The sequence below is a fragment of the Drosophila subpulchrella genome, chromosome 2R (genome assembly GCF_014743375.2).
Source record: "Drosophila subpulchrella strain 33 F10 #4 breed RU33 chromosome 2R, RU_Dsub_v1.1 Primary Assembly, whole genome shotgun sequence".
Classification (NCBI taxonomy): domain Eukaryota; kingdom Metazoa; phylum Arthropoda; class Insecta; order Diptera; family Drosophilidae; genus Drosophila; species Drosophila subpulchrella.
In genome coordinates, this window is record NC_050611.1 from 12887376 (window position 1) to 13099796 (window position 212421).

The 212421-nt window shown below is 41.9% G+C and overlaps 17 protein-coding genes across 28 annotated transcripts; 9 read left to right on the forward strand and 8 right to left on the reverse strand.

Moving 5' to 3' along the window:
- Positions 1-5404: 5404 nt before the first annotated feature.
- LOC119550192 lies at positions 5405-6536 on the reverse strand. Its single transcript, XM_037858734.1, has 3 exons — positions 6358-6536; positions 6082-6290; positions 5405-6020 (listed from the first exon to the last, which is right to left on the reverse strand). Exons 1-3 carry the CDS (start codon positions 6434-6436, stop codon positions 5703-5705), a joined length of 606 nt encoding a protein of 201 aa, XP_037714662.1. The 5' UTR covers positions 6437-6536; the 3' UTR covers positions 5405-5702.
- Positions 6537-7024: 488 nt separating this feature from the next.
- LOC119550406 lies at positions 7025-10182 on the reverse strand. Its single transcript, XM_037859064.1, has 4 exons — positions 8632-10182; positions 8344-8576; positions 7895-8291; positions 7025-7830 (listed from the first exon to the last, which is right to left on the reverse strand). Exons 1-4 carry the CDS (start codon positions 10093-10095, stop codon positions 7321-7323), a joined length of 2604 nt encoding a protein of 867 aa, XP_037714992.1. The 5' UTR covers positions 10096-10182; the 3' UTR covers positions 7025-7320.
- Positions 10183-12327: 2145 nt separating this feature from the next.
- LOC119549335 (condensin complex subunit 3) lies at positions 12328-17455 on the forward strand. The gene is made up of 7 exons (XM_037857316.1): positions 12328-12794; positions 12870-13046; positions 13118-13932; positions 13992-15522; positions 15588-16190; positions 16252-16407; positions 16706-17455. The coding sequence occupies exons 1-7, from the start codon at positions 12540-12542 to the stop codon at positions 17291-17293; spliced, it is 4125 nt and encodes a 1374-aa protein (XP_037713244.1). The 5' UTR covers positions 12328-12539; the 3' UTR covers positions 17294-17455.
- A 180-nt stretch (positions 17456-17635) lies between these two features.
- Positions 17636-27908, reverse strand: LOC119549334 (activated Cdc42 kinase-like). 2 transcript variants are annotated; one of them, XM_037857315.1, is made up of 8 exons: positions 27803-27900; positions 26242-26311; positions 25773-26172; positions 24631-25713; positions 23832-24571; positions 23547-23769; positions 18263-19582; positions 17636-18074 (listed from the first exon to the last, which is right to left on the reverse strand). In XM_037857315.1, the coding sequence occupies exons 1-8, from the start codon at positions 27804-27806 to the stop codon at positions 17883-17885; spliced, it is 4032 nt and encodes a 1343-aa protein (XP_037713243.1). In that variant the 5' UTR covers positions 27807-27900; the 3' UTR covers positions 17636-17882. The 2 variants fall into 2 exon arrangements, with proteins under 2 accessions (XP_037713243.1, XP_037713242.1); XM_037857314.1 differs by lacking the exons at positions 17636-18074; positions 18263-19582 and adding an exon at positions 19597-23325 and having other exon boundaries at positions 27803-27908.
- Positions 27909-29040: 1132 nt separating this feature from the next.
- Positions 29041-34850, reverse strand: LOC119549336 (tripeptidyl-peptidase 2). Its single transcript, XM_037857317.1, has 12 exons — positions 34528-34850; positions 33888-34224; positions 33281-33830; positions 32479-33033; positions 31910-32031; positions 31695-31851; positions 31426-31631; positions 31205-31368; positions 31034-31145; positions 29978-30973; positions 29588-29915; positions 29041-29529 (listed from the first exon to the last, which is right to left on the reverse strand). The coding sequence occupies exons 1-12, from the start codon at positions 34696-34698 to the stop codon at positions 29157-29159; spliced, it is 4071 nt and encodes a 1356-aa protein (XP_037713245.1). The 5' UTR covers positions 34699-34850; the 3' UTR covers positions 29041-29156.
- Positions 34851-35299: 449 nt separating this feature from the next.
- Positions 35300-36803, forward strand: LOC119549341 (nucleoporin GLE1). 2 transcript variants are annotated; one of them, XM_037857326.1, is made up of 3 exons: positions 35300-35493; positions 35670-35756; positions 36557-36803. In XM_037857326.1, exons 1-3 carry the CDS (start codon positions 35395-35397, stop codon positions 36782-36784), a joined length of 414 nt encoding a protein of 137 aa, XP_037713254.1. In that variant the 5' UTR covers positions 35300-35394; the 3' UTR covers positions 36785-36803. The 2 variants fall into 2 exon arrangements, with proteins under 2 accessions (XP_037713254.1, XP_037713253.1); XM_037857325.1 differs by lacking the exon at positions 36557-36803 and adding an exon at positions 36360-36477 and having other exon boundaries at positions 35308-35493.
- A 215-nt stretch (positions 36804-37018) lies between these two features.
- LOC119549338 (tyrosine-protein kinase transmembrane receptor Ror2) lies at positions 37019-39706 on the forward strand. The gene is made up of 4 exons (XM_037857318.1): positions 37019-37527; positions 37658-37937; positions 38007-38249; positions 38307-39706. The coding sequence occupies exons 1-4, from the start codon at positions 37153-37155 to the stop codon at positions 39587-39589; spliced, it is 2181 nt and encodes a 726-aa protein (XP_037713246.1). The 5' UTR covers positions 37019-37152; the 3' UTR covers positions 39590-39706.
- Positions 39707-39725: 19 nt separating this feature from the next.
- On the reverse strand, positions 39726-40836 carry LOC119549340. Its single transcript, XM_037857324.1, has one exon. It carries the CDS (start codon positions 40808-40810, stop codon positions 40268-40270), a length of 543 nt encoding a protein of 180 aa, XP_037713252.1. The 5' UTR covers positions 40811-40836; the 3' UTR covers positions 39726-40267.
- Positions 40837-41055: 219 nt separating this feature from the next.
- On the reverse strand, positions 41056-45555 carry LOC119549339 (apolipoprotein D). Of its 4 annotated transcripts, none has more exons than XM_037857323.1 (5): positions 45434-45555; positions 43990-44204; positions 41764-41918; positions 41630-41702; positions 41056-41493 (listed from the first exon to the last, which is right to left on the reverse strand). In XM_037857323.1, the coding sequence occupies exons 2-5, from the start codon at positions 44122-44124 to the stop codon at positions 41221-41223; spliced, it is 636 nt and encodes a 211-aa protein (XP_037713251.1). In that variant the 5' UTR covers positions 44125-44204; positions 45434-45555; the 3' UTR covers positions 41056-41220. The 4 variants fall into 4 exon arrangements, with proteins under 4 accessions (XP_037713251.1, XP_037713249.1, XP_037713248.1 ...); XM_037857321.1 differs by having other exon boundaries at positions 41221-41493; positions 43990-44199; positions 45434-45543; XM_037857320.1 differs by having other exon boundaries at positions 41221-41493; positions 45346-45539.
- A 1363-nt stretch (positions 45556-46918) lies between these two features.
- Positions 46919-63655, reverse strand: LOC119550621 (aquaporin). The gene is made up of 4 exons (XM_037859451.1): positions 63064-63655; positions 54685-54863; positions 47633-47986; positions 46919-47570 (listed from the first exon to the last, which is right to left on the reverse strand). The coding sequence occupies exons 1-4, from the start codon at positions 63077-63079 to the stop codon at positions 47382-47384; spliced, it is 738 nt and encodes a 245-aa protein (XP_037715379.1). The 5' UTR covers positions 63080-63655; the 3' UTR covers positions 46919-47381.
- LOC119550622 (C-type lectin 37Db) lies at positions 49909-50696 on the forward strand. Its single transcript, XM_037859452.1, has 2 exons — positions 49909-49985; positions 50046-50696. Exons 1-2 carry the CDS (start codon positions 49917-49919, stop codon positions 50670-50672), a joined length of 696 nt encoding a protein of 231 aa, XP_037715380.1. The 5' UTR covers positions 49909-49916; the 3' UTR covers positions 50673-50696.
- Positions 63656-70574: 6919 nt separating the features above from the next.
- LOC119552000 (aquaporin AQPAn.G) lies at positions 70575-77040 on the forward strand. 2 transcript variants are annotated; one of them, XR_005219564.1, is made up of 6 exons: positions 70575-70751; positions 74631-74701; positions 74814-74969; positions 75029-75172; positions 75874-76419; positions 76735-77040. XR_005219564.1 is itself a non-coding variant. In XM_037861724.1 (6 exons), exons 2-6 carry the CDS (start codon positions 74666-74668, stop codon positions 76768-76770), a joined length of 795 nt encoding a protein of 264 aa, XP_037717652.1. In that variant the 5' UTR covers positions 70576-70751; positions 74631-74665; the 3' UTR covers positions 76771-77040. The 2 variants fall into 2 exon arrangements, 1 of the variants encoding a protein (XP_037717652.1); XM_037861724.1 differs by having other exon boundaries at positions 70576-70751; positions 75874-76296.
- Positions 77041-79842: 2802 nt separating this feature from the next.
- LOC119552002 (protein quiver) lies at positions 79843-87236 on the forward strand. Of its 2 annotated transcripts, none has more exons than XM_037861725.1 (6): positions 79843-79942; positions 80001-80078; positions 81481-81537; positions 82638-82690; positions 82750-82843; positions 83016-87236. In XM_037861725.1, exons 2-6 carry the CDS (start codon positions 80030-80032, stop codon positions 83237-83239), a joined length of 477 nt encoding a protein of 158 aa, XP_037717653.1. In that variant the 5' UTR covers positions 79843-79942; positions 80001-80029; the 3' UTR covers positions 83240-87236. The 2 variants fall into 2 exon arrangements, with proteins under 2 accessions (XP_037717653.1, XP_037717654.1); XM_037861726.1 differs by lacking the exon at positions 81481-81537 and adding an exon at positions 80695-80742 and having other exon boundaries at positions 83016-83239.
- Positions 87237-87921: 685 nt separating this feature from the next.
- Positions 87922-90159, forward strand: LOC119552053. 5 transcript variants are annotated; one of them, XM_037861796.1, is made up of 2 exons: positions 87922-88140; positions 89175-90159. In XM_037861796.1, exon 2 carries the CDS (start codon positions 89375-89377, stop codon positions 90005-90007), a length of 633 nt encoding a protein of 210 aa, XP_037717724.1. In that variant the 5' UTR covers positions 87922-88140; positions 89175-89374; the 3' UTR covers positions 90008-90159. The 5 variants fall into 5 exon arrangements, with proteins under 5 accessions (XP_037717724.1, XP_037717725.1, XP_037717729.1 ...); XM_037861797.1 differs by having other exon boundaries at positions 87933-88069; XM_037861801.1 differs by lacking the exon at positions 87922-88140 and adding an exon at positions 88529-88577.
- Positions 90160-90162: 3 nt separating this feature from the next.
- Positions 90163-98289, forward strand: LOC119552052. Its single transcript, XM_037861795.1, has 10 exons — positions 90163-90315; positions 90381-90516; positions 90773-91011; positions 91081-91235; positions 91762-91929; positions 91994-92175; positions 92649-93037; positions 93095-93210; positions 93278-96606; positions 96960-98289. Exons 1-10 carry the CDS (start codon positions 90163-90165, stop codon positions 98150-98152), a joined length of 6060 nt encoding a protein of 2019 aa, XP_037717723.1. The 3' UTR covers positions 98153-98289.
- Positions 98290-113959: 15670 nt separating this feature from the next.
- On the forward strand, positions 113960-148439 carry LOC119551674 (homeobox protein invected). Its single transcript, XM_037861128.1, has 4 exons — positions 113960-115533; positions 145723-145728; positions 146989-147155; positions 147895-148439. Exons 1-4 carry the CDS (start codon positions 114219-114221, stop codon positions 148162-148164), a joined length of 1758 nt encoding a protein of 585 aa, XP_037717056.1. The 5' UTR covers positions 113960-114218; the 3' UTR covers positions 148165-148439.
- An 18773-nt stretch (positions 148440-167212) lies between these two features.
- LOC119549845 (segmentation polarity homeobox protein engrailed) lies at positions 167213-171487 on the reverse strand. The gene is made up of 3 exons (XM_037858137.1): positions 169918-171487; positions 168647-168744; positions 167213-168039 (listed from the first exon to the last, which is right to left on the reverse strand). The coding sequence occupies exons 1-3, from the start codon at positions 171230-171232 to the stop codon at positions 167791-167793; spliced, it is 1662 nt and encodes a 553-aa protein (XP_037714065.1). The 5' UTR covers positions 171233-171487; the 3' UTR covers positions 167213-167790.
- Between the last annotated feature and the right edge of the window lie 40934 nt (positions 171488-212421).

A 212421-nucleotide genomic window follows, 5' to 3' on the forward strand; every position in this document is an offset into this window, starting at 1 on the left:
TTGGGGGATTCCCGAAAGCTTTGCACACACAGCTGATTACGTTTTACGTGCCGTAATGCCGAGGTGACAAACCAAAATGTGTAGTTCCGTGTAATTTCGGAAAGGTTGCCAGGACACACAGAGATGAAAGGGATGAAAGGAGCTGGCTTTGGAGATGGAGTTGGGGTTGGGGAAGGAAACCCAAGATTAATATGCAAATTCATGTAAAGCATTAAACGTGAGCAGAGAAACATTTTGTGTGTGCATCCAAGTGAATCTCCCTGCACAGAGAACTAAATGGTATACAATAGAAACTTTAAATGTGCGCTTAAACACTAAAAACCATGATATGTTAACTTTCTTTTTTAAAATTAACATAATAAATAGAATAGATCTAAGCAACAAAATGGTAACCTTTATTTATTCCAATAATTTTAGAATATAACACTATATCATATAATATTTTTACTTTTACTTATATTTTTTCTTAAATTTTGATATATTTTAGGATTACTTAGCCCTTCTAAATAGACCTTTTTTCAAGTGTGTCTGTGTGCGAGCAAATTACCGTAAAGCTGGCAAAAGAAAAGACACGAGAAAATCAATTTTCCAACACGAAATTTCCCCTGCGCTCTCTAATTTACGCTTAGTGCGTTTCCGTGTCCTGCAGCTGGTGAAAATGGCAGAAATTAAATCCAGAAGTCGTGTGGGCAAAAGGGACTCCAACCAGTCAGCGAGCAAATTCGAGTCACTCGAGACGAAAGCGAACTCGAAACCAAAACCGAAATCCCATCAAAATCTATCAAAATCGTTTACGCAAATCGCAAGAGCAGAGCAAGCTCTTAATGGAGAAAATCCAAAGTCCTACGATTTTCCACTATCTCTTTATCCCTATTTCAGTTCGCTCCGCTTCCATCAACATTGCTTTCGCAACACAGAAAGCTGAAAATCCAATAAGGGATGAGCTGCCGGCAGCAGACTGGTGAAAGTTTATTAAAAAAAAAAAAAACGAAAACACTTCGCACCCAAAGTGGCGCCAACTGACAGCTTAGGTCACCACCCAAACACCCAGTCACCCAAACACCCATCCTCCGCCCACTATAATGCCCCCAGGATGTCAGGCAGTCAGTCAATTGTAGTTTTCGTGGCTGTTACTCAAAGTTTTAATTACACAGTCGCTGCAAGGGACTCGACCCTCCAGCGGTGGGTGGTTGTTATTGTAAAGGGGGCCTCGAAACAGGCGTCTACAAGGCCACTGACATTCGGGGGCTGTCAATGGACGTGGGTGGCAGGAACATCGGCCAGGTCTTGTCGCTGCCTGCTGCGCCATGCCCCGCCAGATGTTGCCGCCTTGTTGGCCCTTGTTTTTGGCCAATTTTCGGTGTTCTGCATGTGCATCCTGTTGCCCAGGCGACAAGGACTTATCACCCTCGAGGGGATATGAGAAGGCTGTTTAAGGAACCAGTTTAAAGAATTTAATGGCTAACAGTTATTACAAATGCAGAATGCAAATAGAAAAAATGCAAGGTGGCCCACTATTTCGCCTGAGGTATATTTAAGCTCACGTGTTTTCATAAACTGTTGGTATAAGCAATTGACTTGTTTGGTTTATCCTTAAATATTCCGCTACCTTAAAAATAGGTTATGAGCAAACTATATATTGTAAAATTATTATCTTTTTAGAACAATTAATCAGTTGCATATTTTTTGATTAATACATTTCCTTTCACTTTTAATTCGAGGGTTTGGGAGGGGGTGCCATTTATCACGATTAACTTTATCAATACCTTTAAGATATTTATTTTATAATTGGTCTTTAACTCTTTACTATTTTTTGCGCTCCATTATGATATTGAGGATTGATATACATAAGACCTGAATTATTTTTGAATGCAACATATTATCTGCTTTTAACTCAAAGACTTGAATGACGCTGGAGCAAAAATATTTTAATATTTTTTACTATGTTAATTTGTGGCTATCAAAATATGTGGCTATGAAAAGTAAAAGAAAATGGGGTATTCAAAAAGTATGCCACACAAAATGTTCCAAAATCATAAATAGAAATAGTTATAAACTTATTATCTATCATAAAAGCACGTCCTAAGTTCGAACTTAAGTATCCTTCCCACAAAACTTGCTTAAACTAAACTTATTTCCCCAGCTCATTACTGCAGTTTCCAAAAACACTGGCCAAAACCCCCCTTTGCCGTCTGGCCAAAAACTTGGAGCAATGAAAAGTCATTTGCCAGCCATTGGCGAGACGTGCGACTTTCGTGGCTGCCAAATTCTAGGGGTCTCCCAGCAGAGAGGAGTACCATGGAGGAGTACCAGGGAGGAGTACCAGCAGGAGTACCAGGATTCCAGACGGGGGAATGTGTCGCGGTTTGTCAGCTTGGCGCGTCGCCACGATGATGGAGTGCGGCATTGTTGCATTTTAATTGAAATTTCTTTGTGGACTTGGCGCGACAAAGCAGCAACAACAACCGCTAACGAGTGCCCAGAGTGATGGCAAATAAAAACAGACAAAAAAGGGGACAAACAACCAGAAACATGGCGAAACACAGTGCCAATGCCAAAGTGGCAATACATAATAATGAATGAATAAAGCGGGCAAAGCAATAAAGCGAGCGGGAATCTCTGTGACATTTCCCCTATAAAACCGGAGGGGTATGTTAAACAATTTAATGATTTTAAAACAATTTTTGCAGAGTGTTCCTGAGAATCCCATAAAAGGTACACATTTTTGGTGAATATCTTCTAAATATATACTGCTTTCCCATTTGATGATCGTTTAAAAGTATATAATTAAGATTAGTTAAACTTTTTATACCCGTTACTCGTAAGGCTCTAGTCGTTTGTGGGCGTTAGAGTGGGCGTAAAAACAAACTTGCGCTGCGCAGGAAGCTCAAGAATCTGCATTCCAAGTTGCAACATTCTAGCTTTAATAGTTTCCGAGATCTCATCGTTCATACGGACTGTTACGGGTATAAGTGCCGGACTTTACTGTTGGCACACTTAGCATATTAAACTTCAAGTCCTCTTTATACCCGTTACTCGTAGAGTCGGAAAGTATGTAACAGGTAAAAGGAAGCGTTTCCCAACCTATAATGTGAGTATATTCTTGATTAGGATCACTAGCCGAAATGTTGGGACTTGGCAAGTAGATTCTTGGGCTTCCTGCGCTGTGCAAGTTTGTTTTAACAGGGAGCCACGACACTCCAACAATCGCCCATAACTTTTTTGTTGGCTGAAAATCGGGTATCTGATAGTCGAGGCCTGCGACTATAGCAATTTTTCTTGTTTATTATTGTAAAAGCAAAATAAATATATCGGAAAGGGTATTTTAAATTCACTTTCGCTCGTTCGAACAGTCTCATCATCATTTTGGGGTCGAGGTTCGAAATCCGTCGCATTTTTGCGGCTCAACGCAAATATAATAATAAATTTTGCATATTGCTGTGGCTATTATTTTTCATAAATGAAACTGTTGTCAATGGTTGGGCCGCAGTCGCCTCCTCATTCTCTCCTTTAATGGTTATTTTGGTTGTTGTCTATGGCATTGTTGTTGCTGTTTTTATGCCCATCCTGTTTGCCTTTTTGTCACCGCTTATTGTTTTTCCTGGCCAAGGATATGGAGGGCTGGGGCCTCGCATTGCGGTCACTTTATTGTTCGCCGGATACGTTCCGCCACATTTCGAAAAGTGCCCCCGATACGGCAAAGGATGCCGAAGGAGCTGTGGGTGTGAGGCACGATGGAAACCACGTAATTTGCCGTCTGATGAAGATTTACGACATGAAAGCCGCAAAAATAAACGCCAAATACACGAAGGGCATATAAAGCCATCCGCCCCCCACCACAACGGCACTCCCACACTCCGCCACCCACGGAGACCCATGATGGATGGCCAGCCGGCTGAACCTGAACCTGAACCCTATCCGACATCCTGGCCCTCCCCTCGGTCATTTATGTAAATTTGCTAAGAAAATTAAGCCCGAAATGAAGAGATTTGTCTCGGCTTTATTAGCCAAGATGGAGGAACCTAGGCGCCGGAAGTTCATCTAGAAGTCCTTGCAGCACAGCATTTTTGGCCCGGCAAATGTCCCTCCAGGGGCCTGAAACTGGAGCAGGAATAGCTTATGTACACTGGGAAACAAAATGATGCTTCAAATGGTCGAACTTTCAGTGAGCTATTAAGTTCCAACGAAAACGAAGTTCTAAAGTTTAAAATACTATCTTTTACCGATCATAGCCAGCTTTAACAAAGCAAAATCAAACGAACATTATAGATTTCATAGAATTATTGAGTACTTTTAAAGCATTTTATAATCAATATAATTAATTTTATAATATTAATTATATAATATTGAAATAGTAATACATTTTCAAACCCTTTCTTTATCATTTGTTGATTTTAGAATAATCTCTTTCTGTGTAAGAATCCTTCTGCAATTCATGGGCGTTAACGAGCCTTCTTGTATGTGTGTCCCAAATGAGGGGGCGTGGTGCATTCCAGACCCGAAAATAAGGACAAAACAAGAGTGCCACGCACGGAAACACGGATGCAGCATGTCTCATGTTAGTATCTGTTTTTAATGGCAACTCCATTAGATGTTCAGGATCTGCCGCCCACCCAAGGCCGGATAAGAGGTCCTGATCCCCGCCCCTTCCTGCTTATGAATACTCCTCCACTGCGGCGACTGCTTGTCCAATAAATAATTCATGTCTGCCCAGAAGAGCCGCCCCACAGAATCCGCCACCCGCCTCCAAAAGCCGAAATGCGGATGCAGACAGAGGAAACTGGCCATGTAGAAGCGGAAGCGTAATGCAATTTACGGGGCCAATTGAAGGGCTTAATGCATGTATTCATGGCACCAATGTTTACCAGAATATGGAATACAATTTCCCTTGGGGCCAACGGATACCGGGCATAAACCCAAATTTAGAGATTACAATTATTCTATTAACATTTTGCATGGGACTAAGCTAATGCCAAACAAAGCTGTAATATTCGACCTTCAATTAATTAATGCGCTCAGTACTTGCAATGTTGTGCAATTAGCCAGATTAATTTCGAAATTAACTTTGTAATTTAACAAAAAGAAAATTAAGCACCATATTTTAATAAGCTATACCAAATATAGAACCAAAATGGGTGAATAAAAATAGATTTAGAAGTTAAGAACTTTAAACATGTCTTTGATAGGATTTAAATATAGACTACATTTTAACGATCGGCTTTTACTAGTTACTATCACCAAATAGTTTACACCATTAATAACACACTCTTCGAATTTAAATTAGTAAAATATATTAAAAATATATTAAACGATTCTTTAAAGGGCTATAATATAACATCTTATTTAGCTAATGAAGATGGTATGTGAACTTTTTAATGATAAGCTAATTGAAACACACCTTGACTAGGGAAATCTATATTTAATTTTATGTAATCCATGGTAAAATATAATATTAGTACTAGCCTACGGAAACAAGAGGCAAAATGTGGATCTCTCGACTTGTTGGGTGTGAGCTCGCTGCAGTGACGAGGCCAGCTTTCATTATCACACGGCAACCTGAAGGCCTAACTACATTACAGGAGACATACGTAGATCTAAAATTAGCTAGGATTTGGCATTGAGTGGAGTTGAGCTGTGGAGTGTGGAGCAGCATCCTTAAGAGGATTCTCTGCCCATAAATTCAGTGAGGTGACCCCGCTGGACTATTGCAGCTTGAGGAGAACGTGGCCGGCGTGCCGTTTGTACAGCACCAGTGACATATTGACCAAAAAGGGAGCGGCCAGCCAGAAGAGCCGTGTGCCAATGCCCGTGTCCTCGCGATGGAAGATCCCAGAGGCGGCTCCGCGGCCCGTGTTGCAAAAGGACTCCTCGCAGCAGGAGGTGCAGGCATACAGCTTGGTCCGCTCGCCAATGATGATGCAGCCGGGCTCACAGTTGGCGGCACACCGCCGATCCAAGGACCACATCTTGGGTGAACTGGTGGAGTTTTCCGTGCTGGTGGTGTACGAGAATCGCTTAACCTAGAGTCCAAAGAGGGATATGGTCAGTGTTTCCAGTGGTTGACCCCTGACCAGCACTCACCATGCAGATGAACTCCTCGCCATGGCACTTCTTCATCAGAGCCGTGTCGTTCCTGACCGCCACATCCACGCAGGCCTCCCCGTCGTCCATCGTGTGGCAGGCGTAGCACCACAGCAGATTCACCCTCTCGATGGCCGCCGCCGTCCGGTGAATGTGCCCGCTGGTCAACGAGGTACTGGGTCCCGGTCCGGGTGAACTGGTGCCCGTGACTGGACATTTGAATGGAGGGTTTTATTGATTTTTCCAGGCCAAGGTCGCCGAGCCCCCAGGACTCACCATTATTCACGCAGGCCGTGAAGACGATGGAGGAACTGGTCAGCAGGAAGTAGAGCAGCGTGACGAAGGGCCTGATCATCCTGCCGCTGGCCTCTGGATTCGTTGGCTAATCTACCGAGGCCCGAGAATCTATTGTTTACGTGCTCCTCATTCCGCGGACCTCACAGCTCTCCAACTGACACTTGAACCCCGAATGTCAGACGCAGTGCCAGACGAGGAGGACATGCGCAGTGCCTTTCCAAAAACAGTCGGGAGGCAAACCATGGTTTTCGAAAAAACATATATTTTTAAAAAATACCATATCTTTGTTACAGCTGAAAAACATTTCCTTTTCCTGAAATATTATATAATCAATTAAATTCCCAATACAAAAGTAGGACTTACTTATTTATTATTTACACAGAAATAAGTTGTATAAGATATGATAATTTTTTTGAAATTCAGTATCAATTCTTTCTAGATACGGAGATTTAGTTTTGTTTGCCATCTTGCATTTTGCTCTCTTCTTGGATTCGGAGAGTTTTGAATATGAAATACAATTAATTAATTTAATTTGATTTAATCAAATGTAATTTTAAAAAATATACATATTGTAATTAATTAAATTACAATGCGATGTAAAAATAAATTATTTTTGTCTGTGTATTGGTTGTTTGCTCTTTTCAAAGTCCCATATTTTGGTCCACAAAATCTTTAGAAACTATTTCTAGAATCCTTTAACCTAAACTAACCGTTGATCCTCTTATACGAAAATATAGGGTAAAGAATTTTTAAATTATTAACTTGATCTTAACTTGTTAGTAACACACCATTTTAATTATGAAAAAATTTAAGCTTACGTTTTCGAAATAAAAACTTGGGAATTATAAGACTACATTTTCCCGAAAAAATCCCTTGAGTACTACCATGCATTACATGACAAACAACTGGACAAGATAATTTTGCTAAATCAGAAAGTGGGAATCAGTAGAGTCGCAGGTACTGCAGCGCCTGGCGACTCTGCGTCGGATACAGTTCGCCAACGTTGTACATGAGGTCCACCACGTGGGTGGGTCGCAACATGCGCCAGGGCATGAACTTGAGCGTCTTCTTGTCGCAGTGCACATCCTTCTCGGCTTCGAGGGGCAGTGGCACCTCGTTGTAGAGCATCCTGCCGTCGACACTGCGCTGCAGGGTGCACGGAAGTCCGATCTGGTCGGCCAGGCCCTTGAAGAGCACAGCCCGCTCGAACTGGCAGCCACTGCGCACCATGCCCAGGGGAATAAAGTTCGTATGGAGGACGTGGCGCAGGTCCTGCAGGTGACAGCGAACCGTATTCTTGCAGCACTCCTCCGTCGAATTGAGGTCCAGAATCTTGAGATTCTCGTTCATCACTGCGAAGACTGCCTGGGCGATCAGCTTGCTCCGCTTGGCCACGTTATCAAAGTCGATGGAACGACGGATCCGCTCCGGATTCTCCACCAAACCATGGATCTTAAGGATAGGTGGGGTTTCAATTATATATTTTCACTAACCATAGAAATCTAGGATAACCCACCGCTAGAGTCTGATTAAGTGCCTCCAAGTACTGCGGCAAGTAGAAGTCTCCCGGTCGTTTGCAATAATCCCAGCTCAGATCTCCAGGCATATCGGAGACCGTGTTTAAACACCTTAGCGGTACGTCGATCACATCGTTTTCATCCGGCTTGGGACGATCGAAGTTCACCACCAGGACGGCATCCAAGGGCGAGCAATCGTTGCGCAGAATGTCCTGGAACTTGCGGAAGTCCTCGAACTTCCTGCGCGATACATAGAAGTCCTTGCCGGCGGTGATGTCCGTGAAAGTCAGGCTGTTGCGAATGGCGAACTTCATTGTGGGGCACTTGGACAGGATGCTCTCGATGGCAGGTCCCCAGGTGGAAACGCAGAAGGCGTGCTTCTGGAACTCCAGCAAACTGGGAACGAAAGGTATTAACACAATTGTGGGAAGAGAGGATGGATCCTTACACTTCCAGGATCCCACGATCGATGTAGGCGTCTATGAACTCATTAAACCGCGTGGTCTGCAGAATAAAGTTGGTCACCGAGGTCTTGACCAGATTGGACAGGGACTTGAGGGCCCGCTTGATGGAGGAGACTATGAAGTTGGCCAGCAGGGTCTCGCGCACCGGAGCCTCATCGATCAGGGTGCACAGGCAGCGGAAGATGTTGTTCACCAGGATGGAGTGGGCATAGGAACGCTGTCATCGGAATACTCGGTTATTAAGTTACAAGATGATATATCTGAATAACTACCATTAGCAACTGGGCAAGCTGCTCGGTTAGCGATGTATACTCGCCCAGGATCGTGCGGTACTCCTCGTTCTGGGCCAGACTCTCGATGATCGTCAGCAGCGAGAGGATGAGATCAATGGACAGGGTTGGCTGACCCTGGGCGATGACCGCTGTGAGAACGGTGGCGATGTCCTGCTCCTGCAGTTGGGCGGCTGTATCCCGAAAGGCGGCCACCAGCAGGCGGGACAGGAACTCCGCCGCCTGCTCCCGGACCTTGATGGCCACGTCCGGCGACATGAGGATGGCCACCAGCTTACGGATCGCTCCCTCCTCGTAGGCGGCCACAATGCGACGCAGTGCATCCGGATGCTGGGACATGCGATGGAGGCCCTGAATGACGAAGGCGGCCGGCGCCGGTTTGTTCTGCATCAGGCAGTTGAGGAACATGTCCGTGATCTCGGCCCTGTGCATCCGCTTCAGGAACTGCTCATACTGAGCCGTCTCCGCGAAGATCGCTATGATAGTGCAGCGCATCTCCAGCGGCATCAGGTCCATGTGGCTGCGCACCTGCTCGACAACCAGGTCGAAGAGATTCTGCTCGAAGAACAGCTTGGTCATCTTCTCGGACCGCAGAGCCGTGGCGAGAACCTCGACGATATCGGCGGCCTCCGGTCCCTGAGGATTCTCGCAGAAGGCCTTCACCAGCTGCTCCAGAACGAAGAAGCAGCGATGCAGTGGCTCGAAGACACTGTCCTCTCCGGTGTCCGCCAGCAGGGTCTTTAGGGTTTTCAACGCCGCCTTGCGGATCTCCTGGAACTCGTTGGTCACCTCGCAGATAATCCGATCCACCGGAAAGTCCGGCTGCGTGGTGAACTCCAGCATCTGCTCGGCACTTTGGACCAGCAGCATTCGATGCAGTGCCTCAATCGAGTTGAACACCGTGTCGGGATTCTCGGAATTGATAAAGACCGCCTTGAACTTCTCCAGGAACTCGGTGGCCTCCACAATACCGTGGGCCATCTGGGGATCCCGCAGGCACACATTGAGTATATAGGTCAGGTACTCGATGCAGAAGTCGTCGCTCTCTTTCATGTAGAACCGACAGGCCAGCTCCAGGATCTGGTCCGCCTGCTCTGGCTCGTAGGTGGACATGTCCGTGTTGTCCAGCAGAGCAGTGAGCAGGTACAGGGCGAAGCGGCGGATCATCGTGTTCTCCGAGCTGATAAACAGTTCCTTCTCCAAGAGCAGCTCCAGCAAGCCGTGGGCCCGCAGCTCCAGGACATTCACATCCTGGCGACGGGCAAAGTCCGTGATGTGACTAAAGACGGTCAGCAGGACGCACTCCTCCTTGGAGCTCAGCAGGAGGAGGGCCGTGTCCAGCTTCTTGATCGGCACATTTACCTCCGTAAAGGACTTCTCCTCGGACTTGGTGCGATCCGGATATGTGGTCTTCGCCTCGTAGACGCGCTTGGAAATGCGAGACATATTCGTGGCCCAGTCAGAATTAGGTTCTATTAGTATAATCAAGCTTCACATGTATATTAAGATTTTTCAAATGACATTCTTCTACCAACGGTAATGATCTTCATGCTGGTGCCACATTTGTTATTTAAAATTATCTTTTATTGGGATTTGTCAATGTTTTTTAGGTCGAACAAGTATTTAAGAAGTTATTTAGAAAGTAAGGTTAGGAAGCCCTACATTGTTGGTGGCATTACAGTCAGAAGAAATAAGGGGCGCTAAATTTGCACCCTATGTCATCCACAACCTTCCGAAAATTTTCCGAAATGTAACTTTGTATGTCCAGTATCTTAATGTCTATTTATTAATAAAGTTCAAGTTTGTCATAACTATAGGATGACAAAATAAATACAATATACAATATGTCTCTCTTGATTAACTTGCAGCCGATCTGTAGTTTATTTCTGTTCTCTCCCTTCATGTCTAGATAATTTTTAAGGAAGGACTGATAGGTTTGACCTTCACTTTATTTGCGAATTTCGGCCTTTTTTCGATCTCGTTTAGGTGGCACGTAAAGTCTGCTTTGGATATATTCTAGGATAGAAGAGTATTTATTAGTATTAGAAGATAATTCTGACTTATTTAAGCGCAACATTAAATAAAAGAGATTAAGCACTGAAACAAACACCCTGCTTAGGGAAAGCAAAAGACATCAAAGATGATAAGTAGGCATTGCATTATATGCAAAAAGATATTCTAAACAATCGATTCTGAGTAATGGGTTCTCCTAATTACACAATTAGATTTGAGCTTATACAGCTCAAGTAAAGAATACTGTTTTTCATATAATCCAATGTCATGTGATAAGCGAAAGACTGTCTTATGTTCAAGACACATATCGTGAACACACGATTACATAGAGTAAGTACCAGATATACCACAATACTGGTCCTGAAACTCAAAAGCAAGTACAAACCGGCTATGTCCGCCCGCTCTTATCAAAGGATAGATTTCCTTGCAGTATTTGTTTTTAAATTTTAGTTCCGCCATTTCGAAATGAAACTCGTAAATATATTTCTGAGAATTCCGAAATACAGTACGTGGTTTTAAAAAACCACCACCAAAAATCCCAATTGCCTTCTATGGAAGGCAGATAAGAAGTACAGCATCATTATGTTACAATTTGTTAGGTACCATTTGGTTTCAGGGTTGAAAATGCTATGATCTTTTAAAAAACAAATTTAAAATAGAAAGTTTTAGTTTTTATTTATTTATTGTACTCTGTTGCCAAAAGTTTAAAACTTAAGGTACAGGGAGGAATCGGCCATAGTTGCTAAGACTTTCGGCCGGACTAAATTGTATTTACAGGTTTACTTAATAACTAGAATTTACATATGGGTGGGAAGAGAAGGAGATTAACAATTTAAATGAGTTGAAGTAGGTTAGCTGATTTGAGAAAGTTAAGAATTTGCTGGATATTTTCATATGAAGGGTTAATTAAGAGATCAGATAGTTTTATATTTGAGTTACTAGGTCTATGTGTTTGAAATGCGGTGCAGTCGTTGAGGATATGTGAGATCGATATGGCGTCTGTGGTGCAGAATCGGCATTGGCTGTTTATTGGCTGGGAGAATCGGTATTCGTGCGTCAGTTTTGTGTGTCCTAGCCGAAGCCTAATGATCTTGGTAATTTCTTTCCTTGGCAAGCTGCAAAGTTGTGTGTTTTTGGCGTAGTTGTTGATGCTTATCATCTCTGGGTTAATGGCTTGGTACCAAGGGGATGCTTGTTTTAGTTTTTAGGATTTAAATTTAATATCAAAATATAATTTTATAATGTTTTAAAACTTAAGCCACTTTGTGGATTATATTTTTGTATATATATTTTTTTTAGTACCATTTTATTTTATTCTTCCTCACAATCTTTATTAAAATCATTCAATTTGGAATGCAAATAAAAATATTATTTTTAAAAAATAATAATATCAAATTTAAAAAAAAAAATTTTTTATATTTAATCCTTCAGCTAAAAAAAATTATTTACATTTTTCTTATACTATATATTGAACTGAGGTCTGAGCAAACGCAATAACGAAATAACGCATGGGAAGGCCTAGAATCAAACAATTTGAAATCAAAATACAAATAAAATGCTTCAGATAACTGATTATTTTGTTATCGGTGTATACATATTTCAGTTAAATTCAAAAATGGAACGCAGCAACCGATAGGCGAGCGATCTCACTCATCGATCGCAGCCCCGTACAGAAACACACTAAAAAATCCACACGCGTCATTTGAATTTAACAAGCGAACGGGGGTGGAAAGCGGAGAAAGCAATAACGCGACGCTTGTTTGTTTCGCCATCGCTTGGTGCAATTTGAAAACAGTTTTTAACTTAAACTTTAAACCCGAAAAACACCGCTCCAACAACGGCTGCGGATCACGATCACGCGGATCAAGTTACACGGAATGGCCAGACCAAAGGGAAAGGCGGCCGAGAAGGCCACACCAAAGGCAACGGTGGGGAGAAAGCCTCGGGGGGCCACAAAAAAGTCCAGCAAAGATGTTGAAAAGGAGAACGAGGATCAAGGAGTGGCGGCCACCACATCCTCCACTTCGGCCTCCACATCCCCGGAAGTCATGTACTCGATAATGCGACAGACCGAGCTCAAGGAATCCATGCACAAGCGCTACGTGAAGGAGATGCAGCAACTGTACACAAGGGTAAGTGGCGTCGGTACTGCTGGCCGATTTATCTGTGATTTCAAGCTCTTAATTAACTCTGGTAATTCCCGGCAGATGGGCCATGAGAACTTCCAGCAGGCCTTCATCAACGTGCTGAAGGCCGTACTCGAAGCGGAGGAGGGCAACGAAAACGCTACCATGGCGCTGAACTTCTGCGCCACCTTCGTCACCACTCCCACCGAGGATCGCACGGAGCCCATGCTGGCCGAGACCTTCCGCTGGCTGCTCACGGTGAGTGTTTACTGTACCTACTGTACTGCCAAAATGTACCTATAACCTTATGGGTTTCCCCGCCTTCACAGACATATTCCAGCAATCCGCACATACGCTACCGCATCTGCTATTCTGTGAATCTCATACTCAAGGAACTGGGGCCCAATGCCGCCTTGGATGACAACCAGTGCGATGATATCCTGGACGGAATGCTGGACCGCGTCAAGGATGTGTCCGCCAGTGTGCGCAAACAGGCCGTGCTGGCCATGCAGCGTCTCCAAAATCCAGACAATCCCAACGATCCCGTCGTCTGCGCGTACCAGTATCACCTAAGCGCCGATCCCTCGCCCAATGTGCGACAGTGCATCATCACGTGCATGGGCCGGAACTACATCACCATTCCGCACATCCTGCAGCGCCTGTGGGACGTCGATGAGAAGGTGCGCCGCCACACGTATGTGAATATGTGCAACTACCCGGTGCGCTCCTACAAGGTGGCGCAGCGTCTCACACTGCTGGAGCAAGGACTCAACGACACCTCGGCCACCGTGCGCAAAACGGTGGTCAACTACATGCTTAAGACGTGGATCGAGTCGTACCAGCACAACTACATCGCCCTCACGGCGGCCCTTAAGCTGGACTCCAACGAGGAGGAACTGCTGCGCTTCCGGCGCGTGGCCAAGCAAATGCTGAGAGTGATTTTCGACCAGACGGACCACCAGAAACTCATCGAACAGCTGCCATTAAGCGACGACTGTGAACTGCACCGCTGCATCCCACACGAGTTGCTGACCGTGGAGCTGCTGCTATACTGGCAGTGTCTCAGCGAGTATCTGGAGACGGAGGCACCCGAAACGGAGTCCGTGCTGCCGGAACTCAGTGTCTTCTGCAACTATATGGATAAGTAAGTCAGAGGATTTCCTCCTCAGCGCCATTCGGTATTAAATGCATTCCGTTTTGTAGATTCTGTCAGTTTCAAAAGCCCGACATGGACAAGTTCGCTCAGGTCGAATTCCAAAACATGCTGCTTTCGCTGGTGGAGATACTGGAGTCGTACGATCTGGGCGACGAGATCGGTCGAGGAAATATGCGCTTGCTGATCTCTAGCCTGCTGAAGGACTGCCTATTGGACCACAAGATCGTGTGCGTGCTGGTGCGCTGCATGGAGCAACTGATCACCGACATGAACGATCGGATGCAGTTCTTCATCGAGATCGTCTACGAGCTGTGCGAACTGAACACCAAGCAGAATGAGCTGATACACGACCGCAGTTTGATCAATAAGTTGCTGGACGACTTGGACACGCCGCTGAAGATGAAGATATCCTCGCTGAAGGTCAGGATTCTAGAGATGGAGGAGCAGGAGGACAACTATGTGCGCCAAAAGGAATACATACGGGCGCAGTCCGTAAACGATGATAAGATGGCCGTCACTGAGGAGTACACGGAGTTGATTCGCCCTCTGCTAGAGCGGAACGGAGTCCTCGAGGTGCCCGCCCGCCCAAAGCTGTCCAAGCAGGAGCGTGTGCTAAAGGGCCTGTACATCTGCTACTACATGACCGCCTCGCCGCACGTCGACAAGCTGACGCCGAGCCTTTGCCAGCTGTACAAGGACTTCATATGTCGCTATCTTCCCTGCGCCGAGGTGGATATCTTCGAGTGGGCCATCAAGTGCGGCACCACCTTCAGCATGTTTTACGAGGCATACTGCAAGGAGGTCTTCGAGGTGGTGGTGGACCAGTTCTGCAACAACAACATCGTGCGGTTGTGCGAAACGGCGGCCAACTGCATACTTGAGCTGCTGGATCGCTACGGTGTGGATTACTTCAACGATCTTAACCAGACCGGCGGGATGCAAGTGTCGAAGACGAAGCGACGACAGCTGTACAACATGCAGGACCTCTACGATGACGACGATGGCACCCAGTCTCAGAACAACGAGCAGAACAGCGATATCATCATGGTTATGGGACACTACGTGGAGCGGGTGCAGAACAAAGGCGTTGGCTTGGCCATCGTTCGCGGTCTGTGCCGCTTGGTGCTCCGCGGTCATCTGGACGATCGAACGGATGTGATGGAGCAGCTGTTAAAGCGTTACTTTAACCCGAACACCGAGCCCATTATCAGCCAAGTGCTGGGAATGTTCTTCGAAGAGCTAAGACGCCTCAACAAGCAGAACCTCCTGCAGCCTTGTTTCCTTCCCACCGTTTGGACCGTCATGAACTGCAGCTTTGACTCGCCGCTTAACGGCGTCCAGCCCGAAAACTTAACCAAGTTCTTCCTCGAAATGACAGTGCAAGAGATCAGCACGCCTCAAACGAATATCCACAACAAAATGGCGATAAGTTTTCTGCAGTATATTCAGAACTACTTCACGGAACGCAAGGAAATGTGCCGCCTGCTAGCCAAGGAGCTTACGGCGCTATCAGTAAACGTTTTCAACGGATCGGAGATTAAGACTGAAATGTTCGAGCTGGCGGACAAGCTAATAGCTGTGAGTACTTTTGCATCAAATGTTTCAAATAAGTTCCTCTTATTTGATTCTTGTTAATTTTACAGAGCGACTTGGATCCCCGCGTAATAAAGAACATTGAGAACTTCAAGCTGGTAGTCAACGGCAGTTTCAATCCGCCTCCTCGTCGAAATCCGGGAGAAGACGAAAGCGATGAGGAGTGCAATACAGCAACTGTGACCACTACGGAGTTGGCAACTGAAGTGCCAGCACAGTCAACTCCTCCAGTTCCCGAAGATACGACTCATGAGGTGACTCAAACCGCTGCTTCAGAAACTCAGCAAAGCGAAGCAACGGTACAAGAATCTGCTGCAACTCCAAAACCAGTCGAACCAGCAGCGCCAACGCCCGAGCCCATCGTAACTACTTATGGCAAAGATAATATTGTCGGGATACGTTACCTGCGTCGCTCCATGGCCATCAGCCATTCAGAAGCCGAAAGCTTATTAGGTCCACAGACGCCCGAACCGGAGGAAAAAACTGAAACGGAGGCCGCAGAGACATCCAAGCGAAATTTACGGCAGCCGCAGATAAGACGTCGCCTTGAAATGGCGATGGCCAGGTCGTCCAAGACACCAGAAAAACGGGTGTCTAGTGAAGAGGAATCGTCCGATGAGGAGATTTCCGAGAGTCCAACCGTTTCAAATAGGGTAAGAATAATATTTTCCCCCACACAATTGCGGCTTCTAACTTTTTGGGTCTCTCTTTAAGTCAAACGATTCGGAGGTAATCGAAGCATCGCCCACAGCCGCCTCACCCAGTCCGAAAAGTGCACCGGATGCCAGCCACCTACGCATTCGATCGCTGCGCAACAGAAAAGCCGCCAGCATTTCCATATCCCAGACCACACCCAACCCAGTTAGCAAAGTGAGTATCAGGCGCTTGCGCATGCAGCTCTAGCCACTGCCAAAGGACTCACTCACCATCTACTCGCTGTTTAGTTTAAGATCAAAGTTGCAATCGGCATTAACAATCAACAATGTTTCCAAAACTGAACACAAATTGTAGTTTCCTTTAAGCTTCCTAGAATTAGTGATGCACGCCCTGTTTAGTTTCGCATCCGGGTAGATCCTGTATAAGACACTCACTAATCTTACTTGGCAAAGGGGAGAGCATTCATTTGATTTTCACATTTTTATTTTCGTTTGTTTTCGATTATCATCAGCGAAAAGTCCTGCATCTGGAGACGCCTTTAAGAAACGGCCGGAAAAGAGTGCTGAGACGAACTCCGTCAGATCCCAATTCCCGCTCCGTGCGATCAAGTGAATCGACAGCTCCATCACCGCCCCGCGATTCACCGCTGCGAAAGCAACCGTGTCTGGATAACAGGAGTACCCGGCGACAGCAGATGGCCAAGAACACGAACAGTCCCACGGACAGCACGTCGTCGGTCAAGGAGAACCAAGTGCCTCCCGCGATCGTTGTTCAATCGAACTCCGAAATAGAGTCAAGTTCTGAATCCGAACCGGAAACTGCAAATGCAACAGAGCCAAGGCCTACCAAGTCCACGAAGCCAATCAATAAGGCGCTGTCTTCAATCCGATCCCGCCCCAGTTCCAGCACCCCAAAAGTGACCACGCGAAACGAGGCGCGGGCACAGCGGATCAACTCCATGTGCATGACCCGGAAACGGATGTCCCTCGAGATGAACCTCAGTGGCGGCCAGCTGCAAGTTTCCACGCCAAAGCGCGTGACGCGGGCCGTGGCCCTGACCATGAGCATGGACGGCAAGCGCGGCGGCAGGCGGAAATAGCGTCCGCCTGGATTCACCCTGACCATTTCCCGTTGTGTATTCTGTGTTCGTTCGTTAGAGTTAAGTTGTGTTGCCGTTTCTTTGTGTAAAATATGTGTAAATTTTATAGTAGTTTCAAGTTTAAATAAATCGTTAAATAATTTAACACAAATTCAATAAAAATGTTTGCCTTTACATTGTTCAACAGCGTACATTACCGGTAAAGTTTGCTCCAAGAAAAAGGTTTAAGGTACTTCTACCATAAAAGTCCCAACAACCCATACAAAATACTAAATATAGTTGAGTTACAAAACTAAAACTCTGAATGAGTTTTTTATAATTTATTGAAAATGTCTATATAAGTAGGTGTATAAATGTGTATTTTGATGCTGGTAACTTGCATGCAGACCAAGCATGCGTGAATAAGTACATGCTGAGATTCGATAGATCCGAATGAAGGAAGCCAATGGCGAGCAGTGATTACGTTAGTTACTTAAGTCTATCCAATGCTTAGCTTACGAATTAGAAACGATAGTTATGAGGTTAAGGCAACGGCGGTCGTTTAAAACAGATCAGGGCGATCGAAGTGTAGGTGGCCTTAGAGGAGTATTTAAAGTTTAAGGCCATTCAGTTTGTGGGCCGTGGTGTGCAAATCCCATTCGTGCTGCTGCAGCGCCTCGAAAGAGGCTTCCAGACTGAGATTGGCTTCGCTGACCAGGTTCTGCAGCTTGATGAGCTTGATGGACTTATGAACGTCCCAATTTATAAACTCAAGGGCTCCCAAGCAGCGGTTGGGCGTACTCTGTGGATAAACATTATGATAAGTATATGATTATTAATATATAGTTCTACGAAGAATGAAATATGATTCAATTTCGAAAAGAAAATATTAATTTTATGTTTGATCCTCATTGATCGTTTTAAAAAAAAAAGATTCTTAATGATCTTATTTGAAATTGAATAATAAGTCTTTCTAAAAAATATACTCACATCCTTTCCGAGAACTTTCACCATTATGCGCACTTCATCCGAGTCCACGCCCCTTTCGCATCCCCTGGGCTTCTTGTCGGAGAACTCCAGCAGATCCTCGCAGCTCACCGAATTGGAATCCGCCAGTCGAGCCGCAGTGGCTGCAAAGTATTCGGCCTCAGTTTGCGGCTTGGCAGAAGCTCCTCCAGGATGACTGCTGCTGGAACTCGTTTCGCCAACGGAGTTCCGATTACTCATGGCCATATTTACGGAGGCCCGAACCTTCTTAAACAGAGCATTGCCAGCCAGCTCATTGTCCGCACTGGAGAAGCGACGACTCACTTCCGGAGCAGCCTCTGCTGGGGGCTGTCCATCTTGTTGGCTGGCCTCCGCCTCCAAGGCGCTACAACTGCTGCCTGGAGTGGCCGTCTTACGGCTGCTCTCGATGTCCAGATTGCGCAGTTCGTCATCGTTCACATACAAGCCGGATATCTGGGTGGCCTCGAACTCCGCATCCTTGCCCTTGTTGTAGTGCTCCTTCTGAATGGAAAAGTTGTAGAAGCCATCGGTCACGTCCGGCGACTGCAGGATGCCCTCCTTACTGGAGTCTGCCTCCAGGATAGACTCAAACTGCAGCGAAGCGGTGTCCGTAAGGCCGGCAGCATCCGCGGGAGCCAACTTATCCAGGTTCTGGTAGGTGTGGGCCGATTCATTGCCCACCGCCGGCATGTTCTCGTATTCCCGCTCCGAGGGACGTGATGGGCGTCGCATGCTGTTCGGCCGGACAGCAGCCACCACTTCGATGGCTCGTCCTCTCTGCTGTTGGGTAGAAGAGGAGATCTCTGGAGTTCTCCCAGCATCGTCCCCGAAGTCCGTCAGCTTGCTGAGAGTGCGCTGCAGTCCGTTGGCCGGGATAATCAGCGGATACTTGCGCACATGGCGCTTGGTGCTGGTCTTCACCTGCTTCTTGCCCTCGCGCGGCGGCAGGGGAATGGGATTCGGTGACTCTGGCTCTGGCAGCGGTTCCGACTGCTGCGCCTCTGGAAACTTGTAGCTGCCGTGGGTCATGTAGCTGGGACTCTCGCAGGTCTCCAGCGAATTGGAGTTCTCGTCGTTGTGGCGACTAAAACCGGCGGCCAGTTCCGCCTTGCGCACCCGCTGCGATGCCCCTCGAGTGGGCAACGTCATCGGCCGCTGCGACTGGTGAAGACTCTGCAGGTCGAACTCGTCGGTGTCCAGGTGACGCAGCAAAGTGGATGCCGGACTGGGCCCGATGTCCAGAAGGGCCTTGCGCTCGATCAGGCTGTTGTAGGCCTCCAGTCCCTCCTTGCCGATGAGCGACTGTGGGGGCGGGGTAGGAATAAAATGAATGGAAATGAAATTGTACAAAATGATAATGTTGGGATCAAAAAAACCATAAGAACTAAAGCGGTGCAAGGAACTAAGGTTTTGTAATCGATCTTAAAAGCCAACGTCAGAATTGAAATTCAGAATTAGTTTTTCTTTATTGAATCCCTTTAAATATGCACAACATTTTCTTTTTTGATTACCAATTAACTTTTTTTGGTTCTTAGAATTCAAACTCTTCCTTTTTTTTTAAATACTTGTCGCTTAGTTAAATGTAGTTTAGTTTAGTTTTTTTGGGGTTTCTTGTATAATACTCGAGTAAATTTTGGTTTTCATTTAGTTTTATGTTCTCTGGGTTGAAACGCTTCAAACGCATAGTTTAGAATATCATGTTCCGTAATGCTTACATTACCGCATACGCCACTATACTTGTAAACATATAATTAGGTTGATTTAGATTTAAGTAGGTGTATATATAATCTGTATATCATACTTTCAATTTGAGTTTATCCATAAATGCATAGAATGCGAAAATCTTTTAGTAAGTATAATCCATATAATATATGCTTAGTGAGGTTATCAAAAATGTTCGGCACTCTGCAGCCGTCGGCAATTTAATTAAAGTTAATTTTAGTTTTGCTTTTGGTTTCGTTTTGGTTAGTGGGCCAATACTTGACACTTCAATCTCCAATCTTATAGATACTATAGGGTTCGACACTCTAGTTAAAGTGAGCTTAAATGCTTCTCTTGGTTTCGGTATCGTGTAACTTGTTTGTTTTTCGTTTTGGTTTCGCTTTAGCTTTGGTTTCATAAAAAATGCAAGCGTCAGGATATGGCACATAATCCGTACGGGATTCTTGCTCCGACGAATGTCTTTTGATGTGGACAAGTTCTGAGGATTGTCAACAGTTGTGTGTGGATGACTGTTTGTCTGGTTGTTTTTCTGTGTCTGTGTGTGACTTATAATTACCGCCGTGAGATCCTAAGTTGCAGGTCTCACTGGTAATAGGTAATACCCTGTCTAGTTGGAGTCCCCTCAATAAGTGTGAGTGTTTGTGTTTGTCTTGTGCCTTGACATACTGTTTCCGACAACCAAGCTCTTGTTGGGTTTTATTTTTAAAAAATTCTTGAACATTTTTCATTCCGTTTGGAAGCCATTATATTTGTTATTTGTGTTTCTTGTAGTGAAAAGTTGAAGAAAAGTTTTGTATATTGACTTTAGGCTACTGAATAGAGTATTTGTTGTTTTGTTTGAGAGAGATGCGGAGAAAACTTTAGATGTATTACCTGTTTCAATTTGGATTAAATTTGACGAAATAGGGCTGAAGGTCAATTCCAAAATATGATACTATATTTCGTCATATTTTATCCAACTTGAAAAAGGAAACCGCTATTATGTATGTAATAAAGTGGAGTTTAGCTGTTGATGAAGATGAACTATGAGCTGGATGATAGAATGGTTTTGGAAGGTGTGCAGCTGATCTGCACATCATTATTATCTGTTCTGAGAGGTCTTCGGTGTTTTCCTATAAGGCACACTCTCATCTCGCTTCAAAAAATGCAAATCCAAAAAATATATAATCTATTCGCTGTAAATACTTCTTCAATTTACTCTTCGACGCCAACACTCTACGCTCCCTTCCTCACACACACAGACAGTAGCACAAACACCACATCGCCAAGCTCCCGGAGGAACCTCCATTCGTGACCACGACTCTCCGGATCCATTTCGCATCTATCCATCGCCTCTGCCTCTAATCGGACATCACATTGCCAAACAGTAAATTGAGAACGTATTTCAGCATTTTCCTTAGTTATGGAGCCGGACTGGGCGGAATTCGTGGCGCCACGAACTCGCGGCGGAACTGGAACTCATCACCGCTCTCGGTGCTGGATGAGGAGGAGCTATCACTGGATCTCGTAGCTGCCACCGCCACTCCTCCACTCGCCGCACCAATTATCGTTGCTGTAGACAGCTGTTGCTGCTGCTGCTGTTGCATCTGCCTCCAGTGCATCTCATGCTGCTTCACCGCCGATGCGTGTATCTTCTCCGGCCAGTGGAACTCTGTGGGTCGCTGGGGCTTCACCAGTTTGTTGGTGGGAGCTAGCAATGAACCCACCGAAAGCTGGCGCTGTTTAAGTTCCTCCGGTGAACTTCCCACAAAGTTGGTGGAAGTGGGGCTCTTTCCCGTGAGCCGGCTAATATCGAACTCGTGCAGGGCAGCTCCACCGCTCATGGGTCGCTGTATGGGGGCACCAGCTCCCGTCCTGTAAGTGGCCTGCACTGCCGAGGAGGCAGCCGAAGAGGATCCCGATCCGGATCCGGGCAATTCGGTGCCGTTTAAAATATAACTGGGCTTTTGACTCGAGCTCATATAGCTCGCATGGGCCATATTGTAGTTGTTGCCAGGACCACGTCCTCCGAAATCGTAAATGCGCTCGTCGTATTGGAACTGCTCGTAGCCACCGCCCATTATGCCGGCTCCTCCTCTGTGGAAGCTGCGCCGCTGCCCACCAATGTTGTAGTGCGGTGCAGACTTGATGCTCGAATTGGAGCCGTAGATTTGGCGTGGGGAGATGATGGTCTCACGTTCGTCATGACAAGCGGACTGCACCTGGCGATTCATTCCCGCCCGTCGGCGTCGGCCCAACGAAGAATTTGAGCTGGCCGTCACTCTGGCCCGGATGTCGCACTCGGAGCGCGCCAGACTGGGCTTGGTGGGCTCCTCGCCGCTGGAGGAACTCGAATCCAGGGTCATGGGATTGTAGCTTAACCGCCTTAAGGTGCGGGCTCGGATGGATCGAGGTTTATACGAGGCGGAGCGACGTGGCAAAGGCGGCTGATGCTCCATCCTCACCTGCCGCTGAATCACGCCCCTTTCCCGCTGCGGCGGCTCGGACAGAACCGGTGAAATGGGATGGAAGCTCTCGTTGAAAGATGTCGAGCGTTGGCGATAGCCCTTAGAACCCATGTAAACGGACCCACTGCTGGCATTTAGGCCCGCTCCAGACTTAATGGGCGAGGCACTGGCCAGCATCTGCTTGGTGGCTCCATTTCCAAAACGCTCGTATCCGAGCTCATCCTTGAGGCTGGCATAGCCACCTGACATAACCACTGGTGGGGCGCTGAAAAGGGCCTCGCCCTTGAGCGGAAAATGGAAGCTCTCCTGTGGACTGTAGCTGGACTTTTGGCTGCTGCGCCGTGACAGGGAGATATTGGTATCCCGCGAGGCGAACCCCGTGTCTGGTGTGCTCGATCGCTTGTCCTCCATGGGCTTGGGATCAACCGGAGCAGCGGCGCTCAGCTGTGCCTGGTTGTGCATGTACTGAAGGTGCTTGTCCAGATGGCTGGTGGCCGCATTGAAGTCGAACATGGTCTGTACCCCGTTGCTGTAGCTGTAGACCGCCGACTTTAGGCTGCCTGTGGCACTGCTGATGCCGTCATCCAGACAGACCGGCAGTTGGTCGTTTAGGATCGTATCGTTGGAGTCGCTCTTGTCCAGCTCTGTGTAAGTGTGCATGAAGTCTAGGTTTAGTGCTTTGAGTGTGTTCTCAATGTCCATGATGTTGTCGTCGATGCTCTTCGGGGCCTGATCCTCCGCCCGCTCCCGTTCGAGATTCAACGGTCTGCTAAGGATCTCGCGCGACTTTTGGAACAGGAAATCAGAGCTTTCCTTGTCGAAGATGGGTACACGCAGATCGGTGCCGTTCTTGATCTCGCTTAGCGAGCGAAAACGCTGCTCATAGATCGATGTAGGAGCAAAACGAGAAAACAACCAAAACAAAATGCCAAATGCAAACGCAAAAGGGGAATGAATGGGCAACGATGTTGGTGAAGGAGAAAGAGCAGAGAGTGTAGACAAAACTTGAGGATTAGAATCTATTGCAGAACCGGGGATCGATGGCGTAGCGCTTACTGGGAAAAAAATAAACTAATCTGTCCGCTTGGTTTGCTCACCTGTATATCCGGAATGCTCTGCAGCTCCTCGGTGAAGTTCTTCTTCTTGGAAAAGGGCGAGGCGTTGCCATGAGTGGGAGTGTGGGCGGAACCGCTGGCTCCTCCTAGGCCACTTGCCTTGTCACTGGCTCCATTATTACTCAAGTGCGGAAACCTGAAGCTAAACTTGCGCTTGGGACTGTGGATGGCGGGGGTCTGATCAGAGACCAGATCAATCATCGATCTAAAGTGAAAAGAGATTTAAATTAGCGTCTATTTAACAGATATTCAAGACTACCATCTCACCTGGCACTAATCTCGTTAGCTATCTCGATGGCGTGGTTGAGAATCTTCTCGTCCTTCACAGAAATGGGCTTCACAGTACCCGACGACTTCTTTTTCGAGAGCGTGGGCAGCAGACCATGGCCATGCTTATTGCCATTGGTATCGCCACTCTTTTGGCCAAGTTTGACAGACATTTCCGCAAACTCGTTCTTAGTATTCACATGATCAAATCCCGGCGACTTGGGGTGGCTACCGGAGGCCCCGCTAATCGATCCAAACATTGAGTTAATCTCGTCCAGCAACGATGGCCCGAAGTCCAGCTTGTCGGCAGCCATCTCATCATCTGATATTTCGTGATACTCGTGAGGATCATCCACAATACTTCGAGAGCTGGGCCGCCACCCGGCCTCCCCCGAATGGATACTCTTGCCATCCAAACCGTAGTTGTTGTTCTGCAAGCCAAACTCCAGTTCATCATCCCCTCTGTTCAGGAAGAACGGATTGGTAGACCCGGTGGCAAAATCGAATGAGCTTTGGCCGTTCGTGGCTATCAGCTTGGGTGTGTGCTCGGCGGAGGGAATGAATGTGGGATTCATGGAGGTGCCCATGGCACCTCCGCTGCTGGCACCCTCGGGGAAATAACCGCTGGCGGTCTGCAGCGAGTCAGGACTGGTGGGCGTCGGCGGCAGTAGGAGGGGCGTCTGCTCAATGTCTTCCGAGGGCTTGTAGGGCGTCACAATCTGCTTGGGCACGTGATTATACTGAGATAAACATTACAGATTATTAAACAGCCTGGAACCGATTGGACCAAGTAACTTACATTCTGCGAACTTCCCAGGAAAGCAATATCGCCGAAGGTTGCTCCGTCAATACCCACGTGACCGGTGTGCTTAAAGTCGTTTTGCGGTTTCGAAATCATCTCGGTGCGTAGCTTGCGCTTGCTGATCCTGTGGTCGCTCACCCGACTGAAGGAGTCGCGGCTAGAGCTGGGCAGACCTTCGAGAAAGGCCACGGTGTTGGAGGGGTTGAAGTAGCCCGTCTTGCCAGTGCTGAGTACTCCCTTCCAGAAGGGCGTGCCTGTGTTGCGGTCAAGAACGCTTATAATATCGCCCTGGCGATAAAGGAGATGGTCCTTCTTGGGCTCCGCACAATTCACCACGGCCTTCAGCTGCTCTGGCTTCATATCGGGCAGTTGGTCATAAATCTCACCGAAGCGCGGACGCTTGGCAGCATCATCCTGCCAGCATTTCATCATCAGCGTATAATACTCGCTGGGACAGCAGTCGGGCTGTTCAAGTCGCTGGTAGTTGGGTGCGTCGATGGCCTCCAAGATCTGCAGACCGGTAAGTGCCGCCCAGGGCTGGAAGCCGTAAGAGAACATTTCCCACAGGCAGACCCCAAAGGCCCACACATCGGAGGCGTTGGTGAAGCGTAGATAGTTGATGCACTCGGGCGCACACCACGCGATCGGCAGCTTTAAATTCACGTTGAAGTTGGTCTTATAGTAGTCCTTGCCCACGCCCAGGGCCCGCGACAGTCCGAAGTCGGAGATCTTGACCTTGTCCTTGCTGAACACTAGGATATTCCGTGCCGCCAGGTCCCTGTGAATTAGGCGCTTCTGTTCCAGGTATCGCATTCCATTGCAAATCTGCAGGGCAAACTCACAGAGCGTGGGGATGGTGAGGAAACTGACGCGCAGCCCCGAGTCCTTGAGACACTCCAGAAGCGAGCGCAGATGCGCCAGCTCAGTGACCAGCATAAGCGAGTCCGTAGCCAGGACGACTCCGTATAGCCGCACGATGTTCTCGTGCTCGATGGAATGCATAATGGCCGCCTCCTTGAGGAACTCCATGGGATTCGACTGCATGCGCTCCCGGCACAGGCATTTAATGGCCACTTGGATCTGTAAAAGATGAATTAAATGTAATATTTGGAAGCTGGTAAAAGCTGATCCCGACTCACCCTTTCGCTGCCATTGGACCAGACGCCCTGCTGAACGATTCCAAACTCGCCGGTGCCCAGCTGCTTGTTTACGCTAATGGAGTCCGCCGGAATGATGTGCTTGTTGTTGGGCACCTTGCCCGGCGAGCTGGCCCCGTTCTTGGCGGCCAGCGTGGAGCAGGAGGAGGCGCCATTACCATCGGGCGTCACTTGACCTGCGCCGCCGGACGTCTCCTCCCGCTTCACCATCGTACCGGGCGCCTGCAGCAGACGCTTGATCTTACTGAGGTAGCTGTGGGGGAAGTGCTTCTCGTAGAACTTGCGCAGCCTCCGGATTTCCGGGCGCGAGAGCCCAATGAAACGCAAATCCTCGTCCGCCGCATACTTGAACTGGGCCGCGTTCGTTATTTTCAATTCGTTTCTACGGGGAAGCATAGAGCATGGGGTTAGTTCGGTTGGGGGAGCTGCTTCCGCTTTTTGGGTCACTCACTTGACGGCATTGTAGTACTGCTGCAGTTCGGACTCAGTGAGGAATTCGTATAAATCAATTTGTGGATACTCTGGAAGCGGGGAATGTACAAAAATAAACACATTAAGATCTTGAGTATATATAATATAGATACTATATAAGCGACCGCACAAGAGCAAATCTCGGGGGCCCTTATCTTTGACGTAAAGAGAGAGAAAAGGGGGAATACCCTAGGCAATAAATAACTTCTTTAACGATCGATCCGCCAACGCAGATGTTTTTTTTTTTTTGGTGTTTAATATGATAAAATAAAACACACACATCTTCTGCATACCCAAAAAGTTCCGCTCCTCCACCCCACCATCTTAACACACAAAAACTCTCTCGCAGGAGGACGTGAGCACATTGACACAGAATTCCGATTGCCTGGGTATATACCCTTTGTTCGGAGAATAAGAAGGGTATGTTATATTGTAGCTTAGGTACATAAATAGGAAGAATAGATCAGGTATTTTAAAAATATGTCAACATCATATCAAGTCTTGGGGACTATTAGGACTACAGATTGGGGTATTGTTTTATAAAGTGTATATTATATTGCCGCTAAGGTACATAGGTAGGAAGAATAGATCAGATATTTTAAAAATATGTAAGTTTCATATCATATCTTGAGAACTATAAGAACTGCAAATTTGGGCAACTGTTTTATAATACCTATTGGGAGTTCCAGAAATCTCCTTCAACTATATTCTGACCAGAAAGCCTTATGAAAAGATAGAATACGTTCTAATGACTTGATGAATTTATAGATAGCTGATTCATTCTGATAATTGGTCGCACCTTAGGGTAGCTGCTTATAAGTCAATCTATTATAGTGTTTCTTTCAGCATGTTAATTATAGAGTAATGATCTTAAGAGGGACAAGTTTTTCTAAATAAATACTTAGGGCGGAGTGGGATTTAAGTGAAAAGGAATCATATCTAAGAACAATATTCTTAGGACAACCTTTATAGTATAGGTCATTGAAAAGAGGGTATCTGATAGTCGGACCACTGGACCAAGGCGTTCTTTCTTGATGTCGCTGCACCCGCATTTGTCATCCGACTGCAAGGGGCCATTGTTTGTCCTCTCCGGAGTTGACACAGTGGGTGGGCGAGGGGGAGGGTTTTGGAGGGAGGGGTGCGGCTGGCAGAGATGCGGGGTGTAACTTGAGCAACAAATGCATGTACACAGATTGCGGAGCTGATAGTGTCCCGGGGACTGGCGATTACTGAGTCATGGGGCTGCGGCTCCGCCCCGTTTCTGGCTTCTTCGACGGATCCCGATTCCGGTTCCGGTCGCACTTTCCCGCAGGACTTCGCTTGTCCTTGAATATGCAAAATAAAATCGATCGGCCAATACATACACGCACACACACACTCTCGCACGCAAGCGGAAGCCCAATCGCAACTACGTTGCAGGAAAAAGCCGTTTTACAATCGATTTTCCTGCACTTTTCACCTGCCGCCAGCGAGTTCATCTTGTTAGCCGCACAATAAGATCGTTTTTCAGCGCTTAACTGCTCTTTTTCTGTCAAACTTACCCATTTTACACTCGCGTGTGCGTCTGCATTGTTTTTTGTTTTTTTGCTGCAATTAGTATGACCGTCGCGCGGAGTCGGCTCAATTACCAAATGCCAGTGTTGGTAAATACTCAAGTCGTCGGTGTAACGGTAAGGTGAAATTTAAATTTTCCGTTACCTTTTAAATAAATTACACAGCCCTACCAATATTTCACTTTTTCCTTGAAAAGGCTATAATTTCTTGATAATAAATTTATTTAGAACTATATTCAACTATATTTCTTCGTTATTCCTTGCGAATTTGTTATAATAAACATAACTTTACAAACGGTAATCATAATCATTATCAACTTAATTTATTTTTGCATGCTGCTTAAAATGTTTTGTTTTTTGTAGATTTCAAATAATATTCCAGGTTCGACGAAATGCTTGGTTTTTCTAGTTCTATATACACTGATACGTGATCGGACTGATTTTGATGTTTTATAATTTCTTTGACGAAAACATACATTTTATACGTTTATAAGGCTTAAAATGTTAATTTTACATCCGCCTATATCTTTTTGAGCACTTATTTCATCAGCGTATTCCCAAAATAATGTGGAATCCAAGTGTCTTTTGCGTTAAGCTCCATTGAACGTTTTGTCTGGCCCTGCTAAACCCGCTGTAGATCAAGATCCCAGGACCCAGACGAAGCTGAAATGGATTGAAGTAGACTGTCCAGTTTGCTTGAAACTTGATTTTATTAGAATGTACATTTATATTTTATTTACATTTATAAATGCAGTGAGTAAGAACCATTTTCCTTGCTCTTAACATCCGGTCGATGCTCTTCTACTCTAATCTGGGCTTTTGACGGATATGGGATCAAAAATTTATTATTATACATCCATTCGAATTCCTGGGGAGTTCGAGTTCCCCTTCCTCTGCAAATCACCGGAGGCTTCGGCATCGTATATGATTGTCCCATTACCATCAGGAACACGACCCCGAAAATCAGAAATTTCCAAGCGAGCATTCTGAGCGACTAAATCTTACTAAAAATTATTTCATTGAACAATTTCGAAGAAACAAAAATGCTGTTATCTATGAGGAATTTTGGTCACATATAGTCTTTTTTTTTTAGCAACTCATGGGCTTTTCTGCGTAATTCTTTAAGAAATGGTTTTAAGCAACTCGATCATGTTTGAACTGGTTTTGCCTTTGCACAAAATTCTCTTTAGTCTCGAATGGCTTGTTAATGACAATACACTTGTATGTATATAATCGATTCAATTAATAGCATTTATTCATATACATATGGATTACTTTAGTTATAAAAAACAATGATCGCATCAAAGCGTGAATATTTGTGGCGTCTACTGCTAAACGGTGCTCAGAACAAACGGAAGCTGCTGGGAAAGGCGGTGACCATCATGCGGTTGATAACAGTCCGGATGTGCTCGTGACCCAGGGCGCCGTTAATGGCGGCCAGCTCCTCGAAGTGGTCGCGGGTGCGCTTCTCCTCGATCAGCTTCACCACATACTTGTACATCCGGCCGTAGTGGGCATTGGCATAGGCGTGCCACAGAGCGAACTGAATGGCCTTGGAGTCGTTGGCATCCACGAACTTAATAATTTCCGTGTATAGGTCGTTAATCTCAACCAGGCGTTCCTTGATGCTGTCATCTAAAACGGCCAGCTTGGCCAGGGCAATTCCCTTCTTGCTCAGAGCCTCGATGAGATTGTTCTTCTGCTTGTCCATGTTGCTAAAAGAAAGAGAAACTTCGATTCCTTTTGAAATCTTTAACCAAACTTTCCACTTACGTCTTGATCTTGGCTGCATCGGCACGAGTATCGTTCTTCAGGCCATAGTACGAAAGCAGGGCCTCGGCATCGGTCTCCTCGATCACCTTGTCGGCCAACTTGACAATGCGCTCCAAGGCGCTGCGCAGCTTCTTTTGGTCTTCCTTCTGCTTATCGGAACTTTCTCCTGCCTCCGGGGGTGAAGTCTTCTGGGCATTGGCGAAAGTCAGAGGCAATTGTGACTTCAACTGGTTGGTCTCGATGTTCTGAATGAGCAGCAGGTTTGCCTGCAGGTGCTTGGGATGGGCCGCCACCACCTCGTTGTAGATCTTCTCTGCCATTTCTAGCTCTGCAAGGCGATAATTGTTTTTAATAATCTTACAAGAGGATGTGTTGATCTCATATAGCTACCACACTTGACGATGTGCGAGCACTGGAAGTCACGTAAGCTTTCAGCATAGTCATCAGCATTGGTCTTTCCCTTTTTGGGCGAGGCGGGACAGGCAGTGCTGTCTACCGGCGAATCGCTCTGAATCGTGATTCCATCGCCAGCGGCTGGATTGGTCACCGAGGTGGCCGCCTGGGGGGTTGCCGGAGCCTTGGGTTTGGCCGCATTGGCCGTAGCGGCGGCGGCTGCAGCTGCTGTAGAACCTGCAGCGCTGGAACCGTTGCCTGAGCCATTCGTGTGCGCCTTCTTCTCAGCGGGGTTCAGGATGTAGGTGAAGGGATGCACCGCAACGCGCCGACCGGCCTCGTCTTGCGGAAATACCAGGTTGCCGCTTAGCCAGGCGCACTGGGCGGGCAGATTGGCCTTATTGAGACGTTCCTGGGTAATAGGGGCGATGTACAGCACCCGGGTGGATTCCCTTAGCAGAGCTGAGACAAACTTACGGCCGCCCACGACGCACTGGTTGTAGTTCTCGTAGAAGTCGAGGGTGAGCATGTTGGTCAACTTAAAGGAGGCCACAAGATTGGCCTCCGAGATCTTTTCCAGCAATTCGCGCTTTTCATGACGCACCTGCAACCGAACTGTGTAGTCGCCTTTCTCTAGCTTTGTGAAGAACGTCTGGGAGTGGGCATCGCCGGTGGCCACCAGGGCCTTGTTCGCATCGTACAGCATCCACATCTGGGACTCGAACTCCGCCTCGTACAGCAAATCGTTAAAGATCGGTGCGTACAGGGCAACCTCTGCGGCCTTGGCCACATTCAAGTTGAACACTAACAGGTTCTGGTACACCTGCCGTCCCTCAGGAATGACATCACGCGTGGCACTCAGTGGCGAGATCTTGGCCTCGGTGGGCTTCAGCACCACTGCGGCGCTCTTCAGCTGTAGCACCGGCTGCACATCCTCCGAAACCAGGGCCTCGACCTCCAGCTTGTGAATGCCCCTTCCTGCGTGCATGACATCTGTAAGATATAAGTTATGTGTGTTCAATGAAGGTTATGGAAAGTTCAACAGCCACTCACAGGCATTGGGATTGTGGGCCTCCACACCGCGGAACACTAGGCTGTACTTCAGGTGACTCTGGCCGTAGTTGGACCAATACTTGGCAATACACAACTCCAGAATCTTACCAGACTGCAAATCATTAGTTGGTTAGTGGGAATATACTCAGAGGGTCAAATTGATTTACCCACCTTAACCTTGAAAGCCATGGTGGATTCTTGCTCAGAACCGACCGCCACGATCTTCATAGTCTCAAGTTTGCGGCAGGATTGCTTGGGAAGCAGTTGGTTTGTATGAACGAAGAACTTGCCAATGTCCTTGCCACGATTGGGATCGGTGATGCGCATTCGCAGCTCTTTAAAAGGTAAAGAATTAGTTATTTTGTAGATATTTTTTAAAGGTGCACACTTACCCGCCCAAGTGGCGTGCTCGGGCACCAGGATGAAATCTCTCTGAATGGTGTTTGGCTGGAACTCCACGCTTTTGTCTCCCTTGGAAGAGGCGGGTTCAAAGACGGGTGTATTATGGTCAGACTCCAGGACATGTGGCTGGACCACCGTGACGGGAATCTCGAAGAGAGCGCCCTTCTGCACATTGTCGGTGTCATAAGCACGAATCCTGAACAAATACGGATATATCGAGTTAGAAACTATTAACGTTCCTTGGTTGGAAGCATCTTACACGGCGCTGTGCACGCCTGGCTGGAGTCCAGTGGGATCGATGCGCACCACAATGGTACGTGTGCCGTAACTGAGATCCAGGAAAGCTCCACACTGCACCCAGGTCTGAGAGGCAATGAGATTCAGGCGCACATTGAAGTTGAACTTGTCCTTGGGATCTGAAAAAGAGCGAATGGTTAGAGCAGGAATGGTGTGACCTATGTAGCTTTTACTAACCCGCCTCCTTGTCGTTGAAGAAGACCGGCTCAATGTTTACGTTGTAATCGATGAAGTTGCGCTGCACCCCTTGGCGCAGATGAATGCCCTTGGCCTGATTGTTGCCCACGCGAACGGAGAACCTAGGGGATTAAATAAGGGGTAAATATATATAATATAAATGTATCATTTTTTCCGCAAAATGACTACCACAATTTCAAAGCTATATAATCTTCTCCGCAGTTTAACAACTATTTCTGCAAACGAAAGGAACATGATATCAACTTTTATAACATGTATAAACATAAAAAAACCTGAAGGCTCGCCTATCACATATCTGATAAATTGTTAGCTGCAAAAATGGAAACTTTTCATTTTACAATTCAAAATTGTTTATCGACAAAAAAGATTTAAGCAGATATCATAACCGGTAAAATTGCTTTCGTGTTTATAAATGGTAATTTGATTTTAACTGCTTATAAAAAATAAATAATTACACCGGTTTGGCATATTTGCTTTCCCTTGCAATTGGTTATTCCCAGATTTGATTACACAGCTATTGCCAGTAGAAACCTCCCACCAGAACCCACCTCAGCATATTATCCTTGGACTGCCGGTGCTCCGTCAGATGCTCGAAGGCCTTCTCCACATTGAGCAAGCCATGACCCTGGGCAAAGGGATCCACGTAGCCCAGCTTGGTGGCAGTGACGCTGATCGCCCGCTTAATACTGTACGGCGAATACTCGATGTTCTGTTGCTTCAGTCCCGAGATGAGCAGCGCCACGGCGCCGGCCACATGCGGTGCCGCCATGCTGGTGCCGTTCATCAGCTGCGATTTGCTCATGGTGAACTGCGGCACGGATGCAATGGCTCCGCCCGGAGCGCACACGGTCACTCCCTGGCCGCCGTCGATGCAGGGATCTCGCGATGTCCAGGTGTACACGTTGCCGGGCAGCTTCTCTCGCATCGCATACTCGGCCTCCATCATCTGGGGTGATACGTAGGCGCCAACGCCGATTAAACTGGGCTGGCTGATGTCCGGCGGAGTGCCCACGGTGCAGAGTGCCGGGCCGTGGTTGCCGGCTGAGGCTACCCAGACCACGCCGTACTTGTTGACAACCTCGTTCATCAGGTCCCCAATGCGGCTGCAAGAGATTAGAGATACAGATTAGGCCTGTATTCATGGATTATGGTGGCTATCAGTAAAGTTTGTGTTTGGCGGCTGGAATGTGTCGGAGACAAGAGGAATGGAGTGTGTGAGTATTCGGATTTCGAATGTCATTTACCTCGACGCACACAACTTCTTTCTTCTGCGACGCATTTCATCCAACCCACTAAAAGATATCCACAATTCTGGGATTAGCTGCCGCCAGGCCATTCGCACTTGCTTACCCGGAGTTCGACCAGTTGGCGTGCTCGCCGTAGCTCATGTTGATCACGTCGATGCGCCTGCCCTCGCGACACAGCTCCATCACCTTGGTCATGGCCCGCACCAGAGCCGTTCCGGTCTCCATGGATCCCAGTCGCCCATCGCCGATGGTCATCGACACAATCTTGGCGTTTGGCGCCACGCCATCTACATCCCGTGAGCTGTGGTTCCCGCTGGCAATGGACGAGACGTGGGTGCCGTGCGGTGAGCACATGCCCACCACTTCCAGCACGTTGCCCTCGTCGTGGACGTTCACGGATATTGATAGGAAATCGTCCACGTTGCGGGTCTCGTGTGTTCGCGAGTATTCCCCGATGCGCAGGGCCTGCTCCAGGTCACCCTGCTCCGTGGTATCGATGATGGTCAGCCAGCCGTTGGCCGTTGGGAAGAGGATGCAGTCATAGGAGGTCTTAATGTCGTTATACACCTTCTCATAGCTGTTAAGCATCTCCAGCTCAAAGTCCAGGTTTTCCTTAACTATCTTCTTGTCCCAGGGCAGCTTGGAAGCTTCTCCTGCGAAGAGAGTTCATTGGTCACTCAAGTGCGGGAAAGGAAATGACCTAATCTCACCTGGATTTTGTGACTCGAATTCGACAATCTTGCGACTGGCATTGGCAGTGGCCGTTTTGTGCGGCTTGTCCCAGTGTTTAAGCTTGGCCTGTGCCACAATGTTGTTTCTCACCTTGGACGGCACCAGATCACTGAAGCTCTTGAGGCCCACCCGCACTGCCTTGTCCGGGTCCGTGTTCAGGGACAGCAGCTCCGGACTCAGCTTGAGCGTGTTGCCGGACAAGCCCTTGAGGGTCCCACTCTCGTCCGGCGTCACCTTCTTCTTCATGTCCACATCTCCGCATCCGGAGCAGTCGTACCGCTCAATCACTTTTACGGTTTTGCCATCGCACAGCGTCTGTTGGTAGGGAGTAGGGTAATGGTTGAGGAGATTAAAGGAGGAGCAGGTGGAAGGGGGGAGCAGATGGCAAGAGGTAGTTGTAGAAGGAGGAACAGATGGACAGCAAGACCATATGGAAGGAGGAGAATAAAAGATAGGATTAGGTAAAAAAAAAATAAGAAGGTATAGGTAAATTTATGGAGGAGTAGGTTTAAGGATGAGTAGGTTAAGGACGGAGCAGCTATGTATAAGCAGCTGTGTCCAAAACGGAGCACCAGCTGGCCACCGGCAAAGAGCGTATGCGCAAAAGTGCCAACTCACCTCCAGTCCCGTTGCCCGGGGATCCACACCGGAATCGAAGATGGCTATGGTAACGTCGCGTCCGTCGTACTCCGGATACTTCTGCAGGAAGTTCAGCACCCCCGTCTCCGCCTTCGGGACCAGGGCGCCCGTGGGAAATGACTCGACAATACCGCTGGTGGCCATGCTCATGCTCCTGCTCTCGGCTGCTTTGTCGCTCTTCTCGATCTTGGTGTTCTTCTGGAAGTTGTTGTTGCGCTCGGAACTCTCTGCGAATTCCTTGGTCGCTGTTTCAATGGAGAAATAGATTTGTAAGGTAGGACCGAGACTTTGTTGCAAAAAAAAACGGGACAACTGACTAGGCAAATATACCGTAAAAATACCTATCTGATTTAAACGTAAGCTGGTCACACCACCATACACTGAAATTCAAATTTCTTTCTTGAAAAGTATTTAACTTTTATTTAGAGCAAAAAACAAGTGAGGTGAAATAATAAGAATTGACTTTTGATGTGAGAAAATATTAGTAAATTTAAATAATAAAACATTTTTGGTGGTGGAGTTTTATTAGATTAAATTCATATAATACTTCTCATTTAAAATCTTATTTTAAAAAACTACTGCACTGTTTATTATTACCTCCAACCGTTTACACTGATAGTTTTGATTAAATATAACTATTACTTGAAAAATATTATTTTTTAAAACCAAGTAGCAGAACGAATTTCTGTCACAGTTACTTTCTTATCGGTATTGCATCACCTCTAGTTCAACAATCACTTTTTGGTATATTTTTGAGGACCCGCTGTATATTTCAACGGCCCATCCGCGGTCCCACTAGGTTGTCGTCTTTTGGAAAATATCATAACAATCTATTTCCCCGACAATATGTGGTTCGAAATCTTACCTGGTGCCGTGATCATCACCACGCTCCTGTCGGTGCCCATATACGCCATGTACGGCCTGGACAAGCTGACCATCGGCAATGTGAGTTCCAGGAAGGCCTTCTGCCCGAGCAGCTCGAAATTCTTATATAACCGCAGCTGCTGGTGCACCAGTCGGAATTTGTTTAACATTATTTAAAGGCCTACCTTTCGCACAGGGTTCTACGGGACTAGGGACACTTGCTACGGAGTTTCTAATATTTTTCGTATGCTTTACAGGCTTTCCGGCGCAACATGGACGAGCGTTTCAGCCGAGTGATGTACCAGCGCGACTTCCGACTAACCGACAATCCCTACAAAATGAACGTGAGTGATATGCTACAGTCTGGCCTGCTTAAAAATCATTTTTTGGGCCATTTTTGGCGGCAATTGTTATCTAATTGAGGTTTTTCCAAAAGTGTTAACGTTTGTTTTTAAGGTTTTGGTTTAATTTCATTTCACTTATTTTCCATTTCAAATCATTTTCAGTTTAAAATCTTAATAATTTTATTTTACGTATCATCTCACACTTTTTGTGTTGTAAAAAAGTTTTTGGGGCTACAAATTTTAGTTGACAAACATGATTCTAATATATGTTTGCTTAATTATTCCACTTCTAGCATGAATATATAAGTTCCCTTCAAAACATTTTCCTAAAGGATTCGTTTCGCCTTATAGTTTAAGCTTATAGTTTCAATGGGTTTTTATGTAAAGTGGTTTTTAGTATTTTTTTAAAAGTTAGAAAATGATTTTTTCTATTATTTTACCTTGCATGGTGGTGGGCTTTCCTGTTCTAGTTTCTGCTTACGATCTGAAATTTTCATCCTCGATTTTGTGCTTCTTCATCATTACCATCCATTTGTGCATGTTTATCTTAAGAGGTTTAAGAACCCATTTCTTCTATTCAGAACCATTTCAATTTTCTTGCAGGGTCTGGATGCTATACCTGATGAGAAAACAAAATAACTTAATTTAAGTGAAGTTTTCCGTTTAAGCTTAAGTGCAAAAGTGAATAAACGAAACGTATAGTTCGAAAGTGATAGTTGAATTGGTCGTTTTTGAGTTTTCCCTGTAGTTTTCCACCGGTTTGTTTTCTCTGCTTAGGTGTAAAGCCCCTTTCTTTCTAGGGACTTGAACAAATTCCCGATGAAGAGGAGAAGAAGGATCAGAAGGACCCCAATGAGGATTACGATGTGGGCGATGATCCCGCGCTGTTGAAGAAGAGGCAAAAAGAGCGCAAGTTGAAGGAAAAACAGCTGAAGGAGGAGGAAAAACAGAGGGAGAAACAGAGGAAGGACGAGGAAAAGCTCATGGAAAAACAGCTGAAGGAAGAGGAAAAGCAGAAGAAGAACTAGTAGGAATAAAAACAAACATTTCGGCTGTGTAGCCCCCAAACCGAGTAAAGGACTCTCGGCCTTTGCCGCCATTTAACAACCCTGTTCTCGTGACAGGAAACCACCCCTAAGGGAGAAGTACGGGTGGCGAAACATCCCGTCGTTAACTTTGTGTGGTATTCGGTGAAAAGGCGTCGTCGAGCTGTGAGCGCGCAAATAAACAAATATTTTACCGACTTATTCTAGATTTCTACCTTGAAACACATTTTAGAATTCGGAAAATTAGAAAACTGTAGAGTTAATCCGTAAAATGTTTGAGTTTTTGGGTGCCTGTAGGTATTTCGCTTAGAAACGGTGTGGAAAACCAGGCATACACATAAAACACAGCCATGACTGCCGGGCAATGGGTGGGGGTGGCTGAGCGGGTGCTCCTGGGACTGGGGGTCAAAAGGGGAGCTAGCTTGGTTTACCTGGGGATGTGCGTGCTCTTCTTCGCCAGCGCCACGCACGCGAACTCCCTGAACGCCATCGAGGAGCCCGTCACCCGGCGCCACCACCAGCGACATCACGAGCGGGAACGCGAGCGGGAGGAGAACGGCTACTGCGCTCCCTACAGCGGCAAGGTGTGCAAGGAGTACCTCACCGGCCAGGTGTGGTACAGTCTGGATGATCCCACTGGCGGATGGAAGAACGAGCAGGTGACCACGGCGCTCTGGGACGAGCTCATCTCCGATCTCACGGGTCTGTGTCGCGAAGCTGCCGAGGTAAGTTCATGGGGCGGGAAACACCTATTTCATATTTTTGTTTTAAATATTAGAATATATAAAACGAAAATCCTTATACTCGCACTATAAACCTTTTTAAACCAAGGTTATTAATCGCAATCCCTTACAGAAAATGCTCTGCGCCTATGCCTTTCCCAACTGCCACTTGGAGGGCGGTCGAGCTGTGAAGGCTCCCCTCTGCTTCGAGGACTGTCAGGCCACACACCTGCAGTTCTGCTACAACGACTGGGTGCTCATCGAGGAGAAAAAAGAGCGAAACATGTTTATCAAGAGCCGCGGGCACTTCCGGTTGCCCAACTGCTCCTCCTTGCCGCACTACAACGCCTCCATGCGGCGGCCCAACTGCTCCTACATCGGCCTCACCGAGCTCAAGGAGTCGGAAGTGAGCTGTAAGCTATTACCTAGATCACCTCAAAGGCTTTCTTATATTGTATTAACATTTTCCTTTTCCTCTACAGATGACTGCCGCAATGGCAACGGGCGCTTCTACATGGGCACAGCAAACGTGTCGAAGTCCGGAATTCCCTGCCAGCGCTGGGACACTCAGTTCCCCCACAAGCATTTCCAACCTCCTCTGGTCTTCCACCAGCTCCTGGAGGGCGAGAACTACTGCCGGAATGCGGGTGGCGAGGAGCCGCATCCCTGGTGCTATACTGTAGATGAATCAGTGCGCTGGCAGCACTGCGATATACCCATGTGTCGTAAGTAAAAATAATCCCTGCCTCCTATGTCCATCTAATGATCTCGTTTTATTTTAGCGGACTATGTAGACCCCAATGCCGGCGATTTGAATACGCCGATTAAGATGGAAAAGTTCTTCACGCCCTCGATGATTTTTCTGCTGGCTGGGATTGGTTTCGTGGCCATCGTGGCCCTGCACCTAATGATCCTGCTCGTCTACAAGCTCTCCAAGCATAAGGACTACTCCCAACCCCCAGGAGCAGCCACTGCCGATTGTAGTGTTTCCATGCGTGGAGTAGGAGAGTGCGGCGGCAATCTGAACACCAGTCGGGAAACTCTCGGAGGCAATGGGAACACCAATACCTTGGCCAAGTGGGGCACCATACGAAGCACGGCCACGGTCCACAGCAATTGCGTGGCTCTTACCACGGTGACCAATATCCCGGATGGGAAGGGCTCCAAACCGAATGCGCGTCTGGAGAAGCTGGAGTACCCACGTGGGGACATAGTTTATGTGAGATCCCTGGGGCAAGGAGCTTTCGGTCGAGTCTTCCAGGCCAGAGCTCCTGGACTTGTCCCCGACCAGGAGGATCTACTAGTGGCCGTAAAGATGCTCAAGGATGACGCCAGCGATCAGATGCAAATGGATTTCGAGCGCGAGGCCTGTCTGCTGGCCGAGTTCGATCATCCCAACATCGTCCGGCTGCTGGGCGTGTGCGCCTTGGGTAGACCCATGTGCCTACTGTTCGAGTATATGGCGCCCGGGGATCTCAGCGAGTTCCTGCGCGCCTGCTCCCCATATGCCACCCACCAGGCGCCGACACGGGATCGCCTTCAGCTGAATGAGCTACACCTGCTGCAGATGGCCGCCAACATTGCAGCGGGCATGTTGTATCTCTCCGAGCGGAAGTTCGTCCACCGGGACTTGGCCACAAGGAATTGCCTAATCAACGAGCACATGGCGGTGAAGATCGCCGACTTTGGGCTCTCTCACAAGATCTATCTGCAGGACTACTACAAGGGCGATGAGAACGACTTCATCCCAATACGCTGGATGCCACTCGAGAGCATCCTGTACAACAAGTTCTCGCTGGAGTCTGATGTGTGGGCCTACGGGATCTGCCTGTGGGAGGTCTTCTCCTTCGCTCTGCAGCCGTACTTTGGGTTGACCCACGAGGAGGTGATTAAGTACATCAAGGAGGGCAACGTGCTCGGTTGTCCGGACAACACGCCGCTTTCTGTCTACGCGCTGATGCGTCGCTGCTGGAACCGCAAGCCAAGTGAACGTCCGGGCTTCGCCGAGATCAACCACTGCATCCAGCACAGCATCGCCGAGAGTGAGTGCAAAGCGATGCTCTAAGGAATCGCCGGCGGAGTCGAGGAAATAAATCAGTGTACCACAGAACGATCGTCCGCCGTCTTCCGGGGCATCCAATAGAACCGTATATGCACGCCAGGGTGGGAGAATAAATCGTAGATAGGAATGTCATCTATGGTTAAGTTAAATCCAATGTTTTATTAGAACTTTATTTAAAAATGATTGGCACATTCGTATATCTTTTAAAGTGAGTTTAAATTTACTTTTTAAGAAATTGAATTATTTTGTTATTTTATCCAAGGAACCCCTAATTGAAAATTATGTATACATTCTTAGTACTCCATAGATGGCACTCCTAGACTACAATATTTGAATTCAAACCACCTTATTACACACTCTTTTATACTAACATATGCAAATTGATTTGAAATATTGCACTAGGTGAGATCAGATGGGCAAAAGGATTGTGATTAAGTTAGTTTCAAGACCACTCCATATCTTTAAGAAATCGCTCCGGTACTAAGTCTTTCAAATGATGCTTCCTCACCAAACTTTGTTTACTTGGTTCAGACACTATTTTGATATAATTATACCCACTGATCTCTCGTCACCAATCGAATAGTCTGCCACAACGAACGCATCATCAACGTTTCGTACTCATATCTAGTCTGTAGCTTAAGTTTATCTATATGCGCATATGTAGATTGCATTTTAATGGGATTAATTTTTGACTAGGCTTAAGCTCTGCCACTCCACAAGGATCCCTGATCGCTGGGTGGGGAAAACAGGAACCACACACCGGAGACCATCAAAACAATAAGTTGTATGAGATATGGAATATTTAGAGAACTGTCTACAGCCCGAATTTCTGGGTAACTTTACATAATCTTTGTAACTAAAACAACGTGTTGATTGTAATTTGTATAAATAAACCATCCATAACCGTATCACATCAGCAGTAGTAATAGTTATAGTAGTAATTGTCGTAGTAGCATCGGCTATAGGTTGCGGGATAAGGAACAGGCAGAGGCACGGGAAGAACTCCGCCGTACCCACCATATCCGCCGTATCCTCCGTAGCCGTAAAATGGCCGTGCACCTCTGAAACCACCGGGTGGTCCTCCTCTGAAACCTCCACGACCTGGTCCGCCGAATCCTGGCCCCCTGCCTCCGAAACCACCTCTTCCGAAGCCACCTCCTCTTCCGCCTCCGAATCCGCCACCTCGTCCTCCTCCGAATCCTCCGCCATGACCGCCTCCGCCATGTCCTCCTCCACCTCCGCCACCGCCTCTCGCCTCCGTCATCTGTGACAGGGTCACCAGAATCATCAAGCACAACAAGATCCAGAACTGAGACATCTTCTTCGGTTAGAACCTTATCGATTCGTAGGTAAATCACGACTAAGTTCAGATGACTGGGAAATTGTATTTATTGCTAACTAATTAGGACCCCCACGTTAATTGGCAATGCGAGAATGAGTTCATGTATTGAAAATCCCCGATCGATATTCTCTTATTTGTTTCTGTATTTGCGTTATTTTCGCCTCACTCCGCCGATTCACACTCCTCGATATCACAGCAGCCTAAATGATTAGGCATCAAATGGAATTTGTTCCTTAACCGAATGAACTTAAATATATACATAGATGGGGGGATGAGCCGGGAAGGGAGCATTTTACAGCGCCTCTGGGCATTGCTTGTTTTTGCTGATGATCAGCCTTTCCGGATCCAATGAAAGCCGCTTCAATACGTCGTACACCTTGGAGCGGATGTCCACCTCAAAGTCCCGGTCACGTCCAAGAATCCAGATCTGATCGGAATGACCTAGGGATCCAATGCTGCCGCAGGACCACAGAATGGCAAAGTTATCGTAGTCCGTGTAGAGCACCTGGTACTTTCCGGAACCTGGCAGCAGTCGGGCAATTACCTCCGGAAAACGGGTGGTAAACTAAGGATATTATAAAATGAATATAATATAGGTAATACTAAAAGAATGGTATCTTCTTGACTAGACCTATCATTTTTGTCAGTGTTACTAAGACAGTAAGCAGTAGATCTGTTTGTTTTTTCAAGGAAAGCTTTACCTTGAAATCCATGATAGATGATCGACTGTTTTCCGGCGTCGCATATCCAATGTTTACGTTTGGATTACCAGTTCTAAATAGGAAAAAGTGGTTAGTTAGGGATATTATACCTTTTAAAGGTCTAGGTGACCTACATGCGATTGATGTTTTTGATAGCCACCGCCAACTTGAAGTTGGAAAACTTTGACAGTTCCCCCTTGTTGTACGGCTCAAACTGGAAGGTTGTGCATCCAGAAGCAATTTCCGGAAGGTAAAACGAGCGCTCCACTTCGTACCAATGGCCGAGAACCTGGATGATGATTACATTTTTTAATTTAAAAATAAATAAGTCAATATAGAATATTATTATATGTGCATCTATACTGAAGAAAATTGTTTCTCTTAAATACAACGAAAATTCCCTAAGTGTGACTAGTAAAACCTCTACGATAAAGAAAATTTAGTGCGCACTTTGATAAAAACGAATTCTTCTAATATTTTCCTTAAGTATCTTCTTTTCAAATATTTTACTAACCATAAGGCCCACATGTGTTCTAAACAGCGTTTACCCAGTTTTTCATTCCAGAAAATGTTATTGTTCCTTTGTTATTCAACCGTATTATCAGAATTTCATGCATTGAGCATGTGGGCTAGAACTAGAACCATCTTTAAGCCATAAGCCTGAAACCCGAAACCGTTCTTGGAACTGGCACGATTTGTCACCCTGCGTTTCTCTCGGCCAAGAAACACTTAACTGGGTTACTAATTCAGTGCCCTACCATCCACCACATACCACTTAACCCAAACAATGCGTAAAACGTAAACATTTTGGGAACTGGTTTTGGTTTTTGGCTGCTGGCCATTGAGAAGAGTCGCACTTTTGGCAGCAGCCCAACTTGCAGTTCAAAGTCGGAGGGCGCCGCATCGCATTTAATTAGTACTGACGACGATCCGAGGTCTTTGCCCCGGGTCAAAAGCGAGCGTTGGGGGCGGGGACGATGTCAAATGGTTAAATTCACGCCTGTCAACAGCTCAATTGGATGATGTGCCAGTTGGGGAAGTGGCGAGGAGGTCGCCAGACCCACATAATGTGAATCACAATGCCTCTTTCTCACTCGGGCAATTATGGTGCATTATCATTTATGCAAATCAAGGCTCAATCAATTTAATTTGAGCTGCTAAAGTGATTGGGCCAATTTTCTAGTCTATGATCTCAGCGGTGCCAATTAACAGTGGCGGTGTGGCTTAAAAAATTCCACTTATGGTTTCAGAGGAACTATAAAACATGCTATAGGTTCATAACTAGCCTATTATTTCAAAGTGTTAAAAACAGTTTTATTTCCAAAATAAAACTACTAATTCCAAAGTTTCTCTTTCTTCAAGAAAAGAAATCTTACAAAAAGAAATCTATTACTTTTAAACAAAGATATGGGCTTCGCTCTACAAATATTTGATCCAATTCGGAAGCAAAAAATGTCGCTTTCAATGGAAGTGATATTAATTTAATGTTCGGGTTAGGGATGTTCGACTGTAAATTCACTTTGTTGTCCTTGGCATGCCCGTGTCTGAGCATTGGTACTGGTTGATTTACTTCTTTATAAAATAAGTGGCTTGTTTACCATCGGACAGGCCATAAAGCTTTTGTGCCTCTCGCCTCCTTCTGTAAAACTGGTTTGCATTTTACACGGCGGATCGGATTTGGTGGCCTTAAATTGGTTCAAGTTCATCTTATGCACAATCCACAAAATGAAGAAAGGTCTTCGTCTTCGGATGCCGCCTTGTGCTAATTAATCGAAGATGTGACACGTTTAGGATGATGGCAAATAACGATGACGTGCGGATTTTACAATGAATTTTAGAGATGTTAGTCAGAGAAACCCCAATAGATTTAGCTAGTCTCGATAAGTATACTTACAGAATCCCAAGTCAAACACAAAACCCTCAAAAAAGGTTTAGCGGTATATATCTTTTTAAATAAATATAGAAAAAACCCAAAACCATTTAAGCTACTTTAGATAAGCACTTTTAGTATCCCAAGTCAAACATCAAACCGTCGTGTTAGATTGTGTTACAAAGTACTATTTTTAAAAAATATCCAAGCAGGTTCTCAAAGGTTATTATCATAATAATTTTGGTATTCACATCAGATCTAGAAAATAACTTGTCTTAAGAATTTCATACGAAAAGTTATACATAATAAAAAAATTGACCCCAACACAAATACATAAATTAATTTTCAAAACCAAAAATAATTATATTTATTTGTATAGTCTCTATCGAGTGTGTATTATAAGATCTTAAGATCGTTTAAATTAATTATACGCTAAAGTTTATTAGCTGTATATCATCTTCCGGTTCGATGGGGTCAGCAACTAACTTACCCGACTCATATTGAACTTTGGCATCGATGGGTAATTCGGGCAACGTCCAAATCCGTAGGCATTTGTCCCAGCGAATGACAGTAATAAAACTCCGGAAAAAAGGCAAACACTCGAGACCAGTGACTTTCCAGCCATAATTGTTTTTTTTTTTGTTAGTTCACTTTAACTATTTGGCACTTCAAGCGGCAGAATTGGCACAACAGCACCCAACTAAACTGTGTAGAATTCGAAATCAGGTAATTATTTTCATTGAACTCGACCGTATTCTCCTGGCTGTGCACAAAGTGATTTCCGATTCGACGGGTTCACTTGGCCAACGAACTATGTATGGATCAACATTAGCATTTACATTTCCTCAAAGTAACCGCCCATTGATATTCCGGATGGGAAGTGTGCGATAATGAAAACGTGCTGTCTACCGGCTTTGTTAAATAAACCTGGACGACTTTGGTCAGTACCGAGAAGAAGTGAAAACCACTAACTGGGCTGGCCGCGCTGTTTGTTTATTTTTAATATTTATTTTGGATTGGCTCGTGCCCGTTCAGCGGGTTACGTAAAAGAAAAGCCAACGTCAAAATGCAGCTTAAAACTGGTTGCCCCAACGATTTTTCGCACACATGAAGAGATATTGCGCATTGCAAAAAGCGGGTAAAAGCGAAAATACCTAATCGAGGAAATACCGGGATGCATCAATTGTGTCATGGAGTTAGTCGGGTGCATTGCTCGATTTATCTGCGAAAGTGGGCATATATGTATAGTATGTGTATACAATGTACATTTATAAAGATTCGTTCAGGCGTATCAAGTTCAAGACAAGTAGGAAGAGGGTTTTCTCTTCACAACCATGGCATTACCGCATAACCGTGGAAATAAGCCATTACTAATTGACCAATAAATAGAGATGTGAAAGTACAATCCACCTAAATAGGGTATATGAACACAATCTCATTATGATTTTGGTTTTGTTATCGTGGCATGATCAGTAATGATAGCACTGCTTTATGTTCAAAAGGTCAGAGGTTATTGAATTTACTAATAAAATTTAATTTATAATATATCAAAAATCCCTCATATCTTGTTTAGTCAAAACAAGTTTAAGGAGAATGAATTTTTTATTCATTCGATTTCAGATTGATTGAAAGTTAATAATTATTTTAAGGTACATTGAAAGTACAGATATGGTAAAAACACAACTGATATCTTGCACCTAGGTACCGCCAAATAGACACTTCCCATCACTGCCAATAAAAAAAGGTGTTAATTCCATTGGAAACGGCAACAAAAAGTGGCACAAAATAAGCCAAGGCAATTGCAAAATACTCTTGTTATCCAGCTGATTTCACTTTGTGCACATACAAGTGCCCGTTTCGTTTCGCGTGTGAGATAAAATGTGAGAAAAAAACACTGGATGTGATGCAGTTTTATCTGAAATCTCTTTGTTTACATCGTTTTTAGCAATGTTCTTTGCCAACGCGGTTTTTATCTCGCCAACTCGAATCTCGAATAGCGCCGGAAACGCGAATCGTTCACATCGATCGACCGCTCGCGGCAACCGTTGAAATGAAAATGAACTGAGCGGTCATTTGAATTCAATTCACTGCTCGATGGCCGCTCTGCCTATCGATATTAAATCGTTAGAAAACTCATTTTAGTAATTCAAACTGGTCACATTACTTGATTGCAGCCTTGCCTATCGATCTTAGTTTGTAAAAGTAACGCATTTTTTAAAACCCGCTTCCGCTTTTTTGTTTTTACCCAAACCTATTTTATTTCTTGCAATATTTTTCTAGCAAGCATTTTTAATTTTTAAGCCGCAATAAAAAATACACCGAATATTTATTTAACACTGATCATGAGGCTATTATAAAACCTATCGATTAAATAACGGGTATAAATATACACCAGGTTGTGGTCTTTGCTAACGACATGTAAAATAAACTGTAAAATAGTAATTTGCAAGTAACATAACGTATATTCCGAATTGCCTTTGAACTAATTGAAATATTCTTTATTTTCGAGAAGGTGTTTCACCTTTTAAAATATATAAACATTGAATCCGTCTTGGAGGAAGATTTGAACTGTTAGGGCCAGCAAGAATCTGCCTGCATCATAGTTCCATCATAGTTAGGAGCTGATTAATACACTTTCTATTAACAATACTTCTTAATGCACATATATATTGATTTTTAAATAATTTATTAATTTTATATTAAGTCAAAGTTTTTTGTATTCATTAAAAAGCTGCCATACTAGAAACATTTGAATATTTAAAAGTGTACTGTTGTCCAACTCGTTCATGATCCTTTAAATGGGTTGACTGAGATTTAAGCCTTAAATCATACCTGAAATTAGAAAATATAGTTTATAAAACCCGAAACATATTTTAAGACCCTGAAACCTTACAATTGTTTACTAAATACCTTAATATCCTACTAAATACACGTAATGATAGCTCTTTTCCTGGTTCCAAGTTATGTTTGCGTTAGCACGCAGTACATCATCAGTAGTATGCAAAGGATACTAAATGCAAACCAAGCCATCATGGGGATTCTGAGGGCATCAAGTGACCACAATGATTCGTGACCTTGGAATGGAGTGCAGCCTTTCTTAAGCTGAAATGTATACATTAGCCTCCACACAGAAAAATAAAAACCCGAAAGCAATCTCCATTGAATACTCTCCTCACAAATCACGGAAAAGGTAGCTCCATTTTCCGAATTCATTTATATCCAAAAGCAGCATAGGTCTAAACTTGAGAAATTAGTTAGTGTCACCAGATGATTGCCTGCAATGTGTGATCTCATTTCTTATTTTACCCAGATTGTTTTTGCTTTTGATTCTTGAATTATTCTTATCGACTAATAGCAAATAACAATGATTGAAGCCCCAGGACATTCAGACAAAGGCGTACCGCAGTATTTTCTTAATATTTTTTATTACACATAGTCATAATACAATTCTTAGGTGCTCAACAAGTGGTGATCAACTGAATGGGAAATCAACCTTATTTGCTGGTTCGGATTTCCTTGGGAAAGTGCTTTCGAGGTACAATTTAGTTAAGCTTCAATACAGTTTTCCTTCGATTCGCGTAATGATGTTGTGCATATAATTTAGCTTAAAATTACTCAAATACAATATTGCATATTTTATGTAACAGCATCGCGTTACAACTAAAACGATACATTTCCTTTTTTTTTTATTCTTTAACAAATAAAAATGATACAATTGTGTGTGGAAAGTTCTGTTTGAGTTGGGTTGGTGGAGCAAACCTAATCTAAGAGAAATTTCGGTAGCGAATTCGATGTGACCCTGGATGGAAAGCAAATGTGTGATGCGAATGGAAAGCGGGTGCGGACATTTACATGAATACATATATGGTATTCGGCTATTGTCTAGAAGTCGTACGAGTTGGCCTCATCGTCGCCCTTGCGTACCTTGAAGATGAATCGATAGAGGATTCCGGCCAAAAGACCACCGGCAATGGGACCCACCCAATAGACCCAGTGGTAGGTCCAAACACCCTGCACCACAGCGGGGCCAAAGGATCGGGCGGGATTCATGCTGGCGCCGCTCAGTTTAACCTGTAACATAAATACAATATTACCAATCAATCAGGTATTTCCCCAATAAATTTAAAACTTACTGCGCACAGATGTCCAGCGGTGATGGCCAGACCCACGGCCAGAGGAGCCGATCCCTTGATATCCTGACGTCCCGAATCCGAAACCGCCTTAACCACAAACACCAGAATGAAGGTGATCAGCGCCTCGATCAGCACCGCTTGTGCGGAATCCAGGGAGGGATCAAAGGAGGAAACCCCAAGATTAGTGGCAGCCACTCCATTTAGTGCCACCTTGATCACAGCTGCTCCAGCGATGGCGCCCACGCACTGCACGATGATGTAGAATGCCGCCTTTAAAATGCTGATTTCGCCAACGATCAGGAAACCAAGAGTGACAGCCGGGTTGATGTGGCAGCCGCTCAGATGTCCCAAGCCCTGGAAGAGGTAAGAATTTTGAATTTTTAGGGATATATTGATGGGTATACATATGTTTATGAATTGAGATAAAGTTTATAATAATCTAGAATTATTATTATAAAACATAACTTTACCTTTTAAAATAAATAGGTTTACAAAAATTGGATCACGTTTTTAAATAACCGAAATCGTTATAAGTTAAGTAAAGAGAACTATATTTATTTCTGTTCTATACTTTCCTAAAGCTCTATTATGATCTTTTTAGTTTTAAAAAAATCCTGTTGGTAGATAAAACATATATTTTGTATTAACCCTAATTATATAATTTTAACATGTTAATTTTTTTGTAGATCTATGCTACATCAAAGGTAAGAGCTAGAAAATCCTGTTGGTAGATAAAGATTTTTTAATGTTAATATTTTTAAGATCTTGAAAAATATTTTTCAATTAACCCTTATTCTATCATTTTAACAGGATTATTTTTTATGTAGAAGGTAAAAGCTAGTAAAGTATAATAGCCTATCTCTCCCTCGATCGATGCTTGCAAATGTCAAGTTGACAACGCAACATCTTAACCATCTTCTCTTAATGTTTGCCCTTTGGCATGGCAGCTGATTCTTCGATTTTCCGAGTTTTCCGTTGCACAATCGCCTGCACATCGAGCTGCCAACGGATACAAGCAATTTGTCAGACCTGCGATGCACTCGAGTGCATTTATTGTGTTTAGCGTGTCTGCAAAGTTCAGATCGAGCTGGCTGGAAAGTAAAAGTGTTTCGCTTTTGGGGGGGTTCTGTTGAGTCATTGCCCGAGAAGAGATCACATGGAACCACTTAAATGGAAATCACAGGCAACAAATTGATCGGATCGGATCGGATCGGACTCAAGTGTTATGAATGAAGCCGAAACGCACTGCCCAAGGTCGATGTGCAGGCTTCTATGTTTGATATCTCTTTCCAGCCGTGTTTTTTCCACGTTTCGGTACGTTTTGGTGATACGAACTCGGCTTCGATATGGATTTCGCAGTTTGCCGCATGGCCAATGTCGTGCGTCGCTTTGCGTTTAATTAATAAATGCGCAAAAAATGCCTGTGCTGGCCGCTCGGCCACAAAACGCTAATTACAAATGCCGCCAAGAGCAAGATCGAATCGAGTTTGGGCCCCAAAACAGCAACAAATCCGAGCAGCAACTACAACTCGAACAACTTCTTGACATTTTGGTTATGCTCATGCGTGCAATGCAATTTCGATTTCGTCTATAATATTAAGTTGCCGCTTTTGCCTCGGCGTTTGCTGCCACTCCACCTGATCTCTAATCGATCTGCGTTTTGAGCCCACAATAGTAGGCCTATTGTTCTCAACTCAATACCCCGACTCGTCTTAATTGCACACACTCGAACAGTCGTGAAATTAATCAAATTTATTGTCGAGCCCGAAACCCATAATTAAATTTAATATATGCAACGAAAGTAATCGCGATCGACCGACCGGCTGCGTGTGAAATCCGAGATTGACGGACATGAGTCATTGATGAAATATGGCTCCAATCAAGTTAGGCCTATGATTAATTTACTAACTTTAAAATAATATAAATATTTCAGTATTTATAAGTAATCTATTGGGTTTTCAAATTATAATTGTTTGGCATATACATTAAGGTAATTATTATTAAGGTAAATATCTACCATCTTTATTATTAATATTTCGGGAATGTTAGTTTGCCAAAGTGTATAGTATTATTTCCCTATAACAATCTTTTTTTCCATGTAATATGATAAGGGAACAATGACGTATGTAAAAGGAATGAAGAACTGATTGGCATACGTCATTATCACCTCTTATCTTGCAGCGTAAGATTTACTGCTGGGATGCTCTTTAAAATATTTGGTAGCGATGCATTGAAGTCAGTCTTATTTTGCCTTGCGACTTGAAAAGTAACTAAGATGAGAGCAATGCAGACTTACATTTTAGTCCTGGTACTTTCAATATACCTAAGGACGTCCTATTCAGCAGCCTGCGAGGTAAGTAGTCCATATAAGACATTTAAAATTTTAATAAATTCAAGTGATATATCTTATCAGGGAGATGATTGCCAACCCCAGTGCGCTTCTTACTGCTTTGGTGTTTTGAACCCGTGCATGTCGAACCTGGCCAACCTACAACGTCGCACGGAGGCCTGTGAAGCAGCCGTTGCTATTGCGAGATTAGCTCTTAATGATCGAAGGCTGGATACCTTTGGTTCTTCATTAACGACGCAACCGGAAAAGAAAAATACCTCGCAACTACTTTTGGCACCTACACCCGAAGCCCGAAAATTGGAAAGAACTGACCATTTTCAGCAACTGGGCAGTAAATATTACTACATTGAAAAAGAAAATAAGGCTAACTGGCACGAGGCCTTGGAAAAATGCCATAAAATGGGTGGCTATCTAGGCAGTCTTCAAAATCAAGAGGAATTGGATGCCTTTAGTGGCAAGTTAGATGGTCTAAATCGCTACTGGATTGACGTGACTAGTCAGTTCAAGGATGACGAATTCGTGTCTATAACTAAAGGATTGAAAGCTAACTTTCTGAGTTGGGCGCCGGGTGAACCCACCAAAGACGGCCAGTGTGTGGATATACGAACCTTTAATGGGAAGACTACCATGAATGATAATACGTGCTCGACAAATCTTTTTTTCATCTGCGAGAAATCGAATGAAATATAGGTGCTAACTTATTTTTTACTTGAATAAAAGTATCAGCACTTACTTGCCTAAACAAAGAAAGACCAAATTAAAAGTGGCTCTCTGTATAGCAGAGCTCTATAGACTGATTTTTTGAAACATTGCACTCGAATATGTTTTACTTGCAATAGGATCTAAATTCAAAATATTATTTATCTTAAAAGTTATTTATTTTGTGTCAGCACTCTACGCGATCTCAAGGTTTTCCATCGGCTACGAAAAGTCTGGCAAGTCTCTTCTACCGATCGAGATACACATAAATATATATAGAGATCGATTGGCTTACGCATGCAGTGGAAACCGCAGCTCGACATTTACGCTTAAATCATATTTTATGGTTTTCCAGCTGAAAATCGAATGTTAACTTGTTTGTTTCGTTCTGCTTTTCAGCAGCATTTTGGCGATTGTTGTTGTGTTTTTTGCCTGTTCGCTTGTTGGCCGATTCAATTCAAGTTCGCATCGGGCCAAAGCCAAAGTCGTAGTCGAAGTCGAAGTTTGTTCAACCAACTTGATTCGATTGCGATCGCGAATTGAAAACAAAAACGTGAATGTTGCACGCACCAAGTTTTCTTGTTTTTTTCTAGTATATATTTTGTTATAACGCCGCCTGCATAATTAAATCAAATATTGGTCAAGTTGTGACTAATTTTTAATCAACAATTTTACTCGATTAATTTTTAAAACCGCAAATAAAACTCAATAGAATTTAGTTTATATAAATTCTTAATCACATAATCAGTAAACACTTTTTGCTTGGAGCTTTATTTTATTTTTATTTATTTTATTTAGCTTATTTTTTGAACTAATGAATTGTTCTAGAGAGTAATTGTTTTGCCTTTCCTTTTAATATCATCCGCCTTCCCCTGCATTCTGTACTTTTCCTATACTAAAACCATTCACTCATTTCCAAGCCCTAATAAAAACCAAGCCCTCTCGCTGAACTTTCGATAACAATCGGTTAACATGACATGACAATTTACAATCCCACTTTAAGATCGGTTAATATAAATTTTTCCATGCACGTAGTATTGTTGTTTGCCATTTTCACTCAGCATTTTTAGATGCATTAAATTTCATTTTATTTTATTAGCATTTTCTTTGATTTACTTCCTTTTGGCCGACTGTCACGCGATTGTGTAGATGCACAGTGCATACAAATGTGGATCTGCCAGGGGAATTTGCATTTGAAGTGCCGATCTTGGGGTAATTCGATAGTCTAAGCTCCAGCTTAGAAATATCATATTTCTTGACTCATATCTATCACAATGGCTGGACTGGCCATTCCAGGGCCCACAATTGCCGGTCATTAGCACGTTTTCCAATTTGACGCCACGCGTTTGGCTCCATTGAACACCCATTGCTGGGGTTTTTGCTTTGGCCATAGCGATAACGATGACGATGACGAACGGCTACACCATTGTCGTCACACCTGATGGCGAAATTAGCAATGCATACCTGGCTATATCTTGGGCTCGAGCGGTGCCAATCGATCGCTGCTGCAAGTCATGGAAAATGGTGTATGGAAAAGGTGGAAAAGCTGGAAAAGCTGCCACAGGTTGCAGTCATGTGACCGATCTGTTCACGTGATTTGCCAAGCGAGGGGCCACTAATTTGCCACTAATAGCGAATATGTTGCAAGTGTTTTCCACGGGGAAATGGCTGAGACAAGCATCATTATGTTGGCAATATTGCTACTTGATTTCATTATGGAAATTATTGACGCTTTCAATATGATTATTAGATTGCAACTTTTGAGGCGTAATCATAAAATGGAAAGGAGAGCGTTTGCAGAGTGCCAGCCAATATTACCCATACGACATGTGTGTCATAGGAAATGTTGCAAGTGAAAAAGTAATCAGTTTGACTCAAAAGGATTATGTCTTTATGGAACATCAACTCATGTTGGAATGGTTTTCTCATTTTCTTTAAAAGTTTCCTATACTTTTATAATATGAACTTAGTTTTAAATGTACTTTTCCCTAAAGATCAAGAAGTAGAATTTATTGTTTTCATTTTATATAAATAGTTTAAATAAATACTTTAAACATAATCTTTTTCTTAAGTTTTTAGATTAAAGACATATACTTTTAACTAAGAAATAAAGTCGAAAGAACTAAGAAAAGACCAAAATTGTAGTTTCAAGAATTTAATGTGGAACTTCGAATTTTATATTTAAGACTTTAGTGTGACCAACTTTTTTCAGGAAATTATATCATTATGTTTTAGTTATATCATGTTCTAAGTATAATTGAGAGTAAACACTTTTATCCTATACTAATTACTATTATTAATACCAAAAGCGCACAACAGGTAATTAAGACAAGTTTAAAATGATCTATTTATACAGATCCCATAAATGACACAGGTAGCTAAATATATGTTTTGCTATATCATGTTCTAAGTATAATTAAGAGTACTATTTAAAAAAAAAAAAAAATAAAAGGCGCACAGCATGTAATTAAGATTAATTATAATTTCTAGTTTAAAATGATCTATTTATACAGATCCCATAAATGACACAGGTAGCTAAATATAGAACATCATCATCGCGTTCTTGATGGATTCGGTTGGTTGAGCTTGACTTTTGTAGTGCCATAAATCGAATGCAAAGCGCAGATCGCTTTAAATGCTAAAGCACGACAACAGTCGTCACTCGCACAGCATAGCGTAATTAAACGCATAATAATCTAATTGCATATTTTGCGTGTTGATTAATGTTAATTGCCCGCGCAGACGCTTTTGCTGCGAGCGCGCATTTATTATTCGCACTGCGAGTGAGTTCCAGTGTGCGTTTGTAAATCTGTCAATTTTGTAAATTACATTCGCACGCAGTCTTGAGTTTTGAGCGGCAAGCAGCATTCGCTGGTCGCTATTTTTTTGTTTTTCAAATTTTTATGGCGGGCCCGCGATGTTGTCGCTTTTAAATGCCAATGTCTCTTGGCCAAAAACGCAGCGTTTGTGAATGAGCCGAAAGTGTAACGCGGCGGTGGCGTGTCCTTGAAAAAGCCAGCCGATCAGCGCACGCACCGCCGACTTCTGGCCTGAAATCCCCGACTTGGCCAGCAGATCTCAGATCTGAAATGCTCTAGCTCGATGCGTTCTCTTTGTGTGTTCTGTATTCGATTGAAAAGAGTGGACCTGAACTCATAGGATGGCATGGTACAATAAATATAGAAATTAATCATACGACATGTTGACTTTACCAGGTTACTATAATACCCACTTTATCTACAAATGGGTTGTTTAAAAGCAATATTACTAACATTAGAAAATTTTATAAAATCTAATAAACCTTTAAATTAATTGGAACTTTGTGGAATATTCTCAAAATTGTAAAAAAATTTACACTGCAGCTTTTTTTAAAACGTTTTAAGTATCGTCGTTAAATAAAATGCATAGTATTCTACGGAGAACTGTCAAAAGTACTAAATATGTAAGAAAGTATGTTGAATACTTGGTCAAACGTTCGATAAAATTGTATTTACTATCCACAGGGTTCTTATCGAAAAGTGTCCGGAACATTCTATTGACCGACAAATGTCAATAAAAAGACCCTTTCTTAATAACATTGATTTGTATAAACTGGGACTTTCCTTACCTTTTTAAGTACGATCTTAGCAAAGGATTACCTATCTCCCAATTTATCCAAGCATTTCAACAAGTTTTAAAAAATTAATTTTTTTAATTTTAAGAGTTAACTGAACTAAAAGAGGTTTGAAAATGTATACGATTATTGACCATTTAAATACGGCTTAAGCAAAGTCTTACCCATATCACAACTTAACCAAAAAGTATCGAAATTTTTAAAAAGTGAATTATTTGAATTCCAGAAACATTTTTTGATCAACATGTTTTAAGTTAAAATTAAAAATTAAACTTATAGACAAAAGAAAAACTCGAAACTCAAACATCAAGAGCGTGGGATATAGATCCCAGAAACATAGTCTCAAAGACAGTGGTCCATCCTAGCTGAAATTTGTATGCGCATAGTTACCTGGGCGATTGTGGCCACCGTCAAGCCAAAGGTGAATGCGATCTGTGGTACACTTCCGCTCGTCGTGCTGCCAACGCCGACGAAGACCAAGAAAAATGTGCCCACCAGTTCGCCGAGCAGCATGCGCCAGATTTTCTTGTTCTCGGTAATGTCGGCAACGCCAACGAATTTCGACATTTCTGCAATTGGAAAACACAGACCTAACATTAGAACCCAATATTAGTAATCGCAAACAAAAAGCACTGAAATCGGCGAAAAAACCATTGATTGATACTTGCGCAGCGCACGCCAAATCATTATTAATTATTAGTTTTTGTCAACTTATTGTCAGTTTAAAGCAGCTCTTAGTCAATAAAGTCGGTACAAAAAAGGGGAAAACAAATCAACACACAACTGTCTAGTGTTTATCTAAGTGGAACCACTAGAAAAAACAAACAAATTAAGTAGCACTTTTGTAAGTTTTAATGTAGTACCTAAACTTGTTATGCAATTTTCTTTAATGTTTTGTTGTAGTTTATTTAAATTTTAATATTTTTAAATAAAAGTACATTGCTGTTTGTGCTAGGTGACAGAAAAATAAGGTATTTGATGTATTTATGTGACGTTGTAGGCAATAAAAACACGCTCTTGAATATGCACGTTTATTGCAATTACGTCAATGAAGTTATAATGAAAATTGGCAGCTCATTTTCTTGGAATACCTAAGCTTACTGAATATAAATAGAACAACGAACGTTTAAAAAATTCCTAAAATTATGATATTGTTTACTTGTTGTTCAAACAATTTGCCCTTTACACTTGCGTTGCAAACAATTTGCATCGTTTGATTAATTGATTTGTTTAATAGCACATGGGTGTTTACTTCCTGACAGAAGCCTTTCATTTGTCATTTCGTTGCTCGTGCCAGGCGTAGTTGAGTGCTAATGAGTGGGTGTTAATTAATTTGTCTACGCGCCAAGCAGTCCCAACAAATATTTGCAAAAAAAAACTGCAGCCTAAGCTCCAGTTGCACTGCCAATAAAATTATTTATAGGCATGATGACTGCCGTTTAATTTGGTGCAATTAAAAATAAATGTACGGCTTATCAGGCAGTTGAGAAATTCATGGGCTTCGCCTCGTTTCTTAAGCCGCATTTAAATAGACATTTATTTTATGACTGTCACTTGACCAAAATGCCTGGCTAAGTGATGAGCACACAACGCCCCTTTTTCCACTGATAAGTGACGCGATCTTATCGCCAAGTTCGCACACTTCACTTAATACGGCAATTATCTGGCGTCCCATGACTCTGAACCACCCGAGATGATAACGCTGCTAGGAAAACCCCATAAAAATCTGGGTGTTACGACTTACTGCTGGCATCAGCTCAAAAGCAATAGAAAACTGCAGTCCCTATTTCAAATTCAGCTGGGGTATATCGAGTGAAAATATCAAATGCAGGCTAACGTGATCCGAATTGGCTGAAATCCCTGAGGAATTCCCCCGTCGAGGCCCCAGGAAACCCATAAATAACTTGAGCTGACATTAACTTGCGATATTTCTTGGAATTCAATTGAATTTTGGCGTCACTTTTTATCGGAAAGAAACTAGAAAATGATAAAGCAATACCAAAGAGAACTTATAACGTGACTAACTTTAAAAGTGACAGTAAATTTGAAAAAAAAATCAGTTATCACTCTTTTGGTCTAAATATCTTAAGCCCAGGAAGTGCCCATTAAAGAATATTAGGAGCAATAACCATTTTATCAAATGAAATATGATAGTCGCGACTTTTTGGTAGGCGCTAATGCCGAAACACCCACACAAGGTGCGTGAATAAGATTGGAAATGAAACCAGATCGACCTGTTGACAAGAATCGCAATTGGCCCAAACTCAATTAGCATAAGTGTACAAAATTTATGGTTTATTTGCCATGAACATTTGTTTAATTCATACGGCGTTCTCTCTATGTTAATTTGCAAAGCCGAAGACAAAAACAAATGTAAATTGAATTTAATTAAAGATAACGAAATGTCAAACATAATTACACGATCATTGTGGGACAAACAAACACAAATTATTGGCGAACTGAGCATCTCCGTTTGACAATCAATCAATACGGCGAGGGGGGAAATTAATAACTTCATCTGCCAGATATTAATCACGGCAATTGAATTGAAAATCAAGATTCAAGTTCAATGGAACCTCTGGATCATTAATAAGCAATTTGTGTGGCTTTCATTTGAGGCTTTGAGCTGTGAAATGCACTTGGTTTGATGGCTGTTAGCCAGTTTAGTTGACATTTAAATTGGCAGTAACTCTCGTTTACCTTATATAATATAGTATATGGTACTTTTCGGTATAGGCTTGTTGGGGCCCACTAAAGCTTAGGCAATCATCAGCGGCAATCAGTTCTATAATTGATGGGCTTTATATCTTGGGGTTTGTTTTCAGGGAGCCAACTAACTCAACAGGTCTCCATAAAGATAAAGTAGTGAGTGCCACCTAAAAATAAACCTTATCTCCAGCGTTTACCCAACTTAATCTAAATGGCCCGGTGCGATTTGTTTTGGGCCTTACTAACAACCTTCGTAGGCCTTCTTGTCACATCCTTGGGACTTGGCTAATGCCCAACAAAAAACATCTTGATACGCCATTGAAAGTGGTCTGAAGAAAATGCGAAACCCGATAAATTATTGTATGGCCGGCAGGCACTTTAAAAAATGATATTAACAAAATGAAAAAATCATAATAACAACAATTACACACAAAAGTCATCAATTGGAAGGTGAGGGCGTGACGACGTCGAGGCTTTTGGTATTGTGTTTTGGCGAAAAAACCATATAGACATAAAAACAATCCATCAGCAAGGCCAGCCGAGATACATTTGTACATTTGCCAGATGAAGATTTATCTGTGTTAATTTCGCCTTTTAATTTGTCGAATACCATTTGATAATGTTCATAATGAATCGTAATTAATTTAATTTGAGGGGAAAGTTAACTTCGGAGATCGCCAAATGTATTCTTAGTAATTTGATTAGCGCGTAGAGGTGTGTTCTAAATAATGTCGAGAACTGGAAGCGCTCCATCAATTTTCCAGCCCATCAATCAGAACACTATATTGTCATTGTCATTGCCATTGCCATTCGACATGAAATTAATTAGTGGGGCGCACATCAAAAGCAAACTTGCTTTGCTATCGCAAGAAACATAAACATTTAACATTTAATTTCTTTCAAATCGAGAAATTCCGGGCGTATGCGTAATAATATTTATCGTCTGCAAAATCGTTCTGGGGTCTTGCCATCAAGAAGTTGGCTCGGAATTGCCTGACCCACATACCAAAAAGTACCTGTTTTTTTTTAATAACACCAGTTGGGTACCTGTACCTGGTACTTGTGTTTGATGGCTCTGTCCCGTTTATAATTTTTTTGTTTTGCAGAACCAGCGGAAATTTGAAATTCAAAGCAGGTAAAGAGTGGCTTCGTTTCGGGCTTGTCTCACTCTTTTTCTTTCACTCGGCTTCCGTGTTTGAAAACAGCTAGCGAGCTCAACAATGCACGAAGAAAACAAAACAATTTTTTATTACTCGTGCTTGAAGAGATTGAGATCTCTCGCCGGCAAAGTTTCAAGCGGTAGATACTCTTTCAAAGGGTCTAAATAATATATGATACTAATTAAATAAATGTAGCTATCATATAAAGACTATTATACAAAATTAACTTCCATAGTTTTGCAATTGCTTGTAATAATCGCTTTAAAATAATGTCTACTATGCTTTTTATTAATACCCAAATATTGTTAAATCTTGATTTGAATTTGTGTAAAAGACCTTCATTATATAGTTAATCAGCAATGCCATCAAAATTATGTGCTTCTATCTTAATTTACAGTATATATTTTATTTATTTAGGGTATACACCATTCATTATTTCAAAGATCTCACAATTCCAATTCAAATGTCAAGGTCGCTGCACATTTCACAAGCACTCTTGCGTAAAAAATCTTAGCACTTTCGTTATCGCTGGCGGGTCCGTTAAATCACGATCCTCGTGGGAAAAATTCCTTAGGAAGTGCTGTTGAATTTCACTTTCACATTCATAGAACCTTCCTCACGATTCAAGTGGTTCTCGTAATATTCAACTATTTTGCAATACCTCAGATAGCATCTTGAAGTACGTACGTTCTGGCCGGCGATTTATAGCTATTGCCTGAACTGACTGAATTAACGACCGATAAGATAGGTGAGTCAGGTGAGCTGTCTGCTCCCAGATAGCCAGAGAATTTTGGATCCCCATGTACGGGCTTATTGGACTAGCCTGCATATAATTACCGTATTATTAGCAACTCCCTGGCACTGGAAATTGCTCTGGCCCCCGACCCAAATATAGTAATCCACATTGTGTGTCCGAATTGGAATCTATGCCAAGTTGGCCTGGACTACTAAGTGCATGTTTCTGAGCCCCGGGAAAAGCGGAGTTGCAGTTGCTATAAACTTGATGTTGCCGCGGATGTCCGCTCGACATGGTCTTGCACCTGTTCTGGTTCTACTCAATGTGGCTCACATCCTGAAAACCTTGTACGGAACGGGCACTGGGAGAAATCGGGGCTTACTAAGAAGATGGTTTTGATTTAAAAATCGGAAAAAACTTCTGAATGAATATTAAGAAAAAGACATACCTAATATACAATGTAAGAACGGTGCAGTACATTTTTTTTTTTTTTAAAGGTATTTAATATTTGCAATCACAAACTAAGATTTAACAAAAAAACAATAAGTACAGCTCTGTTACTTTTTACAAAATATAATAATAGTTAAAAAAATTTTTTTTTGTTATAATTTTCTATTGTGTTGTAGTTAGGGATAGATGTATTATATAAAAGAGACGTTGAATCTTTTGTGAAATCGATTTTTTAAGCTCTAATTTTAAGCGTCCCTGATTGGTAATGATTTTTTTAAAGCCAAAATTAGATAAGGAATAAATTTAATTTTGATTTTATATTGTAGTAATATTTTGGTTATTGTTTAAGCTCAGTAATCTGGTTTGTAATACTTGGCACTGTTGAACAGTTTGAAAGTATTACTTTTTCTTTCAGTGCTTCTTGAGTCCAGCCTTGGCAACAGCGAAAATCAAGGTGCGGGGGCGTGGCGCTGCACACGTGTCCGTGTCCACGGCTAAAGGCCAAGTCAAAGGCTTGGCCCCCAAGAGCCGCTCCCAAGTCCTTACCCGAATCACTTGGCTGGTTATGTTGATTGGGGAACCTGGGTTAGGCTGGGTTAGCCATGACTTATCTGCGTATTATTAGAACATGAGCAATGTCATCGCCTGTCGCCTTTTCTCACCTCGTTTTCAGATGGCAAGCATTTTCCGCTCTCTCAGCTCATTAATTCGCTACTGTCACGCAAATTTGGCATAAGTTTCCTAATTTATGGCCATTTCTGTTCATATGTTTCTTAATCATTTGGGGGAGGGGGTCGAAGAAATCGACTGGGTAACGCAAAGGATTCACAAAAGCTAGTTTAATGGCTTATGATAGTTTTTAAGGTGGATCAAATGGTAATTTTCCAAACTGACGTCACATTGACACGTGTGCCATCATTATCAACGAGAAAGTTAAAATGGATTTTAATTTTAATGGATTTTACGTAAGACCCTGATTCTGAAGCATTAAGAAAAGAGTGACCAACAAAGAACTTTACTTTGGGGAGTGTTTTAACAATAAAATTTGTAAGTATAAGTGGGTTGAGTAAATTTACAAGGGTTATTTTAGTCCATATATGTAAATTATTTTTTTGTCGTTCATCCGAAGTTAATTCCAAGCCACGGGGAATAAATTTTCCATATGTAAGTGCAAAACAAAAGGTTCTCGCATATTGTTTCCAAATCATTTCGTCTACAACAATTAATCAATTTAATCGGATTATTAATTTCGGTTTGCGCAAGTCTTGGGCACTTTTGTTCGGCAAGGTGATGATTTTATTAATAACAGTCGCGGTGAAGATCGAAACCTGTTCGCTGGCCATTAAAATCGTTATAAATTAATTAGCCAGATGGGCAGGGACTATTCAGTTTTCGTTTGCTGTGCGGGAGGAGTGCGTACAAATTCACTTATTATCTTTATGGGCTTTTGCTCAAGCGAATTTATGTCGCCTTAACTCGTTTACAATGTACCATAAATCAGGGGCAATTTATTGGGGTTTGTGGTTTAGGACTAACTTTGAAAGTTACCAATTAATTGCGATAATTTGAGATGACACGATAGGGAAAATTGGGAGATTTTGAGGGGGTTTTTCAGGGAGATAATTAGTAAACAATCAAGAAACCTCTAAAATGAAGTGGAATGTATTTTTCCCTTACAACTTCCAATTAATTTAGTTTTTATTTCCCTTCTCATCGTAGTGGATTCCATTGAAAATCAAAATATCTCAACTTTGGACACATAAAAATTCCAATTATTATCTCCGACACATTTCGAATTTAATTCAACGTTACGTGAATTAAAAACTTTCCATGGGAACCGAGAATCTTCGCTCCTGTGCATCTCAATGGCAGCCTATTATCTTAATTATAAGCTATCTGATTAACAAACAAGTTGATCTTCCATTGAGAACCGAGCTGAGTTGGGTGGAATTAAGTGGAGATGTGCACTAACTGTGCTAAATGTCTAATGTCTAAATGTTCTGTCGGTCGTACCAAAACAATTTCCTGGCTTTAAGTGTGCTACTGTTTTGAATGCCAATTTCACCGTGATGTCATGTCAGCCCGGCTCACGATTATTACTGTAATTTTATATCTGCGCATACCCGACGCCATAAAAACAGCAAAACTAACGTCTGTTGGAAGTGTATATATAGCGTTGTTGGCCCAAGATGACAACGCATTGAATTATGAGGCGGGGAAGATGTTAAACCGAAAGAGAGATATCAAATTAACCACATGTTTGTGCTATAATTTGCAGAATTTCAACGTCAAACGTTCGCGAATTTCTCACGCACCTCACAAGTCTATTTTTAACGGCTTACCAAAGTGTACTAGTCTAAAAATTCCATTCGACCATTAACCACTGAACCAGGCAGTGAAAATATTTAATATCTAAATCAAATATTGAACCTTGTGTTTAAACACTTGATCAAATAGAAGCTGTGGCGTTGACATTAATTAGCTGGAACCGAGAATTTCAATAATGGAGCTTGGCTGGCAAATGAATATTTAGCGCTAGGCAAATATTATCGCCATTATCAGAACAAGCGGCGAAAATGACGCCAGAGAACGGCTTAAATTCTTCGGAGCAAACAGAAAATGCAATTAAGTTTTTTAATTAATTGCCTGTTGAAGCTGGACAAATAAAAGTTCCTATTTTTCGGGCCTTCATTTGCTTTTCTTCAGTTCATTCACTTGTTGTAGTTTTATTGCTTTTGTTGGGGAGTCATCAACATCATCGTCGTATAAATTGCCCGACTGTAGTTTCCGCTGTGTTGTTTACCTATCTAAGTTTTCTCCTATCTATCTTTTTTCTTTGGAGGCTTTTCTGTCATGCAAACTTTCAGTTACAGAAATCATCATCAGCCGCCACGGAAGCTAAATCAAAGCAACAAAAAAATCAACATTCAACTATAGAAAAATAACTCGAGGCTAATTTACTGTCTTTGTCATGCTGCGCCACAGAAATTATTGAAAACTAATCATCTTGTTATCGTTATCGACAGGCGGGCTACCCATTGATTCACTCATCTATGCCGAAGAAAGACGATCTATCAAAACATCTTTGGATAGCTTATTATAGATGATTAATTACACGGGTATATTTTATTTTTAAATAAATCTTAGGCTTAGGGGGCTGTTTTGAAAAGTGAAAACAGAAGTGGATTGTTTTTGAATTAAAAGTAAAATATACCTATTTTAAATATACTTAAAATTGTTTTTTTTATAATTTAAGTCAATCCCAAACTGAAAATATTAATTGGGTTAAGGTCTTTGAGAACTTTCTTATAAAAATAGTTTTTGGTAAAATCTTTTTTTTTATATTCCTAGTCGGAAATATTTTTTGGGTTAGGCACTTTAAGAACTAGGTTTTTAAAAGTGCTTAAAAGTGCAATTTTGCCAATGATTTGTACTTATTTTCATATGTTCCTTTGTATCAGAACTGGGAGTATAGCCAAAACTATCGAGCATGTGGGTAGAGCTATTAAAATTCGACTCATTTTATTTAATTTCATATTTCGCGAACAAAGGAGGAAAGCCCCAAAAGAGTGGCATTAACTTTCGTAGGGAATCAAAACAATTTCGCGCACTCTTCGCCCCCATTTTATTCGCAATTAACCTTCGCACACACGCACACGCATTGTTCGCACTCTCCAGTCTCCAGCTTCCAGTCTCCAATCGCCAATCACTCACCTGTTTTCTCAACCATTTTGCTGTCTTCTGTCTTCGGTCTACTGTCTTCTGGGGGCTGCCACTTGAGATTTGGCAAGCGTGGGGGGTTTCGAATCGAATCGAATCGAACTTGTGCTTTGCTTTCGTTTTCAAAGCGCGCTTTTTGCTGAATTTTTTATCGCTGCTGCTGCGGTAAAAGTGAGTTAGCGAGCACTTGAATCGAACTGAATTGTGCCAATAGTTTTTTGTGGCCAAAATATAATTGTTAAGGTTAAGAGTCTTGAGGTTGCACAATTGTCAGGCACTTGACCACAGCGCAGTGGAGTTGTTTCTTTTTGTCAATTTAATTTCACCCGACTGCCTTTTCTGTTTTTCCAGCGTTTGCTTGTCGTCTCGTTTATTTTCACACTGGACTCAATAATTATTTTCTATGAAATTGGAAAGCGCAACGAACAATAACTTGATTTTATTATTTTCAATTAAATTAACCGCTCCGAACTCGATTTCCTTTACGAATTTTCCAAATTACCGTTGCCGTGTCTGGGCTTTTCTTTCTCGGAGATTGTGACTGGATTTATTTAAGCTGTGCTACCACGTTCGCTGCTCGAGCGCAAATAAACGTTGGCAACGTTGCGGCTGTAACTGATATACCCTCTGCCGCAGTCGCAGTCGCCGTTGGCGTCGCCGTCGCTGCTTGCGTCGACGTCGACTGAGGCAGAAAAAGCAGATTTTTGTTTTGGGGCTTGGTCAAAATGCTCCACTTCGCTTTGGAGGCAAACGAAGGATCTGGGTTCGGAATACGAAATACGGAATACACCTGCCCTGATGACTTAATCGAATGGGGGTGTAAAAACATTTATTATGGCTCTTGGGCGGGGAAATACATATGTATATACGCTTTTTTGATGGCTCTATTTTGCCAATCTGACTGGCTTACCTTCCTGTTGCAAGTGCAAAACATTAAAATCCCTTCTGGCAAAAAAGAGTTCGTTGGGCTTGGCCTAAGTGAGCATGACGTTTTTCAGCTATTTTTGTAATCCGAATTTACAATGCTTTATTAATTTAAAATGGATAATGATTGTAATGATAATATCAAAGCTTTTCATAAATGATTTTGTGATGATTGCTGCCTTAAAGTAATTCCATAGCCAATTGGCATAAAATTGGTTTAAGTAAGTGAATTAAATTTGAATTTACCCGATAAAAGACCGCAAGACGTACAATCTCTCCAAAACAAAAAAGAAGATAAGATAAGAAGTATAAAAATATATTATTTAATCGATAGGTAAGTAAGTAAAGCGAGTGGCACATTTAAAAGAAAAATATTTTTAGAGGATAATACCATTAATCTCACAAAGCTACTTTAAAACAATATTGCTTATATGGTGACAATTAAATACCCAGGAATTTCAGTTAACTCAAAGATGTGCCAAATTTTTAATCTAATTGTTATTGACCAAGGGGAAAGCTCAGAGCCATTTTCGGCTTTTGCGCACAGAGCTATTAGCCTGCCATTTTGGGCACTTGATATATGAACGTGTGCGGTTTATAACACTCAAAAAGCAATAAAGATTTTTAAGTAATCTAATTGCGCTGGTCATGCAGAACCTCAGACGTGGTTATCGCAAGGCTCAGATCTTATCATCCCAGAAAAGTTTTGACTTTTGGTAATCCACAAATGGTTTAACCCAACCATCTCTATAAGAAATGCCTAGTTGCCCACCCACCTCAATGCCGGAACATTTTTCGTTTAATTTTAATGGCAATTTATGGCAGCTTTTCCACTTTTAACTCGGCTAATGGGTTATGGACGGTTGGGCCCTTATCAGTTTCACTTTTAAACAACTTTCCACAGCTTTAATTTGCCCTATTGATTGCGGGGTTTCGCTTATGAATAGGGCTTTTACCTTGTCGTCGGGAAACTATTTTTATCTCTGGCCAGAGCAACAGTTGCGAGTTATTGACAAAACAAGTGACAAGCCAAAATAAAAGGAGACATTCGCGAGGAGCCCGTATTTTGTTTGTGGAATCGTCTCAGCCCATTATGAAAACAAGAGCCAAACTTCAGACGGTTTTATTTATGCCTTCAATGGGGGAAGTGAACCGGAGTGGAGATTTGCCGACTTTGTTGCTTTAATGAGTAATTACGTTTAATGCCAGTTAACCATTAAAATGGCACGAACTCTGGCTAAATGGGCGAGATAATAATCGCCGCCGTTGAGATGGTCTGTGCTTGTCGAATTACCAATAGATCTTGGGCTCCCGCCTCCTTTTCATTTGGGTTTTCATTCAACAAAGTAACTCCCATAAGCTTCCTCAAAGAAAACCAATTAAACTGTAATTTGTTCGGCACAATTAGATAGAGATAGTTCAAATCGTTAAATTAGAATCACATTTATTGTTATTAAATGAATGAGATTATGGACGATAAGTTTGTACAGTAGATAGGGACAGTAATAATTGAAAATGTATATTTATATATTATATTTATAATTAGTTCGGTGCAATTAGATAGAGATAGTTAAAATCATTAAATTAGAAACACATTATTTATTATGAAATAAATGAGATTATGTGCTATAAGTTTGTAAAGTAGGTAGGGACAGTAATAATGGAAAATTTACCCTTATTAAAGTTCTTAAGAAACTGGAAGCGTTATTAAGAATAAAGGCTTCAGTAATTGCTCAATTAAATCAATCAACTCGATAAAGAATACATGCGATACTAAATGGAAAATTAAAAACCCTTTAACTGTAGGTCTGGACAGTAGGAAGCTAAATATGTATTTATATGTGTATCTATTAAAACTATGTTCAATGTACCTAAAAGATATTTAGCACCCTTACAAATCGACAATAACATTTGTATTATGTGCCATTAAGTAAGGTCAAGAAGCCCATATAAGTGAAAGCGGAAATGTTAAACGAGATAATGTTTTTAACTAGTCAAAAGATTTTCCCCAAATGAACCCGATAAAATTTGAATAAAACCCATGCAAAAACTATGTAAACCAGTTCAAATGGAAGTTGCAATTACCAAAGCCAAATCAAATTTAATTTGGTTTTCTGCAATTATCTGTTTTCTCTGCACTTGGATCTTGTGATGCTACGAAAACAATTGAAAACACGTTAACAATAATAACCGTAAGCGGACTCCAGTGACATTGAAACATTTGCAATTGTAACTGAAAATGACGGGCGATCGCCAAGTGGACTGTAAAAAAAGAGGAGAAAATTAAAAATAAAAAGAAAACAAAGCTAAATACATAAATGCGTATGCGCACACAGAGAGAAACGATAATAATCTCAAATCGAATCGCTAATATTATGTTTGCTTATGGGGGCGGCTAATAAACGAATTGAAATGAATTTTGGGCGAACAATGGACGCCAATGAGTCGGTAGAAAATTAAATGGCCCGAAATTGGTTCAATCAGGTGGCAAAAGGTGGGAGCGTGTGCCTGTTTGTTTTTCGCATGTGATCGATTTGGCCCGCGAAGCAGCCAAAAAATCGAATAAAGGTCAATGTCACAGCCCACCCCCTCTACACATGCTTTTTTCTCCAGTCCGAGATGCTCTATCTCCGGCGTTTGACACTCCATCAATCTTGGTTAGTGGTCGCTGTAAAAGTGTGAGTCTCGAGATGCGTGAGTGCCCAAGTCAACGACTATGGTCTATGCAAATTTGCCTGCGCTCTGATTATGGCTTGCTCAGTTAGTTTTACTAGCTATGATGTATGATACAACCTGTTAAGTACAGTAAAGCAAAGTTCTTCAAATGGACTTAAGGGATTTCTGGTAAGACATCTACCTTTAAGATCTATAAACAAGAAGTAACTAGATTTTTACATTTTATATGTACATATTTATTAACTTGTTACTCTTTATATTGTTATTAACTTATATTTATAACTACCTGTACTTTCCTATTTTATACCAGTGATAGAGTTGATCTCTAGTTCTACAACATCAATCAATAAATTTCGATTAAAACATCTTTATTTATGATATATACCTTAGAAACTTTTCAGTTTTTCTTTTCTTTTTTTCAGATCAATGACCAGTAAACTATTATTTATAATCGAATTCCTTTTAAACCAGATACTTCCCTGATCTATAAAAATGCAAACTTTTCAGTTGTTGTAGCCCATAATAAATAATTAAATAAAACTATGTAACTCGATTTTTATATATTATTATTATTTTATTTCTTTTAATTTTGTTGTTAACTTATGTTGATAAATACATTTTCTTTCCTTTTCTTAATATTAATGGTAGAGTAAATCTCTAAATTAAAGCTAAGAAAGTAGCAATCAGGACTTTTATGTTTTATGCAGAACTATATAGTAATCAGTAAAAATTTGTATTATTTATATTTATTTGCCATAGCCTATATCCACTGTACACGTTGATCACACATAATGTTTCAATAAGGCCGCCGCTTGGGGCTGTTGGCGTTTGGTTTTATTGTGTCTGGTCTTGCGGTTCTCGTTATTGTTTTTTGGCAAGCCTCGTCCACTCCATCATATTTTTGCAGCCATGACTAACCAACCTCTGGTGGTTGTTGTCTTCAAGTTGTCTTCACGCATGCGCCGTGGGAAATATTTCCAAGAGCTTTCGTAGAAGCAAATCTTATGCGGGCATCGCAGCCGAATTCTGGTCATGGATCGCAGATCTACAGCTCACATTCTCTCCAAGCTAAATGTTAAGGTTAATTCTGGCACACGAGGCGTATACTCACTTCCTGTAGCAGGTACACACTGCGTATGAGCGATGTTGAATTGAAGCGCGTGCCGGACCAAAAATTGCAGGTAATTAGCCAAAAATAAAAGGCACTACATCTATTGCCCATCTGTCCGGGCTTAAAAGTTCGCAGCACTCCAATATTGATTGGCACAAGCACTCGGTTGTACTTGTAGAATTTTTGCCCATTTGTGTTTACCCAACTTCTTCGGTTTTTGTTCTCGCACTGGCTTTTGTTTTATATAAAGATACATCAAGAACTGAGGTTTTTTTGTCGCAGCTTAGCACTTTGTTTTGTTTTCAATTTTTTATTTTATTTTTTTTGTGATAAAGTTAGGCACGGCCTCTGTTGACTTATGGCGTACGTGTTATATATCGAGAGCCCATTAAGATGGAGCACGGTAATGGGCACATAAAAATGGCAATTGAAGAAAATTTGCTTATTTCCGATGCTGATAAGCAGTCGCAGATGTTTCGAGTTTTTTTGTTTTGCAATGTGACTTTAAGCGGTAATCAAAGACCACTTGAAAGTGAAAAGTATAGTACGGAACTAAACGGAATTAGCTCTTTGTCTTTGAGAATTCGATGAGCTTCCGGTAAAGTCTGAAAAAACAGAACCTTAATTTAAATTCGCGGGGCGTTGAACTAAACTAATTGTTTCCAAGCAAAGTAAATGCACTGCTTTTAATCGAGATCTGGCTAATCAGTTACTATTTTATGGGCGAGGAAGTGGCTAATCCGATAATACATTCGTGATTTATCAGTAAATTGTTTTTAGCATGACGTAAAACAAACTAGAACAAGTGTTTTAAAGAATTACTGATAAGCTGTAAAACGATTATAACAAAAGAATTTCAGTTTCTCGTAAGCGAAAAAAATTAAAAAAGGTTCGAAGACCTTGAAAAAGCTTAGCTATCTTGTAGTGCTCAACATTTTTTAAATAATTAAGGTATTAAATAAAACGCAATTGAAATTACCCCTCTGCAAAGAACCCATTTCCCAGATCACGTCACTTTGCGACTGCCAGCTTTAAATTCCAGCTATGTCTGATTTAATTAATGGCTTCCCACTTGGGGGCGCTATGACCGGACAATTCTAATTTATTATTTCGCCAGTCAGGACACAATTACTTTGCTTTTCCATATTTCACAGTGAGGCTCCTCGCCAGCAGAGCAGGAAAAATAAGCAAAAAGCCCAGCCCTTCCACAGGATTACGGCCATATGCAAATGGGCGTAATGTCGGGCCAAGGTCATCGAAGAACCATTGTGTGCTGGCTGAAAAGTGGGCGTTGGCCAGGTGTCAAGAGTCAAGAGTCAAGTGTCAGGAGGAGTCGGCTGGTTCATTTATTTCCATTCAAGTGAAATGTGGTCTGGATTTTTCTTTTTGTTCCAACACAGCGGTATTCTGTTTGCACCTATGTAAATTAGAAAAGATCTTTATCTGAAGAAAGTAGTTTCTAGGATTGGTATGTCATAATTTTAGGGAAGTCAATCAAAATGATTTATAAAAGGGCAAACTATATAACTCGACATTATGTAAATGAGTCATTTTCTTGTTGGTGTTTTTGTGGTAAAACACACTTGTTAACCAACCAAAAATGTAAGGTATTCCCCTTTATTGTTCAGATAAGGTATGAAATCACCATAATTCTAAAAAATGTTTTTTTTAAACCCCCCTTTTAATTTCCCTTAAAAAGAGATTAAGCTTAAAACTTATTTATATAAGATTGGTGCCTTGCTTTGGTTTTTTTGGACTTTGCCAGGGTCAAAACTGATTGTTTGTATCTTGCTTTCAGCTTTATCTTCCAAAAAGTCCCTAATACAAAATAAATCAATGAGCTCTGAAATAATTAACAAATATCATATAATGGCAAACAATGATATAGATCTACAAAAATTATTTGTAAACAAAAAGCACATCCACCATTTATGATCTATACTCTGTCTTGAACATTTTTCAAAGGGGGCTATGAACTCAATAATACAAAAAAAATTAACGATTACAAACTTATCTGGTCCTTTAAAGATTATCCCACAAACAAAATCCAAATTCACGATCAGGACTTCCATAAAATCGTATATCTACATCTTACACCGTATTTTACATCTAACTCACAGGCCATAAACGTGTGCTTAAATAAATTTATGGCAGCCTCATAAAAGTGTGCTTTAATTTCTGAACTGCATTTCCTGCAGTTATTTATTTAAAAAGGCAAATACAAATAAAGCGAACAACCATAAAGATAAAGTGAATTTGATTTTACGTCAATATTTCGTGGAAAAGTTCAGTGTTCCCCTGTCGGCATACAAACACTAAATTAATTAAAGAAATTGTTTGCAAAAGACATGATTTCTGGGCCGATTTGGTTGATAAGAACGCCGAAAAACGATGGAAACTTTTCTGCAAGCGTCACTGTCTGACGTTAACGATGGGTGGGATAAATATTACCCTATTAAATGACTATTTGCAGTTCATAAAATAGCTTCAATTGTTTTCAGATGGTGGCAATTTTGATTGGAAGATAAACTGTTTACATAGGGTTTGTGTCTTGGCTGATCCGCGACAAGTGTGGTGGGTTTTGGTGTTTGGTTTGTTGTGTTTTTTGTCATTTAATAATTTCAAGATAATCGCACATTAAAATCGTCCGTTTTAATCGTTGCGCCCGCGCTCTCAAATATTCTAGAATTCTTCTCTTGGATTCTTCGGAGAAGCTCTCTCTTATTTTGATTACTTTTTACATCGAGCTCTCTGCCTTTTCGTCTTTGGGGCTTTGGTTTTTTGCTACCAAAAGCGGTCGCGCAGTTTTTGTCGTCGAGTCAAAGTGCGCGGATCGCTCGAGGAGCTCATATTCCTGCCAAATAAAATTAAATATTTGTTAAGTGCATGTTTAGGTGTTAGTTGTTGTTGTCGCAGATCCAAGTTCGTAAGCAGGTGCAAAGGTGCAAAAGTGAGCTAATAACTAAGCAAGGTAAACTTCTAATTGAAAGTGATCATAATTAAAAACAATCAAAAAAATGTTTGACTAAAACACCCCAGTTAAAATTGCTATTTCTGTTCGGAAAATAATATTTTAATAATTTTTATTTCAATTAATTTTAATCAAAGCAGGTAGTTTTAAAGTATTTAATGGTTTTCTAAGCAATTTTTGGTAAAAAAAATATACATTTTCAGTTATTATTATAAAAAAAATTTCATTAAACAATTAAATATTAAAATTAAATAAAACGACACACTATATACATTTAAATATTGATATAATATTTATTTGTAAAACCTAAATGTAATATGCCATTTTAACAATTAAATTCTATCTTTAATAACTTTTAATTTGATTAAACAAAATTAGTTCTCAACTATCCTTAAAAATGGTTTTATTTTCTCCCTGTGCACTGCAACTAATCTTGTAATACCGTTTTGCATTTTTTCTACCCCTGTTCATATTTTATCATATCTACATACTTTGATCTGTTTTTTTTCGTTTGACTTCTCTTATAAAACGAGATAAACAAATCGGCGAGAATGCCCTCGCATATGTCAATCGTAAAAATATAACAATTTATGTACAGATTTTACTTATGTCGGCCAGAGCGATTCCGAGTAATTAAAAGCCGCGGATATAGAATAAGTCTATTGCCAAAATATATTTAAAAATTTACCCAGAACATTGAGACATATCATTGTGCTTTTCATTTTAAAACCATCGTTGCGTGAAATGATGCGGTCGTGCGATCTGTTTAAGCTTTTGAGATTTCTATATGTTATTTTGTATTGTTTGGTTAATTAGGTACGGCAATGCCATGATCCGATGATATGGTAATGGGACTTACGAAGCTTGGGGGCATTCAGTCCACTTCATTCATATTTGACACCTGTGATTGATGGGTTGACCACAGCAATTTTCTGCTCTCTGATTTCGTAATTGGAGTGGCCCCCTTTGACTTTACCCGTGCTTCACTGTAGCCCCGAACACGTGTGGGAGTTTTGGGTAGTAACTCTGCAATTGCTGCTGTACTTTCCCCCCCTTTTATCACTCCCACTCCTCCCACGTTCGGCGTTGCATACAAATTTAAGGCTTAAGTAAGTTTTATGGCTTTTTAAGTGACAAAGTTGCGACAAACAATTGCAAACGTCTATATCGGCAAGTGTCATCAGCAGACGTACGCAATTGGGGCTAGGCTAGATGGTATTTTAACTGTTTAAAATAAAAATAACTACAGGAAGAGATTACCTGCAAGTATAAGGCTATTTACAAAAACGTATTGAGCTAGACTTTATAGGTATACTAACTAGGAAAAAACAAAATTGCTAGTAATGAAAATAGTACAATAGAATATAGGAATATGTAAAGATCATGCGACTGCAATATTTTCTAACCGCTGACTTATTCCAACTATTTATAATATATCCCATTATAGTAAGAACACAAATAAGGTTTTTAAAATTTCTAAAAACATCCTTGACTAGAGTATATAGGTTTACTATCTAGAATAAAAACAAAATTACATTTTATGAAAATACTATATAGTATTAGAACATGTAAAGATCATGCGACTGCAATATTTTTAAACGGTGACTGCTTTCAACTTTTTGTAATGTATCCCATTATAGCAATAACTTTGAAGCCCATAAATGCTACTCAAAACGGCCATAGATCTAACATGACTGGTCAAATAACTTATTTACTTGCTTTTAGAGTCCATAAAAAATACATCAAAAACAAAAGCAAAGAAATTACCTCATCCGATCCATCAACGCGATATTTATACTCTTGTTATCTGGATGTTTTTAATTAATGACGAATGTCTTTGTGTGTAGCCACTTTTCTCAACGACAGTCTTCATTATTAGCATATAATTAAATTTTATTGGAACACATTTTTGGCAGCCTTTCAGTTCAATGCGGTTTGAGTTCAAGTTCATGAACCCGCCGTTAATACACGTTTCGAAAGTCTCAAAAATACCTCGAATGACGAAAATCAGCTCGAAATGCGTTGAAATGCAATCTACTTGGTTGGGTGTGCAAAAATATGTGTGAATTTTGTGGGTTTTGTTCTCGCCGTTTGTGCTAATTTGTTGAGCAAACTTCTACTTTATTGTTCGGATATTATGCGAATAGGCACGGACACACTTATACGCCGCCAATTTGGTTATTAGCGCGCTATTGAAAATTCCACAATTGGGAAGAAAAGTGGGATCGGGTGTTGGGTTTCCAATTATAAAGCTAGCTTATCGTCCATAAAATGCTGCCCAAAATAATCGCAAAGCAAACATTAATCAGAGCCGATTAATTGTTTAGATTTTTCATTTAGGTCCCGCAGTATACTGCTGTTCTACACCTTTAAGTTTAGCGATATGAATTTTAATTAGCCTCGAAAAGAGAGTGTAGGCACCTGTGAATCTGAATCTATGGAATGCCAGTTAGTAGCTGGCCAATTAAATAATCATTTCAAAAACTCATTACGATTATAATTACATGCTCAAATTGTTGAATCCGTTTTCACAATGGATGATTAACAGGCGATGACAAATATTTAAAGTCCCCGGTTTTTACCCATTTTTCGCGGCATTCCAGTCAATGGCAGTGCTTGTGTGGGATGGTAACTGCTCTATTACAAGGTATTCCACTTATCCGTAGGCCCAACCTTATGTCAATTCAATTACTATCAGCTCATCCAGCACACTCCTCGGCACCTCATTTAAAGAACAGAACCCGCGTTTCCATATCAGAGCACTTGAGTCTATTGGCTGATATCGATATGGGGGTTCTAGATGACGCAAATAAAACACGAAATTCATTAAGATTGCATTAGAAAAATAAATACGAAAGGCGGTGAACAACTTGAATATTTTCTGAGCATTAAAAATGGGAATTAACATTGAACGGTCGTTGATTGATGGCATAGACAAATTACAAATGGAATATGCTATATGATATATGTATATAACTGAATATATTTGTAAAGCTCTTGACGCTTGGCGCGGGGGCATGGTCAACGAGTCTTAGCCCATTTTTGGGCCTGTTCGTGACCGCATTGCGCCAAAAAAGAACAGCAAAACAAACAGTTTCCACTGATTCCACTCTATAAAAAAACAGGCCTAATCCCCCCGCGACGGGTTAACCTCCGTATACCCCCTTAACCCCCGGTTAAACACTCTCAACTGCTGATACTCGAGTGCTGTTCACTTCTGACGGTGTTGTGCTCAAATATTTACCGCACTTTTATGACTCGTTGCCAATTAAATATTATACATTTTGTTTGCTCTGATATATTCTCACATGCAGCTGCGATGGCTGATAAGATGGGTTTCGCAGAGTTAGGAGGGGTGGTGTCTAAAAACATCTTAATTACCCACTTTTGGCACAACGAAAATAAGTTTATTTAAGCACATAAACATTCCAATCCATCTGGATATTAAATAAACAAGCGAGAACTAAGTTTGAAGACATTTGGGGGTCGAAAACATATTACAAATTACATTTAAAAATATCAAATCTACCTGGGGTTTATTATACCATGGCATCTTTAAAATCCTCTGTTCTTAATCAACACAAAAAAAAATGTTAAAAAAGAAACTAACTACTTTAATTAAAGACCAGACAAAAGTGCCAACTAATTAGGCACTAAGTCAACTGTAGCGGAAATGCAGATATTTAAACTGTCACCAAAGGCCAAAACAATATCGCACCTTAAATGAGTGAAAAAAGTGGCCGTCGTTGGCAGTTAAAACCTGCTCATGTTTGACAATTGTCTACATCCATTTTCAAACACATTTCCATTTACAATTCGGATTGCGATTTGCATTAACTGCCAGACATAGCCCACTGATTTTCCATGTGTTTATTTTAGTTCACCAGTTTTAGTTGAAAGGCAAAGCGAAGAAGATGGGAAAGTTCGAGTACTCTTTGGGTCTCAATGAGGTGAGTTCAAAATAGTTCCTAAATATTAATAATATATTTAATAAATTACAATTGTAACTACACCTTTGAACTTATTTTATACATGTTATTAATATTATTTTATTTATCCTAGCTCAAGTCCAAGGAGCTGCGATTGTGGCAGGCCCTGATTGGAGAATTCCTGGGTAACCTGATCCTCAATTTCTTTGCCTGCGGTGCATGCACTCAAATTGAGGATGGTACCTTCAAGGCCCTGGCTTTTGGCCTGGCCATCTTCATGGCCATCACGGTGAGATTATCCTTAAATTGTAATATTATTCCTACTAATATTCATACATTCCCTTGCAGATTGTGGGTCACTTGAGTGGTGGCCATGTAAATCCTGCCGTTACCGCTGGAATGCTGGTTGCAGGACGAATCAGCTTGATCAGGGCCGTTTTCTATGTTATCTTCCAGTGCCTGGGTGCCATCGCTGGAACTGCAGCTGTTAAGGTGAGAAAGCATAAAATAATTATTTGCTTGGAGATTTTGAATAAGTACTTGATAAGATATAAGCATTTCCAAAAAAAAATGTGTTTTCAAAACGTTGCTAAAAATGTACCAAGAAACCTTATCACATTTTTGTTCGTTTCTGAAAACAAATTCTTTGAAGACGCTTGTTGTGCTGCCCTGGGGCTAATCTCGCTTACTTGAAAAACATCGTACGAGTTATTTGTCTCTTACAGTTTTTGATTGTCCCACATCCGGTTGTGGTTTAAAAAGTGACTCTTATTTCGACACTTGCTTTTCTTCATTGAGTGCATAAAATAATCTTTACGGCAATATAAAGAGTGAATGCCTGAGTGAATCCGTTGATTATTTTTAAGTACCCAAACAAACTTGTCTCAAAGTGTTATCTTTGACTTTTTTTATTTAATTCTTCGAAAGTTACATATTCTGACTGGTTCTGCTTGCAAAAAAGTTTCATTAAAAACGAAATTATATTAATATAAAATATTCACACTGATTCAACCGAAATACTCAGCTTGAAAGAATCATAACATGATTCAATATATATATATTCACCTAAATGATTCACTTAAATGATCTTGGAAAATAGTCAATCCATTAATTCAACATAAAAATTTAACTTTTAGAAGTCATTTCAACAGGACTGAGTAATCTTATTTAATAATTTCTTTTACACCCCCTAGATCCTCATCGATCGCGACTATTATAATGGCTTGGGTCACACCTCGCTGGCCCAAAATATCACAGAACTGCAGGGCGTGGGAATTGAGTTCTTCCTGGGACTTTTGCTGGTTCTCGTTGTGTTTGGAGCCTGCGATCCCCACAAGCCCGACTCCCGCTACACGGCGCCCCTGGCCATTGGAATGGCGGTGACCCTGGGTCACCTGGGCACCATTCGGTACACCGGGGCTAGTATGAATCCCGCCCGCACGGTGGGCACTGCCTTTGCCACCGACAACTGGACATCGCATTGGGTGTACTGGGTGGGACCTGTGCTGGGGGGCGTGGCTGCCGCCCTGCTCTACACCCAGGTCCTGGAGGCGAAACCCGCCCCAAAGACGAACGAGGCTTCCGAGAAGTACCGAACGCACGCCGATGAACGCGAGGTGAGAGTCAGGTTGATAAGCGCCTGGAGCGAGGAGTCCTTCTACTGATCAGTGATCACACCCACACTCATTCCACACCCACTTATCACACACAAACTCACTCACTCACACACACATTGCATTGTAAATACCCCAAGTTACGTGATTTCAGGGATGCAAACCGAACCGCAACCCCAAAACACTATCGTCTAACTCATTTATCTATAAACTATTTAAATGTATATATATTTTTATCGCTTTAGCAGCAGATATTCGTTTACTAAAGCTATTTGCAACCAGCCTCCCAAGCTTATCCAAACCACTTTTGTGAACCAAACCCATTGGTTTAGATATTCTTCAGTCCTTTCAACCGAACCCGTCCACAATTTCGATCGGCTTGCATCCCTGCTTAACTTACTTAACTAATTTTTTGTACTATTATATTTTCATAACTTACAGATGCGCAAATTGGAGGGAGCACGCGACTATGCCTAAAATTAAGGGATCTTAGGCGACTCGAATCTAGAGATAGAGAGAGAAAAGCAGCCGAGGAGAACAGATTACTTTGTATCCATTCATTTCAGTGTCTATCATAATTATTTCGTGTACTCCTTCGTTCGTGTGTATTTATGTATTTATTCATGAAAATTCATTTCTTAATTAACTAATATTTAAATGTGTAAGCTGCCCTAAAATGCAATCTACAAAAAAAAAATACTTGTATTCTCATGCGTTCACAATAAAGTGGAAAACATTAACTGAAAAGCGTTCACTTGAAATTATTTGGTAGGAATTCAAAAATAGTTTTCTAACACTATAAAAACCTTAATATTTTCTTCAAAGTTTTACAAAATAATAATCTTTCATTGGAATATTTTTTAGTAAAATGGATTTAGTTGCTAAAACAATCTTTAATTTTCATTACTGAATCAAATTTTCTTCAATTTTCCACCTTTAAAAAGTCCGGCATTCAAAAGCTTATGCTGTAAGCTTTTCCGCAGCCAATTTTTCAACACTTGGTATGCGGAAAGCTTCCGCGCAGCATACGGCAAAAGCGTCATGCGCCAAAACTGTCAAAAAGCGTTAAGGGAAAATCGGAAAATCCGCAGTCGTCTCCGTCGTTGTCAATGTCGTTGCGTGTGACCTGCTAAATAAATTACAAAATTAACAAATAAAAAACGGCAGGGAGCAGAAATTGCCCCCAAATAGCCATTAAACAATTGATAAATTATTCGAATTAGTGAATTAAACAATTGGCAAGTGCACACACGGTTAATTAAAAAGCCAGTTGAAAATCAAGGCAAAGTGATGCACTAGAGTGTTGTGAGCGAAATCAATAGGAAAACAGTGGGGGAAAAGTCAGCGAACGACTTGGAAAAACGACACCGAGACCACGGCGAGGGTCGAATGCAAACTGCAGTAGACCCCGGAGAAGGCCAAAACATAAGTGGGCCGAGTTAAGCTGGCCAATCGATTCGGGAATCCAGAACACATTATGAAACAACGGCCCAACAACCGACCCGGAAAAGTGTGAGAGGAAAGCAGGGGAAAGGAAAAGTGGAAAGCGGAAAGTGGCTGGGAAAAGTGGAGAAGCTGCAGCGTCGCGTAAACACAGCCACACAAAATCAATACTCGCGTGTGTCTAGGCCAACGAAAACCTGGCAGCCAAACATGAACGAAAACTCAATTTCAGTTAGCCAGTAACTGGGCCAACAGGCAAGTAATTAATTGGTTTAAAGCAGCCTTTGAGGATAGTGAGCCAAATCAAACTAAGGGCGTTGTTTACATTCTGCTCTGCGTTTGACCCACTATGCAATTAGCTCGTTAGAGCCATTAAAATTTGATGAATGGCCAATGAAATGCGATCGGCAGTCATAATCATCGCTAAAACGGTGGCATTGCAAACACTTGTTGAACGCCAGGCGGACACTGAACCACATTTTGACCCACTTGCATATGCAGCGGTGGTGCGGAATAATAGTCACAGTGGTTTTGCCCGGAAAATTGCGCTAATTTTAGTGGTGGCAAGCTAAAACCTTAACCTGATTGGCTTGAAAGACCAGTTGGTAGTTTAATGCTTCACCAATATTGAGGGGTATATTGGTTTGCAGATTAAAGGCAGGCTAAACTTGAAGATAACAACCCATAAGATAGTTTCAATATTGACGAGTTCATTTGAGAACTTGCACTTGAAATTAATGGCAGCTATTATAATATCTTAAAGCTTATACTACTCATATACTTCCCTAGTGAAATTAATGTCTGAAATGCAATCACCAAGAAAAATTTAACACTTTAAGAGCCTAGATCATATTCTCTTTAAAACTCGACCTCTCACTTTTTCGAGAATAAACGTTCTTGATATCAAGATGAATTTGCTCTTGAGTTTGTTTATATAGCTGAACTTATTAAGAATAAGTAGTTTTATTTTTTTCGAGATTCAATCGATATAGGCTCATCTAGACAAGGTTTTTTGAGGTCAAAGTAAATATTTAAATTCCTACTAGATTCATCAATTTGTTTACATTCAAGTATTGATCCGAAATTATTCCTTGAGTATTACAAAGGGTAGCTGACAGTCAGTCATCCCCATTAATTTCTTTTCGCTTAAAGAATATTCTTAGCACTGGCATACATATAAATATAAATAGTTTTGTCTGCCACTCCCCTCGCTTTTCTTTTCGCCCGCCCTCGCGTTATTTTGACACTTTGCCAAAGTTCAATGCAAAAAATGCCACAATAAATTCAGCCAAAGCAAACAGAAAAAATGTGTAAAATGCAGACCAGAGTGTGAAATGTGAAAAGCGAACGATATGATACTGATGGTTAGCGCTCGAACAGCCGGTCAATCACAGGGGACCGAAGAACCATTGACATCAGCAGCAGCCATGACTTGAACTCACACACCCTACCCAAAAAAACACACACCACCACTCACTCCGATTGACCTAGAACACTTATTAGAGGTTGGGTGGCTCTATTTATAGAGCCTTGTTTTTGATCCACTTATATCTGCACCATATATACATATACCATCCATATATTTATATTGTCATATTGACGTACGCATTTCAGTCAAATTAAAGTATCGCCATAAATTGAGGGCTGGAAATCATTTTCATCTCAACTCTTGGGTCAACTCTCGCACATGTGCACCATTAATGCGCCATAAAAGTTGGGAAACCAGAGTTGGTCGTTATTTCGGAAAGTGTTAATTTTTGTGCCTCTATTTTCATTGTGGGAAATCACTAGGGACTAAAAATAGGACACATTTAAAGGGAAAACTTGCTGGACTTTCTTTACATAGAAGACAAATTTTAGTCACTGAAGAGTTTTTAGAGATGAAGAAGTCATGGCTCTTTGTGATTTGTTTTCCTGATAGTCAACATTTTATTCATTAACAAAAATCAACTCAACAGTTGTAACAATTTAGTGTTGAGAATTTCAAAAATATAATTTATGTATGTCCTGGGGAGGTGGTACTTGAGATTCAATAATAAATTTAAATCACTGCATATTTAGATATTATGAAAATAACACTTTAGATAGTAATATTTCCTATATTTTAGTGACGGCAGCATAATGCTTCTTCGACACAGGAACAGGATCTGAGTGCAGATTGCAGACAGTAGATAGTACAAATTCATATAATCTAAGCCCACTTCAAGTAAGTTTCGATGCTACTTTAATATGTTTAAACAATCAATACAAGAAAATCATTTTAGGTGGGTGGAAAGCCGGAAAAGCGACCAAGATGTGGACGCAGAGAAATGCAGTCGGCAATTGGCTGTTGGTCTTAACAGGTAATCCCTTCACTCATCCATCACCACAGACATCAAGCAAACACTTAGATATAGCCAGAGAAATAATCATCAAATTAATAATGAACTAAGGTCAACACCATATCAAACTGAATGATAAACAGGAGCCGAACAATAAAAACGGAAGAGCCAGCATAAATTCCCGGCGCTTTATGGACCATCAAATTTTATTCTCACACAGATCAAAGAATTCACTGGGAACTTGTATATATACATGATTATTAGACTTGTTAGTATTATAGCGGACACAGGGAATTGTTGTAGGCGAAATGAAAATGTGATCGTTAAATATACTACAAAATCACAAAATGTACAATAATTTTGGTTCCATTAAATTAGGCAAGTAATATCTTTCGTGATGTTTTAATCAGACAGTACAAAATGTTATTATGCAAAGTAAGACTAACAAAAATGATAGAATTCAACTAAGTGCAAGCTGATCGATCGAGTCGAATTGTTTAGATAGGCACCGAGATAATTGATTTTCCTTTGCCTTGTTAGCTGCTAAGCCATTCATAATTCGATTGAATTTGATTGAAAACATGTTTTACATTATTTTTATTTTTCATTTCTCATCGGTAACTAAAATACTATATAGTTTTTTTGGCATTGGCAAAATTCGCTACCACCGATAATTGTTTTCCAAGTAAGTTTCATTTTGCGTATGATTTCCCCATTCGATTTGAACAAAATTACCTTCAGTTTTTGTACTAATCTAAAATGAAAATAATCCCTTGTAAAAACGTGAAAAGCAATTGTTGCGTTCGATTTGAGTTTGGTTTGGTTTTCATTATTGGTTTCGTTTCGTACGTGCCGTTGATTGTAAATGCCGTTATATATCGACTGTAAGCAGCTGTCTGTACTCTATACATTCTATCTACCCATATATATTGCATATTCCTGGTCACCCAACAACAACAACACGTATGCGTCTTGAGTTGCAGTGAAGTTCACACCAAAATGTAAACGTAATTTGTAAAAATTGTCTTTCCTCTGTGCCTTTTACAACACTGTCACCTTGGTAATATTTTCGGGTAGGCGGTGGAATCGAATGGCTTTCCAACACTGAGTGCACAGAATATCGAGAGTGTTTTACATAACCCCGCCCCGGCGTATGTAGAGTATCAACATTTTAACCCACCAACTCAATTTTCTCCTCCAACTCAAACCCTACCCAAAAATCAACTGCTAACCCAATGGCAGGTACAGTTGTGCTTGCCCGGGGGAATATGGAATCGGAACAAGCTGAGAGGTCAACTGTACCTGTTACGGGGTTTCATCTAGTGCCCACTCCTCCGAAGCCCCTTGATTTTGTATCTTTGGTTCGTGCTCCTTCTACTGCCCACTTCTACTTTGCTCTCTCTCTTCCATTATTTATTTGCAGCCTTTATCGGATTTCTAACTTTCATATGGATTCCGCAGACCTCAGCCGAATGTCAAAGTATGAGTCCATTGTCTTTCCAAACCAGAAACCATTTGCTTAAACCTATCGATTACCTATTTGCCAAAATATAAGAAAATATGAGTCATGCATAAGTATATGTATAATCTATTTCTAACAAACTCGAATCGGTTTATGTCGAGTTCGCCATGAATAAGGAATATTTTTGGATTATCAGTGTTACTTAAGATCTTTTTGATTTCGTATTCAAAGCCTGATCGACCGCAAGATCGGAGCTATTTCGCTCATTCCTAAAGCTTTGCCAACAATATCCATTCAGTTCTTTGGGGCATCCCCTTTAACTCTTTCCTAACTTCACTTTTTTTCGGTTGCACTTTTATCAGTAGAATATTTGCACCAACGCTTTTTTGTCTTTCCTTCCTTTTTTCGCTTTATTTACTTTAAACTACCCGTCGACCACCCATTAAATCAGGTGTAATTCTGTGGTAAAGTTCGTTTCGGAAGTAATGAAATTCAATATCAACAACGAAATTTTTAATTAAAAATGTGACAATCGCTTTAATTATATTTATAAAGCCGTCCGTAATTAATTAACGATTAAAATTTTGGTTTCTAATAATATTGTGTAATATAAGAAAGTGAGTTATAGGAACATAGCTCTGAAACAAACTGTATCCGGAAGACCGATATCTTATCCTACTTATTTGGTGTGTCTGTATGTGGTATACGAGTATGTGAGTGTGAATGCATGCTTTAAAGGACACTTTTCCATCATGTCATCCCCAGTAAATCCTTCAACATAAATGTGTTTTTCTGTTTTGTTAATTTTTCTTTGCAAATGTAGGTTAGTTAGAGATACTTTAAATATTTTACGAAACACTAGCTACCCAAAAATTCCAAATACCACACACCCAATTCAAAAGAATCGCAACAAATCACTTGTTTAGTTAAAAAAACTGGTATCGATAAATGTTTTCGGCCTGCTGTTTGTTTGTGTTGGCAACTCTTTGAATGCTTTTATGTGTTGCACGTTTTGGCGTTACTGTACCTAGCTAACCTAACCTCAAAATAACCCGAAGATCGGAAGGGGAGAGTTGCGTATTGAGAAATTGATAGTAACGAGATATCTTTTCATATAGCGCGATCGATTTACTGCTATGAATGCGACTCCTGGACAGATGCCCGCTGCAAGGTTGGAAAAGAGCAATGGAGATGGGCCATGTAGACTAAAATTGTTTGTATTTATCCCAGGATCCCTTCAACTATACTGCCCTGCCAAGGGATCAGCCTCCCTTGATGACCTGCAACGGTTGCTGCGTGAAAATGGTGCGGCATCAGAGATCACGTGAGTAGCTTGTAACCCCGACACATTTGTAACCCGCACCTTGCACGTGACTGTACCCACATATCCCCTGTTCTCAAATTGATTATCCTTTCACTGATTGATCGACACCCTGGTGTGTGCGTGTCCCCGTCTCTTTCTCTCTTCTCTTGCTCTCTCTCTCTCTCTCTTTCAGCGTACGAGGTGGTGCGACGCATGTGTACGTCACAGTTACAGATCAATTTATTCATGGTCGATCACGTGTGCATGATGGAAAGTTCAGGCAATGGACATATGTGCTTTTGTGAGGAAGATATGTGCAATTCTAGTAAAAATTTACACACTAACGGTTGCCAGCTGCATCTCATACCCATCGCAGTGGCAGTGTCGTGGCTAATTGCTCAATTGCTCAGCAGATAGAAAGTGTTAGGCTCACCCACAGAAATCCACACCCACTCAGAACATACAGAAACATACAACACACCTAGAGAAAATCCTACACGAACTCACTATCTCTCTTCCTCTCTATCTGAACGTATGATTTGTAGCTTGATTTGATTTTATTAAGATAACAGTTTAACAATTGCGATTGATTTGTTTTGGAGCACAGTTTGCGAGGAACGGACTTCGCGTAGTTTTGATCAGCACCAAGCGATAGCTCGAGATCCAGATCTAAGGAATGTGTATGCATACCAAAGCTTCCAAAGACAGAAGGCTTGCCCAATTTCTCTATCACACACAGTAAACACACACTTAAAGCAAGAGTTCTTCAAATGCGAGTTTAATCGAATCGCATCGAAATCGAATCAAAATCCGAATCCGAGTCCGAATCGAATCACAGTAATCGTACTCGGTATTTGAAATGCATGTTGTTGATGCTAAAGCTGAAGCATGTAGCGCTTAAGTAGGAATCGTAGTGATTATTACATTTTGATTTCGTTGTTACTTACATTTGTAAATGCCCCGGCCAGAGGGACAAACCGTAAAACCAAAGCCAGTAATCGATTCACATATAAATACGTTTATAGACTTACTTTTAAACATTTGTCCAAATCATATGTAAACTTGGAATAACTCGACACCCAGACACACTGTACATATAGCCAGCCCCAAAGAAATCAAAGATCATCCCAAAAGTATTTGCAGTGACCAAGTGGAACATTTGCTCATCTTGTTTATTCCAAAGTCGGAAGAGAACTCCATAATGCATAAAACGTTACTTTGTTGTTAATACTCTATATCGTAGATCTAGCCATTAAGCTATACTTTCGGTTCTCGCTTGGACCCCAAAAAACAAACAAAAAAATCCCACGCATCATATCACGTAACGAAGCAACAATGAGACCGAACTTTGGTAACCTATCGATCTTAGTGTAGTTAGCCTCATAGAACCTGCCACCAAGCACCAAACTGTATAAAGTACCGACTACCCTGGTCCCTTTGGTTTATGTTCAACAAGTGATAATTAGATTGTAAGTAGAAGATCCCCGATCCCAATTCCGATCCCGAACCCACGATCTGTTAACAACCCGTAACCCTCATTATGAAATTGAAATTGAATCAATTCTCATTCATGCTAGTGATAGTTTTAAAACGAATCGAATCGAATCGGAACTTATAGCTTACATAGCTTATGATTTACATTTTTGGAATTTGACTTAATATTATGAATTAATAGTTATTATTATCATCTCGTCTAGAGTATTCAACTTGAAGTTGAAGTTTTGTATTCTAAGCGTAAACCTTTTCATTTGTATAATTGAAGATTGGCTAATAAACAACCATTTTTACCATACGTATATATCTCTAGCAAAATTTACTCTCAACTTTTGACGTTAACTTTTAGCTTAAATATGCTTTATCTACTTGCTACTCACTTAACCAACTTTTCAACATTCGTGCACTTCTGCCCACGCATTTGTACAATACTTACCCCTAGACTTGGCTTTAGTTAAAAATGCTTAAAGAGAATAACTAAAACAAATAGAATATCCATATCCGTCCAACCGGGAAGCATGTGAACTAATTTCGTTGCTTGGGCATACCAGGTAAGTCACAAGCCAAAAGAAACAAACTAAAATCAAAAAATTCAAGTACAGTTGCGCACCGTTTTCTTAGTTCGATCTTGCCTCGCTCGTAGATGGATGGGATATCGGATTTTAGCCGGCCTATCTTGGTGGTACACACACACACTTTCACTTCCCCCTCGATCCAGCACCCTTCCACCTCCCTCCCCCTCCACAAGAACCCCCTACACTTAGCGAAAATCCCCAATGCAATGTTAACACCATTCGATTTTAAGTTCGATTTGTATTGTTTCTTGCTTTCCTGGTATGTTGGTTTGTTCAATAACAGATAAACTTATATATTTTAACCACAAATATCTAACCGATTTTGGTTTGTGAATGTTGACAATATTCTTATAACCAGTATTTGATTGATTGATTGACGGTTAATGCGTTTCAAAGTTTAAACAAAAATCATAAATCGAAACAAGGCAATGAAGTTACAAAAAAAATACACACACGAATTTTGTAGTGCAAAAATAACATATTTTAATTTAGTACTTTTTGTAGTTCCAACATCTATCTCAGCGCCAACATACTCTCTCTTTCTCTTTCTCTGTATCTCCTCTATATTTCTCTGTATATCTTTCTATCTGTTTGACTATCTATCACTCTCCTAACAACTCTGTTTGATCTTAAGACTCTTTTTACTAACTTTCTTCCAAAACAGAAACCACATAGAACTCTTCCACTAGAGCCACACCTGTAGCATAAATTGAAAACAATTAAAGTACACGCCAAGACACAAAAGAACACTCACTGAATGTTAGAGAAATATATACAGAAAATACGATACAGATACATACATATTTAGCGATGCACTTAGAGAAAACACTCAACAAACTCATGAATATACCGAAAGCCAATGGTAAATTTTTACTACACGTAGGCGCGATTTTCAAAACGATAATAATATAAAAACCGTTCGAAGAGCCCAATAATGGAGGGCCTTAGCTTCCACATCCATAGATTCCTCACAATACAAAAAGCACTAAATTAATATCAAAGATCTTACCAATATAGCGAAATGCTAAGTAAAATGATTATTGGTATTGGTTGATGAATATTGCAAAGAAACGAGAAAAACCGAAGAAGAGACACGAAAAGCCCACATAACCAACTCTCTAGAAGAATCAGCAGTCGCTTTTTGTTTTAAGTTGATTTATTGGTTAGTTTTTTTTTTATCGATTATCCATCTTAAAAATAGCAGATATTTCAGATTTTAAATTGAGTTTACACCTCAACTCGCCACGCTCACATCTAGTATTTCCCACCACTCGCTCACTCTCTCACCTCAACTCACCTCTTCACCTGCGCAGATGGCGTCCACATATGTTCCACCAGTGGCGTGCGGCGATTTGTAAAAAGGGGTTTTAAACTCTTTTTTTTTTATTTTAATTTTTTATTAAATACTTAAAGCTCTTATTTCGGATGCTGTAGTAAGTGGCAAGGCAGAGTTAACTTACGAATCACCTCCCCCCTTCGTACGCCACTGGGTTCCACCACCCACAAGGTTGCGCAGGCGCGACAGAGGGCTATCCATCTCTCTCTCGCTGCTGCGCAACGCCCACCAACCACAGCCCCCCGCGAAAATGGTGCTTTTTCACATACGACACCACTGTCTGACTATGTTTTTCATCATGTACGCCATCGCAATCCATGCCCAGTGGTCGCAATGCCGCGACAGCCGTTCCACAAATGCATAAAAATATTTTTTAATTTTCTTTGAAATTAAATCCTGGCACTTTGTGGGCGGCAGGCGCGCGTGCATTGCCGAGCATCTGAAACGTCGAGGGTAAAAATACAAAAATCAAAATCGTGCGCCGCCTGTCACCGGCGAAGATATCCAAAAATATCGCTTTTGGTATCAGGCGGTCGCCGCCCCAACTGTAATTGTGAACGTCCGTGCGGCCATTCCCCGAAAAACCGAAACCCCATATAACGTAAAACAAATCAAAAAAAATACCAAGGATACTAGAGCAGCTGAAAAACCGTTGGAGGATAGGATCGGCGCGGGATCTTATCAAATCAAGCTTCTTCTGCTTGGGGCTTTATAAACAAAGCTTTGAGGCTTAATTTTTACTAAGCAGGTGCTTCCAACTCGCTTTGCTGGACAAAAAACCAACTTAAATTACCACTCAACATCGCTTGGCCAAATCAGCATTACTCCCAGAAATTGTTAAATATCGACAATATTTTAATTGTATTCCAAAACAAGATGATAAGTCAACGAGCACCTTTAAAACTATCAAGACATTGTAACTAGCAAATAAACAAAGTTAAGCAAAACAGCGAGTACGAAAAGCCTTGTAAGAGATTATAATAAAAAAGCATTTAAACGAAAAAAAAAATTTTTTTTAAATAAAAAAGTAGAAATCAAATGGAAGATATTGCACCTACTTTTTCTATTTTTATGTAATAATCCCAAGAATATAGCCAAATAAAATGCTAACATCTTAAGTACACAATAAAATAAACTTTTTAATAAACATTGGAAAAAAAACCATCTTTTTGGTATAGTATGGGATATGCTCTGTTCTATCACTTTTATGAAGCTGAAAATAAATTAAATACTTTTAAATCAAGGTAAAGATGAGACAATATTTTTTCGGTCTGGCAGCACGGAGTGCTTTACATTGCTGGTGGCAACGCTGGAGTCTTTCAATTTCAAATTAATAATTTTAAATTTTCAGAATTTTGGTTTGTGTCTAGGCTTTAATGTAATCCGTTTCTCCACATTTTAAGCCCACGCTTTAGTGCATTTCTGCCTGCAACGCAATAGTGAGCCCATCCGATAGTCCAAACTCAATACCCTAACGCCTGGCCACTCCGAATTATTCGCCCACCACTAGCTGGGCAGCTGGGCGATTTGGGGCTGCGTAAATTAACAACAAATTAAATAAATGCAGCTGGGCCCCGGCTATCCGAATGCATGCAACCGACCCCCCTCAAAATTCCACAGATTTAGCCGAAAACCGCACTCAAAACGGTCAACTAATTCCCCCGGAGGCCTAGCCAAAATAATTTCGCCACTCTGGCGACGATTTCGTTCGACTCCGACAACTCCGAAAATTCATTCGTAATGGCCGCCCATAAGTAAAAACGTGTCCCGCTGCTGAAGAACAATTTCGAACGTTTGCGCTCGCCCAACTGCTAGAATTTAGCTGCAAACGGTGCGGCAGTGGTAAATACGCTGGAAATCACATCATTTGTTCATATTGCGGGCACAAATGCCTGGCAAAGAGTGTGAAAAATGTGCGTGAAAAAATCTAAATCGATTTTTTTGTTTGTGAAAAAAAAAGTCATGCAGCGTTGGGTCTAGTGCGCGAAGAGCTCGCCAGGGGGCGCTAACCAGACGTTCGGAGTGTCATCGGAGTGAGAGGCCGGCAATTAGGCGCGCGCAACGGCGATCTATCGATAACAGCTGCCGACCGAAATTATATATTTTCTAAGAAAATAATCATTTTTGCGGCCCCTGAAAATTACAAACACGATTTATTAATTATTACCAAGCAGCGCGATGAGTACGAAAGTGAAATCAAACGAAATAAATCGGCGACCGCTCATCGTTATCGCCGCCGTCGACGCAAATTAATCGCGGCCCTGCAGTCCGCGGCGTCGTCGGTGTTCGGCTCTCTGGCCGCCATTATTGCTTTCCAGCGAAACCACGCTATACGCAAAATCGGGTTTATGTGTGTAAATTTTTCGAGCGATTTATCAACCAGATTGCGCTCGCTGCTGCACGAAAAGTGCGGTAAAGTGTGTGAAAAATTAGTCCGGGCCCTACAAAATACACGCACTAGTCGGCCGAATGCGAATTTGCTAGATAAAAGCAAAAAACAAAACCCACATGAGGCGGAGTTTGATTGCGTTTTTTTTTTCTCACTTAACAGAGTTCTGTACAAACAAAATGTTAGCTAACAGGGCTCTGCAAAGTGAGATATCTCTCGGAAAAAAAAAAACACAGTACTAAATTCGCCGCGTTTGTTTGAGATGTGTGTTTGCGCGCGTGTGTTTGTTTATGCCGCCTTTTTCTTCGTCTCGGCTTTCTATGATTTTGCGTTTTTCGGGCGTTTTAATAATGGAAAAAATGCCGAATAATCTGAGCAAAGGCAATGAATCATAGCTGGCATGTTTTTCTGCGTGTTTTTACTAATTTAAAACAAAAGTGTGTGTATTTGTGATATTTTTCCCGCGCGCGCCCTTGCCACCACTTTTGAATGTATGCGTGTGTGTGTGTGTGTGTGAGTTGTTTACTTACTAGTTTTTGTTGTTGTTCTCGATTCTAGATTTTTTATCAGCCCAACCGATAACACAAAAGCCAAGGCGGAATAATAATAAATAATAATAACAACAACAAGAAGAGGGACTATAGAAAAAGAACAACATTTCGATTTAGCCCAAAAACGATGATGATGAACTGAAATGTGCAAATTTGATGAACGTAATTATGCCAATTCACACAGAACCTTCGATTTCAACGTGAAAAATGTCGTCGACACATTTGCTGCATTCGCTGTCACTGTTGTTGCTACCACTGCGTTGTCGTCGTAATTGCCACCAGATCGTTTCCTTGGCCATTATCCTGCTGTCGGCGCTGTCAGCTCGAATTCCCGGGGATCAAGGACGACGACGAGGAGAGGCGAGGGAGGAGGAGGAGGAGGCGGCGAAGGAGGAGGAGCGGCAGGCGGACCGCCGGGAGGGTGTCCAGGGGGAGGCGGAGGAGGACACACCCTACATAGTCGCCAATCCACATACAATCCTCACCAGCAGTGGCACTACGTCTTCGGCCAGGGCAACGGGCACAGGGGCTGCGTTAACCAGCTGGCAGAGCAGCCACAGCCACCGCAGCCCCGGTGCTCAGGATCGGGATCGGTGTCAGGATCACAAGGATCTGAGGGCGGAGCACCTGTTGTACCCCAAGAAGCCACAGCCACAGCACCAGCAACAGCTTCAGCTCCTGCTAACAAAAACAGCACCCGCAACAGCGAGTAGAGGAGCGCCCACCACGCATCGGAGTAGATCCTCCAGGATCCAAATTAGCAGTAGCAGCACAAAACCTGCCCACTGCAGTTGGACAGCCGGAGCTAGCGTCGCCTCCATAGCATCCATAGCCACCTAAGCAGCCAATTCCACTAGGCAAACACTCAAAACAGCCACAGCAACAGCAAATAGAAACGTTCCACACACCACACAACAGCCCCAAAAACCACACACAAGCACAACCACTACCCAAAAAACCAAAACAAAACCCAAGCCGAAACAAAAGCCAGCAAGATGTCCAAGCTGTCGTTCAGAGCCCGCCATTTGGATCCGTCCAAGCAGATGCCCATCTACTTGGCGGAGGAGCTGCCCGACCTGCCCGAGTACTCAGCCATCAACCGGGCGGTGCCGCAGATGCCAAGTGGCATGGAGAAGGAGGAGGAGTCGGTAAGTGGTCATCGCTCTGATAGCTCCTCTCAATAGAAACTAATTTCGCCCATGATCTCTTGCAGGAACACCATCTGCAGCGGGCAATATGCACGGGCCTGATCATCCCCACGCCCGAGGTGCTGCAGACGGACCAGCCCTTCTACGATGCCTACTATCCGCCGGACTACAAGATGCCCCGCCAAATGATCCACATGCAACGTAAGCAGGGGGCAACTGTTTAAACCCAGACCAAATTCTGTAGAGTTCGCTTTTAATGGCTGAAATTCAGTCAGTTTGGCGGCTTTATTGAATATGTTTTAAGTTAATTATCCTAGGTGTCGGAAACTTATCATCCTATGCAATTGCCTTATAAAAGTTTCCTAAATAGTATATTGACAGATGATAGTTCTGGGATACTAGAAGCCCAATAAATCCATCTTAATAAAAGTAACTAATTCGAATTCCTATACCACAGCTCTTGGGCTGGATACCGAGGTCCCTGACTACGACATGGACAGTGCCGATGAGGACTGGCTCAGTCAGCAGCAGCGCCTGGAGCTCACCGAACTGAAGTTCGAGCAGATGATGGACCGGCTGGAAAAGAGCTCCGGCCAAACGGTAGTCACGCTGAACGAGGCCAAGTCGCTTCTCAACCAGGACGACGAGACCAGCATATCCGTCTACGACTACTGGCTGAACAAGCGCCTCAAGATGGTAATAATCCCTTTGCTTGGCCATCTCCCAAAGACGATATACTAAAGCAACTCCTTCCTCATTATCCAGCAACACCCGCTGATCCTCACGGTGAAAACGGAGAGTCGACCCGGCGCCAGCTCCAACAATCCGTATCTGGCCTTTCGGCGACGTACCGAAAAAATGCAAACCCGCAAGAATCGCAAAAACGACGAGGCATCCTACGAGAAGATGCTCAAGCTGCGGTAAGAATTGAGTGAAGATGGTCTAATGTCGGTTGAGAATTTATGTCCAATGCTGGCTAATCGTGAGGGACTTTATTTACTGGAATCTGAACCAATACATGTTATTTTAATGATTCATTTCAATTGAAAACAATCGAACTTTCTGAAGTTTCCCATGTCTGGCTGAGTATTCTGCTTGAGTCATTCACTAGATGAACCTTTGGAATATATATTGTTCTGTGGTTCTATTACATATTGTATGTGATTGTTGAGTCAATTTCTTAATGAACATTTGCTGCTTTTTGCGGCTTTTTGAATAGTTCGATCTTTTTACTACTAATGTAATTAATAATAGATATTTTTTGTTACGATTCATTTACATTTTGTTTTGACACATTAATAGAGCTGCTTAAAAGTTCTGGTTTCCATTAACCCGAAATTTTCCATAAATTCGATACCAGGTAGTTTCCGTTAGCCAGCATATTTTATTACCCAGTTTCCTATACCTGACCCTTGCTAATCCACCTTTTCTTTGCCTACACAACAGACGCGACCTGCAGCGCGCCACCACTATACTGGAGATGGTGCGGCGACGCGAGGAGACGAAGCGCGATCATCTCAAGATGACGGTGAACATCTTCGAGAAGCGCGTTGAAATGCGCGACTTCAACGGTGCTGTCTACTCGGAGCTGAATTCTCAGTACAAGAACACAAGGTGCGTACCCGTTTGCCTTTCAATTATGCAGAAAGGTACTGAAATACTCCTTGTTTACTTGCAGGCCCGCGTATAATCCACTGTATGCGAATCAATACTCACAAGGGGCGGCGGCGGTGGGAACGGCTGGTGCCATTCTGGCCGCCCTGCCCACGGGTCTGCTGCCGAGCGGTGTTGGAGCGGCGGGCAATGCGAATGTCTTTGGCTCAGCGTCGCAGTACCTGAATACGTCGAATCTGACCATGGGTAAGGGTGGGCTTAAATCATTAAATTAATTAGGAATATCCCAAACAGTAAATACGGATAGTCTATAGGGGTTGCTACAGAAATAGCGCGGAATTCTTAATTACATCAGTATAATTAAAGCGTTAATCGATTTATATATAATTACCAAAATCTTTCTTAAATGCAAGTCCTAAGAACCTAAAAACTTTTTTATTATACATAATTACTTTGTTAAAACAATGGCTTTTAGCTTAGGAACATTTTCTCGTCCGCATGTTAAACTAAAAGTTGGTTTTAAGACTAGAAAAGTATTGGCATTTTCCATTTTAAACTTATTAGATTTACTTGAGAACGAGCAAACGGCCAAAGATTGTATAGAAAAGTATAGAAGTTATGCGTTTAAAACCTTTTAGTTTAACATGCGATTGAGAAAGCGAACCATAGATTTATAGTTGCAATTAAAAGACAATTTTTAATTCGGAATTTATTTCCAGACTCCATCAACAGTGGCGGTGGCAACGGGAGCAGCAGTCGCAAGGAGAAGCGTCCCTACAAAAAGCGCAAGCACAAACTGCCCCGCGACAAGCAGCAGCACCAGCAGCAACCGCCGCAGCAGCACCAACAGCAGCAGCAACAACAGTATTTGCCGGCTCTGCCGGCGGCTGGCGGCGCCGGAGTCTCGCCCGCGCACCACCTGCCCCACCATCTGCACCACCTAAGCAGGCAGCAGAGCGCCTCGCCGGCGGCCAACGACTCGATCGCTGACAGCGAGGAGGAGGACTACTTCGGCGCCGGTGCCCAGAATGGCAACAAGCTGGGCTCCGAGAGCGAGGAGGAGACGCCGTTTGCATTTAGGCGCAGGTCGAGCTGTATTTACCTGCCGGTAGGTGTTTTCAATGTTAGCTTAATGGCAGAATTTGAATTGTTTCCATTTCCCCAGTCTCGTCACCAAGATGGTCGCTATCCGTTTGATTCGGCCGACGAGGAGATGGCGCCCAGTGGAGCTTGCTCGGATGCCAAATACCGTTACACACTGACCTCCCTTAATTATCCCAGGTTTGTTGCCATTCTATTTGGCCCATGTCCATGCCCATACTCACTCCGAATCGGGCTAATCTTACAGGCCACGCTGCATCGGCTTCGCGCGTCGTCGAATGGGTCGTGGCGGTCGTATCCTCCTAGACCGGGCCACAACGAATTTCGACGACTTCTGGTCGCAGCTGGACTACACGGTGATGGAGAGCGTTGTGGTTGATAAATTTGGCGACAAACTCAAGCAGGAGGATCCCGAGCAATTGTGCAAGCCTAGTTCGCCGCCCACGGTGGTGGATCTGGTTCCCGCCGGAAAACCCGTTGAGGGTGAGCTGCCAGCCCCGGATCTGATAAAGGTGGAACCTCCCAGCGATGTGGAGAAACCTGCAGCTGGAGTGGAATCTGGCCAGGAGAGCAAAGAACTGGAGCTCGAGGAGAGATCTGAGATCGAAGTGGAGGATGAATACCTGGCCACTGAAGATGAGAATGTGTCACGGCTGGGAATCTACAGCTCAGCGGTTACGTTACCCCAAAGTTCGATAGATCTTCGCCAGAAACGCCGCCGTCTGCGTCGCAAGAAGCAACAGTTGCGAGAACTAAATGCAGCCAAGCGTCTGAAGAGATCCTCGGAAGCGGTAGCGACGGCTGGGGAAGTTGAACTGGAGGAGGAGGACACTAAACCAGCATTGGGTCCTCTGCCCAGGGCCTACCTTCAGCGTTTGGCATTGGTTCTCGGTCAAAAACTCAAAAAGGAAGAGGATAAGGAAGTTTGCGAGAATCTGGCACCAGAGCTGCTGGATAAGAATGATAAGGAGCAGTTGCAGCCTCCGCGAGCCAATCATCAGCAGCACCACCGTTCCAACAACAACAACAACAATACCGTGTTGAACAACAACAACAATAGTAGTAGTAGTAGTAACGTTATGAATAAGGATGTTAGCATTAGCGAAAAAATCAATGTGATAAAGCAGGAGGCGGAAGAGATAGTCGGCGTCGAAGGCCAGGATCAGCCGGTGGCTTCCACCTCGGCCGCAGCGGCGGCCGCACGTGCCGCTGAAGCAGCCGCTGCAGCGGAGGCAGCCGCGTCGACGGGCACGCTTGCGACCGCGAATGCGGGACCCTCGCTGGAGGAGGTGGCCAAGACGATAAAGCGCGAACTGATCGATGCCGACGACTCCAACGAGCCGCTGAGCATCATTCGTACAGCAGCTGTCCTACAGTCTTCGCAACCCGATCCCGAACTCATGGACGACGAAGCGGAGGACGATGTCAATCTCGCCCAGCTGAGCAGCATTATCCGGCATACGGCGGTTAAAAAGGAACTGGAGGCCCAGCAGCATCAGCAACAGGTGGAGCATGAGCAGATGCAGGCCGCCAGGCGCATGGAGGAGGATGAAGCCGTTCCCTGTCTGAACCAGCTGCCGGATGTGATTCGCCTGCGAAATCTGCGCAACAGCCAATTGCATGCGAGGCCCAAGGACCTGTTTATACAAGCTCCTGTCGATGATGAATTCAATGCGGACTACTTGGGTGGACTGTCGCCCACCTCCAGCCAGCGACTGGACATATGCAATGAGCTGCTCTCGGAGATCCGGCGTGATTGGCTGCACTTCAGGCCTAAAACACCCACAGATGAGCTGTCCGATAGCGAGGATTGCGAAGTGGGCAAGTCCTGTGATAGTCACGCTGTAGACTGGACTCAGGACACGCCCATAAGTGTGGAACTCAATCGGTTGGGCAAGCGAGAAGCGGAGGAATCCGATTCCAACTCGTACTTCCTGAGTAGCGGCTTTAAGTACACGGATCTCGAGTCGGATGCCCAGCTGCTGCAGACGGTGCAAGTCCAGGAGTTCGCCCGCGGCAGCAGCAAGAGCCCCAACTGCTCAGGATCGGGCTCGGGATCTGCTCTGGAGTTCAACCTGAGTGGCGGCGACTCACTAAACGATATCAACAACCTGTTGGGCGACGATGACGAAGACGACAACCACGAGCATATGCTAGACAACATCCTACAGGAGTGCGCCATGGATGATCCCAAGGCATTGAACCAGGCCACTAGCTTCTGGAACGGCATCCTGGATGGTGAGGCAGCCGTGGACGAAGTGGAAATCGCCGATCAGTTGCTGGATTGTATAGATGAAAAGAAACCCAAGGTGGGTGCTGCTGATTCATCAAAGCGCGCAGGCCGCAACCGCAAGACGAAATTGGCTCTAAGCCCGGTGGGAAGTTCCGCGTTTACAGTGTGTCCCACGGCGGAGTCGATCAAGGAGCGTGAGCTCTTCTTCAGCCAAGCCCCACCAGTTGTGGTGACGCCCAAAGAGGAACCTCCTGCGGAAGTTGAACAGCCTGAAGTGGTGGCCAAGGAAGCAGTGATTTTGCCTGTAAAGGTTGAGGCGGTCGAGAAACCCCAGGGAGAGATCGTTCCTGTCGCTCCGCAGGCACAACAGCTGCCACCACAAGCCATTGCTCTGCCCACGACGCAGCTGATCAACATACCCGCCCAGATAACCACGCAGAAGCAGCAACAGCAGCCGCAGGTGACGCAATTGCTCAATCAGTTCGCCAACGCCGGTCCGCAGATCATCGCACGCACGGAATACGGCGGAGGAGCAGCCGTGGGCGATATAGTGACAATCACTCCGCACACGGGAAGCAGTCCGCTGCCCACGCTCACCGCTCAGCAGCAGCTGCAACACCAGTTGGCGCAGGCTCAACTCCGGAACGTGACTGTCCAGCAGCGACAGGCGACACCTCAAACCGCCAACCAGAACCAGAATCCCCAGCAGCAGCAGTTGCTCTTCCAGATGCAGCGGGATCCCTCGCGCTCCCTGACGCCTCTGCAAGCTGCCGGCGCTGGCGCCACGGGCAACCAATTGATTTACACAACCAGCTGCGGTGAGATTGTCACAGCAGCAGGTGCGGCGGCGGCATCCCAAAAGGTCACATATGCCATCCAGAAGGCTGGAGTCACAAGTGGAGGAGCCACCACCGCTTCCATTGGACCCAACACGGTTATCACGCTATCCAATGTGAAGGTACAGAATGATGATATCTCCTCGGGCAGCAGCGGCAATTCGGGATCTAGTGTGAACATCATCAACACTGCCAGTGGCCAGCAGCTAGCCGTGCACAGCATTGCCGGGATGCAGCAGCAGGGCCAACAGCAGGTGCAACAGGTGACCACCAGTACGCCCTTGCTTGTCGCCACGCCCACCCGAAACAATGTGCAGCAGCAACAGCAACAGTTGGTGCAGCAGCAACCGATTGTGTGGCGCCAGGTGAGCGGGACAAACACGGCGGTGGCCACCACAGCAGTGCTCTCCACAACGGTGGACTCCTCGCCGAAGGCGGTAACCAATCAGATCCTCTGGGCCAGCCGAGCCACCCAGAAAAGGCAACTCAACGGACCGGAGAGTACGGGTAAGATATACATACCAGATAGAATGTTAATTTTTGTTAAATACTTATTAAAGGCACTTTTTCCCCACTTGCCTTTAACCACTAGTGAAATTAAAAAGAATGCAATCTAATCTGCAGTCTAGTTTTTTTCCATTTGGTTTTCTGTTATAAGCTCAAGTGCTTTTTAACTTTGTTAAGTATTTCATAATAGAAGATTAGGACTTTACGACTTCAGTTAGATTGAAATAATTTTATATTTCCTTTGAGTAATTTCCTCAACAATTTTATTTGTAAAGATTTATTTAAATTTATTACAAATATTTAATAACCTGTGTGTTATGGGCAACATTAATTAAACTATCGATGCCTTACAGACATCAACAAACTCCTGCTCAATCGAAAGCTGCCGCGCAAACAACAGATGCAGCAACAGCACCAGCAGATCCAGCTGACCAAGCAGCAGCTCCAACAATTGGTGCAGCACGAGGAACTGGATGATCTGGTGGCCACGTCGACGGGCAACAGCAGCGAACAGATGGACACGAGTGACGGACTGACGCAGCATCAACAACTACAACAACTACATCAGCATCAGCTGCAAAAGCTCAGCAAGGTGATCAAGATGTCACAGTTCCCGCTGCTCGTATCGGATGTCAATCTGCAGCAGCAACAGCCGGTCTCTGGTCAGGGACAGCAGCAGCAACTAAAGCCGAACTCGGCGGCAGCGATAGCAGCCAATCACAACTACAGTCTGCACCCTGCCTCGACGGCAATCATCACCGCCCAGGCAACACCCCAGCAGGCCAACAAGATCTTCCTGACCAGCAGCAACAGCGGAGGCGGCGGATCAGCTGGCAACTTTACCATCGCCACAGCCAGTGAACAGCAAGCGGCGGCGGCTGGCCAAAAGCTGCACTACAAGGAGCTGCTCAATTCCAATCTGAAGCTGAACTTTGTCAGCAGCGCCGGCACGGGTGAGCTACTGAACAAAGCCCAACAGCAGCAGCAGCAGCAACAACAGCAGCATCAGAAGCTTAAGACGTTGGCCACAACGGGAAATTCCCAACCTGGCCAGGGAGATAAGCGTGTGCTCTACACGAGTCTGCTGAATGTGAAACCGCTGCAAAAGAACAACAGTGGCCAGATGCAGATGCAACTTGGTGGACTGCAGCAGGTGCTACGCGGACGTCTCAACAATTCGGCGATTATAACTAGAACCCTTCCTCTGGGCACCACTGTGAACAGCACAGGTGGTGCTGGAGGACCCACCACCACTACCATTAGGCAGTTGGTCAGCACGAATGCGAACAATGTGAGCACTCAGGATGGCAGTCTGCTGAGTGCCAAGGATGTGGGCAAAGCATTGACCGTGGAGCAGGTGATAGCCAGTGCCAACAATGGCGGAGTGGTGCTGCCTACGAGTAACAACAACAACAATAACAATAATGGCAGTGGAGCGGGCGGAAATGGAGGGACTTTGAGCAGCGGTGTGAATGCCACGGGATCTGGCGGAGGCGGAGGAGCTACTGGCACGGGAGCTGGTGTGACGTCCACCATCAACAGATGAGACGCGGACGGCAGCAGAAGCAGCAGCTAACATCGAGTGCAACCCTTGCAACAACCGCCCAGCGGCACTTCGCTCAGTTTGGCAGCAACGCAACCGGAGGCGGAAGCCCAGGCGGTGGCCATATCCCTGCCTCTGGCGGACGCCCAAGAGGCCTTGGGCCAGCTCCTGCAGCAGCCCCATTGCTGCTGCACCCTCTGTTTGGTCAACAAAAGCGAGCTGGTCTGAAGCCAATCAGTTAGTAGGTTTTTCACAATTTCATATGCATACACAAGACCCGCGCACACAGAGAAACCCTTCCGACTACTTGGTGTGATTATCAGAAGATTTCTACACAAGCTGTTCCCAATCTGTAGCGAAAGGCAGCCAGCAGCAGGGAGATCTTTTAGCCAGAATAGAAAGGGTCATCAGAGAGAGAGTGGTGGGTTGGGAAAGAGAAATTGTATAAATGAAAGCCACCATTAACAAAGTTCGCTTAATTTGATTTTCTATAGCCTATATATAGAAGCATATGTGTGTATAACGATTTAGGTCTTATTTTTCAAGATCGCCTAACCCTAAAACCATAATAAGAATTAAATTAATAAAACAAATATATATATATGTACAATGTATATGGAAATGCATACCGAGAACTTGGCTCTTTCTCTTGGGCTAGAGATCCCACCCAATCCAAGCTCCATCCCCCATCCACCCTTCCTGTCCAAAACCAACAACCACAGCAAAAACTCAAGTGTTAAATAGCAAACTGTAAATATTCGATAATAATTGCAAACACACAAAATAACAGCAAGAATTAATTATTAATGAAACTATGTTAAGTGATACGAATAGTTGTAACGATGGAGAAGAGACCACTTCTCTCCGGCTTACGCCGTTTCAGAACCACGCGCTTTAGCCGGGCTGCTCGACCGATGACCCACCGCCCCCCGCCCAGCACCAACCTCGACCCGAAATTGGGGGCGTGGCAAATCAGGGCAGCCCGTAGAAAAACAAAAACAAAAAGTAACAAAACACATTTTTCAATGTACGTAAATTAAATTAACTTATCCTGTAACTTAAACGAAAAGAAACACATTAAACTACATTTAGTTTTTTTAACTAAGGAATGCAACTTCAGAGGCAACCGATTGAGAGAGATGTAGGGAGTTGCAGAAGAACACTATTATTGTATGCTATTATTATTATTATTTTTTGTACAAGGTAATAATTTTAATTGTATTCGTAATTGCAAACAGAAAAGCATGCTTATGCAAAGGCGGCCACAGCTACGACGGCATAAACAACATAATAATAATAAAGATATAATATAAACTATATTGATAACGATAATATTTTAAAATCCAAAACAAAACCGAGTAAAACAAAACGAAAAAACAAAAACATTTAAACAATAATTATTTAGCGATGTAATTTCGTAGTTTGTAAATTGTAGATCGGTAAGAGCGTAAGCAAGAGCGATAATAAAATGGAAAACAAATTAAATTGCAAACTTAAACCGAGCAAAACTCTGATTAAATCGAAATTCATTCAGCAAAAACTGAAAGCGAGCTCATCATTTTTCTTTATCGTTTCCCATTTTCAGTTTAGCACTCGATCCCCACATCAGATTCTCCATATCCACCTCCAACTGGAGGGGACAGCATGTTGTATCTTGCATCTCGTACCTTGAATGTGTAGTATCGGAACATCTAACGACGACCATAATTTCCAGTCTTCTTCGATCCCTTCTTCCTCCTCCATAAAACATATACCATATATATCGATTGTGATGTGTACCACTTTTATGATTTGACACTTCTGCAACAGCAAATACGGGTAAACACGAACACGAAACTCTATCTAACCAGTCAACATATAACAAATTAGTAAGCAGAATATATAAAGTAAATTATAGCCGTGTATATAAACATTAATACGATTAATGCCGACTGTCTGATATCCGAGTAATCATTTTTATCTTTCCATTTTCCATTTACGAATCAGTGATTCGAAACAAACTGATAGGATCTTGAGGCAGAAAAAAATTAGTAAAGAAAAATCCATGAAATCATAGCTTTGACTTTGTAAGAGTTTTTTAACTCATTTTGTCTAGTACTTTACAATATCTGTAAATAGTTATGATTAACAATAGTTATAGTAAGCAGCCTTGTTCTGAACTCCGATTGCCTTTGAAGCAGCGGTCGCCAGCAGAAGTAGAGCAAACATGTAGGAATTTTGTTTGTACGAATTATTTGCTAAGCGAAACATAAATATGCTGTGTGTGCTGGCAGAGAAAATGTGTACCCCACGGGCTGCCCGCTCTGCTTCTGCTGACGACCACTGCTTAAAACATGAATTCCGTAGCTACTTAAATATTTCCATACAAATTATTTAGCATTGATCCAAGAGCACAAAAGGTTTTTTAATTTCTTGAACATTTGCAAGAAGTATTCAGTACAAGGCTGAATATTCATATTTTTTATACGTACTTAACTGTTTTTAACTTCTTCTTTTGCATGAAGTGTAAACATAAAAAAAAGGGAAATTATACAATATATTTAAAAAACAAATATTTATGTATTATATATAATCGATACAGCCATTTTGCGTATTCGTATTTGAACTTAAACAAAACTACATGTGAAATTGTTTACAGCGAATGCAGCAGACACATCTAAAGGATACGACCTGTGCGTAGAAGTTACCCCTCCCATCCTCCTCCAATACATCCTATCAATCTACCGATAATGCTCTATAACTAACTAATATGTGAAATTTACCAATCGAGTATTAATATCTTAATCTGCATGTAGCCTCTCTGTATAGAACTTTAACTACTAGGAATTCCAAAAAATGTTTAAGGTAATTTTTGTTTTTCTTTAATTTATATATTTTATTTCCACGTCCAACGTAACTCGGTATTTGGGATCATATTTTGGAAAAGCTTGAAATAAATATTTTGTTTGCGAAAGTATCATCCAACCTTTTGCTGTAAACTCTAGACTTAAAAAAATGATAAATACGGGTTGTTATATTTGGCTTCTCTTGAAAAAAAAATTTAAAATGTATCCGAAAGATGACCTTAAATTCCGCGTTAGGTTTGTTGTGACCCATAATATTAGATTATTATAAAAGTGTTTTTCATTTTTTTTAAGCCATATTTTTTCAGATAAATTACTTTTTTTTTTAAATTGTTTGAATTTTTTTCCGAAATTTTTCGGGGACTCTAGGCCCATTGAATCGAATCTCATCCATATTGAGCTGGTTCCCCCTATCAAATATTGTATATGAATGTATTGTTAGTAAATCAAATAAGAAAACTGGAAACGCTTGTTGTGGTACTTAAGAAAAGAAATCCAAAACAGAAATTAATACTATGTTTAATTACTAAATATTTAATCTACATAATTGAGACTACTTGCAATACTGTAAAAAATAAAACGAAGCACAAGAAAACAAGACAAGATATAAAACCAATATTATCGTAGAGATCGATGGATAATTGAATATACTTACGATTAAAAAGAACATAACAAAAGGCATAAGCGATTTTAACTGTTTCTTGCATAAGCTATCAAGTACTAAACCAAAAAAGAAAAAGATGATTAACATAACACATTTAGAAGCATGGAGCTGAGAACTCATTAAAATATGTGTAATTACGAATCGGATACGGATTGCGGGCCATATCCCTCCCAAAAAAGTGTCCTGAATTTCAGAGGTGTACATAAAAACAAATCGATATAAATATTAATATCAGCGGTGATGAAAGATTACGAATATTACGGAAAACCAATTGAAAGCTGACAGATTCCAAAAAGGCAACCAAAATTAAATGCAAAACGGCAGAGTGCATGATTACGACAAGAAATAAAAAAAAATATAAAAATTAAAAATCTATTTGCGATTTTATTTTGGAGGACGTAAGCATGGGATTTTTTTCAGGTAAGGTTATATATGAAATTCGTTAAGATTTAAACTCTGATTCAATTCAATTAGATACTCCACCTATTTACGTTAATCACACATTACAATTTCAATCTCGTTACAATTTCGCGTTCAATTAACACTCCGATAGCCAAGTTCGTTTCGGCCCACAGAGCTGTCAAATGGGTTTTTTTGGCCTGGATTGTGTTTACTTTGCGCCTCGTTAAAGCGCCAAAATCAATTAAGGCGGCTCGACGTTTGACAAAAAACGCGAGAAACGAGCAAAAACCAAATCGAAATCGAAAATCACACGAAAAGCAAAAAGACTGAAATTGAGTTTTGTAAATTGGCAACAGATGCGAATAAATGAATGCCAAACTGGCATTGGTCGAATCAAAGAGAGACGCCTTGCCCGAATGCAAAAACTACAGTAAAAAATCGATTACAGCGCTATGATCAAAATTATACAAAATTTCGGAAGATTGAGAAGCCATTTTGTTTAATATCAATGCACCATATCCACCATAATGGGCCCCTAGAGAAAAAGTTTTCCTTGAAAGTTACCCACTTTAAACTCAACAATAACTTAGACCTTTGGTTCTTCCAAACATTTAAAAGTAAATCTCTTACATATCAAATTCTTACCAAACTCAAAATCTTTGTGACAGAACCGTTCCAAAATCAAGTAGTAGATTTACGACCAAAAAGTAGGCTTTAAAAAACTGTTCCTAAAATAAAACCAAATTTTGTTTGATACACTTCTACAGATTCTTTTGGTTTGTTTTTAAGTGAAATCCTTAAAAACTGTAACACCTTATTCTTCGGATATAAAGATGTATCTTATACAAAATAGCATAGGCAAGTAAACGAGGATGCTACAAAAATAACCTTTCTTTTTTATATTACAGGTGTCTGAAAATATGCAACAAAATATTTAGAATTCGATTTCCTCTCTTTCTCTGCATACTTTTAGTAATTTTCTGTGGCACTCGCTATAATCCCACATCAAAGGTTTTTAGTGGTTTAGATATTTTACAATAGGATCATAAATTTGTAAAGTTTTTAGCTAATACTCACTGTAGGCTAATGTCCACTCTCCCTGTCCGTGTTTATATCTTTCTGTGAGTGCGAAAAGTGTTCGGTTTGGCATCGATTTCACATGCATTTGGTGCGTCGAGACTCGGGCCCCGAATCTGCTGCTGGAGGCTGGTGTTAAATATTTGAAAGCCATGCCGTTGCAGTTGTCACTCACTCCGGCGGCTGCCGTTGCTGCTGCGGCGGAGATCTCGAAAAGGAGTCGGGCAACGGCAACAGAAGCTCATTTTGCTGTCATGTCGAGGTGTCATGTTGCAATGTCCCAGCTGCCGTTCAAACCAGAAAAAAAGCCAAAAAACCGAAGAAATCAGGCATGAAATTTGTTCAACGGTACCGTTGACACTCGCCTATCAAGATGTGCATATCGCCTGACCTTTATTAGCATACGAGTGTGTGTGCTCTTGCCACATTAAAGATGCAATTAAGGCGGTGCAACCACCCCCTCCCAGCCCAACCCCCTTTTACTTTCCTCTGTGGGTCAGATCTGCGGGGAGAATTCAACTTTGTTTCTTTCCTAATTTGATTGCCTCGCTTAGATTTCTGGGCGACTCTGGCCGAGATCGTGACCAGGACAGCCAGTTGCTGCACCTCCGGCCTCCGCCATTGTCGAATCTCAGCCCCGAATTCTCCATCTCCATCCCCCCATTTCCATTCTCCGGTCTCCGTTCTCCGGTCCACAGTCTTCGCGCTTGTCGTTTTTCGCTTTTTTTAATTGGCTACATGACGCGCCAACTGCTCTAAGACGCTAAGTAACATGGATATGGCTCCGACAAGACATAAGAAGTACCTCCTCCAACTGGTTACATGGGGAAAAATAAAGTCCTAAGTTGTTAACTTACAAATAATTCTTGGGTTTAATAAATCACGGTAATTACTATATATAGATATTTTTTTAGGAGCTTCAGTAGAAAGTATTATTATTATGGCGGAAACGAAAAGTTACTTTTATATGGTTATATTATATTTATAGTTATATTTTCTTAACAATATTATTGTATATCATGATGATTGAGCTTTCTAGTAATGAAATCAATCTGAAATCTCTCCTAAAAACAAGCACAGTTCGTCTCGAGAGATATTTTACTAAAATCAAGATAGATTTACTCTTAAAATGAGAGCGCCTTTTCTTGAATTCGAGAACTCTCCTTCTCGAAACCGAGAAGACTATTACTGAAGTTGGATAACTTATTTTCCAAAAAGTGTTCTTAAACCAAGCGCATTTCTTCTTGATTTAAATAAAAGCGTGATCGGCGTACTATTGAGAACAAAAAAAACTGAAATCGAGACTGATGAGAGCGGTTTTTTTTTCGGTGTAACTATCTAAAATCGAACGTTTCCATTATTTCAAGATTAACCTTGTTATTATAAAACGACTTTATGGCTATATGATTGTGGAGACTTTTCCCCGAGTGTAGCCCATCTCTTTGCTGCGCCATATTTTGCACTCAATTCCAGGTGCCGACTCCTGGCTACTCCTCCTCATCTTTGGCCCCATCCTCCAACCTCCATCCTCCAGTTTTTGCCTGCTCCTCTGGCCGAGTGTCGCAGTTTGTTTGTTGTTTGCTGACTGCTTCGTTAGCATTGTCATCCGTTGATTTAAGCCACTTTTGTTAGCTGGTTGGGAACAGGAATGGCATTCGGAATCCGTATCGATGAGACCCGCAGGCTGTGTGAATATCGGAGGACTTTCCTTTCGCCGTTGACCTTTTGGCTTGACATGATGTTTATTATAATGCAGCCATGTCTGGGGCTGCATGTGTGTTTTGTGTGGTGTTGGAAATTGATGGGAAAATCACTTGGGAGCTTTTTGTTCAGTTAGCAGCTCATTAGCGAGGGCTGTCAGAGCTGTGAAAGCGAGTTGGCATTAAAGGAGTGAAGGTTTTTAAACGGCGCATCTAGAAAATGGGCTATGAAAGATGCTTTCTTTAAAAGTTAAGCAAAAATACAACATTAGGTATTTATACCATTACGATATTGCTTGGATAATTCACAGGAGCTTTATTACCTATTTCTATCCGTGAATTTCAGAGTTTCTTAAGCCCGAAATCCCGTCGCGTGCAAATGTCGTCAGCAATCAGAACTGTCATTTTGTGCAAATATCAATAGAAATGTGTATTTTTTTTGTCGTTCGCTACAGTGACTTGACACTTCCCGGTCACAAAAGTTAAATGAGTTTTTTGGCGCCCAAACGGAGAGCAAAAAGTTTGATCGATTTGATTGTGTCAATGTCCGATGTCAGCAGATTAAATATTCTTTTGGTACAGTTACGGCTTTCTTTCGTATTTCACTGTTGTTTAGCTTTGCGGCCTCTTTGTTTTCCAGTATTTTTACTGCGCTGACCCCATCCAATTAAGCGTTAAGTGTGGGCTAAAATTTTTTGGTTAATTGCCGTTGTCCGTTCGAGCCGCTTTCATCGCAGGCATTTCGTCCCAGGGGTTAACAGCAGCCATAAGTCGTCTGGGACTGGTTGTTACCCATTACCAGCTCCCCCCCCCCCCCCCCATCGAAGCCCAGCGAAATGAGTTCGTCATGAACAAATCAATTTTGAATGCAATGAAGCGGTTGCCTTGCGCCGAAAAAGAAAATAACAAAACCGTTAAATGTGGCAAAAATGCAAATTTTCCAGCTTATGGCTTGTGGCCCCTTGAAAGTCCTCTTCTTCTCTGCTTCTTCTTCTCCCTGATCCCCTGGCCTTTTCATCTTCTTCCTGGCTGGGTCGCCTGACCTTTTGTTTCTCTCAAACTTTGCCATTACAGGGTATTCGTGAGGAATATTAAGTTCAGAGAAAAGACTTATCTCATTAAAAGCGTTAAAATGTTTTTTTATGATATCATAAATTTGATCTGAAATTGTTAGGTTAATGATTTTTTTTCTAATAAAATATAAGAATTGCTTAAAAACAATCTTACCAATTTAGAATAAATCAATCTTAAAAATTTTCTTAAAAATTACAAACAAAAAATATTTCTAAATAAGAATGTATGTGGGTAATGGGTTTTTGAGTTCAGCTTTTAAGACCTCCATTATTTAACAGACACTTTGAAGAGAGTAGATTAAGTCATTTAAATGTATTTAATTATCTGAGCAATAAAAGTTAATGTCTTTTATATGTACAGGCCATTAGCCATTCGACTCCTTTTGATTGTACTTTGCGACCGCCATGAATGAAAACATTTGCCATCGCGAATTTGGCCCGAAGCGTTTGGTGGGAGCAGGTGGAAAGAGCACTGAAACCCCTTCTTCGGGGGGAAGGTGAGAGGGATCTTGGCAGGCATCTCGATCGTTTGGCGTTAATAGTTTTGTTGCACTCGCACCGTCTCGTTCTGGCCCCCGGGCCATCTCCGTCTCACTCCCTCGTCCGCTTTGGGGGCATATTTCCATGTTGATGATTAAATTGCGATAAATTTTAAGCAAATTGCATTTCGTGTACAACAAATTGCAGAGGCGTCGATGCTTTTGTTGTTTTTTTCGTTTCGGTTTTCCTGGCAGATCCTATCGATGATAGTCCACAGATCGTAGGCGTTACGGTAATTTCTAAGGTGAAAGCTGCGCAATGTCCCCTCATCACCGTAATTTCATGGTCTGCAATGCATTGAATATATTTCACAATGTAGTGATACTTTAAAAAGTGTACCTTATCCTTCAAAAATATAAGTAAAATGAGTATAAAGATTGCATGGTTTTTTAAATTTTAATATTTACTCTTAGCTTCGTAGCAATAACACCATAAGAGTTAGACTTTTTTGCTGTAAGGAGAAAACCTTTGTCTTTGCAATTTCCAGCCACATCCCAAATTTCATATCGATGGAATGAATAGTTTGGAATCTAGAGCCATTTTAAGTGGCTTACTCGATATTTCACACACTCTATCGCCAGAAAGTATGCAATGATTTTTAAAAACTGAGGGCAATGCCCCATTTTGGTAATGTCGTTCTCTCGGACTTCGAATGCCAAATCAAAAACGCTCTTTTTACCATCGCATCACAGTGGATATGCGATGACCATCGCTCTGGACATTATCGGGAATAAATCAAATAAGTATCCGCACACATGGCACATGACAGGGTGGCCAGAGGGAGACCGCAAGAGGGGGGAGTGAGAGGGGGAACTGGTAAATTGCATGCGATTGAAATTGAATGGTTTAAACGGTCATTTCAATGGCTGCAATTTAACAAGCCGTAATTAGTTGATTGTTGTACCAAATAAACTTAAATCAACAACAACTGACAATTGACATTTGCATGGTGGAGCGACGGTTAAATTGAAAGGACCCGCCAAAGAGTCCCCTTCTCCGACCCTCTCTTTCCCGCATACATAAGTAAGCAGGCGTTACACACACACACACAGGGGAGCTTTCCCTCTCCCTCTCGCGAGCACACATGTCAGCCGTGTCGGCCATATTGTGTCTGTCCGTCTCGCTCACTCGCTCGACCGCAATGTGTGCTTTGTGCTATTTATTAACCTTTTATTTAATGCTATTTGCTTAAGCGTTCTGCAACGACAACAGCAACAACAACGAGCACGAGCAACTGATGACAGGCCATCGCCTTGCAATTACCCCCCTCCCCCCTCAAGCTGCCATCCCGCTCTTTGTGTCGCCGCACTCCTCGCACTTCAATTAGAGTGTGTGTGTGTGTGTGCGACAGTGGTTGTGCATGTAATTAGGTGATTGTCAGTTCGGTTCAAATGTCGCGTTTTATTTATTTGCCTTGGGTCCCATTCGCCGGGGGAATCGGAAATAAATAGATGGGTTAAGGTGGGGAAGGGTATAGGAAAAGGGTTATAGGGTTTGATTCCAAGGAGAACCACAAGACATGCAACTCTTTAAAAAATGGTTTAGAATTCTAAAGAATTTCAAGAGGTATTTATCATCTGAATACAATGATAGAGAACTTTCCGGTATAAAAACTTTATAAATGGTGGTAATTTAATTTAGTATTCTAAACTTGTAATCACATTTTTATGAACAACGAAAACGCCACAATATGATTTTGAGTTTTATTTTTGATCGAAATAATAAAACTCAGAAAATTAGTTTTATTATTTTATTATTATATAAAACTCAAAGAATAACTGTTATTTTTGAAGCGGAAAATAGAATAGGTTTTATTTGTCAAGTTTAATATAAAACTGACAGAATAACGATGATTTCATGAGTTTAAAATAAAAATCATGACATAACTATTATAACGTGATTTTAAAAATTAAACTCATAGCAGTTACGATCCTTGATGTATGTACACATATTATAATATTATTATTAAATTATTAATTTTTATTTTTTATTTTATTATTTTTAATATTATATCTAATAATAATATACATTTATAGTTTTGAGTTTTGTAGTGTATTTTTCATTATAAGTTTAAGTTATACTTATTTTACAACCCTCTGAATTACCTTATCTATCTTTACATTTCCCTTTAAATATTCCGCCCCATTTGTTTTAAAACCACCTTATCACTTTAACCCGATAAATCTGTTGGCTACCTCTGACATGCACCGTATTTCCTACTTATTAATTTTCCTCGAAAACTTTTCCACTGCTAATTGGCTGTTACGCACCACCACCCCACCCGGCAAACCCCCTTCTCTTAACCCCCAACAACCCCAATGGCATCTGCGGGCCAAACCCAATCGATTTCCATGGCGAGTTGAAAACCATTTAACTGTCAATTAAATACAATTTCCACATGCCTGTTATTGATTTTTCTCTCCAAACTGTCGACAAGTGGAACGAAGTTGGGGATCGAGAAATGGAATAATGGTTGGGCAGTTCGACTGCCGACTGACGAGGATGATAATGATGGAGGTGATAATGATGATTACTGCTGTCGTCACGTGTTAATTGCAATTAGAGCAGCACGCTCTCAAACGAATAAATTATGCAAATTTCAATTGAGACAAGAAATCGAATTCGAATTCAATCAAAGCAAAATCAAATCGAATCACAACACACGTCAAAACCAAATTGCGCAAGCTGAAAGGCAAAATATTAATTTGCGCAACCAATGTTGGCGATTTGTTGCTGGGGTTTGTTTGTTTGTTGGTTTGTTAACTTATGGCACAGCCATGTCCATTGTTTGCTGAACGACATTAGACAAACTGGTCGCAAAATCACAACAATTACAGTCTCCGCAATCCACAATCCACATCCAATCCCCAGTCGCAACATAATAACTGCTACGATTCGATTAAAAGATCAGCAAATACAAATGCAGAGACAAAAAGCGGCAAATGCAGTTCGACAGGGTTGCTCTTTCATGGGATCAGAAAAAGCCAGATCGGAACGGACTATATAAAAAGCGCCTGATCTGGCGATAAAATAGCCAAGCGGGCAGCGCTACAGTCCTATGAGATTGACAATGAGAGCGGTGAAGCTAACGAGGGCCATCGATCCTGTAAGCGGGCGCGAAAGAGAGCTCCAATCCGCGCTCTGTCCCGTTCCTGTTCTTCTGATGTTGCTCGTTTGTAAGCTACATACATTTTTGCGCTTCGCCCGACAGCAGCGGCAGAGCCTCTGAGATCAGGCTTCAACTCGGGGTCCCCATTCTTATTCCCCAGCTCAGTTCACTTAGCTACTGCCAGCTTGATCAGGGCTGAATTCAAGGACAAATGGGGTATATATGGCTCATAACCGTCTTATAATAAGTCTCTAGAAATAACTAGAACGATATTAATAGTTAGGTTAGTTTCCAACAAAAAAAGCTAAACGTAATGAAACGTTTAAGTGGCGCCCAACCAGGGATTCTTTTAAGCTCTTCGAATTGAACAGAAATTGTGAGTTCTATTCGTGTAAAATCGAACGTACTGATTTAAAGTAGTGCAGAAAAACTAAAGCATACAAGAGCTTATCCATCAACAAATGTAAATCTTACTTTAGACTTACAAATTGAAAATGTGGCGCCCGAGCAGTACTTTGATAGCCTATTACACAACTTTAAGGATGTCATATCAAGGACATTTGCAATTCAGTGTTGAAAAACAACATGTTTTTATAAAAGGATTTTATAAGATGTGAAGAATACCTCAATGTTGCTGATGCTTTAGCGTTATAATAAGACCTTTTAGCTCATCAATGTTCTGCCCTTGGATTCTGCTCCTCTGAAAAAATGGAATACCATGATATAAAACAACTTGCAAATTCTTAACCTTACTTTTAACTTAAAAACTTAAAACTAAATGTGGCGCCCAAGCAGGGACTTGCCGCAGCACCTTTTAAATAAGGTCTTTTAGGGTCCCAATATTCTGGCTTTTCACTTTGCTCGTTTGGAAATCTGGAACACAATGGCTTACAACAACTTGTATCTCTTCAAATTTTAAATCTTACTTAGACTTAAAAACTTAAAGAATGGCACCCAAACAGGGATCAGACTCTTCATCGTTTACAAAACAGCCTTTTAGCGCCCCAAACTTTTCAATCCGCTCCTCTGAGAAACTGTCATTCAATGATATAAAACATTATCGTTTACAATACAGCCATTTAGCGCCCCAACCTTTTTAATCCGATCCTCTGGGAAACTGTCATTCAATGATATAAAACCACTTAAGTCAGTGCAAATTTTAAATCATACTTTTCTAAAAATATGGCGCCCAAACAGGGACTTGCCGCTGCACCTTTTAAATAAGTTCTTTTAGTATCCTAAAAGCCTGGCTTTAGATTCTGCTCGTCTGGAAATCTGGGGTAGAATGATATAAAACAACTTATACCACTTCAAATTAAAATCTGCATTTCAATAATATAGAACATCTTAAACACTGCAAATTTTAAATAATACTTTACTAAAAAATATGGCGCCCAAACAGGGACCTGCCTCTGCACCGTTTACAGTAAAGCTTTCTGGCGCCCAAACCCTCTGCCCCTCGAATCCGCTCCTCTGGAAGCCTGAATCTGTCCGCCTGACTGAGCAGCTTCATTGGCGTTTCTTGCGCTGCTGCTGCGCTTTGTTTAAATAAAAGCCTCTTTAAGTTTATCTATTGCCGCGCATCTAAATTGTGTGCCCAGTGGGGAGTTGTTGGGGGGCGGGTGGGGTGGCAGTTGCCTCGGCTCACTCACTGCGATTATGCTATTTGTTGTTGTTGTTGCTGTGGCTGTTGTTGGTGGCAAAGCTGATGCTGTGGCTTAAAAGAGAGAGGGAGAGAGGGAGAGGGATAGAGGTCTTGTAATGTTTTGCCGGCGCGCTTTGCTCTTTTGTCGTTGTCGTTGTGTTGTCGTTGTTACTTATTGCTTGCGTTGTAGGCTTCATGTTTTGATTGTATTTATTTTAGTTTGAGTAACTTTACTGCGATGCTTTTTGTTGCCTTTACCCCGCACTCGGCTGCCGTCCATTTCTGATGAAGATTTTCTGCGCGATTAACTAGCGAGATCGCCTTACGCTCCGCGGCGTCTTTTATGTGAAAAGCGTTTCGTGCGCGGCTTTAATCATGTCCCCTCTCTTCGGCTGGAATCTTCAGGAAATGGCCGGGGATCGCGGAGAATCAGTTTGCTTTTCAGACATTTTGAGCAATTGCGTTTAATTTTATTCATAATTCGTGGTCTTGGGTTACGGCAGTCGAACTTCTGTAACTCAAACAGGCATTTAGCACATCAAAAATGTAAGTAATGGTAATGATCGGTATGGGGGTAATGTTCAAATCTTCAAGCCGATATAACGTTGGGATGATTACAGCTCCAGTTTGTAACCCTTCAAATGGAGGTTGAAGTTAAAGAAGTTCGACTGTAGATCTTCGGGGTACCATTTTTCCCCTTTCTTCCTTCTAATCGCTGTGTATAATTGTTTCTTTTGTCGAGGGCTAGAAATTAAGCCTGATTAATTCGTTGGTCGGGGACTATGCTATCGTTGAGTCGGCATCTGGCACTCGCTGCTTTGTAATGCTGCAACAAAGTTATTAAACTGGCTGGGATTGGTTTGCGTTTCGGGGCGTGGTCCCACCGCACCGATCTGACCCGATAGTAAAGCGTGGACAGCCCGAAAACCTCCATGATCCGGGGCTTTATGGGTTCAACAGCAGCGATAAAAAGATCGCTGGAATTCCGATATTTTATGACCAATCTGTCGGCGATAACGGGGAAAAAGGTGCAACTTTGATGGTCGATTTTAGATATGAAATATGACCCATTAGCCACTCTAGACATAATCGCTAAAGAGCTCTGCGCGAAGATACTGCAAATTAATGCAGCCCTCCCTAGGTTTATTTTCGTTGACTACGACTACGACTGAGTTTTTCTGATTTAATTAAAAGAGTGATCAGCATTCCCTACACAAAGCTCACTTCAAGCAGGGCAAACCCGTTTTCACCCCACACATGCCGCACAAAAAATGTCACAAATACTTGAAAGGAAAGCTAAATACAGATTTATGATCACAAAGCAGTGCAACAATGCAATATGTTGGCCAATTAGACAAGCTGAAAACATACGCATGTCCATTTGACAGGGGTGGAAGTAAGGGGTGCTTAAATAGGTCAAATAGAAAGGGGATTTTTTATAAAAGATAAATCAGTTCTGCAATGAAACTGATTTGAAAAATCTAAGAGTTTGGGAAACTTAATTAGTGTTTAGATCATATTAATTATAAGCTCCCTACGTTCTCAAAGTACAAACAGATTGTAAACCAACCACCAAAAAAATTTTTTTTTTTAAATTTACTTATCCAAATTGAAACTCTTCACACAAACTTTACCTCCAAATCTGCCCATGTTTTTTATATATGACAATATAATATTTTACATGGAATCAATAAATGTATAATCGAATTTACATCGATATCAGGTAATATAATTTTTATCCTAAAGGACCAACTTTATTGAAACAGACTTTCCTTTCGTTTTGAAACAATCTTAAAAAGTTTTGAAAAAGTAACACCAAAACTATGTTCAATACCCCATCCTCTTAAAAACCCCTTTTAATGCTTCCCAGCCTACGCCCGTGATTAAACATATGCAATTGCACGTGTATTGGTATTCATTTACGCAGAACTATCATCAATGTTGTCCGATGGGATGTGTGAAGGCAAAACGACAACAAACAATAAAACGGCGACAAAAAAGCATCAAAAGCAATTATGAAATCACGGCAGATGTTGGGGCAACAAAAATTGTGGTGGTGATTTATAAAGCGCAGCTAACAACAACAATGACATCAAAAAGCGCAAAAATGTTCATTGTATCGGGACAACAACAAAAAGTAAGCAAAAAAGCAAAAGGAAACGAAGGAGTGAGGGAGATGGGGAGGCTGTGGCATGTGTTGTACATAAACACACACACACACGGACTCCAGTCCGCCCATATGTGTGTGTGTGTGGGTATATAAGCAGGACGGAGGATGCCTGCAAAAAAGGACTGCAGATGCCAGACCGCAAAGAGGAGCCAAAGAGAGAGAGGGGGAGGGGGGATGAGCGAGAGGAAGAGGGCAGCCTACATAGAGTGAGATTTACGACTTAAATGCTGCAGCGCATAATCAAAACGACAAGGCGCAGATGGAAATGGAGTGTAGTTCGTTCTTATCCCTATTTTCTTTTGCCTTCTTTTATTTTCTTCTCTTTTTGTAGCGACGACGCACTTAATTAACAAATATACAAACACTTAACATAACCTCAACTGACAGGCGACAGGCTGTGCGTGCGAGCGGGACAACCGTAGGCCACCAACCGCCCATATCCGCATCCGCTGATTGGATGTTCGAAAAAGCGAGAGCGGGATGGAGACTGCGAGAGAGCGTGTGCGAGAGAGAGTTCTCTTTCGGCGGCTCTCAGCTGCAGCCTGCAGCCGTCTCGCTTTGCTTTCAGTTCGCGAGAGAATCAGTTGGTCGGCGGTTCGTAACAGCGCACGTTACTTTTTAAACGGGCGAGCGGATTAACGTCGGCGTATCGATAGATCTATCAACCTCAAATAAATCCAATTCCCAATCGAAGTGGAGAGCGTGTTGCCACTCGCCAATCGAAGTGATACATTTGGTTGACATAGTAAATGTTTTTAATGACTGCCGGTTGCCCTGAAATGCCGTCGGCTTTTGGTTCCGGTCGCTGTGAACTTTTAAGCTGAAGACCTAAGCTCCCAAAAACTGATGTCCACCTTGGCCAGCAGCCGACCGCCCCCGCTGAAGCTGATCATTCCCTCCTTGCAGGAGGCAGAGGACCACGAGGAGGAGGAGAGGAGAGAGAGAGGAGCGGGAGGAGCAGGAGGTGGCCAGGAAGTGGGTGCCATGCATCCGGATTGCCTGCCCTTGCCGCTGGCTCAGCCGGGCAATTCGCCGCAGGTGCGGGACGAGGAGGAGGAGATGGTGCACACCGAATGCGAAGAGCAGCTGAACATCGAGGATGAGGAGGAGGCGGAGGAGGAGCCCGATCTGGACCTGGAGGATCAGGCCAGCTGCTGCAGTGAGACCAGTGTGCTGAGCGTGGGTCAGGAGCAATCGCAGGCTGCCCAGGCCGCTTTATCCGCCCAGGCTCAGGCCAGGCAGAGGCTTTTGATAAGTCAGATCTACCGACCGTCGGCTTTTAGCAGCACCACTACCGTTCTGCCACCCAGCGAAGGTCCACCTTTGTCCCCCGAGGAGCTTCTGCAGCAGTTGCCCCCCTCCGCAGGCAGCTCCTTCCAGGAGGAGTTCCTGCGCAAGTCACAGCTATACGCCGAGGAGCTAATGAAGCAGCAGATGCATCTAATGGCCGCCGCCCGGGTCAACGCACTCACGGCAGCGGCGGCGGGAAAACAACTCCAAATGGCCATGGCGGCAGCGGCAGCGGCCACAGTGCCCAGCGGTCAGGATGCACTGGCTCAGCTGACGGCCACCGCGCTGGGATTGGGTCCCGGTGGAGCTGTCCATCCGCATCAGCAACTGCTGCTGCAAAGGGATCAAGTCCATCACCATCATCACATGCAGAATCACCTCAACAACAACGAGAATCTTCACGAGCGTGCCCTAAAATTCAGCATAGACAACATCCTCAAGGCGGACTTTGGCTCCAGGCTGCCCAAGATGGGTGCTTTGAGTGGCAATCTGGGAGGCGGCAGTGCCAGTGGCGGCATTACTGGGGGCAGTAAAAATTCCGGTACCGCCAATGGCAGCAGAACTCCTCTGAAGTTGCCCAAGAAATCGGGAAAGCCCTTGAATCTGGCCCAAACCAATGCCGCGGCCAATTCCAGTCTGAGCTTCTCCAGCTCGCTGGCCAACATTTGCAGCAACAGCAACGATTCCAATAGCACCGCCACCAGCAGCAGCACCACCAATACGAGTGTGGCCCCAGTGGATCTGGTCAAGTCGCCACCACCGGCGGGCGGAACGGGAGGAGCGGGAAGCAAGTCCGGCGAGGATTCGGGCACGCCCATCGTTTGGCCGGCGTGGGTCTACTGCACCCGCTACAGCGATCGCCCCAGCTCAGGTGAGTCCTTATCAAAGTAATAGGAAATGTATTATAGTTAAGATAAATTGTGTTAAGAATGTATAATGAGCTATAGAGTTATCGGAAAAGTATCGAAATTCTATATTGGTTATATTTCCAGAATGTTTAAAGCTGTGATTGTGCCTTTAAGCATTTTTTTCTTGAACTAACATATGTAGTTAAATGTTATCTTGCTTCTCAATATGATTTTAAGTTTGTAATCTAGGATTTTAAGTGAAAATCTAATTGTTTAACTTTATTCAGAAGAGAGGAGGTTTTATGTGTTTTATAAAAATGTATTCGTGACTTAAAAGACTTAGTTTTTACAATGGATTCCAAAATCCGACGGCTCAACACAGAAGCATTATAATTTGTAATTCGTTTCTTAGATCATTTGCTTAAGGCTTAGTTTAAGCAAGGACAAAAGTAGGCAGGATTTTTATTGCGGGGAGGGGGCCTTGTAGGATAGTCCTTACGGGGGGCTGAAATTTTGGTATTGGAAAAAGAATATATCAATTCAGTACTTATAAAATCAGTTAAACTAATAATAGTCGTTAAGGATCTTGAAAAGAATACGTTTTAAAAATAAATGTTGTCCATACCTGGCTACGCCCTTGGTTTTCCCCTATTAACTTTATGCACTGTGAAGTAGGATGTGGATTTCATAGCCTATCTCACCACTTTCATCGAGTACATTTAAGTTTTAGTCGCCATTTCTTTCAGTGCCCGTGTGGCACTCACTCACTCACTCCTTTTCCAAACCCAAACACACTCGAGGAGACGAGTTGTTGAGTGGTGGCTCATAAAGCGGTTGTGCAAACAAGCGACAGACACCACAGAGCCACCAAGGCAAACGGAGCCAAACCACAGCAACCCACAGCTCATTAGTTTGCCAACCACCGAAATAGTTGGCGAGTGCGATAGGGACGTAATGCACTCACCCCGAAGTGAAGTGTCTGCTCGAGTGGTTTTCATGTCCTTATGGCTTATGTAACATAACTTAAGCTCATTATGAACCCACCCCCGAACCCCTTTTGCATGTGCTTGTGTGTGAATGGGGCATACACCACCCCATCCCATCGAGAGCAACCCTAAAACAACCTCCCGGCAATCATGGCACTCTCATGAATTTAGTTTATGCCACCGCAGGGAATTCGTAATCGTTTGCCTAATAATTTCATGGGTTACATTTTTGGGGGGGAAATTCGGATGGGTGGGTGTTCTCCATATGCTGGGGAGTTCATTTATGGGGTGGCTTATTGCTGTTTGAACAAGCAATTCGGATTCCTTGATAGTTTTTGGCTAATCCCCTGGAATCCCTGGTAAATCCATGGATCATGTGGTTCAAGTGGGGCATTGAGAGTGATTCAAACCACTTGATGATTGCCATTTTGTGCTAGGAGCTTACCTTTATTAGCCTTATAAGGTTTTATGTTATTTCTAAAGAATTTCCGAAGGTCTACTCAATTGTTATGTTGTAAAAACATTGAAGTGGGAATTTTATATCAGTTTATAGATGTTATAGCACCATTTCATTACATTTAAGAGCTGACTAGAATAGAATTATTCGAACAGTTTTTCATTATAAAAAACAATAAACGATCACATAACAACGAGAGTTACTTCACTTTAACGAGCCAAATTTAATTGCTTTATTAAGTATCATTTAAGGCAATTTGTAAGATTGAAAAGCTCATTCATTTAAGCACTAACGACAGTTTTAACCAATTATCCACACGTTTTATAGATATGTGAAAAATATAACATTGAAATATAAGACTCTGGCCCATTATTCAGCAATCAAAAGGGTTCCCAGCAATAAAGTTCCCCTGGCTAAAAGAAAAATGGTTCCCTTAATCTTTCCTAATCCCCAATTTTCCACAACTTACAAGCTTGCCCCAAATAAACTGCAATTCGTATAATACCTGGGCAATTTACTCATTACGCTGATGGATGTCAAACCCATAATTATTTAGAGAGTCTCGCAACTGAAGCCCCAAAAACGAATTCCGAGTGCATAAATCTACGCTTTTGGGTGGGTTTTGTCGCGTTCGCTAATTAACTTGAAACGATTTTATTTTTTTCGAGACCCCTCCACACAGGCTGTCCCTGTCGCTCTGAAGTCGCCTGTCTCACTCGCTCCGGGGGTTTTAAGGTGTGTTTACTGTTGTGGCTTTTTCATTTTCTCAGTTTCATTTTTAGGTTTTTTCCAAAGCTCTTTTTTTTGTACGTTGTATAAATTTAGCGTGACTAAAACGAGATCTCGATCGCAGTGCGGTTCCATAATTTGAATGAATGTTGTAGGCGATGGCGTCGTTGTCGTTGTTATCGTTGGGCCTCCGATTCGGAAACGTTTTCGGAGTGGCAATACCTATAGGTATATACATATATATGTGCTATATGGAGTTGGCTTGTGGCTGAGTGCAGCTGCCTGGGCAAACAATGATGTAGCGTGAGATTTGGCCCAGTCAGCTACAAAATCGGCGAATTAAAATGCCAGCCCGGCATAATAGTCATAAATTTGTTGCTTTTGAAAAATTACTGTGGCTGGTTTTGGGGGGAAAAATATTAAAAAGTTTTTTATAATCCACAACAAAGGTGTTAATTTGACAAATTAATGCAACATATTCCGTGTGCGCGTAGGCGATTAAAACAGTTGCCAAAAACGTACATTCGACAACAAATTAGTTAATTGCATTTAACGGCCATTTGTGGTCCACATGATATATGGCTAACATATGGGAAGCTGTCGAGCTGCATATGTGTACGGTCTATTTTGTGCGCCATTTTCGATGCAGATTAATGGCATTATAATAAAACCACGAACAGCTTTTGATAATCGATACAAGATTGCGTTTAATCTTGGATATTGCCGGGCCATATTTTATGGTTTTTATTGGAGATATGAGAGGGAGTGGCTAATGCTCGATTTACCGTTTGCATCTAGCAATTATGAATACTGAATTTTATGCTATCTAAAGGATTAATCAAAATAGACATTGAGAAATTGGATGATTAAACAAAGTAATATTAACATACATCACTGATGAAGGATTCAGTAAGCAATTTTAACTAGTTATGAAACGAAAACCATATAGGCGTATAACTGAAACCTTTAATTATCTTTCAGCTCCTTTAACTTATTTTTTAAGGGCTAGTGAACATTAAAGTATTATAGATGCACCTAAAAAATGCCCCTTCTTATTTTGGTATGTTATTAAAACCACTGTAAAAAATAAAAATGACAGCCCCACTGTAGAACTCTATTTAATAACAGGATATGAAGCACTTTGTTTCACAAAAAGTTGACATGTTATAACCACTTAAAGGGGCATTACAAAACCTTAAAGCCTGCTTTTTAAGAATTTTTTTTGTGAGTAAAAACTATGAATGAACAGTATGCTAAGCCATTCATTAAATATTTATCTGCTCAAACCATATATTTTTCCTGACCTAGCTAACACAGTCTCTGAAAAGATAAGCAATTTGTTTTTGAACTTGGATAGACTCCTAGCGCTCACCTCTTTTTTTTCTAAGAACCCCCCTTCTGAACTTTGTCTGTATGGTGGAAAGCAATTTTCGCATTTGTCCGGCACTTTGAGCCCATTTAACCGGTAGCTGAGACAGCGACAAGCGGGAAAATGGAAGCGGGAAAGCGGAAAAGCGGGGCCAGCGGGAAAACGGGAGCGACAGCGATCGCCACTGAACCATTAAGTAATTTTCAATTTGCGCAGAAGACGCGTCCCGAACAGCCAGAGAAACAACAACAACAACAATGACAACATAAACAAACGAATTTCAATTACACCGGCCTGCAATTACCCCATCTCCCTCGAAGGCCCACGATTTTCTCATCTCTGTGCTCTTGCCGTTGGAAAATTGCTGGAAAAGTTTCTTTTCCTGCGCTGCCTTTGCATGTTCTAAATGGAAAATTTACTTAGGAAATTGCTCTAAACAAAAAAGAAGAAGGGGTTAAAAGAAGCAATTGAGTGCAGGTCAACTTCGCTCTTTGATAGGTGAAAAGTTATGAGTGATTTTCTAATAGTTGCTGATAGTACCCCTTTAGAAAAAATGTATTACATTGATCGAGTAAATTAAATTTAAATTATAGCCCCTGGTGGTGATTGTCAGCCTTGTTCCCATTATAATTTAAATGGCACCCGCGGGTTAGCTAAAGTGATTTCAAATAGAAAAAAAGAAAGGCATTGTAAGTAAACAGGCAATTCAATTAAATCCTAATGGGGTGATATCATTGCCACCCATAAACCTGAACTTTACTCACCATATCTTTTAATATATGCAATTGGGCCAATTTGAGCCCGAATTAGGGAGAGCGCATTTAGCCTGAAATTATTATTGGCAACCATCAAAGAACTCAATCAATGATAGGAACACGAAAAGTTTCTTAACCAAAACGATTTTACGTCTTAAGTGCGCAATTTGCGTTGGAAACGCAACAACAACACCGAGAACCACGTTGTTTATGACCCAAATGCATTCATAAATATGCGAGGCTGTCACGTCATATGATAATCACGATATCCAGAGCCTCAAGAGAACTTGGGTAACTTACGTACGTCCACCTTTCCCACTCCCTTTGCCCGCCAAATTGAGCCATTGAGGAAAATACTTACCGGCTTATGTGTTAGCCTCCTTCCTGGCGAACACTTTAAGAAAGTTCTATCCAAGTGAGTGGTTAGATAGGTAAAAAGCTATTAAATGAGTGTACTTTAAGCGCTCACTCTATCACATTCTGGGTGCTACGTTGGAGGGGCTTTTGTGGGTCAAAAGTACAGTAACTCAGGAAAAAGCTACACACAGAGAATTATTCAAGTACTTTGTTCTGGAATTGAGAACATTCGTTCTTAAAAACCCTGTAAGTAGAAGAGAATACTTAAAATGAGTTTGTTTATCAACTTTTTGATAAGTATACACTACTGACTGGACTAATAGTTTTTTTTGTTGAGATATACAATGTAAATACCGCCAATTCAACTTGATTCGAGCAAAATGAAAATATATTCAACTTCAAAAATGTCGTTCTATTTTTAAGAACATTTTCAACTCAGATGAGAACGTCAGAATTTTCTCTGTGTACCCATTACAAAATGTAGGTCTCTTTTTAAAATATCGTATTCCTTAAATAATAAGCTGATACTAATGATTTGGAGAGATAACATTTCCTATAAAGATTCTAACATAAAATATGATAAATAGTTCAATTTATGAATATGCTTCTTAGACGCAAATTATTATGGCTCTATTAAACGTGAACTAAGGTATTGGATATCATATTATTAAATAAACAATCCCAAGTTAAATGCTTGTCCCTAAAAGGACCATTTTTTATTTGGTGTAGAATGGGTTCGGTTTTTAAAAGGGTGAAATTCCAAACATGAGAACTCATACTAAAATTTTAAGGGAAGATCAATGGCTCTTGAGATATTATGCTTCCCATAATTACTTTTACATAAAAACTGCTATAGGAAACTTAATAGTTAAATTCCTTAATACACTAATTAAACGCAAACTAGTATTATTATTATGGCTCAATCACACATAAACCAAAGTATGCGATACCATATTGACAATTAAGCAATCCCGGGTTAAATTCCTGTCCTTAAAAGGATCTCATTTTCTTTAGTGTAGGATGGGTGTTAGGTGGAAAAGGCAATGGCAATCCGACGCGGCGATTTATGAAGTGACAAAAATTAATTTCAACTGTTAACTTATCGCACAACCAACAAGCAACACACAACAATAAAAGCAACAACGATGCAGCGGCAGCAACTGTAACAGCAACAGCAACAACAACAACTAGTAGCGCCTTTTAAGGCTTTGGCAACTGCAACTGCCGCAACTGGAAAAAGCAGCCATGCGCCTTGGTAATAAAACTGTCAGACCCGCAGCCCCAAACGCCCCCTGCCCCTTATTTAATCTCTGTCTTTTTTTTTTTTTTTAAACCTGCGGCACGATAAGAGCGGCAGCAGTGAAAAATGTCGTTTAAACTGTGACTGGACTGCTGACCGCATTTGGTTAATGTGAACTGAAACTGCTGCTGCGGACAGTTGCATTTTCTGCTCAACAGTTAATATGGCCTGAAATTGGGCATTGGCCAGGCATTTTGTAATTGTTTTTCGAATACCCTAAGATAGAGCGAAAAAGCGGGGTAGATTGGACAGGGAAAATGGTTGGGGTAGAGTCTTTTTTGGATCAGTAAAAATTATATATACTTAAGATTAAAGAATAAAATGATGTAGGTATTAAGATTCGGATGTAAATAGGCATTTTATATCCATTATGTAAATTATCTAGATAGTATATCACTTTAATGAGCTTTACCATGCCTTAACTTCTCCCAAATCTCCTTTTCTAATTTTACATTTATTAAATTCCAGTTAAATTTACTAATCAAAGCCAAAACACCGTAGTAATCACTTGACAGCTAGAGTGTTAAATCTTCGTTATCCATTATTAAAGCCAACCTCCTCGGGTTCGCCCAATTTCACACTCAATAGACTGCGACCTGCTTATCTATCATTTGACTCTATCAAGCTCCATCGAACGACGAAAAGTCGAAGAGACAAAAAGAGAAATATTAAAAATTCAGAAATTTCAATTTCGTATGTAACAGAAACCTCAAGATCACAACAATCAAGACTCGACATCGAGCTTAGGCCCAACAGACCACCCATGTTGGCCAAAAAGCAAAGAAAAAAAATATAAAAAAAAAAACGAAGCCGAAACAGAAACCGAACAAAAATGTTGAATTGAAATGAAATGAAAGACAAGTTTCCGCATTTGGGTTTGGGATTTCATATTGTATAACTTGGGCATGGCATATAAAAATCATTTTTATAACTTCATTTGTGTTAATTTGAAAACGAGGCAACAGCGCGTCGTGGGGTGTGGAGATACATATTTACAGCTGTCAAAATATTTTCTACAAGCAAATGACTTCATTCATCAGGCAAATAATATTTCGAGATACGTGGGAGGTACCGGAATGGGGCAGGGTCTCCCTTTTGGCATTCGGGCATTCGGGCAGGCAGTCAATCAGTCAATCACTCGCAGCCAAATATGCATCAGGGAAAAAACAAACAAATAATCCCCATAAGCCTCATTATTATGACTACAGACTGTGGGGCCCACAATGATAATTCGAGTCGAGAGAACTCTGGGCCTCTATCGCAATCTAATTAAGCTTGACGGCCGACACACACACGAATTGTTGCCTTTACTTAATCGTTTATTTATTGCTCACACTCAGGCCCGGCTTCGGTATTCTGTCACTAATAATGAGCTTATAAGCCCAGCCGATTCCAGTTGTGGTCATGTCTACCTACTCGATATGCGATTTGAATATTTCAATAGATCGCCGATCCGATCGAGTCGTATTCGCGGACGGCCAGCCTTAATTGAACTCATTTTTCAGTTCGGTAGCTGACACTATTTTCTGGTTCGGAACCATTGTTAAGAGCAATCATTTAATTGATTGGAAAGTTTTAAGGCGGTAGTTAAGATTTGCTTAAAAGATACGGTTTTATTAGAAACATTTGGGAGTGCCTTAATGGGCGGAATAAGTTCATCTGTGTTTTAATTGCCTTTATAGCTTATGATTGTAATGATCTATAAGACTTGTGATCTTAAATGTTATGCGTGGCATGCGCCCCTTTCAAATAACTATATGGTATTATCTTTATAAACACACTTACCTATGTTGTTTCTGAAGTGATATTATGACTTTTTGAAATAAGTCCAGTGAGTTAGTCGAAATATAAACCAGTCTCATAGGGCCCTATAAGACACCATAGCTTTAGTAACCCTCAACGCAATGGACTAGTATAATTTCCCAACCTTAACCCATTCGGTACCTTCCCGCTGGCCTTTCTGGTGTTAATTGAGGCACATAACTCGCACCCAAGCTGGGTTTATGCCTTCGATGATCATCTGAGATCGGAGCCAGGGGCTTTTGGTGTGGGGAAATTTTGGTGACTTCCTTTGACAGCTCTCGGATGGCCGGGAAGATGTTGATGTGGATGTCATACAGACTGACATGTCTGCAGGGATCGCTTTGATTATTTTATGTCAGTCAGTCACGACAGATATCCGAAGTCGGGGAATCGAAGTGCGTGTGTGTGGTCAGCCGCATTTGTCAAGTTTAATTGGGAAGCGAGTTGGGTTCCCTTGGTTTCACTTTTTCCCCAACCAAAAATAATAATAAAAAAATGTAAAAAAAACCAAAAGAGATACTTTGCATGCCCAGCGAGTCGCTGATGCTACCCTTTATTTCAGACATATGTTTGGCGTCGGCGTCTTGGACGTCGTCTTATTGTTTGTTTATTACTTGTTTCGCTTTAATTACTTGTTCGTGATGATGACGACGAAGACGATGCTGATGAAGATGGAGCCCGCAGAGAAATCGGATAGTCACACTTATTGGAATTACTGCTTCATTATCATCTCTAAAGAGTTTTGGCCAACTTTGGAGTGTTAGTGGGAAAACAAAAGGCGGCGTACGAGCCAAGAAACTGGTTCACCGATGGGATGGGGCCAAGTGGTGGAGTGGAGGATGGCCCCAGCCATCAGCCGTCGAGTGTTGGGTAAATAATCAGTTTGCTTAGTTACTCCGTGGATAATTGAGAGATTCTAGCCTCGTTCCAGGAAGCCTCTGCAAAAGGCGCCAGAGGGGGGGATAGAATGGAAAGAAGGCAATGTCAACTGGAGATCAGCTATTGTCTAACTTTTGATCTATATACGGAGGAGCAGGCTCCCCCAACTCCAGAACTGAGTCACAAGCAAAGGATCGAGCGATCGAGTAGTGAGGGGGAGCCACTTGGAGGCCCCGTAGCCCCCTCTGGATCTTCGTTCCACATCCAAGTTGTTGTTCAGCGAGCCAAGTTCTCGGACCACCCAAGTTGACAGCGAACACGAACAACGCTTAAGCTTGTCCTGTACTCGCAGACCAACAGAAAGATACTCTGGCAATGGAGATGGAGATGGAGCTGCAGATGGAGCTGGGGCCGAAGATGAGGCTTCGGATGGAGCCAGCGAGGCTGCTGCCTCACATTTTGGCCAAGGGGACCGAAGACGTCGTTCCAGTGCATACAAATAAATTTTATTAAGCAGTTAGAAACAAGCCTTAATGAAATGCACCACGAGCAGACAGTCCGATGTCTGATGGCATGGGAGATGGGTGCGTGAGAATGTGATAAACGAATCGAAATGCCGGGAGGAAGTGGAAGGAACCAATTAACGGATATACTGCAAATTAAAGCAGTTGTAATTTTCAGGTTTTGAAGGTTGAGAAATAAACATTTTTCATAGGGGTATAGTCTTATAAAGTATGTTGAGGGAAGTTCTTTTACACAGAAACTTATTGTAAAGTGATTTATGGTATGGTGAATTATATTTGCATGAAACATGATCTGTTTGATGAAATTCGATTTTCGATTAACAATATCGATATGTCGCATATCAATTGCCCATCTCTAACTGCTTCAATCCTAAGCACTGATGGTTGCGTACACAGATGATCTTCTTGCAGATCTGATCGTCAAGTCTAAACACAGGGGATAAGATTGAGGAGCGGATCCGATCAGGTTAACCAGTAGCCGCGATCAGTTGGACACAGTGGAGCTACTCAATTTGCCGGCCTTGCCAATGGCTGATGTACGCCGGGTACCCCATTTACCGATTCTCGATTCCCGACTCGTGATCGTCGCGATCTTCGATCTTCGAACAGCCTCCACTCATCATCAGTTGACTGGGATCTCAGATCGTCGATTGCCGATTGTCGTTGGCCTGTTGCCGGTTTCATTGCGATTTATGTGCGTAATAATTGTGACAATCACAACAAATGCGAATCCTACTTCGGAGTCGCTGACAATCGATGATAATGACGATGCTGATGATCGCAGGAGGCAGCTTTATGATTACTTTTGTCATCATTACTGCCCTGGTGGCCAATTCGAGTTCATCTCCGGTAATTAAATTGCATTTCCCAGTGAATTTATGCGTCTTGGGGGGAAAGTTGGAAGGAATTTATTGTAGTGAAATAAATTTGCCAAAGTAGGCTTGTGGGTAAACTGATAAATCAGCTTAATAAATGGGGAAATGCTTAAAGGAAAATAAAAGTAACTTTTACTAATTCTTCATTTTTGATTAGATATACTCATGCCTTAATTGGGCATTGGGATCAATCGAGACATCAATAAATACAATTTATTGCCAAATCCCCCCGATAAATCCTGTTAACACTGGGTGATATCGTGTTATGAACCGATCCATTAGCGACAAATTATGGCACTCCACTCGGCTTCACTCAACCTCAAAAGATACGCAAACTTGGTGTGCGTGGAAACTCAATTGCCCGAGTTCGAGATCGAGATCGGTTAAACTGCTTCAATTGCTTCGGGGCGCACTCGCACATAGCCACCGATTTTGTTTTATTTTTGTTTTATTTCTTTTTACAACGTTGAAAAAAATGTGTAAAAATAAAAGAAACAGTGTCAATAAGATTGATGGCTCGGAGCTCTAGCCAGTGCCAGCTGACGAGTGTCCACCACGAGCTCATAGATAGCTGCCTGCATTCAAAACTGGCTCGCAGTGAGAACGAGTATCTGTGCGTCAGAGTATCTGAGTATCCGAGTGTATCGTTGTATCTGGGCATCCGTGTGCGGCTGTGCGCCACTTAAGTTCGGTGTCAGTCAGCTAGCGGGGTCTTGAAGACCCGACTTTTGGAGGGTATGGTTGGGGGGGGGGGGGATGGATCGCACGATGATGTGGGGACCACACACATTGCAAATGTTGATTGCCGACTTGACTGACACTTTTTGATAAGTTGATTAAAACGTATTTCTGTCCGAGATACATATTCTGCCTTCTGCCGCTTTCGAGTGCATTGACATTGAGTCGCACTGATTGAGAGTGAGCTAAGGAATGAATGGGCTCTGGAATTCGAAATCTCTGTGAGTCATTACCGATCACGGTCAATTACGATCGGCATCGGCCACTCTTGGCCAAATCTCACATTTCCCAGAACAACAACGACTTGAGGCGGCAATTAACGCGCTTGCGTTTAAAATCGCCAGGCAAACGCGCCACAAAATTGCTTAATTAGAAACAAAAATGGGTTCACAAAACTCGACTTCATCTCGATTAATTTGTTGCTCTTTTACGTTTGCGTTTACCTCAACTCTACGAATTTGTTATTTAATTGTCTGCGGGTCGCCAGGGCCTTCAACATCGATTAATTGTCCAACAACAGCGAACAACTATTTCGATACCATTTTGATTCGAAACCGATCGGGCAGCGATTTAATTGCCATTTTAAAGGTTAAATTATTTTGTAGCGTTTGCCCACATTTGGTATTGATTAATTGCAATTGACTCTATGCCAAAATTGGCTACTGGTATCCGATCCGACGTTCTGATTTGATCCGACACGAAATCGAAACTGAATTCGCAGTAGAGTAACGAAATCGAAACCCCAATGGAATGTGGATTATAAGCTGTAGGGTATTTATATGCAGTTATTGTGGGTAAATTGAGTGACAGTTGTCAGAAATATGCTAAACGTTTCGGTTTTGAGAACAGGGAAATATTTGTAAAAATTCCTTTCCTCTTAAACCTCATTTTAAAATGTAAAGTTTTTTTTTAAATAAATAAAATCGAATCTTAAAGGAATCACGGAAATAAGTATTTAATAAAAAAAAGGTATATACTTATTTTGTATATATTTTTTTAATTTATTAGTCAAATTTATACTTATTTATTTTTAAAATTTTAAGTTTATATGAAGTACCTCTTCCAAATCTCACTGTACATCGATTATAATGGGCACACAATCCTGTTGACTGTTAAATTAAACCCAAACCCCAGGAATGACAAAAAACAAGGAATCGATTGGATCGACCAGATCCCAATTCAATCAGAAGAATGTTCTCCATTAACAAGTTGTCCCCAGAGCCACTTCTTTATCCCGATCCAGCCGCAAAACATCTGCTGGATGTGTCCGGCCTTGCCTTGATTTCAACATCTGTGGGGACCAGCAAATATTTGCATTTAAACATCGTAATCATATTTTCAACTCATATGCTTTATTATTCGCAGTTAGTTTTTCTGTCAATTTGGATGATGATTGAACTGCCGGTGATTGAAACATTTCATTACCGAGGCCGTTGAAGTTCCCTCTGCGCTGTTTCATTTTGGTGGCCTGTATTTAAATAATTGGATATGCGTGTGGTAGAGTTCAGGAGATTTGGGTTCCAACTGACGACGTTCAATCTGCATTCGAGTTGACGTTGATCTTAGTTCCTGTCCGATTTCCTCTGGCGCCTGATCCACCGATCGCTCTTCGCAGGGGATCCGCACTGCAGCTGCCTGCGTTTTTGGATACTCGAACTCCAAAAAATCCACCTTGGGGTTACTTCTGCGGTTAATTTCTGCCTGACTAAACGATTTGCCATTCATTTGCAAGGCAGAAACCCCTTGCGGTTGTTCAGTTGCACAACTCTTGAAATAACAACCGAAAGAGGCACAAATTTATGGTATTTTAATATTGATTTGCAAGTTAAGCGATTGCGCTCTGTTCTGTGGTCGGGATGGTTCATTAGGGCATTATGTGGTCGAAGTGGGGATTTGGATGAGGTTGGGATCTGTTTTCACATAATTAGGGGTATTTTACTGGCACCATTGTATAAAAAAAGTAAAAAAAATATAAATGGGAATGGCAGTTAGACCACTTAATATGGTAATATTTTCTTAAATAGATTTTAGAATATTAGATTCCATTTTATTAGCTTCCACAGACTTAGATTTGCATTGTTTGGTTGCATAGGTTAGTTTGTTTATTTAATTATCTAGAAAATATTTTAGACCTTACCATCGCGTTCTAAAAAGTTCGTAATAATGGTGGTTGATCCAAATGTCAACATTTTTCTCCATATCTGTGTTATAATATCGTTTTGACTAACTTTGCGTAAGTAATTATCACTCCAAGTTTTCCACATGATCGATGACAGATGTCTCGTTTCCTCTTAGCTCGGCGCTCTATTTTCTGTCTCATTTGTGGACCTATGAAGTCAGGGTCCAGTAATAGACCATATCATATCATACCATTCCATGGCTTCCATTCCTTTCGGGTTCGTTTGCCACTTGGTCTGTAATTTTTGTAGTGGCCATTGGCTTAGCGGCTGTTGCTATTGTCGTTGGTGGTTTTTAAATGCTTTTTACCATTCGGTGGTTGATGTTTTTGTTGTGGGACAACACTTGTTTTCGTTTAATGTCTTTTTAATGGGCAACGGCATGTTTGGTTTTCATGTTCATTTTTGTTGCGTTTTCCTTTATTGAAATGCAAAATGATAAAGCCAGAGGCCAAAAAATGCATTTTTTTTTCGCCTAAAATATTTATTTAATTTTATTCTTACTCATTTTTTGACGTTGTTTGTTTGTTTGTTCAAGCTGTGTTTTTCGAGATAATGATGTTGTTGCGTTGTTGCAGTTGTTGTTGTCGTGTTTGTGTCGTGTGTCGTGATCGCACCCAAACAGGCCAAGACACCCTCTTGGCACCTCACCTTTTTGGCCAAGACGAACGGCTTCAGGTGCTTCGGGTTCTCTTTTTTCGTTTTGGTAGCTGCTCTTTGACAAACGCGTTTGTGTGGCCAAGTGTTTTGTGTGTGTGTGTGTCTGTGTTGGCCATGTTTTCCTCATTGGAGCAATTATTATTTATTATTGTTGTTGCCACTGCTACCGCCACTGATGTTGAGCAGGTGAGCAGGTGTTAATTGTCAGAGTTGAGTTCGCTTTTGGCGCGCCATCTCTGTCTTCATTCACTCGTTCTGTCTCTTTTGGGTCTCTTTATTTAATTTTTGGGGGACTGCCACTTGTTACTTGAAGGTGAACTGAGCAGCTTCAAGAGCTTCTAGCGCTTAAAATTTAGTTCAGAACAAGAGAAATACCACTATAGCATCTTTAGCTATTAGAAAAATAAAAAATTTTATTACTTAATAGGTGAACAGGTGATAAGAGCTTACAATACAATCCAAAATTTGATATATTTAAAAAAATAAATATGTTTATTGTTAGTTAAGTTAAATGTTGTTAAAAAGCTGTAATTTAATTCAAAGAAATATTAAAATGTTAATATTAGTTTAAAAGTTTTAGTTAGGTAAGTCCTCATACTTTAAAATCTTAAATATTCCATGTCAATTTAAGTTCAAAAAATTGTTTTGAATATTATTTTAAAAACTAATGATATTATATAGGGTGCCTTCATAGGTGAAAGAAGCTTATAATAATAATAATAAATGTGATACTTTTTAAAAAATTAACTTTAATTTTCTAACGAATGCTACAAAGTCTAATACTTTTAACAAACTGCTAATGATATGATATAGGGTTCCTTAACTTTTAACTTGAATGCTATTTTAAAAGTTTTAATCAGGTTACATCCCCATTTTTTAAATACCTTTTCACATTCACACATTCTTTAAGTTTTTAAATTAGATGCTGTAATATAGAGAGATATGGCGTTGGTTTCTGTTCCTCTTTTAAATGTGTACCATGCCCCAGTACATATATTACCTGCTCGACTTTCCCGACAAGCCCCCCTACTTATCCAGCCCCATTTCTCCCCCGTCCAAGTGATCATCGCAACGACCTTCTGGTTCAATTAACTCGCATCGGGGAACTTGTTATGGCCCCTTGTTATATCCCTCTCTCGGAAACCGATTCCCCCAGCAAGCACAATAAACGATGTGTCCGAACAGAACTTAACCGCAAAACGATTACAAATGGTGAATAATGTAAAATCCATCAACTGCAAATCAGGCGAGTGAGCTGCTGCCTGACAGTTTGTTTGTGTGTCTAAAGCGGCCCGAAGAATCCGGGGTTTTCGGGGGGGTATACGAATGGTAGTCGTAGAGGATCCACCGGGTCCACGATCGTTGGCATGTGGCAAAGGCTGAAAACTGGAAACGAGACAGTCCGTAGCGCACACACAAAATGCCCATTTGATGGACCAAGGTAAATGGAAAATGCTGCACTGGGGAAATAAACAAAGAAAAGCCAAGACAGACAACTGAAAAGGGGGAGGAGTGGGTGGGGCGGAAAGCTGGCAAATATTTGCGCTCCATTGAAAATGCGGTTAGACGCGGTGGAACCACTCCCCCCTCTTGGCTGCTAAATTGTGGGCGGTGAAAGCTGCGTAAGGCGGAACTAACTGTTGTAAATTTGTTGACATTAGCCGGTCGCATTTACATGTGCATTATATACGGTATACTTAGTACTCATGGCTACCGCAACAAAATGAGTTATTTTCCACTTTGCCAATGGCAGCCCGCAGACTTGTCATTAAAAATCCATTAACTATAGTAGCCAACTGTTGTCGAAGGAGTTTTGTGGTTCGATCCTGGTGTTTTTTTTTGGGGGCAGGTCATATGTATGTGACTACTGGCAGACGGGCAGACAGCAGGCGGTTAGCACTGAGAGAAATTGGCGAAGCGAAAACGAAAGTAGCTGCAAAGTTGATTTGGTATTTGGGTTAAGTTATTTACGGCTGGTTTGCAGCAGAAAGGGAAAGCCTTGAAGGGGTTTAAGTCAAATAAAACAGAGGTTTGATATTATATTACCCAAAGGAAATACATTTTTACAAGCTTAAGATACATCCAAAGCATCTTAGTTGCCCTGAGATACTTTCAAAAAGACCACCCATTAATCGTAGTACCCACACAGAATGTTAACGATCTAGTCCGAATAAGACCTAATGGAATACTTTGGTGACAATCGACAAATGGCACTTTTCTGTAGTGTAATTTACGAGTATGTCTCTGTCACGCCTGGCACATGACTCACTTGGATCTCGCAATGCGCAGCCGAATCTTCCATCTCCATTTCCATCTGGCAGCCCCAAAAAGCCCGCAGACCACACACACACGGATTCGAATAGGAAGCGGGAAGATCGGAAGAGATTTCATTGTAAGCTATTAAAGTGGGGGAAAAGCGTGTGTGCATTTTTAAGCCAAACCATTCCGTTTCGAGCAACCAACCATTCATCCGTCTATCCATCCATCCAACCATCTGGCCACCCACATTGCCACAGGGATAAAGAAGGAGTAGTACCCCTTCAAAGGGGCCGACATGTCAAAGATTTGCAAAAATATTTCACAACATGAGAAATGCGATGCAGCAAGATGTCAACCGAATGCGCAAAACACTTAAAGATGCAGTTTTCCCCCTAAAAGATCCACATGGAATGGGGGGCATAAATCACACTGTTCGACGGAGTGGGTGGGGGCCATAGCTGGGTGGTATTGTACGTAAGGGGTTAATGCGTGCCCGATGTCTGGGACTCCTTACAACCAATTAACCAGCCAAGATTTTCATTGCGCACACACAAATCAATCGAAATCGAAAAGAAAAGAAAATCGTAATCGATGCAGCAAATACCAGAGACCAGGGATCAAAAGGGGGAGTGGCGGGGAGAAGAATTTGGAGAGGGGGCGCCACACAGACTTAATTAAGTCATCAACCAGAAGGCAGGCTAATTGGAGATCTGCGCCGCGATCGCAGCATCCAACGGATACCAGAACCGGGGGACGGCCACAGATACGGAGATTCAGGGAGAGGGTCTCTGGACTGGATGGCGGGATTGTGGCAGGGATTGGGGTATTCCTCGGGATCGAAAGGGGGGGGGGGGGGGGGGGGGGGGGGGACATCGAGCCAGATCAGTGACCACGAGACGCACCCGCAACTCGAAGGCGGCGGCGCACACAAGAACCACATGATGAACAGCCAAAGAGATGATCATCATTATGGGCTTCATTTGAGGCACTGAAAATTAAACAGGGTTAAAGCAAGGATATGTTGAAATATGATCAACCGAAAATAGAATTACAAAAAGTGATACAAGTAACAGAGAACTAGAGAACTTTAAAGCCCTCAGTCAATTATAATACAATCTTGTAAAAGGAAAATCATTTAAAAATGTTTTATTCAGATGCAAGAAATCGCAATTATTAAATACATCTTATATTAAAAGAGGTAGTATGGTAAATACATCCAATGTACATACAAAAATCCCACAAAAATGGTTATAGGCCTAAGAATGTTCAAAAGTTGTATATCTTTATATTTCACATACTTTTCTCTCGGTGCACTTCTCGATGATTCAGTAAATCAACGAAGACCACACACATGTGTGTGTGTGTGCCCTTGTATCTGTGTGTCCACCTAGGAGTTCCCCACAATCGCGCTCTCGACCGCTCTCTCCAGAGATTTGAGATGGAATGACTCACGGATCGAACTTTAAGGCAGGCAGCTTTTTTGGCAAGCCGAAGAAGACGGCCACAATGAGGAAAGCGGAGCAGCAGCAGCAGCAGCAGCGGACCACCTAGCAAGTTGGTCCAATCCCATTTCCATTCCCAGGCTGCCTTTAGGGTGGTCCAAAACTGAACTCTGCATCTTCGCCGCTCCTGCAGGCGGCTCTTAACGAAGAGGGCTCTCCCCTAACACTCGACGACATAATCTGGGGACAGGCCGAAAGACGAGACACTTTTTGCGGTCATCCTGGCCTGTCTGCAGTCGTGTAAAGTTTAGTTACACTAGCTGACAAAATAGTTCTTACTAACGGGAACATTAGAATATTTAGTTGGCTACATGTTATTGTGTAGTTAAACTAAGGGCTCATAAGCTTTGACTTCCTCCGCTTATAACATCCTTTTCATTTGTATTTTAAACTTAACTACATGTCAATGTTAAAAGAACTGCCTTTCTATAGAATCATTATACCATTTCGAATGGAACTCTAAGATTTGTTGAATATTTTGACATACTTTGAAATATTTGTATTGTATATTAATTTTGATACCGAGTTTTATATGTTTTATTTTACTCCCCTTATAAAATCCTTTTCTTTCTTATTTTAAACTTAACTACCATGTCACTGTTAAAAGAACTACCTATCTAAAGAATCATTGTATCATACTTTGTAAAATTGTTGTGGCTTAATAATTTTTAAACCTAGTTTTATAGGTACTATATATCATAATTTCTAACCTGTCTGTCTAGTGTAATTCACCTGATCCCGATAGTCGCCTGCTGATGTTGTTTTTGTCTCCTTGCTTATCTACAATGTTTTTACATTGATTCGGGATTACCGGCTTTTCCTGGCCCCTCGAAGCCCCCCACTCCCATTTGCCCACATTTGCATACCGTAAATGTAGCATTGACATTTTTATTAAGCGACTAGTTGGTTAATGCTGTTAACCCACGACAGCCAACGGAGCCTGACCACACACCACTCTCATACATACATACGCACACCAATAAGCTCGCAAGTGAATTATTTACCCTCGATTGCAATTACAAAACACCGATAGGCATCTGGTTCTCGCAGAAGAATTTGCATTTGGGGAATTAAGTAACGCGCGCGAGTTTAACTCTTCCGTACCCCCGTTCTTTTTTCCAAGGGTCCTACCCTCTCTTCCGCTCTCTTCGCATATAATTAAGCCGTGGAAGCCTGGAATTGCGAGCATGAGCTGCGTCGACAGAGGCAGAGGCAGCAGCAGCGACTGCGCAGCTGCACTTGGGTGGTCCCCTTTGCTCTCTTGTCAAAATGTGTGGTCTTTATTAATAACAGCAGCAACAACAACAACAACCAAAGGGGAGTGGGGCAGTGAGAGGGGGGCTGGGGGGTTGGGGGGCAAGTTTCGCTGTCGCCAATACAAAACGGATGTGTTGTTGCTGCCTTCGAACTTGTTGCATGCGCGATCCGCGAGAGAGCCAAAGCTGCAGAGAGTGGGGGACTCTCCCTTTTGCCTTTTGCTCCTTTGATTTCTTCCGCAGAAGCTGCAAATTAAAACATTCCTCTCCGCTCTCTTGCGCTCGCGATTCTTTGTTTGCTTTGCTGATGACGATCATTTCGCATTAAGTTTAATTTAAGTTGAAATTAGTTCGTTAATGAACTCATCAGCTACAGTTTTTGACTTTTGTTTATGGGCGCAGACTTGAAGGGGGATACACGAATGCCCTTTGTTTTGGGGAAGAGGGTACATGCGTTTGCTAGAGGACTCTTTAAAATGTGTCTATAGATCAGCATTTACAAAAAATAAGTTACTTCAGAATTACTATATCTTAACAACAATTAAGAATATTATAAATATTTGGACTTATATTTTTTAAAGTTGTTTCTTAATTTGGAATGGAAACATAAGTTACTTCAGAATTACTATATTTTAACAACAATTTAAAATATTATAAATATTTGGATTTGTATTTTTTTAAATTGTTTCTTTATTTGGAATTGAAACTAAAAAAAAAATGATTTCAGTCTGCATATTATGAACCTAATACCTAATTTTTAAAAGGATGTTAGGTTGATTATGTTTTTTTCCATGTATTTATCCAATCCCTTCCTTTCTGTTGGCCAAATCGTAATGAGTTAATTAAGGAAGGTAAAAACATTGCAGCCACACAAAACAGACAGCTAACATGAGGATAAATAAAAACAGCATTTAAGAAACAGAAGAATCGCGTTCGGAAGACAAGAGCATCTTTACGGGAGATTTAAATAAACTTTGTTGCAGCTGCATCAGACGCAAGGAGAATGGTTCGGGATCCCCGGCAGCAGATGATGAATCAACTAGCCCCGACTCATATGAAATATTCTAGCACGCGTGCAAGTAATTAAGCCCACTGAGATGAGACATCTTTTCGTATCTCACACACATAGATCTCCGATATCGTTATCGAACATGTTCATCTTGCACGCTCGGCGGCGAAGAATTGTGGCAGCGAAGAGAGGCGAGAAGAGGGTCCCGAAGACGCGACTGCAGCTGAGGAGAAAGTATGAGGTTGGGTTTTTGTTAGTCGGTGCCTTAATGACATGCTAATGACTCCAAATGAGTTGACTTTAATGTAATTGAACAATTAACTAAGATAAGGATGCGGTCGTTGGGTTCGTTTCGGGGAGGTCAGGGGAGAGTCCGGGCGAAGAAGCAGAGGAAGCGGAGAAAGGCGCTTGAAATTTTGTTTAATTTTTTTATGGGCCTCAAAAGTAGGTAGGGCGGATAGAGGTTTCCTTTTGATATTTAAGTACTCCGACGAAAATGGTTTTGTTTATTTTTAGAGATTTTACTTATAAGAAATATAAAAAAAAATAAATTGATCACATATTTGTAATGATATTATGGTATTTCAGTGTAAAAATAAATGTCTACTAATAAATTAACAAGTTTCCCAGCTAAACTTTCCAATCCGAAACCCCTTTCTCAGCCAAACATCCACATTCGATTGTGCTAATTTCTTTATTCAAGTATCATCGCAAGCGGATCGAACCATCCGCTGGGGATTCTTCGCACCCTCCTGGAGACTTGGGCCCCCATATCATTGCTTATGCAGCACATGAAGCTGCGGAAAACAAATTTACTTGCATGCCACAGATTCAGCTGGAAGCTGCCCCCTGCCTTTAGCTTAATTGCGTGCATAAATTGTTTCAATTTCAATAAAAAAGCCAACTCACTGCGAAACAAAAGCAGAGCAACAAAGTTGCACAACTGGCCTGGCCGGAGAGTATCAATCAATGTGAGAAACTCAGCCGGGCGATTGTTTGGTTGCATTTTTAGTTTGTGTAATTAATATTCTGTGCACTCACATCACAGATACAGATACAGATACAGATTTGCCCAGCTACCGCTACAGATACTCGGCCGCAGATACAGATACAATCGTGTTAACAAGCCCAACAACAATTGACATCTGCTGCTGCCACTGTCGTCTGGTTTCGTTTTCTGTCTTTTCCTCTCGACTCCTGACTAATGGCATAGAAGTTTGAATAATGAATGTGTTCTTTATAGAGCGTATGTTAGTGCACCAGATACTAGATACTAGATCAACCTGCCGCACGCCTAATGCCCGACATTTTCGACAAACGCTTTGTAATTGAAATGTAAATTGAGGCCCGGGCTTAATTGATATGCTCGTCCCCCACTTTGTGGCGATTGTGTTTAATTTGCATCTCACTACATTAATTTTATCCCAGGAATACATCATGAGTTGACGGTTTTCAAGGGGTTGTTGCTGGGTGGTTCGCCAACTTGGGGGTGGTTTAGGCGTTGAATAATCGCTAGAAAAAGCTTTGATACGGTCAAGCGATTACGATTTTGTTAAGGGTTATTGGCGGGTTTTTGATTGACAAAGTTTGACAAATAATAAAGGCTGTGAAAAATGTTGCTCATTCTATTATAAGCATTGTAATCCCAAGGTTTCTCGAAAACGTTCTCTAAATGATCTCAGAAAAATGCAGACTAATTGCTCATGTCATGATACTCTCAAGGAACATTTTTGTATTATTTTTATCTGTAACATGGAAACCACTTTTTTTGTTATCTCCGCCCACCGAAGTACTAACAAATTTAATTAAATTTTCGATTCCCCGGATCTCCGCCCCTCGGAGTCAATCCATTCCACTTGATAATTGAGTGTGGTTGCTGCCGAAGGGTGGTGACTGGGGGGTGTACAAGTGCTTAAACAAGCTTTCATGCAGCAAATTCAATAAGCCCGGATCCAATAAAATCCACCCCTCAGACGGCGGCCAGCACTCCATCATCACCTCCCCAACTCCCAGGGAAATTGTTTGAGTGCGGCCTATCTTGTCGACACACTCGTGGGTGGTTTTTCCAGGACTTTTGGGGGAGTTGACAAAATGTGGCTTATGATTAGCGTGAAAAATAAACAAGGTTCCCTGACTGACTCTTTGTTTTCCGCTTATTTGTGGTTTGTCATCTTGCTCGGCTTAATATTCATGCGTATGCACAACCCTCTTTCGCGTGGGGGTGGAAACTCTGCCATTTGTATTTGGGGGCGTTGCCGGCGGAAAAGTTGAAAAGCAGAAAACTTGTTGGCCAAAATCGTCAACTCGAGGCTAATAACTCATTTAAAAAGAGTGGCTGACAACGTTGTTGCAGCTGCTGCAGCTGTTGCAACAAACAGCAACAGCAACAGCAAAACACTGGCCCCCAGAGCAAAATAACTTAATTTCATAAATGGCCACGGAGAGTCGCCAAAGTGGAAAACGGCTTTTAGCCGGCTGAAAAATTTAGCTGCCATGTTTGACTCTGAATCCAGTCGACTGATTGACGTTGCCAGTAAGCAATCAGCCATGCAATAGTGTTTTTCTGATCTTTTTTTCTTGTTGTTGTGTTGTGTCCGCGCTATTAACTTGGCCAATTCGTGTGCTTAATTATGCTTGCAACGCCGGTGTTTTTCCTCTAACGTTCTTCTTTTCATATGCTAAAATTGCCTTCTGTCTGCCGGTGTTTTGGCTTTTCTGGCATGCAACATTTGCATTGATTGTCGGCTCTTTCGTCTAACCAAATTGCCGCCAGTCAGCCAACTGTGGTTTATGGAAATTATAATGGTGACATTTTCATTCCATGGCTAATTGGGGCTGCAAGATTTTCGGTTTTTATTGGAGTGGGCCAAAAGACTTGAAGTCCGGGTTGCGACAAGTGAGTTATTAAACGGCGCTCAACGAGGCGTATGAGTAATGCCAAATTGTTGGCCATTTCAATAGAGTGTTTGCTTGGCGTGGGGAAATAATAGTGGAATAATACCAATAATAATATTTTTTTTGGTTTTACACACATGTAGGTAATAATTGTTAAATAAATAATCAATTTACGTTGTATATGATTTTATCAACTGTTAATTGAAAACAAATAAACTCCAAGATAATTGCCTTCTTCCACTTTAATAGGTGAGAATTAACAGTTAAATAAAAGGGAAAATTTAAATATTTTTTGCTCTGGCCTTAAAAAAATTTATTTAGTATAGGAAAACTACCTAGGTTAATAATACTTATACCTTAGCTGAGGTAATTTAAATATTGCAAAATACCTTATTTTTAATTAATCTTTTATTGGAACATTTTGTGCTACCCATAGCCTTATGTATACCTTATCTCAATACCCACACCCACTTAACTTGATTCGCTCATTCCCTCATCCATTCAATCACTTCGAAATCCAATTCGATTGAAAGTTTGCTGGCAAATTGCGCAAAACAACAGCAAACAAAAGTCAAAAGCGAGAAGTAAGTGAATTGAATGCAGCCGAGGAGTCGACAAATCGAATCGAAAATTGAGAATCTGCAGCAGACAAGCTGGGCACAAATAAACAAACAGGCAAGCAAACAATCGGAGAACTCCCCCACAAACGCAGATACGGACACACAGATACGAACGGATACGGATACAGATACAGATACATTACGCCACCCCCTTCCCAACCCGTCGACGACTATCAAAAGCTCGTGTATGGTAGCTGTCAGCTCGAGTTGAATTTAATTAAATCCTTCATGTCGGCGTGTCTGTTAAAAATAGACAAATGACAGTTTCCTCTTCACGGGAAAAAGGGAAAATCGAGGAAGGATGTGTATAAACTGCAGGCAGACAGGGATTAGCGGGGGCCGTGGGGTCCTCGGCGGAGGATAAGGGCCAAGTGCAGCTCCGATGACAGTTGAAATTGAAGCACAGATTACGACAAAAAACTGAAATTGAATTGAAATTTGTTCTGCCCGCTCTCCGCTCCTTCTTCTTACCATAATTACTTAATTAAAAGCGCCGCACAAACAACAAACACGCGAAATCGGGCCAACGAAGGGATAATAGTAATTAAAAGTCGCCAGATCGAAGCGTGAGAATTTTAACAAAAACTCTGAGATCTTGGGGTTGTCGCTGAAACAACATCGAGAGCATATCGATAGGGTCCCCGCTCCTGAAACTGAATGAAAACCATCCGATCCGACCCAGAGCTGGTTTGTTTACTTTTGATACTCTCACAGAGTTAGGGTTAGTTGGGATAATCATGAAAAGTTGGTAATACTTATAGGATAGTAATATACTAGATTGAATTTTAAACACTTCCTTATGGTAACATATATTTTAAGGTTCAAAATAATGTGAAATTCTAACTGGGTGGATAGGAAAACATATACTATGTTTTTCTGCATAAGGTAAAGAATCTATTGTAATATGATCATATCCATATTAATATTATCATATTTTAGATCATAGTCAACTGACTGGGGATCTTTAATCAAAGAGTATTCTGGGATGGCTTGTACTGCCTTCTTTATAAAGCACAACAGTTCCCCCAGCTCGGCTCCTGGAAATTGTCAAGATGCCAGAAGACGCTTCCCCGACGATTGAGCCGGGAGTCGATCCCAGAGTCTTCTATGCGGCGTCTTCTGGCGCCAGCTGCTTCCTCTCCCTGTCTTGCCATCTCCTTTTCTCCCTCACACTCTACAGCGTATCAGACAACCTGCTGACGTCATAAAAACTTTGATAACTTAATTAAGAACAGAAAGAGCAGCAGCAGCAGCATCCCCAATCAATTCAGGTTCAGAATTCCTGGGCTGCTGTTCCCCTTAGTTCTTTTTCAATACATAAAAAAAGAAACCGAAACTGATATCAATACTGTCTTTCCGAGTTCAAAGCCAAGGAATGCGGTAGGTAAACTAAGCCAAATTAAAAGTGATCGCATCATTTTATCGATAATTTATCAAAGCCGAAAAACCCAGTGGCGAATACTCTTTATTCGGACAAGGGCTTGGGTATGGGGGCCATAATAAAAGCATATAAAGATCTGGGGGGAAGGGAACGAAGCGACCTTTGGAGACCATGCGAATCGGTCGACGTGTGTGGTCCACATGGCGGAATCGGAATCCAAAGCGACGTCGTCGTCGTCGACTTCGAAATTAGCATAAGAGCCCGATCATGATGAGGATGATGATGACGCCGATGATTATGATTATTATGCTGCCCCGGCCGACTGAGAGATCAGCTGCATGGCCGAAAGAGTGAGCGTAAGAGCCAACTCAGAGGCATGGCCAAAAGCCGGGCCATAAATCCACGGCGAACACCACCGCACAGGTGGTCAACTTGGGCGGCTCGCCCTGCTGATATTTAAAACAATCTGTTGTGCTTTTCAATTACTTTATAGTACGTACACGACATACGAACGATCGGCTTTAGCTCTGGCCGAGACTGGCTCTGAGTCTGAGTCTGTGGCTCTGACTCTGGCTTTTTGTCTGCCATAAAAACTGTTTAAGGAGCGGATCTAATCGGTGGAGGGAATCGAGTCTACTAGTCCATTTGATCTTGAAATTTATTCCAGAGGTGATTTCACATCGATAAGGTTGTTATTTTTAAGGGTTATCATAAATCAATAAAAAGGTAAAGTAAGAACAGTTGGATATCGGATTGTATATTACTTGTATCTATGGTTCAACCAAAATTGTATATACCTTATATAGGAGTAAATTAGGGAGTAATTGAATGTAAGCTAATAGGAAACATTTTCAGAATGGTTTAACATATTCCTTTGATGATAATAATATTTTGGTAAATTCCTAAAATGGTTTAAATTTCTTCGATTAAGCCCGTTGAATGCGCTCCTGTGCTCGAGATCTTGTGCCTGCCCCGTACATTGGCACAAGAAAAAAATATGAAAAGAAAAAATCTTATGAGCTCAGCTGTGCTATTAATTGTTTTATTAAGACATTTCAAGATTTAACATGCCATACACCCTACCACACAAAGTGCAGGGCATTGAAGGCTTTGGTAAAAGCTCATTAATAAGTTGCGAGCAAGCTAAGCTAAATATTAAAACTTATTAAGATAATATAGGAAGCTGAAAAACAACACAATATTTGTTGATAATCCTATGAAGGACTCTTTATGTAATCCTACATTGTATTAAAAGGGAATACAACGTTATGTTCCGTTGATTATACTGTTCTGCAGAGTACTGCATGAGTGCTTCGAACCTGACCAAAAAAGCTGAGATCTGGACCTTCTGTCGGAGCCCTGCATCTGGGATCGAGTGAGTCTCGGGCCCATCTTCTGCCTCACTGCCTTTCCCCATCAGCATCATTAACGTGATCATCATCGCGATTGGGATCGTGATCATGGCCCTGAAGACGATCATCGCCGATGAGGACCTTTGGTGTGGTCCAGTCCAGTCCGAGTGGTTTGCATCTCGGTGATCCGTGGAAGATTGATGTTAATGTCGGCATCGCCCTGGTGTGAACACACTTATTCGCATATTTGTTTTGCAACCCTGCCATTTGGCCACACACGACGTCCAGAAAGGTTCGATGGGGCTATCGCCGCTAATAGAGCCATAAAGCGAACATTTATTGATCTACAAATTATTTGTGGGCTGCCGCTGGGGCTTGATACTCCGATTTTTTGGCTGCTTTTGTGGGCAATCTAAATATTCATTAGTGTCTGGGCGGCTTGATTGGTCGGTCGATCGCCTCAGAGATCCGCTGCGTTCTTCGATTTAATTTTATTTTTATAGCCCCCCACGAAAAGAACGCGCTGACTACCGCAACCGACAGCAAAGCAAATAAACAAACACTCTCCCGATACCGATGAGATACCTTTCGTTTCGGGTGGTCCATCGAGATCAGTGGCTCTGATGTGTTCATTAGGGTGAAAGTAACTCCCAGACTCGCAAGACTTTGACTGATCTAATTGGAGAAACTGGAGCTGCGATTGAGACTGAGCTATTCGAGCCGAGAGACTGAGGATTGCGTTAATTGAGAGGCCATAAAAGTGCACTAATTTAGTCGAAATATCCATAGAAGCGTAAAATGTTCACACCTCAATTGCACAAAGCCAAAGCAACGTGTCTATTAAGGCGCTCTAAGCTCAAGATATAGCTGCGACTGCAGATACAGATACAGATACAGATACTTTGGCCACCCATATCGGTGTCGCCTGTACTTGAGGCCTCCGGCAATCTCAATCTCAGTCTCAATCACAATCCCCAATCCCAGTTGCAGTTCCAGGCCACCTGATGCTCAGCACGGCCGGATTGATTACAGTTTCTTAATGAAATTGTTTGCTAATATCAGCGGAAAATGCGGTTTGCAATTTGTCAAACCAGTTGCGGCCGCCTCATGGACCCAATCAATGCTACAAGGTGTAAGCGATATCTCGGGCAGGGTATTAAATCGCTAAAGGTGTGAGAGCGCGTAAAAGGCTGCCTCGGAATTCGCTGGGATCATTGAGGAATCTCCTCCGCGATCATCTCAATCGAACCATATTCAACACTATAGTTATGCGGCTCTCAAATTACTGAGCCATTTAATGGATATTTACGGTTTTTAGATGGTTTATAATAAAATATATGGGAAATGTTTATTAGTTGCCAACATTACACCATCGATATAAATATTTATCATAATGATTTTAGTTCTATGACAAGGCTTCATGTTGATAAAAGCCTGTTTTGCTGATGGGGTAATTATAGTAGTTCCACAGAACTTCAACTTTCCTTCTCTACTTTCATTTGCCGACTTCAAATCGCGTTTGAGGCAACATGTTTTGACACCTCCAACTCGCCCATGGAGCATATTCAATGAAGCGCCCTGCGATGAAAGAACCGCGAGGACAACTTGGCCAATTTCATATGCAAAGCTGGCAAGGGCTATGCAAATTAACCCGCAGTGGCAGTAAAAAGCAAATAGCAAACGACCGCACTGATAGAGCAATTAAGAAATATGCTTAAAAATATTTCCATGCAGGAGGGAAAATTATGCGATGGAATGTTGTCGCTGGCCTTTGGCGTTTTGAAGTCAGCTAGTTGGTTGTTGGTTGCTGGTTGCTGGTTGGCATGGCTATTTTCGAGCTGCGATCGATCGATTGAGCGATAGACAAAACGCTGACGAAGTTTCCAAGCCTATATACGATCATCATCATCATCGGCATCGGCATCGGCATCGTTTGTCATCCGGCGATTGCGATTGCGAGTGTCGCGCTGTCCGCGTCAATCATTTCAATTAAACGTGCAATCAAACCGATGAGCGACGCGTCGTCATGTCAATATTCATCAGTGTCGCCAAACCGCAGCGTTAATTTGCCTGTCTGCCAGGTTGGTGTTTATGCGTGGGATCCAGCGATCTAGCGATCTCTGATCAGCGATCGGCCATCAGAACTGTGGATCCCGAATAACCACCGATCAATCATCGATCGCTTTCACTTTTTCACATGTAAATTTCCCCGGCTATGTGTTGTCTTTTATGGCTTATTAATGATCTGGGCTCGAATGTGCGATCATTAGAGACAGATACGAGTTGAGATCGTCTCGAAACAGATCGCTTACATCGAAGCTCGACGATTGAAGCTTATGTGACTGGTTCTCGATCGCCAGACCGGCTCCATCGGTATCTGAATCCGAATCTGTATCTGTATCTCCATATGTATCTGTATCTGTTTCGGTTTCTGGCTCCCCTGTGACGCGATCACCGTGGTCTGTGTGTGGCCCGTTAGTTTGAGATCTTTATAAGTCAATTTCGGTGCTGCTTTGCTGTTTTCTGTTTGCAGTTGCAGTTTGGAGCGTGAGTTACGAGTGTCGTACTGGAATACTCCACCGGATCTTGGGATATTTGGCTCCTGCAGAAATCATCATTCCTCGGATTTAATTGCGCACTTTCGGGGAGGTTCATTCATTGGCTCCGCCTAAAAGGTAACTCACCTGGTCGGCCAGATTCCTTTTGTGTGCCCGAACTGCTGCTTTTGGCATTTGCAACTCATGTTAAGCATAAATAAAACAAATGCGTTTATTTTAAACATATGCCCCACTGGCTGAAGAAGCCTGCTTTTTGCCTCGACTCACTCGGTTGCCAAGTTGGGTCATTGAGGCTGCTGATGAAGACATCTTCCCGTTTTTGTTTTCTTTGCCGTCTGTTCCTGCCCGATGTTGTTTTTTGATGAACAAGAATTTATGTGAATGTGCGTCTCTGTTTTTGTTTATTTCTTACTGGCTTAGTGAAGAACAAGGCCAGTGCTTGACTTCTTTTTGCTGGATTTCGGCTTGCGGCTAAAACGCTAAAAACATTGGCTTTTTGGGGCATTTGTTTGATTGCAGGGGACTTAGGTGAACAGATTGAGAAGCGCAGAGGAGGGATGAACGTGAGGTAAGCTGTTTGAGAAGCGCGGAGAAGGGCGCATCTAGTGAGGTTAAGTGAGGAAAGAATATAATTTAGTGTTAAAGTTTTTAGCAATCCATTATCAGATTTATTACTAATGAAGAAAATAATACTAGCTTATAAACCACAATTATTTATACACATCTTTTACAAGCTACTTTGATTTGAATATAAACCTTACATAATAGTCTTAAATTATTCACCCTCCCAAGGGTCTTTACTACTTCTCTCAATACTTCACCAACAATGATTGAGTTCATATAATTTGTATTAAAGCCAATTTGAAGTAACCCCCAAGGAACAACCTCCGGAAACTCCCCCGAAAAACAACTTAGAAACTTTTATTGTGTCAAATTTGCGCAGCGGGGCAATGAAAAATTTAACACGCTATAAATCACAATTTCCCCAAGAGGAGTGAAAAAGCAAAAGATTTGACGCTGGCAATTGTTGCATTGTGAGGCGTTTTCTTTTTTTCCTTTTACCCAAAAAGGAAAACTGCCAACCCCTTGGCAATGTCCTTGCGACGCTTTGGCATGCAGCTCCGGTTCGCTTATCTCCGCTTGCCAACATGCGTTTTCTTTCAGCGGGTGGGTGGGTGCTTTTCCTTGGGGGCGTAGGAGGTCACCGTGACTTGGATTTTCCTGGCCTCATCGTCTCCCGGCTGTCTGACAGGTTCAAGGTCTGCTTTTCCTGCTCCTGTTTGTTTTGTTTGCCTTTCTGTTGTCGGCTGCGTGTGAAATTTAAAACCATGATAACACCTTACAACGGCCACGCCCACTGGACACCCCTCCGCCCCTTTTTCCTTCCCATGCCCACCAATATTTTGGTTTAATTTCGCGCCCGTCGGCAGCTTTGGCATTTTGTTGACAAAATTGATTTGTTCAATTTTTCCAACGATTTAACTTAGGGCATGACTTGGTTGCGTTGCCATTAGTGCCGCTACATTTGTTTTGAAGGTTGTTCTGGGGGGCGGAGGCGACCTGGATTAGTGGGCGTGGCCGAGTGGGGTCGCCGGGAATTTTTGCACGTTTCGCCCTCAGAAAGTTTCCGCCAAGTCGCGCTGACGTCGAGGAATTTAATCAATTTCCGATATTTTATTGATTCGCGTTAAAAGTAAATTAAATTTTAAATTGTCCCAAGCAGTTTACCCTAAATGTTCTAACCTATACCTTTCTTTCTCTCTCTTTGCAGGTCGAAGTAAGTACAAAACGGTGGCAAACTGGGACTTTGTGAACTGGAAATTCAGAATCGATATGATGGTGTTTAATAGTTCGAAGGAGCTGAATGGGTCAAAAGTTCTTGGTAGAGGCTTAGATCTGAATTATGGTACTGCAAAAAAAAGCTGATTGCTTGGTTTATTGGAAATATTACTTATTTATGAGCTTGCAGGTTTAGATAATATAGGTTTTAATATAAAACCAACGAGGGGCTCTCTTTTCAGGTTGGATCGGTTTAAATTTAAATTATTGGTTTTTGAGCTTTACTTATAATAATCGTTTTAAATGTTTTCCAAGGTAAAATACTTTTTTTAATGATAGAAATGATATATATTTAGTGACAATTAGTATTAGTGTTTATATTAGTAGACTGTAGAGGTAGCTATGAATGTGACTGCCCAAACTTAAAACTTAACAGCTTTAAACAAATTTTCCGCCAAGCCATTTTGCCCGAAAGTCCATACCCAAGACCCTCGCAAATGCCTTATGATAGATGGAGCTCTTAAATTACAAAATACTTGCCACATATTTTCAGTTTCGTTTCGTTTCGAACATCTTGCGGTCACTTGACTCGGCTCCTCCTTTGACCAAAATATTCCCATTAGTGAAACCTCATAATCGCTTCATCTCTGCGTTACCCATTTGCATTTCGGTTACAGTTTTCCCAACTATTTCCGAAACAAGCCAAACTTTGAAACCCCAATTTCGAATAGAATTTTATTTGCTAGTCTTGGCCCAACTTTCAACCCAACCCACATCAAGTGGAGCGATTCTTCGCGCCTGTCCGCCCCGAATGCTGTTAATTAAATCCAAGACAACTCAAGTCGTCCCATTTTGGGGGGTGTTTTTCGGAAAATCCTTCAGGAAAATTAGCCACAGTCAAAAGTCATTGCGTTGATTACTTTTTGAAAATGACGCGAGCAATTTTCCACCCGAAAACTTTAATTGTTTTAGCTGGTAAGCTGTGAAAAAAGAGGGGGAAGAATTGGGAAGAGGGGGGCCAAAGGACGTTACCCCGGACTCGTCTGGACGCATTTAAATGTGAATTAATTGCCGGGCTGCGCTGCATATATGAGGCGCAGGATTTATGTCCGCCCGATGAGTCGGCAGTCGGGCAGGTTGAGTTCTGGAGTTCTGAAGTCTGAGGTCCAGGTCCAGTCATGTTGGTGCCATTAAGCGCTCCCTGGAATTTTTATGACCTCCGCACTCATCTCATCTCATTGTGTTCTCCATTTCGCAGGTCCACGAGCGCGAAAGCCCAAGAAGCCGGCCACGTCCAGCTCGGCGGCAGGTGGCGGCGGAGGGGGCGGGGGCGTCGAGAAGGGGGAGGCCGCCGATGGGGGCGGGGTGCCCGAGGACAAAAGGCCGCGAACGGCCTTCAGCGGTACGCAGCTGGCCAGACTGAAGGTAAGGCTATTTCCCCATATATATTTGTCCATATTTCACTCTAGCACACTTGAGAAATAATGATCAAATACAAAGGGAATATTAAATTAGTTCCTAACAAGCTTGTTAAATAAATCAGTTTTACATACACACCGAATAATAAGTAAGTTGCTAATAAGCTGGCTAAATAAATCATTTTAAATAACCATAATTATTCAAATTGTTTTTTATGTGTTCCTTAACAAATGTGGTTATATAAAACACTTTGAGCACTTTAACATATTACATTTATACTATCGTGTTTCCAGGTTTTAAATTGTTATTAAAAACATTTTCATATTATCTTTCAATTTCTGTAAGACACTTTCATATCAGGAAAGTAATTTAAAATTAATATATTGTAAGATTATACATTAACATTATTCTATCGGGCTACCAGGTTTTAAATTGTTATTAAAAACGTTTTCATATTATCTTTCAATTTTTGTAAGACACTTTTATATCAGGGAAGTTATTTTAAACTAATATATTGTTATATTATATTATCAAAAGGGGCCCAATGTGGCCCAAGTGCGACGATTAGTTTCTAGTCCCCAACCATGCCTACCTCTGATTAGTTTACTATAAACAACAAATATATTTACTTCCTATTCACTTTAAATTAGCTGCATTATCCTTAAAGTATTGTAATATATTATGATCCTGAAAATCCTTTAGAAACCTCCTAAACCTTCCAATTTTCCCTCTTTTTCGCCTCCAGCACGAGTTCAACGAGAATCGGTATCTCACGGAGAAGCGCCGCCAGCAGCTGAGCGGAGAATTGGGCCTGAACGAGGCCCAGATCAAGATCTGGTTCCAGAACAAGCGGGCCAAGCTGAAAAAGTCGAGCGGCACCAAGAATCCCCTGGCGCTGCAGCTGATGGCCCAGGGATTATATAACCACTCGACGATACCGCTGACCCGCGAGGAGGAGGAGCTCCAGGAGCTGCAGGAAGCGGCCAGCGCCGCGGCCTCAAAGGAGCCCTGCTAGAAATCTTCTAGGGGGTCTCCAGCAATATCTACGATCTAGTATTTATGGAGTAGCGTGTAAGGCTAGCTTTTAGAAGTTCTTAGCGATTAAGTTGTACAATATTCTAGTCCACCGCACACGCAATCGCAAACAGAATCATCCGAAGAAATCGCCCGAAGAATTCCCCCCCCCCCCCAAGAAGAAATCCCCCGGAGAAACGTATCGGTTGCGTGTGCGTTTTGTATAATAGATTCATAAATTCACAACTAAATAATTTAATAAACATTTAAATTATACACGCCGTGTTGTTGCTGTCGTTATCAAAGAATTTTGCATAATTTTAATTTGATTGCCATATCTGTTTATGGGCCGCGGCCAATCGTCCAATCGTCCAATTGGCCAAGTGGGTGGTCTGTGGTCTCCAACTATAGCGATGTAGATATATACACTCGTATTACCATTTTCCGTGGGCGTCGGCATTAATTACTCAATTAGCAATGCGCGGATGAAAAGATTGGGCCAGTGGCCGCAGCAATTGCGGGAATTACATTCGAATTAAATTCATTATGCAAATTGAATTTTAAAACTGCTATCTGCGAGCATAATCACGCCTAATAAACGGCGTCTCGTCTCGATTCCAAGCATTAGCCACATATATTATTAAATTCCCTCCTGCTTCGACGCTTTGTTTTGGCCCCTCTTGTTTTTTTTTTGTTTTCGTTGGCTCCCTCCTCTAATTTAGCCATTAAATTTGCATACAGTCGTCAAATCCAGGTGTGTGTGCAGGTGAGTGTGTGCTGGTGTGCGAGTGTGCGAGTCTGCCAACGGCACAAATTGACACCTTGACGGCCGGAGCGGCGTCAAAGCGACGAAAGCGGCGCCCGCAGAGCTTTGGATTTGCCTTTCCTCGCACTGAAGTGCAGCGTCAACATCGCGTAGGTGTTAAATGTGTCTGTCATTGCAGGCGATAGTGGGTTAAGGCGGGAGGGGGTGGCCGGGCGGTACAGTGGATCGCAGGCACGTAGCACCTGCTGAAGTTCGAGAGGCCAAACAAAGTGGAAGACCAAAAAAAAAATTGATGTATTGGTCTAAATTGGTAATCATTTAGTATTTTATACTCTTTTTATATTATAATATCGAAAATAAAAGATCAAAATAAATAACTTATTTCTCTTTTAAATACTTGATATTACTCTTTGAAAGACACAAGAATCTTTTATCATTTTAAGGTAATATTATTTTAATATATTTTTCCAACAATTAAATTTTTAAAATATGAGAAAGATGGATCGCTATTAGTATTTTCATATATTGTTTTCATAAAATGATACTTGAAATTTTTATTTCCTACGAGCATCATATCATATCATCATTATAATCATATTTAAATTATCAAGATGCAATTGTTAATACTATTTGAAAGATATCATTTCTCTTTATTATTTTGAAGAAATCTTATAGTTTTCAATGTACAATTCTTTAAATTCAAAAAAATACTAAAATATTAAAAACTCCCTTTGATGTGAAGAAGACCAAAAAATATGTTATTAAGAAAATCATTTTCCTTAATAGATTTAATGCTTTTATGATATAGTCTTCAAAGTATAATAATTTGATGTCTTTCAAAATTTTAGTCTAAGTCACGAAATATGGGGAAAGTTAAGATACAAGATATTAGGGCCTTGATATCAATCCTTCAATCAGAAAGATACTATATCATTTGTATCTTTGTGAGAAAAGAACTAAAATTTGGCCTTGAGTAAACCTTTAACATTTGATATTAGCTTTTTTTATCGATGAGCAACTAAAACCCATTCCCCAGGCCATAAACAAAATGTATAACAAGTATAGCAAAGTATAGTATTGAGTGTATACCATTATGGAATCTTTAATTTGTGGCTTGGCTTTTGCCTTTGTGCTCGACTGACTGACTGACAAAGCAACAACAAATTCGCCGTCGCCTTCGAAAGCGCGCGAAATAAAAAAAACGTCTTAATTCGCCGTGAATGATTTACGGTTCGGTTTTGGGTTTCACATCGAAGGCGACATTTGTTGGTTGGGTTGGTATCATATCGTATCGTATCTATAGAGTCGAACAAAGGCCAGATATACTACGTAACAACGGCCGCGTTATAACGTTATTACGTTCGCGAGGCTCCACTGTGCGTGGGAGTTTTCCGCGCGGCCTAAGTGATTTTTTATGGCACGCGTCTGGGGAAGATATAACTTCATAAAAAGTCAATTTAAGTTTAGTAATATTTTGCTGAATTTATTGTTGCGAGTATTTTGTTTAAGCATAATTTTTTATTGCCTCTGCCGGATTGAAACTGGATTTGGAATCGGATCGTGGACTTGAACTTTTTGTTTTGCCAGCGAGAAGACGGGAATCGCCATGAGTCATGGGTGCGAGTATATTACGTTATAAATTCAATAAATGTGACCATAAAAAGGCCCATTCAAATACCTTGTCCGCGTACATTAATCCCGCTGTCCTGCGCCTCAAGCCCCCGTAATCCCCCCCAAGCCCCCCTTGACCACCTTAACCCCTTGCAGCCGCACATTACAACGCCTCGAATGCTGCCGCAAACTGTTCTTCCCTTAACCCCCCTGCGCCAAATGATTAATGTCTGGCAGCTCGCAGCCTTGGCGAGAGTTAAAGCCAGAAAACAGAGCCAACATCCAACATCCCAGCATCCAGAATCCCGGGTCCAGAGTCCGAGTGTTCCCGGAATGCCAGCGCAAGTAACCCGAAAAAAAGACAATACGCATAAATCTATGGGGTTGACACTTAGTACCCAAAGACCACAGACTTCAAATGAATTTGTTTTGCAGATCCACGGCGGACTCAAAAGGGGCTAAGGGGGCTTTGAGGTTCTGCTGAGTGGCGAGGCGTCATAAAATTGGCAACAAATTGTTTTCACGCCGTTTTAAATACACATTTTTTAGCCGATACTTGGAGACCGTTTAATGAGCGAAACCAAAAGGAACCAACGCAAACCGAACCGGGTGACCGGAACGAGAACGGGAACTGAAAAGTGCACCGGGAGAATGCTATATTACTCAGAATATTATCCTTCCATGCATGTAAGCCAAGTCAATAATAATAGGAGGTATTATTCCAACCGCAAAACTACACTTGGTATTGTAAGCTGTAAAAAATCTTTTAACTAAAAATATATGTTCCTAATACGGACGGATCCAGAATTTGGGAGGATATTAAAATTCGATTTTTGAGTAGAATTCAAAAAATTTGGAATAAACTACATGTTACATATATTTTTTAACCCGAGTGGGGAGATATATCTCATATATTCCCCCGTGGATCCGCGCATGGATCTTAAGTTTCCAATACTTGGAAGATTTTTAAAACATTATTAAAGCAACATCTTAAAAATATATTTAAAAATTATTGATATCCTATCATATTATATCATATTGTAAAAAAGATTATTCTTCACGAAAAATGTCCAATAAATTACCTCACAACATTTGAACCACATATCAAGATTTCTGATATGATAAAAGAGATTTCTCTATCTGCATGGTGAACGACATTCTGCGAGTGACGGACGCTCCACGTTGAGCGTTACTTGGACGCTGGGCTCGGCCAATAAATTTGCGGCTAAGGAGATAAGCTTATAAATTTTAACTGTAATTATGCGACACAAGATTTATGAAGAGTCCGCCAGCCAAGTTTGCCGGCCATCTCGGCCCTTTCAGCTGGGGATTATTAATGAAACACCAACTTACAGCGAAATGCGCTCACGCTTCGGTGGGGGAAACTGGAGTGTTGTTTTGGAGGGCAAAACTAGCCAGAGATTTACGAGCACTTGGCCATTTGGCGGCGCTTCTAATTCCCCCGAACTTAATGAGTTTTTGGGCTGGCGCATGCAAATTCAACTGCCATCTGAAGGGTTTATCCCAAACCCTTTATTTTATCGATCCACACACACATTCGTGTGTGTGTGGGTGTGGCTCATCTCATGAGACAGATCAAAAGAAAAAATCGAGGGACCTCCCACGTAGCGCCAATCGGTTGAAGAGATCTGCGTATTTGACATTGCTGCTCAGCGAGTGGAGTTGCCTCATTACGCCTGCGCGCAGACAATCGCCAAGATCGGGCTAAAAAAACGAGTAAATAAATAAAAGGGGCGAAGAAGAACCACAATAAAAGTATCTTTAAGATACAGCGTGGGAGCTGCAAGCGAAATATCTGCGATAATTTCAGCGCGCTCTTCGATTGAGCAAATGAGTTTTCGCCCTGGTCGATTATTGAGCTGTAGTCTTTTTCTGTAAAATTAAGTTTGAACTGGTGTGAAACCGGAGTTGGCTCTTTATAGCCACCATAATATGGTTAGTTTTAAGGTGGTAATTTGCTAAAGTCAAGGCTAGGTGTAAGTGTCTGAAAAGCTTTCAAGAGCTTAGTTTTAAGATGTCATTATTAGTCAACAGAAATCAAATGGAAAGGCCTTACTAAGAGCTGAGATTAGCCAATATAGATAAAAAAATGATTAGACTATAAAAGTTATTATGATGAAAAATATAAAAGGGAGAAAAGAAAAAAGAATATTTAGTATAGATAAGATATCTTGAGTCCCATTCTATGCTAATGCAGTATTATAACTTTATAAACTTTAAGACAGTGGTGTCATCAAAGTCAATGAGCAATCCCCAAAGTTTTCCTAGGCAGTACAAGAAAACACCTTTCCCACCTGCTGAACAGGTAAAGACCGAAATATGGGTGGGCTGGGTTAATTATGCAATGAAAATGCCTCACAGGCAGCCTGTGACATATGAAAATGGGGAAATTACATTACGTTTTCATTCGTGCCCAGCCGACAAACGGGAGCGTACTCGAAGTGCCATTCGAGCGGAAGTATCTTGTTAATATGCAAAACAAGCCATTCCGAAAAAGGGGGGAAACGAGCTGTTTATGAACCCGCCGAAAGTGTGGAGCTGTGGATACGGATACTGACTCACCGAAACTTGGTTAGTTTGCCCGACTTGCGATCCCACCTCTTCAATTCAATTAGGAAATACCGGGGGCAATCGGAACTGGGACTCCCAGTTGGGGAGGGGGGGGGGGGGCTTGAAAGCCGCATCGTAAAATCTAACGATGTGGGCCCCACCCTGGGATTGCATTTTCATGGCACATTTGCAGCGCAATTTTAATTGTATCAATGGGCAACCCGGCAACCCTTTTTTCTGCCCTTAACGCGATTGGTCACGCATGTCCATGTCCGTGGGCTTGAGAAAGGGATTGGAATTAGAAATAGAAAGCGAAGTCCTGGCAATAAACACGTAACCCAAGGCCTAAATAATATTTAAAAGTGTTATAAAACTGTCACCAGGACAACCGGCAGATGTCACTCGAATGCCTGCGACGCCTTTGATATTGGTTTTTCGATTAAAACATGGCTAAACATCTGTGACCTGCCCACCAACCACCATCAATTAGACACACTTCAACTCCCCTGACAGCCGGAGAGCTGTCAAAACAGAAATTGATCGCGTCTGGGATTGGGACTTTGAGAACCGGGACCATTGTGGGTGTGTATCCGCACCTGAAAGGTACAAATCAAAACATTACTTGCATAAATTGATGGACAAAGCGGGTGGACAACCGCAACTGTGAGAATTCACAATTGGCAAATGACAAACGGTGGCAAGGTCGCACATTCCCAGAAGCCCATTTTAATAGTACACTCCCCGGTAAAAGAAAATCACCAGACACCACGTCCTCTGCATACAATTACGGTTAATACGTAGCTCCTCATCTCTAGGGGAAAAAAGGGGTGATCGAAACGTGGCAGGTGGGACAAAACCACCAAACCAACCATCAATGCTCATCAAACGAACAACAGTAGGCCAGCGAAAGTGCCCCGCCCCGAACCGAAAATAGGAACCCAAACTATAAGAACCCAGAGCCCTAAATGATATGCACAGTAGCCAGGCTTCGGGGAGGTCCAATTAATCGAGTGTCGAGTCGGACATACAAATTAAAGGTCATAAATCCACGTTGAGGTTGTTGAGAGGAAAGTGCCCCGCGGAAACGAAGGAAATGTCACCGAAAATTATGAAGGTTTGAGGCAACCCTCGATTCATTATGCACCAAACGTGCGCATTAGACCAGTCCAAAAACCGGGAAGAGGTTCGTTGCAGTTTGGGGTCCTCGAACTGTAAGATACACAGAGGAAAACTGAAAATACAATGTGGAAATAAGTATTTTAAAAATGTGTATTGACTGACATTGACTGAATTTTAATAGAATTCTATTTTATGTTGTCTCTAAAAGTTCGAAAACTCTATTAAAGAGTGCAAAGATATATTCTTAAGCCTCCAGTCAATAAAATGTATCTTATATTTATGTATGTTGTTTAGATTTTAAAGTGTATATTTTTAAAATACTCCCTATTGTATTCTAAATTAAATGTTATTTAAAATTAAATTTTAAGTTTTCTAATATTTTTTCCAAATTTCATATAGAAATGTTTTTTATTTTTGATATATGGATAATACCACTCAGTATTTTCCCTGTGCAGTTGCACAAGATGTCGCAAAGAGGTTGTTGTCGCTCTTGTGGTTGCCACTTGGCAATCTTAAGTCGGTCAGCGCATGCGCGCCTGCATATTAAAAGTAGAAGGTTGCTTTGGTAGAAGGAGTGAGGATCCCAATTGTGAAGCCGATCCCGATCCCGAAACCGAACCCGAAACCCAGGCCCAGACAGGGCAGATCGATGTTGCTCTTTAGTATTATGCTCATATGCATACGTGCTCGCAGTTATGATGAGTGACATTTGATCTTGTTTTGTGTCAAATTAAGAGACTGCAGCTGGCGCGGAGATCTCGGGATGCTGCTGATACAGTATGATGATCGTGCGACCTTTTTTTTTGGGCCCACACTTAAGCCGTTGAGTGCTTGATTCCTGGTACTTTGGGGGCGCTTCATCGGGCCACACGTACTGCACAGGATCAATCCGAATCCGAATCTGAATCTGCGCCCCGGCTCAAAATGTATCTGGATCTGCCTTGTCATGATTTGGCACTCGAGTGCCACTCCACGCCCTGCTGACTTTGGTTAATAAAAGTTGGCAGTTGCCAGTTGGCACGGAGGGTAGATTGGTCCCCATCTCGGTGTCTTCACTTCTTTTTTTTTTGTTTGGTTTTTTTTCGTATGTCCAAAGTCTGATGGCTCAATCGAGGGACCACACGGGCAGTTGCCCGAAATCTGGAGCAAACCTGTTGCCGCCAACTCAAGGGCTTCTCTGGATGATCTTTTTGTGTCGGCTCATATGCAGATGACAGATCGCAGGACCACCGAGATCTTGATCCATTTGGCCAGCAGCACGGCACACATGCGATCGGGCGATAAGGAAGGCTCTTTTTCCAGGTGGGTGATCCCTTAAAGCCGAAACTGGGCAATGATCGCTGGTTCTGTCAGCGAATGTGCTGGGTTAAAAAAGTTTGTTCCTTCAAAATTGTTTAAAGATGTATCAACAATGCCTATTTTGATTAAAAAACTTAAAAGCTATTGAACTTAAATGAGGTATTTATGATAAATGACAAGTTTTAAAAGTTTCAACCATATTTTATTCTATTGAAGTGTGATGCAGAGCATATAATTAATATCACAATCTAAAAAACTTAAAATCATTATCTGCACTTTGCAGTAAAAGAAAAACTAAAAATCGTATTAAAATATTTTTATCGAACAAAAGAATTTCTAATTAATTAGAAAAATTGAAACATATTTTATTTTATTGTATTGTTTTGTGATGCAATCCCAATATGGAAATCTTTATAGCAGTTTTCAGCAATTTTTACTCATTCCCAACTTCAAATATCTCTGTTGATCGCAAACCCTTAAAACTAGAATCATTGTCTGGCATTTAAATATATACTTAACCCCTCCTTAGCATTTCTGTATTTCTCAATTGATCTGCTTAGATCCCAATCAACGAAAGTGATTTGTTGTCGCCCATTTGTCAGTGTACAAAACACTCATCTGAGCGTTTGTCAACCGTGTCTCAGCACTCCTTTCCCCCCCGATAAGAGTAAGCCATGGTAATTGCATGAGTCACAAGATCACTGTCCGCAGATTAATTTCCCCTGGACATCAATCCATCTCGATCCAGCTCAACACTTTTCGTCCAACCCTCCCTTCAAATTAATCACCGAGGGCTGCCTGATGAATTGCTGTCCACTGGCTGTCCATTGACTCATTCAGCTCGATTCCGATTTGGCTTCGGATTGAAAGGGCTTGGATCCTAAGATCTAGCTGCGGATAAGCCCTAGATGAATATGTTTAGAGAGTGAAAAATGTGCGGCCATAGCTATTTTAATTATGCCTGCTCGACTGTATTAATATGTAGGTATGTGTGCCTTTGTTTTTCATTTTTACTTTAATTAAGCCATAATTTATCGCCAACAGCACGCGGACACGCAGGTCTTTTCTTGGTTTTTTTGAGGAAAAGGGCCACACTCGTTGCGGTCTCCTCTGCTCACCTGTACATGTATATATTTTCTGCCCACTTCGGCGACACCTGCCCGTGTAAATTACCCAACAAAGCGGGCCAAGTCGCTCCACGCGACACTTTGGCCATATGCAAAGAGTTGGCTAAAAAGTGCCCGCAACCTGGCCAACTAACCGAGGAGGAGCACAAAAGACTGGCGAGTGAATTAGCCAGCAGCCCGGTGGTCTAATTAGAAACGATCTTGTCAATTAGCCGGCGAGCAGGCCACCGGGGAAAGGTAAATGCTAAATGGTAAATGGTAACTAAACTAAGGCCCAAACCATGTCATGTTGTCTCTGGAGTTTTTACCGAAATTGTGTTCGGGCCTGTGTTCATTTTTTGTTGTTGTTGTTGGTTTTTGGTCTCTTGATCGATGCGAATACACGGATCGGGAGAAATTATATGGCTGCCGTGGCGGTCGATTCAAATTTTTCAATTTCTCGAAACGCCGAAAACAAAAAAGCAGTGAGCGGCGATCAGTGAGCAGTACATGTTGTCCAGCGTTGCGAGTTGTCCCCAGAGAAGATGCGGTGCGCAGGTGACTCCGGTCCGATTTACCTGGAATTCGACGCTTAACTAATGATGCTCATCAGGCTGCTCAATGGACCCAATCCGGCTACCGTATCGAGGGGGGCGATCTTCGATCTCCGGCCAGCGGCCAATGTCTTTCCACGGAACATCGACGCCGACGAAAATCAATTTTCAAGCCGCGCTTAATTACCCATTATGAAAAATTGCAGTCGTTAATGTTTTCGGTTGCCTATCAAAATCAGTTTTTCCAAATAATAAACAAAAAAAGAGGAGAGGATGGGGATGAGGATCACCATTCACCATGATCATCATCATCGTCGTCATCTGCGGTAGGAGCATCGTCATCTGTGGAGCGTTGAGCGTGTAAAATGCTTTTCCGCGTCTCCGACTCGCAGAAACCTTTGGCCCTCTTGCAAAATGCGGCAGCCACAACGACTGAAAAAGCTGAAAAGGAGGAGGGCAGCGGCCGGAACAACAACGATTTTGTACACTGAAAAAAAAGAACAAGAAAAAACAAAGGATATTTACACTGATAATAAAGTGAAATAGTAAAAGTAAATAGAAGTTCTCCATAAATGGAATTAAAAATATTGTGTTTAATACAAAACATGAACGATTTATTTAAATATTATATATTTATTTAAATAAAAATAAAAGTAGAGAATATTCGATACGACCTTAGACTTAGATGAAAATTAAAGGGAAAATACTTATGATATCATGCACTTTTAAGTTTAAACGTTATCATTTAATTAAAAAGATAAAATTATAAAATACATGTATTGTTTTGATATATGTATAATATACAATGGAAATACAATAGTATATTAGTTAAGTTTCGAACTTTTGGCTACAGTTTACAATAAATAAACAATAGTTTCACATAGATGATTTTAATATTTCATATCTTTCTAATGTATTGGGAACATTTTTATTTTCATCGGATAGACTAGAATTATACAATTTTTTATTACAACGTGCTTCAAATCTTCGTTATCAATTTTCTGGTTCCTAAATATTGTTGTCAAGAAATATGTAAATGTAGATATCCACATAAAGTTAACACACCTTGATATCTGCTCTAATATTTCCAATCAATTTCTATAAACTAAGTTTCGAGATACTGAGATATCATACATCCCGAATTCCCCCCCTTTTCGCGCAGTGCACTGGCCCGACTCGTCGCAGACACGGCATCTGGACCACCCAAGTTGCCGGCCGGGACTCGGACTGTTCGAGTTGCCCCATTGGCGAGCGAGTGGCTATTAAGCCAGCCCCAAGCCGGGCCACTCGATGATTACTTGAAATTCAATTGCAGTCCATTAGGAGTGATTAATATGTATGCGATTCGGCGGCAGCAGCAGCAGAAGTATCTGTGCGGAAACTAAGAGCGCGGATCGCCGGGCGAAGAGAGGCTCCAATCGGGATCCACGGGTGGATCCTCGAAAAATGCACTGCACTTAAAATTATTGACACTTTGGCGATCGATGTGGCTACGTGAGGCGGCTACTGTGATGACCGGCTTGCAATGAAGTCGACCCGGCTAAGAGAGCCGTTAAGAGAGCGAAAAAGGCAGAAGAATCCAAACCAGGCAGAAGACTGCAGAAGACAAAAGACCAAGACCAGGTCTCTGAAGACTGAGCCTGCAACTTGGGACCACACACGAAGTTCGGGGCTGCGCCACGGGCTGCTCTGGGCAACGGAAGGCGGCAACATCGACAGTAGTTTTGCGGCTCGTTTGCTGCGTTGACTCCTCGCCGATCCCCATCATCGTGGATCATGATCATGATCATGATCACCATGATGATGATCGCGGGGCCGGCAGAAGATCTTCCTCCTCCTGATGCGGCGCCAAATTGCAGCAAAGTAAAACAGCGTTTAGCATTGTGCTTGTAATGATCTTGGTCAGGCAATCCCAGGGTCTGCCGTTCGCAAATCTGCCGGAGAACGGAAGAACCGAAGAACCAAGAAACCAAAGAACCGAGGCTCCAAAGAGAGCTCCCCCAGATACTCCCCGACTTAAGAGAAGACGAGCTCAACCCGTTCGCTGAGTTAGCGCCTTGGGAAAGGGTGTAATAATTTATGTATTTTGATTAGGCCGCAGGTTTGTGACTGGGCCTCGGGTCTGCCTTATAATTGATAAGTGCTTTTGAGATACTTTTTAATGAAGCTAATGAAACATGTTGAGCTTTCAGATACGTCTCTATCTTTCAAGGGTAAGCGCTACACATTTAAAGCTTTAAATTCATTTATATTGCTGATATGTCTAAAATAGTTTATTAGCTATATGGTTTTAATTGGTTTTATTTAAATAATTTATTTGTTTTAGGTGTTCGATAAATTAATAACTATCTACAATTTCACATAGTAAGTAATTTTTATCCATTTAAGGATACAGCTGTCATTGATAAAGCTAAAACTTAAATTAAGGTGTGAATTTCCCCTCAATGACTCACCCACCTAATTGTTTTGATCTCAATTAAAGCAATTCGATTATTGTGAACGAATAAGGGCAGGCCATATCTTTCCAGCGAATTAGATGTCTTTCACCATTAATTTGACGCGGAGATCAGCTCAATTACAGCACTTCAGGCTTTTATCGCACTAATTACAGTGGGGCCCTGGGATTTCTGGGCTTGCTGGTGACTCGGGGATTTAGGGTCTCTCGAGTTGGGCCCATAAAAATCACATCAAAGTCGCGTCCGTTTCGAAAACTAGTTGCTATAAAACTGCAGTTACCCGGCATGCACTAAAACGCTCAGTTCGCAGCACTCGGATTTATGGCCAACAGAAAAAGGCATTTCAAAAAAAAGCAGAGAAAGAAAGAAGGGGGCCAAAGTCCGAAAGAAACGCGCATTAAATCTCGCCTCACCACCCACTCGCAAAGAGGTGGATTTTCCTGACTGTTTTTTCTTCACTCCTTTGGCAAGGCAATTCTTCTTCGGCGAAAAGAAGCGGGCCAGAAAAGCTCAATTTGTACCTCAATTAAGGCGTCGACCATGGCACAGTGAGGCAAAAAGCTCCGCTGCTTGTGGCGCATTTCCGTTTCCGGCAGGGAGGGGGTGGGAAATTCGCCACCCCAAAATCCCCCTACCCCTCCGCCCATGAATTATGGCCAAGGTTCGTGCTCAGAGGCGCTGCACGGAGTCAGATAAAAACCGTTTGGCCGAAATGTTCCGCCAAACGTCCTGACTCCTGAATGGAGAGATAACCAACGGCGGCGCGCGATTTTCAACACATTCGCCAGGATACATATACATCCTTTTTCTGCTGCGTTGGCAGGGTTATTTCCCGGCCACCCCCTTACCCACCCGCTTTTCCACCGCTTTTCCGCGCTTTTCATTCGTTTTATTGCGCCAATGTTCAGGCTGCAGTTTCGCCCGGCTTTTCCTCGCCTTTTTGCCATGTTTTTTGTTTGCCTTATTGAGCTTTCAGCACTTTCCCTTGGCTTTTCTCTTCTTTTTGGCTTTTTTTGGGGTGGCTCGCTGGCTGAAAAGTGCAGAATCAAATAATTTACTTTCCAATTCGCGCTGAGATCACGTTTTTAATTTGAAAATTTTACAACTTGCGCGAACAATGTTTATTTTTACACAGCCACCCGAAAATGGGGTGGGGTTTTCGTGTGAAAAGTGTGTGTTTTTCCTGGGTGTTTCGGCTGCGAAGCCCAGCGAATTCAATTGCAAGTGCTACGGATTTCACTCCCCTAATCGGGAATCAGCTCTGAAATTGTTTATGAAGCCCGCTGCTACCAATTAACCCCGGTGTGTGCCTTGTTTTTCGTGTCGTTTGCCCACTTTGCATATGGAAAACAATTTGTTTTCCTGTTTGGTAACTTTTACAACAAGTTTCTTGGTGACAAAAAGGATAGTAAAGACCTTGAGATACTCTCGAGTGATGAAAATAAGTTCAAGTACTTTAATTCTGTAAAATACAAGTAGTTAGTATCGATAGTCACATAAGTTGTACATTATTTTTGGTGATTAGAGTATTTCTAAAGTTTTATAAAAATAATTTCTTATTTCAAAATAACTACTTATGTTGGGTATTTTTTGTGTTAAAATACTTTTGATGATTAGAATTATATTTAAAAATTTAAGCTGGGAATTTCAAAACTTATACTAACTATTTATATTTGTTAGTTGTAATATTAAATTATTTTTAAAGCTTTATGATTTTCTCATTGAAGTATCAATGTTTAAAATGGAATTTTATATATTGGCACCGACAAATATTGTCGACTTATTATCTAAAGTTTAATAGTTTACCAGGAATCTTTATTCACTTTAGTATTTTTTCTAATTTTAAAAATCTATATTTATATTAAACATTAATACAATTAATATGTTAATACATGGTTAACCAAAATTCTTTGCATAAGTATATCCCAAAATCGAAAACAAATGTTTTATCGCTGCGCCAACAATTTCCATTTAATTGGCGTGTTTTAGTATTTTTTTTGCAAATATTTACTTTGCCACCGGGACGAGCTCTGTGTGTTTGCCCGACTTGATTAATTAAACGGCAGTTTTTCGGCCACCCACAAACCTAACACGCATATGTACGTGAGATTTTGATATATGATTGCAGGCCCCGAAAACCTTGGCGATCCGTAGAGCTGCACTGCTGGCGGGATCAAAACGAAAAACATTTCGCATAACGCGAATTTCATCGCATGATAAATGAAGGACTTCCGCTGCACTCGCTGCGATCCAAAAGGAGCGACTGGGAGTCTTATTGTTTGTCATATTCAAATGCCAAAATATTGTCATTATCGGAGAGCTTGTTTTTCGCTTTTTGGCGAGGCCCCATTGTTGGGGATCATTTGTCTCCCCGGCATTGACCACCTCTGCGTTTTCGTATCTTCTGGCTAATGCATTTCTGGCCCTGGTCAGTTAGTCAGTCGGTCATTTATTCAGTCGGTCAGTCATTCAGTCAGTCATTCCCGCAGTTGCAAGGTTGTCGGTGCATTTCAATTAGGCGGAGTCTTTGGCTCGTTGGCGTCTTGACCCGCGGTTCAAATTAATAATTGTTGCCCCCTCGTCCAAGGGGGCGACCCACCTGGCGGCAGACACCTCAATGACATTTACATACACGAAATAATGTTCGTTTTACGGTTTGCCATTAGGCATTAATAAGCACAAAATAATGTTAATAATGTCATCATTGCCCCGCAGACCCACCGCTGAGGTGAAAACCTGAAAGCCATTCGAACATGGGTTTTTTCTTCTTGTGTCGGCTAATAAACGGCAGTCCTGGCTCTCACCCGGCGACATGCATTTATTCATAATACAATAATAATGTATTTATGGCCATTTGACAGTGCTCATAAACGAAATGTTCAATTAATTTGGCTGTGGGACGGCTGCAATTACATCCGGGGACCCGAAGACCGGGACTCACCGCAAAAGGCGCCGCTGAATGGGGAAAATGGGTGCGTTCAGAATAGCTTTCCCATATGATATCTTTCGGTTCTTTGGGTTCGGTGAAGTAAGAGCTTGGGATTTTAAATATTCTTCGAGCTTTTGATAATCTAAAATGGATATTGCAATCTAAATATTTTTTCATTCCAGAATATTGAGAGGTATTATAAATTCTGAAACTGCAATTATTATAAGCCCATTATTTTTCATATTCCAAAAGAGAACATTCGGTGAGTTTTAAATTAAATAAAATGCACTAAGGAACCTATCTGAAATGGAAAATATTTCTAAGCCTCAGACAGATAGACTCACAGGCACTAGTATTCAATGGGCTTAAGTTAAATAAATCCTTATCTAAATACCTTATTTCAATAATATTGTTGGTACTTGGATTGGATTATCACAAGAATATAAAGATGGACCATTTTATTTTAGATAGTATGACATCTTTACAACATTTTACGATATATGAGTGGTATGATTTCTACAGCGACTGGATCTTTGAGCTGTGCTGCATTTCTGCCAGCACACCACAGATAAACTCGTATGCCCCAAAGATACTTTACCAGATACTGCTGCCTCTGCTCATTTTTGGCCAAGTAGGCCTAGAACCATTGATATCCGAATGAGGCGCCCGTGTTGACCAACTCAATTAGCTGGGCATTGAGAGCAGTTAGCAGCTAAGGAGGTGCAAATCGCCGGCCAAACAAAGGCGCAAGCAGCTGAGCAATTAGCAGGCAGCAAATTGTAACCGCTCACGGGGTCCGCTTCCAAAAATCCCAATGCAGAATGCGCCTAACGAACGACAATCAATTACAATGGGTTAACAAAGCGCGGCTCAAATATTTGGCCAGTGCTAAGCGCCAGCTCGGGGAAAATGCTGGTAGAGAACTTAAGGGGTTGAGGGTTGGGGGCAGATACAGAGTCACAAAGATACCGAGATACTCAGATACACAGCCGATCAAATGCGTTGAGTCAACAGAGCATTGACGTCTCGAGTTGAAGGAGATGATGATGCCAGGGCTTAAAGACTCAAACTCGGTTTCAGCCCCCCAGACTCAGCCTTTCTGGCCATCCATCCATGTTGGCGTTGACTTCTGCTGAAAATCCAAGCCAAGTGTGTGAGCCGCCCGACCGACCGGGCATTTGAATGTTTGTTTAGGCTGGAGCTGAAGCTGAAACTTGGCAGCCCATAATGTGAGATACTCATGAGATACTCCTCATGCCATTGGTAGCGCCGTGGCGTGGTAAAGATACAAAATACAACAACAACAACAAGAAAAAGTGAGGAAAAAACAAGCGGGAGAGCCTGTCTGTTGGCCATAATTGAGTGCACTTTCCACGGAACTCTGGCAGCAGCAGCGATTATGAAATGCCAACAGCTCCAGCTTCAGCCGCAGTTTTACTGACATCTCTGCCGGCAAATGGCGAACATCAGGCGCTCGTAATCGTAACGTTTAAGTACGACTGTTTCGTATTCCCACTTTTCGTAAAGTATCTTTGTATCTTTGTGTTTTCGTATTTCAGTATTTCGTTTGCCCATCGGGGAGCGAATCTCGTAAATCAATTGATAAAGCGAAGCGGAAACAAGTGGCGCTGCGATGGGCCAAATAAATCTGCCGTCGCCCATTTCGACGTTTACTAGATGCCTGCATCGCGGCAATTAAGGCGACAAAACTGCAAAATGCACCACCCAAAAAGCGCAATTAGCGATCGAGGGCTGCTGGGAATGAGGGATGTGGGGGCTAAAGGGGTGCCAGACACGTGTCCGTAGTCCCTATATCAAAAGGGGCAATACTATTCACTCCAGCATCTTGAGCAGCATCTCCTCACGGAGAGAAATATCAGGAGATCTTGTGATCATTCTTAAAATCTTTTACATTTCTAGAAAGTTTCGTTATAACGAACGTTTACTTAGAAATACAAACGGGAGTGCAATTTAAAAAATATCGAACATGTTTGAACTTGTAGATCTTACAAGAAAACATTCCCTTAAAAATACACATCGATTTGAAATTATAATATTGATCATGTTTATATATCTTAATATTACTAAAAAGCTAAAATGTAACTTTAAAACCTTTATGTTTTTCTAGATTTTTCAAATAACACTTACTTAGAAATCCATATGTATCTATTGCAAACTTGATAATTTATTATTAGGTATTGAAAAAAGATATTCTTAGAACTACATTATTTATGTGGCTTTATTAACGAAGAAAGAAGTGTTACAATGTATCGTTTCGATACATTAAATAGACAAATATGATCAAAAAGGTAAAGTAATGTTCTATAAATGCAATTCCTTTTTCAATTGTTCTTTAAATTATTTTTGATTACTTTTTCTCCGTGCAGTTTTGTAGATTGCATTTTGTATTTGTAGCCTGCGTCAAAGGGGCATAAATCACAGGCGGTATGGAAATGGGGATCGGGCTGGGAGGGGTGGCTGCGCCCACACAGACGACTGACTTATGGAGTCGGCATATGTGTTTTTGTGGCTTTTTAATAGCTCGCTCGATGGATCGCATCGTCGCTCCCCCAAACTCCGTCTTTATATGCATATGCCTCAGCATCCCCCAACTAAATACCCCGTACATTGTATGCGCAATTGAAATTCCATTCCTTGAGCTGTCTGAAAGTGAAATTTAGTGTGTCACTTGGCAATTTCTGCTAATTAGAAGTGTTGAAAGTGTTTGCTTTGATATCGAACCAAACAAAAAAACGCTATTAAAATACAGACTTTGGGGAGCACCCTGTCAGAATGAAATATAATAATATAATATTATAATATCTCGAATCTAGTTGACATTTGGTGACCCCGACATGCTATGATGATATCTCAATAGCCCCCTTTGGTAATCAATCGATGGGGTATATAATTTGCCTTCGTTTTGTTGGCTGAAGTATTAGACTGAAATTACTAACACATTGCACACGCTAGGTTGCAGGTAATCAATTACTGGTGACCCCATCGTTACAAAACTGATAGAGTCGTGCGGCAGTAACAATCAAATCGATGAATCAATACTGTTATTGAAAGTGATTCATTATAAGTAAGTGGTACTTAAAGCACGTTTTAATTTAAATGGTGCAACATATAATTGTTTCTCTAAAAATATATCAGGGGAAATTAAAAATTTAGGGATTTCACATTAACAAGGGAGATTTTGGTATTATCATATCGATTCGAAACTAATGGAAAAGTTGTGGTCATTTAAAGGCTGGGATTGAAAATCCTATTAACTCTTTGGAGTTTAGTTTTATGTTTATTGAAATAAACATTATTACCGTTTAGGGTTATTAAATTGGTGATATAAAATGTTTATGTTAGTATTCTTGGGTTTACCTTTTTTTACATTCAAAGAGTGACCAAAATGTAATGCTTAAATAAAGAAATTTATTTTCTTCTAACATTTCACCTCCAAAACATTTCTTATTAAAAAGATATAGTAGTTGGTGGATTCTTTGTATCCAATAACAATATGAAAACTTAAAGGCACACCATTTTTGAAGGCATCTGGTAGAAATGGTATCTGGAAGACGACTTTCACCTAATACGATTACAGATACGAATAGATAACATCGTAGCGTTAGTTGAATAAGGAAAAGCAAAGATACAAATTTATATAAAGGCCTTAGGCGATGTTTCACTCCGTCGAGATGTACCCGACCAACCAATAGAGTGCCTAATAAAAAAGTTTACTTGATTTCCGCTTCCATTTAATTCGATTTGCAGATACAAACCGACCGACAGATACAAACGGACGTACAGACAGATGGCGAGACAGATTGCGGCGGTGTTTGTGTGTATTGCTAATGGGCAAATTGTCTAATTGGTTCATTACGTGCACAAATGGATTTGCGCCTCTATAATTCGGGCGATTTGAATCCGCCTTGGCCGCAGTCAAAGCCAAAGCCCCTCGAGACATGCGAACGGATCTGAGCCCCGAGCCGTGCAATTAGCGTTTGGCATCAATTCATATTCGTTTTATTCACTTCACTACTCGTTTATGATCGCATATATACTCGTTTACCCGACTGCAGTGCACATCATCGCTTGCCAGTAAATGTCAGCTGCCCATCTCGCCCCCATCCCTAAATTTGCATTGCAATTCGCGTTTGCATTTATTTTCAGCAAATTAACGCCGCTCGCCGCGAGATCTGTGCCAATAAATCATTTGATGCCAACTTGCGGCTGCTCCCTGCTGGTTTTTTATTTCTATTTTCAGTTGTGTTGTCTTCTGTCTCGTCACAGATATTTGTTTATAGTGCTCGCGGATTTGCCTTTAATTAAACGGAATGGAATCGAAGAAGCCCAAGATGCTCGGCTATGGCCCCGGATTTTGATTCGGAATGTGATTGTGCAATTAGCGGCACCCTCGCCCGACGACAAGTGTTCGTGATTTAATGTTCTGGGGCCTTTGATGTGACAGTCTGCAAAAGAAGGGGTGAAAAACAAAGGATCTCTAGACGTAATACCACCTATTAACGATTAACCCACATGGGATCTGGTAACTGGGTGGTATTTCCCTTTTATCTTTAAGATACCTTTGCCTTAGAATAAAAACCACTTTTCTTTTTTTAATTTTTTCCATTATTGTTTTTATTTCTTTTTTACTTTTTCTTTTTTCGAACTTTTGCTTTAGCACAAACATTTCCTCGTTATTTTCTTAGGTGCATTGCTCAGCTACTAGTTGCTCGTTAACATTTCGCTTACTAACTAAAAATACTCATTCATAGCAATCCTTATGTGTGTAAACTAGGAATTAAGCTAGGGAACTGTTAAGTTACTTAGTTTACAAAGTGGTTCGTAAGCACATAATTTATAGAGAATAATAACTATAGATAATTTTGTGTAGGAATAAACGTCTGAAAGTCGAAGCTTTTTTTTTTAAGAGTGCGGCGATAGCGACAAGCCTTTTGTGTTCGGGGGATTACGAGTTGGGGGTGAATACGGCATAATACTTTCGGCTAGCCAAAGGGTGGTTAAATAAATACGCCAACAACTTACAGCTCGAATTCGCTACGGATAGATCTTACGCTTAGGCTAGGGTTATACGATAATATATACAGAAAACATATGTACGCTACAATTATATCACATGAAAAACCATTTGTACGCCCTCGAATATTGCACGCCCCCGTTTAGAAGGATGGAGCTCCTTGAGAACCAGCGGATGCCGCTTAGGGGATCTGCCCGTTCATGCGCATCTCGAGCTCCTCCTCCTCCTTGGTCAGCGGCACGGTGGTGTGGTTGTACAATCCCTGGGCCATCAGCTGCAGGGCCAGCGGATTCTTGGAGCCTGTCGACTTCTTGATCTTGGCCCGCTTGTTCTGGAACCAGATCTTGATCTGGGCCTCGTTCAGGCCCAGTTCGCCGCTCAGCTGCTGGCGTCTCCGCTCGGTCAGATAGCGATTCTCGTTGAACTCCCGCTGTAAGTGGAACAGAGGAGTTCTGGATGAGTTTCGGATGTCTATTCAGGTAGGGAAAATCAATTATTTGCGGTTTCGGGCGGGCGTGTCTAATTGGTTAAGTACGGACAGGATGCGGTGGCCAGGATGCCAGGATACATTAACAGCGGGCGGTGTCAATATTTTGGTGCAAATATGACACAACAAACGGATGGGTTGGGATATAGTATATGGGATATGGTATAAAGGATATGGTATAAATGATATGGCATAAAGGATATGGTATAATGGATTTTGTAAGTTAAGTAAGGTATATGGGATATGGTATAAGTGACATGGTATAAGTGATATGGTATATGGGATATGGTAATTGGGTTATGGAATGTGGAGTGTGGTAAGTGGAATATGGTAATTAGGTATATGTGATATGGTATGTAGGATATGATGTATGGAGTATATTATTTGGGATATGGTATGTGGAGTATGGTATATGGGATATGGTATATGGGATATGGTAATTGGGATGTGTTATATGTGATGTGGTATACGTGACGCGGTATAACTATTTGGGATATGGTATGTGGGATATGGTATATGGTATATGGTATGGTATGGTATAGAATCTCACCTTGAGGCGGGCCAACTGCTCGCTGGAGAAGGCGGTGCGTGGTCGCTTCTCGTCGTTGGTCTTATCCTTTGGCTGTTTGGGGCGGCGGTAGCGGGGTCCTGAAATATATCAGAATAGAGAACACAGAAAATACGTTAGTTCTATTTGCATAAATGCGGCAAACACTATTAATAATATTAATGATTTAATTAGCATATGTCTGGGCGGAATTCCTCAGCTCGCGCTCCCTTTCGCGTGCTGGCTGGGAAGTGTTCAATTTGTCAGCTGTCAGTGGAAAAAAGAAGAACTCTAACGAACCCAAAGGTCGCATATTTTAGGCAAATGGCTTCCTAGTCCAGCTCTCTAATTAGCCGACCAGGTCCAAGTCACCGGCTAATTGGCAAGTGGAGGAGACCCCGGGAACCGAAGTGCCTATTAGATTTCCACACATTGTAAATTATAATTTAATTGACCGGCAGTAAGTGGAGATCGTTTGATTAATTCCCAGCCGCGGAGTGGGGCTATCAACGCCTCGCTTATGGGCTGCCATCGATTGCATCGACACCAAATTAAAAAACCATTGTCGGCCATAAAAAAGCACTTAACTCGTCAATTAACACACGGTCTAAGAAGAGCTATAAGGAAAATCTCCGAGCGGAGGAGAAGAGTTTTCCTTTCGGCTGACGGGATTTCCCCCTACACTTCTCCCCCCCCCGACTTTTCTCTCTGTCAATCGTCAGCGCGTTTTAGGGTCGCTGCTTCTGCTTGGCGTGTGTGCGTGACTGGTGACCTTCGACCCGAGGATCTAACAGTTCCGATAGGCGAGCGCTGCCTGCGCTACATGTTGTCACATAAAGTGTCGCTCTTTAAACGGAGCGCAGCACTGCGTGAGGCCCAAAATCGGATTCGGATTTGGATAGGGAATGGCTATAGAAATGGGAGTCCGATTCGGGCTCATTGCCATTGTCCGCGTGTCGCCTAATTGTGGCAGTGTCCTTGGGATTTATGACACAAAACAGAGCTGCTTGAAAGGCTGCCGCCACAATTGCGCTCCCCAAGGGTGGTCCTGGTCCCCAGTTACCATATACCATTTTCGTGTGTCATGTAGCATAAGATATTAAGGCGTTTTTTAGGCTGAACCCTTGGGTGTATCTTGTTTTGACAACTTCAAAGGCAACTCATATCAGTAGAAATGAGTAATTCTAATAGTTCAAATTTTTGGAAAATGGTTAAGACCTAGATCATAACCACCTTGCTGTTCCCAAATCCTAACTTATCTTAAGAATACTAACCTGAGCTGGGACGATCGCTGTAGCGGGTGCAGTACACCCAGGCGGGCCACATCTCGTTCTTGCCGCCCTCGGTGGTGGTGGATCCCGTCTCGGATCGCGTGTCATCGGAGGACTCCATGCCGGAGTCCCGGCTGACGGCGGATGGCGGGGGAATGGGCTGCGGCTGGGGACTGCTGGCATTGACCCCCGATCCACTGGCTCCCAGTCGGCTGCTGGGCGAGGAGTTCAGGGAGCTGGCCGCCGAGGAGCAACCCGACGAGGAGGAACTCGAACTGGTGGCCACCGAGGAGGTGCTGCTGATGGTGCTGGCATTGGAGGCGGGTGGCGGACTGGCCAGGCTGCTGGCACTGCTGCTCAAAGGGGGTTGGGTCATCGAGGGGGCGGCCGGCTGTCCAATCTGCGAGACTGCCTTGCAGAGAGAGCCCAGGGCGGACTTCTCGGGATTGGCGTCGCTCATCTTGGAGCTCATGGGCGGCGGGATGACGGCATTGGCTGCATTGCGGCGCAGGCGGCTCTGCACGATCTCCTCGTGGATCCTGGGATAGGCGGCGGGATTGAAGCAGTTGAGGAAGTTGGCCCGCTCCAGCATCATGGCGGCGGTGGCTGCTGCGGCGGCGGCCTGCTGCTGCCGGCTAAACTCCAGCAGATCTACTCGGGTGAAGGCGGAGGGCGTGGCTGTCTGCGAGCGATTCGCCTCGAAGGGCCGGAAAATGCTAGCCTGATTTTCCATAGGCTTTCCCGGCTTTGGCACATCACCAAAGCGATCGCTCAGGATGTTAGAGATCGAAAAGGCCAGCGAGGGCTTGGCCGTCGACTGTTGTTGATGGGCGGGCGGTGGCAGGCGTCCCCCCGCCGACGTGTCGTCCACATCCACATCGATGTCGTCCTCCTCCTCCGCCTCCTCCTCCTCGTTGGTGGTGTGCGTCTGGTTGTGGAAGCTCATGTCCCCAATGACGGAGTCGCTCTCCTCCTCCTTGATGGTCAGCGGCGTGGAGGAGGCGGGCGTGGAGCAGGAAGCGGGCGAACCGCTGCCACTGAGGCGTTGCTGCAGTGCAGCCGCATGGGCGGCATGGGCGGCAGCTGCTGCAGCGGCGGCGGCTGCTGCGGCCGCATCAAAGGCCATGGCCGGATGGTGGAACACACCGGCGGCCAGTTGCTGTTGATGCAACTGCTGCAGTTGCTGCAGCTGGTGGAGATGCTGCATTTGCTGCTGCTGCTGCTGCTGCTGCTGTTGCTGGTGGTGGTGGAGATGCTGCATTTGTAGGGTAACGGGACTGGGCGCTGACTGTGGACTGCAGCGATCCTCCAGGGCCATTGGGTCTATCTGTGGGTTTCCACTTGGCTGGGTCACCAGAATATACAAGACAAAAGACACAAGACACTTGTCACTGGGTCACTTGACACTGGGCCACTGATTCTTGCGATTGAGACTCAGTTTGAGATTCTTTCAGCGTTCGTGTTTGATTTTCGGCTGTTGTTCCGACACGCACGTCTGTTCACATCGAGCGCAACGACTGAATTAGTTGACTACTTCGGAATCGCAGCGCCGACGTCGGGGAGAGTTAACGCGAGAGCCGATTGAACTGTCACGGGCGAAAGAGAGGTCCGAGTGCGGCAGCGTGAGCGAGAGGGCCCACCGAGGCGCAAGTGTGTGCGAGCGAGCGAGCAGGCGAGTGAGTGAGTGACAGCCGCTTGGTGACAGTGACGTGAGGAGATGAGAGTGGAAGATGTACCTGCTGCGCCTTCTGCTTGCACTGATCGATTTTCGCTCTCTCTTAGCCTTGTCACCTGCCCAGTGCGAACCGGTTTCGCTGGCTCCCTCACTCCTGTTACCTCGTCCGCTCTCTCTCACTCCCTCTCCCTCTCTCCATCGCTCTCTCTCTCTCACTCACTGTCTCCTGGCAATTTGGCGAGGGGGGCTTGTTAGGCGGCAATATGACTTTATTATGCGCATGCTGGAGCTGTCAGTCGGTTGACAACTGTGTCCCCAGCGAACTGCGCAGGCGCAAGCTCTCCCTCTCTCACGGGGCGTTACCCACTGGGGGCTGTATGGCTGCACCGCTCACTCTCATGGTGAGTAAGCCAGGAAAATGGCTGCCTTTCCACGAGGGGGAGAGCGTAGTGCCATCTCTTTCCACGGACACTTTTCATAAGCATTTAGTTTTTGTTGATTTTGTTTTTGGCCGCGACGTTTCAATCTGCGTTTTCTACAGCCTACAACTTTATCGACACCACCTTTAAGCCAAGTGAAGAGGGGGGATAAGAGAGAGAGAAAGAGGGAGAGAGTATGGGAAAACCGCAAAGCTAATTGTTTTAATTTAAATAGTGGGTGGGGTGACAGACTTTTCATCACCCCCACCCCCTCGAGAATCATTTGCGATTTTTCACAAAAACACGCTAAATACGCCATGACAATTTATTTCACTGGCCCTCCAATTAACCAGTTAAATGTGCCTTGAAAAACAGCTGACGCCATTGATTGATATTTAATTGACTTTTAAGTTATTTATTTGCCCATCGAATATCGATTTGGCAGACAAACGAAAATAAAAAACCATCGCTAACTGTCAAAATAAACGTCAGAAGGTGTTAAAAACGAACGCCATTTGGCATTGGACATTAACAATAGATCGGTTTTTTTTTGTGGGGGGCTCTAATCAAACGACGATCTACAAATGTGAAACATGTGCTGCAAATAGTGTGGCGATGAGGGAATCCGAACATATAGAGCCACTGATATATGGCACATAAATCAACGAATCTGTTCGGGCCGAATAAAACCGAAATCAAATAACGAAATAACGAAAACGCTAATGAATTGCCTGCTGGCCAGCGGTATTTGTTGTGTTAATTTTTGCATAATAAAGGCGATCGTTGTCATGTGGGCTACTGATTTATGGCCCAAAGGATTTAATTAGAGAGTAATCTGGCCACCACTCCCACCCATTTCCTGTTGCCAATTGTGTCATAAGCCCGTATTGCCGCCAATAAACTAACGCCCAGACAATAAGCCATAATCCATATTCAGAGCACATTTCGTGGCTAACCTGTTCCACAATCAATGGCCTGAAATTTATGCAATTTTTATGCGCATTTTTATTAGTATCAAATGGACTTGGATCGAATATAAATTAATAAATATTTTAATAGCGCATATCGATGAATTGAAATGCCGTTAAGGCGGCCTAACCGTTTCGCTTCGGTCTTAACCGGTTCGAACGCACCTTCCAGTCTGCGGTCAGCCATTAAAAGTCGAAGTTGGAAAAACTGGAAACTGGAACTCGGCTTGCTCTCTTTCCCCTTCGAATTTCGAACTCGAGGCAGACAGTTGTCCCGCTCGCACCATGCCTGGCCTCTCGCTCACTCCACCCTGCTCTCTCACGCATGACAACAATGGCTGCTGCCTCTCTCTCGCACTTCCCCCTTCACCGGCATTCCCTCTCCCTCTCGCCCACTGCGCTGTTGCCGTCGGCAGCTGTTGATTTTTCCGCTCAACTTCCACCCTTCCAAGCCATTCCATTCCACACTTTCCGCTTTGATTGCCATGATTTTCAATTATTACCGTTGTCGTGTTTGCTCAGCGCTTGGCCGCAAAAAGGGTTAAACTGCGCCGACAGTTGCGTAAAAATGCGTTAATTAAAGTTTTCAACTTGTTTCTGATGCTGCTTTCCCGTTTGCCCTTAATGATAATGATGCGTCTGTTTGGATAAAATGGTAACTGCTAATGAGCTTTGCCTTTCCACCACTTCGGCTACTGTTTCTGTTTCTGTTTCTATTTATATTTCTGTTTCGGTTACTTTTCGACCTCTAATGGCTTTTTCTCAGCTTCGTTGCTGCCGGCCAAACAAAAGACTCGAACAACGAACTTGTCAGAGTGCCAAAACACACCGAAAAACACATTACGATATATGGATATTATTATTTCTATATCATTTGCATTTTTATTTAATTTATGTGGCTGCGATCTTATCAATGTGATTTGAAATATTGACAGTAAGGAATGGAAAAATATTCATGCCAGTATTTTCAAAAAATTCTATCATTATAAAGTGCTTAAATAATATTTATTAAATTTATGTGGCTGCGATCTTATCAATGTGATTTGAAATATTGACAGTAACGAATGGAAAAATATTCAATCCATTATTTTTAAAAAATTCTATCATTATAAAGTGCTTCAATAAAAACATACAAAAACAAGTCATTAAACCCTGTAAAATGAAAAAGGTAATATGAAAGTTGTGGTATAAGTAAACACCATTTTGTTGTAATATTTTAGAGATATTATCATCTCGAAATGGCATGTTAATGAAATCACAGTTGCATAAGGGTCTTAATCGCGGGCTACAACTCAATTGTCAAAGTGGAATGGAAATTAAAACTGGATCGAAAACTGGTCGAAATTAAATGATCGCCTTGTAGGGCTCCAACTCAAGACCCGCCATCCTCCTCGCCCCGAACCCAATAATTTCTCTTCGCCTTAACAACGGCAAACTGGTAATGGGAACTGAAAACGGGAAACAGAAACTGAAACTGAGGCTGGGTAATTTAAAATTCATATTTTACGCAGCCAAATGCGTAAATCCCTCCGCTGTGCTGAGTGCCGGCGAGTGGCGATCGGGAGTTATTAATGGCCACACATGCGAGTCATAATATACTCGTACTCACACACGAATCCCACTTTTTTTTTTTGCCCCACTCCCCTCGGGACAAATGAGCAGTCCGTCCGCCCGTCATTTGCATACCCTACCATTTTTGAGAGGAGCTCTCCTTCTGGGAACTATTCCGATATAGAGTTACCACTCGTAATTGGAACCGACGATCTGCCGCAGTGATATGCCGAAAGTAACGCTGGAATTAATGGGGAAAGTGCGCCACTTAGGAAGATAAAAGGTTTCCGTGTGATATTCGATATGGTCAGCGTGATTTATTTTGGGTGCACACTAGTTATCTTGATAGAGATTTTGGTTTGAATTATTATTTCTGCCCTTGGTGGTGATTTATTGGTTAATATTAGGTGAGCATCAAAGGAAGTATTATATTCTAGAGAGGTTTTTTTGGAAGATAAACTTTAGAACCTTTAAAACTGTCAGAAAATAAATATCTCTGGCATTACCATTTATTTTTAGGATTTTATTTTTGATTAATAAAATATATTGAATAATTTTAAAATATTCTTCTCATTTTTAGCAAACGTTTTAAATATTGTATGTCAATAAATTAGTGAAGATATTTTTTTGTAAATTATAGGGGTATATTTAATTGATCTGTAGAAAGTGTGTGGCGTAGTTCGGTTCACGGGGTTTCCCTCCCAGCTTTCTGGGCTGGCTTTAATTAAAATTTAACTCTGTTCGTAAATCGTTTGTCAGTTGGCTGACTGCCTTTCCTTCACTTCGGACCAACTCCCATCACTTCCACCTCCTGTTGACCCAACCTGCTCCCCCTTTTTCCGCCCTGCCCCTTTAAGCTTAATACGCACAATGCCTCAGGCTTTAAAACAATTTTTAATTTGTTAAAAATACATTTTTTTTGGCTTGCTGTTCATCCGTTGAGTTGTCGCCTTCGGTTGTTTTTATCATGGCTGTTGTTGTATTCGCTGTATTTTGTTTAGGGTTAAATGTTAATGAACTTGTTGATTATAAATTTGACTACTTTATTTGCCCAGGGAAAATAGCCAGCTAATAGATCGGACCGATTGGCCAAGACAACAAAACGAGTTTCATATTTATTGCTATTTGGCTGGTTGCTGTTTGGCGATTTTTATTAATTTTATTAAGTCGGATGGAATTTCACAAGTCCAGAATCGAGCTGAAAAGATGCGAGAGTCGTAAGAATTTTATGACTTCATCTGCCCGGATTTTGGATGCGTCTTTAACTCGTTTTCGATCAATTAACCCACTCGCTTTTGTTGGCTAATTTCCGCTGCAAGTTGCCGGCAAAGCTGTAATTTGTTTAATTTGCCACTCGCCGCAAATTGTTTTCTCAGCTAATTTGTCAGTTTTAGCCAAGCTTGTTAGCCGCTTTCTGCCATTTGCCATTGATGTTTGCTCTTCTCCTTTGGGCGCTAAATGGTCTTGAGTGTTTAATATCTTATTTTAATGCTTAAATGGCCATTAACTTTGTTAGATTGTGGTTTGTAGTTTCGCTTTGGTTGCTTTTTAGAGGAATTTTCACTTGGCAAGGGAGAAAGTGGCAGAAATGATCGCCATCGATTGCAATCTAGGCCTTTGTTGGTGTCCCAAATCCCTTGTTCGACGCCCACTTAATCGACAAGATTTTCCAGGAAATCTGGCCAAACAAAATTACATAAGCCAAGGAACAAGAGTTTGGGCGACTTAAGACACCTTTGTGTGTTTTGTGTGCGGTTAATCCAATAAAAACCTAAGCGGAGCCGTGTTTGCAAACAGTGCCCTAAACATAACTCCTTGGAAATCTGTAAATTCGATTAAACCGCAAAGCATGAAAGTCGGCCAGGATATGCTCTAAGCATATTAGACAGGCTCAGACGGAGGCTCACAGATGTTGACCAAGGACGGGGACAAGTGCAGGCGATTAGCAACGCACCCTCTCCAGGAGGTCCTTTTTCCGGCTGCAAATAATTGTGCGGTTGGCAGGACGAAGACGGGATTCGAAATGTTTTGGAACAGGAAAATAAAACAGAACGAAGGCTACGGAAGCTGCGAACGGCAGCAACTGCAAATGAGTTCCCATGAGCTGCGACCTTGACTCGTCCTTGTTGCCCGGCTAATTAAGGTGCTTTCGCCTGCCTTCTAATGATGTTTTTTCTTGTTTTTCCTTGTTTTTCCCGTTTTTGTTTTTAATCAAGGCCACTGGAGTCACACGACCAGCAGCAAACCTTCTGGGTGGCTTGTCCTTGACTGGGAAAATACCATTTTCCACCTCTCACCCCAAAATTCGGCGCTAGTTCAAAGGATCGTGAACACTCTAAGGCGGCCATTTTATCGTGGCTGACACCTGAAAATGCCCGAAATGAAAAATAAAGCCAATTTATGGGCCACAGAAGAAGGGAACATTAAATTCAAGGGGCAGGGGGGGGCAGAGGGAACAGCAAATGGCAGGCAGGGAAACTGTCGGCCAGAATGAAAATCATTTATCACGACACCCCCCCACACCACAGTGCACCACACATATGCCTAATGATCTTGGCCCAATCTTGGGCTCTCCCAGCTGGAAAGCGAGAGAAATCCAATAACATTTTAATAACAAAGCCACCAGCGGCCATAAATAAACAAATTTCCTGAGAATGGTGCCCCAAACGAAAATGTATCTATATCTCGCTGCGCGGACGCTAAAGCGTAATAAATAATTAGTGGAGGGAATGATTGGGGTAAGAACAACAGCAAACACGCCCTCAAAAATGCCGAAAACCAAAGGCCGAAAATAAAACCTTACCTACGAACCCATGAAAGATGCCTTAGATATGGACCCATCAACGGCGAGATACAGATACACATGGCCGGGATGTATCTACAAGGTTTCTCACTTACACACTCGGACTGGAACTGCGCTTGAGAGAACTAAGAGATTGTTCGCCCAGATTGGGGCAATCAATTTCGGTTTTCCTACCAATGACCTGAAACTCACATTAAATTAATGCGTCTCTCCCATTGGACGATTGGAGGATGATATCTGTTCGATTCGGCTCTACATAGTTCTCTATTTCGGGTTTGGATCACGTAGGAACAATTAGTGCGGCATGGGATACTTGAAATGGATATTTACTTATCATTATGAAACGAGCAGGCATAATTATTCGAATCAATATATTCGGAGGGACATCTTAGGTTGAGATACTTTTAGTAAACGAATAGAATAGGATCTGCGTATCAGAAATTCTTCTCATTACAGACTATTAAATTTATTTAAGTGTAGGTTATTATTTTATTTAAGAATATTAATATTCTGTGCTATAGATTTATTAAATAATAAAGATATACCTAGCTTAAAATATTATTTTGTATTCACATTTAATTCTTTTTTTGCTTTGAACTGCATAGCATACTATAATATACAAAGTATTTCGCAAAATGAAAGCATTTCCTCAATTAAATCACAATTTATTCTAGCTGTATTGCTCACTTCAAATATTTAGAATTCTCAATTTTTTCAAGTACATAGTATTTATTTAGTAAAATTATGCAAAAATGCAGTACTCGCTACCCATTTAGCACCTCAATTAATTTTTAATTATACGCAAAACTATGCCAACTATGTCAGACTCAAGATAACAAAACGACAGTTTGAGTCACATCTTTGAATCATTTTCTTAAAAACACCCATGACATCATCTTTATTTTTACCCTGAATATGATTTTTCTTATGGCATCATTTTCTAGTATTTTTCAGCTACGATTTCAATTCAAATTTGCCGCATTTCCCTAAGCAACACGCCCTGAAGAAAAGCGTTTAGTTCCACTTAAGTGCATAATGCAGGCGAAAACCGTTAGCTAACTGAGCAATCAGAGGAATAGTGTAAATTATGGAAGCGAAAATTGCTCGGCTGGGGTAAAAAGATTTTTTCAAATCCATAAATTAGCACCTCATTCCACATAATTGCAACCGCTGAGGCGGCTCGAGCTCAACCCGCCGGTTGCTACCGCCTTTGCTTCTGCGTTCGCAGTGGCTATTGCCTGATTGAAGCTTTCAAAATGCCGTCCAAACGGGAGGGGGGCAGGCCAAAAGGTGGGGGGGGGGGGGGGTGCGAGTGCTAAGTGCAGTGCAAATATTTGCAGGCAGCCAGCTGAGTTCGGTTTCCTCTGCCGCTTTTTTTTTCTGCCCCGCCACTATTCATTTATCAAATCAAGCGTAAAGTGAGCAGCAGGTTGGGGGCCACATGGGAGGTGCACTTCCTCCGATCTCCGGACACCCTCCCCAGTCGCCAACCGGCCAAGTCAATTGAATCAGTCGAGCGGCAAACGCTGATTAGCGGCTAAAACCAACAGCAGCCGCATCGAAAAAGCAGCCGCAACACGCTGGACAAGCTCCCTGGCACGTCGACACCGCGCACTTTGCTCAATCAGCGGACAGAAAAGCGAACAGGTACGCTCAAAAAAATAATACAGATCTAGTCAATACCCAAAGCAATTTTTAAGATGCCGGCGGAACAATGGGATTAGATTTCAAAGCTAGAATAAGCTTACGATTTAACATTTTTCAATCAATTTGTAATGAAAGCCATATGACACTTGCTTTAAGTTGAACTAACAGATGGGATGTACCAAACATAAGTCATGGCATTTTAGAGAAAACAGGTTCTACAACTCTACAATATAATTATGAATTTATATAAAGAATTTGTTCCTTAGGTTGCCATGACATTTAAAAAAAAATCTATTTAGTTAGTCAAAATTTAAGACGGTTTCATATGCCCATAAATAAAAATGGAAAGCAAATCAATGGCATACATTTTATTTAAACGTTCAATAGAGTCCAAGCTTCAGTTAGCCCTTGCGATCTAAGCTTAAAAGAATGTTTGAAAAATAACTTTTCTATTTTATTATATAACACTGCTTAAAATAATAATAAAAATGTAAAAACATCTTTTAAATCTATTGTTAGAAATAATTAAATTTAAAGGCATCCAGCTTTTTATAAAACGTTTATTCCTGGTAATTGTAGATTAATGTTGTTGAATCTTGGCCACACCGAAATAATGATATAAAATATTAAGACAATTACTTATACTTTATTTTCAGTGCACACCGCCGGAAGGCCTGCCACCGAGCGTCGAACACGTCAATTGGCCGCGAAATTAACGCATTTCGCGCTTTCGTTTCTAAGCCAATCTGCGATCCATTTCGACTTAACAAGCTGACAAGCCGCCGATCGGGTTTTCTCGGCTTTTCAGTTAATCATGCGGCGAAAGCCGAAAGCAAAATATTGTTATTACAATCAGAGGAAAGCACTTACAGGCTTTTCCTCGGCTGATCGTAAATTATGAGGCGAGTGGCGAGGGGTCAGACAGTCAGAGAATAGGAGAATCGGAAAATGTTAAGGGGTTTTCCGTCTATTATTCTTCGCATCCATTTGTTTCGGGGCAATCCGATAAGCGGCGGTGGACAAACGAGATGCCGACACCGACAAATGCCATACAGGACATTAGTGTCACATGGAACAAGGGAGATGGAAATCCAGGGGCCTGGGATGGTCTTGGAATATTTGGGATACTGCCGGGATGCTGCTGCGGTTGCATTTTGGGGGCACTTTGCGGTCAGGTCATCGTCATCTTATCGGGTCTTAGGGGCGATGGTAAGGCGATGGCAACCTGTTGGTTGCCTCATTTTTCATTGCCCCTTTGTTGTGACAACAAATGGCTGTGCGACCGTTGGGCTGCCGGCTGTCGATTTACATTTAAAATGCCCCCTAATCGCCTCTCCAGCTCCAGCGGACCGCGTGTGTGGTCCTTGTACTTGGCAATTAAAAGGGAGAGTCGGCCCAAAAGCCGCTTACCGAGGTTCTCGGCGCTCGACTTCGTTAGCTGCACTGGGAGAAGTTATCGGTTTGTTCTAGTGAAAGATTTATTAAGAAAACATATCTAAATTTGGAGAACTTTTAGTTTAAACTGAGGACAGGAAAACAGTCCCTAGCAATAATCTCTAAACAATATACATTGTAGTGAATGTAGTTTCCCTGAAAAAGTTGTATATTTTCAATGTTTTTAGTATGTATAAAAAAAGTCTTAAATTGTATTATGAAAATAATAATGTATCGTCATCGATATTTAGAGATTCATTTTTTGTTTAATAAATGAATCAATGATATGACATACATTTTTTTGGAAACGCATATTAATTTTATTTATTCACAGACTTATGTAAATCTTCCAGATAAAATCAGATAAATAAAAGTCTAATAATTAATCATATCGAGTATGTGTAAAATATCCATAAGTAGCATATTGGTTACCAGCTAGTGGAAAACTATCTGAGTGTTTTCTCTGAGTATCTGGTTCGTGCGTGTGCATTTAATCGCCGCTGAGGTGCCAAAAGTATCTCTGAAATGCGTGGCATTCCGGGCACCCAAAAGAGGGAGATGGAAAAATGTACTGTGCCCTTGCGGATTTCGCTGAAATTCAGAATCGTGAGAGAGTTGCGACTCATTTAAATCTCGTTTGCGCATGCGTCGTGTGTGGTCTTCGTGTTCAGATTCCAGTTTGGCTCGAACCCCCCAGCTCAGCTCTCCATGCCCCCCTTTTCCCCCACCCTTTGTTGGCCATTGTCTGCGGCAAGTTATCGAGTGGCTGCGTTGATAAGCCAAACTCAACGCCTGCCAATTAGGCCTAGAACGGGGTATATCTAATGCCAAGTGCCAAGAACCCGCTAATTGGGCAGGGGTGGGGGGCTCAAAACTATTCCCAATCCACTATCCACTCGCTGACAGACAGGATACGATATGATATTCTTGGAGGGGGGGGGGTACGGCATAACCCCCTAACCAGTAACCATTTTGAACGTCAGCACTGGCGATAAGCAACTAAATTATTAACACGAACACCCAAAAGCAGCAGTTCCTTCGCAAAAGGAATGAACTCGGCGGCTCCATCGATTGTTGAGTCATAAAGTATATCGCATGCCCAGATAAAAAGGCTTTTGGCTTTGGCCTGAACACCTGAGCGCTGCATTTCCCATGAAATTGTTGAAAAATTCAATTTGGAAAAGTCTCGTCCGGCCCCTGAAAACATGAAAACTTAATTTGTACCAAGGGGGAGTTGCCAGCCATTGAGTTGTGTGTGTGTGTGCTTTGCCTTCCATCAGGGGCTCCACTGTAGTGGGTTCCTATACATAGTCCCCATCCAATTAAACGATCATGCATCACAACCATGGACACTAAGCCGCTTGGACTTATTCCCTCTTCAAGTTTGCGGCGATGATGAATTGGGTTTGTCAAAAGCCGCGTGTCAGAATATTTCGCTACCGTTGTTGATCGAGGGGGTAAAGGGGGCTAGGGGGGCTAAGGGGTACATGGACACCCACGCCAAGTGCTGCTCGTAAGCCCAATAAAATTATAAGCTGGATTAGTGTCATCCCGGACAAACAATGACAGCAGCAGGCTAACCGAGAATCCACCGAGGAAAAATACATATATCACTTTCATTCCCGAACATTTGTAGTACGCTTTAGATATCCATCTTTGAAAAGGTATAAACTTATTTTCAACTAAGACAGTTTCTGTATTTTACACACATATTTAGCCCCTTTGTATTATGTATAGCCATCAAAATGGATCTGAATTCTAAACAATTTCTTAGCTCCGTAATACTAAGTATTTACTTTTGTTTATGATATCTGTGTTCAATAGGTTGCTTATAAAATATTATAAGATCTTAAATAACATTTTATTTCCCTAAATAGTTAATGGTTAAGTTCAAAAAATGTTTTACAAAGTATATATGATTTTTATAATATTCAAAGTATCTAATATTTTTCTGTGTAGACCTTAGCAATAAGCAGGAGTTGAGTATTTTAAAAATGGATCTGAATTCTAAACAATTTCTTAGCTCCGTAATACTAAGTATTTACTTTTGTTTATGATATCTGTGTTCAATAGGTTGCTTATAAAATATTATAAGATCTTAAATAACATTTTATTTCCCTAAATAGTTAATGGTTAAGTTCAAAAAATGTTTTACAAAGTATATATGATTTTTATAATATTCAAAGTATCTAATATTTTTCTGTGTAGACCTTAGCAATAAGCAGGAGTTGAGTATTTTAAAAACTGGAAGATATAATAACACATAGTGTTCCATGGAAGACAGCAGCTACTGTGACTGATTGATTTCCTTCTGCTCAAGGCTGTGCCGGGAGCGATGCTCCGATTGACTTTGGACCCCCCAACGAAAGGCAAGGCCGCCAGATAGCGTCATAAAACTTGGAAGGATCTCGTGCTCAAGGATGCCTGCCTACTGTTAGTCCTTGGGCTGATGCGCGTGCCACGCGTGTCGGGGCATTGAGAAGCAGGTCCTAAGGTCACAGGTCGTGTGTCCTTTGTGTCATCGGTCATTGTGCGAGTCGCACGAACGCGTGGCAGCTACAATATGCGATATGCGCTTTGCGATCTGGTTGTAATGGCCCATCCTTCCGGGTTAATTGCGCCGACAGCCTTCGGAGCAGCCTTGGATTGCACACTTTCTTCTTGGGCCTTTCTTTAACGGTCCAATCAACAACTTTTCCAAGCCAGCACTGAGCACTCAGCACTCAGCACTCGCAAATTCCTTGGCTCCAGCAGCGCTTCCATGTTTCGCCAGATTATATCGAGCTGGACTTCATTAACGGTGATTTGTAATGGGAGTTCCCAGAGTTTCATGGCCCGCCATCGATAAAAATCGCATTAAGTGAAGTAAATGCGTTGGCCATTTTCATGCCTGCATTATTCATTTGTGCCGTTGCGGTATGGGCCATAGATCTTGCATTATACTGCCACGTCCGTCGGCATCTGTATCTGTATCTGTCATAAGAGTATCTTACAAATTGGTTGGCGCAATTATCGCCAGTGCGACCGATAACGGACCCCCCTCGCAATCCGCGATCAATGGGGCACTCGCCAGGGGACTGAGACGGATGAGTCCCGGTTAATTGCTTCTCGGATCCAAGAGCGTCCATCCGAGGATCCGAGGATGCAACCGTCCATGGATCCGATCCACAAGGTGGCGATAGTGAGAGAACATCGCCGCAATTATCCAGATACATTTGGCTTAATTGCGGAACAACCAGGGAGCGTGTGAAGCCGTTGCGATTGGATTGCTTTCGAGCAATGGGAGTGGACATGGCATCTACAGATTGGCAATCTGAAGAGAGCTTTGAAATGTGCTGCACAATAATTGATATTTATAGAGAAATTGCTGGAGGAGATATCAATGGGTTGATAAAATATAAAATTGATTTAAGACTCACAAATTCCCAAAGAAACTAAATTATGCAACATGGTCTTCCCTTTCTTATAATATTTTTTTTTTTCAACATTTTCATCGAATATCAATGTTTTCTACTCCGCCAAGCAGTTGGTCAAATCCAGCTTCTGGCTAATAAATTCGTAACAAATCAATGACCCCGCCCAAGGAGCCCAGCAGAATCCTAAGATGAAGACAAGGACCCCGACTAACAATACGAATCATTGGACAGTACAAGAATTTCTACTTTAGCACCACGCAGTTGGCAGTTCGGCAGTTGAGATGCAGCTGCATCCGCAGATGGAGGCATTCTTCACGCATCTCAAAATATGCCACAGAAGCCAGAGGAGCATGATGAGGAGGAGGAGTAGGAGGAGGAGGATGGGGGTCTGGAGACCGGGTCCATCGGCGAGTCGAAAATATTAACCAAAAGTGTATGCCAAAAGCATCCCTATCCCTGCCCCCGGCTGCCCAGATCGCCGTTGTCGCGGTGGCTCGACGTTCCCACCAGTTCAACTCTAATTGTGACTTTATTTGCGCATTTATTGCGGCCCAAGACACACAGATACTCACTCACACGCGCACAGCGCCCTTTGCAGCAGTTTAAAGCATTCAACAGCCAGCGTCCCAGCATCCAGTATCCAGCATCCTTAGCGCTGCGTCCACTTGGGTGGTCTCGAACAACTCGCGGCGCATCTTCAAAGCCCCGTCTCGAACCTGAACATGCACCGAACCTCAAGCTCGGGCTCAAGCTCCGGCTGAACCTGAACCTGAAACTAAAACTGAACCTGAAACCGGGGCGGGGGAACCAGAATGCGATTGAGAACGAGACGGGGGCAGCGATGCCGGCCACAGAGAGAGAAAATGTATGCAAAACCATACATAAATTCCATATTATTGGTTAAAAAGTGATCCTAAAGATCATAATAATCTGTGGTGTTAAGATAATTATATTAAATTTTAGTCACTCACATATGAAAAAATCTTTTTTTTCATGATACTGAAAGATAAAATGGTAAAAACTTGGAAAGGATATAAGTTTTTAAAATTTGTGCTAGTAAAACACATATCACTTGCAACACCAATCCCTTAATATTTTTAACAAACCAAAACTAAGACAGTGTAAACATTTGTATGTTTGAATAATAAAGTCCACCCCTCCGTAAAAAAATTTTGCTCTTAAGATACATAGTTCGCCTGTCCTTTTTCTATAAACATTTAAAAATTACAGATGTGTTGCTTGAAGTAAGTATAAGGCTTACATTTCAATAGTTAAAGTTATTTTGATATTCAAATTGGCAAAGAAAACGTTAAATATAATTCGAAACCCCCTTTATTATATTCCTTTCTCAGTGCTGTTGCCAGTTTGAATGCTGAGGCTGTGGGGCATGCAACCGCAACTCAAAAGCTGAGACTTCGAGGCAGCAGCGATTCTGCACCCAAACTGAATTCTAAATGATCGTTGAAAATTCTGCGGAACAGTGTTTCGTTGGAATTTGCAAATGAGTTGTGTTCGTTCGCCGAGGATCGAGCAGCAGAACAACCACCAACCATCGCCCACCCTCTCTATTCTCGGGGCTGCCTTTGAATCCAGTGCAAATAATAAATTCTCAGAGACATTCGGGAGACGTTGTAATCCCCCAGAGCTAAAAAGACCAGACTCCCTGACTCTGGGACTCTGACTCCGACTCCGACTCTCCGAATGAATCCATGACCCATTTCGCGATCTTTCCTAGGCGGCTTGTTCGGATTTATTGAAATTAATCACCCTTGCTGGTCGGTTGGAGGGTCCACAAATAGATTTCCCCCTTGATTGATGGCCTTCGATTCCTGTTCGATTTTCAACATAAATCAATTTAGCAAATTTGCAACTTTCGCTGACCGGAGAGCTGGACCAATATGGCCCAAAACTAATTAGGAGCGTGGTAGGGAAAATGGAGGCTAAAGAAGCCCAAAGGCTAAAGCGTGTGGCACGCTCGATTTGAACTGCCGATTTGGGCTCCAAATTAATGGCCTTGTCGCCTCGACTTTCATTTCGTTCGACAGATGGGGAATTTTACACAGAAAACTAATTTGTATATTTTTCAATGATCGATAAATAATCAAAAGTGTATCTTAAATGTACAAATATAAATACAGGATCAGGTATGCAGATGCTGCCAATCAGCTGATTTAAAAGCATAATGCAAACCTAAATAGGTTTCCGGAATCGCACTAATTGAATTTTTATGTGAACAGCTTGATTAAACAAATATCTATAGGTTTTCTCAAAAACCACACATCACACTCGACTGTGAAACGTGGCTGCCTAATAATGGTATCCATACTAGATCCATCACCTATTAAAAACTCTTCAATAGTGATCTTAAAATTGAATATATATGCAAAGTGTGAACAGATTTGGATTAGATTAACAGTTTGAAAGGTGCGATTTGCGTAGATTGGGCTGAGAGCTCTCTATAAATAAACTGAGACACCTGAATGGGGATTTGTTACCCGCCCTAACATAACTCACTCGGAAGCCTTGTGGCATATTTCATCTCTTTTATTTTCTATAAGCATGGCTGATTTCCAGCTACTCCGTGACGGCACGTAGACTTTTTAGAGTAGAGAAGTCGGAAGATCCAAAGAAATTAATATGCATTAGGAAGTAAATGAATTCTTTTGAAAGACAGAATAAGTTAAGAATGATATGGTTCAGAGGAAGGTGTTTATCAGATAAAAATCTGGCAACTTTGTTAGTTCTAATTGATTGAATTGAATTGCAAATAATTAAATGCAGTTTAAGTGCAGATAAAAATCCAACGAAGGAAAAGACTCTTTTAGTAGGTATCTTAGAAAATATCATTTCTTAGTTTTAAGAATTTTATAGAAGAGATACATCATAAAAATCACTTTATTTTATTTGATTAATTTTAAGAGAAAATTATATTTGTTACATATTTTCACAACATTTGATATAATTTCCAACGTAATACTAATTGAAATCTACTAAGTTAAAGCACTAATTTTATTAGCTTCTTTTCTAAAAAATAATCAATCAATTTCTAGGCAGATTCCACATATCTGTTTGCACTTTGTCATAAAATGTTTTCCACTCCTCACCTTCGATTCTTCAATTGCCATCATCATACACACCTTAGCGCACCTGTGCATATTTCCTCGGCAGTAGGCGCCACTGCAAATAAGCAACAAACAACGATAATAAACAAACAATTACAAAATGGGGGCACAGCAAACAAAACTGACATTTTACACCTTTTCATTATCGCTGGCAAACTGGCAAACAAATCAAGAACAACAATGAAGAAGAACAAACAACAGAGGGCCGAGAACAATGCGAGAAAACGGTGGAAAAGGGGGGAGATGGCTCTGCAAATAAGTAGGTGCAATGTATTATTTGTTTATCGCTCAAATTGCCAGAGAACCCGACGACTGGCGACCAACGAGCGGCTAAAAAGCGCTAAGCGTTCAGAGCCCTTTTACCAGCTGGTTTTCCCCCTGATTTTCCGCCCTCTCAGCCCAGAACCACCCACTTGAAAAGCTATCCTACTGTGGCAACACTGAGGAATTGTCAGATTGAGACGGCAATTTCAGTGCTCAACGTTCCGCAAAGGTTTGGATGCATCTTACGAGGTTCGGATGGATCTGGCAACTTGGAGACCCCCCAGAAAGGGGAGGGGGCTGGGAAAGTGTACTATCTCAGCCGTACTAATCATGATCCCATTTGGACTGCACATGTGGAAATGAAAACGTTGCACATAATTTATGGTCTGCGCATGCGTGGCCCTCGCTATGGAATTAAAAATTCCCTCAAAAGGGGGGAATTATCAGGCCATTTTAGGGGGGGTTGCGGCAGAGCGGGTCAGCCAGGCAGAACAAAGCTAATATTAAACCAGAGGTGGCATAAATTAAACGTTCATAGCACGTATCATTTAACAGGAAATTGCGCATTCCGCTGGCTCTCTATAGGACAAAAAAGATATACCTCCTTAATGTAGTACACCCCTCGACATACCCCTTGGTTTTCGGTACCGCTCTCGTTCGAATGGCCAGACATTAAGTCATAATTGCGACTGTGGCGGCATTTGTATCTGTCAGATACATTTCGAAGTTGGGGAAACTCGAAATTCGAAACTTCGAAAACCAGTTTCTCAGGTCAGACAAAGACAGCAAGCTTTGGCTGGAGAGTGAGAGAGAGAGAGATAGGTAGAGCTGTTAGAGGGAGAGCAGGAGACTCTCCACTCTCCAAAGGAGCTGCTCAAGGAGTCTCAAAACTCCGGGGCGGAGCCATATAGACCACTTCGGCTTATCTCGAGGATTCCAAGCTCTATTTATGACCCTGGCTCAAAACGCTCGCAATTTAATTAGTCTCGTGTGCCGGGGCGAAACGAAAACTGTTAAAAGATAGAGCCAACTCCTCGTGGCCTATGTAGTTTAGAAGACTTTTGGTTCCACTTCGGTTCCAGTTGTGGCCAATTAAGCGATCTGGCCATGGTTTACCACCAAAGTTTGCCACCCTACCCCTCGAAAAAAAAAAAAACGAAAACCATCTTGCATCTTGCATCTTCCATCTCGCATCTCCAATTTCCGTTGTGCCTGGTGGGCAACAGACGGCCAACAAATTGCGCACAACTTCATCATAATCAACGCTCGGACAGCTGCAACATCGCGGCACCGCAGCACCGCAGCAACTTGCAACCACCGACCAGCAACTTGCAACAACAATGGCCTGCGATCCCGATCCCCAGACGCTGGCGAGTGGCGAAAAACTAAGGTTAAACGCTGGTTAAATTATTTTACGTGCCTCTCAGGAGGAGGAGACTCCAGACTCCAGCTTGGAGTCCAAGTCCAAGTCCGAGTCCATCGCATCGCATCCCATAACTCAGTGATCGGCGAGGGGAAAATGATGTGAAAATTGTGCCATAACTTTTGGCCGCTGCTCCTTGGTGTTGCATGTGGCATGTTGCTTGTTTGTTGCCGTTGTTGCTCAATCCTCTCGTGCTCCGGCCCGGGCTTTTGTTTCTCCTCCGCTATTTGTTTTGGCCAATCGAAGCCACAAATCATAAATTGCATTTTACGATATTGATTGACCAAAATGCTGTTGTCGGTGTGGGCGTGTTTGAGGCGTTTGTTGGCTCAAAAGCCCCCTGCTCACTGGCTTTTCCTCGGCCACGGCTTCGGTTTTCCAGAGAGCTTTTCGTTCTGGGCCCTGGCTGTTTGCTTTGGCAGCAAATTATTATTATTATTATTTGTTTGAGATTAAATATCACTGAATTATGGGGTTGTCCGTCGGGTTTTTCTCGCATTCGATTGCTTTTTGTTTGCACAATTCACACTCAAAAGGTCGAGTCGCGTGAGTGTGGGAAGGGGCCTTTTGGCAAAAAAAATTAATTGCACAAGGTATCTGGCCATCGAAAAAGTCTGTGGAATCCTGAGGTATTTTCGTATTGCATTTCGGTATTGAATTTCGTCGTTTATTTATTTTTATCAAGATTATTATTAGATGGAACTAATATAAATACGTTGTTGTGGGACTTACATTTTTATTTATCTTTCCTTATCTCAGCCTTAATTATCCTCCCCCACACAAAAACCTACAAATCCTTTTTAAATCCCTTACATTTATAGACTATTTTTTATAGTCCCCAGGTTTTCCCATCTGAGTCACGTACGATCTGCAGGCCGAAAAAGGATCGCGACATGAATCAGTTAACCAGCTGCTGGACTTATAGCTATGACGGCGAGCACAATAGCCGAGTGATGGCTTATGAAGACATAAATTTGCAAATTGAAGAGCCAAACCTAATGAACATCATCCGTGAGATGATGGGACGATGATGGCGACTGGGAACCTGATCCAGCTAAATATTAAAACCCATTTCCAGGGGGGCACTTGGGAGAGGCGAGGGGTGCTGCTGGTCGGGAAAGACACCTGCAATTAAACCATTAAATTAATGAGCTAGCTGGCCGAGAGCAGAAGAAACGACAAGTGCAGGAGTGGCAGCCAGTCGAGAGTTAAATGAAAAGCGCGTATGCAGCCGGCCACGCCCACTTTTGGCTGCCACCCATTTAATTGCAAAGCAGGCAAGAAGAGAAGAGTGCACCGAAAACAATTGGGCGGTTTAAAAGAAGCTAGAATACTTACAATAACTTGTATTGTTATTGGCTACTGAATAAAAAATTGTACGTTGCTTAGGCATATTTAAAAAAAATATTTAAATAATTCTCAAACGTTCGATAAAAAATATCCCCATTCGTCATGTAGTTTAAATATTAATATTTTATATATTTAATATTTTTATTACACTAAATTTGATATAAGAAATTGGAAAGTTGTGAGTTTTTACCTGGTTCATAAGTGTTTTTGTTTGTTTTACATCAATCTCACAAAGTATAAACTTTTATAGAATATTTTTTAATATATAATTTATATATCATCATTAGAATACTTAGATATTTTTATAAAATATTTTTAATATAAAATTGATTGATCATCGTTATCACAAAGTTTACATATTATTATGGAACTATTTTAATATTTTATAGAGGTATTTAAGCATTTAGGAATACTGTAAGTATTGCTCAAAATAAAATTCAAAAATTTTACAAAACACATTCAAATTAGTTACTATTAAGTTTCGAATTTGGTAAGAAAGTTGTAAAATACCAAACCTTTTTTACCGTGTAATAGCGGGGTAACGTGGCAAAACGAAGCAGACGAAGACGACAAGGAAATTGCATATGGGCAAGAACAAAATCGCCTGGCAATTAACCACTTTGATGGTGGCTGCCATGGTGTCCATGTCCGCGGTGGTGCCGTCCGTCTGTCCAAGTCCAGAGTGGTTCATTGGTTCAGTGGCTCGGTGGATTGGTGGATTGGGGGTTCGGTGGTGTGGGGCATCGGGGGATCGGTGGTTGGCTCTCGGTCCTCGGTAAGTGGCACTTGTTGTGCCCATGTTCTGCGGCTCTCGTTGCAGCGGCTACATTTTTATTATTAAATTGAATTGGGTGCTTAAATAAATTATTTAATAAGCACGTGATCTACGCAGCTTTTTTACCCGCTTAAGCAATTTTAACCAGCCTCACAGTTGAGCTGTTTTATTTTCCATATTTTATTCCAGGGCCAAGGGCCAATTGCTGGCTCCGCCCCGCGAAGTGTAGTGGTTCGGTGGTTTTGGTGGTTTTAGCGGTTCAGCGGGTGAGTGAGTGAGTGAGTCCTCATCTGGCAGCATTATTAAATCATTGCAATTTGGCCAGGGCCGAGTTAACCATTTTTTGCGGCCTTTTGTAATAACAACGCGAGTGGAGCCGCCATAGCTGTTACATGGCCAAGAGTGCTGGCCAGCTCCTCACATATAATTCTCCACTTTATGGCTGAATTGCAAGTTTCATGCGGCAACTCCTCCTGCCTGCACGGCGAGAAATTGGGTTAAATATTCTGCAATGCGATTAATCTTTAGAGGGTATTCTATTTTCAATGCAGTGAAGGGGACATTTTAGACTCTATTAAGTATAAATATTCCTTATTAACACCTAGTCAAGTCTATATAGCCGTGTCCGTTTGTCCGTCCGTCCATTTGTCCGTATCTACTCAAACTAGTATCTAAGTCTTAAAGCTAACTGCATTCAACTTTTTTTAAGGTTTCGGAGTTTTAACGGCTGTGTCGGATAACTATATCTAAAGGCTTTCATGGAAATAATCGGAAAGCTAATAAAAATTTACAGTTTCCCTGTTTTTAATCACATTGTACTTTATTCTAAGTCAACATTTTTTTTAAATTTTCGGTATACCGGGTTTGATCTTATAAAAATATCAGAAACAAATTTCTAGCACAAAATCAATGATTAAATGAAATCAACGATTACAATGACTAAAATAAATTGCATACTTAACATGAAAGTTTTTTTCTGTGTATCTGGCAATCTTTCTCTTGATCGAACGATCGTTTGGCGCGTACTTTCAGTGCAATTTTTCTCGAGTGTTGTGTGTGTGTGCCCCACTCAATCACGCCTGGAAAACCCGTCCCCCTTCTGGGCCAACCACCTCCTGCCACGCCCCCTGCCCCTTTCACAGCTGTGGCATGCTGCTTTGTAATAACCATAATGGCGCGCACGATTTATGTTTTAATTTTGCATTTACTGGCCATCTGAGGCCGCAGAAGATGCTGAAGAACATGGCGGAGAATGGGAAGAATCGGGGCGAAAAATAAGAAGACGCGTCTTAAGCTCAGTTTGATTGCCGCTGATAGCCGTGCAATTGCTGTTGTTGTCGGGCTCTGAAATGGAAATTATGTTTGCAGGCGCTTAAAATCGATTAAGTGATCCCCATCAATGGTTTCCATGGCAGCAGCAGCAAAAAATCCAGCTGCCCCTTTGGCCCCCGGGCGAAAAATAAAGCCACATCCACTTGGCCAAGAGAGAGGAGACTTGATAAGATGGCTGGATTGGAGTTGAGTGACTCCTGGCACATGTGAGCGTCTAATTACTATATCTTTCAGGTGCCACAGAGAGGTAAGTCAAATCGAAATCAGATAAAACACTTGGCCACAAGTAAACTTGATACCATTTTATTGATGTCTTTGCAAAAATAACCATGAATTTTAAGACCATGTATTTTTTAAATGACTGTTTCGGTTTTAAATAATAATTTTTATTTTTAAAACATTTTTTACTTAACTTATCTAAATTCCAGAACATTTTTTTAAAGTGACTTACACAAAACGAAGGAAACGGTTAAACTTAAGATATATATTTTAAAGAACTTTTTAATTAAGTTCAGTAGGTACCTTACAAGCGTTTCAAATTTCTATAACTTTCAGGAGCAAACTAAATATTAAATTTAGCAGACTTTCTACATGAACAACCTTTCTGTTATTTAAACAACTTAAACTAATTTGAAAAATTCTCATATGTGTATTATTTTATTAGTTAAATATAGTTCCTTTAACCCATCTTCGTTCCATCTTTATTTTAAAGAACCATTTAATGTCAAACGGCTAACAGTTTCCTATCTTAAAATGTATCTAAGCCCAAACACATTCTTTTTACCTGTACGCCATATCTAGGCGAACTATCAAATTAAGCCGAAACTCGACTCCGATTAACCATATAAGCAGGGACTACCGGGCTCCTGAACAATTTGGGCACAACTAAGCGCTTCAACATTCCGCAGAGCCTTTGAAAGTTTCACTTTAGCGCCTTCTAACCTTTAGTGAAAAAAAAACTAAGCCAAACTGAGCCAAATCGAATTGAATCGAGAGCTGACAGAAGAATGCAGCCGTCGTAGAGCACAATTTACCATCTACTTAATATAGGCGCGACATTCTGTGAACCAAATGCAGCTGCCAATTGCAGTTGCAGTTGCAATTGCTGCTGCTGTTGCAGTTACAGCAGCAACATTTGCTGCTACTGCCACCGCTGCAAATTGTCAGCGTGCAACAATCTACACCATTAAACAAACGATGCGAATGGGAAATGCTGGCAAGTTGCCTTATATAGACAGGGCTCGAAGTTGGCAATCTAATTAGTGTTAAGTTTGCGGTGGCTGTGGATTTGGCTTTTTAATTAAAGCCAGCCAGGCAATTAGAGTAGCTGAGATGCTGCCACGAAAAAAATATATATAAGAAAAGAAAAAAAAAATCGTGAGACTTTTTGTGGCTCGTACTAAACATTTGGCAAACCGCAATTGCCAGCGCCGCATGTTGCAAACCGCAGAGAATTTAATTTGGCACAGGGCTACATGGCTTTACGGCTATATGGCTATCAGGATCAGGACACCTTTCTCTGGCCGAGGAGAACAAAAAATTAGTTAAGCAGGCGGGCCAAGGAACACATGGCCAGGAGGACACAGCAGGACATCGGGCCGACTCACAATGCGGAATGCAGTTGACTTCTTGTTGGCGCAACAATGATTAGTTTCGGTCAAAGTCAAAGGAGTCGCCTCCGAGCATGAGTGTGTGTGTGGGCCAGGTCCACAAACAGGAGTTGCCTTTGGGCCCTGCCTTTTCCAGCGGCCTGCCTGCGGTCGATTTCGCTGTCAAAACAAGACGATTTATGCCCTTGTATTGAGAGCAATCGGGATAACAAGGCATTTGCCGACGCCCTCGAAAGGTGCACACTCAACCGGGGAACCTCGGCCAGGATCGCAGCTAGGATCGAATCGGATGGGATGGTATAGGGATGGTATGGGGACGGGGGAATGGTCCGGCTGATGGTGATGTATGTTCGATCGACGGATCGTGCATTAGATGCCATCGCCTGGTGGCCGCTTTTAATGACTACAGCAATTAATCTAAGAGCCTCGGCCGCCTCCGCTGCAGCACGTACATGCACATGGAAAAACATTCAAATAACATATAATAATAAAATATATTAAATTATAAAAGTACCCTATATAGGGTTTCCCATTCCAATTGTATCAAACTGTTTTGATAGTAGCAACTTTCCAAGTATATTAAGAATAAATTATTCTTAAAAAAAATAATATTTCAAAATTCTATAATTGCTTTCTCAATAAACTGGTGTTTTAAAATGTTTTGATATAAACAATCCAAACTTAAATCATCTTATCATACTGTGTAACAAATTCATGTATCAACATTTTTTTTTTAAATCATAGACCCCCTTCTACAAATATTTAAAGGAACCCAAACACCTTTGTTTTATTTTCTCTCCGTGCAACCACATATGTACGTGTTGCTATATGGACAGCAAAATTAATGCAACAATCCGTTCTTATCGGGCCAAAGAGCCGAGAACTCGGCTTGTACTTAAGTGGCATACATTGTAAATCTCTTTAAATGAGCATTTAAGCAAAGCGAAGACACCGATCTCGATACGAATACGAATCCGTATAGGATTCGGAATGGGAATGCGAGCTCCACTGGCCAGCCACTCCTGCAGTTTATGTGTGACTGTAATTCAATGCTCAATGCGTTGATAGCATCGCCCAGAAAGTCGGTGGAAAATACAGAGTCTCGGGAACCCTTCGCCAGCGGATTGTCCCAGAAGCCGGATTGTACTGTCACTGGTAGCAGAGGACCCAGAGTTCCAGGCAGGCGGGATGAAATTGCCGTCGCGGTGGAGGAGAAACGATCGGAGACGATCAGCCTTCGTCTGCCGTTTGGTGTCCTCAATATGGTTATACCCTGCGGCTTTTAGAGTTGCCTGAAAAGATTCTTTGTTTTGAAGTAGAGATATTATACTTTAAAATATTTTTAAAAGTCAGCAACCCAATATTTACCATCTCCAATTAAGGTGTTATAATCAGAACTTATCAACCTAGTATTTTGTAAGGGATATGTCAATTCTACGAGAACCCAAGCCGAACTTAAATAACCTATAGTAAGATTCAATCCTTATTTTATATAACTTGTATGAAAACTTAAGGATGTTTATTTTAAAGTAAGTTATTTTATGGTTATTCATTTAAGTATACTATCTTCTTGAAAATATTTTTAAATATCAAACTAATAACCGAAAAAATATTGCAAATAATATTTTGTTAAGAGCAACCAATGAAATATTAAAATGTATTATTAACAGACATCAAGTTATATGCCAAAATTCTATTTGACAAATAAATTGTTCTCCTAAACTCTTAGTTATATTTAAGCTTAACTGAATTATGATTTCTGAGAAATAATTGTATCTGACTCCACTTAGTTTAGAATACTGTTTTGCGTATAATATTAAGATATTAGCATTTAAGAGTATTCCTTATTCAGGGTATCTATCTATAAGCTTTGCCACCTTGTTCTGCTGTCGCCGGTTTGGGGATATTTATTGTATTGTTGCATTTGTTTGCTGCTACTTTGGCTGCTGTTGACGTGGCCATTGCTGCCGTGGTTATTGCAGTTGGTTGTTGCTGTTGGTTGTTGCTCTTGGTTGTTGCTGTTGCGACTGCCTCAGTTGTTTGTTGCTGCTGATTGTCGTTGTCGTCGATGTTCCTCGCGATCGCCTTTCAACGCGCGATCGATCGATTAACGATCGCAGGAAACCCAAAGGGGAGAAACTCGTTGTTCTGCGACAATCTTGCCGTTGTTGCTGCTATTTCTGCTGTTGTCGCCGTGACACTTTCACCGGCCCCCTTAAGAAAACGAAAAAAAATAAAAAAGGAGATTAAATATGGAAGGGGGATCCCTTGATGGTCACCCACTGACTCGGCAATTACAAGTAATATATCATCAAAACAGGACACCGGACAGGACACATGTGCCTGGGTGCAATGTGCTGCAACTTCAGAGCAAATGCCGCCCGAAATCGGAGCCTGCACTTGTTCTCGGGGCTGCCAGGACCTGGACCACCCAGGCTAGAGCTCGGTAATCACCCACAAAACTGGGCATTATGTCGGTCAGTTAACAACATAAAAAGTCAATAAAAATCCTTTTGACATTTCTTGTCCTTCCCCAGTCGTTTGACCAAATGCCGACATAATTGTTGTGACAGCCAGACGCACACACATAAACACACAGGAGGGTAAAAAGGACACAGGCCCAAGGAGATTATGGTATATAGTGCTATATGGCCTGACAATGGCCGAAATTAATGGGCACAGGACCTCAATGCGGTAAGCGACCAATGAGGCAAGAATCGGTCAGAGAATCGCCCGAAGAATTCCCCTTGGGGGAGAAAGTGTTTTGTCGGCACCGATGAATTGCATCAAACGAGGCTCGGACACAAAGATCCATACCTCAGATACCCCGGGGCCAAAGCGTTAAGTCATCGAGGGTCGATCAATCGATGGATCCGCCAGGAAGTCTTGCTGCGCCGCACAAAATATTTTGACACTAAGCGCGGCAATTCCATTTGTCTCCGCTTACATTACCATGGCTTCTTAAGCCTTTTATGGCCACCGCGCCCACTAAGCCTCTTATAGGTTATAACAACCGGACCCCCACCATCCGAACCACTCTCCAACGATCATCTACCGGAACTATTTCGAAGCCCCATTATTGCTAATGGCATCCGCGGACCAAACTCATTGCAATTTGCGTGAAATATTGGCGAAACTTTGTATGCGGCTCATGTAATGTCCAGTCATAAATATCAAAATGAGTTTTCAGCACATCGAATGGAAATGGGTGGGGCGTTAGGGAATGACCAAGGAAATGGTTATAGAACACGAAGTTAATGGGGGGAAATATTGCAAGGAAAATCAAGTAGTTGGGTTGGGGTGATAGAAAGATGATTAAGAGGTTGCTAAAGTGATGGTATATGGGTTAATAACAGAAGCAACGCAGTGTCGGGGGACTCGTTTTATCTAGAATACCGGTTATAATGGTTGTCCTATGTGTTAAAAAACTAAAAGGTTTCACTTTATCCAATCTTAACTATATTGATGAGTAAAATGATTTCTTTTTGTATATTATTTAAAATTACTTCTGTTGAAAATAGATCCAAATCTATTCAAGTCTTCGAAGGTTAGAAATAAAGTAACGTTAAACTATGTATTACAATAGAAGGAATATGTTTTTAAATAGTAATGTTTAATTTATTCATTATTATTATAATTTTAATTTATTATTTACTTATTATAATAATTCAGGAAATAATATATCATTTCCTCTCTACTGTGTATTAAAATGAAGTTAACTTGCCAACCAGTTGGATCTCCGGTTTCCGAAACTTCACTGGAAGTTAATCGTTAACTCTTGTTTTCTTCTCCCAACATTTGAAACCAAAATAAGCAATCTAGAGCTAAACCCGAAAGATATAAGAAAGAGGCTTCGATCGGGGTCTGTGTTTCTTTGGGATGGACATGGGGATTGGGGACTGGGGAATCGGGACTCGGGGACTTCAAGAACAGAGAGACATTTTGCGGAATATTTCTGGGGACCGACATCGGTTGTTGTCCGTTGTTATTGTTGTTGCTGGTCGTCGGATGTCGGACGCTGGACATTGGACACTGGACACTGGACGTCGGTCTCTGGTCTTCGGTCGTCTGTCCAAATCGAACAGAGACAGCGACGAGATAATTTTGCAATGCTTATGGCCGCCAATTTGCGGAATATCGCCGTACAAGGAGCCCAAAGCATCCCGAATGTGAATGCGAGTGTGTGCGTTGATTGGTTCATAAGAAAAGGAGCTGGAGCAGAGCCAGAGTCCACAAAAAACCTACAGAAATCATTTAAAAAGCAGGCAAACGGCGATCGTGCTTAAGTATCCCAAAAAAAAAAATGAAAAAGGGAACCAAAATAAAAGTAAAAATAAAAAGAGGCAGCTGGAGGAGGCAGGAAGGCCAGAGGATGAGGCTACCTCGAAGTGCAGCCATGCCAGCGATAGCTACAACTATATAAAGCGGCCCGGGAGGAACCCAGTTCCAGAACCCAGACCCGACAGACAGGATCAATATACAACAACGTCGTTTCGGGCTTGTACATAATTTTGCATTTTTATAAGGCAGCAGAACCCTTCTCCGGCGAAACAAAATGTCGGTTACGGACCAGGGCCATTTAAAGACTTCTTCTCTGCCTGGGAGACGAGAAAATTAAGCCCAGTATTTTGTAGCCTTTTTCTGGCCCCGGCCTGTGCGTGTATGCCCTGGTAATTATTATATACACCATGATGAAGACGAAGATCGGTTCGGTACGGTTCTGTTCTGTTCGGTTCGGTTTCTGGATCTGGGCATCTGGGTATCTGAGTAGAGAGCTCTTGGGCTCTTCGCTGTCATGTCCATGCGCTGGGGCTGTCAACAGCCTGCGGGATAAAATGATCAACATTGATCGCATAATGATCAGCAGCAGCAGCAGCAGCAGCAGCAGCCACAACATTTTTAAATGGTTTTTTTCCACACGGCAAACAAAGTCTGATCACTACATTGTGAATTTTATTTGATTTTTAAAGGGTTCTTTAAGGAATTTGTAGTATTTCATTTGATCCCTATAAAATTAGCCAAATACGGTAAGCTCTTTTATTGATTAGCATATAAATAAACCGAGATATTAATCCAAAATGTTTAAAAGCATAATTTAGAATTTAGAATAACGTATATTTACTAAAATTGGATGTGGTATACCTCACTATATGGTTGATGATTTATTTCTAAACTATTTTGCCTTTAAAGTTGTTGTTTATTGGCTTTGTTCAATTTTGAATCTATTTTAATACTGGAAAATATTATAGACAATTGTACTTAAAGATTACGATGATGTGATCTTTTTTCTATGCCATAATGTTTCAAGGAATACGTTTGGGGGCCCCGATAAATTTTTATTCGTTTGAGCTTCTATTCTATACCATTTTAATCTCTACCATTTTAGATCTCGATAAGTTTTGAGTATAGTTCTCATTCATCTATTAATTGTATGCTTATGGTACTTGAATATTTTAGTTTAAGCTCTTTACAGTTTTTTGCTTTGTGATTTTGTAGTCTCTTAAGTTTTTTTTTTTCAGTGCAGCCCAGTTTTTAGCTTGGTTCACTCGAGTTTGCTTTCGGCCAGATTGCTTTTGTTCGCTGCGTAGATCGCTGATTAAGTGCGTGTCTCTCTGCCGGACTAAGTAAGCTATTATGCGTGTTTCAAGTTTCGCTTCTTGCCGCCCTTTGCTATGATTCCGATTCCGATCGACCCGCATAATTTAGTTAATTATATTTAACTGAATTTTAAGGCTACCGGTTAAGGTGGCCACCCGTTCGAAGGTCCTTTTCGATTCCCAGGTTTTTTTTTGGTAGTACGTGCCCCGCTGACAATTTTGCGCCTTTCGCCCGCCACTCGAGAGCCCTGACGAATCTCGATCTCATTTTGCCCCTTTTTTTCGAGGCCAGGCCATTATCGGGACAGACAAAAACAGAACCCTTCCCGTTTCGCTATCTGTTACACAATAAACGCAGTCGCAGGACTTTCCCAGGACGCGTGACATAAATCATGGATGAAAAGCCGAGCAGCACAGGCCACAAAGGGATTTGTTGTGCAAATCCCTTGAGAATTGATTTGTGCACGCTAATAAGCCCGAACAGAAAACTAAATTATGTTCCGGGAACCACCCAGAAATATCCTGCTTCCTGTTTGGCATGCCTTTGTGTATGTGGATTTCTCATCCAAATGACATAATCATAATCATAGACAGCCAACTGTCTGCGTCCTCTAACGTGTATGAATTTCAATTTCAACCCCTCCGAAAACTCCGATAACTAAGGGTGGCAATTAGAAATTGTGTTTGCTTTGGCCACCGACAAAATGGCGTCGCATCGTTATGGTTGCGGTTCTGGTCACGGTTCCGGTTTTGGATTTGGATTTCCAAACATGGTTCAGTCCTACACCAAATACCCCCATCGCATAATTCCGGGAATTGAAAGCCGTGCGGGCGATAAATACGCGATGGATGTGGATGTGGATGTGGATGTGGGTTGAGTGGCCATGTCGAACGCGACTCGAGTGGGTGAGAAAGGATTTCGGGTGGTTCCGGCTGCGAGTGCTTTACATTTAATGGACTTACCCTCGAGGACTGCAAACATAATTAAGATTATATACATTTTCCGGTTGCGATGCTTTTTATAAGCCCTAATAAAATGAGATTCAAGTGTTTGACATTTGTCTTTCTGATACTGAGTATCGGTTTTTTCGAGTGTAGGTTAAAGTAACAGTTTGCTAGATGTTTAAAAACTAACAACCAAATTAAGCTGTTGTAAAAACATATTGGTTTGCTCAACATCTATAGATATAAGTATAACTTACAACAACTTTTACATAAACGTTTATTAAAACCAAACTTTCTTAATAGGCCCTTAACTATCCAATAAATGATAACTGGCACTTGAGAAAACGGTCTTAGAAGATGTATATCTTACTTTTATTTAAACATAAAAATACGCAATCGCTTAATATTTTTCCTACTTTAGATAGCTAAAATGTTAAAAGAAAATATTAATATATTTTATAAACTAAACTTATATATTATTGTTATGCCAGATTATGAATTTTATAATGTTCCATTATCGCCCACCACCACTCAGGACACTCCTGTTTTCTGTACTCCCCCCTGAAATATTAACAAATGGCTGAATCACAGGCACAAATCGGGCAAGTCGCCCCATTTGAAGCCGCCGCTCCCATTTGGAACTCGGAATTCCTTGAGGCCTCTCCTGCTTCCCACAGACTTATGGACGTGCCCCCCGCCAGGAACCTGCCCCCCACTCCATCCTGCCCCTCCTCCTCCACCGACTGCAACTGTCGGCAGGCATTAATGTCCAATAAATTGTTTTTGTCAAATGTCGCGCACCCCGTTGATTTTAATGTGGCTTAAATAGGATAATAAAACTAACCGCAAGAAGCGCTGGAGGGAAGGGAAAGTGAGCGAGTCAAACATGGCCAACGGAATTCATGGCCGAGCTGTATATAAAATAGTGCGTTTTATATGCCTACGTATTCGAAAATGGTATGGCATCTGGCTGGAAGCGGAACCCGAAGACACTCAATCGCACAGGTGGAGAGGGGGTTCGGGCTAACAGGTGCTTATCGCCCTGCATCGTGACATTTTATTGGAGGCCCAGAAACCGACCAGAAAGGCTAAGACGATGCTTATCAATGGCCCAATGGCAGCAGGGCCGGCAGCTGACGCAGAACTAATGGCTGCGATCGGGGATTGGGGGAGTAAATGTGGCAGGGGATATGGAAATGGATGCGAAGGTGCACATAAACTACCTTTTTATGACTGACAGGCTGACAGTTCGTAAAACCCGAAAAAGAATAGGTACACGGCGAGAAGTTGGATCAACAGTAGATTTTTATATATCCTAGATCAGCTTTTCAATGATTTTAATTCAATAATTCGGTATTTACTTGGAGGAAGCAATTTTAAGTGAGACATTTAATATATTACAGGTAATTTCAAACCAAAAACAATATTTTATAGAATCAGAATTATACAATTATCAGAATTGCATTAATTAAATAAATATAATTATAATCACCAAATTTTAGGAATTTAGATTGATGTAAGTACTCATCAAAAATATGCCTGCTATTTATGTTATTAAATGATCATATCAGCATTATACCATTTATAATTAGATAATAATCATAATAATATTTAGATAATTATCATATATCGTTATTTTTACTTATAAAGCAACTTAAAATACCTATACCATAATTTTTACCCGTGCATCTACTTACTCAGCTCTCCGTTTAGCTGGAAATTTACATGTTTCTGGCGTAAATTGTTATTTTAATTAATTTTCTTGGCCGTGGAATTCCTCGCACGCGTTGCCGCCAGTCAAAACAGAGATCACCGGCCACAGCTCCAGCGAAAATAAAATTAATTTGGCCAATTTGCCGGCCATACCCATACCCTATACCCAAATCAGGCGGCTGCCCGCTGAGCGCTGATCAATTAGCCATGGGTGTCGGCGGTGGTGTCGGAGTACCGCTGTCCATATCCCACTTACAGGCCCAAGTTCACAGGCGCCGCCTCCGCGATGGACCACCCAAAATGCAGGGCTCATTTGAAGGATGGGTTCTGCCAAAATAAGTCGAAAATCAGAGATCTCCTAAAGGCCGACCAGCGGGGGAAAGCAAATAAATAAATAAAAAATTAATTAAAGCATTTTAATGATGCCGCTAACAACCAGCCAACTCTTGGCTCATTCTCGGATCAGAATGAAACTCAAGGCGAGTCATCTCTCCACTTAATGATTGCTTTTCGCACCTTTTGTATTGGGCGCGCAGTCCGAGTTCAAAAATAAAAACTCCAGTTCCAAACGACGTTTATTAAGCAAATATTTTGACTCATGCAAATCAGCTAACCAGCCGGTTGAGTTGGCCTCTTGATTTGGACGAGATTAGAGTCGGGTAGTTGAAAAGGGTTGGGAACTGGCTGGACCTCGATAAGCAGACCACTTCACTGAAAGTAATTATTTCTTTTGAAGAGATTTCAAAGGGATGCAAAGGGTGATGATTATTTTGGGAAACGTCAAGTTTTTTTTGATTATGAAATACCCAAAAAATTTTATAGTGAGCTTTAAAAAACATTTTATGTTCTTTGCGGAAGGTTTTTTCTGGCAACCTTTTAGGATATCATTTATAATTTAACAAAGTTTTTCAATAAAATAAACAGCTTTAATAATATTTCTGTTTTTAATTCAGCATAGGACAATGAAAATATTCAAAATATTCAGTTGAACCATCCCAGAAGATAAGAAAATTGGTCTATCCATAATTCAAAGACATCTTTCTGTTAAGCCACCAATCTAGAACAGTCATCTTTCAACGAAAAACAAGGCTTTTACCCAACCTTTTAAAAAATAGTTACCTATAAAAGGTTTTGTATTTCTAACGGAATATTTTCTCTTACAACTTTTTATTTTCCTGTTTTTCCTACACATTACACACACAATACAACATACCAAAATCCAAAACGTATGGAAAATTGGTCTACTCATAATTCATTACAAACTTTTAGCGAAAACTCCAAACTAGAACAGCCCGCCAATTACAAAAACAATGCTCTTAACCATTGATTTTCTTCGGCAATTGTTATTTCCGGAAGGCCTTGATTAAAACTTCATTCCCGTTGGGGCGTCTGTCTCAATCACTTGTCCGGCAATTGTCTGGCAAACGAGACTTCAATTACGTGCAGTTGGTAAACGGCATGGCCCCCTTTTCCCCAGTTACCAGTTACAACAAATTACCCGATTTTCCCCCGTCTTTTGGGACCTGTAATCCATATTGGCCCAACAATCATTTAGCTGTCACAATTCTTGACATTTCAGTTTTTCATGACGGTTGGCAACACCCACTCTCCCACACACACCCCCGAAAAGATTGGTGGGTGGAAGTCCTTAGAGCAGTGCATTACTCATAGAGGACTTGGTTGTTATTGCTGTTTCTGGCCATATAATTTATACCTTCAGCCCATTATATGCTAAATTATATTTTTACCGAAATGATGAAAACATTTGAGTCACGCAATCCTGTCGGGGCAACTGTTGGGGCTTTTGGCCTGCATTATATTTTGCGTAGAAAAACTCAATTCGCTAAATGAGCAAAAGCAGGAAAAAACAAGGAGGTTTTTATCCTCGTTTCCTGCCCCTTCGATTTCGGGACAAAGTTTTTTCGGGGCAATTCTCACTCAACCGCACAAAATGCCTTGGCTGCACAGAGAAAAATCTGTTGGTTTTATTTTATAACTTGTAGTATATTTTTAGGACCGTTTCCTCGGCTAAATTGTTAACTAATAGTAGGTTTCAAGCCGTAGCGTACAAAAAGGACAAGGGCCGTTTTCTCATCTAAATGTTAAACTAAATGTTGGTTTAACCTCTAGAAAACTTAAAATGTAGATATGTTTTCTAGAGGTACATAAAAGGTATTTTTAGTTTAACCTGCAGATGGGAAAACGGCTGTTCAGGTTACCGTTACGCTTCCTTTTTATAAAGCGTCCTTTATTTCATAATATTCAACCTATAAATCACTTCTTATATATATTTGTAAAAAGTATAATAATATTCAATTTATAAAAGATTTGATAAAAGTTCGTAGCTTAAGTTAGTTATGTAATACCCTATAAAATATTTTTTTTTTATTTTGTTTTGTTCGAACATATTTTGGAACTCTTTGTAGGTATAGTTTGTATAATCATTAAATATGTAAGTAAATATACAGAAAATATTTTCAGTTAGTAAACCCTAATAAAACTCGAACGTTTCCCCTTTTTTCTCACTCCTTAGATATGGATGGGTATCCTGTTATTTTTGGCAAGTGTCACCCAACCGCTGCTGTGTTTCTTGTTTATTTTTTGTGAGCGATCCGTTTTGCTTAATGGAATTTGTCTGGGCCAGGCCAAGACGGGGAAGACAACAAACACGCGTCCCGCTGCGCATCCTGTGCCAGCCCTACACCTTTGTCTGCTTTTTTTGGCAACAGGATGCATATACGATACATTGTTTGTTTTTATTTTGCCAACCGCACAGAAGTCAAAAGAAGGCTGCTGCTCCTTTGTTGGCCCGATCTCTTCGGGGGCTACTGCAAAATGCATAGGGCCAAAATCAGCTTAGCTGTTTAGCCGCTTTGTGCCCAAGGTTCCCTTTCTCCCTCCCTCTCATCTGCCCGTTCATTATGTAATTGATTTTTATAGCCCGAAATGTCCTTTGCGGCCAGATATCATATCTCCGTGCCCCAACCCCGCGAACGATCTGTGGACATCTGCCGCCCTGGGGATTTATTTAATTTGCTGACATCAAGCTGCCTGCCATTATCCTGATTTCGGTTTTATTGCCTCAGCTCCTGATTTGTCCTCTTTTTCTGGCCATTGTCAGCTCGTGTTCTGCAGGCTGTAATTTTATTGCTGTTGACTTTTCCGGCCTTGGTTTTCCCTCACATTGTCCAGCCTTCTTTGTCATATGTCCTTTCTCCTTGTCTCCAAAAAAAAAGTTAATTTTCTTTCATATAAAAACTTTGTGCGCGTGCTGTTTGCTACGTTTTCCTGCAGCAACCATTTTCTCAATTTTCCCCTTGTTTATTGGTTTAGTTTTCCGCAGCTGTCGACTGTCATTAGGCCATCTTCCCTGGCATCTTTTCTATTAAAAAGGAAGTAAATGGGGATGATGGAGAGCTGGAGACACCCAAAACATTACTAATTTCCTTTGTAACATCTTTGAAAAAAAACCAATTCTGTAAACTAAAAGTTCTAAAGGACTTATTAAAATATAAAATATGAAAACCTTACAAATTCCTGAAGGCATTTTATGGCTTTCAGTTCCCACAGTCCATAGAAATGCAAGAAAAAAGCTGCCCCGGAAACACTCAATTCTAATGCCCAAAATAAAGTAAATTTATGACATTTTCAACACACACCAATCAGGTTTACGACCCCCTCATATATAGTATAGTGTACCGATTTTGATTGCGATCAAAGCCGGGGCCGAAAAGTCATCTGGCATATATATACATATGCATATAACCAAGCGCCATAAGATTAAAGATATATGGGGCCCAATCAACCATTAACATGTTCACTAATTTTACGATCCGCCTTATAAACGTTGTTTCGTTTTATCCGCTCCCCATTCGCTGCTCTTTTATTTTTTTGCATTGATTGCTTTTGTTTTCTGCTCATTTAATGAAAACCCCAGCCGTATCCCAATCCCAATCCGAATCCGCATCGGCGACCAAAACGAAACCATAATAAAAACTCGGATGGCGGGAGACGTGTATATTATAAAATTTTATGCGCAATTGGTAACAGTTAACAGCAAATTCTCGGGTATAAAATCAAAAGCTCATTTCAATACAAAGGCCGGGCCAAAAGCAGAACAACGAGAGGCCGAAAGAAACTTGTCAACAATATTTTATGAGCGCAACGTGATTTTTTCGATGGAAAAAGAAAAGAAATCGATTCGAAATTCGAAGAGCTGCAGCAGCTGGGGATCTCAAAAAGTTGGGAATGGGGGATATTTGGTGGGGGGTGTGGGGGATTTGGGTTAACCACCAAATCGACGACAGCCATATTGAAATGGTGGTGTGCTGCAGATGCCCACGAAAAAATGGTGTTGCCCCGGGCAGCCGCATGGAAAAGCATAAACATAAAACATAAATAATAATACAATATCTTTTATGTGGCCTCAGTCCCAACGATCGCGGTCTGTATGCACATACATCTACATAAAATGTGTGTATATGGTTTTTTTTCTTTCTTTTTTTCTTGTTTTGTAAATTTATAATTTATGATGTTTTCCCCGGCGTACGAAACGAACGAAAACCGATCAAATTTGATCGCTGAACGCTTTGTAAATGATCGATTGATTGATTTGTTGTTGATATTGGGACAATAACAAATTAGAGGTAGACTGCCCCCGGATCCCCTTTTCGAATAAGTGCCTGTTTCTGGCAATTAAGTTGAGGAACCCGAAGCTAAAATAACAAAAAACGGCGCCAGTCCACAGAAACGAAAAACCCCCGTACTCCCCACCCTGTAATACTGGGATCTTTAAATATGGCGACTGACCATATGCCGCTCAAGATCCTAATTTTGCTATAGAGACGTCTTTGCTATAGAAACTGGCCAACTTGGCTGCTGCATTGGCCAAAAACGAAATGTGAGCAGTCCATAAAAAGGGAGAACCAGAGAGCTGGCGGAAGATGGGGCAATCCCAAGGTAAAGCCCGAGTTTATGAATATGCAAGCGGGTCTCGAATCGAACTTCTAAGCCGGATTGGACTTAAGGAGAAGCCACAAATGGCCAGGAGCAGCCCGAACAATGGGATGATTGGGTTTAATTCAGCGTGCTTTTAACTTGGCCAGGAATATAGCCTCGTAAATTCCGCTGAACTTAATAAACAAGCCATATAAACATAAATTCTGGGTGGTATTTTTAATAAGGGCTAAAAAGCAAGAATTTTATGAAGTTTGCGGTTAGCGGCTTAAAAACTTTTGGCCATAAAAAACTTTGATTAACCTTTTTAGTTTGTCCCTGAAAAGATGGTGTTTAACCATGTTTAAGGTTATTTTAGCTATATATTTCTTTGAAATATCTAAAAAAATATTTAAGATACAACATAGAATAACTTAAATCAAAGTCATTAATAGAAATTTCTAATTTATATTAAAGATCCCATAATATTTCTTGACTTTCTTCCACTGTGCCTCTCCATTAGGCGCAGCCTTGTATGCCAAACGAAGCTGCCTTAAGCCATCTGCCAGTGGAACCGATAAAATGGAGCTTTATAAATAAGGAATAATTTGCCGTCTGCCCCGAGATAAACGCTATCGCATGCCCAGCTCTTATTCCATCCTATCTTTTCAGTTTTGGCAAATGTGCGTTAGCGCCTCCATTTTTGGCCGTGATGCGAGTGTTTTCCCTTACAAATGATGCACTGCATCCTGGTCATCAGTTACAAATTACAACATATTGGATAGTGGTTGGCAATAGCGGGTCGAATATTGAACATCGTCATGTGCGCACACAATTGGAAAACACATTAGGGCCAAATCAAACAAAAAATTGAAATTGATAATGTGGTCGCTGCTGGTGGGTGAGGAGGAAAAGGGGCGGGGAAAACTAAATCGATGTTCTCCTAATGCCCAGCGGGTCATAAATTTTCCCGAATGTTGCCCCCGTTGTTGATGATGCCGCCAGCAATGTTCGAGTGCACAGAGAAAAAATATACGTACTTAAATTACCAATTAAGAGCTAAATGCATTTAAATAAAAATATTATAGATGAAACCTACAGAATAAAACAAATGTGTGAAATGAGTATTTATTGTTTTTAGTAACATGTCAATTTAATAAAACCAAGAAATATTTAAAATAAATAATAATAGAACTTCATAACTACAGAGATTTTTAATTTTAAGCATATTTATTAGAAGAATATGTTAAAAAAAACCAAAACCTATCATGATAACTTCGACATAATAGACGTTTTTCCAAATGGAAATGTTTTCTGAAAATAAAAGACCAAATTTCGTATAGATCTTTATCCACAGATGAAATTTATTTCGGTGTTGGAATGGCGATATGCTGCAGGAGTCGGGGGAGGGATGTAAAACCCTATACTTACTTTCGTATCATCAGCCAGTCAGAGGGAGAGATATCGGGAGGGGGATTACAACGTGGATGAGATGCGATGATGAAGCAGCAAAAATTTGAAAATGGACGCAGAACACGCAACAACCCATGTCTGTATCTGTATCTGTATCTGTGTCCGTGTCCCGGTGCTCGAGTATCTGTGAGGGGCGTTCCAATCAGCCCCTATATGTAAGCATCCGAATCTCTATGCGCAACTGTGTGCTGCTGCCGTATCTGTCGTATCCGAAGCGGCAGCTGCAGCCAAGTGCTAATAATCTCATAGTTCTGGGCAAACAATCAATATAAACAGATCCCAGACTTGTCTCCCTCGAATCCCCCTGTGGAAATTGAAAAGCGCATTTTCCAGCATTATCCATTTATTATGCCCGTTGCCGCTTGTAATCGTCGCATTAATGTAATCTGTTGCCACAAAAGAATCTTTCCCCAGCCACTTTGTTCGCCTGTTTTGTGTTTTTTGCATGCCATTTGCCTGGCGGTTACATATTTCCCGCTTCCAAAAGCTGATTTCGAATGCAAAACATTGCCCGCGGTGGGATCTTTCTTGGCCAACTTGAGGTTTTTCGGCTCACTCGGGCTGTCCTCCCCCTGTCACTCCTCCGCCTTTTTCGGCTTTTGATGGCTGTCTGTTGATTTTTGACTTTATCTTTTAATGGCCACAAAATGGCGTGTCAAATGCTAACAATTTTTCAATCAATTCACTAAATCGTGCCAAAGCAGCCGTCTCTGTATCATTAGTTTTCTATAAACATGGGCGACCAGCTTTGACATCCCATCTGCTCCCAGACAATATAATCGATTAAAACTTTCTAAATAGGGTAAGTGGAGTCAGGGAAAATTAATACTTGGCCTCATACAAATTTACGGAAAATGAGATATCATACCAACATTTTATGTAATGTTTTACCTAAAAAACAAAAACATACATAAGAAAGTAGATTATTATCATTTTAAAAGATTTTTCTTAAAGCATAAAAAAACAGATCATTCCTTTAACAAATGAATTTGTGTCCAAAATACGCAGCATTATAAAATTTAACCATTTTCAATTGTTTTTATTCGTTAAATAATATTAATCGTTTACTAATTTATTATGTATCTTGACAAAAGGTAACCTTAAGAATTCTATAGAAACGCACGACCATTTGTGTGTATTTTGAATATTCTTTTTTGTCTAATCGATCTTGACAACATATATATTCCCTGATCTTTAAAGTTAAGTTCTTAAAAATTGTTTTTTTTAAGTATTAATGGTTTTTTCTGATATGGAACTAATAAGGAAACTATTTTCTGAGTGTGGAACTTTAAATCTACCTTCCTCTTCCAACTTTGATCATTCACATTCGCATTAGAAAGTTGCCCGTTTGCGAAATTCCTTCTTAATTTGACCCACTTCCCCCGCGATTTACCCGCATGTTTGAAAAACTATACCACATCTGATGCAATTTAATTTGCAGATTTCTAGCCGGTATCTCATCGGTCTCAGCCATCAACATAGGTGATTAGTACATTCCTGGTAACCACAGAGCTAAGTATTCATAAGCAATTAAGCGAATCGGAGCCGACAGATCCACTTACTTGCTCAAGCAGCTGCTGCACTTTCACCGAGATGCGAATATGGCAGAGAATATCTGCTTTGGATTCTAGGAAGGGAAAAGTCCCATTAAGAGCAATCAAATGGCCAATGGGAATGGGAGACACAAATCCACATCCAAATCCACAACCGCAGACACATACATGTCATCGTCAGTTGTTACAAGTTACACGATGAAGAGAACGATGGATGGAGAAGGATGTCAGGAGTCACCCTCCGGAGGGCTAAGCCATAAGCCATAAGCCTCAACCCCTCGTTAGCAGGATGCTCTGCCTCATCCCAAAACATCCTGAGCATCCTGAACATCCTGGAACATCCCGACTATCCCGAACACCCCGCACATCCTGCACTTGCCACACAGATGCTGCCCGGCCATTTTGTAAGCGTGTGTGTTAAGTGGATTTATGAGGATGTGGCAACATTTGTGGTTAAGTATCGGTTACATGCCCATTGACAGGACATGATAAATGTTTTTCAATAACACACGAACGCGAACGCAAACGCGAATGCGAATGCGAACGCGCTGCTCTCCATCCATTTCACCTTACTTTTTTTTGGTTTTAAGAAAAGGTCCAAACTTTTGGGAGCCCCGGCAAATTGCTCCATTTGAAATTGAACAGCGGAATTCTGCAGCAAATATCTTTATTGCAAAAAGCTCAGGCGGACGATCGTCAGTTGGGTTTCGGCCATGCTGAATTCCAGGCATCATTAAGCAAGGCCCAAAGCAAACCAGCAGATACATAAGGGTCCCCTCCCCAGACACGAACTGGTTGGACAGGGTCTTGGAGTCGGGAACTCGGGATCTCGGAATTGGAATCGGAATCGGGGATCCTCTACCTGCCTTGCATTTATTAAGCACCAAGGCAAAAGTCGGCACAACACCCCACGAACACGTTCCTTTTTTTTTCCCCTCTTTCTTTCTCATTTTCGGGCTACAACTTCACTTGATTGGGGACCCATGGGCTCCATGGGAGCTGGACCCAAAGATCTCGGGATCCCAGAGTCTGGCAAGCAAAACGCGAAAACGTTAATTAAGATTATGAAGTCATAAGAACTGCACGAGTGTGGGTCTTAGTATCTCTATGTGTGTGTTTGTGCCAAAGTGGATCCTTCTGGCCAACTCCTGGAACCAGTTTTATCAGAGTTCTCTATAGAAAGAGGTTCTACAGAACCGAGGGGAGTTGGTAACTCGAAGAGCAGCCTGCACGATCTTCACGCGAGTTGATTTTTAAGTCAACAACTTGATTTTCCAGCAATAACAAGATTAAATTATTTAATTTTTTGCCTCATTTAGGCAGTGGACCTAGGCCGCTCTTTGATTTGCTGAGTGCTGGAAGTGCAGGGAGTGCTGGGAGTGCTGGGCAACCATTCCCGAAGTCCGGGCCTAATGGCGTATTATAATTGCGATCGGACTGGGAGGACGCTGCTCCTGTCGCCTCTTAAGTGGCTTTTAATGCTAATGTATCGCCATCCCAGCCCGGTTCTATGTGAGTATGTATAGTATGTTTGTGAACCCCCTTTTCTGCTAATGAAGTGCCGCTGGTCCGCTGGCGGAATAAAAAACTGGTTGCCCGCTTCGGGTTTCCAATCAGATTTTGTTGCATTTTATGGCCGCATTATGATAAAGTTGTAAATGTTTCCGTCCGATAGATGAACTCCCTCGATAGGGCATAATTAACAGAGTGCAGAACTTGGCCAATTAACTGAAATTACGACTAATTAGTAATTAGTTTTTCACGTGCCCAAATTACTAGTCGAATTTTGACATGGTTTTCTTGACACGCAAACACGAAACTAATCCTATGAAATTGGTTTAGGGGATTGGAGTTCTTGGTACTTTTTGGGACTTACAAACTTTTCGGAAAACTGTCTTATTGATTTAGATATTAAACCAAAATCGTTTCTATGAATAAATGTTATAAATTTTAACCATACCTAATTATTTTTGACGAAGTTACTTATAATATATTTAAAAAGCTTCTCCTGTCGAATAGCAATAATAACATAAAATTGATTATTGTTTTTCTTATGGTTCTTAATATTTTTTGAAAGCTTTCTAACCAATTTATAACAGATGTTTTTAAATTATTTTATTATTTAAAAATTAAATTGCGTTCAAAGAAACTCGAAAGTTATTTTAGGGTATTTATAAGAATGTTTCTTTGGCTACATTCCCAAACACTTAATAAATTAAAACCCAAGAAAAGCCCATTCTCAATTACTCACAGTTTTATGACCGAGTTTTTCCAGGAACTATCGAACCCATTCCCTCTCCGAATATTGGCCATAATTAACGCTAACTACATGGCCTCAATGGTTGCCATAGGCCTAGTTAACCCTCGGCAGGCCGCACCACACCTTCTGGGCCACTTCAACCCCCAAAAAGCCGCGTTCTCATGCGTGTGGAAATGGCGTCGGTGTTGGCATTCGCTAAACGCTGCCATGCGCTTCCGTTTCGTGTCGCCGGCCATGTTGAT

Excerpts from the sequence above, each read along its gene's own strand:
- LOC119550192 (XM_037858734.1), bottom strand. The coding sequence starts at position 6,436 with ATGATCAGGCCCTTCGTCACGCTGCTCTACTTCCTGCTGACCAGTTCC. Across the intron at positions 6,291-6,357 it reads CACGGCCTGCGTGAATAATG|TCACGGGCACCAGTTCACCC; the intron begins GTGAGTCCTGGG and ends TCAAATGTCCAG. Across the intron at positions 6,021-6,081 it reads GCGAGGAGTTCATCTGCATG|GTTAAGCGATTCTCGTACAC; the intron begins GTGAGTGCTGGT and ends TTTGGACTCTAG.
- LOC119550406 (XM_037859064.1), bottom strand. The coding sequence starts at position 10,095 with ATGTCTCGCATTTCCAAGCGCGTCTACGAGGCGAAGACCACATATCCG. Across the intron at positions 8,577-8,631 it reads AGCTTGCCCAGTTGCTAATG|CGTTCCTATGCCCACTCCAT; the intron begins GTAGTTATTCAG and ends TTCCGATGACAG. Across the intron at positions 8,292-8,343 it reads GATCGTGGGATCCTGGAAGT|TTTGCTGGAGTTCCAGAAGC; the intron begins GTAAGGATCCAT and ends TTTCGTTCCCAG.
- LOC119549335 (XM_037857316.1), top strand. The coding sequence starts at position 12,540 with ATGGCCAGACCAAAGGGAAAGGCGGCCGAGAAGGCCACACCAAAGGCA. Across the intron at positions 13,047-13,117 it reads CCTTCCGCTGGCTGCTCACG|ACATATTCCAGCAATCCGCA; the intron begins GTGAGTGTTTAC and ends CCGCCTTCACAG. Across the intron at positions 15,523-15,587 it reads TGGCGGACAAGCTAATAGCT|AGCGACTTGGATCCCCGCGT; the intron begins GTGAGTACTTTT and ends TTAATTTTACAG.
- LOC119549334 (XM_037857314.1), bottom strand. Across the intron at positions 26,173-26,241 it reads CAGTACTACAATGCCGTCAA|AAACGAATTGAAAATAACGA; the intron begins GTGAGTGACCCA and ends GCTTCCCCGTAG. Across the intron at positions 23,770-23,831 it reads GCTAACGAGATTAGTGCCAG|ATCGATGATTGATCTGGTCT; the intron begins GTGAGATGGTAG and ends TTTTCACTTTAG.
- LOC119549336 (XM_037857317.1), bottom strand. The coding sequence starts at position 34,698 with ATGAGCATGGCCACCAGCGGTATTGTCGAGTCATTTCCCACGGGCGCC. Across the intron at positions 33,034-33,280 it reads GCCAACTGGTCGAACTCCGG|CCGCATTGGGGACCTGATGA; the intron begins GTAAGCAAGTGC and ends AATCTCTTGCAG. Across the intron at positions 30,974-31,033 it reads GGCCCACAATCCCAATGCCT|ATGTCATGCACGCAGGAAGG; the intron begins GTGAGTGGCTGT and ends TATATCTTACAG.
- LOC119549341 (XM_037857326.1), top strand. The coding sequence starts at position 35,395 with ATGTGGTTCGAAATCTTACCTGGTGCCGTGATCATCACCACGCTCCTG. Across the intron at positions 35,494-35,669 it reads ACAAGCTGACCATCGGCAAT|GCTTTCCGGCGCAACATGGA; the intron begins GTGAGTTCCAGG and ends TATGCTTTACAG. Across the intron at positions 35,757-36,556 it reads ACAATCCCTACAAAATGAAC|GGACTTGAACAAATTCCCGA; the intron begins GTGAGTGATATG and ends CTTTCTTTCTAG.
- LOC119549338 (XM_037857318.1), top strand. The coding sequence starts at position 37,153 with ATGACTGCCGGGCAATGGGTGGGGGTGGCTGAGCGGGTGCTCCTGGGA. Across the intron at positions 37,528-37,657 it reads TGTGTCGCGAAGCTGCCGAG|AAAATGCTCTGCGCCTATGC; the intron begins GTAAGTTCATGG and ends AATCCCTTACAG. Across the intron at positions 38,250-38,306 it reads CTGCGATATACCCATGTGTC|CGGACTATGTAGACCCCAAT; the intron begins GTAAGTAAAAAT and ends GTTTTATTTTAG.
- LOC119549340 (XM_037857324.1), bottom strand. The coding sequence starts at position 40,810 with ATGGCGGAGGCGGTCATGGCGGAGGATTCGGAGGAGGACGAGGTGGCG.
- LOC119549339 (XM_037857323.1), bottom strand. The coding sequence starts at position 44,124 with ATGGCTGGAAAGTCACTGGTCTCGAGTGTTTGCCTTTTTTCCGGAGTT. Across the intron at positions 41,703-41,763 it reads ATCAAAAACATCAATCGCAT|AACTGGTAATCCAAACGTAA; the intron begins GTAGGTCACCTA and ends TTTCCTATTTAG. Across the intron at positions 41,494-41,629 it reads CATCTATCATGGATTTCAAG|TTTACCACCCGTTTTCCGGA; the intron begins GTAAAGCTTTCC and ends TAATATCCTTAG.
- LOC119550622 (XM_037859452.1), top strand. The coding sequence starts at position 49,917 with ATGCAGACTTACATTTTAGTCCTGGTACTTTCAATATACCTAAGGACG. Across the intron at positions 49,986-50,045 it reads CCTATTCAGCAGCCTGCGAG|GGAGATGATTGCCAACCCCA; the intron begins GTAAGTAGTCCA and ends ATATCTTATCAG.
- LOC119550621 (XM_037859451.1), bottom strand. Across the intron at positions 47,987-54,684 it reads CGGTGGCCACAATCGCCCAG|GGCTTGGGACATCTGAGCGG; the intron begins GTAACTATGCGC and ends TACCTCTTCCAG. Across the intron at positions 47,571-47,632 it reads CCGCTGGACATCTGTGCGCA|GTTAAACTGAGCGGCGCCAG; the intron begins GTAAGTTTTAAA and ends TTTATGTTACAG.
- LOC119552000 (XM_037861724.1), top strand. The coding sequence starts at position 74,666 with ATGGGAAAGTTCGAGTACTCTTTGGGTCTCAATGAG. Across the intron at positions 74,970-75,028 it reads CCATCTTCATGGCCATCACG|ATTGTGGGTCACTTGAGTGG; the intron begins GTGAGATTATCC and ends ATTCCCTTGCAG. Across the intron at positions 76,297-76,734 it reads CGCACGCCGATGAACGCGAG|ATGCGCAAATTGGAGGGAGC; the intron begins GTGAGAGTCAGG and ends CATAACTTACAG.
- LOC119552002 (XM_037861725.1), top strand. The coding sequence starts at position 80,030 with ATGTGGACGCAGAGAAATGCAGTCGGCAATTGGCTGTTGGTCTTAACA. Across the intron at positions 81,538-82,637 it reads GACCTCAGCCGAATGTCAAA|CGCGATCGATTTACTGCTAT; the intron begins GTATGAGTCCAT and ends CTTTTCATATAG. Across the intron at positions 82,691-82,749 it reads GGACAGATGCCCGCTGCAAG|GATCCCTTCAACTATACTGC; the intron begins GTTGGAAAAGAG and ends TATTTATCCCAG.
- LOC119552053 (XM_037861796.1), top strand. The coding sequence starts at position 89,375 with ATGTCGTCGACACATTTGCTGCATTCGCTGTCACTGTTGTTGCTACCA.
- LOC119552052 (XM_037861795.1), top strand. The coding sequence starts at position 90,163 with ATGTCCAAGCTGTCGTTCAGAGCCCGCCATTTGGATCCGTCCAAGCAG. Across the intron at positions 90,316-90,380 it reads TGGAGAAGGAGGAGGAGTCG|GAACACCATCTGCAGCGGGC; the intron begins GTAAGTGGTCAT and ends GATCTCTTGCAG. Across the intron at positions 91,012-91,080 it reads TGAACAAGCGCCTCAAGATG|CAACACCCGCTGATCCTCAC; the intron begins GTAATAATCCCT and ends CTCATTATCCAG.
- LOC119551674 (XM_037861128.1), top strand. The coding sequence starts at position 114,219 with ATGTCCACCTTGGCCAGCAGCCGACCGCCCCCGCTGAAGCTGATCATT. Across the intron at positions 147,156-147,894 it reads CGCAGCTGGCCAGACTGAAG|CACGAGTTCAACGAGAATCG; the intron begins GTAAGGCTATTT and ends TTTCGCCTCCAG.
- LOC119549845 (XM_037858137.1), bottom strand. The coding sequence starts at position 171,232 with ATGGCCCTGGAGGATCGCTGCAGTCCACAGTCAGCGCCCAGTCCCGTT. Across the intron at positions 168,745-169,917 it reads CAGCGATCGTCCCAGCTCAG|GACCCCGCTACCGCCGCCCC; the intron begins GTTAGTATTCTT and ends GATATATTTCAG. Across the intron at positions 168,040-168,646 it reads AGCAGTTGGCCCGCCTCAAG|CGGGAGTTCAACGAGAATCG; the intron begins GTGAGATTCTAT and ends TTCCACTTACAG.